The sequence below is a fragment of the Crotalus tigris genome, unplaced genomic scaffold, assembly GCF_016545835.1.
Source record: "Crotalus tigris isolate CLP2741 ecotype Arizona unplaced genomic scaffold, ASM1654583v1 scf7180000017611.44802233496:7321179, whole genome shotgun sequence".
NCBI lineage: Eukaryota > Metazoa > Chordata > Lepidosauria > Squamata > Viperidae > Crotalus > Crotalus tigris.
In genome coordinates, this window is record NW_024096511.1 from 7,056,279 (window position 1) to 7,321,364 (window position 265,086).

Sequence of the window (265,086 nt, forward strand, 5' to 3'; positions counted from 1 at the left end):
TTCCCTTTCCTTCCCTTCCCTTTGAGTACAAATATACCTGGTTTAAACCCTCCCCCCATGCTCTCAAACATCTACCTGATGTTCAATACTTCTTAAAGGTGAGTATGAATGTACACCAAGTGAGCTGGAATTAAGTATGAGATTACTTGTCTTTGCTAGGTTTTACATGTATCAATCACAGTAAAAGAGCTTGGTGAATTTAATATTTGGACTAATGGCTATGTGGGTGGGAAAACAATGTTGCCCTTTACTTCAAGTAAATAAGTTGTATTATTGCATTAATTCTGAAATGAAATAAGCTGTGCCTGCTGCATTTAGGGCCTTTCCTGAGTAATACCATCAATCCCTATCCCAAAGTCCTGTTTTGAGGGCATGACAGATCTTTCCCATATGTCCTCATTTAAAACATCTCTCTCTCTCTCTCTCTCTCTCTCTCTCTCTCTCTCTCTCTCTCTCTCTCTCTCTCTCTCTCTCTCTCTCTCTCTCTCTCTCTCTCTCTCTAATGGAATGATGCACGTCTGAACAATTTTAACCTACCAGCTCTCCCACTGATACCTTTAAACAGAGTTTTACTGACTCGAAGTTCATTTTATAGCTCAATCCATAGAAGAGGAATAGGCGAATTGATGTTTTCCAGATTAGCAAAGCCTCACAAGGAACTGTGAGAATTCAAGAACACATCTGGAAAGGACTGGATGCAGCCCCTGCTACAAAGAGATAGGCTAGAGATACTCCCGCGTAAAATGGGCTCCTACTGATACATTTCAACTGAGTCACAATTTTATTGGTTGCTCATTAGCAGTACCATAAAATTGTCACAAAATGTTGGAGAGCCAACAGACCTTGCTTATGTATGAATCATTAAAAAAAAAACATCAGTTTTAGAGAATTTTAGTAAATTACCCTCATTTTCTTAGTGGGAGTAACATTACATTTAGACATACCTCAGAGGAAACTCTTCAAAGTCTATTGATATTTTTAAATAATTTCTGTTACGTACTTGTTCTTTCCACCTTTTTGTCTACACAGCCTTACATCTAACTTTTATATGTTCTGCCTTCTGGGATCTACTTTTTCTATCTTCAGAAAGAGAAAAATGGTGCTAGATAACTGAGTTTAGAAAACTTGAACCCCAGTGTTATGTTTTAAGACAATCATTTTTGACATTCTCCTTATCCATAACTCTCCAGCTGCTTGCAGCATGGCAACATCTGGTAGCGATGACACACACATATATACAAGCAACATTATTTTCTCACTATTTAGGTTGTAAAAATACTACATTAACTTGGGGAAAAAATAAAATATTGCTTTTATGTTACAATATTTCAGAGTGGAACATAATTCTAAATTTTATAATAAAGATTTATTAATGATACACTCTCCAAAAATTCTTGCCATTTGTAATTTATTCAAAGGGGTATTTGGCTCCTGCACATATGTTTTTTCAGAATTGCACAAGTTTATGTTCGTCTTCATCAACAGACTTAAAATGGGTTTTCTTTAATAGAAGTGCAGATGGAGGATCTAGCAATGTTTCTCAAATTGAATTCCCATTGCTATCATGTCACATTTTTCAGTGATACCACCCACTGTTTTCTAAAAGTACATTGTCAACAACAATCTGCCTGAATTATAGTTTGAGACAATTTCTTCATTAACCTCTCTCCATTTTTATTTCTAGCAATTGCCTTGGTGTTTCTAATTGCATTTCTTTTGCTTCTTTTCTTCACAGTGCCTGTAAAGTGAAATGCCAATTTTGTAATTACTGATATGCTGAAGTACTTATTTCTATCCCTCCTTATTCTTGTACTGCTTCCAAATCCTTAAGTGTCCACTTCCTAAACTCTTGAGGATTCATAAATAACTGCATAATTTTAATTATTTAACCAGAGTTCACAGGAAGCATACACATCATAACCATTAGCACCGAAAGGAGACACTTGAGTGCTCAGTTACTCATAGTTAAATTATTGTTAATAAATTTTGAGCACTTCTCAGAGAATGAACGAAGTGTGGCTTTCCACACAATATGCACTTCATTTATACCCACAAAAAAACAATGAGACTGTACTGAGATACACTGGAAGGAAAAGATAAATTGAGAAAAAATTACCTTACACATAGTGATTTAGTTTTATAGATAAAAAAAAAAAACCCATCAGGTATCTTTTGCATTCTTTCTACTATGCCCTTAAGTCCTAGTAGATGTTTTCTCCCCTAGTGACTTGTAGAATCTTACAATATCAGATATGAAGAAATGGAAATTTGGCCTTGGTAAATATTACTCTGTCATGAGAAAGAGGAAAGTATGACAAAAATTTGTAATAAAGCCTGCTTTCATTTTGTTTTGCTGAAGATGAGGCTGGACTTTCATTTTTGAAACCCACCTGGGCCTGTTTTTTTTTTTTTAACTTGTCTACTTTGAAGGGTTAATACCATCCACATCATTATTGTGCTGATATAACAATAGCAAGGTTTATATATTCTGGGCTGTGGTTGGATGATTCTACAAAATATTCTAAATCATTAATGAAGCATTGTAGGAAGGGAGCTGTATGACTCTAGAGTGACAATATATCAAAAGGAATCTAATAGCACTTTTTCTGACTAACACTTTCTTAAAAGCTATACATTTTTGAGAGATGGAACTCACTTCATCAGGTGCCCACTAAGACTTAATATAGGATTTAAGTGACTTGATGTAGGACTTAAATTAGGATGAGATGGGGCTAATCTAATTAACAATTGTCATATGTCAAAAACCCATTGTGTTATAATTGTCTGAGATTGCTTGAAACCATTTGAAGTATGGCAATGGTGTGCTGCTAAATGTTTAAGAACTAGCTCTGCTGTGCCACACCTTTATCCAAGCTTGAGAAAGTGAAGTATTGTTGTCCAGGATGGGCTAGTAAGTTATTAAAAGTGTGTTTGAGTGGTTTGAGCTATGATTTGTGGATGAGAACCAATGATAGATTCTCTCTCAGGATTGATGTGGCTCTGTTGATTTGTCTGATGCTCTCACCACATGGATAATTCAGACTCCTGAATGCCTAGTTTAATTCCTGGTTTAGCTTACTAGTGAGAAAACGGTCTTAGCCAGTGGTGGGATTCAAATATGTGAACAACTAGTTCTCTGTGTGGATGCCACTTCTGGAAGTCCATTCTGGGCCTGGACAACAAAAAATTAGCTACCAGTTCTGCCGAAGTGGTGCGAACCGGCTGAATCTCACCACTGACAGAGTCTCATTGTATTCTAGAACTAATGTTTTTGGTTTATCTTAAAAATTGCTCCTCACAGGCTGTTGGCAGTGCCTAAACCAAAAGTAAATATTTTTTCCACGGACAAATGTCATGAGCAAGTTTTACAAAGATAAAAGTAGGAGTATTAAGATGAATTCCAACAAGTGAATTATTTCCCCTTTAGAATAAAAATATATGTCTATAAATTAGGACAGGAACTTTATGTCTTTTCTCATAGTCTTTCACTATAACAAGGAGGAGGCTCAAATTTGAACAGTGGAGTTGGGTGTTATTCTCCAGGATGGGTTAGACCAGGGCTTTTCAACCAGTGGTATGGGTACCACCTGTGGTACATTGGCACCTGGCAGGTGGTATGCGACCATCCTAGAAAAGAAGGGAATGAGCTGAACCGGTGGCAGCACTGCACAAGCCTGAGTAAGAGATGGCTGGAGCTGCAGGCTCCAGCTGGAGCTCGGTGCTGATCTTGGCGCTTCTGCTGAGCCCAGAAGAAGCACCGTTCATGTTACAGCATCTCCAGGGTCTTGTGATTTACATTCAGATGCATGGCAACTGATTCATATTTATGATGGTCATAGTGTCCCAGGGTCATGTGAAGTGACCAAAATCTGCTGCAATCATCCAATAGACAGGGGAATAAAAACCAAACACCCCCCCCCCTGCCCCACCTCTGCTGCCAATCCTCACCAGAAATGCTCACAACAATGGAAACCTCGGACAGGAAAAAGAGCGCGGCCAGGTGGGCAGGCAGGTGTCTTGCTCAGCTGTGGCTTGGGCACTTTTTTCAGTGCCATTGTAACTTCAAACAGTCACTAAGCGAACTGTTGTAAGTCGAGGACTACCTGTACTTTATCACTTTTTTCCTTTTTTTTGTCATCAAGTTTTTGACATCTTGCTAGGTGACTGGTGGTACTCGGATATTGCCATATCCTAAAAGTGGTACAATGGGTGAAAAGGTTGAAAAGCCCTGGGTTAGACAACAAACGCTTGAATCTTTATTAGTCTACAAATGAACCAGCCCTACTCCTTTACCATGCATGTTTTAAAAGTAAGTTTTATATGTTTCTCAAAACTGTTGCAGCTTTGTCACTTGAGGAAGGTTTTTTTTTTAGGTTTAAGACATACAAATTATTGATAAGCTCCTGTCCTCTTTATATGCTTTTCATTGACAAACAAAGGACAAAATGATATAATGATATTTGTGTGTCCTTCCGTCTCTGTACATAAAGAAGACATAGATAACTGCTGTTATTTGTAAGAACAAAGTTTCATTTTTTTAAAAAAAAAAATTCCAGTCTGTTTGTCCATCAAACCTAGAAGAAAAATGTCTGGTTTCAGTTGTTTGATTCAATCTGAGAATTCTCTGAATTAAAATATAGATCTGATTCCAATATTTCTTAGCTTCCTTACATTATGATGCTAAGGTATCTTCAGTTTGCTTGCATGTCCAACATACTTTTGACACACCCTTATAGATCTTTGACAATTTATCACATGTTTAAATATTAATGATACATCATCTTAAAAAGGTTTTCTTTCAAATTATAATTCAATGTAAATTCAGCCCTTTATTCCTCATATTTTCCCATTGATGAAGCATTATGTTGTATCTATTTTTTGCCCATTTAATCATACAATCTCTGACATATTCATCTTCCATATTCAATTTCAATAGTAATTTATACATCTTAGCAATAACATGCTTGCTACTACTAGATAAATCCAATTCAAAGTCAGTTTTCTCATTCATAAAAACAGAATTCATCTTGTCAAGTTTAAATCTTCCTGTCAACTGAGGATAGGTAAACCATTGATAAATATAACTATCACTTTCCAGTTCTTCTCTATTTTTAATTTAGGCTCTCCTTCAGAGAAAATAAATCAACGTAGGTCAGCCAAGCTAGTGTAGCTATCATTTCTCTTCTAAAAAAGGCTTCTTGGGGTGATAACATTAAAGGAATTTTAGGACTCAAACTTACTTTATACCTCTTACAAATCCTCATTATGGCACATTCCAGAAATGATTTAAAAAATCTAAATCAACCTTCGCTATGTCATATCATGCCATACCGTAGCCATGCCACCCAAACCTAAAACCATGCCCTTCCATCTCCTACAAAACTATGCTTACAGATAGCATGGCTCAAGTAATTATGGGCAATACGTAGATGTTTTACTATATGTCTGATTAAGGAAGGAGATATGAAGTCTTAGACTTAAACTTTCTAACCAATACCCCTACAAATAAAAATCCTCATTTTATGAATACACAGAACAGGATGACCATTAGATTTACATTTGTACAAACCATGCCAGCTCCTGAGCTTTTTAAAGACAAGTATTTTACTGTCAACTGTCAATTCACATAAGTGTTAAGAATGCTATCAGGAACTTCCAACCTGTCGTAGATCTTCTGTTTTTAGACGAATTCCAATTACAATTTAATGGGTTAAAATGAAATTTTCAGTGTAAATAATATAATTTAACTCTTCTTATCCCTGTTGCAAATCAATTTATACAAAAGCTAATGGAAAAGGGCAAGCAGATGGAAGTAATTGCAAGTTCTCTTTTCCTGAATCTTAGCTTAACTTTTTCTTGGATTACAAACACATTTCTGTATTTTGGGACTCGGATTGAATTCAGAATAAACTTCAAGCGATTGCATGCTCTGTGTAGATAACATACAGCTGCCAAGCTTGTTAAGCAAATTCTTCATATCTAGAACAGCCACTAAAGAAATAGCTGATGAATATTACTCATGTTTCCATAAAGATTATGTACACTATTTCTCAGTAGAGTTTGTGTTATTTTGACTCTTCAATTTATCTATGTTAATATGATGAATTTTGTGGTTGCTAAAAAGAAATTGATTCATAAACCAGAATTTCCTGGAATCTGATGTAAGACACATTTTGCAGAAATTCACTTTTAAATCCAGTTTTCAATGCTACATTTCACTTTAGGACATGCAACCCAGAAAGATGATGCCCAAGAGAATTATTTTTCATTAGCAAGAGTTAACAATACTCTAAACAACAAGGCCTCTTTTTCAGAAACTTAATCCACATTTTTATATACTAAGCAATGTGAAAGCATTATAAAATTCCATAATCAAGTAGATGCAATATTATCTTTAGATTTATTGAATGTAAACCAGCATTCAGAAAAGTGTTCTCTGATTTGGGACTAAAATATTGGAGCAGGTAGCTTTGCACAGGGGAAATAATGTTTATAGGATGAAGTTGTAAGAATAATGTTTGTAAAAACAATTGTGGAGGCTGGTTATTATTTGAAAGAAAATAGAAAAATAATCTTCATTCTTGAAGTAAAATGATGATAAAAAAGCTAAGTTATATCAGTCTGTGCATCCTCCAAATTGGATGTATATATAAAGAAAGCCCATACTACTGAAGAACTGGGAGAAATAAAAATGTGGAGTGTTTCTGTTCATCGGTTTTGTAGAAAGCCAATGCACACAATGCTAAATCTTCCAACAGAAAGAAAAGTCATATAATGTGCTGCTAAATATTGACTATTCTAAACTCAACATGTCTAAGTGACATTAAGATAGGAAAAATCCATAGGATCATTTCTGTTTTGTTCTAATTTTCTAGATATGTACCAAAAGTAAGAGAACCTCCTACTGGCAAACAAAAAAAGAAAAGTGATTGCAAAAAACCTGAATATTTCAAGATTGCAAGGTGGGTTTGAAATTCATCCCTCAAAATGGATTATGTAAACTTGATTTTTAAAACGTATCACTGATAAATTCATTATATTCGAAATTGAACACTCAGAAAACAGCTGAACTCCAAACGCTGAAATGTGCAAGATTCTTCTTGTCACTTAAGACAGATGGGATTTTTAAGGGCACAGGCATGCTGTGAATCATCACAGTGGCCATAAGGGTCAAAACTATCAGCAGAAAAACCCTCAGCTCTTCCTTGAAGCAAAATAGAAAGGGAATTTTATATCATGCCAGGCTGTCTGTCATTTTGGCCTCCTGGCATTTCATGTACATGAGATCAAGCTGCTGTTCTTTACACTGAGCGCAATTGATTTTGAGTGCAGAAGTGGGCCTGAAAGCATACACAAATAGCTGTTAAGCCTTATGTTTCTCAGCTGGAATCCAGTGTTACTTTCAAGAGTAAAGTGTTTCCCAGAGAGAACAGGGGATGCTTGGCTCAGTATTATCCAAAAGTGGATGGTGCTAATTTCTGCCTCTTTTGAGCAAAAATATCTGAGCCTTGATCTCAACAGACTACCTTGTCACTGCAGACTACCTTGAACTTACGTTTCCATATTGCCTTTGCTGAGGCCTGGCTGATAAAATGGTCCAAATCTCAGAAAATGCAGAATAAAAAACTGCACTTCTGGCCAAGAGTAACTAAGCACAAACATATCAGGCAGAGAGGGCTGAATTGTGGGCTTTCCCTGTTTGCAGTCTTACTTCCTCAAAAATCTAAATAACATATTTTGTTCAAATAATACACTTCTGTTTGAAGGTTACAAAGCAAGTCAATAATGGCAGAGGAATGAGGTGCACTATTGTTGGAGCGATGCAATTGTGTCTCACAGTTTTGTTTGATGAAGCTTTGCTGTCTAGAAATAACTAATAATGTATCGAAAATCCAAATGCCAATATTGGGAAATGGGAAGTGTTGACCCCATCATATGAAGTTTTATTTATTTATTTATTTGCATGGTTATTTTTGCAAAAGCTAAAAATGTCTTTACATTCCTAATTTTACCTAATGTGTACGTTTTTTTCAAATAACATTGCCTGTTATATGAATTTTGTTTCTCAGTTTTGGCTGAAACGTGCACTACCTAATTTAGAGATGTGCACAACCTGAAGGATAATTATATTTTGTTCTTTATAAGAGTTTGGAAATGCAGATGAGATCAGGTTGATTAAGCACGTAGCTCCAACCAAATTCTCCAGCATTTCTAACTTCCTTTTCCCTTTCCTCATTATGATATAAATCACTAGAGCACAGAATTTGGAAAAGGAAGGTATCAAAAGCTGCTAAATGTCTAAGACCGCAACCAGTCTTAGTAATCCAGGAAATGACATTTTCTCAATAATTTATCTACTGCTCCTGAACTGTCTATACCCAACTATGATTCCTATTATTTATAGACTCACCTGTACCACGTGACACATCAACTCCAAATATCAATCTTATTTTAAATTAGCAGACTGTGTGCCAGGCTTCGTCATGTACATGGAGCTTCTGAATTTGAGTTGCAAAAATGTGAACAATCACTAGATCACAATATTGAATTCAGTAGTTTAAATATGGTACCTCTAATGTTGTAGCTTTTGATTTTACTTCTATTCAGCCACTCAGAATAATACAAATTTAAAGAAAATAGCTTTGTGCGCTGTGTGAAAACAACCTTAACTGTTAACTATACTTTTTATTTATTATTTTATCAGCATCTCATTAATACAGTCTCTGAAATAACCCATTTTCTGAGTTTCCTCAATAAATAAGCCATGATCCAGTTAGCTAACTCTCTTTCTCTTTATCTATCTATATAGAATTTATATAACAGCCTATCTGACACAGTGATCCTAGATAGCTCCTAACCACTAATAAAAACAAAATTATAAAAACAGGTCACACCCTTCCCACCAGGTACCAGATCACTCATAATGTGGACTCCTTGACTCAGCCCCATCCTAGCCCAATGCTTTGGAAAGAAAGCCAGATCTTTACAGCCTTCTGGAAGACTAAAAGGTTAGGGCAGGGATCTTCAAACTTGGCCCTTTTATGACTTGTGGACTTCAACTCCCAGAATTCCTCAGCCAGACACACTGGCTGAGGAATTCTGGGAGTTGAAATCCACAAGTCATAAAAAGGCCAAGTTTGAAGACCCCTGGGTTAGGGGGTCCCTGAATCTTAATGTTGGTAGCTATTGCAAAATGACAGAGTGGCCATACAGAAGACAATACTCCAAAGTCCAATAAGTGACAATGTTTAAAGGAAGAAATCTGGAACATGCTCATCCTATCTAGCCTAGATACCTTTGAGGAGAGGTGATACTATATGTAACTTGGCCTTATGCCATGTAGAGATTTAAAGGTGATAAGCAGCACATTGAATTGTATCTGGAAAGCAATTTAATGAGTGTGGTAGGTAAATTCAACACACTAAGCCACAACTCCCTGCCTCACAAAAGCAAAAAGTCATGAACTTAGTATATTATCCAAATACGTTTGCTAGGTCATTATTTAATCTGTTTTTTAAGCACATTATTGAACATAGCCAGTATGTGAATAAGCATGTACATCTTCTTTTAACTCTTCAAACTCACAAGACAAACATACGTAAATGTCTCAAAGTCATTAAGCAGTGAATACTGGCATAATGCCAATTAGCATTTTAAGAAAATATATAAAATAGCTATAGCAACCAGATCTGAGTTGCAAAAATCTGGATGACCAGTAGGTGAGAGCAGATACTGAAAACTGATACTATCTTGTTTTGACTTTCTCAAAATGAAAAGAAACATGAGAATCAGAGTGGAATTCCATCTGCATGGAATGTGAAAGGATTATATTTCTAAATTTGAAATAGCAAGCGGTAGAAATCAACCAGGCCCAATCTGCAATTCACTGCAAGGTAGGATGTTGCCAAATATATATTTTGTGAATGTTTTTTCCCCTTCCCCCAAAACACCTTTTTCAGGGATAGATGCATCTACCCTAAAATTAGTGAAAGCAGCTTATCCTAGGCAGCTGTTCCTTGATTGCTCTCTGCTTAGATGTTCTGTTGCATTGCTCTCAGTGCCAAACCTCACATAAGGAGCTTCTCGGTCTTCCTGGATTACTGCCACACCCTGCAGGGCGGCGGCTATTAAGTGTTGAACAGCCTGCCTCCTAGAGTCTGAGATGCTCCATCACTGTCTTAAGGTATGACTTGGCTTGTTATTTTGCTTAATTTCAAGGTTCTTGTGAATGACCTCTTAATTTGTTTGGGGGACTATTTTAACACAAGTACTCCTCAATTTAAAATAATTCATTTAACAACCATTTGAAGTTATGACTGCACTGAAAAAAGTGACTTACAACCAGTCCTCCCACTTAAAGATACTGTGGAATCCTTGATGTTTTCTGATCTTAGTTGTTCGCTTGCAAACATTTCATTGCCCAATTAGATAACATTATCAGTGCTAATGTGTGTGGGGTTGGCTCACTGTTTATGTACAGTAGCTTGCCTTGCCAATGATGGTGAGGTGTAGTTTTTTCCCATGGTAATTCTTTGATTAGCAATAGCAGTAGTACTTACTTTTATATATCAACTCAGAGTGCTTTACTGGACTCTCTGGGTCAGTGATGGCAAACCTTTTAGAGACCGAGTGCCCAAACTGCAACCCAAAACCCACTTATGCATCATTGGGTGCTGGGTGGGTGTGGCCATTAGGTGGGTGTGGCCTATTGGCTGGGTGTCCAATTGGATGGATGTGGCCCATTGGGTGGGCGTGGCTGTGGTGATAACAGCAGACTGGGTGGGACTAAAAAGTTCAATCAATTCCAACTTTGCAAAATCTTTTTTTTCCCCCACAAGAAGTTGAAATTGACTGATTGATTGAACCTTTTTTTTTTTTTTTGCACATAGTGGCGGAGGCCTAAAGCAAAAAGGTTTTATAAAACCCAGCTGAAGGCCTAGGACTGGGGCGACGGCGCGCGTGCCCACAGAGAGGGCTCTGAGTGCCAACCGTGCCATAGGTTCGCCACCATTGGTCTGGGTAGTTTACAGCATCAGCATATTTCCTCTAACAGTCTGGGTCTTCATTTTACTGATCTCAGAAGGCTGAGTTAACCTTGAGTTCATCAGGATTGAACTTCAGACTGTGGGCAAAGTTAGCCTTCAATACTGCATTCTAACCACTGAGCCACCAGGCTCCTTGCTATGATTAGGATATTGTTTTCAGTTTGATTGTTTGCCTATTAATAGTTTCTTAATCAGGGTATTGTTTTCTGATTGATTGATTGATTGATTAATTGATTTAATTAATCCTGCCTGATGAACAGGATGTATTCTGGTCTTTTTGTTTTCTTCTTAATTTTTTATTGTCTTTTTTGAATAATGTAAATGTTTTTTATCTCTATGTGTCTTTTGATGGCTAAAGTATCTGAGTGCCAAGCTTCCAGGAAGCCCCTACTGGTTTTGGATTTAGCTTTGTCTAGGATGCTCACAGTTTCCCAGGGAAAGTATGGTTTAGTCTGTCCATGTGTTGTGAGAAGAAAGAGCTTTTTTTTGTATCTTCTGACTGCTAATTGGTATTAATGGATGAGATCTGCTAGTCTGCTAGTCTTCAGCCTGACGGTCATATATGGTGGTTATTACAGTCCTTATACTGTATGTTGTAGATGACTCCAGTTTTTTCTTCTTGGGCTCCAAGGGCTTTTGGTTTACTTAAGATATTTTGGAAGGCTTTAGTTGGTTGATGCTATAGTGATGCCAGGTGGTTGTAATATTTGCTGGTTATTTCTAAGATATTCCTGTAATTTTCCTTTTCATAGGTTGGGTTAGTTATGCTGTAATGGGTTGAGTGGTCAGGCACTTTAGATAAAGTTGCATCAGTATCTGTTTTGTTGAATGATATTATATAGGCAGTCTGTTTCTTTTTATGGTGTTCTGGATCGTTGCACTGTGTTTGTATTCATCTGAATAATGTTCTTACATAGCTCCTCCGGTGAGAGGTTGAGCTATTACTTTGGCAATAGAGCATTTGGTTAGTGTGTCATAGTGGTCTTAGGTAGGTCACTAAAAACTCTGGCTCTGTCAGATTCAAATTCCTTCCATTCCCTGAGAAAAACTGAAAAAAAAAAATGGTTTTAGCTCTGAAGCTGATGTACTTATTTTCTCCCCATGATGCTCAAGAAGTTGGAGTTTCTGTGCCATTGAATCTCGCTGCTATCAGAATATTTTTATTACTTGCTTACAATATTTTTAATACCAAAATGCAACATGCGGGTTTATACACAGGACATCAAAAGAATTAATGGAATTTAGAGTTTTCCACATGAAACTGTTTCGGCTTTAAAGGCAAGATCTAAATATGAGATGAGGAATCCTAGTGGTACAAGATATAATTAAATATTACAGAAACCAATTTCCTCTTTATCTTCAGCCCTCTAGATAAGGCAAACAGCTCAGAAGGAAGCCTGTAGTTCTCAAAGTAAAATCACAGTTCGGAACCCAATCAAATGAAAAGGGTTGTCAGAAATGTCCACAAGGACGGTATAATGTAGAAAAAAAATCCTGTCTTCATCATCTAAAGTGAAGAAATATATGTCCTGGCATCACCCATATGGTTTATGTCATCACAAGCACCGTTTCTGTGTGTCAGTGGTGATTCTGTTCCAATAATACAGTTAGTCCTCAACCTACAACAGTTCATTTAGGGACCCTTCAAAGTTACAACAGCACTGAAAAATGTGACGTATGACCGTTTTTCACAGTGACAACCTTTCCAGCATCCCCAAGATCATGTAATCAAAATTCAGATGCTTGGCAACTGGTTCATACTTATCATCATTGCCGTGTCCCAAGGTCATGTGATCATCTTTTGTGACCTTCTGACAAGCAAAGTCAACGAGGAAGCCAGATTCACTTAACTATCGAATTACTAACTTATCAACTATAGTGATTCATTTAACAACTGTGGCAAGAAAGGTCGTAAAATGGGGCAAAATTCACTTAATATGTTTTCACTTAACAACTGAAATTTTGGGCTTAATTGTGGTCGTAAGCCGACTACCGGTGTATGCCAGATATTTTCAAGGATATGGCTACGTGGATATAGATGGGTGATTTGCAATTATTTTCACAGGGGAAACAATGTTTTGTTTTTGAAGATATAATCCCACAATTAGTTTTTTTTATTGGGGGGGGGGGCAGATGCTACCTTCAGATCATTGTTGATTCTTGTCAACTGTCTGGATTGCCTACTGTTTTCTTAGCAATTATTTTCACAATGGTTTGCTCTTGCCTGCTTCCTAGAGCTGAGAGAGAAAGAGCCTGGGCAATTAAGGTAAATATACATGTCCCAGGACAATGTTGCAGGTTCCAATCTGAGATGGCCATCAGGACCAAAAGTTTATTATTCCAAGCTTTTGGGCTCCTGCCGGAGCTCATCCTTAGGGAATTTCTCTCTCTTCATAATATGAGCGCGGAGCTAGTCTATGCATTGTGTTTATATGGTTCCTGGTGGTGGGTAGCTTTTAGCTTTTAACTAGGGTGTTGATGGCTGGCTGTTAAGTTGTTAATTGTTGTTTCCAGAGAGAGATTGGCCGGAGGTCACCAAGCTGGGTTTGTACTTAAGGCAGGGCTAGGACTCACAGTTTCCTGGTTTCTAGCCTAATTCCTTAAGCACTACATTAAACTGGCAGCACAACCTTGAGGAACATATATTGGTGCAATGTAGCAAATCCATTTATTTTGATTACTAAAGCTCTCCATATGTGCTATTTTAGCAACATATTTACAGAACTATTTTTGTCAAACCCCCCATCTCACATCTGGGGCTAAATAATTTGCAATGGGTTATATTTCACAATGAGAAGGAACAGGTGGCTCTGAATTCATTTCCTTCTTATTCCAGACCTCCAGAAACATTCTTTGGGGTTTGGGGTAATGATACCACAGCGGTAGGTGGGAAAACCACCATCTGTAGGAACAGTGGGTTAAGATGTTGCCAAGTACAGATGGCCGCTAGATGAAAACAAAGAGATAACATAAACCCTTGCTCTTTGCTGCCATTTAGTGGTTTCTCATATTTCTACAGTCCAGATCTAATATTTCTATTTAAGTTGTTACAGAAAACTAAAAAATTGATGCAATGATGGTCCTAATATAGTAAAGCAACCCTTAGGTTTATTTGCTTTATGATATGCCTCTGCTTCATGGTGGCTACTGGTTACCTAACAATCTTTTTCAAACTATAATTAGGTAATTAAATAACCTCTTTGAATTTATGGGAAATATTTATTGCACAGGAAAAGTCATGTACTCTTCCTGCCTGTACCACTTGCAATCAGCTCCTCTTCATTCAGGAATGAGTAACAATATCCTTATGAACTGGGGGTGTGGAAAATATTTTAAAGTCAAATTATTTCAAATTCCATGCTTGAGCATGAAACTACACAGTTATTGTGAGTCTGAACACCCCATCTGTCTCAAAGAACTTATCTATTTCAAATTGGCATGGATAGCAAAGTTCTTGAAAATATCACATTCTGTTTTGGAAAAAAGTAGATAGGAATAGCACACACACATAAATATATAGACACAGATTTTATGGGGAATATAGTATGCAAAGGCCTTTTTTACATTTCATAAACTTTGGCAGTTTCTCCCTTAAATGATTTATGAATTGAATGCCATGTTGTTGAAAAACAAGGACAGTCATTATGTTTTGTCATATTAGATAATAGGAGAATTGACTTCCTTTTTCCAAATCTGGCTCTAGATTTGGGTACTGAGTTGAATCAAACTATTCTGGAGTTTTCCAATAAAACCATTTGGGGGGCTATAAATTGATGCCAAAATTAGATAATGTGATCTCTGTTCACCCCTTCTACCAATGTTTAGCTTTGTTGTTTGGAAATGTTTAAGAAATGTGATTCTTGCTTATAGCTCTATGAAAAAACAAATCCACACCACTCAGACTAATCTAATTGAACATAATGTAGTTTTACATCAGATTTCACACCTTTCTGAAACCATCTTTTCGTATGTCAAAACTTTCCCCATTAAAATCTACATGGTAATGAAAGCTCATTTGAGCAGCTTTTTATCTTATCTATTGATAGAGTGGCATGAGCAAAGTTATGAATGCAATTAGCACACTTTAATTACTGGCTTGGTAGGTAATGCATTGATAACTGTCCTGCTTGCTGTTTTATGGAAGATCTGCCTCGTTGTTCATTTGTTTATAATTATTATGCTTCAGCAAAGAAGAATGAATGTCCCCCTTGAAAATAACTTTTTATTCGATTCTAGGTAGCAAAATATAGGGGGGCTTCCAATCCTGTCAGTACACCAGGTATGATCAATAGGCCACTTTATTGGGAAGCTTTTTGCTAAAGGGTTACTTTCAAAAAGAAATAGCTCAATTTTCCTATGTATTTGATTTTTATATTGTGTTGTTTTGACAATATTTCATTATTCATTAAATACAGCAATTAGAAACCTCCTTTCCAATATTTAACATATCCATATCTTTCTGATTACTTCTGTGTTTCTGTTTAAAACCAGCTGGATTAAACGTTCAAATAAAATAGCTAGTGAATGAATATGAAATTAGAATGTTCAAACAATCACGGAGTGCCTTGATTCCAGTAAATAGAGGAGAGCTCAAATATAAATACTTAGGGAAGCAAGAGACTGATACTCTGATAAGAATGGGGGAAGAAATGAGGGGGTGCGCGTGAGTGCAGGAGAGGCATTATGAAGCTCCAGGAGGTTGAGTAAGAGGTGCAGCGTGTGGCAGATGTGTAAGGGTGCATTGCAGGTGGTGTATGCTTGCAAAGGAGCAGTATGGGACAGGGAGGGTGCATGAGGATATGCAAATGGCTGGCATGATGCGAGTGCAGACAGGCTGGCGAAGGATGCAATGGTGGGGGAGACTTACCTCAGTGACTTGTGACCTTTCCTGACGGTTTCTCCATTAACTTTCTGGGAAAGACAGCAGGTGATCATGTGTGATTGCAGGGCACTGCAACCGATTGTGTGAATCAATTGCCAAGCACCAGATTGTGATCACATGACCATGTGGGTTCCAGGAGAGCTGCAATTCCAAGGACCACTTGTAAACACCATTTGTTCAGCACTGTGATAATTTTGAACAGTTGCTGAACAAATGGTGATAGGTTGAAGACTATCTGTATAGGCAACAGAATATCAGAACAGCTTTGTATGAATTTATTTGTGTATTGCTCATATGTCACAGTCTGCTCATGACAGAGTTTGCAAGTAAAGGGGACAACCAAATTCAGTTTATTAGCAATCAAGGAGAGGGAAATTTGTATCTATCAGAAGATTTAGATTATATTTTGCATATACCTTTTTCATTGACAAACTTGCTAGAGATGATGAAAACTAAAGTTCAAAACTTCTAAAGCAGAGGTCCGCAACCTTTTGGGTATTAGGGACCAGTTCCATGGAGAGAGTTTTTTCCACAGACTGGAGGGGGCGTGGTTTTGTGTGCTGCCTGCATCCTGAGGATGGAGCTTTGCTTGTTTGTGCGGACCAGTTGCTGGCATGCCATGGCCCGCTACTGGTCCACGGACTGGGGGGTGAGGACCCCTGCTCTAAAAGACAACAGGTTTTTGTAATTTGGTAGTACTGATAGTAGACATTGTAGCTGTTCTCATCCCTCCATTAAATTCAGCAGGCATTAGACGAAACATAGCCATGACATCCAATAGATCTAAAGGTGTTTTTTTTTGGAAGAAAAATGTTCTTATATCTTCTTGAAATCTAGAGTATATATTTTGCCATTAAACTGGATTACAGTAAAATTCAGTTGTACAAATAGATTAAAAGAGTTTATGAAAACATACATTAAAATATTACAAGAGGATGTAAAAAAGAATAAGCTATCACATAAACAAAACAATAACAAAATAAAAGCAAGGAAAACGTTTTAAATATCACAGCCTCATCATTAAAATGCCTAGGAAAATACGAATGTCTTTGTCTCGTGCCAAAAAGATAAAGAAATGGTACCACAGAACATAGTATGATAGAGTTGGAAAGGATCTCAGAGGTCTTCTAGTCCAACCCCCTGCACAAGCAGGAGACCCTACACTATTCCAGACAAATGGCTGTCCAGTCTCTTCTTGAAAGCCTCCAGTGATGGAGTACCCACAACTTCTGAAGGCAAGTTATTCATTGGTTAATTTCTCTCACCATTAGGAAATTTCTCCTTAGTTCTAGGTTGCTTTTCTGCTTAGTTAGTTTCCAACCATTGTTTCTTGTCTTCCTTGTTCATGCTTTGGAAAATAGTTTGAACCCCTCATCTTTGTAGGAACCCCTCAAATATTATTACAGTGCTATCATGTCACCCTTAGTCCTTCCTTTCATTAGATTAGACATACCCAATTCCTGTAACCTTTCTTCATATGTTTTAGGCCTCAGCCTGCTAATCATTTTTGTTACCATGGGGGAGGCAATTCAATTCGGGGGCTACAACGGAAAAAGCTTTCTCCCAAATAGTGAGGAAAATGTGAGAAATAGAGTAATACTATCTTAATCACTCTTGATATAAGCTGATTTGGAGAATAGCTTTGGATGGCTTTCAAGATTCTGTTACCTTAGCATTATTCATTGATTTCAGAAGTCAAAGTGATTTTAAGTCCTAAGTTTGCCAGTCTTAAAGGGTTTGACAACATGGAAAGAGTCATTACTTCAAAACTGTGGTCCCATGCTATGAAGGGGTTAAGTTTTAAATGGAAAGGAATTGGGACTATTGATGATTCAAAGAAGTTGGTTATGTTTAGGTCACTCAGTTCTAGTCAGGATTCTTACTGCAATGTTTTAATTGGTGTTTTGAATCATACTCAGGGTCAAAAAATATATTGCAGCAATCTAAAAATTAGAGAGATTATTTCTGTTTAAGTATGGCTGCAGCTGGCATACTAGACTAACTGATGAAAGCTGCTTCTTGTTACTGATGCAGTGCATGCAGTAATTTCAGAAATGGATCCAGAAGCACATCTACATTACAGACTTAATCCTTTAGAATATATCTTGTCTACACTGAGCTAGTCTTCACAACCAGGCACTGATTTAGTAATTATGCTTCCTCATCTTCTTACCAAATGATATAGCCCATGGGGGCCAAGGGTGAACAAGCATGTGGTAAATCAACCAAACATAATCAGGTTTTGACATTGAAATTCATTTAAAGAAGCAATTAGACAGTCTTGGACACTTCTACTGCTGGAACTGTAGAATAAAACTATAGATAAGTTTGATCAACTTTCCCTCAAAGTGTCTAGCCATGAAATGATGCAACAATCTACTGGAGGTCCTAAGTGACTTCTAGCTGGGTCAGATCCAAAAAAAGAACCAAGCCATTTTGAGAAGCTTGACTAAAGCTACTGAGAGGCTTGCTTTTTCAACTCCTCATGACCATAAACTAGTGATAATGGGTTTCTACTAGTGATATTATTTGAGATGAGGTTATCCTCCTGCTGTCAATGATCCTACCATACTCCTGGTAAGAAGGACGCTGAGGCAAACAAACTCAGAAAGCAGCAGCTTTACTTTGCATTCTAATAATCATCTATCTTTCTTCATTGTCTTCTTCAGGCAAGAGGCTCTGCCATGGGAGAAGGAATTCAGGAATTATTGCATCAACCAACCTGGTCACCTCTGTATTCCACATGCAGCTAAGTCTTTAACAGGAGGGCAAAATCCCCCAGGATCTTCTAGAATCCATTGGAATCATTCAGCCTCTGGAAGCAGGTCATTCTAGTAGATCCCTTTTCCTAATTATTTCTACAGACAGTAATAATTGCTGGAAAACTAAATCTCAGCAGGACATGGTTTGATTGTAACAAGGGAAGAAATATCAAATCTCTCTCTCTCCCTGCCTATTCTCTCCCTGCCTAATATAGGAAAACTAAATCACAGTGGGACCTGCCACACTGAAAAATTCTTATCTTGCATTCCCACTCTATAATGTTCTGTCCTCCCTATCACTTCACAAAAACAGAGTGAGCATATATAAATACAGGGCTTTGAGAATACATGGATTTTTCAGTCTATCTAGGCTGTGCTCAAATTGCTGTTTCAAACAGATCTCACAATACTGTTTCAAACATATCCTATTGTGAACACTAGAGAATTCACAGACGGATCTAGACATTATAAAGCATCATGTAATTTTTTGAAGATTCCCAAACTTCCCTTAGTTTTCTAAGCTTTAACACTGCAGGCATTTTTTAATAAATTAAAAACAAAACAGGCACAAAGTAAACAAATTATCTTTTCATCAAGAGTTAAACTGGTACTGGTGCACCTTGGGACTCTGCATTAACCAGTAACCCTAGATATTAATATCTGCATACAGAGATTTGAAAGTGCATTAGAAGAGATTCATTCTTGGTATGATCCAGCAGATTTCTTCTTAGAAACTGATGGGCAAGAACTAAAAAAAGAAGCAGTGGGTGAGGTGGAGTATTTCAGTGATTTTAAATGTCAGCAGGGGAATTCAACAGGGGGAAATTTACCTAAGTTAATTTTCTTCTTCAGTCACTGTGGCTGATTTCACGGTGTCCTTCCCAACCCAAATAAGGCCCGGAAAGAATGTGCTAAGAGTATGCTAAGAATACATTTCAGCTTGGTTGGATAAGATTACCGTCAAGTCTGTATTTCATGTTTTCTGCCATAGACCTCAAAGAACTGTAATCATATTAAAAGAAGTGGCTAGGGCTTTGACAGCTCCTTCCAGTTCCTTTGTGCTGCCTTTGCTTTTACCCGCTTGGCTTTCTAGTCTGGAGCTGGGTGCTTAAAACTGAATAAAATAGATCAAGTCCCGGAGTGGTGCCTAGGATGCCAAATAAGCTGAGCTACAGATCTGCTGAGTGCCATGGCTATTTTTATTAGAAGCTGATACTTTAGTGTAGCTGTGAATACTGCCTTGGGAGAGGGTTAGTTTCTAGCGAAGGTGGGAAAGGCAAAGCAGGGCTTTGTAGAGAAAGTAGCTCAAAAGAAGAACCCAAAGAAAGTTAGAACTGCAGAGGACGTCCCACCTTTTAATACACCATCTCCTACGAGAGTCAACATTGGCCCTGTCAGATCCTCTGAGCTGCTAATGCAACTTGACCTTTTCTCACAGTGCATTTCTTACCATCAGCATTATGACTGAGATTACAGCAGAAGGTACTGTAACCATCTTGATGTTCTAATTGTCTGAAAAAGATTTCTACTCCGTGTTTTTAATAGATTCAGCCACTCGGGCATGTTCTATACATTTTTGGGGAAATCGTGGCTTTGCTGAAGGGCATGCTTGAAGGAAAAAAGCTGCTCCTCTTTAACAGCTGGAATTTGTACCAGCTAATAAAACCTGATCATCAGTCACCTCTAAAAATAGCCTTGGTCATATAGAGTTGGGAAGGCAGGCTTAGACAGAGAGGCTGCAGAAATAAAAAGCACAAAAAAATAATAATAAAGCTGGGATGGTAGATTTAAACGCTCATCCTAGTCACTATATTGTTCCTTGGCATTTTTGCACTTTTCCCCTTTTTGAATCCATCTTAACATTTGCTTTCAAGTCTTTCAGGCTTTTTTTTTTTTAGATGTTTTATCCTGCTTTTATTATTTTTTTAAATAACTCAAGGCAACCTAATACTACTTGTTCTTCCTGTTGTTTCCACAACAACAACCCTTGAAGTGAGCTAAGGGCTAAGGGAGAGTGACTGGCCCAAAGTCATCTGGGCAGTATTCATGCCTAAGGCAGAGTAATTCATGCTTAATTTTATTTATTTTTTATTTATTTTTTATGTATCAAATTTAGAAAATGGTCATTTCCCTCACAGAGGGACTCTGGGCTGAGTACAAGTAAACTATTAAAACATAAAAACTGCATATATCATTTAGATAAAAAACAAAGATAGGTAAAATTCAGAATTAAAAGGTGGGGGAGAAGGTCTTTAGGCACTAAGCAGCCCCACAATTGCGTGCTTCTCTGTGACCCCCAAGCAAGATGCAGAGATATTTCCAAAAGGCCAGAAAAGTGCCCCTCCCCCTTTCCTCTGGGGGAAGAATGTTCCAAAAAATGGAGGTAATGGCAGAGAAGGCTATCTTCCTGAGTACCACCAGTTGGAATTTTTTTAACTGACAGGGTCTGAAACATATCATCCCTGCCTGACTGGGTGGGACAAGCTGACGTAATGGGGTGAAGATGTTTCTGTAGGTAACCTGGTCCCATGCCATGTTTCATGCATTTTAGTTCTGCTGATTTTTGCAGTATTCTACTTCACAAATTATATGAGCTCAAAACTGGCATTCCACCAAAGGTATGCCCAAAACAGGAATCCTGGTAGAAATAATGCAATTTCAAATGCTGTTTGCCATGGTGTCACTTTATATTTTAGGTTGATGTATACCTATATTTAAAAACACTATATATATTAAATGTGAGCTGCCCTTTACTAAACAAATATTGATATAGTGCGTTTGTTTTCAAATCGCGCCTTGAAAATGTGCAAATATTTCTCTTCCCAAAAAGAAGTCCAGATTCCAATCTCCCCCACTGTGTTTAATTAGGGAAGTGCAGCATGGGTTATTACAGAGGGAGTAAAATGCAGGATTTGAACCCTGAGAAGCAAATCACTTTTGTACATGATGCAAATGTAAAGGCTACACAGTGTGCTTTATATCAAATTAAATCTTTGAAATACATTCAGTGCTTTATAAGACTACATGTTATTAATCCTGAAAGTCTTCAGTAATTATATAGTTTTGGAAGTTGTATATGAGGGTTGCTTGAATGAAGGCTAGAGAGAATGAGATCTGAACCTATAAATAAAGAAATGGTTATCTGGAAAATATCAATACTTCATGAATAATTTTAATATGTTCAGACTATTAATATATACAAACATTTTATTCAGTACAATGATGAAGGTTTTTTTTTTAAATGCAGGCTTTTAAATATATTGTTAAATTTTACACTGGAATTGCATAGCAATTTTTTTCCATTGTGGATCTTTGCATTCTACTTTCCCAAGCTTATAACCATCTTTTTTATAACAAAAGCTCTTAGATCTATTCTTTACCCCTTTTATTCAACAGACCAAGACTGTGTCCCAAATCACTGCAGTTGTTAATGAAATATGAAAGCAAAATAAGTTTGATATAATAGAATTTGCATTGAGTATTATTGGAGACCAAATCTGTTGCTTTCTATTTCTGGGATGCTTAATATTCATGTTCAGTGGTATGTTTGTGAAGAGCAGGCATAAAGCCAGTATAGCTGTCTACTTTGATCAGAGTTTGGGTAGATGTAATGAAGTGTTTGAGGAAGAACATGCTAAAGCTGGGCAAGACCAGGTTCATACAAAGGACCAAACCTCTTTAAAAGGTAATGATCTACTTGCTGGTTCATAAGGTTGAATCCAGTGACCAACACAAAACAAAACATGAACAGGTTAAAAGATGTAATATTAAATGGATGCCAAATTTTGGGCCAATATTGGCATTGGAAAAAAATGTGGACTATAATATTTCATTTACTCTGCTCAACAATTTAAGAGAATATATTTATAAAAGTATATATTGATGTTATTTGACACCTATAAAACAAAAAAAATGTATAAAAATGTTTCAGGTAAAATTTGGCAATATGAAAAAGAGGATGGAACCTATTATCATATGAAATGGACTTTTGAAGTGGCCAAAAAGTTTGGTTGGTGATTCACAGGACATTGGTGAAAATAATGGGAATACCTTTTCAACTTAAACCAGACCTTTACTTATTAGGGTCAAAGGAAGAAGAACTGAGTAAAAAACATGGTGTCTCATTGTTTTACATTGTTACAGCAGCAATATTATTATATGCGTAGAAATAGAAAATTAAAGAAACTTCAAATAATGAAGGGTATTCAGTATTTAAATAGTGAAGACTATTTAAAGTTACAGACTTCTCAGAGATGGGCAAAACTGACTTGTCTAATGAGAGAGAAATCTACAGAGTTTTATTAAAAATAGGGGTTACATTATAAAAGTAGGGAAAAATAGTTTGATGATAAAGGGTTTTATAGGTTAAACAAGGGGAGATAATGGGAAATGTAAATAGTGATTACAGCAGTATAAGAAATGGTTAATGAATGCCTGAGGAAAGTGAAGAATAAAAGTAGACTGGATTTTTTTTTTTACTTAAGTTAGATTTGTGTTTGTATAAGTTTGTATGTTTTTCTATATGTTCATGTATTGTGTTTTTATGTCCAGAATTTTAATAAAGTTTATGTAGAAAATACTTGAGATTTAAGAATAACTGATTAGCTGAGGTAACTAAAAAATCTTTTTCCTGAGAAGAGTTATGGTGAGCTTTTCTACTACATAATATATCTGATGTAAGAATATGCATTATTATTGTGCAGATGCTTACATCTTGAGTCTTGCAATTATTAAATGTAAAGTTCAGTTGGAATGTTCTAGTAGAGGGGTAAAATATAAAGGATAGGAAATTAAGAAAAGTTTTCTTTTGTACCAAGCTCTTCTTAGTTGCTAAAACTTGTGGATTTTAGCATCCCAGAAGATCATGGTAGCTTATGGATGGCAAAAAAATAACTTTCAAAGGAAAGAGAGATCTTTGATAGATAGTTGGAGTAGTTGTACAGTGATCCTTTTTTATATTTTGTATAATATTTGTATAATTTGTAGTTTGATTTTATATGTGTGTGTGTGTGTGTGTGTGTGTGCGTGTGTTTAAAAATGATTAAAAATGAAAAAGAAATCAAAGCAAAAGCTATACAAGAAAGAAAAACAAAAATAGAAAAGAAAGAACAAAGATATAAAAAAGAGATTTCCAATCTTCTTTACAGCAGTTATAACCACAATTATCCAATCCAATAAAACAGTGTGTGTGTGTGTATAGATATAGATGACGTAGATGAGATAGATCAGTGGTTCTCAACCTGTGGGTCGGGACCCCATTTGGGGTCGAACAACCATTTCACGGGGGTCGCCAAACAACGCAGTCCGCCATTTCCCCCCCTTTTCCTTAGCTGTGCTACTCCCTTTTATTCTATTGGCTTTTGAAAGCCAATAGAATATACTCTCTTGAATAGAGTCTAATTCTATTGACTTTCAAAAGCCAATAGGAATTGTCCAGGCTGTCTCTGCCCTGCTGAGCCTGCCAAAAGTCCCATTCTGCAAACTGTGCTACACCAGTTGAGTAGTCCTCGACTTACGACCAGTTGGGGGTCACGGCATTAAAAAGGTTGAGAACCACTGAGATAGATAGATAGGTAGGTAGGTAGGTAGGTAGATCAATCATTACCTAAAACCATTGCATAATAATTGTTTAAAAAGCATTAAAAACTAAAAAAGTAAACTAATAAAACAGTAAAAGAAAATAACAGATGTAGGGATGTTAATAATAGTGGGGCCACCTCATGAGTTCACACATCACTTGAGGTTGGGTAAAAAAAAATCACTTATCATGCTTTAAACCAAGATCAATTTTTCTTAAATACTAGCATTAATTTATCAGTAATTGATGCTAGTATTTGGTAATAATTTCCTTTTTTTGTAAATAGCAATAAACAAATGAAGGCAAATATACTGTCCCAGGATAATGTTGCATGATCCAATCTAAACTGGAAACAGAGGTTTAGTCCTCTGAGCTTTGGGACTCATGTTGAAACCCATCCACATACTGGTGAGAATTGGAAGTGTCTTGGCAACGTTTCGACGAAGTCTCATTCGTCATCTTCAGGCTGGTGTTTTCAGCTTCGTGCTTCTAGGAGCAATGTGTGATCATAGCTGTTTCTTCCTTTTAACTGCCAGTGGGGGTGTGAACTGATTGGATGAGAGCTTGGCTGTGTTCTGATTGGATGGAGGTGTGTTCTGATTGGTTAGGAGCTTGCCTGTGCTCTGATTGGATGGGGGTTGGCTGTGCTCTGATTGGTTGGGGGAGTGTTCTGTTTGGGTGGGGGCTTTGTTGTGCTCAGGTTAATCTGAGTTGCATGGGGATGTGAGATGGTGAGCATTGCTATTGTTTGTCTTCGAGTTCGTGGTCGTGCCTCATCTTCATGGTGGGTGTCAGTTTGATTCATGTATGGATTGGAGAGGTTTAAAGTGGCTAATGATGCAGCTGTGGTCTGGCTTCTGGTTTGTGGTCGTGCCTCATCATCAGTGTGGGTTTGGGTTTGCTTTTTGCGTGGACGTGTGGTGGTGACATCCTGTGTGACTTTCGTGAGTGTGGGTCTGGTGTCATTCTTTGTGTTAGGGACTCATTTGTCAATAAGGGCGGGTTTCCAAATGGCTGGTAGGTGGGAGGTATCATCTCGTTTGTTCATGCTGTGTGGGCGTTTTTCTATCTCGATGGCTTCTCTGATTATTCTGTTATTAAAGTGTTCAGTTATGGCGATAGTTCTGGTCTTTTTAAAGTCAATTTCATGTCCTGTGATTTTAAGGTGGTGGACCAGGGAAGAAGTTGGTTCCTCTTTTTTGACTGAGTTCTTATGTTCTTGACTGAGTTTATTTTATTTATTTATTTATTTATGAGACTTATATACCGCTTTAAGTGCAAGCACTCTCTAAGCGGTGTACACCAGTAAGCAATGTGTATATATATATATATATATATATATATATATATATATATATATATATATTTACATTGCCCCCAACAATCTGGGCCCTCATTTTACCTACCTCGGAAGGATGGAAGGCTGAGTCAACCTTGAGCCGGTGAGATTTGAACCGCTGATATGCTGAACACAGTCAGCTAAAGTGGCCTGCAGTACTGCACTCTAACTGCTGCGCCACCTTGGCTCCTTATGTTCTTCAACGCATCTCACATCCCCCTGCAACTCAGATTAACCTGAGCACAACAACCCCCCCACCCAAACAGAACACTCCCAAAACCAATCAGAGCACAGCCAACCCCCCATCCAATCAGAGCACAGCCAAGCTCCATCCAATCAGAACACAGCCAAGCTCTCATCCAATCAGTTCACACCCCTACTGGCAGTTAAAAGGAAGAAACAGCTACGATCACACATTGCTCCTAGAAGCACGAAGCCGAAAACACCAGCCTGAAGATGACAAATGAGACTTTGTCGAAACGTCGCCAAGACATTTCCAATTTGATGCGGGAGAAAACCTGAATAACCAAACACCTACATACAAACACCCGCGAAAACCTCAGAAAACACACACACACACACACACACATATAATGAAATTATTTTGTCTACTTTTTCTTATGCTGAAAACAGCCTTAAGTGAAAATAACTAAATAAACATTGAAGATTTTTTTACCAGAGTTTAAAAATTACATTTAATTAGCATACATTTATTTAGGATAACTTCTGTAATTATTCACAGCAGTGATTCTATGAGGTTGCTTTCTATATAAAATCTTATTAAGAATATGTTCCTCTTCAAATTATATTTGGCATATTTGTATTTGTCAGTTTGTGGGTGCTTAGTATATTCTCACAGAGAAAGGTGATGAAGTCTTTCATATATATAATCATAAACAAATGGAGTGATGGAGAGATTTCTATTTCTGTTCTTAACTATTTAGTTAAAGGGAGCTTTTCCAGCATCCATTTGAATATGAGCAGAACATTCCAAATGCTCAAGAGATTTTGCTTTATTGATATCATTGCTTCTATGGAGATTCTGTCCAAAGTAACCTTCTGTGCCTTATTTTTCTGCTCAATGTGGGAGCCATGGTGTTAGCATTTGCAGGATCAGTTATCAGGAGAGGCAAAGCTGTAGGGATGCTTTAAGAGCCAATACAATGCAATATTATGGTAAGGCATGGAAAAGTTAAGAAAGTTAAACAAAGGGTATTAAAAAGTAAAGCTGTATCTTTAAATATGTTTCAAAACAATCAAGGCCTTTCGGATATCTCCCATGGTAGATTAATAAGACAAGAAACATTACATTTAAAGTGAAATAAGAGCTGTGGTGGTGTAATGATTAGAATGCAGTATTGCAGGCTAATTCTGCCGACTGCCAGCAGTTTGATCCATACCTGCTTAAGGTTGACTCAGCCTTCCATCCTTCTAAGGTCAGTAAAATGAGGATTGAGATGGGGGCATTATGCTAACACTGTAAACCACTTAGAGAGGGCTGTAAAGCACTATGCAGCAGTATATAAATCGAAGTGCTGTTGCTAAATTGGTAATGATTTTCTCCAACATCTTTAACCCTAGCTTTTTCCAGGTAAGTTTGCAACCCCCTTAAAATTTGTTATCAGAAGACTGAATAAATAATAAAATGTTCATTATTATTTTTATCTACTATTTATAATTTTTTTCTTTTCTTTTATTACATTATTGAGTCAAAGTATCCTATATTTTAAAAAGAAGCCTAAAGAATAGCCCATGAAATCCTAATTGTCTTTATGGACTCCTTCATATTTTTCTGGATTTTTTTTTTTTTTAAAATGCATGTATGGTTTCAGTGAATACATTTTGGTTAGGCGGATTGAAGTTAACAAAGTGTGGTACAAAAGAATAATATCCTGTTTTTTAATATATATAATTATCTATGTCAAATACTTAATTTTAACTGATACCTTATGGGGTAAATCTGTGTATTTTATTCTATTTTGTTAGTTTGACCTTTTCTTCAGAGGTAATTGGTTGGCTTTTATAAGAAACAAAATGTTGAAATATAACAGGACATGACTTGATCCAGAAGAGTTATTCTTATAATCTTGTGAATATCCTAAGCAAATTTGTCTGGACAATAACCACATTACCTTTTGGCTTGCTGGGAGACCAAAGTTGTTTTTGTTTATTCTAGAATGTTTTGGGTTCTATCCAGTGGTGGGATTCTGGTTCCGGTTCTCTGTGTGGATGCCGCTTCCGGAAGTCCATTCTGGGCCTGGGCAACAAAAAATTAGCTACCAGTTCTGCTGAAGTGGTGCGAACTGGCTGAATCCCACCACTGGTTCTATCCCCCTCCAAAATCTACAATGATTACACTCAAGCTAATGAGATGCAGGTTTCCCTATTACCAAGTATTACAATAAAATGTGACTTCTAAAATATTCTTGTAGATTGAAAATGTAAAAATTCATTATGTTGGGACCCATTCTTTGCTCCATTAAACCTATTCAATAGTTAGCCTACAGAAACAATATCAAAAATAATAGTTAGGTCAGTTATTGTTCATCCTTCTGGGTTTTGCCATCTCTGCAAAAATGACTTTGTGAAACTGCAGGTGACACAGTATACCCAATGAGAAAAAAAAAAAACAACAGTCAAGAACTCTTTTGTTCTTCCAAGTTACTGTAATCTGAACTTTTGCACTTTTATCTCTTTGCATTAATTTAAAATAGAAATGTTTGTGTGGGACTACATAATGCATTCACAATATGCAAAAGAATTTTGACAGGATCAACAATGCTGTCTTATTTTTTTTAAAATCTAACCCCTTTTAGTATTTGAATAATGCTGAAATGCATAAAAGCAATTTTAAAAAAAACCCCACCAACAATAGAAATAAAGAAGGGGGGAAATCATATGGTATATAGGAATTATACTCTTTGTCATATACATTCACAGTAAACTCAGGATGCTTTTCAAAATTCTAATCTAAAAGTACCATGAAATTATTTCTAAATTTTAAAGAAAAAAATATACTTCACTATTGCCTTATTTTTCTATCTTGAAAAAGTTTACAATTATTTGTATGTCTGGTCTGAATAGATATGTTACTTTGAACTTGAGAGGCTTCCATTTTATCTCATAGTACTCTCAAGGTACTCTTGTGAGTATTTTCTGGAAATATTATTTTAGTCTTTTTTATATTATATATTACATTCTATATACTGGAGGGACCATCTTATCCCACTGGGATTGTCCCATCCCACCCATGCTGGCAAGGGAGGCATGTCCCATCAGCCTGATTATTCTGGCAAGTGAGGTCCAGGACCAGGGCCTTCTCTGCTATGGAAACCTGCCCTTTGGAACATCTTGGCCAATCTAGTCCAACTTTCTGGCTACCTCTACTACACAATGGATGAGAAATGCTAGAAAAAATAACAGTAGTTTTATGACTAATTTTAATTATCAATTTCCATAGTCTAACTAATGAATGTCAAACATCTATGTAAGGAGAAAAAAATATATCATACTTACCACTATCTTCTCCTTATGAAATATATTTGGATTTAATTCTTTTTTTCTTTTTTTAAAAATCAAATTTTCCAGATGCTTTATGCTTAGTTAAAAGCAATAATAACCTTCACAATAGATTGATGTGGAAATTATTGCATCACAGAGGCAGGTTCCAACCCCGATAGATGTAAGCAGCAGGAGGGGAAGAACTCTGTAGGAAGAGACACTTTATTTCCATATTAATTCATTTTCAAAATATAAAAGGCAGAAGCAATAACAATCACATACAGTTTTAAGGAGTATTTTCTGTATCTTTCCCTTAGAAGCAGTCCTGAAATGGAGATTTTTCTCATGCAAAACTCTGCTACACATTTTCATATAGAAAATGGGTGTGTATGTAATTTTGCTTGGTATGTATATATTTAATCCAATTTTTATAGAATAATGTTCTAGAAGAGATGAAATATGTATTGTACCATACTTGAATATGGAGCCATCTAGAAAAGTCAAATCAGCTATCTAGAAAAAGACATTTCAGTTTTTAACTGCAAATCTTGCCCAGTGCAGGAGGTCAAAGAATACTATCCAGAATACACTTGGCAAAGAGGTAATCAATTGCATTCTGAGACTACTATTCCAGTGTCAGACGAGGATGTTTTTTCTTGACTAGAATATTTCTTTCTGTATCTTAAAATAATTATTCTGGGTCTCTCATACTGAGGGAACAAAAAGTGGATTTTGAGTTGTGTGTGTACTTGTATTGCTTCAGGTATTTGAAGACCACTATACTGTAATATTCACATAGAGCTAGATTGGTGGGTGGTTAAACCATCAGACTAGAAACTGGGGAGACTGTGAATTCTAGTATTTCTCTAGGCATGAAGCCAGCTGACGATTTGGGGCCATTTACTCTTTCTCAGCCCTAAGAAGGCGGCAACGGCATACGACTTTTGAAAAAAAGTGTTCTAAGACAAAAAAACTAACAAAATATCTCTATTCTTTCTTTTCTTCTGAAAACTAACAACCTCAGGATCTAAGACAATTGTTGAAGGCCTTTTTTAAAAAAACTTAATCACCTTCATTGCTCTTCTCCATAACTGTTCTGATTTTTTTCCTTTAAAAGTGATATCCAGGTTGCAGCCTGGATACTGAATAGACTGGCCCAATGTTATCTGCTCTGCTGCTTCTTCCCTTTTGTCATCTCTAAATCTTTCAACTGTGATGTATCTGAACTTTCCATAATCAGGAGATGCAGTCTGTTTAGTACAGTGGTTCTCAACCTTTTTAATGCCGCGACCCCCAACCGGTCATAAATCGAGGACTACTCAACCAGTCATAAGTCGAGGACTGCTCAACTGGTGCAGCACCGTTTGCAGAATAGGACTTTTGGTGGGCTCAGCAGGGCAGAGACAGCCTGGACAATTCCTATTGGCCTCTGAAAGCCAATAGAATTAGACTCTATTCAAGAGAGTCTATTCTATTGGCTTTCAAAAGCCAATAGAATAAAAGGGAGTAGCACAGCTAAGGAAAAGGGGAAAAAAATGGCGGACTGCATTGTTTGGCAACCCCCATGAAATGGTCGTTCGACCCCAAATGGGGTCCCGACCCACAGGTTGAGAACCACTGGTTTAGTAAAAAACAGAAGCATTGTTTTTTTTTTTTTCATGTAGGGTGCTCAATGGATATGGAGTGAGACTAGCTCAGTACTAGTCATGGTTACATTAGAGATCAGTTGTGTCCTTGGTCCCAAGTAATAGAGATGGGATATAAATCTTACCTAAATACATCATCCATTTCAGTCATAATTTGGCCATGGTTTACATTCACAAACAAATGACCAAAGGCTTCACAAGAAATGCAGGGTTCAGATATATTTTTGAGCACTGAGTAATATTCCATCTTCAGTATTTAGCAGCAGAATTCTTTGGAGAACTTAGAAATACATTATTTTACATGCACTATTTTTCTTCAGAATATTTCTAATGCAAGTCATCACATTTTTTTGAACTAAAATCATGTCAGAGAACTACAAAATTGGATAAATAGATATATCTCAATCTGCATATTAATCCAGGTGTTGCATAGCAGGTGAGCTTGAATTAGAATTTGCAAAAGCATTCTTTAATAGTTCATCCTTATGCAAAGATTTATCAAACCCTCCAAAATAGGGCAGAGGAATTTGAATCAGGAGGATTTCAGAAATGTTTGTTTTCCCTTTGATTTTCCAATATGTAAATCAGGTGATGCTCATAACGATTTTGAGATCTCTGACCAGGATGTCCTTTAGTTCTTTTTTAGTATAGCTGTTATTTCTTTTAACTATTATATAATAATAGTCATCATGATAGAAGCAGCTGAAATAGAATGCGTTTAAGCAGCATCACCTGTTGCAACCACACAACTGTTCCACTTTTGATGGAATACATAATGGAAATTGGCATTTTATAGTAGAGCTTTATAACTGGTACTCAGAGAACTTTGTCTCCTGGAGAAATTGGATGGAACAAAAATTATGCCTTGGAAAATGGAAAAAGTGATGTCTTTTAACATGTAAAAATATTTTTAAAAGCAGACAGATTGCATCTATGTATATGAATGCACTAAGCTGAATACATCATTCATCAATAACACCCATTTCATGTAGGAGGCAAAAGCTATGCCAATTTTGTTCAGCTTACGTGACATTTCAAGGTAGAAATCCTAAGTTTCAAACAAATCACTTGATCAGCAGAAGAATGTTTGAAAAGAATGCAAACGAAAAGAGGACAAAGAACAAGGGAAATTGTGTACAATGCAAAATGGGTTAAATTGTCCTGCTGACAAGGAAGCCAATTAGAATTATGTCTGTTGGCTTTGAAAACCATTAGAATCTTCTCTAGCAAAGCTGGGAGATTGTGTTATCATCGTGAATGATTGTAAGGACACATCTGAACAACTCTAATTCTGACAATTGGTGGAACTGTTTCAAAATTTCAGTCACCGCATTTAAATCTGCAAAGATCTCTCTCTCTCTCTCTCTCTCTCTCTCTGCCTAAATCTGCAGCAAAATAACTTAAACAGGTATTGATTGTCATATTGATAGGGAAAGTTATTGCACTCATTTGGGAATCGTGGCAGAAATAGACTTTTCTTTTCTTAGATATTGTTCATTACTTCTGATTATATGTCATTATGTAAACCCAGAATAATGTATAGTTAGGTTTTTTTATGCGTCAAATTATAATCTAATTTTACCACATTGGGGACATTGAAATGATAAACTAACGTTACACTGTACAGAAAATCAACTTATTTCCATTATGATTTAATAGAGTTGTTTAGTCATGGACATATTATCTGATGTAAAAATAAACATTAGAAATAAGGTACAAATTTATGTTGAGAACAAATAATTTGTATAGAAACTCTTAATGAAGTTACCTGTGAGACATCATATACAGTTTATTCCTGTTCTCATATGGCAAGTTTACTTTATATATGTTGCCCAAATAAAGCTCGGCTCATTGAGGCAAGACATTCAAAATGAGGGCAATGCCAATTTGCCAGTTTTGGAATCATTGCCTTCAGTTATAGAAGCTCATAGAAAAAACTGATTGTCTGAATGATTGGATCATCTCAAGTTGTTTAATTGCCATCCTGAGGTTCCTCACTGGGGTGTTGTTGTTATTTATAGGAACATATTCCTATAAATCACCAAGAATCCAACTTGACTCAAAGATGACTTTTGACTATAAATATTGTCCATACTTTAAAAAAATCTGTTGTATAATCTTTGACTATAAGAATAGAAGCCTGCTAACTAGTCTTGTATTTAGGATATAACTTTCATTTAATCAGGAGACAAATAACAATAACAAATTAATTTTATCTTAACACTTAACAATTTTTGGAATATGACTTTGCTTATTTATATGGACATCCAACTTGCCATTGAAATTCTGGCTAACTAAAATAGGGTTAAACAGAAAGCAACAAACAAATGACAAGAGTAATGAAATGACAAGGTACAATTGAATGCAAATTGCAATCACATTTATAATCCCAAACCACAGGAAAAATGGAAATTATGGTTTGGTAGTACTGGGAAATAGTAACAACATCAGGTATAAAGCATTTATTGCGTATACAGTATTGTTTCTTAAAGGAAGCTCCCGGATTCTTCATTTTTAAAACCTCTTACAATGGAACTAAGTGTTCACTATAAATAAATAAAAAATCTAATGTAACTTTGAATAAAAACCATTATACATTTGCCTTTATTAAAATATGAATATAAAGAACAGCAAGAAGCTAAACCATTTAAGGTTCATTTTACTGTAGAGTATACTTATAATGAAAGAGAAAAATTGGGGCCCATTCTACAGGCACCCCTGTGTGTCTTTCAAAAGCTGGCTGTTTCCCTTGGCCCTGTGGATGTCATCTTTGACTTTTTAATTCTGTGCTTTTCCTTTACTTCTTTTTATATTCTCTTCTCCTTTCCCATCCTTTTCTCCTAAGAATGATAGTTGGCTGCCAACTGTTTTAGGAATTCCTTTCCTTTTGGCTACTTCCCACCTCAGTCTTTGCTGCATTAAATACTTTGCTTCCTGTATTCTCTTCTCTTTTTCTTCTTTTTGTCTTGTCTCGCCTTTAGTAGAATAGAATAGAGCTGGAAGGAACCTTGGAGGTCTTCTAGTCCAGCCTCCTGCTCGAGCAGGAGAACCTATACCATTTCAGACAAGTGACTGTCTAGTCTCTTCTTTAAAATCTCCAGTGATGGAGCGCCCACGATTTCTGAAGGCAATCTGTTCCACTGGTTAATTGTCCTCACTGTTAGGAAGTTTCTCCTTAATTATAGGTTGCTTCTCTGTGTGGTCAGTTTCCAACCATCTTGCTCTCTGGTGCTTTGGAGAATATTTTGACCCCCTCTTCTTTGTGGCAGCCACTCAAATACTGGAATACTGCTATTGTGTCACCCCTGTTTCTTCTTTTCTTTAGACCAGCCAAAGCCAAGCTGTTCTTCATATGTTTTAGTCTCCAGGCCTTTGATCATCTTAGTTGCTCTTCTCTGAATTTTTTCTAAACTCTCAACATCTTTTTTATGATATGATGACCAAAATTGGCTGCAGTATTCCAGGTGTGATCTTGCTAGGGTTTAATAAATGGTACTAATATTTTGCATGATCTTGATTCTATGCCTCTGTTTATACAACCCAGGATTGTACTAGCTTTTTTGGCTGCTGCTGCAGACTGCTGGCTCATAGTCACGTGATCTTCCACTAGGACTCCAAGGTCCCTCTCATAGTTGCTGTTTTTGAGCCAGGTCTATGCCCAATCTGTACTTAAACTTTTGGTTTTTCCTGCCTAAATGTAAGACTTTGCTTTTTTCCACATTTTATTGGATAGTAGTGGAAATGCAGTGTCAAGATACTGTGCACTGATTTAATTTCTTTTACTTGTTGTTAGGACCTGTGTCCACAACGACCGTCATAGACAACAAGAATGGATCAGTTCCTGTGCCGCATATGAAAATGTCCAAAAGATCGGTATCAGAAGATTTTGCAACAACCTTCAGTTCACCTGCAGCATGGCTCCTTGTTGTTGCTCTTATCGTTACCTGGTCAGCAGTGGCTATTGTCATGTTTGACTTAGTGGATTACAAAACCCTGGCAGGTAATGGTGATATATGCCGTAAAATGTAAGGTATTCATGCATGCAGCAGAGCCTGGTGAGAAGTATCATCTGGGAACTCACCAAATCATTGTTCTCCACAAATTAACAGAGTTATGTACCAAACGTGAGCTGTTAACACTGATATCTGTTTTTAAATATCTGGGATATCTAGTTACTCTATAACACCTTATTTCTTTTTATTTAATTATTTATCAACTTTGTATGTTATTGTTCACACTAGATTGTTCAAGATTTTGTTTACAATCTTTAGCTGAATAGATTTCTATCCTCCTTTCAGAAATTCTTACTTCAGAAATACAATAAAATGTGGAGGCTGAACGTGGATCTGTTAACCTCAAGATGCCCGTTTTTTTGTGAAGATCTGAAAGATCTTCAAACTTGTTTAACATTTTCATTTAGTTTTTAGAAGCTCGTATAACAAACAGCACAATGGAAAAATTCTCTAGAATGTTTTCATTTGCTTGACTTGGGCTACAAAATAAATCAAGCTTTTTAAAGCTAAAAGAAAAAAATACTAGGTTAAGGAACAAGGAAGAAAATTCCATTTGTTTGAATTCGGTATAAATGTAATTTACATTTAATTCAACTAATATTTTTTTTTCTTTGTGTATGACCATTTTCTCTCCCGGGAAATTAAAAATTACAGTTTGACATGAGCTTTTAGGAGGATTCTGGGGTGTAGTAGGCTGTAATCTTTTAGTGTGGATGATGATTTCTACATTACAGAACCAGCAATGGGCAATGGTATAATATCATTATAGCATTGCCCATTGCTAGTTCTGTAGAAATAATAAGCTATTATCTAAGTCATGTCTTAGATCCAATCCATGGGTTCTTCCTGCCAAAACATGACATGAATGTCCTTCTCCTTCTGTCCCTGTCATGTTATCTAAGTTTCATCACAATCTGTGCCTGAGATAACTTAAGGGTGTCCTTAGCTTCTTTGTATGTCTGTCTTCTACTGACAATTTTCCCATGGTTAAAATATAGTAAAGTCATTGACAAATTGGCTGCTGACATGATCAGACCTTAGAATCTGCCCAGTCCTTCCAGGATTGCTTTCAGTTCCTGAACTTATTATACCAAGAAATCTGGGTGCTATTCCCTTATGTGATAGAGGATGGGTTTTTTTTGCTGAATTTGCAGATTTCCAAACAATCCTGAAATCAGCTGAGCCCTGATTATCATTCTTTTATATTAAGTGACTCACAGATTTGTCTGGGCAAATTATTTCATGTAGCTTTCCAATCTTAATGAGACCATTGAGAATTAAACTTTGGTCTCCGATTCATTTCTGTGCTTGCTAAATAATTACGAATCATATTTTAATAGTTTGAATAGACTACAAAGATTTGTTTAGTATTTTTTTCCAATAACACGTGAATGGGGCAATATATTTAACGCAATAAAATAAGTGCAAATGAGAGTAATTTATGCAGGCAAGATAGATGTCTTCTTTGGTAATAATGGCAAACTGTTACTGTAATGTGTAAATTCTCTTAAATTATTATTTAGATATTGAAGATAGGAAACACTTTCATTAAATCAAATTTAGCATCGGGAAGCTGCAGCTGGTGCAAAATACAGCAGCTCATGCATGTACTTCAGCCCATGCATGTTGCACATTAGCTAAATGAGCTTTATTGGTTGATGCCTCTGAGCAATGGAAGACCATTTCCCCCTGAGCTTCAACTGGCCTCAATTTTACTGACCCTTCTAAAGGCCTTTAAGACTGATCATGTTCCAGGCATTTTAGTAACAATCTGTGACATGCTACGTTGTTTAGATTGGTTTAGTCTCATGACTGTTTTGGGTGTAGCTGCGTTTTACAGTATGTTTTACTGATGTAAGCTGCCCATAGCTGCTATGTGAGATGGGCAGTCAAATAATTAAGGAATGATAAGACAGAGAGTGATATCATTGCACACTGCTGTATTTGTATACTTGCATCTCATGTACTCCCCTGACACTCTATTTTCATTCTTTCTGACCCCTCCTTTTTTTCTTTGAACTGCTATTTACTGATTCCCACTCCTTTTTCTCTTTACTTTTCTGCCTGGATAGAAGAAGAAGCTCAGTCCTTCCAAAGATCTAATTTTTTTTGCTTGCATAAGTTTTTATTTAAATTAGGTTAAGAATTGCATTACATTAGACAGAAGTTCAAAAGAAGCTGTAAAGCTTCAAGTAACCTTCCCCTGCTTTTAAAAAAGTGCATACACCCTCCATTTGACTTATGTGCATGTGGGTGACTTTGCTCTAGATCAGGGGTGTCAAACTGCCGGCCCACGGGCTGGATGCGTCACACGGAAGCCGCGCCCACCCTATTGATGGCAATAGCAAAACAGTCCTGATACGTCACATGACGTCATGTGATGTCGCGAGTTTGACATGTCTACTCTAGATTGTTACTACAAGCACATTACTGGTCTAATAGGGTTGGGGAACTTCTCAGAGCTATATCTATAATTCAAGTGTAGCCTGCTACTTTGATTCCTCCAACAAAATGAGTCAATGAGGGGCTTTTGTCTTTTAGATGAAAGATAGAGAAATTATGAAAGAGCACTCAGAGGTATATTTAAAAAGGGGAGAGCCTCTGATAATTATGAAACAGCATAGATTGTTCCCCCTGCTCTTATAAATAATAATAAAATATAGAGTGCAATAAAAGTAGTGTGCTTCATCTTCTAACAATCATCATACAATTTAACAGCTTATTTAAATCTAGTTTTAAAGTCATCACATTGATTCAGTAAGCCCCATTAGTTGTCATAAAGCCTTGAAGTTGCTTGAAGTTTAGTGTGTATAGTATTACCTAGAAGCTCATAATTTCTTCTCATTATCTGTAGGTAAGGGTTTTTATTTTCTTTAAAATGAATTCTTTAAATTTGAAAAGTAGAATTAGATACACAACCATTTTGAAGTATGCAATAGTGACGAATATCTGCAGCTCAGGTGTAGGATGAGGGTGAAGGTTCATTCTTTGAGCTTGTGGGTTGGTTTCTAAATGTTTTGTTACCAGGCTAGGTAACATCTTCAGCAGCGTTTAGGGGACATCTCTGTCAGTGTTCTACTATTTATCAGTTTTCTACATCATATGTATAGGTGTCCATTTCTAACCACAGCGGTGGCAAAATGGCAATATATGTATTAGCATGTTATGATGCAAGCTGCACCCTTTCATATTTGCATCATGAGGTTGATGTTGCACAAATACATAAGAGGCAAAGTTTGTACTGACATGTCATAAGAAACATTTTATCACTTAACTCCTACTCATTCTCACCAGCACCTATAATCACACAGTGACTTGCCTGCCTAGTGCAAAATTGGCAGATTTGACACATTGTTTAAATAAACAGACGGACAGTGCAAGGGATAAGGCAATGATCCTGGTCTCCTTTGATACTAGTGACACTGGAAAATATAGTTAGCCTGGGCTGAAAATCACATTTAGGCTGCAAGATAACAAATTGAAGCCTAGGAATTAGAAAGGTCATTACATTCTCAGAATGCTACCTGTTCTACTCATAGGAACAACTAGACAGCCAGAGTTCAAGGATATCAATGTGTTGATGTAATGTAGTACCCAGTGGAAAGATTCACATTTGACAAGCCTTGGGGAACATTTCTGGACAAACAAAATTGGAGAGATAGACTTCCCTTGAACTGAAGTGGAATCAAACTGCTGACCTTTAACATCAATGCACTGCCAAAGAAGCTTTGAAGTAATCCCCTGGGGGAAAGTTAACAGGGGCTAAGCAGCATCAAGTTTGGAAGGGTGAGAAAATAATATAAGGCAATATATTGTTGGTACATGTCACTAGAAAACTGTGTAGAGTGAATAAAGTTTCTTCAAACTTATGTTGGAAATGTAATCAACACAAAGGGACATTTTATCATTCTTGGGGAACATGTAAAAAAGCTAGAAAATTTTAGACTCAATCATATATAACGACAACAACAACAGCAACAACAACAACAATAATAATAATTTTAAAGATTAATACACAACTGAAACCAAAGACTTTTCTTTTGGGACTGATGGATAAGTAGATGGGGGGAAAAGCATAGAACTTTGTTTTTATATATGACAAATGCATATATTATATGCAGAAAGGTAGAAAAATTCTGCTATATCTCACTGGAGGAATAGATGGTGAAGATGATGGAACTTGCTGAGATGGACAAGTTGATGGCTTTAATTAGAGGCAAAACATTGTCTAAGTTCAATGTTGATTAGAAACCATTTATTGACTTTTTGCATGAAATTGAAAAAAGATGAAATCATGATACATGATACATACATGATAATTAGAAAGTTTATAGAAAAATCTAAATAATGTAACTATTGAGTAAGAGATCAATTTACATTTACACTTCACTGCTGTAAAAGAACATTGGAAGTTATTTCTTTATATTTCTTTTCTTTTTTCAGCACCTTTGTTTCTGTTCTCTATTTTCTTCCCTTCTCTTCCTGTTTTATTGTAAATATTGGTTCTTGTTAGTTTTTATCTTTCATCTTAAGATTTTAATGAAGTTATAAAAATGAAAGAAAATAAAACATACAACAATTTGGAACTGGATTAATGGATAGATGTGAGAGTTTGGAAAAAAAGCCATGAATATCTCATACTCATATTTTAATAATAATAATAGCAATATTAAAAGATTTTAATATTTTAAAATTTCTGTTTCAATGATAGAGGTCTTCAAGCTAAAATGGGGATATTAGAGAACTTACTAGTGAATGAGGCCATAGATACAATAGTTATTGGAAACCTTGGGGAACAGTGAGAATCAGTGGGATACAATCATTTCTGTAAACAAATTTCATAGAAGAACAGGAAAGGACATACGGGTGGACATGTTATTTTTTTTATCTGAGTAAAGTTATAAAAGCTAGTCTATTATGAAGATTGTTCCTCTCATAAGATTCCTTTACAAGATCTCTATCCAGAAATATAAACTAGATCTAGAGATACGTTATCCACCACTAAATCAAAATGGTCAGGGCATGCAAGAACCTGAGTATAAACATGTTCACGACCTGATTAAAAAAACAAATTTCTTGATACCCTAAAATGATTAAGCTTTAGAATACTATAAAAGGAAAATGCCCCAAAATGAGGAGATGATGAAAAAGAAACTGAAAAGAAGTAAATACAACCAGTTCTTTGAGGTTATTTAAAACCAGAGTAATGAGACTCAGAAAAATATCACATTATAAGAAAGGATCAGCAAAATCCAAGAAGATAGCATGGATTGATTGTAGAGTCGAGGAAGCTCTAAAAAGTAGAAAGACTTCCTTCAGGAAATAAAAAAGTTGTTATTTATATATATCATAATTAAAAGTGCAAACAGTCAGAAAAAGAATACTGTAAATAATAATTATTAAAAAATCCACTGTGGGAAATGTTATGGACTTCTTTCAATGTATTTGAAATAGACAACTAGCTAGGAAACAAAGAGAGATTCAGGAAATTTTAGGCTTGGCAATTTAATGTTTTTTCTGAGTGAAATGGTAATTGTACAAAAAAATAATAATCAAGTGTATAGAAGGATAGGTCTTGCTAAAGAAAAATCAGTATGGATTTTTCAAAAATAAATCCTGCTTCACCCCCCCCCAACCTTCTAGAGCTGTTGGAGAAAATCAACAGGCTCATGGATGAAGGTAAAACTCAGAAGTGATTGTGAAGAGTTCAAAAAGTATTTCTTTAAATTGAGTGAATGGTGACCCAAAAGATCCACCAAGGCTACTCTAATGCTGCAGTTTTATTATAAGTTATATAAAAAGTAACTTCTTAGAAGATGGATTCTGATGGTTATAAATCAATCAACCCATTCTTCATTTCTTCCTTCTCTATCTTTCTATTTTGCATTTAGGGCAGTCTATAAACAAGCTCACCACTGATCCATTCAGAATCATGCATGGTGCTGTGGAAGAGAGCACCAATTCCATTTATGGCTTTCTTTCTTTACTGTCAGACCTCATATTTGAAGATGAAGATGAGAATGGAAAAGGTAGGTTTAAGTTAGGCTGTTGATTTGATTTATCTTGCTATAGCAATTTTTTTTAAAAAAGCAGAAATGAATATGAAATGTCACTCGTGAAGCACTAAAGTTTACAAAATGGCCAATATAATTCCTTTTTTTTTTTTTTTGTAAAATAGGTTTTCATATTGTATTTCATGAGCTATTAGGGGAAAAATGCCAGAACTAAAATGTTAGCATTGTGTTCAGCCTTGCTCTAAAATATACAAAAATGGTAGAACTACAGGAGAAACATGCTGCCAAGGAATTAGCTTCAGTTGTACTATTCATAAGTCTTTCATTTTAATTTCAAGTGAGAGAGGAATATTTGAGCAACAGCCATTCTAAATGGACATTGGATGCTTTCAAATCTAAAGGTGTTCCCTTGGCCCACCTTACATTTTGCATTAATCAGTAGGTGTCAGAGCTGCTGGCATAAACAATAACATTTCAGTCCAGCTGAAAGAAAATCTGAATGTTAATGTACTACCTGTGGTCTTGTCAACATATACATTGGCAGTAATTTGGGGAAACTGCATAGCTAAGTCCAACAGCTCAAAGAGGCTTTTGATTGTTTTGACTAAACAAGAGCCTGTGTTATGGCTTGGGGAGCTGGGGAGTTCTGGGGCCTTTCCCCCCTTTTAAAGTAATTTAAAAATTGGTTATGTGCCAGTCCTTGGGAACTTCTAATGAAACTCACAAATAAACAGCTTAACAGCCCAGAATTAGCTTCTTTTTAACTCAATTCACCATACCAGAATTTTTTTCTATGGTATAGATAATATGAATTATTGTTTAGACATAATAATAAAACAGTACGTATTTGAGGCTCATGTTTATGTAGTTTCAAATTTCTAGGCAAAATACATCACTTGATAATTAGCTATCACAGTGTAGTGGGTAGCTTCTTGAGTGACAATGGAAAGTATATGCGTATATGTAGGGATATACATGTATATATATATATGTGTGTGTGTGTGTGTGTGTGTGTGTGTGTGTATGTTGCTTATCTGCTACTTGGGATAAAGTACAGCAGGGGGTACCCAACCCCTGGGCTGTGGACCAACACCGGTCTGCAGCATACCAGAATCCAGGCTGCACAAACAACCCCATCCAGTCCTTGGTGGCTAAAAGATAGTCCTGAAGCACAGGTAGTCCTTGACATACCACCATAATTGAGTCCAGAATTTATGTTGCTAAGTGAGTAATTTGTTGAGTGAATCATTGCAGTTGTTAACTTAGTAACACGGCTGTTAAGTGAATCTGGCTTCCCCATTGACTTTGCTTGTCAGAAGGTCACAAAAGGTGACCACATAACCCCGGGGCACTGCAACCGTCATAAATATGAATCAGTTATCAAGCATCCAAATGTAAATCACGTGATCAAGGGGATGGTTGCAATGGTCATAAGTCACAAGTCACTTTTTTTAGTGCCGTTCTAACTTTCAATAGTCACTGAACAAATTGTTGTACGTCAAGGACTACTTGTAAGCAATGATTTCATGACTGAGATGTTCCTTTATAGCCCCAAATCACATGCCTTTTAAACTAATATACTTAAAACTCAGCTGGAACAAAAACACTACTCCTGGCAAGGACATTTGACAATTTGAAGTAGCACCTAATTTCAACCACTGTGGGGATCTTCGATTAGTACCGCCTGCAAATACTAACCATTATGTTGTTATACCACTGGGTCCCATTTCTGGTTAGAGTATCGGATCATTTACCCATGTTATTAAACCAGAAATGCACTTCTCTAGTCCTTTCTAAACAAGAATTGTCACGTAAGGTTTTTCAATTGTGACAATAAAAGTGTAAAACTGTAATCATAAAAGATACTTACTAAGATAATTTCAGTTTCAAATTATATCCTATATTTTATTTGAAAAAGAATTGAATGAATGATATTCTTTCTCAAAAAGCCTTTATTAAATATAATCCAGCAATACTTTCAAAAGTACATAATTTCTAATTAAAAATTTGTACATTATAGTAGTAATGTTCATAAGAACTCAAAACTAAGGCAGATTAGAATTCTAACATTTGAAGATTCTTTTATGTTTTTGGAAAACGTGTATTGCATATACCAATTAAAAACTCCAATAAGAGAAGATACTAGAAGTCTTCCTATTTTTAAGGCTTGATTGAAAGATATTTTTCTTTTAAACTAAAAGAACTGTCATGGTCATTATTAGGAACAGACAATAGTTTGCATTCCAAAACACGAGGGAATACAGACATAGCACCTCTCTGATATTCTTTAATGCTGCTTCATCTTTTTCCAGGATCCTATGATAATTTCAGAGGACAGTTACATAATCCCAGAAAATGTATTTATTCATTTAATCAATATATATAGCTGCCCACTGCTCCCTTATATAATACTTTCTGGATACATTAGAAATCCTTGGTAAAGGAGGCAGATTTTATTTCATGATCTAACATGTTCTGTTGAGCTAGATATTAGCTGTGAGTAGGAAGTTAGTCCCATTGCTAACCTTGAGACAGAAAATTTGCCTGTTTGCAGGGCTATCTCTGTCATAATGAATAGTACATACATGGGAGGGGGAAATCCACAAGGTGCTTTTTCTCTACACAGTTTTGATTAACTTATGAAATGTGAGAAAAGGGAGAGAAAGGGAGAGAAGGATGACATTCTCTGAATGCCTTCTTTTTTAAGGCAACTTTCTCTTTGTATGCAGCTTGGAGCTGTAAACCTTATCACAAAACAATGCTTTTTTTCATCATTAATTAAACTCCAGTAATTGTAAATAATAGAGCAAAAAACAAACAGGAATATCAACAATACATGTCAACAGTTAGTACACCATATAGCTTAATTTCATAGCATACCTTATTAATTTATATAACAATTTCTAAACACAATGCAAGACATTACAGTAAGATAAAATGCGTTGGGATGGTTTAACAAGCTGTTTTGAAAACCAACACGGATATTGACAAAAAAGCACGTTCTCTGTAGTCTACTGCTGGTCAACTATAGATTTATCCTTCTAATCTATATTTGCTTAAAAATATTGACCAGGTGAAATTGTGTCCTCTTCTTTCACTAAGGATACAGTTTATTTAGGAGAATATGGAACAATGAGAGGCCTATTTTTATTCCTTCAGAATAAAAGGGAAGTCCAAATATGAAAATCCCTGGGCCCCTAACTCTCTTTGGCACTCAAAGAAAGATGAGGAAAAGCAAACATAGTACTACTTACTTTACTTGAGGGTCTACATTAGAGACAAAATGAATGAATATGTTTATTTTGCCTATGTTTTTGATAAGTCTTTTTTATCCTGACAGGGCAGCTATCTGTTATTTTTTTTTCCTAAAAAAGGCAAGAATATTTTGAAGTACCGTTTAGGAATTACATCTGAAGTAGCCCTGCTAATAATAGCAACCTTTAACATACACTCCAATTATATTATGTTATAATTCATAGACATCTGGGAATTATGAAAAATATAATTCAGCTTATCTGAAAGGTCCCAGACTGAAAGTGGTTAACCTCAATGATCATTTGTTCAAATGACTTATAGGCAGGTAATGATACATGTCAAAATCTCAAAGTTAAGGGATTTTTGGAGGCACTTTATTTAATTAGACTGCCTAAAGTTAACAATTGTAGGACATATATAGGCAACCCAGGCCTCGGGTCAAGGAAGAAGGTCCAACCTTCCCAAATAATAAAAAAGAACTCCTTTGCCACCATATCATCTGAGACTATCAGGACAAATAAAAAGGATGATAGAGGTGAGCATGTATCACTGGGTTTAGGGAATGAAACCAGATTTGGCATAACAGATGCTATTAGAATGGAAAATACTGAAATTGCAGTGAAAAAAAAATCTATTTGGTACTTGGGCCACTTGAATTCAATGTACAAACTTATATTTGTCCATTCCTATCTCAGATCACAATCATTTCCATAAATCCTGATATGCTCATAAAAATAGCAAAACAAAAAGCTTAAAATAGAGCTTCTTTTCTTTTTTCTTGTTCTTTTACCACTCATAATGCTTGACTGCATTTAAATATGAAAATAATCTAGCATGGAATAAGAATGCAAATAGATTATTATTCTGCTATTCATTTGATTATTATTTTCTATCTTGACTTAGGTGAAGGAGAGCCATCCCTGAAAGTAAAAGGTTTGCTGATTTCTATAAAGAATCACATGCTTTGTGCGATTAAGTGGGTATTAGGGGAGAAAAAATGCAGCTTTATCCTGGCAGTGCTATGCTAATTACGCACCTTTCTGCTAATTGCACGTTCCTTTTCTGGATAAATATCATTTGAAAGCCATACTCCTGTCCTAGATAACAAGTTGCATGCCTGAATTATTCTGACATGTAATAGACTTCGAAAGAATAACTAAAGGTATTCTCCACTAAACTTAAAAGCCTGAGTAAATTGCTACTGCCCTAGATGGCTTATTTTATTTTTTCGTAAAATCCTTGTGTTTTTAATAGCTGTGTGATATTTAAATATTCAACAGTTGGATTTTTTTGTGGGGGAGGGTGACATTTTCCAAACACTACTTTTTATATTTAGAAAAATTGAATATGAGTTCTTTAAGAACAAAGGAGAGTGGCTGATTGCCCCATTTAAATAATATCATATCAGAAAATCATTGATCTAGGACAGTGGTGTCAAACTTGCAATGTCACGTAACGTGTCGCAACATATCGTGACTTTTTCTCCATTGCCGGCAATGGGGAGGGCGTGGGCTGGCAGTTTACACCCCGATCTAGGATAACTGAATTCTTAAAGATTCTCTGTATGGAAATCTAGTCGATCAAGTTGACTTTCCCCAAATGAGGAAGCCTTTCTCATCATATTTTGTCCTAACTCCTATAAGTACCCTACAAAGAACTGCATACAGACTGAAATGGCATGGTGCTTAGCACATTTATCTACATTGTGTTGCCTTTGCAAATAAGGCCTCTTAAGCTCATGCAGTTCCATAAAAACTAATGCAGAAAATGGAAAAGAATCAAATAAGGCTGCTCATTCAATGGAGGCAATGGCTTTGTCTGAATGTAATGCTTCCATTTTAAACTCTATAGGCCATCTTGGGGACTTTTTCTTTTTTTACTGAAAAACACTATAGAAATTAATGGCATTATATTTTGTATAAGAGGTGCAGCTTCTGTTAGAATAGTAATGATGGACAAGAAAATATTCTTCTTTATTAACTCTGAAAAAACAACCGATATTTGCCCCCCTACTTGGGAACAAATTGTGAATGAAGTTCTTGGCCCTGATGGAGTCAGTTCTTTCTGAAAGAGAAACTCGGCAGCTTTCAATCCACGTCCTCCAAAATGGAGGAAAGTGCTCTGGGATCCAGTTCTTCCCATATCTAATGAAATAGCTTTTGTCCCAACTATATGAACAAGGAGGAAAGAGAATGTTTAAATGAAATTGGTCAGGTTTAGCTATAAAGTGGGGATCAGTGAAATTCTTCAAACTCATCAACTGATGAAGATAGTGAATCAGTAGAACCTGTATATGCCATTGTCACTAAAATTATAGTGCTTCATCACTGGGGGGGGGGTCTTAAGAAGAGACTGGACAGCCACTTGTCTGATTTCCAGAATGGTGTCCTATTGAATCAGCAGTCAGTATTAAAGAAGCAGGTTTAGTCTAGTCGTTAAGGCATCAGGCCAGAAACTGGGAGACTGTGAATTCTAGTCACTTCTTAGCCATGACAGCCATCTAGATGACTTCAGACCAATCCTTCTCCTTCTCAGCCCAACCTATCTCACAGGGTTGTGTTGTGGGGAAAAGAGGAGGGAGGGAGAAGTATTAGATATGATCATTGCTTTGAGTTATTTATAAAAACAATAAAGTCAGAGTTAAAAAAAAAACCAAATAGAATCAGTTACTTCCAAGCTCATCCTATTCAGACGGAAATTAGCCTCTTCCTTAATTTCAGCAGAATTGCCCTTTTTTTACATTGTTCAAGACCACAGAAGAATGCCTTTTAAATTCACTAATAACTTCTTTGTTTTTCTTTTCTCCCATGCAGAAGAAATCCAACCACCAGTCAAAAAGAAAGGTGAGCAAATTTAAGAACCAATTAGATTTCATCTTTTATCTTAACACTGGATGGGAGCTTTCTGATCATTTACTTTACTAGCATGGGTCGCAAAACAATGGAAGAATAGAGAAAATGATGAAAAGGGGTTGAGTTGGGTGGGTGGGATAAAAGAAATAACTACTTTGAAGAGTAGAAGAGCTTTTGAAAGAAAAGGGTTTTCAGAATTCCCTGCCTGGCTAATCCCTTACCTTGAGAATAGAAAATTAGAAGATTATGTAGGTTATGTAGAAAGTAAACACAGGGTCAGTCATAAAGGACTCAAGTGTATATACACCAGTGTACAGAGCATGAGCAACAAACGGTGAATTAGAAATGAGGGCAGACATGATATTGTTGCCATTATGGAAACTTGATGGGATGAAACCCACAAATGGAACACACAACTAGAGGGATTTAAATTATTTAAAAGAAACAGACCAAATAAAAGAGGAGGAGGAGTTGCTCTCTATATAAGAAATAACCACATTTCTACGGAAACAGAGCACAACAACGATGAAAACTGTCTTGAATGCATTTGGGTCAATATAAAAGGGTGGGGGAAATGACATTGCTATAGGTATATACTATAGGCCACCTAATCAAACAGAGGTAATAGATGAACTTTTTGCTAGACAGTTAACTAAGGTGTGCAGGAAGCACATCACAATAGCATGGGAACTTTAATTACCCTGACATCAAGTGGGAGACAAACTCTGCACCAAGTGGAAGATCAAACAGATTCCTGACAAACCTAGCAGACAACTTTCTCTCCCAAAAAGTAGAGAAGGGAACTAGGGAATCAGCCATATTGGACTTAATTTTCACTAACAGAGATGAAATGATAAAAGATGTTGAAATCACAGGAACCTTGGGGGGGAGTGATCATGCAATACTGGAATTCAACATTATGCAAGCACAAGCAATAGAACACAGTCAAACTAGAGTCTTGGACTTTAAGACAGCTAATTTCAACAAACTTAGAGAGAACTTGGGAAGGATTCCATGGATGACAATCCTCAAGGGGAAAACAACTCAAGCAGCTTTGGAAATTTTGAAAAGTGAGATTATAAAAGCCCAATAAAGAAGAAAAATAACAGCTCTCAAAAGAAACCAGCATGGCTGCATAAAGAACTCTCTGATAAATTGAAAGGCAAAAAGGACAAGTATAAAAAGTGGAAAGAGGGGCACATAACTAAGGCAGAATATCAGCAAATAGCCTGAGCCTGCAAAGATGAAGTGAGGAAAGCTAAGGCTCAAAATGAACTAAGGTGTGCAACAAAAGTCAAAAATAACAAAAAAAAAAAGCTTCCTTCAACATGTAAAAAACAAGAAAAAAGTTAAGGAAATGATTGGTCCATTAGTGGGAGAAAGTGGCAAGAAGGTGACAAGCAACAGGGAGGAAGCAGAACTACTCAACTCTTTTTTTGTATCTGTATTTACACAAAGGGAAAAAACAGCCCAACCTATCAAAAACAGTACCATAAAAAACAGTGGAACAACCGTCCTCCAGAAGCTCTGAATGCTCCAACACTGGAAGTTTTTAAGAAGAGACTGGACAGCCATTTGTCTGAAATGATATAGGATTTCCTGCCTGAGCAGGGAGTTGGACTAGATGACCTCCAAGGTCCCTTCCAACTTTATTCTTATTCTTATTATTATTATTATGAACTTCCTTGTAGATAATGTATTAATGGCAATTCTGATAAGAACACAGATAAGGGCTCAGCTATATTAGGGCAAACTTGTTCACAGCTTCCTAAAGACACACATATTTTAGCTTATAGAGGACAGAGAAAATGGGGCTTACCTGTCCATTCATATCCTGACTCTTTCTGATTCATTTCCATTGGCAAGCATCTGAACACTGTGTTGGTTTTCCTTCTGTAGTATTTTCAGCAATTGCTAAAATTGCCTGTCCTACAAATTTCACAACTACAGTAATTTCTTTTCGGCTTGTCAGGAACTCAAAAAAAAAAAAAAAAAAAAAAGCTCAGGACATCTGCCAAAGAGAAGGAGGGAGAGGGACGCTACAGGATGTAGAAGATTAGACAAGGGAAGCAAGACAAAAAGAACTTTGATGGAAATCACTGAGCTATGTCCTAGATTTTATTATACATATGAGACATATAGTGCCTGGAAAGCCATTATAAAAAGGTGTGGACCAATAGAAGTGAAGTTGGGGAAAGGCAAGCCTCTGAAATGTTATACTAATATCTGAAAAGACGGGCAGAGAGAACAAGCGAAACAAGGGAATATTTTTTTGAAAAAGAAGAGGGGGTTGCTATGTAGGCCACTTGGAGCACCTGAGGAGTGGTGAAATATAAATCTAAAAGTGAATTTCTGTCATTGTTAATCATGATTTCCTCTTAAAATTTAAATATTACTTAAAACTTGTGACAAAATATTACAATGGAAAGCTTTTCGTGCCACCTAATTAAGTTTAGTCTTAAATTAAGGCACATGTCTCAGTCAGATTAAAAATAATTCATAGGTCTGTGCTGTAAATAAGGAATCTTTTTTTCATTGTTCAGTATGAGGGTATAAACTAAGGAACTTTAAAATATAAATATAAATAATAAAATATAAAAGTTGCATATACTGGACAACCACCAGAGCCCTGATATCAGAGCTGGGCAGAAAAAAAATGCTTCGGTCCAATGAACTTTGCTAAGAGACCAAAATATAATGGCAGCCATGGTGAGGTGAATAAGAAGAGAAAACTAAGAAGAAAAAAGTGAAGGAAAAGGACACAGAATATAGAAAGATTGTGCAAAACGAATCAAAGGCAAACAATTGGGATGGTGGCAATGATACTGAGAGCTGGTGAAGAAGTAGGAGCATAAGACTGAACAGTGTTGAGGAGGTTTGGACACAGAGTGGGAAGAAGTAGGAAAAAAAAAAAAGAGAGTTGAAGGCTGAGATGTACGGGGAAGAGGTGCAATGACAACTAGCCAGTAACACTCTAACTGGGAGTCGCAAAATAACCCCAAATATCCACAAGTGGCTTCAAATCAAAGGAGATCATGGGAAGGTATAATACGTCCTTTTAAGGCAACCAAAAATGGGAGACTATTGACAGAACAATGAAGGAGTGCATGGAGCTGGTGGCACTGGAGACAGAATTACAAGACTATAATTGATAGGGTGGCGGTAGGGGCTCAAGTGGATCACACCACCTGAAATGCAGAAAAATTTTGCACTGATGAGCCACCACTGGCAGGAAGAACATTAGGCGCACTGGAATTGATTTCTTGAGGATAATAGGAATAGTATAGATGGATCCTAGTGGATCCTCCTGGTGACAGGCAGGTAATATTGGTCAATGGGCATGTCTACAGCAAGAGAAAAAGACATTATTTCTCATCTGGGAAGCCTGAGGAGTGAGCCTAAAAAGGGAGTAATAAAGAAAAAGGGGAGGGGAAAAGAATAGTAAATGAATGGATGATTATGTATTTTGACACAAGGATCAAGAAAGGTTTGTTAGAGGCTGGTCAAAGTGGTATTGGCAGATACTAGCTTTCCATGTAGGAGGATATGGTTTGTTCAAATTTTTTTTAAGGCCTCCTAAATTAAAAATTAAGCAACACTAATGTTTTAAGTTAGCTGACAAGCACATATGGTAACAGGTGGAAGAAAATTTCTTTTATTTTAGGAAGCCCTACAAAAATCTGAATAATTCCTATTCTCCTACAGTTGGTTTGCATTTTAATAAAAATTAATCCGATTTACACTTCCTGAATCTATATGCAAATGGGAATTCATTATTTTTGGATACTTCTAAATGATGTAACTTATAATTAAAGATTTGTGGGATATTGTCATTGGCATGCCCTTCAGACCTCTTCTATTTTGCTACCAAGATTGCTGATAGCAAAATAGAAAAGCATACCTCAAAACAGAATAGAATAGAATAGAGCTAGAAGGGACCTTGGAGGTCTTCTAGTCCAGCCCCCTGCTCAAGCAGGAGGACCTATACCATCTCAGACAGTCTCTTTTTAAAAACTTCCAGTGATGGAGCATCCATGATTTCTGGGGGTAAGCTGTTCCAATGGTTGATTGTCCTCACTGTTAGGAACTTTTTCCTTAATTCCAGGTTGCTTCTCTCTTTGATCAGTTTCCAACCATTGTTTCTCATCCTTGACTCTGGTGCTCTGGTGAACAACTTGGCCCCCTTTTCTTTGTGGCAGCTCCTCAGATACTGGAATACTGCTATCATGTCTCCCCTATTTCTTCTTTGTGGTAGAGGCCTAGTACAGCTAAGTAAAACTGGCAATATACACTATTCTGTTCTCCATTAGAAAGAAATGTCTGAGAAGCTCTGAGAAATCAAATGAGGGGCAGGGGAAGATCTCCAAATCTGCTGCCTTTAAAGTGGTTGACTTAGTCTGATCAATGATATAGCCAAACTTGGTTTTTGACAAAATAGCTAATCGCTTGAGAAATTATATTGGCTTCAGATGTTCTATGCTATTTCACTTCTATCAGAATGTAAACACCTACATCAGTGACAATGGGCCAAAGATAGATATATTGTGAATATATGTGTTTGTACAAAATAGACAGTATTTGAAGAAAATTGTCATCTCATTAAGTTGATACTATAAAAAAAACTAACAACGCATAGTCTTGTCCAGCACATCTCCCGAAACTTTTCTCATGCCTATAAAGATCAAGATAACCTGTTGTGAGGACTGAGTCATTACGGTTGAAACATCATAGTTTATGACTTCATGTTATACCCAGCCACCCAAGTGTAGTTTATTTACAAACAATGACTTAGTATGCTATGTGTAACCCTAAATTGTCATGTTTTCCCCCTTCCTTTTAACCATAGTGATTTTAAACAATATTGAGATTTCCACTTTTTATGACATGGTTAAATCAAGCAATGAAAATAGAAAGCAAGAAATGTTTTAAACTGCAGAACAGTTTAAAATATAAGCCATAGATTCTCTCCTGAAAACCTGTGGACTTGATAGAGTTTGCCAGTATGGCAGATATTGGCACCAGTTGGGTAATTAGTTATTCTATTCACTCCTCTCTAAAGAATATCTCTATTTGCATATTTAGTGCTTTCAGAGTTTAACTGATTTTCTCTTTATATCTCCATATGGCAATGAGTTTTTTTTTTTTAATTTGAATTGCTTTTGCCATGGTTTGGAATGGGGCTTGCTGTCTCTTAACTGTTTCCCACTGACTGGTGTTTTCAGAATCTTTGTTCATAGTTTTTTCTGTTGAAAAATGCAGTTTTATTTTCAAAGGTTCCTGAATTACATAAATATTCTCTTGATGTGCTTGCAAAGCTTGTTTTAAATATTGTCTTTCTTTGTTCTTAATGACTTGCATCTCCCATGATTAATGCAGGGTTTGGATCAGAACTACCCATTTAGTGACCACAGTATTAAAAAGAGTAAGTGGCAGCTACTGGCATTATAGAAAGCATATGTCAGAGCATTTGTAAGAACCATTGACTGACTGACTGACTGATTGATTGATTATATGCCACCACATTGTTATCACCTCTTAGAAACCACATAAATTTTCTCTGTCATGATTTATCCCTAATCTGGTCATTCAGCTCTTCCAATAGTGCACTCATTGCCATTTATCCAAGTCCATCTTCCTTGCTGCTTTTTTCTTCCACCATCTCCAGCATTAGAGCTTGTTCCAGAGAACCGTGTCATCCCATAATGTGTCCAAAGTAGGTTAATTTTAGCCTGGTCACTTCTGCCTTGAGTGAGAAATCTAGGTTGATTTGTTTGATTGTCTATTAATTGGTTTTCTTGACTGTCTACGGTGTTCTCAGGAGATTTGATCAACAAGAATTTTAGAAGCATCAATACGCTTCCAGTTGTGCATATCTGACAGCCCAGTAGTCTATTCTATTTCAGATGGATGACCCTTTTCTAAAATTAAGAAATGAGAATGTTTTTTTTTTTCACAAAACAAAGCCACCACCATGTAAACTTGTTCTTTTATTTAATTTGATGCATTCTTTACCATGCTTATCCTACTTTAATTAATAATAAAACTTTGGACCAAAGAAGAGGGACATATATCCATCTTACACCACTGATCTCAATTTTTTCCCATTAACTGATCCTAGCAAATGGTTCTTGAATATGATGTATGTATCTATGTATCTATCTACTGTATGTATGTATCTGCTGCTTAGTGCCTATTCTTGTGCTACAATGATCAATGCCTGAATGCTGTTTTTCTAATCAGTCCTTTCCAACCACTGGTAGGATTTCCCAATGTCTGCTACTATAGCTAACTGCCAAAGGTACATCCCATGCAGGGTCTTCTCTTGCCACAGCACTTTCTCTGCTTTCATGTCTTTTACTATGTCTGTTAGCATAGTTTTACTGCACTCATATCTCATTATCAGAGATTCTGCAGCACAAAATCATGCTAACTAAATTCAAAGTCACTTTTTTGGGAACACAGAGATTCTCACTTAGTTTTACTATGCCTGGTGTCAGATGAAGCTTAGCATGATGTCAATACAAGCAAAGCTTTGTGGTATCACTAGTTCCTTCCCCTTTGATCAGGCAGGAGAAGAATGGGTGGAGTCAGAGGAAATATTACTACACTATATTAAACATAACTCTCCTTCAGAGAGAATATAGAGGTTCTCCTAAATCAGACCAAAGTTCAATTTGGTCTTGGATCTGATGTCTTATAGTAGCCAGTCAGCTTTCAAAAGCTCACAAGTGAAAGTAAAAAGGCAGTTGAGTTTAGCTCATTTCCCAATTACTAAATGATTACCTCTATGCAATTTGGCAGTGAAGTGGAAATGCTTTGCCATTATTTATTACCAGGGTATTTTTTTCTAGCTTTGCAATCTAACAACAGATCTGAAATTCCTTGAGGATTTCCCATCTAGAGCTTAACTTCCAAGATCAGATGTCATTCAAACAGCCACAATGTGATTAGCATGCCTTTTGAATTGAGATTGACTCCTGAAGATTAAGATGGACATATCTATATAACTTTCAGCAATTATAGTAATTTGTCATTGTTGTCTTCTCTAGCTAACTCAGCTAAAGCTGGCCTCCATCCAGGTACTAGTAGATTTAACCCTGTTTAGCTTTTTAGATCAGCCAAGGTTGGCTACATGATGTCACCTATTTAGATAGCTCATAAATAGGCCTACTGAACTAGAGATTTTTTATTGTTGTTTAGAATGTAAGTCAATCACAATGTGAAAAGGATAGTTACAAAATGATTAGGGTTTCTATCTAAATGCATTGTAAGGAACTGTTATGTATAGCATTTACCAAATGGGTAGAATGTGATTTTAAAAGTGCTTTCATGCATTGCTTTTTTTAGACATATTGCCAATAAAAAATAATCAAAAATAATACCTTCAAATCAAAGTATTTGCCGCTGTGGGAAATATAATGTGTTTGACTTGCCTGCAGTAATATTTTCATCACTGAATACTTCTGTGGAACTATGCATAGTGAGAAAAATGCTTAAAATTCTCAGCAATAAATACCTAATCCATGTTAAGTCTGTATTGTTTGTTTCCTCTAACAAAACAGCGTTAATATTTGGATGCATCATAAAATCATCACAAATCAAGTATCTTCTTGGTAAACAACGAACTACTGATTTTAAGATCTACAATTGTTTGCTTCTCAGTGATTCAACTATGTTATTCTAGAATGGTTAAATACATAAAAGAAGTCTACTTTGGATTTATTTTTCAGTAAAATGGAGCAATCCAACACTATAAGTTCCATCATAGCTCAACCCATTTCAGATGCTTGTAACAAAGAGATGTATTATCCATAGATTTTGGTTGAAAAAAATCATCATAAGCAATATATGTCTGAAGAATCTAAGTGCAAAAAAAGTATACTTTGGAATGTTGTGTAGAAAAGAAGCAAGTTACTAAGAACTGTTTATAAAAATGAATATTAAAATCAAGTCTCATTTGAGTGAAGCTTGAGTCCTGGTGACTTCTTGGACATGGTTGGGTAGTTATTTTGGAAATAGTATAGAAGTTATTTGCCATTGCTTGCTAAGATGTTTTTTAACATCTTAGTCTTGGTTACTGATATGATATTGCAGGACTGCTTTTCTCTAGTTATTTTTAGGTTGGAATATTTTGCTGATGGGTTGATGTATCTTTTTATGGGATCCAGGAAGTGTATCTTCTCTGCAGCTATGCTTACTCTGACCATATAGATCTTTAGAAAGGCACTTAAACCTGGCTCTTCCCAGGGACCTTGGGTTAGCGATGATGTGCAAACCCACTAATTGTGATGTAGGTTGCTTCTTCTTCCCACTATAATTGCGTTTTCATTATTTGTTTAACTTGTTCTTATTTCTGTAAGTTGCCTAGTGTTAGTGGTGAGTGGGTAGCCTTAGAATCTGACTAAGAAAAGAACAGAAAAGAAAAAGCAGATTTTCTTGTGATTTTTTTTTTAAAAAAACCTAACGGTAATTAAAGAAAAATAAGAGATTCTGGCACAGACCATATTTAGACTGATCTAAATATTTACACATTTCTGGTGGTAGTGATTCCAATTATTTTTCTACAGTTAAGATTTTTACCATAGATTTCTTATTTAGTTTGGCACACAAATTATTTAAAATTAGCACCACGACATACCTCCCAACAGAATGGCAGAGTGTAAATTCTATCTGTCATTTACACTGAGCAAGTATTGAAGACTTTGAATTGTTGCAGGTCAGGATACCTTTACTTGCCTCGTACAGGTTTTCTCCCCCCCCCCCCTCCTTGCAAATGTGTTTGACTTGCTGTATTCACACTGTATTCAGGGTTCCTTTTAGATGATTATGTTTTTAGATAGCATTCTTGTAATATCTTACACAAGAAACTATGTAAATGGGAACATGAGTTAAAAGTTGTAACAATTATAAATTCTTCAGGTTGACTGGAGTGTATGGCCATGTATTAAGCCAAGTGGAAAAATACCTTCTGTGGAAGGAAACTGTGCCAAGCCTCTAAAACAGGGGTCCCCAATCTTGGCAACTTTAAGATTTGTGGACTTCAACTCCCAGAATTCTCCAGCCAGCTATACTGGCTGGGGAATTCTGGGAGTTAAAGTCCATAGGACTTAAAGTTGCCAGGGTTGGAGACCCTTGCTCTAAGAGACTAAAGTGCCTTAATGATCTGAGAAACAGGATCTTTCAAACAGTGTTCTCGTTTCTAATGAGAAAGAGATGGAATAGGTAGCTGATAGTGATTCCCATCACTCTCTGATGAGGCGATCCTTTTATATAAATGTCACTCGCGTTATACCTCCCTTCTCAACTGTTTTATTCTTGGAAAATATCAAGACCCTGTCATTAATTTCTTTTACAACTTTAACATTTTTCAGCTTTAACATAACAAGGGTTTTTTTTACAGCTTTAAATATTTGCTTTGATATTATCAAAGACATTAGTAAGTGTGAGATATATCTGGTCACTTCACATCAATCTGCTTTTGTTGAAACAAAGTTTGTGCTTTTCAGTTCCATATACTTTAACAGATTATATGTTTGTATTGCATTACATTGATTATATTTGGGTGACCTTGAGCCAATCAATGTCTTTGAGCCCAGTTCACCTCACAAGGTTGTTGTTGTTGTTGTGGAGAAAATAGGAGGAGGAAGGTATGTTGGATATGTTCATTGCCTTGAATTATTTGTAAAAATAATAAAGATGGGATATAAACAAACAAATTAAAAATATTACCATGTGAACACATTAAGTGTAGCCATTTGCAGAGAACAAAACTATAATTGCTGAAGGAGTTGTAGCAGTGCTGTAAAATCAGTTGATCAAAGACTTTGTGTGATATATTTCATTAGGAAGCTTTGCTGTGCATTCATTTCTAGCACACTAGAATTTTATTTATTTATTTGCATTTTAAACCTGGAAAATATTTTTCTGAGCTGTCTGTGGACATAATTTGTCACTTCTGCGCTTTCCACATCTGGCATTACATGGGCTATATATATCAGCCGAAAGTATTGAGAATCATATCTTGCCAAAAGGAATGTTAACCAGCTGTTAGTTTACAGGATATAAAACAATTACTTAACTGCAGCATAAGTGCTTTGTACCCTCGTGTCATCAGTGAGGAAACATCTATAAAATTGGCAATTTAAGAAGCTATGGATTTTTTCCCCGTTTTTGCTCTATTTCCTTGTAGCTAATGAAAAAGGAGCAATGGAATACGTTTTAAATACATACTCTCACACAATAATTTAATAAACTGTGGTGCCATCTCATGAAAAATCGGGGTGGTTGCCTTGGTGACAGAGATTATCCTTGCTACTGCAGGATTCTGGCAGTTTTCTAAAAATGAATTCATAATATTTTGGATTTATTAAAAATATGCTTTTCTGATGGAGATAAATTGCATCCTTTCAGCTGGCCATGTAATGCTTCTATAAAAATACAACTGCTTTAGCAACTCAGCAAAAAGATATTATATGATTAGTTGGAAATTAAAGTGCATGCTATTTTAAAAAGTGAAAGGAAGCTTCAGAGAGTGTGATTCATTCCGCATTAAATTTTTAGCATTCCTTTAGGTTGCAGACGGCCCACACTAACTTCCAAATAATTTCTGTAGGATCCAGTCTCCTTGTCAGCAGTGCTATATTTTGACAGCTTTGCAGTTTGGAGAAAGAAATCCACAGGAAAAAAATGGCATTTTAAACTTAAAATAAATTGAAGGGTTTTTTTTAAACAACACAAAACTCTAGCCAGAAAGTGGATGCAATTCAACTCACTCTATATCAGTTATCCACTTGCTGCTTCTGAATACTAAATGTTGCAATCATATTGGCCATAGGTGACTATGGGTGACTATAAAAACCATTGCCTTTTTATAAATCTGTACCAGCAAGACTAGAAATGGACCATCATAGATTGACAGTCAAACAAAAGATGACAAGACTGAACATCGACATCTTAGGAATCAGCGAACTAAAATGGACAGGAATGGGTGAATTTAACTCAGATGACCATCAGGTATACTACTGCGGGCAATAATCCCTCAGAAGAAATGGAGTAGCCTTCATAGTCAATAAAAGAATAGGAAAAGCATTACTGGGATACAATCCCCAAAATGACAGAATGATCTCAGTTCGAATCCAAGGCAAACCATTCAATATCACAGTAGTCCAAATCTATGCCCCAACCACTGATGCTGAAGAGGATGAAATTGACCGGTTCTATGAAGCCCTACAGCACCTTATAGAATTAACACCAAAAAATGATGTCCTTATCATCATAGGGGATTGGAATGCTAAAGTATTCCGGAATAACAGGCAAGTTTGGCCTTGGAGTACAAAATGAAGCAGGGCACAGGCTGATAGAATTTTGTCAAGAGAATACGATGGTCATAACAAACACTTTTTTCCAACAACCCAAGAGACGGCTCTACACATGGACATCACCAGATGGTCAACACAGAAATCCGATTGACTATGTGCTCTGCAGTCAAAGATGGAGAAGCTCTCTACAGTCAGTAAAAACAAGACCAGGAGCTGACTATGGCTCAGATCATGAGCTTCTCATTGCAAAATTTAGGCTTAAATTGAAGAAAGTAGGGAAAAGCACTAGGCCACTCAGGTATGAACTAAATCATATTCCTGATGAATATACAGTAAAGGTGACAAATAGATTTAAGGAATTAGATCTGATAGACAGAGTGCCTGAAGAACTATGGACAGAAGTTCGCAACACTGTACAAGAGGTAGCAACTAAAACCATCCCAAAGAAAAAGAAATGCAAGAAAGCAAAATGGCTGTCTGAGGAAGCTTTGCAAATAGCTGAAGAAAGAAGGAAAGCAAAAGGCAAAGGAGAAAGAGAAAGATACACCCAATTAAATGCAGAATTCCAGAAAATAGCTAGAAGAGATAAGAATACCTTCTTAAATGAACAGTGCAAAGAAACAGAAGAAAACAACAGAATAGGGAGGACCAGAGATCTCTTCAAGAAAATTGGAGATATGAAGGGAATATTTCATGCAAAGATGGGCATGATAAAGGACCATAATGGCAGGGACCTAACAGAGGCAGAAGAGATTAACAAGAGGTGGGAAAACTACACAGAAGAACTATACAAGAATGAGCTTAACGTCCCAGATAACCATGATGGGGTGGTCACTGACCTTGAGCCAGACATCCTACAATGTGAAGTGAAATGGGCCTTAGGAAATCTGAGCAACAACAAAGCTAGTGGAGGTAACAGTATTCCAGCTGAGCTATTCAATATCTTAAAAAACGATGCAGTAAAAGTGCTACACTCAATTTGCCAGCAAATTTGGAAAACTCAACAGTGGCCACAGGATTGGAAAGGGTCAGTTTACATTCCGATTCCAAAGAAAGGCAATGCCAAAGAATGTTCAAACTATCGCACCATTGCACTCATTTCACATGCTAGTAAAGTTATGATTAAAATCCTACAAGCTAGACTCCGGCAGTATGTGGATAGAGAACTATCAGAAGTACAGGCAGGATTTCGAAGAGGCAGAGGAACTAGAGATCAAATTGCCAACATACGCTGGATCATGGAGAAAGCTAGGGAGTTCCAGAAAAACATCTACTTCTGCTTCATTGACTATGCTAAAGCCTTTGATTGTGTGGATCACAACAAATTGTGGCAAGTTCTTAAAGAGATGGGAGTACCAGACCATCATATTTGTTTCTTGAGAAACCTATATGCAGGTCAAGAAGCAACAGTGAGAACTGGACATGGAACCACCGATTGGTTCAAAATTGGGAAAGGAGTCTGGCAAGGCTGTATTCTGTCGCCCTGACTATTTAACTTATATGCAGAAAGAGAAAGGCAGGGCTACATGAATCAAAAGTTGGAATTAAGATTGCTGGGAGAAATATCAACAACCTAAGATATGCAGATGATACCACTCTAACGGCAGAAAGTGAAGATGAACTAAAGAGCCTCTTGATGCAGGTGAAGAAGGAGAGTGCAAAAGTTGACTTGAAAATCAACATTAAGAAAACCAAAATCATGGCATCTGGCCCTCTCAATTCCTGGCAAATAGATGGGGAAGAAATGGAGGTAGTGACAAATTTTATTTTCCTGGGCTCCAAGATCACCTCAGATGGGGACTGCAGCCAAGAAATTAAAAGACGCTTGCTCCTGGGGAGGAAAGCTATGGCAAATCTAGACGCATACCAAGAAGCAGAGATATCACCTTGCCAACAAAAGTGCGTATAGTCAAGGCCATGGTTTTCCCAGTTGCAATGTATGGATGTGAAAATTGGACCATAAGAAAGGCTGAGCGACAAAGAATTGGGGCCTTTGAACTACGGTGCTGGAGAAGACTCCTGCAAGTCCCTTGGACTGCAAGGCGTTCAAACTGGTCAGTCCTAGAAAAGATCAACTCTGACTGCACTTTAGAAGGCCAGATCCTGAAGTTGAAACTCAAATACTTTGGCCACCTAATGAGAAGGAAGGACTCACTGGAGAAGGGCCTAATGCTGGGAAAGATTGAGGGCAATAGAAGAAGGGGACGATAGAGAATGAGGTGGCTGGATGGAGTCACTGAAGCAGCAGGCGTGAACTTAAATGGACTCCAGAAGATGGTAGAGGACAGGAAGACCTGGAGGAACATTGTCCATGTGGTCGCGATGGGTTGGACACGACTTCGCAATTAACAACAACAAGAAGAAGATTGATTAGATTAAATGGCCTAGATTTCAGACCTCCTCCTCCCCCATTCACCTGTTCAGTGACCCTTTAGCTACTTCAGTTTCTCAGATTTCAAATTTTAAAAAGAGCAAATTTCACACATAGAATCCAGAAAAATGAGCAGATTGTTCCCTTCGTCTTCACTTTCGAAGAAACTGGTTCCTTTTTTCATGGTAATTAACCAATCATTGGTTTCTGACTGAAAGCCCAATACATAGCACTAATTTTGAGCAGTGCTTTTTTTCAAAGGCTAAATTTATTTATTTATTTAATTCCCACTTTTATTATTTTTATAAATAACTCAAGGCGGTGAGCATACATAATATGTATTTAGTGGGAATAGTTAGCCAAGTTCCTCTGAAATCTTAATATCCTGTTGGTATTCATAGAGGCAAACCATTACAGAGGCAACCATTACCAATTCTTAAGATGGAAGAAAATTCAATTGGCTTACTTTTTAAAGCAAACTTGCTCATTTCATACTTTCTGAATCACTGCAGAAAGAACAATCTTATTGTATTTACGATTTTCCAAATTTTGTGATTTTTTTTCTGACCAACAATCTGTAGGGAAAAGTATAAGTAAGATAATGTATTGTGGAAATCTAATATCTGTTATTAGAATTATACATGAAAATCTCTATATGTGCCAGTTTCTCCCATCAAGAGTTATCACAAAGAACACACCCAAAACCAAACTTGGAATCTGATTGAACTGGAATGGTAAAATCCATTCTGTTGCAATCTGATTAGATGCAGACCTACTTGAGCACCTTACGCAAGGACATTTTTCTTCACATCTTGGGTATATTTTCAGGTAAAGTCACTGAGAGAAACAGCAAAATGTATCACTATCACTAGAAAAAATGGCTCAGAGCAGTTTCATTACATTTCTCTGAAAGCCAATTCTGAACTGAATGTTGAGGTTTTTACCTTAAGTGATTTTTTTTGATGGAATACATTTTGAAAGCTGAAATCCTACCAAGAGCAAAGTATAAGGAGTATCTGTATACTTCAAGCATAATATTCTAGTCATTAAGCTTCTGTAATGTTTTCTCTGTTCCAGAAATCCAGATAGACAAGGCTGAAAAAATAGAGAAAGTAGAAAAAAAGCCATCCCCAAAAGGTAATATTATATCTATTTGAGTATGTATATTTTGTATGTTGGCAGATCTGGTTTAGCAATCTACTGTACAAACACACGCAAGGGGTTATAGTCAATGCCCTTGAGTCCATTGTTGATGTCAGCAAGCTTAAAAAGTAAGCCTTGAAACCAATTCCACCAGAACATGCATTTTTTTGTTGCCTGAGTTATCAAGCAGAATCAAATACCTTTTCAACATGGTTTCCTCTCATTTTTATTGGAAAGTAATCCACAACAGCATGTAGAAGAAAACCTATTCATCTTACCCCACCCCACCCCACCCCAAATTGTGGTTAGTTAAAATAGGACATATTAAGAATGATGTCTTATCCGTGGTGAGTATATTATTGATCCGAACTTCCTATACTTCAATTGTGCATTTGTCAACTTTGATGTATTTGTACTGGACTTTCTTCACAATGTTCAAAACACAACAGTTTATTTTCGTCTAATTATCTGGTATTCTTCTTTGCTCATAGAAATTCAGAGAGACAAAACTGAAAGGGAAGAGAAAATAGAAAAGAAACTACCGCTCAAAGGTAATTAGTTTCATTTATTTTATCGTACAAATGTTTTATGTAGAAGAAGAACATACAAAACTGCCCCAAACCTTAGGAAACACACACACTTACTTGAAGGATAAAGTTATATAAAGATAAAATTGTATAAAACAAACTTTTTGCACAATAGATTTTCCCATGATTATATCACACTTCACAGATCTGCTCTGGAAGAGTGTTTGGTGGTTGTTTCATCAGCTAATAAACACCTCTGGATATAACCAGTTATTAAAATAGAATAAAATAGAGCTGGAAATAATATTCAGACAAATAAGCTTTAGGGATACCTTGAAGGAAATGCCTATATTTTCTCACAGACATGGTGAAGAAACATATAACAAGAAGATCAATCTAAAACATATGAAGAACGGTTGCAGGATTTGGATATGTCTAGTTTAATGAAGAGAAGGACAAGGGGGGACATGATAGCAGTATTCCAATATCTTAGGGGCTGCCACAAAGAAGAGGGAGTCATGCTATTTTCCAAGGCGCCTGAAGGCAGGACAAGAAGCAACAGGTGGAAACTAATCAAGGAGGGAAGCAACCTAGAACTAAGGAGAAACTTCCTGACAGTTAGAACAATTAATCAATGGAATGACTTCCATCCAGAAGTTGTGGGTACTCCAACACTGGAGTTTTTAAAGAAGAGATTGAACAACAATTTGTCTGAAGTGGTTAGGGTTTCCTTCCTGAGCAGAGGGGTTGGACTAGAAGACCTACAAGGTCCTTTCCAATTCTGTTATTCTGTTACTCTTATAGTTTAGTGATTTCTTCCCGTAGGGGTTAATCAAACAGTATTAATTATTGCAAAATATTGAAGAATTAAAGAATAAAAAATCTCATTGATTGAAAAAATAATATCTTGGCTAAGTCTTTATGAACACTTCAAATGAAGATTCCTTTGTCAACATTAGCCTGGATTTTTTAGCTACATTAATAAAATATTCTGAATATATTACCTTTGTCTACACAAAAAAAACCCCTTTTAGAATAGGCCTATTTAATGAGTGTTTAAAATCTTTATAAGATTTGTTCACTCTTTATATGTTTCATTTTCTTTTTCTTCCTTTTCTTACTATTCTTATCATATTACACTCTGAACATTGGAACTATTGCATTGATCAGAAATGGCACTAAACCATAGTACGACCTTCTGAACACTGGTTTAATAGCACAAAGAAAAATGGAAGAAATGAAAGCTGGCAGTATCATTTGAGTCTGCAAATGCTGAATTTTTTAGTCTTTTCACCTGGATTGCCATCGGCTGACCCATTTCTGATAGGGCCACCTGCTGCTGTCTGCCATTTGCTAAACTGAGCCCAGATTAACTTTTGACATTTGATTGCAGCTGCTCCCAAGGCTGCAGTGGCTGTACTTAAGAGCTTCAAGATTCTATTTAATGTGTAGTGGGCAGCAGTGGGCAACATGCAAATAATTTCTTGTGTGTCAAATTCATTCCAAGCTTGCAGGAAGACAGCAAATTGGTTGCCACAGGCTCAAACTATGCAAATTAGTGCTTAATTATGGCTATTAACAATATGGTCCTTCTTGAATTATCTCAGTCTTGAACAGAATAGCGTGGAGTAAACCAAATTAGGAAAAAAGAAATATATTTTAATTTATGCCAAGGTGTTAATTATTAATATGAATGTGTACACCCGCACACAGAGAGAGTTAATTGAAAACATATTGCATTACAAACATGCCAGTTTAAGATGGCAGACGTTCTATTTTTTTAAAAAATAAAACCTACATCACCTTGAATGACTGATAAACATAAGAAAAGAAAGAACAAGAAAACACAAAACTTTATAAGTACGATTTTAAAAACCCAAATAGATCTACCTCAAAATGCCTGTCTTATAATAGCAATAGAAGGTAATATATGAGGAATACTTTGCTAATGTAACTAAAAATAGAGAGCAAATATCAGCAAAACAATCTTAAACTGAGGTGTTTTAAGCCTCAATATATATATATATATATATATATATATATATATATATATATATATATATATATATATATATATGCATAAATGCTGGATTAGTAAAGCAGTGTTACTGCTTCTGCAGAGAGAACCAAATTACCTTGTGCCCTTTCCTTATTTATAGTTTGCTATTGTTTTTTATAGATTTCTCTATATTCTTGCTAATGTCCCCAAACTAATACTGAAGAAGTATGTACAAGGCCATGCTTTATCTTTGCTCCACAACTTTCCTTTATAAAGTTGCAAGTGTGATATAATTTACCTCACTGAGCTGAGGAGGCCATGCAACCATAGACAAGGCACTTTATCTTCTTCTATAATCTCATCTAGTAGATAAGTTCTCAAAGCAACGCTCTTTACTTCAGGGAACTTACCATGCCAAGATGTTTCAAAGAGACACTCCACACAGAAGCAATGCATTTTTTTTTTGAGCTTTGCACAACACTGTCCTTTAATCAGGGGCTGGCTGAGAAATTCTGGGAGTTGAAGTCCACAAGTCTTAAAGTTGCCAAGGTTGAGGACCCCTGCTTTAAGAAGTCAACCCATTTTCAGCAGACACTCTTCTATTTAAATATGCATTGGCAGCAAGGCAAATGCAGAAGAATTTGGGGGAAGGGAAATAGTGTGTGAGTCTAGATGTTTACTAAACTAAAGTAATAATGGCAAAATGATATTTCAATATATTTTTCTTAAATCCCCCGTATAGAATTTTCATGGAGATCATAGTGCGACTGGTCTTGGGCTAATAAATATAGGCCTGTGAAATATGGTATATTTAGCTGACCTTTTTTTTTTTAGTTTGATCTGTTTTCATTAAACTAGAGATGATTATCTCTCCCAGAAGAAGGAGAAAGTGATTACTCACTTGCATAATTCTAATGTATACAAATGATTTTAATTTAAAACTGCTTGTATAAATTAGAATGCCATAAAACAAAGCCAAGCAATATAGGTATTCCTAGAATATTGTATGCAGCCTCAGGCCCATGGCAGCTGCATTTAGAGGCAGTTAAAGGCTGAGCAGGAAATAAATGGATTAATAACATTTTGGTATATGTCTAGGGGAGGGCATGCAAGGGGGCTCCTGCTCTCAATTTAATGCTTCTACCCAAAATATTGAATAGGTTCCAGGCTTCAGTAGCATTCAGAATTCTTTTCTGAGATTAATTCTCAGAATGCCTGAAGATATACTTGCTTGTTTCCTAAAAATGAAAACCAGGAGCTATTTATGGTTCTAGGACCTTTTCCAACTCATCTTTAATTATTGGCTAAGACTTAAAGAGGTGCCAAATTGCCCGCCTAAGATATGCTTACAGGAGCAACTAAGCTTCTGTAAAGGTGACACCTGGCATTAGCACAGGATGCTGTTGATACTGAAAATTGGGTTCTCTAACATTTATTTTGTACATCAGCATAGGGCAGATGAAGTCCTACCGTGAAATGAAGACTTGGATCCAGGATATTTTTATACAAAATTATGTTGCCCAGCTTAGGATAACACAGCGGCACTGTCACTTAATAGTTCTCAATAGAATTTTGATGCTTTTGTCACAGTCTTACCACATTTGTCCATGAATGGATTATGGCACAGTTACAGAAGGGTAAAACTTATATTATGACAATATGGTATTGTTTTCGTCATTCTGCCCCCACCCCATCTCCTTGTCCTTCTCTGTATACATTATTGCCAAGGTTAAAATGCCTCACGTTCAGAGCTGGACTGGTTCTGAGGGAAGTTGGTAATCTGAGGATTGATGCTGGCAAGGTTGAATATTTGTGGTGCTAAAGAAAATTTTAGAAGAGAAATTGGCAGGGGTTCATGTGAGTTTGGTTTCTGGTCTTGAGGATCAGGCAACATAGAAGATCTCTCTCACTTTACAGCCCCTTCCTTCAAGATATCAGGAACAATTAAGCTGCAGATTTCATCAGTTATAAGCAGGCCTGCAAAAGGTCAATGCTTTTATGCTTTTTAATACAGATGCCAGAAAAGGATCCACATTCTACTTATAGCAGAAAAGGATTGTTAATATTGGTACACCTTATATAGTGAAAATAAAATGAAACAGCTTACAGTTGAAACACAAAATAGAGCAGTGATGGCGAACCTTTTAGAGACCGAGTGCCCAAACTGCAACCCAAAACCCACTTATGTATCATCGGGGACTGGCGTGGCCCATTGGGTGGGCGTGGCCCATTGGGTGGGCGTGGCTGAGGTGGTAACGGCAGACTGGGTGGGACTAAAAAGTTCAATCAATCAATTCCAACTTTGCGAGATCTTTTTTTTTCCCGTGAGAAGTTGAAATTGATTGATTGAACCTTTTTTTTTTGCACACAGAGGCAGAGCCCTAAAGCAAAAAGGTTTTATAAAACCCAATTGAAGGCCTAGGACTGGGTGGACGGTGCGCGTGTTCAAAGAGAGGCTCTGCGTGCCACCTGTGGCACGTATGCCATAGGTTCGCCACCACGGAAATAGAGATTCAGCCCACATTTTACGGTCTTGTATCTAAGTAAACCATTGGGTATAGATTTTATGGTAGCCTAGATAAATGTTATGCACACTTTTGTTTAACCTTTTATATAAATAGTTTTGCACACTCCATATTTGAACAATCTTGGAAAGGCTTACACTGGAACATCCATGGTCAGTGTGAATGGTGTCTTAGAGTTTTAACAGAATTTTGAACATGTGATAATCTTTGATTCTTTATTATTTTATTTTGATTGGTATGGCTTATGTTCAGATAAGTAAAACTAGACTTGGGCTTTAAAACTGCACATCAAGGTTGATGTCAAAAGATGAAAGTGAGTGTGAAAATGGAAATGTTAAGATTGGTCTAGTTTAAACTAATCTCACAATGCTAGAATTTCTAAACTAGAATTCTAGTTTGAATTAGTATTAGTTTAAACATGACCAGTGAAAGCTTTCATTTCATGTATATACTTTTCAGAACCATTTACACACACACTCTCTCTCTCTACACAAACACACACGCACACAAACTAAACACCCACAGACACATGCACAACACAAACATACCAATATCAATGTTATAGGTTGTATGTGCTCATATTGGCTAGAGGGTAGAAAGTGCTGCCTTGTTGTCTCTATGTAGCAGTAAGTTAACTTATTCAGTAAAATGGAATGTAGATTATTTTATGTAATGAATAAATATATTTTTCTACCACTCGGCATTGGATGGCAATGTGGAAATTAGTTTGAAAGCCCTGCCCTTTGGATCTTGGCATCCTGGTCATTGCACAGTATGCAAAGATTAGCAGTATGCTAATCTCAATCTGTAGAACAGTGACCTTAGTTCCTCATAAGGACAAGGAAAGAGACATAACTTCAGGCTATGTACTTATCTATCACAGCAGGTGTTGCCAAAATAAGAAACCTCAAGTTCCAGTAATGATTACACATTTTGACATCTCTTCCTTGGTGACACTGAATATTCACAGGCCATGAGAATATCAAGGTTTTAGATAAGCATTTATTTATTTAGAATGTGTCTGTATGTGTGTCCCTTTGTGTATGCGCTAACACATGCATTTATACTACTATGTTATTAGATGACTGTTGTAGATTTCGATATGATTTAACTTTAACATTTTATATTAGTGGAGAAATTGTAAATATCTGTTGTACATAGAAATTGTACTGAGCTCAGTATATTTTATTTCAGGGAATAAGATTATAGCAAGAGCCACCTGGAGTCTTATAAATAATAGATTAAACAAATTGTGAATGGGTTATTCATCAGATATTTATTTTTATTTATTATAAAATGTACATCATATCCTTCAAGTGCTTAAAAACCACCTACAGCAGCTAAGTGAATTTGGTCCAATTGTTAAAACACCAGACTAGAAAGCGGGAAACTGTGAGTTTGAATCCTGCCTTAGCCATGGAAGCCAGCTGGGTGAGTTTGGACCAATTATACTCTCTCAGTTCAATTCACTTTGCAGAGTTGCTGTTGTGGGGAGAATAGGGGGAAGAAACTCTGTTTGATATGTTTACTACCTTGAATTATTCATAAAAATAATAAAGTTGGGATAAAAATAAATAAAATAATACAAAAAAATAAATAAATAACAGATAGCTTTGCATATTTCCTAGGCTACCAGATATCAGGTGTAGAAAGTGGGGTGATCATTAGATTTTTAAAAACTCTCTTTGCTGTTATCTAGCTGTCATTCATATTTTAGCAATCAAGATATGCAAGTTGTTAATTTTTGTTAAAGGTGTGGGCCAAGGAGTGGGCAACAGAGAGTGCCCAGTGGGGCTTTAAGACTGCAGGGACTAAGGTGACTACCTACTCATTCTTTTCTATACCAGACAAGCTGCTGGAGGAACTGTTGGATTGAGATATGGTTACTAATGTTTTGCTGCCATCAATGAGTCATCCAGAGTTGTATAGTTCTGATATGATCCAATTCCAACAAATTACAAATTGTTGAATTACAATCTTGCTGTCTACATCTGGTATCCATAGCCTAGCTTAAAATTACAAATGGCTGTGCCACTGATATTTTGGCATTTATTGGAGGGGACCTTGGTACTGTAGGTGGCCTCAGGTCTGTTGTGTTGCTGATTTGAAATAGAACAGTTCCAAAGAAAAAAGAACAATAGTTATCATCATCAAGTCAAACTACAGAGGTATGACATCTCACAGGTTAATTCACTAGTAATGTATCATATACTGTACAGAATCTTTGTGATCATAACAGTGCATGGAATCATCTCCTTTGTACTGTACATGGATATAAAATTAAACTAATTTCTACTAAAAAAAACTCCATCAACCCATTTCCCCAATGTTGTAGCCACCAGATGAACTGGAATTCAAATTGTCAACATTTCCAGTCAGCATTGGAATTTTAGTAAAAAGGCAAGGAATAGTGTGTAGTGAATGCACTGTTTCTATTTGTATTTGCTTCATCAAATAAATTTAGCTTCGTGTAATAAGGAATATTGCTGTACTCTGAGGACAGAAAAGCGTTTTTTCTTTGTCAAGCTAGAAACCATTTCCTTAATGAGCTGAATAATTTTCTCACTAGTTTCAGAACAAACTTAAGAATTTTAAGCACACAAACAGGAATGACACTGTGGGTGAGCGAGCAGCTGTTTGTGGGTGTTGATTCTATAAGTCCACAGAAAATAGTCCCCTAGATAGCTGGATTTAAAAATGCAATCCATCCTGAAGATGTGTGCTTGTGTAAAAAACACCCCATTGTTAACTCATGCCCTTGCAGCTGGACTAATTTCCAAAAATAAAAACCTTACTTGGCAGGAAATGTATTTTTTGTTAATAATAGAAAGTTGCATTGATAAATAGTGGTGGGATGCAACCAGTTTGTATCAATTTAGCAGAACCAGTAGCTAATTTTTTGTTGTCCAGGCCCAGAATTGACTTCCGGAAGTGGCATCCACACAGAGAACCACACAGAGAACCCTATTTGAATCCCATCACTGTTTATAGTGCTTTCTGAGAGATTTACAATGTCAGCACATTGCCCCCAATAATCTGGGCCCTCATTTTACAGACCTCAGAAGGATGGAAGGCTGAGTCAACCTTGAGCTGGTCAGGATAGAATTCCTATCTGTGGGCAGAGTTAGCTTGCAATACTGCATTCTAACCACTGCACCACTATACCTCCACCAAGGTATGGAGAACAAACAACAGCAATGTAGAAATATCAATTTTATCACACCTACAGTAAGCACATGGAGGGAGGGAGGACAGATCCCACAATGGGGTCTCTATTCTCTATGTATCTATACTATATGCTGATCGGATCCAGTAAAATTCTTCATGGGTAACGCCTACAAGCAGAGAAATGAAAGCATGGAACTATGGTTGACTTACATGTGATGTGATATAACCACTTTTACTCTGATGTAATGAAATTTTCCAGATTGGTATAGTACAGTGGGTAGAATATAGTGTAATATTTGTGTTGAATCTCATTGGTTAACTCAACTTTGTCATGCATGACTATTATACTTCAAAAGGCCAGTTTTACATCTGTATTTGATAACATTATTTCATGTTACTCTTCTAAACTGCAGATTACTTAGAAATGTAAATGTATTGATATTGTTATTTATAGAAATTCACAAAGAGAAACCTGAGAAATATGAGAAGCCTAAAAAAATAGAGAAGACCAAAAAGCTTGAAAAAGTAGAAAAACCTCAAAAAAGGGAACTTACTAAAGGTGAGAAATAACCACTGGAAACAAACAAACAAAGAAAGAAACAAATAAATAACCTTGGTAATCAGTTTAACCCCATGATTGCTTTTTGGCAATTACTGCTGAAGTTTCATGGACCTAACAGTGCTAGAACAGTTTCTGCTCTTTTCAGAAATGTGAATTGTCAGTTTTTCCAACAGATGCTCAAATAAGGAGATCTAACAGGATTTGGCAGCTCTTTGCTTCCTAACAAAATGGAAAAACCATTTCACCATTGTAAGAGGAAAAAATAAACTCCCTCTTTCTAATCTACAGTATGATGAAGATCATAGAGAGTTTGAATCAACAGCAAAGGAACAATACCTGGTTTTAATTTCTAATCAAGTGAAGAACTGAATGAGGAAATGCAAAAATAATAACTAGACTAGATTTAGAGGAAAGATTATTAGCTTTCTGATGAATGTCTATCACTGAACAATTAGAATACATTTAGTTGATTTATTTGGAAATATATTGATCATAGTGCCACCTTTTTGTACTGATTTATATTGTGACAGTATTGAGGTACATTTTATGGATGAGCAATAAGGAGTGACTTCTGTGAATAGGGTTTCCATAGAAATCCTGCACATGCCATACTGCATGATCATGAACAGAAGGGAAAGTATAGCAGAGTAATGTAGCAAAATAAGACCAATGTCAATAGTATTTCAGAAAATGTAATTGCATTATTTTGGTAAGAAGATATTTTAATTGTATATCTAAATATATATTGATTTGCTTATAGTGATACATAAAGAAAAACCTGAAGAACATGAAAAAGTTGAAAAAAGAGAAAAACCTGAAAAGAAAAGCAAATATGAGCAACCTGGAAAGATGGAAAAGAAAGAAAAAGCTATAGGTAATTATAATTTTCATAAATTCTGAAGAAGAACAATTTAAATTTTAATATGAAACACCCATAGGAAATAGGGAGAAAATATTTCATTCCCCAAATCAGTTTTTGCTGAGAGATGGAATATGAAGCTGAATTTAACTTTTTCATTTTTATTTCATTGTGTTTCTCCGAAATCAGTTAAAATCCACTACTTAAAAAAGGACCAATCCCTTTTCCTAGATCAGGTTTCTTGACAAGATATATTCACTCAAGATGGATTCTCTCATTCTTCTGTTATTCTGCTTTATGTAGGAAATCACTGCTTTCATTTGCGGGAAAATAGTGGGTTATTTACACACTTTCAGTTTTTAAAATTTTATCTGATTAGTTGCAACCTATTGAAATTTGAGGAAGAGCAATGAGTGACAGAAGAACATTCGTTTTAATTAAAGAAAATAACCGTTGTGTTGCAGCACACTAAGTAAACCTACAAAAGAGTAATTCATTTGGCAGTTGCCAAATTGTTTATAGACATTATCATGCTTGATGTTAATTCCTTTATTCTTTAGGGACTTGGATCACCAAATTTCAGCCTATTGACTGGACATTTTTGGGCACCTCACTGGCCACGCACTACAAAAATATGATTTCCTGTTCCATAATAGTAATATTATTCCCATGATTTTTGCAAAGATTGTTAGGGGAAAATGTTACCACTGTATATAAAAAATATGCAATAATATATTTACATTTTTACTGAGATCTTAAATAAAAGTTATGGTGACCCATGAATATCTAGTTCATGAGAAATCAAAATCAGTATATTACATCTGTTGTGACTGTATTTAATGAGTAGTTCTCCATGTATACCGCATTTTTCCATTTTCTCCTTTCCCTCTCCCCTACATAACCCTGAAAAATCTGTTCCAGAGGATCCCAAGTCCCCAAAGCAGAATTAGGGGTGCTAAAGCCTGTAAGGAAAGACTAAATCCATTCCACTGGCAGATGTCTTTTCTTCAGTAGATAAGCACAAATTGTTTCCACCCATTATGATTATCCCATGAAATTGTCATGAAAATTATGGTGCTCTCCCAGGCAAAAAACCCACTTGTGTACTACTTTGAAAGTTGATGGATGATAATAAAAAGCTAATTGTATTATACTTGCCTGCAAAGAGAATGACTTGCTTAAGGCAAGAGGACATATGGTATTTGTAGGAGCACTTACGGTCATTTTTCACTATAGTGTATTGAATTTAACATTTCCTTATGGCACAATCATGGCCAATTGGGGCTAAGGGTCATATGTGGTAGGAAATTGAACTATTGACTGACATAGCTATTATTTGTGTGCATCATTTCAGTTGACAAACCAAGTTTTAAGAGGATTTTCAATGGAATTAGCACTGCAGGAAGGGGTTTTATGTATATGCCCCTGCATATTTATAACAGCTCCACAATCATATACATTTCTCTTGTGGTTATCTCTTAAAATATAAAGGTCTTTATTTAAAAACTGGCCATTTTGAAACCTTACAAGTGCATTAAAATATTAAAAAGTTGCTTCTAATGGCAATTAAAAAACACAAAGGATCTGAACAACCCTATACCATTTTGGATAGCCATTTGTCTGAAATGGTGTAGGGTTTCCTGCTTAGCAGGCGGTTGGACTAGAACAGTGGTGGCGAACCTATGGCACATGTGCCAGAGGCAGCACTCAGAGCCCTCTCTGTGGGCACACATGCTGCCGCTGCCAGAAGCTTGCGCAGGTCCATTAGGCCGCCGTCACCCGGAGCAGCAACCCCACCCAGCACAAAGGAGGCAAAGTGGCCAGCTAGCAAGCTTGAGTAGAGGTGGTAGAGCATGCCCACACCCAGCAAGCCAAAGGCCATCCTGAGCAGGGAAAGCTGGATCTTCATCGGTGCCATGGCCCCCCAGTCCCAGCAAGAATTGCGTACCTCCCCCATCTATGCTGGGCCTCCTGCCCACCGCCCCACCCACCAGAGATTCCCTGGATCTCCCCCAACCCTGCCCGGCCCCCACAGGTGTCCCCCCCATGAGCAACATCGAGGTGGCCATATCCACCCCAGCCACGCCCACCCAGTCTGCTGTGACAACCACAGCCATGCCCACCTACTGGACCACGCCCACCCAGTGGGCCATGCCCCCATACCCCCCTGAGGGTACCACAATGCTGATGCAGCCCTGGCACTTTGTGATAAATGTGGGGTTTGGGTTGTGGTTTGGGCACTCGGTTTCTAAAAGGTTTGCCATCACTGGACTAGAAGGTCTCCAGGTCCATTCCAATTCTGTAATTCTGTTAAATCTCACACTTTAGTAAGCTGCCAGTGAAGGTGAAACAGTTAGTAGGTGAACACTTTCAGTCATTAATTCCTAGTGCTTCAAGAAACAAACTGAACAATCAAAATTTGAGGCTGCTTGATTAGGATATTTAATGGTGTACTTCAAATACCTCCTCCTAAATACAAACCAAGTGTTTATTTTGAGGAAAAGAAGAGTGAAAGAGAGAAAAAATAATTTCCTAGGTACGCCAGAAGAGAAGTAATACTAGTGATGTGTTGGGCTTTGTAGAAACGAAGTTCAAACATTTCCCTTTGAGGAGGCCATTTGTATGGTACTTGCTTTTTCGTGCCAAAAGGAAAAATAAGAACTTCTATACTTCACTGACATAATCTTTGATTTTGTTTCATTACTATTTTTCAAGATCTGTTACTGAAATGTAATAATTTTCTCTTATTGTTGATTTTTCTATATTCTTTTCTATAAATAGAACAGAACAGAACAGAACAGAATAGAATTCTTTATTGGCCAAATGCAGTTGGACACACAAGGAATTTGTTTCCAGTGCATAAGCTCTCAATGTACATATAAGTAATAGTGATAATCATGATCATATACATGAAAATATATTTATACTATATATTTTTTTAAAAAATGTTTCAGTTTCTTCCAAGGAGAAGACTGCAAAACAAGAGAAAAAGAAAGCAGTTTCTTCCCCAAAAGGTAATTTTGCTAATTTTACTTTACTGAGGAATAATTCAACAAGCAGCACATTTTTGATGGGAGGGGGCAGAACTGAATGCAGAATGCTCCCGTGTAACTCTGTTGACAAGGGAGTTTCTCCATATAACTGCTATTGAAATGGCACAAGAATGAGTGAGTTCAGCTATCTTCTGTATGATGTCTGTCAAGGTATATATCCTCTCTTGGATTTTCTTCTCCAAGCACTTGGATTTATTTTGGATTTTCTTCTCCAAGCACTTCAGTGGATGAACTCTGATGAAATACTGTAGGAATGGTTTAACATAGGTTGCTTTTTTCAAAGGACTGTTATTCTTTCATTACCCATATTTGTTTTTTTTATCATCAGATTGCCTGTGCATGTAACAAAACTACTGTGCACAAATTTTCCTAGGCAGGTGCCTCTTTGCAGTCAGAGGCAAGACATTTGTCTATTTGTATCCCACCTTTATTATTTTTATAAATAACTTATGGTGATGGATGTATCCAACACACTTTCCTATTGTTCCCACAATAACAACTCTGTGAGATGAGTTGGGATGAGAGAGAGTGACTGGCCCAAGGTCACCCAGCTGACTTTCAGAGCTAAGGCGGGAATAGAACTCACAGTCACCCCTTTCTAGCGTGGTGTCTTAACATTCCTCAGCATGCCTGGCTGAGGAGTTGAAGTCCACAAGTCATAAAAGGACCAAGTTTGAAGACCCCTGCACTAGATCAACCGATTGGTATTTTAAGGTAATGGTGGTGATTGTTTTCTCCCAAATTAGTGGCAGAGAAAACTTTGTAACAAGCCTTTTACCTTCATATCACTTTTTCATTAAGTGAGACTCAGGCTATTTCTGAGGTTGTTTGTATTGCATTATATATGACTTTCGTCACATCTAAAAATAGAGGTTCACTTTGTGCTCTATTATTTACCACATCAACTTTTTTATTCCTCTATTACTAAATTCTCTCACTGACAGTTTCACGTTTATTCTACAGCCAGAGAGGGGGGAAAAAGATGCTGGGATAAGCTGTTCATTAAATTGCCACAAATCTTGTAGGGTAGAAGTTCTGAGAGAGGAAGTTTGCAATTCCTTTTATTGGCATTGTATTTTAAAATAAGCTTTGGGAGAAAGTACAGAGGAATCTATATGTTTTGCATTGATTTCATTTTCTTCACTCTTCATATGTGTGTATTTGTGTGGAAGGGTAGGATAAAAACTACCTTTAAGTTTTTATATTTAGGTGCTTACTATAAAAGTGTCAACTCTACCTCATATTCCAATTAAACTGGATATCTATCACATGTCTACTCAAAAGTAATCCTCACAAAATTCAATAGGGTTTATTCCAAAAAAAAGTGGATGCAAAATGGCAGTAATCCTATGGAATTTAATGGGAATTGTTTCTAAGTAGATAACATAAAGTGGCACTTTATGGTATATTTATGATCTTTTCCCTGATTTTTGTGATTCACAGAGTGCCACTTATATTAAAACAGAATAAAATTCTAACTTAAATATTAACAGCAATCACTATTTGACTGAATCCTCATTTTAACAGATTAAATGTGAGGAAGGATATTCAGGAATGCCACCTGCCCAGCCAGTAAGGCATTGTGGGGTTTTACATCTTTTATAAATAATGATTTGCACAGAAATGATGCAAATGGCAGAAATTCTGTCATTTGTACAATGGTGACATAATGCAGATTATATAAATCAGAATAATTTTTGCAGCTTGCAAAGCATCTTGCATCGTCTGGTAAAATTAGGTTTGTTATAGTAGGAACTAGAGCCTCAGGCTCCACCAGTAAATAAACCAATAGGGGTCTAACTTTCCCAGTATAAGCAGAATAATTCCTAAGGCCTTACTGAGGAGGAAAAATAAATGTCTCTGATTTCATCCGGTCACATCCTAATGGAAACTGCATTAATAACATTGGTCTTGAAATCTTATATCTATTCTGTCACAAAGAACACTTGTGAAGCTGTTCAGAGTTGGAGCTGTTCTGGTTAACACAGATGATAATGGAACTATTATTAAGAGAGATGGTTTTGGTGTTGCTTGTATATTGGAGAGTGCTTGAAAAATAAGTTCCAACATTTTGAACAACTCAGAAGCCATAAACAGTTTTTTCTGAGCTTGCCATTGATACACTGTGGATGAATAGGTTTGTTTTTCTTAGCGATTCATTGGAAAATTGGCATAGAAGCCATGGTGGCATAGTAGTTAAAATGCACTATTGCAGGCTAATTCTGCTCACTGCCAGCAGTTCGATTCCCACCGGCTCAAGGTGACTCAGCCTTCTATCTGGTCTGAGGTCGGTAAAATGAGGATCCAGATTGTTGGGGCAATATGTTGCCTCTGTAAACTGCTTAGAGAGTATATAAGTCTAAGTGCTGTTGCTATTGTGGCACTAATTTTATTTGTAAGCCTCCCAGAATGGCTTTGCAGAGTGATATGGGTGGCATATAAATTTAATACATAAATAAATTGTGTGCAAGTTGTGATCTCCAAATTGTCTTCAAAGACAGCTCAAGGTAAATGGTGTTAAAAAATAGGCTCTGTAAGAGTTCTCTGACAAAGGTTAGAACTTGAAAGTTACTCTACTCCTTATTGAGATCTGCTTCTCCATATTCAGGTAACAAATTTCTCATCTTCACTACTACAATTCTCCAAAGGGCCAAGAATTACTTTATTAACCCTACCTCTACATTCTGTCGATACCTGCATGTTTAATTAATGATGCAAACTCTTTTAAAATGTTTTCTTCCCCCACCAAATATGAAAGTGTAGTAAGCAAGGACTTTATAATAAAAGTAGTATGGAGAATGCCCTGAAAAATCCAGATTCTCAGGTGATGTGGGAAGTCCCATTTAGTTCCTGAGAGGGAGAAAATAGTCTTGAGACTCATCTATTCTCTCTCATTTAAAACAATCTGTTGCTTTTCCACAGCTGGAATAACAGTTCCTGCAATTTATGCTCCCTTGTTCTTTTCTGCTTCAGTATAAAATATAATGCAAAATACAGTATACATTTATTTTGCAAATATGTGTTCTTAAGTCAACTAAGGAAAAAATGAGGTGATGTAGATGACCTCAGTTCTTCTCTTCTTTGTCTCTCTGTATTGATGGGAATAGTCTGCAGGAGAACTGTACCTTTATGTTTGTTTTGCCTAGTTACATCATTCTACAGCTCTGAGAACTCAGATCATTCTTATAGATATGTTTTGTTTTAAAAATAGAGCACTTGAAAATGATTGTATATACGAAGATTGAGATTATGTAAATAGCGTGATTATCTGTTGTATCAAAGTACTATATTACTCCACAGTTTGTAATTTGCACCAAACATACCGGGAAAATGGATCTGATGTATCTTGAGCGATCCACATTGTTTGGTGGCAGATGATAGGTATGATTATCTAAGTGTTTTGCATCACATTCTGCATTTTAAAGGATAATGGAATTAAACAACAAAATTACCTGAAAACATCCCTTTTCAAAGGAATTAAAGATCATGTATCTTAGTGTAGTTCTGTTTATTATATAAAGTGCTGGTAAAGTAATGTTAACATCTTTAGTGAGGATTACATAACATTTTGCTATTTAACTCTTCGAATTAAATCCACAGTAACATTCCATAGATATGGGATTCCCAGTCCACATCAATTGCTTTTACTTAAATGAACAAATTCATATTTGTGTTTTATAGATTGATTGGTAAAATCAGCTCATTTTCTCATTTTAGTAACAGAAAAAATGAAAACTGAACAGCAAGAAAGGATGGGAAAAAAAGTTGTCACAAAAGGTATTTCTTTAGTCCTTAATAATATTCAGGAGTGAACTTCTTAAACTTCTTTAATCATATAGCAGGAACAGGAATGCAGAGGCCAAATCACCTCAGGAGGCTATTAATAAACTAATGATAAAGCCAATAAGATTTCAACATTAATATGAATCACATCAGATGTGGAATTCAGCTCTCCAAATTCTCAGCAGTAATTGGAAAATTCTGTGAGTTGAAGTTTACATATCTGGATATGGCCAAGTTGTAAAATCCTTGTCTAAACCTTACTTTATTCTTCTATTGTGCAGAATTTAAATCTTAAGATTAAGTGTTGTTAAATGTTGAGACATCTGAGAATTATTTTGCTATTGTCACGCTATTGTTTTACTCAGAAAACTAGAGAAACAATAATTTCATTAAATACAAGTGTGTCCAAATGCAAGTAAAAATTGAAATTGAAATTACTTTTAAAAAATCTGTAGGTATTTGAACAGATTTAGGTCTTGTTTAAACAGTGTGCTTAAAACAGTTGTTCTGCAGTTTATGTTTTTCACTAATAGTTAATAACGACACTGTGGTCTTTTAAAACTTCATAAGTAGTACTGAAGATATTTTTAATGCCATATAGCAGGGATTTGTGAACCTAAAACATTTATGTTGCATGCAGATAAAAAGAGCATCCAAGTTGAAGAAAAGTTAAAAAAAGACGTGAAAGAAAAAAAACCCGAGGCCAAGGCACCTGAAAGACTAAAGACCAAGGAAATCAAAGCAGCGGAAGTGACATCACCAAAAGCCAAAGAAAAAAAGGAGACTGCCCTGGCAGTCAAAGAAAAAATCGATCATAAAGGTAAAAAATATCAGGAGGAGGTCAGCAAGGAATGCTGAAGTTCAGGAAGGAATTCAGATTCCCCTTTTTAAAAAGAATTCATAATTATGAGGGGGGCATGCAGGTTTTTCCTCTTGAATCTTCTTTTAACTAATAATTCTTTTAGGAACAAATTTCACTACAAAAGCATTTCCAGCATAGGAACAAAGATGTGAAACCTCTTGACTATTAGCCTCCATCTAGAGAATGCTTTACATTCTTAAATCTAAGAAGAGAATTTGTCAGGAATTGGAATGAGAAAGGGACAGAGGTAGGCAGAATTTGGAGAACATGGATTTGGAGATCTATGCAGTTTATATCTCTTTCTAAAATACCTGCATTGAATGAGAAAAAAAATGGAGGCATGGGGAGGATTGACCTCTCTGAACGCTTTTGACAACATCAGCCAGCCAGCCATTTTGCTGGCTCTTCTGCGAGATGTACCTTTCTGGAATGTATATTTCTTTTTTCTAGTCCATCCATCTATCCCTTATGTACCATTCTCAGATGGGTTAAAACAGGGATCCTCAACTGTCAGGCCACGGACTACTACCAGGCCTTGAGCCAATCGGAACCGGGCTGCGGAAGTTGTGGGCAAGTGTTTGTGCACACATTCCCTCTTGCGTGAGCAGTGGGTGAGCGTGTATGCTCCATTTATGCTGCTCATGGAGAACTACCCAACTACCCCTGGTCTGCAAAAGTGCAAAGGTTCGGGAAATCTGGGTAAAAAGAATCATATATTACAAGGGGATAAAATCTGAAATCTAACAACAAAGACTTATGTAACTTTGTTTCACTCTGGTGCCAATCTCCAGGAGGAATCTCAGAGGGGAAGAATTCTTATGGATTCTAAAAATCTATCTAGCTCATTCAAAAAAAACACCACAGTAGCCAGTTGAATGCTAGGTAGGATACAACTCTTAGTTACCAGCTGTGGACTCAACCTGGACTTCTTACCTTCTCTCTTAGATGAATAGCCTTACTTGTCCACTTCCACCCAGCACATTCCATTATTTTTCTCATTGCTTTCTTTTCCAAGCGATTTAGCTCTTGCTTGTGATTCCAGCCAACCACTCTCTTTTAAAAAATATTCCAGTTCACAGGCTTTAATGTTCATTTCCTCATCTTTGTAATCAGCCAACCAGCTTTTGGTGAACAACATGGAGAGTCAGTCCTAAATGAGCTGTTTTCAGCTTCACTTGAATTCACTTTGGAATTCCATTCTGCATTGTGTTTTTTTCTTTGGAATTCCATTCTGCATTGTGTTTTTTTCCTTCTCCTTCTTCAAATGGGGTACCTCTCCCAAGTCTGCTGATGCTTTTCTTTTAAGCACAGATGGTGGCATTTTGGAAACATCTTCTCATGGGGAGATGGTAGACAATACAGATATTATTAGCATTTTGGATATATCTTTTTAATGACTTACAGAATTTTGAAAATTTCATACAAATCTTCCATTTGAGCTGCTTAAGATTTTTGTAGGCTTCCCCCTCCTTTTATTTTTCTTTTTAGAGAGAGAGGGAAATGAAAATCTTCCTGTTCATCTCCATGCTGTGCAAAAATACTATATTTTTAAATCTATTTATGGTTAGGTCCCATAATATGAGTTATTTCTTAGAAATTATTAGGATTATCTCTTGAGTACAAAGGTATGCATGTAACTAAAATGACAGCATACTTCAACTCTTTAAACTCTTCCTATTCATTTGAAAGACAGTACAACATTTAAACATATCTAGGTTAGGAATGTTTGTGCATCATCTTTAATCTTGAAGCCCTCTTATGTAAATACTTTTTTGGGGAGACGACTAAACTTGTCAAGAATGGGTTTCTCAATTTTTTTAAAGTTTTGTCAGGCATGAACAACCAGACCCACATGTGCAGAGCTTGAGCTAACTACTTTATTATATTCTGCCTAAAATACAGGAATCTCCCCAGTCTGGTAGTTCTTTCTTGGGAATAATTAGATAAGACTCCAAGGAATCCAGGGAGGGATGGTTCTGCCCTTTTAATGTTTGCATAGTGACTCTAGCCCCATGCTTCAGCCCTCTTCCCTGCCAGACTGGATACTCCTCCAAAAGTTCAAATAATTTGTCCCTAATTTTGTATTAAAATGCTTGGGCTTTTTGTTTGGGTTTCTATTATTGCATGCATGTTTCTGCACACCTTTCCTGATATTTGTATTTCTTCAACCAAGCTCTCATAATATTATGTGTTTATATGCATATTTATTCCAATAAACTTGTTTTTGTGCCTATTATAACCTAATATATGCATTTTATGTCTTTTTATTTCCTTGCGAATTGCGCTGCCAAACTCAGAAAAAGCGTTAGTTATTTCCAGCAAGCTTGAAGGGCATGAATATTGTAAATCTGTATAAAAATTAGATTGAAAAAAAATATATGTCCCAATTACTTGCATTATGAATGTGGACATTATTCTTTAGCCACAGCGTATTAGGAAACAAAATCAAAATTTAGATTTTTTTTAAAATAAAACCTTGAACCTTAGCATTACTATTCCTTCATACTCGTTTTTCTGACCTGTTCAATCATTTCTGTCTTTTTGACAGATGTGCTATATAGAAATTGGGAGCACTGGTGTTGAGCTCATTTCTAAAGAGATTGCTCTCATTACTCTCTGAATGAGCTTTCAGTATGAGTAACATGTACTGATCTGACAAAGGGCTGATAGGGTTATGGAAGGAAGATTGTATGAACTTAATATTTCTTCCTTTGGCAGACCAATCCTGAGTGCAGGATTGCCCTACAAGCTGCAACCCATCAGAACAAAAATGGAAATTGGGAGATTTTTGCATTTCTCTGCTATGTCACTTCTGCATAATAACAAGGAGATTTCCCTGCTCTAGATGTAAAGAAAAAGAGGAACATTTGGCTCCTGAACCCTTTCCCAGACATTTTTCATTCCATTGCTTCTGATTTTGTGTTTCTCTGAATTTTGTTTTTAAAAAAATCTATTAATCTTCTTTAAAATCTGCACTTTGTGATAAAATATGGTTAGAAATGTGTGTTTATCAGATAACGCAGCTATAAATATTTTATGAGGAAAGTATAACTACATATATTTAAATATGTGTTAATGTATGCATTTTGGTGGCAGGCTTTAAAAATATGTTTGGCAGAATGGATACATGAAAGTTTATACATGAAATAGTGATGAAATATACTGTATTGATTTTTTTTCTCCCTAGTGGTAATCCATCAGATCAATGTCTGATGTAAACTACAGTGCAGGTACTATAGTTTTACAGGTATAACCAAAGATCCTGGGTCTGATCTTATCCAGTTTGTGTTGGAAGAAAATATTTTATTGATAGCTAGAGTGAGGCTGTAAAACTGGTAGTCTTCTCCATCAGTGCTTTACAGCACCAAGTCTTTTGCCAATTCCAGTATTCCAGTGAAAAACACATCCTAAAGGTGAACAAAAATTGGTTGGTTTCACTGCTATCCCTTCATCCCCCCCGCCCGAAAAAAAGAAATAGCTCTGAAAATGTAACTCATGGTGTGACAGATTGAAAGATAATACCATTGAAATATACCATGTAAAGTTTTTAAATTGATAACTGACACATGTGTCATAAGCATAAACCAACCCTTTATCGCAATGCACATGAACTTTTCTGACTGGATGTAAAAAAAAAAAAAAAAAAAAAAGCCAGGAAGCAATGTGAATTTTTCAAAGATATCCAGAAAGAGTGGATGGAAACTGCAATGCAAAACTAGGTGACATGCAAATTATATAATTGTTGCAATTAGTGATTAAAAAAATAATAATTTTAAGCCATCAGGATAATGTTTGTGATGTGAGAAAGCTGATGTTTTCCCCAAATTCCTTTTTTTTTAAAAAAAAAATCATTCATCCTGGGCCATGGTTCAGTACTGACCTCCATATCCAAACACTGCCTGCCAAGGAGTATGACCTTTCAACCACAGAAATGCTGGGGGGAAAGGATTACACATTCCCTTCCATACCAGTTGATCATAATGCACAATTGCCCTTTGTATGCTTCCAGGGACGCCAGGAAAATCACAGATTGGAGCAGGGCAACATAACTTGTGCACTATCTAATTTAGACTTCAGTGGAACCACAGCTGATGTTTTTGTGCATTCGTCTTCCAGATGAATATCAGAGGTGGCAATTCATAAAGCTGAAAATCCAGTTCTTTCCAGTGGAATTAGTAGAAAAGCATTGCTAATGGAAATGGTCTGTGGAAGAGCCCAGGAAGGCAAACTTGACCTAAATTTTTCAGCAAGAGCCCAACATTTTCCATCTGTTGAATGTAGTAGCCTTTATTTTGTAGCAGCTGCAGATAAATTAAGAATAAACATAATATATTTTATTTAATTAAATAAGAAAATAAATTAGAATCAATAAATCATTTTCTGCGGCACAGATTTATCATGCAGTTAATTTTGTTCTGCCTCAGAATGTTTTAATTTTAAATGGTCTTCAGAACTCTTTTTATAATTGGATCACAAATGCTGCCCAAAGGAAAGGGAAGATGTTTATTTTTGTGGAGCACAAAACAAAAAATATGCTGAAATGACCACTACAAGTTCTGCTGACCGTCCAATGGCCATTGCTATTTTCCAAATTGTGACATAGCCCTACTCATGACTAGAGACAAGAACTTAGAACTGGGGCCAGGAACGTGGCCCCAGTGAAAACAAAAACAAATTATATCTGAAATCTGAGGGTAGTAAATAGAGAAGTTGTCTTTCTGTACAAATACTCTGTACCAAATGCAAATTTATCTTCTGAATGCAAATTCTTTATAGGACTCTTATAACCATAGGAGTGAATTATTTTGGATTCTATGGACTTATGCATGTATGATTATGTTGCATCAATTTGTTTGTGGATGTCCATTTTGTACATGCCAATTTATCTTGTTGTTTTTTTTTTTTTTTGGTTAAATGTGCTTTCTAAAATAAAGATGAGAACTAGTTTGGTGTAGTGGGTAAGGCACCAGGCTAGAAACTGGGAGACTCTGAGTTCTAGATGCCTTAGATGTGAAGCCAGCTGGATAACTTTGGGCTAGTCTTTCTCAGCCCTAGGAAGACAGCAAAAGCAAGCCACTTCTGAAACCTTGCCAAGAAAACTACAGGGAAATATTCAGGTGATTGTGGAAAGTCAGCAAAGGAGGAGGAGGGAGAAGAGGAAGAGCAGAAGCAAGAGGAGCAGGAAGAGCAAAAATAGGAGAAACAGAAGTAGTAGTAGTAGTAGTAGTAGTAGTAGTAGTAGTAGTAGTAGTAGTAGAAGAAGAAGAAGAGGAGGAGGAGGAGGAGGAGGAGGAGGAGGAGGAGGAGCTTAACATGATGCTTGATGCACTGGCTTTCAAATGTATATGCTATTTTTTATTAAAATGATTGCATGTAAAGCACCCTCTGAAGTGCAATTAAGACAATTGTTACATAGAATCATAAGCTATATTTAACACTTCTTTTTACACTTTAGCCTTTATATAACTTTCTCACTGATTAATTGATAAATTGCATAAATTTGCTCAAGGTCTAATTGATTATTTATATTCACTTGTCCATGTAGATTTTAAAAAAAATATTTATTATTTTAATGGGAATTATAGTACTATAACAGAAAATGCCTATAGCATTAAAGTAGGCATTTGTTTTTATCTATTTTCAAAGACAAATATTGAACAGAAAATATTTGATTTTCAATTAAACTATCCATAATTATTTAAAGTAGCTTGAATCAGTCTTAAAATGAAAGTGATGATTACCAAGTAGATGCAATTGTCCTATAAATAAATGCCAGAAACATTTGGACTAAATTGCCTTGTTCAGGAATGGCCCATTTTATGTTGCTGGACTCAGACGCTCAGCTTTTATCCCCATTGGTCATGACAGGGCTATTGGGATTAATGGTTCAGTCATCTCTTAAAGGCCTCACATTGTTCATCCCTTAGTTAGCTTAACTGTCCATATGGGAAGCATCTAGATTACTCACGTTCAATTCCCTTGGTTAGAAAAAAGAATGAGTTTCACCATTTTTCAAACTGGCATTCTGTACATGATCTGGGATTGCAAATCCCAGCTATTATGGCCTTTTGTCCTAGGAATTTCAGTCCTAGCCCTTGTAGAGGGAGACTAATTTGGGAAGGTGGAGGTAGGGAAAAGAATTGGTGATTTGGTCCTCAAAACTTACACATGATTTAAAATTGTCAAGGTTGAGAAACACTGATTTAGAGAGTACCGGCCATTGGAAACACCATCTTTGTGCAGAAAGCCTGAAGGAATTTTCTATTGAAGACTCTTTAAAAAGATACAGAAACACCAATGCTATCATTTGTTTCATGATTGGTTACTTTAAGCAAGAAATAAAAAAGCCATTAAGAGTTTCAGTGCAGTACTGAACTCTTTTTTAAAATTTTCATTAAAAAACAATCTAATTATGTCTTATTGCTTTTTCCCCCCTTCTATTCTGCCAGATCAATTTGCATTCTGTCGCTATATGATTGACATGTTTGCACACGGGAATTTGTACACAGGTACTTGCAATGAATGTTGTCAATGAAATGTTTGGTTTTTCTCAGAGCTTCTACTATTTTGTGCTCTTAAAATATCTCTCTGTGTGTTTGTGTTTATGTGTTGTTAAATATGGAAAAGAGTGCACAGGTTAAATAAAGCATATTAACGAATGGCTTGACCCATTAAAGCTTCTAATTTTTTTTTTTGCAGTTGCATGCATTTAAATTAATGGCAATATAAAAAGATGAAATCAGTGGAGATTTAATAAAGAATGAAGATGCTTTCTTTAGCAGATGGCGTACTGATTGTTTGCATGATGCATTTATGCCAGATAAAAGATAAAATATTTACTTGAAGTGTTTTGTTTGTATTTTCTTAAGATAGTAGAAAACATCAAAAGACTGACCAAAAAAAAATCAAAAGCAGGGTCATATCTTATGAAAATATTTTGAGCCAATTGGGGGTTTTAGGATAGAAAAAAGTGATTACTATATGGGGAGGTAGGGGAATTATACTGGTATATAACAAAAAAAAAAGGACCATAGATAAAATCTCCTTTCTGTAAAGTTTGCTAAAGCTTTCTGATCATAACTGATGATAATTAACAGCATTATGTCATCAATTTTGAGATGGATAACAGGTGAAAAACTGTATTCAAAGTCAAAAAGTACGAATATAACATTTTTTTAAAATGCAAAACAAACATCCAAATATTTTCCCCCAAACCCAGTTCCTCCCATCTACTTTGCAGCTCTGAAGTTTGTGGCATGTGATAATAAGGATATGATTGTTTCTGGGGAAAAAAAGTCTGATGACTTGCTAAAATATTTTAGGAAACTAATATAGTCAAGAAAAAAATATGAATTAATTTAAAGAGTGTGAAACTTAAAAAAGACATTCAAATCCTTCATGTAATAAATGTAATGACTAAATAAGCTGCCTTTGGATCATGAATAACAGTTCATTTTTTTCCACTGATCTTGATGAGATTCAGGGTTCTTCAGCTTTTAGAGAAAGGGATATAATTATCAATGCCACTTGTCTTATGTTTGTTGACAAAAATAAAATATATTGTTTTGCTCATGTAGGATGTACATCCACTTCCTCTTTTGATATGGCATCTTCTTCCATATCTTTCCTAGCATGTCATTTTCAAATCAAGCAGAAATGAATGTTTTGCAAAGATGCAAAGAAAAACATTCCTAAAAAGGTAGTTCTTATCCCAACTAAGATAAAGTAAAAGGACTTAAGCAAACTCCAATCCACTTTTGAGATAGTTCAACAGTTCCCACAATCATTAGCCAAATTAGGTAGGGCTAATAAGGGTTGAAGAATGCTAGAGGGTACCAGTTTATTTAACTCCACTATAAATAAAGGGCCTATTGACATAACCATTTACATGATTCAGGTAGGAGGGATATGCATGCTTTATAAAGACAAAAATTGAGAAAATTGACCAAGCAATTAATCATGAGGTGATTACAGTTACCTAATTTCCACAGTCAACTAACTCTATGGATCTGAGGGTTAATTGTCCCTTCTGACTTCTGTTATTGAGGCAAAGGCCTAAAAATGAAAATGTAACCTTATAGAATCATAAAGTTGGAAGGACTGCAGTGGTCATATGGTTCAATCTCTTGCCTTTCTATATCCTTTGTGGCCATTTTGGTCTTTATCTTACCTCACTTCTAATGGGTTTGAAAAAAGGGACAGAAATGAAAAGGAATGGTTCCTTTTAACTTTGTCAGTAGCACTATCACCATCAATCATTGTGCCACCACAACTGAAGAATGGGAAAAAAACCAGGAAGTGGGCAGTTAGGAAATACCCTCCTGGCCTTTTTGCAGTAGCTGTATCCTACTGCATAGTAATCCTGAATAGTGTGCTGTGTGTTGCTGCTGCACAAAGTTGAGGTAATTGGCTCAGTATTGCTTACATTTCAAAAGCAAGTGAATGTGCTTTGGTAGAGTTCATTCACTACATTCCAAAAGGTAAATGATAACAATAGATCATAGTGAATGAAAATGTTTTTCATGGCTTTTATAGAATCTTACATGCTGCTATGTACACATTTTAGGTTATTCCTTAGAATTCTTGTGAGCTCTAACTGCAGAATATATATTTCTGTTTTTGCATTCAGCAAATATAATTTCACTTTATGATGGCCAGTTATGTGTGGAAAATTCTTTCCTCTGTACTTCTATATGCAAGGGATTTTGTAATATGCATAATACTGTGCAGAACTGAAGAAAAAGGATACATATATTTTACAGTGATACTTCAACTTCTAGAGATAAATCTGGGGAATCTGTAAACTTGAAGATGTTCTTAAACAATAACTTCACTAATTCTTGACCATCGCTTGAGGCTTCATTTCATCTTCAAGATATTTATGTTTATTTTAGGTGGAGGAAAATTTTTAATTTCCCAGTGATAGAAAATTCATTTTAACTTGTCTGTTGATCTTCTGATCAGTAAGATCAAGTCTCCATCTTGTTGCCAATGGGTCAGGGCTCCTGTTGAACTTGCAGAAAAATAACCAGAGGCTGTTTTGTCCAAAATGGAAAAAAAAACATGGATATCATGTTTCTCATTCAAGGAGCCACTTGGTTCCTCATGTTCATCATATGCCCTTGACTCTTAATTGAATCAGTCAATGTTTAGCAAGCATAAAATGAAAACTGGACACTACCACTGCTTTTTTTTCTGAATAACAATAATAATATTTTCCATACAAAGTGTTATTCCATACATATACCCAATCAAGAACTAATTTGAAATGCAAAGATCCACAAACAGGTTTCTCAATGCAAGACAATTCTATCCAAAAACACTGAACTGAATCAGATGTTCATTCTGTAGCCCTCATTAGCTTGGATGAGGTGTAAGCCCAGGAAAATTTCCACCCATTAAGTTACTTCAAATGTTTCCATATTTAGCCCATTCTCCTGTAATCTATATAAAGTTTAATATACAAAAAAAAAAAAAAAAGGCTAGAGAGAAGTTCCCTGAAGATGGGCTCCAGCACAAGTCCAAAAGCTTGGAAGATAAAGCCTCTGGTCCTGGTGACTGACTCAGATTGGATTCTGCAACATTATCCTGGGACACATATATTTGCCTTCATTTGCAAAAAATGAATATTTATCTTCCGGGATTGCAACTTTTGAACTTTCCTAAACATAGATCTTTTCTGACACATTGATCTAGACTAGACTGCAATCCTATTTATTCCCACTGAAGAGTAAGTTTCACTGAGTTTAATAGAGCTTATTCCAAGGTAAATTAATCTAATATTTCAGCCATTATTGATTTAGTTAAAACAAGTATGTTCTGAGTTTCTTGTAAAAAGCTCAAGTAGACTATTGGCTTTTGAAATATATAGGAAAGGAAGTGTCATAGATCAGAGTTCCCCAACCCTTCTGGCTTTGTGGACCCATGGGGATGGGTGGGAGAGGAGATGGTTCTGCATGAGCAGTGGGCAAGCATGTATGAGCTTCATTTGTGTGAGCGGCAGGCATGCATGTCCACCGCTCACACAAATGGAGGATGAATGCATGTGCATCTCCGCTGCTCATGCAAGTGAGAATGCACATGTATGTATGTGATTGCCCACTATTTCCATGGCATGGTTCTGAATGGCTCAAGGCCCGGTAATGGGGCATGGTCCCATGACTGGGGACCTTGTCACAGATGACATATTAGATGCCATTCAGTAATGAAATTAGCAGGTAACTTTGGACTATTTACATCAGGGGTGTCAAACTGGCGGATGTGTCAAGCACAGGACACACCCACCCCGGCTTCGCAAAGGCAAAAAACATCGGGATACATCAGGATACATCACGTGACACGATTGAGTTTGACACCTGTGATTTACACTTTCACAGCTTAACATAGCTTACACAGTTGTTGTGAAGAAAAGATAAAGGGGGACTCTACCTTGAGTTCCCAGACCAAAAACATATACCAATGAAATACCCTTTGGCTACAGTCTGCACAGCATGTGGCTTACAGCCAAAAATTATGCTTTATACTGTCCAAGAAAAACCTAAACTATCTAATCAGAATCCTTTACAATGAAAAACATTAAAAACAGTAAATCGTGTTCAATAGGTGCACAACTTCTGTCAGATCAAGATTCTCACCCCTAAAGTCAATGTGGCCAAAGTCTGGAGACAGGGTTTCAGGAGTTTCAATGGATAAAAGAAATTCCTTCTTTAAAAAATGATCTTTTTTTAAAAAAAAAAAAAAGAGTGAGAGAGAGACCCCATCCAATACATGGAGCCTGTGGTCGATGGCTGGTTGCTCCCAGGATGCTGTTTTAATACCCGTGATATATATATATATATATATATATATATATATATATATATATATATATATATATATAAATATATTTAATTATCAAATTTGTAATTTTTTTATTTGTGGCATAAAATAACCAACAAATAAATATTATACAACAGCCAATTAAAATTATTAAACATAAATTAAAACAAGGTGACAAAAGGGATTACGGGGTCGTAAAAAAAGGAGTTAGGGTTTTTAGAAAAGGTAACACATCAAAATAGTCCACATGATGCAGCAGTTGGGGGATGCAGTTCCAAAAATAATTTCCTAGGTCCCACCAGAACTTCTTAGCAGAACTGCACGATGCCTCTCCTGGCAGATCAGATGGAACAGGTAGCTGTAATCAGAGAGAGGTGATTCTCGGATAACCTGGCTCCATGCCATGTAGAACTTTAAAGGATAAAACCAGCACCTTAAATGGTTATCTGGAAACAAACTGTTAACCAGTGCAGCTCACGAGCAGAGCTATAATGTGTGTCCTTTCAGGGACACATATCACCGCCCATGTTACTGCATTTTGCACCAGGGCAGCCACATGTAGAATGCATTACAGGAATCCCTTTGGGAGGTGACCACGCTATGGATGATTGTGAGTAAAGCCCCACAATCCAAGATCAGGTACAACTAGTATATAATACAAAGTTACACAAAGGGAGGACAAATTCAAAACGAATGAAGAAATTATGAGAATACACTTAAATGTCTCTGATTTGGCAGCCTTATGTAGAAAAGAGCTGAAATGCATTTACGGATAGGAACAAATGAGACTAAGCATAACTAAAATGGAAACACTCTCTTTCTGCTACTTAACTATACGCCTTTAATTATGCACCATGCTTTAATTATGTTTCTGTGGGGAATTTTAAAAAAATTCTAAGTATGGAGGGAGCAATATTCATTAAGACCACAGTACATGGGGAGGGGGAAGTTTAATTCTAACAAAATTGCCCTCATGCTGTAATTAGCAATAGGGAAACAAGTTCTCACTAGTGTCACTGAGAGCCTTTTCTAGTTTTAATTTTTGTGCTTGGAGTAGTTTTTATCAGGATAATGACAGCAGAAGAAGGATTACATTTCTCCTCCCCTTATCCAGATTTTTTTTTTTTTTAATTTCCTGAATGGCTTGAAAGACACTGAATTAACTCAATCACTGTTGCTCAGCCTATTCTACCTAGGATATTGCTGTGAAGATAAAATATAGCTGATATTATCCATGGAGGAAAGATAGGATATGTATTGCTAATTGCACATCAATAAAGAGGGATAACAAGGAAATGATTTGCTTTGCAATTTAATGCGTGGTTATTGAATTCTGCCCCTTTGAACCATTATGTGAAATGTGTTCATATTTTGGTATTCACTTTCCTGAATTGTGTTATTTTCCCCCCAAAAAAAGTTATGTACAAGAATATTCATGCATCTGCTATGGCAGGCAACCCATCCTTAATAATCAAATGTCATTCATGATTGATGGCAAAAATTATCTTTATTAGATATCATAGTTTGCTTTATGAACGATTGTGCCTAAAACTGCATACGGGACAATGAATCCAATGAAAATGCACACAAATCTTCAGAGTATTTTTTAAAGTTCCAAACTGAAGTCTAGCTAGCTTTAAGAATGGGGAAAGGAGGGCAATAGAAGAAGGGGAGACAGAGAGTGAGGTGGCTGGATGGAGTCACTGAAGCAGTAGAAGATGGTAGAGGACAGGAAGGCCTGGAGGAACGTTGTCCATGGGGTCGCGATGAGTCGGACACGACTTTGCAACTAACAACAACAAAAATATTAATATAATCCTTTGAATATAAAGGTATAATCCTACTTCAGTTAGACACAACAGTTAATATCCATTTAAACACATTGACATAGATAGTTTGGCCTGAATGCAGTATGTATCTGCTAAGCCTATATTTTGCATGCTAAAAAAAAAAAAAAAACAGCATGGCCACTACATTGTAAAGAATTATAGAAACCAAGATTATAAAAAGCCTAGCCTGAGAACTTGAAGAGTTATAGCCACTTAAAATACTAAGTAGGTATGCTGTTTTTAAAAGGTAACATCCCCTTCAAATCAAGCTCCTTTTCATAGACATGTTCATATACCTTGTGCTGGATGGATTTTTAGCTTCTAAGCTCCAGGAATTCCTGGGATTTAAGTCCAACCTGCTTATATTCTGAACCAGAAAAACCAGATCAGCAAGGTGCCTAGCCTAACACAATAGTATAAAGTCCTTCTATGCACTATGATCTTGAGCTTTATGATCTCAAGAATCCTTACTCTTCTAAATCAAGTCATTTTGGAATTACAGAAAACACCATTAACAACCATAGAATTTGCCTCAAAGAGGTTTCTTGGGAGAGCATGCTTTTCTTTTTTAAAAGTAAGTTAGGTAGCATATACTAAATACTTTGATGATAACATTTTAATCACATGAGTGACAGATTTTTAAATTATGATCATTCATCTTGTATATATTTGTTTATATATGTACAAGTTTATGCAAGCTTCTATTAACATTAACCCTCTGTCAAAAAATACCTATACTATACTGATAGTAAGAGTGGGAGAACGTCCAATTATCTTTCTCTGGTCAATAGCTAATCTATTAGATTCTAAAAGCATGCAAATGATTAATTGCACTGGTGCTTATTATTGGTCACTAGACATATTATAGTCTCCCCACAGGACAAACTGACCTCATGGTATCCTATAGTGTGAAAGATATCAGCCAGAATATTTTCATTAAGCATTTAGATTGCAAACTGTGTGTAGTACTCTGTTGCAATTGGAATTGTATCGAATCCCCTGCTTCCAAAGATAGCTATAATAACGGGATCTCATTATTTATGAGAAATCTACTTTTAAGCCAGCAGTGTTCACAGCAAACCAAGATGATGCCAAAATGATGCCAGTGATTTTATTACACAAAGTCTTCCACTGTATCCTGATAGCTGATACAAATATGCAATTCACAGCGTTTATGTGATGATCTCCCTATGCATATATTGTCATTTGTTACCCCTATTCCTCAAGGTTCCCTACAAACTAATAAGAAAGATAGTTGAGTAAAAAGCTGGACTTAGACATTTTGGCAGACATTTTGGCAGACAGCTGGATCATTATTTGAATTTACACAACTCTTGAGGTTGTTAGCCTTTTTCATTTTACAATGCATGTTCTTCACAGAGAGAATTAATTAATATGTTCAGGACATTTTTTTTACAGTGAGATAGTTATTTCCAATGACACTGAGAATGCCCAATTTCCTAATAAAACAGACCAATTAATAAACAGTTGCTGCTCTTTTCTTTTTCCTGCTGTTTTTCATGGTAGCAAAAGCTGCCTTATTTCTGCAATGTTATGTGTATTTATTGTACACACTCATTCTCAAATCACTCTGGGAAAAATATCTGCAAACGTGAATTAGTCCTATTGGGATTGGGCGGCATATAAATAAAATAAAATAAAATAAATAAATTATGTTATAATTGCAAATAGTGGTAACCAGGTCTTTTATTTGACTTCCACAAGGCCTCAACTTTCTGTATCTTTACTCTGATTTTCTTCTTAACTCACTTTTCCTGCCATTGGAAGATTGGTTTAGGTTAACCATGGGAATGTTCTTTGCCTTCTTGTCTTTATTGGTTTTCTTGTAGTCATGGTTTGCCAACTTATACATTTTTACACCTAGCTATTCTTCTATCCTGATTATGTTATGGCTCCTTGAGATTTCCATCACTTTCTTAAACTGTTTGTTCAAGACTAAATTTCCCTTCGTTCCTTCAAAAGTTTTATTCTCATTAAGTTCTGTATCCAATCTCCACCTATCTATCAGGTGTGAAGTAATGTTGTTTATAATCCCCTTTCTCCCAAACCTAGTTACGGTAACACATTTAAATATCTCTGATCTTGTGGGTTCTGACTAAGGCTTCCTGTAGGATATTTGAGAGAGAACTGCTTAGACCCTAAATTCTTATTTGTCCCCAAAGGGAAAAAAATAGTGGAGAGATTACTAAAGAAGTTGTACTTGGGATGCTAATTTGGCTTTTCAAATATAATTGTGTTTAAATGGAAAGTTATTGTGTTGTGTTGTACCAAAATAGTACAAATGGTACAAAATGATCCTTTGGGCTGGGATCTCCCATGTGAGTTGTGAGATTCCTTGCAGTCTAGAGCTTTCAATCAAAAATGACATGGTCACATAAAAGGAAGAATAACATGTATTTTTAAATTTGTCCTGTGGTTTGTTAAGCAAGCTCTGGAGACTATAGAATGATAATGCTGAAAATAAAAATATCAACAAAAAGATTACTATTATTGGCCAGATCGGTGACTCTCTTCACAGAAAATGCTCTCATTTGCTATTGACTAATATGGTGTAATTTACAAAGTTAGAAAACGTTTAAGAGACAGGAGAAGAATGTTATTTAAAATTATGTAGTGATCAGGTGGTAGAAAATATGAGTTATAAAAAGAAATGAATGTTAAATTGCTTCCTAGGAAAATGTGCTGATTCCTGAAAAATGATTCAGCCTGTTTTTACAAAAATGTCTGGACCACTTTTGAATTTTTGGGGTGCATTATGCTTTTTCAATATGTAATGTATAAATGAATCACATTATTTTTTCTGATAAAACTTTGCAAACATACAACAGGTAAAACATCTGCAGACATAAACACAAGATGCAAATACACATGCATGCCCGGCTCCTGTCTTTGTTTCCTTTTTGGAGACAGGAAGAGCATGCTGAAATCCACCTGCAATTTCTTACCCAATTCTCACAATTCTTTAGTCACTTGTTTCTACCCAGACCTGTTCCAGACATTTGGGTAGCATTTCCAGAGCAGAGCTGAATGGATTCAACTTGCTGCAAGTGGGAGCCAAGAGAGGCAAAGTTACCCATTATAATGTAACATCTGAAATCTGAACTATCATAATAGAGTTGGATAGATACTGATACTCAAGATTTTAATTTCAGACTAAACCCAATCCTCTCCTAGTTATAAGGGACACGGGGAGAAAAAAGTATGAAGTTTACTGAGCTGCAATGTTTGAAATGTACAGTTCTTACATTTTGATATGCTGTAGTACTCTTATACAGGCCTTTCTGGGGAAATGGGCTTATACCTAACCTATCTGCCCTTTCTCCATATTTCTGTTGGTCAAAAGGTTTGGCCATCAAATACTGGAGGGAGAGAAAAAGTAGGCAAGACAGATATCAGGCTGTGGGTTGTCTGTGGCATCATTGCTTAAGTCCAATAGAAGTTGGATACCTTGTGCAAATACTCAAAACTGCCCATGTTACCATTGCTCAATTCTGTGGAACAGATTGGTTGACCAGAACCTCTGAACCTCTGAAATCCATTTCATGCTGGAAGAAGAGAGTTTGGTGCTGGCTATCTACAGATGGGCTTCAGGGTTTTTTACAATCTATAACTATCATTCAGTTTGGGAATCTTTTTGTGTTGCCCTTCTGAACTGAAACTGGAAAGCTTTGAAGTCCTTGCATATCGAAGAGGAGACTTCAAACTAGCTGTGGGTTGAGTCTCCCCCCCCCCATGGTTATGGACTCTTTGATTTAGTCATCCTTCCATGGATTCTGGGATTCTGCACAGCCCATGCTGGTGGTGCCCAGGCTGTGAATCCTCTTAGATAAAATATGAAGAATATACAGCTCAGCCTTCTCCCACAGTGCTCACAGAAGAAGTTCCTGTCAGCCTTCTTTTATACTACAGGCTCTGTGAGAGAAAAGCAAGGGAGTCACTGAAGCAAAGCCACATAGTCACATCATTTAGCTTTTGAAAGGGACCAGACCAGGCAAGCTTCACTAAACAACTTCAAGAGACTGCTTGGTTCAAAGCCTTGTCAAACTGAAGCACGTTGAAATTCCTTTCAGGATGAAAATGTACCAGAATGACCTCATCCATGTTCAGCCAGAAATTGCATCATATATTTCATAACTTATATCTCCCTTAAAAACTGGGATTTTAAATTCCCACTTGAGAGTGAGCATGTGGCCTGAGCAGGTGTTCAAAGTTGAAATGTAGAAGATGAAAACTGTATTGCTGTTTGTTTGTCAGTGTAAATATATTGCAAATTTGTCAAGGTAAAGGTTTCTCAAAAGTGTGTAATAAAGTGGCTTAATATGACAGGCACACATTTTTATGAATGCATTTTGACTGTAGTATCTCAAAACTTCAAAGCTTTGGCTGTCATAATCCTGATTTATATTACTGATCATTTTTGTGCATTCACACGTGCTTTCTAGATGTACAGAAATTAGTAGAAGAAATAAGTTATACCAAAGTATTTTATTATATATATATTATTAGAGTGAAAGAGGAAAACATAGGGTTCATGTTCAAAAAATAAATTAGCAGGTGCAGAGGACATTTATTGCTAAGCTGATTGCTAATCCTGTCCCATATGTAATGGAGAGGAAAAACATTTTAGTCTGAGTTACTCTACTAGAGTAAATGAAGGTTTTTCTAACCAAATTAAACCTGATTTTGCCTTGATCCTGGAGAAACAATTCCCTTTAGCTTTGGTTATGAGTCCAGTGAAATTGCCTATGCTATCCACCTTCTAGAATGGTTCACCTGGGGCTATGGTCACTTGTAGAAAATGCAGAGGTTTTTTTTTGCCTGTGGACAAGACCCAAAATGTGAACAGTAGCAATTCTACCTTTTCCCTTTCTTCCTAAAATGACGATCTCTTTCACTCAAAAGTACGTCATCTGCTCATGTTGCTTTGCAATTGCTTTCAAGCTGACATTTCTACAAACGCTTGGTAATGTCACACAACGTAAAGCAGCTATTAAAGAGTTTACCTCTCCACAACCCAGTAGATGTTCATGAATTAGAAAAGCCCTTTCTGTTACAAGCAGAAGGAAAAGGGCTTTCAGGCCCTCTTCCTCCAACAATCAAGAACTATAAATGTATGATGATTATACTGATTGATGTTTTTTTAACCCTGAATACAAAGTGATCAGCAAATAATTCAGCATTTTTAACTCCTATGATTTCATGCTCACTAATCTAAAACTTCAGATCAAACTGTTTCATTTGTTTTGCCCTCTTTTATTTCTAGGAAGTGCTTAATAATATAGACAAGCAATTCAGAAGAAACTCCAATCTCCTGAGGGACTGTTTGTTTTTGTTTTTTAAAAAAGTGGTCTCCAAATATACTTCATTATATATTATGTATTATTTGCATATTATTATAATTAATATCTTTCATGTCTCTCTTGTGTTCAGGATCGTATCCCCCCCTATTTTTGGAGCAGATCCCAGCAATCACAGCTGTTCTTCCAGCTGCTGAAGGTAAGTTCAGTTAATTTCTATAAAGAAACGTTCAGAGATTTTTTACAGAGTATCTTGACCAAAATAGATACTATTATTCAAACTGATGTTAGTATCGAATCCTGGGTCAGGGCTGGGGATGGAGATAAAGGAAAGCTTAACTATATCATCTGGAGTCTAAATCAAAAACATTGCTCAGGATCAAAACAATACACAATAAGTTGCTAAACCGGTCCAAAAACCAAAGCCAGACTATTCCAGATCCATGCTGAGATTCCAGAAAACAAAGACAAGAGAGAATGAAAATTAGCCACAAAGCTGCAGAAATGTAGATATCAGGGAGGTTAAACAGGGTTCAAGATTCCAAGGGAAACCACTCACTGGATGAGATGCCGCTTCTGGAAGTCCGTTCTGGGCCTGGGCCAGAACTCAACAAAAAATTAGCTACAGGTTCTGCCGAACTGGTGTGAACCAGCTGAATCCCACCACTGAGTCTAGCTCATCTAATCCAGAGAGTTTAGTGAGGTCACCTGACACATCTTCCTTATCTAAGAAGTCTTTCACAGATGAAGTCATAGCAACCAGGTTTAAGTTACAAAACTAAAATTGAATCAATTTTACTCACTGGAATCCAGGATTACTCGTAAATTTGACAAAATGTAAGGATTCAGGTTTTTAGTCAACTAATATAATTTAAAGGACCTCCCACTTTTAGAATGGACTAAATATATGACCAATGTCTCCATTTTGTTTTGTAATAAATAAATAATTAATTAAAAATGAGAAATATGCTCCCAGAAAAACGTATTATAATTCTAGCAGGTGTAGAAAGTGGTGGTGGTGGTAGTACAATTGTTTAATTCTTGCTCTAAATATATTTCCATTCTAGATTATTTTTTCTGTAAACATACCTTCTCTTAGATAAAGGCCAGAATGTCTCATTCTTTCAGGAATATTTAGAAACAGGGTGCTAGATTAATTAGTTTCCTTGAAAAATTTCCAAGCAAAACTTTGCTTGGTCACCCAAGAAGCCATAAGTGTGAGGTATTTAGAGATCTAGCATGGTATGATTGAATAAGGCCGTGGTGACGAACCTATGGCACGTGTGCCACAGGTGGCACACAAAGCCCTCTCTATGGGCATGCGTGCCATCACCCCAGTCCTAGGCATTCAGTTGGGTTTTATAAAACCTTTTCACTTTAGGCCCCTGCCACCATGTGCAAAAAAAAAAAAAAAAAGGTTCAATCAATCAATTTCAATTTCTTGTGGAAAAAAAAAAGATCTCGCAAAGTTGGAATTGATTGATTGAACTTTTTAGTCCCACCCAGTCTGCTGTTACCACTGTAGCCATGCCCACCCAATGGGCCACGCCCACCTGACACCTGAGGTTACATAAGAGGGTTTTTGGTTGCATTCGGTCTCTATAAGGTTTGCCATCACTGGAATAAGGTAAGAGTAGAACTACCATGTAGGAAGCAGTATGAGAAGGTAATAAGAAGCAGATCAGTGCTTACGTTAATGAGACTGTAGCACCTGAAGATGATAGTTTTGTCCCAAAGTGAGATGATAGTTTGATTTCCATTTCTTGTAAAATATAAATATAGAAGGTAGAGCTGAATTCACAATTAGTCCCCAAATGCTTGGTGTTAGGCAAGATATATTATGTCTGCCTTTGATGGATGCATCTCTTTAGCTTATCCCAAAAAAACAATTTAAGAACTAAATGCTGTTGTGCCATCCTATTTGTCATAATGGTAAATATTCATTGTGTTAAGTTGCAATTAGTGTTTTAAGCTTTAAATACTCTGATTTAGTTTCTAATTTTCAGAATTACGAGTTACATATTGCTTCTGCTGATCCTCAAGGAATTTTAACCATTATGGAATTGGCTGTGTATATGTTTCGTTCCAGTGGTGCTATATGTAATTATGTTCATAAATTGATGCATGCAGCTGCAGAAATTGAGAAGGCGATATAGCCCCCCCCCCACAGCTGAACTCATAGAAAAGTCTATGGACCCCATTTTTCTTTAATAATTGCAGTATCAGGAGTTAATGAATTCATTCAAGGAAAGAAGGAAAGGGGGAAAAAAACAAAAGGCATGCTGTGTAAAGTCTCTGGCATGGTGGTCAGGAAGTGATCTAAATTTCAGAAAGATACAGGGGAAATCTGAATAGGTTTCTGGACATTATTTCTAAGTATAAAACCTAAATTGTTTCCACCTCTCCTGTCTGATCTGGCAAGAAGGGCATGCTCTGGATACTATCGACTAGGGCAGGGGTAGGCAACCTTGGCTCTTTTATGACTTGCGGACTTCAATTCTCAGAACTCCTGAGCCATCCATGGGAGTTGAACTCTACGATTCATACAGAGCCAAGGTTGCCTACCCCTGGACTAGGAAATGTTGGTTAGCTAGATCCAGAAGGTATGGGTTAGAGCCCATTTCTTGGTTATGTGAACTATTATGTTAGATTATGCCTGGCTGCTATGTGATTTTTTTAATGTTTGTTTCTTATATTGTGTGTTTTATATATTTACTGTAAGCATATAAAAGTAAGATAGGAGACTATAGAAAGCAAACAAATAAATAACATTAATTTGGCAAACTGAAGGTAAATTTAGTGCTATATGTAATCGATGCAACACTTTGCACAGGAAAAGCCCTGTGCAAAGATTTACTAAATAATGATTAAAAGGAAGGATAATTGTTTTTCCGCTGTGATAGTAATAAAACAGTTTGCTGAAGTGACATATAAAATTATAGATTAGGTCTAGTCTACCACATCCACATTAGAATCTAGATATAGAACTACTGTATATCTCTGATGTTGGGCTCTTACTCCTAATGCTATCACAGTGCTATGTTTTCTCCTTATACTCCTTATACTAGAGATTTACACGACTCATTTCTGTGACGCTATTAGAAGTGGCCTGCAGGCAGCTGACAATTTAGAACAGGGATCCATGTGTCAGTGTCATTTCTAATACAGAGAGAAACAAACAAAAATCAATACAAAGCTTTCAGATTTTGAAGCATTTCTATACCAAGCATGAATCCAGAACAGGGAAATAAATATCTTACCCTATTTGATGTCTGATACTGACAATGATATCAATAAAACCGAGTACAGTACAGACATTCCAAGAAGACTGCTCAGTATGACACAGTATTGAAACCAACATAGTTAATGTAAACAGCAAAAGCAAACAAATACCATAGTGCCATAAAACTAATTTCAGAGTTCTGTAATTTAGGACAGAGGTCCCAACCTTTCGGGTGCCAGGGACCAGTTACGTGGAGAGAGGTTTTTCCGTGGACCAGAGGGAGCATGGTTTTGTGTGCTGCCTGCATCCCCTGGATGGGGCTTTGCTTGTTTGTGTGGACTGGTCCACAGACCAGGGGTTGGGGACTCATGATTTAGAATATATATTATCAGGAAAAAAATAATTCATTAAGAAAATATCTTCCCCAAACTAAGTACTGATTAATCTTTTGCACGATTATCTGTGCATTTCTAGTGCCTACCAAACTAATCATGTCCATTAGATGAGAAACACCACTCTTGGTTCCATTTCTCTGAAATTGCTATTTTTTATTTCTTTTTTCATACTGAATTTCCATATGATTCTTCTTCTTCTTGTGCCACATCCGTTATCGGATGTTGGCAATCATGTTGGCAATCTTGTTTTTATCAGCAGCCGCACAAAAAAGTGCTGCTGAGTTTTGTCCAAATCAGTCCATTCCAGTATTTTCTTTGCTGCTTCCATGTTTTTTTCTCCAGCTTGTGGCAATTTTCTTCCAATCTTTCATAAAATATGATGGCATGTCTGTTATGGCTTATAAGAATGATTCTTGTTGTTGTTAGTTACAAAGTCGTGTCTGACCCATCGTGATCCCATAGACAATGTTCCTCCAGACCTTCCTATCCTCTACCATCTTCTGGAGTCCATTTAAGCTTATGCCTACTGCTTCAGTGACTGCATCCAGCCACCTCATTCTTTGTCGACCCTTTCTTCTATTGCTCTCAATTTTTCCCAGCATTAGGCTTTTCTCCAGTGAGTCCTTCCTTCTCCTTAGGTGGCCAAAGTACTTGAGTTTCAGCTTCAGGATCTGGCCTTCTAAAGAGCAGTCAGGATTGATCTCCTCTAGGACTGACCGGTTTGATCGCCTTGCAGTCCAGGGGACTCGCAGGAGTCTTTTCCAGCACCATAGTTCAAAGGCCTCAATTCTTTTGCACTCAGCCTTTCTTATGGTCCAACTTTCACAGCCATAAGAATGATTCTACCTTTAATTAATTTAGGCTGTCTCTGATTTCTTTTCAGAGTAGCTTGGGGAGAACTGATGAGTAAATTGTCCATTTACTGTCCATTTCTATTTCTCTCAAGGAGCATTTTATTTATAGTTTTTCTTCCTATTATAATGCTATTTTATTATTAAAAATATGGAAAATAAATGAAAATCTAGATGCTTAGCCATTTAGGATGGATGGAATACTTAGGGTGGAATACTTAGCCACTTAGGATGGAATACAGAAGCATGCTAATGCTATAATCATTATAGTATGACTTGGACCCAGAGATAGGTATTTATTTACACTTTTTAGTATAGTATACCTTCATTACTCAGAAAACCTGGACTGGAAACTTTATCAAGGTGAAAATGAATCAGATTTCAGTTCAGTTGTGGGAGTATGGTAGATGACATGTAGAAGTCTCTGGAATTTACTGTTGAAATCTGTAGGACAATATCCATAAGTATAAAAAGAAAAGACATATAAAACAAATCTCCCTTGAGGGACATGGGTAGTAGAGACATAAAATATAAATCTTTTGGGAACTTTTTTGCATGATTTCATTTGATCCAATGAAGCTTACCCATAAACCATGTTGCTGATTTGTTCACCAATAGGTTCACAATTAAAATAAAATGCCTGTTATACAAATAAAAGCATAGGCAGTGGGACTGTATCTGCTGTTAAGCATTTCCACTGCATCCTTGGCATTTTTATTTCATTTTGCATTTGGAATTCACTGTCAATTAACTTTGGAGGACCAAACTCCCATATTATACTTTTAAATCTGAAGGCAGTCTGTTTCTACTTCCTACTACCTTCCTTAAATGTGTTACCATATTTTAAATGACTTTAATTATTCTGACCTGTGAAAGATTTTAAGCTCCTCTTTTAGAGAGCAAAGTTCAATGCTCACAGAAGATCCACAATTTATTTACATTATTTGAGTGCAAGAATATTAAATGTGCCTTAGCTATCTATTATTCCATCCCAACAGCAAATAAATTATAGTCTGGAAAGGCAATAAACAGCAGAGCAGAAGATTTCAGATACTTAATGAAGCTATGCTGTCTCCCAGGATGACCTGCCTGCATCATTATTCCTTAGCTTTTTTAGTCCCAAAGGGTTTGGCTATATCTGATCCAAATAACAGACAAGGTGTTTAAAAACATTAGATTAATTTATACTGTAGTGATTACAGTACCTGTTTTTGGCTTAGCATTCTTCAGACAAGCCAAACAGATGGGTTCCAGAGTAATAATAAAAAAAAACAGCTACTCTCAAAATCTCAGATTGATTTTATTTACATTTCCTTGACCTTTGTAAATTGCCTGATTACATCAGGATGGTACAGCTATGCAGTGCTGAAGAGAAGAATAGAACCTAAACAAAACACTCATTAAAAAAAGAGTGTTTGAAGAGACCTTGTCAGATGAGATGAGCTCAGAGGCACAGCAGGCTTTAGAGAAGTTCTAATATACCAGGAATATTATTTCTATTCTCAGCTGTTTTCAATGAATATTAATACTTTGAATACTTGGAAACTGAGAATAGCTAATATATTAACTGTTTCGTAAAATGAAATGAAATAAAATAGCCATGCTGCTTAGGAATTCTGGAAGCATCAGTTGCAATATTCTTAGACACCACAAGGTGAGGAAGGCTGAAAAAAGAATATACCCTTAAATAGTATAAATAGAATTGATCTAGCCAAAATGGAATCTAGTATTAATTTGAAAATTATTTCATGCTGAACTATATCTCAGTAATGCAGTATTAGGGACTGGTATGGATATGAAATAAAGATCTAACTCAAGCTTAATCTGTTTTATATTGCCAATTAACTTTGGAAGGGCAAACTTCCATATATTATTATACTTTTAAATCTGAAGGCAATATTTTAGGGAAAATCAAGCTATTGTCACATGTCTTTTCACAAAACTGTGTTTCCATAACCATTCTTAAAATTTTGATCAGAAGCATCAAATGTACCTAGGCTTCAGTTGAAGGAAGCCTCATGCTTTTTGTTTCTATATGCTTTTCTTTACCACCAGTCTTTTGATCCCCTTTTCTTCCCTCCCCCTTTTGCTGATGATGGATGGGCAGCAAGCTGTTCCTGAATCAGCACTCATGTCACTTACTTACTCCCTGTATCATCTCGGAATTTAAGGTGTGAAAATACAGAGCTTGGTAATGTGTATCTTCAGAGAGTCTCAGTTGTACAGCACTATGCCATCTAACTCAAGTGCTTTGCTATATTTAGAGCTTCTCATCACAGGCAGATCAACAGGCAGTTGCTGCACTCTAATCTACTTTGAAGAACACTTGGCATAAATCCAGTGCTGCTACTCCTTGCCTTCTTCCATCTCTTAAAAACACTTGACATCACAGGTGGAAGACATAAGATGTTGTAGGTCATTGAAGACCATTTTAGAGCAATGTGCCTGACCTTTTAAGGCTTGCATTAAACCCTTCTTATTTTTCTCATCACACCTTCCAATCTTTCTCTCCTTCAGAAATAAACCTCACTGACTTTCCAAAGTTATTTTTTTTTTTTTTACTTTAGAAAGAGATCTTTTTGATTTAGGGATTTTCTAGGACCTTGTTCCATTAATATGGGGTTATGGAAAGTAAAACATATTTTGAAGAAAGTAATATTCAAGGAAAATCTTGGAAATAGTTCTTCATTTCAGATAAGATTGTGTCTTCTGAACTGGAAACAGCAACTCTTGTTAAAGTCTGGATGAGGTCATAGTCATGGCAATGTGAATGTGCAGGCTCAGTTTATTCATTTCTATTGTGAAATATTGAATATATTTTGCATTTATCAGGGTATGGATAGGAAAGCTTTTTGTTGGGCAGATCTACGTATTTGGGATTGACAATTTGGGATCACAGGCAAAGTTGGCTTTTGCATATTTAGAATTACGAAATCTTAATGGGGAAATCTCTGACCCCCCATGTTCAGCTCCAGAATGACCTTTTAAGAAGCATAATTACTTAATTTATTTAAAGTATAAATCCATTCCTGGCTACTTGCAAGCTACCTTTCCTTTTCAGCCTAATTTGCAACTTTGTTGTAACTTGTGAAATGCAAACTCAAAGCTAATAATACATATTAGAACCGAGTGAGTAGAATGACATACAAATTATTGTCCAAATCAATTTATTTACTTTTGAAAGAGCATGCACTAATAGCACCACATATTTTCTATTCCATGTTCCCATTGAATAGTGTATATCCTTCTCCCTTAGTGCCATAATTTATGTTTGCCAGTTGCTTTTCAACTTTCATTATTCGGGTCCTTTCATATAATTTCTCAATTTGCTCATATGGGACTTAAAATGAATTTGTAGAATGAATTTAGGACCAGAATGATGCTAATAGGAATATTTACCTGATAATCAAAAAGGATTCTTACCTGTTTAGTTTAGTTTAGTTTAGGAAGAAACAAGTGCCTCCCATTAAACATCAAAGATTTTTTTTAACTATGCATAAACATTGTCACATTTTTTTTCTGTGATCATTTTTTCTTCTGACAGATGTCCTGGTTTCCAGATATATATGTGTATGTTGCATGAACTTAGTGCACATACTTGCACCTTGGGGTCTTTTAGCATGCATCCCGAAAGAAGAGTACACTTTTGGCTCACCTTTGCTCAGGAAATTCAGGGAGTTGAATTCCAAGGGGGCCTATAGAGCATGGAAGAAGGAAGGCTGCTAGTGTCTAATAATATTGCACACCTGTCAGAGATTAAAGTAAAGACCTAATTCTGTTTTTCTGGCATTTTCAGATTAGGTATTACTATCTAGACCTTTCTAGTAAATGTGTGTGAAACCAAATGCAACATCATTTCTGCTTCTTGGAAATTTTTACACTTGGGTAGACCCTTTGTGTACTAAGAATGTATCTGACCTATTGATATATTTGTGCTGGATTGAAATGATAAATCTGAGTTCCTTCATGGATGTGAAGTGTAAAGAAAAATGGTATAATATTTTTAATACAAAAGAAACTCATGGCTGAACAATTTAACAGATATTTCATTGCACTGTGGATATCACAATATTGGCATACAGGCAGAATCAATTTGTTTTCATACTTCTTTGTAAATATCTTCTCTCCCATAGCCTATGGATGGTCCTTATATTTATGAAACCAATATGCAGAAAGACTATAGGTTTATAGCCTTTAAGAAAATATCTGCTTTGTAACACTCTTAATCTCATTTTTGTTGGAGCTTTTGCAAACTTGCTGTCCTTTCTCATCTCTGGTAATTTATTATTTGCATTCCTTGGTTTAACTTTTTAAAAAATATTCTTTTGCTCATACAGTGGGAAAGCTTAACGTGACTGCTACAAAAAGTAAGTAGTGTATATTGCATTCTCTTGTTTGCTTTGGATAGATAACCATACTTATCCATCTGAAATGGTCATGTGTTCTTCTAATATCCAGAAGAACATCTTGTGTATTTAAATCAGCATGTGTGGGAAGAGTTAGGATGTGCCAAAAAACCATGATTAAGCTAACTTAATCCTATGTCCTTTAGAGGAAATGGACAGGATTCCAGATCACAAGGAGATTTCAAATGTTGGTTTCAAAGGTCCTTCTCTGAAGATAATCAGGCTGTATGAATGGATGCAAGGGGCAGGACAGAAGCTAGTTAGTGCTACTCTCTTCTGCTCTTCTAAGTTGATAAAATGTGTGAGGCATTTCTCTGTATATTGGCAATAAATAAAATATATTAATATTAGTGATACTGAAATTGAGTGCAGAGTTAAGGTAAAACTACATGTTTAAATATTTCTGGATTATTTTTATTTTCTTTCTTTCATGCCTTATGTTTCTTAGTCATATGTGGGAGAAGCTGCTCCTGATCATGCATGATCTTAAGTCCATAAGATATATTTTAGCGAATTAACTGAATATGGGTACATTAGCAAAACAGCTTCCTCTCTTACATCTTTCTCTTCCTTCCAGACACTTGGTATAACCCCATGTTGTGTTAACTGCCAACTGTAGCATTTCAGTTTGCAAATGGGAGCACACATGATTGAACACTCTTTTGTTTTTAAAATAAATCCTCTAAAGACAATTCATTTGAATGATTTGGGGCTAATCTATCCCCAATACATTTTGAAATTATTTCAACCTCTGTTTCTGTGTCTACTTACTTTTGCCTCCATCTGCATAACTCTGTCTCAGTTTACTGTCTCTGGGCTTTATCCATCTCTTTCTACATCTCTATTATCTCCATCTCCTTCACTATCTCTATAATTAGCCATCTCCGTCTCCACCTCTGCCTCATTTATATCATCAATATCTAGATCTATTATCCAATCTGTGTCTGCAGCCTGAAGGAATGCATCTGAGACACAAACTGATGAAACTGAAGTAAGGCTAATGGTCTGCTCTTTCAGGGGTTTAAACAGAGCTCCTTTGGACCTGAGGGAGGCCTTTCAGATGGAGCTCCTCAATGAAGAAGGCCTTAGTGGCAGCAGACCTAAGCTGAATGATCGTTGCATCATATCAAAGTATTCTCACTCCTAGATCCAGAAAAGATCTGTCTCCCTCCTCTTCAGAATACAGTCATGCATATACAAGACCCTTCCCTCAGAAGCCCCCCTGCATCACCCTTAGATCTATTTAACTAGGGTAGAAAGCTTTGGATGAACACCAAAGGGCAGCAAAGAGTTTTCAGTCTCTTTCAGCTGCCACCACTCCCCTTTCCCTTTTTTCCTTCAGGAACACAAGAAAAGGAAGAGGGCATCCAGGAGCAATCAACATGGAAGCTTCCAGAGACTCCAATGGCTCTGTTTTTTGTACCTTCTGCAGCAGCCACAGCAGTGTTAGTGCCTCTTCCGTCACTCACTCTGCCTTCCTTTAGGGCTATCAAGCAGCTGTTCGGTTGACAACTGGGTGTGGCAGCAAAGAATCAGAAAAAAGCTGACTGGGCTCCCATCTAATTACTGTCGAATATAGCAATCCAGATAGGATAGCCTTAATCACCTTGTCTGGTCTATTGAAGGTGTGGGCTAAAGCAACAACTGGAAACCTGATGGACTCCCCTTTGTTAAATGTATAGCATTACTCTTCATCTAATGATCTATTTTAAAATTTCATGGGCTGCTATTATATGGAGGAATGCATCCCAATCTGAGGCTGGACAAATGCATCAAATATATGTACATATGTCAAGGTTCCTCTGTCCGATCATATCTGACTCTAGGGTGTGGTCCTCATCTCCATTTCTTGTCCGAGGGAGCCAGCGTTGTCTGAACACATTTTCTTTCTTTTTTTTCTTTCTTTTTTATAATATATTTTATTAATTTTTCAACATGGTCACCTTAATATTTGGTAAACAGTGTGTTGTCCAGGTTTATATTTAAAAAACATTCACTAACAATTGGTTTTTATGATCTATAATCCACATAATAGCTTTACTTGATTTCCTCTTCTTCCCATAGTGTTCTCTTTTACCAACCTTAAGTTAACACAATTCTTATTGTTTTGGCAGATAACAATTGAATATAATTTTTTTCTAATATTTCCACAAATAATAATCACATCAATATAATATTTCTTTTCTATCTAGTCATTCTTGTTGCCTCATCATAGATTCCGTTTACGGTTCTTGTTTACATTTGTTTTTCCCACAATATTCAAGACATTCTTACTGGTTAAGATTTTCTCAAAGTTAATTACATTTAGATATTTGATTCTATTTTTTCTCATGTAAACCATCCCATAAATTTTATCTTAATTAAGGAATAAATAAGACTAAAAAAAGAGGAAAAAAGAACAAGAGTAAAGAGGGATATTATACTACTGAAAGTCCATGTTTTCCCTAAGCTAATACATATTTATTTCCAAAGATTTTCTATTCTTTTTTACCATAATTAAGAATATATTTAATATTTAAACATTCCATTTAATAATCTAGACATCTGGTCTTTTAACTCTTATTCAAAACATTTTTAATCATTGTAATTTTCTTAAAATCAATCACATTTAAATATCTAAAATATGTCCTTATATATAAGCCATTCTAACTCTTTTATATTACTCATATCAAGAAATAAGATAAGAAAAGAGAAGAAAGAGAGAGTACTATGTTATTTGAGGGACTCCTCTCTCTTAAAGTAAAATTCATATCCAAAATCTTTCTATTACTTTAACCATATTCAAACAGGTGTTTCTTTTTTAAATATTATTTCTGATAAGTCCCATCATCTATTTTCTTAATTTTCACTTTGGCCACCTTCTTTTGTTCAATATCTTTAATCAATATATTCTGCTGAATCAAAGAGTCTTTCCATATTCTTGTAGGTGTCACTGTAGATATAAAAAAATAAGTCAAGTACAATATCTTTGTAAGAGGTATTTGCTCTTTCATGTTTGTTGAAAATCTTTTTCTTTCTTTTTCTCTCTGTATCACTTATCATTTTTTGTCTTTCCATTTCTAGTGGTGTTCCCGACATCTCCGCAATCCATTTTGACCACTCTTTTTTCTTAACCTCAAATTTGTCTTGTGGTCTTAAAGTATGAGTTGCCTTTTCCAAAACCAATATTTCTTGTAATTTTTTTCCACTTGGGTTAAATCATACTTCTTTGTTGTGTTAAGTTCCATCTTTGAGTCTCTATCTTCGAATTTGTGTTCAGTTATCTGTTTTATCTGCTCCTTCTCTGTTGTTATTTCCTGGGATTTTTTTGTTGTAAAGTTAAATTGGAGATGAATTGGTTTATGTTTTCAAAGTTATTTTGGATTTCTTTGTGGTTTGAAGTCATTGTTGTTTGAATTAGTTGCAGCATCTCATATGTCTCCTCTTGAAAGGTATTTATTTTTTCTTGATAAGTTCTTTCTGCAATTTTTTTATTTTCCATAATGGTCAAGAATCGAGGTTTTCTTTTCTCTGCAAATAGCTTTAGAGTCACAGTTTAGTAGATATTTATAATCCCAAAAGGTTCAAAAAGGTTTCCTGAAGTTTATAATCCTCTTTGTCTGCAACCCAAATTGTTTTCTTTTTTTTGTCACTGCTGTGACAAAAACAGATTAGTTTTTTCCAGATTTTGCCAAGTCCTGTATAAAAGCCATAGCTCTCATAGTCTTTATCCCCCACTAGATGTCAGCACCAGTTTATTTTTCAAATGATCAAAATAGAAAATTGCCTTTAAAATGAGAATCTTAACCATTCAACAATTCTAAACTTATCCAAATTTAGGTTTTATATCCATTTCATTTCATTTCTGTATGTTTTGGTCCTCCATAAAAGGTTTAATTTGCCACTTCCATTAGTAAAAGGGTGGGGCAAAACTCCCCCTCCTTCACGTTTGGAGGTTTTTTGCTTCTTGGAAAAAAATTTTTCCAGGAAAGTTAATAAATAGGGTAGAGAAAATTGATGATCTTACCCCGATTCAAACATGCTGTTTACAATCAGCTTAAAATAGTGCTTTTTGACTTTGGTTGCTTGTAGCTTGGGCTAGACTCTGAAGTTAGGCTAGCCTTTCTCCTGTTGGTTTCTGGAAGGCTTCTCCTGGACTGATTGGGATGATCGCCATCTCTCTGTGGTCCACGGGACTTCCTTCCTTCTTTGCCACCTCTTCAGGGTGGTTTCTGGCCCATTCAGGGTCCCCTAACAGGAAAAATTTCAGCCAAAGGGCACGGAGCCCCGAAATCCCTTGGCTGTTGTGCTAGTGCACAAGACTGGAAGTCCATCTGAAGACATTTTCTATGGCATGTGGCCAGCATGGCATGTGGCCAGCATAATGTTGCTACCTTCCTACAAAAGTGGTACCTATTAATATACTCACATTGGATGTTTTCAAACTACTAGGTGGGCAGGAGCTGAGGCAAGAACAGAAGCTCACCCAATTGCGCGGTGCTCAGTTCACAAACCTGGGCTGTCAGCTTTCTAGCTGACAAGCTCAGCATCTTTAACCACATTTACTTTCAGAAAAGAATCAAAGACCACATCTAAAATTTGAATCTGAGGTTTTGAGAGGTTGCATCCCTATCCAGCATAGAACTGTAGATTGCCAGGATCATCTATTCCTTACGTGGATGAAGTTTAAAGGCATTTGCCCTCACCAACTTCATTATAATATCAGATATCTATATCAGAAGGTTGGATCTATTTGGATGAAAAAGAGAGACATAGACAGGATTATCACCAAAATGTAGAAGTATCAAAGCTTTAAAACCTAGATAGTTTCCTAGTGTAGTTGATTATAGACATTAAATAGAGTGAGCACTAGAGAGATTGAGGGATCACCTTCCGAGACCACTTTTCCAACATCAAGACTGACCATTAAAAAAATGCATCTAAATTCTATCCAGCCAATGCTCTCTGATCATCATATATAATGGCTGATCACAATGAAATCCAAGGGTGCTGAAATTTTGCTTTCAACCTTAAAGAACAAAATAAACATAGTATTTGTGCCCAATTATGATCACAGATGATCAAAGTTTTCTGTCCCTAATAAGGTAAACACTAAGCCCAAGTGTATCAAAATTATCCTGGGACATCCAGAAATTCAATTATCCCTCCATTCAAATACCTATCAACTGCATTGCATAGTATGGCATTAGTCTACTTAAAAAAAAATACCCTTCTGAAGTTGTTTTTCCTAGCATTCCCCACTTCTGTATGAAATCCTTTTCCTCCATTAAAATGAATAAGCTGTTGGCTAGGCAACATTTTGTGCTGTTTATTTTATTTTTAGATTCAGAGGTATTTTATTTCTCCAAGTGCAGAAGTAGAAAGGGTTCTGTCATTTTGACTACTAATTCTTGAATAAAAATGCACTCTGAAATAATTTCCTTTTAAATTTATTCTGTAGAAGTGGAAAAAGGAAAAAAGGTGGTTCGAGAAAAGAAAGCTACTCCACAAGTTATAAGAAAAGGTAGGGTATTTATTATTTTAAAATAAAGCCATTAATTTGCTTCATCTTTAAAGGGCTCTGCTCTGCCTATTGTATTTAAACAAAATGAAACCAATTAATTACCTTTTGATTTATATCTTAGAAGAAGAGAGGAAAAAAGTAACTGCTGAGAAGAAAGGTATTCCTGAAATTAAAAAAAAAGGTAAGTTATTTGCATAACTATTGCATTACTAGATTGCTGCTGAATTAAATATATTATATAGGTAGAGGTTATTTCTGGAGTATCACAAATTTGAATCAAATAATCAAGTAGTCATAGAATCATCACTTTAATCAGATGGAGATTAGAATGTATGTGGATATATGTGATGCTCGTAAAAGGAAGAGTGAAGCTTCAATTGCACAATTAGAACTGCCATTTTGACCTTTTTTGACCGAATTCTATGGACATCTCTATATCATATGGAAGGAGAGGATCAAGCTGAGCCCGAGGGTGGGATCAAACGCACCATCACTCTGTGATCCTATGCCCCTGAAAGACCTAAGTCCAGCCCTCCCCTGAAGTCTATTAACTTTTCACTGGTGTGAATTTACCTTGACCATGAGTTGATAGTTCAGTCCTAGGCAGCAGCAGATATTTGTCTCTTAGGGTGCAAACAAAAAATATCTGCTGTGAACTCCATGTAGGTATCAGGAAGAGCATCTGGCCAGTAAACACTCAGTTCTATCCAGTCGCTCCAACTTTACCCTGAATTAAGGGATATGGGGTCATAAAAAGGGAGTTTTTATATACATAGGGAAATACAAGTGCATTTGAATCTTAATTATTTTGCTTTATATTTTGTGGAACATTTCCTAAACTATTCTGTAGGGGGTAACAATTTAAATGAAAGAATACATGCATTCTTCATGAAGTGTAAACTAAATGCCTGCTGAGACAGAACTCTAAATTAGGACTGTTTTTTGTTGAATGAACAGAATGAGTTGAGCCTCTTTTTCAGTTTATTCAGTGGTATTCAGCTACTTCTGTCCGTATGATCCAAAGCCATGTTTTTCATATTTTAGAAGTGGGAGAAGAAAAAAAGAGAATTCATGAGAAGAAAGATGTTTCTGATACTCAGGCAAAAGGTATGCTTTTGGAAGGTGATTTTTTTTAATCATTTATCATTTTTTATCATGATAGTTTAAATATAAGGGATTCTTGTATGCATGGATATCTCATTACACATTGCATTCCCCATTAGAAGTGCTATAATCTGTACAGATTACTGAATCTCACTGACATCAGTGAGCATCTCCCAGGTACATAACATTTTTTACTTTTGTCATTGACCAACAAAATTTACTATCAAAATTAGAATTAAAGCCATCTCACTGTCCTAATATAAGAATAAATAAAATATAAGGAAATAGCACAGATATAAATTTATCCTTGGTACATGATATTGATGCCATTAAGATAATAAATGCATAACCTATGAATGCAGTGCTGCATAAATCTATGTATTTGGTATACTATTACACATACAGAGAGACCAAAGTAAATAATAATAATATAGACGTAGAAAGATATATGGAATAGTGGCAAATATCGATAGCTCAGGTGTAGTATGGGGGTGAAGTTTCGTTCTCTGGCTTGTGGGTTGGTTTCCGAACATTTTGTTACCAGGCCAGGCTACCATCTTCAACTCCAAATATGTTCAAGTTTGTACTGAATTCAATATTCAATCATTTAAAATAAGAACATATAATTTTCACATGCTTGGCTGAAGTACATGATTTACTTTTCCAGCATAAGAAACATCTTTTTTCAAAATTAATTTTTAGGGAAAAAAGAAGAAAAAAGGAAAAGTCCTGAGAGGACAGTACTCTCTGTAGTTAAAAAAGCAGGTAAGAAATATATTCTGTTACTCCCTTCAGTGATTATTATCTGAGTATATTTTTCAGATTTTTAAGTTTACTGGGCAACTATGCAAATGCTGATTTTTAAAAATGTTCTGAATTTGGTGGATTTTTTATATATATAAAAAATGATTTTCACTCCAGAGTTACATTGTCCCTAAAGTTGAACTTTTAGCTTTGTACTTATTTGTTTTTATAGCATTCACTATTATAAAATGATTACATCCTTATATCTCTGGCATACAATTATTTCAATATTTTCTTATTACAATATAATAAGGCATTTTGCTGGCAAATTTTCATAGTAAAAACTAATGAGAATTAGTCAGGGCTCTTACATGCATGAACCGTTCTTCAAAGAAATTAATATTTGTAAAATATAAGTATTTATAAACAATTGTGGCCATAATAATAAAATATGTTGTTATTCCTTGGCAGCACAAGGAAACAACAGCCAACAACTTAATAGCCAGCCATCAACACCCCAATCAACAAATAAAAAGCCACACAAAACCAGGCACCACATAAATACCACACATAGAAGAGCCCAAAGCACACATTCTGGTAGAGAGAAGTTCCTTAGGGATGGGCTCCCCCATGAATCTGAAAGCTCAGAAGATTAAACCTCTGCTCTTGGTGACCAACCCAGATTGGATCTTGCAAGGTCCAATTATTCTGGGATGTACAGGCCTAATTATTGGTTGATGTTAATTGCCACAAGAATATTTCACCTGTATTGTAGGCCCTGCCCTGGCTTCCTGTTAGTTTCTGGATACAATTCAAAATGCTGTCCATACCTAAAAAGTCCTATGTATATGGCTTGGGACCAAGGTACTTGCAGAATTGCTTTTCTCAACCAGAATCCATCAGATACTCTTGAACAAACTGGTGATGACCCTCCATTTCTGGGAAACTTGTGGAGCAAAGAATTGTAGGTGATGATTTTAATGGCAGCTCTACACTATGGAACAATCTTCCATTATAGTTTTAATTAGCATAAAGTTTTTGAAACTGAGTTATCCTGAAGGACCTATGGATAATAATAGGATGCTGAAAGTGGTTTGACTTTATAATTCTATGGTTTTATTTATTCAGGTTTAGTTTCACCATGGCATTTTAAGCTTGATGGTGGTCTGGTTTGTGTTGCTTTTAACCTCTGTAAATCACTGAGGGCCTGTGTGATTGTGGCAACAATAAAATGTGATAAAGAAACTTATAAATATTTAATACACCTGTGTAGTCCCACATCTCCAGAGGTTTTTCCAGTCAATGTAAGTTGAGGAGACAAATTGTTATGCATCCCTCTGTAAAGAATTGGTCAGTTTATATGAAATTATTCAGACTGCATTTGGCATTTTTGTCTATCTATCACGTACTTCCCAAGGACTGAGATGATGATGATATTATTATTATTATTATTATTATTATTACTATTATTATTACTATTATTATTATACATACAATAATGTGAAATCATAGCTGCCAGTTCTTTAATTGTTGTTAGCCTTCATACTTATCTTTCCACGATTGTTAGTTTAGATCACTCTGAAAATACAGAACTTTAATTATGATAAAATAGTTCAGCTATTTTTTTGCTGCTGAGTTTATGGGTGTAATTTATAAACAAATAAGCTAGCATATTAATATGTAAGCAATAATGATGCATAGCTTTAGATATGCATATCTGGATTTAATTTTCATTATGGAAAAAGGGAAACTGTCAAGGTAATATTTAACAGCTAACCAGCTTATGTAATGTAAGATGTAATGATGGCAATGATTCAGCAAGGTCTGCTGAAGCCTTTTGTTCCCATCCAGGCCCCCAGGGTCTCCAGGCCCCCCAAAGGAACATCAACACCATCATTTAGCTTAAAAGGGACAAAGGTATATAGCTGGATATTTTCAGCATATTGATGATGCCTTACCCCATGATGATGAATAATCTCACCCTGTGGGTTCATGTAGATGTTAAACAGAAATGGGGAGAGCACTATGTAGCAGGTGGGCTGGTACAGTAGCAACAGCCCCAACTGATCCTTAGAGCCCAAATTAATGATCAGGGTCTCACAACTTAATGAACAAAGTCTTAATGCTGCCATCCACATATAAGCCCGTGGACAAAAGAATGAACCAGATTGAAGTTTCTCACAAGGATGGAATTTGCTCTGTATTTATTAAAATTATGCTAATAATTCTAAATTTGTATCTATACATCATAGCTTGCTACATGCAGTGCTGCAATTCTATTGTTCTCATTTTGCACATCTGTTTTCTTTTTTCCAGTAAGAATAATTGGTTATGCCAAGTAGCAGTAGATTCTGACTTTCAGAATTCTTGTGGGAGAATGAGTTAGTTCAATGTATTTCACAGTAAAATGCAAAAGGGGGGGAGGGGGTTGTTAGATTTTTTTTTCCCCGTTTCTCTACTCTTGTCTTTACATGTGTATTATTGTTGCATCTTTCAAGATTTAAAGGGATGGGTTTTGTATATGTCTGGCTACATCAAACATCTAAACAATATATTTTATATTCCTTATGGGTAAAAACAGGTGGGTTGTAAGATAGAAAATATTTGATGTTTGTTTACTTGTTCAGTACAGCATTTACCACTTTTTCTCCAGAAATCAAAGTGCCACACAGCAAGGTTTCAATTCCATTCTGATTTTGATGGGAGCAAAGGTAAAATGAATAGAGCCCCCTCCCAATAAAAACACTCCCAAACTAAGGATATTAATTGCATACATCTTTTCACTACACACCTAAGTGTATTGCACCTAGGTGTGCAGTACATACCTGTACATAACTCCCAGATGCATAGTAACAGATGACTTGAACATTCCTTCCTTCTCTTTTGTGTTATGTGGAAATCATGAGACTTTTGTTGCTGCAGGAAATAAATCAACTTCAGGTAGGACAGGGCAAAAATTGCCCAATTAAGCACTGAAATTGTAGAGGACAGCAAAAGTTATATAAGCAATGCAATGAAACTAAGGATTACAACTACATCAGAAGAAAAAAGAAAAAATTGAAAAGTAAGGAAATTCCAGGAATAATGGAAAATATTATGCAAAGATGGGCATAATAAAAGGCAAAAAAGTAAAGGTCTACTGGAGAACCCAATATATGGAAAATAGGGCATGAATAGACCTGAGAACTGTACAGAAATGATCCCATTCCAGAATTAATGATATGCATGAAGTTTTGATCACTGGACTACAGCCAAAGAGACTGGGAAGTGAGGTTAATGGGCCCTGGAAAACATTGCTTCATCAAAGCTGCAGGAATTGATGAAATACCAGCAGAACTATTTAAAATCTTAGATGATGATGATGCCATTAAAGTGCTTCATGTGGTTTGGAAGTAGCTGCTGAAAACATAGCAGTGGCCTAAAAGAAAAGATCAATACCCAAAAGGGCAGCACTAAGAAATGTTCAGACTAGTGAGTAGTTGTGTTTAATTCACATGCCAGTAAGATAATCCTCAAGATGCTGCAAACCAGAATTCAACAGTGCATGGAATAAAAACTGGCAGAAGTACAAGCCGCATTCAGAAGAGCCAGGGTCACCCAAGATGACATTGGTAATTTCTGATGGATAATGGAAGAGGGAGAGGAATTCTAAACAGGCATACTATGCTAGCATTGCTAATTATTCAAAGGCTTTTGTGACTGTGTAGCTCTCTCACACACCAATTATGGACAACCCTTAAAAACATGGATATAAACTACTTCATCTGCCTCTTGAATAATTTATATGATCACCAGAAAGCAACATTTATAATGGAGGACATAAATAGATCAGAATCAAGAAAGAAACATACCAAAACTATACACCATCTCTTTATTATATCCAGAATTTATCACAAGAAATACTGTCCTAAAAGAAGCAGAAATTGGAATCATATTTGCTGGAAGGGTCATCAGAAAGTTCAGATATGCTAATGATACCACTTTAATTCCTGGAAACAAAGGGAGATAAGTAAGGAGGAGATAGGGAATATCTTGTTCAAAGATACTGCACAACCTGGCTTGCCATTCACGAAGTAAAAAAGAACAAACCAAGATTATGTCAATAAGAAAAGCCAGTCAAATGTAAAGTAAATGGAGATGAAACTGAAGTGGTAACTTATTTTCAGAAAGTCATGGGAATGATCATCATAGCTATGAATGAAAAGAAATTCCAGTAAAAAGACTATGATAAATCTAGACAAAATATTAAAGTAAAGAGAAATCACACTTATAACAAATATACTGATTGCCAAGGTCATTGTTCTTCCAGTTGAAACATATGGTTGTAAAAGCTGAACCATCAGAAAAACCTGAATGAAGTAAAATGACGCTTTTGAGTTGTGGTGCTGGAGAACATAGTTGAGAATATCTTGGACCATAAGAAGAACAAATAATTTGGTAGCAAGATATAATAAAAATGGGTAGCAAGATATAGAAAATCAAACTGTACCTTAGAATACTAAGCTGTGGCTGGTCGTGGCCTCCCAGGTGCATTGGGTTGTCAAGGAAACCAAAAGCTTCCAAGTCTGTGACAACTTTGTATGCACTGCTGGGCCCTGTCAAGACTTCCCGGGTGCATTGGGATAGAGAACAAACTGAAAGTCTCTAGGGTGGTAGCAGCTCAGGCTTGTAGTCATCTTTGGCCTCCTTGGTGAGGGGGGAACGAACAGGCCTGAGCCTACTGGGTCTGGTGGTTTCTGCATCATGAAGACATAAGCTCCATTTTTGCACCCCCATACAAGGGTATCATCTCCCGTCCATCCTGTTTAACCAATTATCAGAGTTATCAGAGTCCTGATCAACACCACCCTGTATAGTCAGCAACAAGTAGCACAGTAAAATCCACGGGGACACCTTTATCTTTTTTTTAACTTTTTTTTATTAAGTTAGGGCAACTATATCCAGGCATCAAGAATCTTGGATGAACGCTAGAAATCTCTTAACTTTTGGATGCCACCTATTGGTTGATTAGAATTTTGCATTCTAGTTATGATAGCCTACCATAAATGTTGCATTATCCCTAAGAAGTACTATATACTAAGACAATGGTGGTGAACCTATGGCATGCATGCCAGAGGCGGCACTCAGAGCCCTCCCTGTGGGCACGTGTGCCATTGCCCCAGCCCCACCTCCTGCTGCGGCCCCCTCCTCACCAGCAGCCCCCCTAGAGGAGAGTCACCCCTGGGCGCGGCCAGCGAGGAGTAGCACAGCCAAGGACATGGCAGCCAGGCATCAGGGACAAGAATCCACCCTCGTGACCCATCACATGCAGATGATGCTACGGGGCGTGGGTGGAGGGCATGGCCGCCATGGTGCTGCAGGGCTGCCTGGGCAATCTGCTACAGCAGATCTTGGAGGCAGTGGATGGCTCTGCAGGGGGGTGGGGTGGGGCGGAAAAGGGGGTGGGGTTGTTTTGGGGCCCTCGGTCCCTAAAAGGTTCGCCATCACTGTACTAAGACATGACAAACTGATACAGTGATTGGCTTGGGAGTTTTTCAATTCTACTCTCTCAATAAAGAAAAAAAATCAACCAATCATCTATTTTCTACAATAATGTCTCAGTCAGAGAAAATAAGGCATTCAGAGAGAGCAGTTTGTACACTCACCTGTGTACAAACTGAAAGAAAAAATTAATATGTCTAAATCTCTTCCCCCTCCCTATCCTTTGATTCATCCCAGAACAATTCCAGTTGACTAAAAAAGTTTCCCTACAATGTTTTTTTAGGAAAATACTTGGTAGAGGGAATTTCTCTCCCAGTAATTGAAACACCACCTATGGAAAAGTATGTTGGGGAGTTATAAAATTGACATTCAAACCTGCATTCATCAAACTGCTTACTTCATAATGGCTTCTCAGAATGGGATTACAGCATTAGGGAGTAATTCAAAAGTCACTTATCAGTCTCTTGATTCCAGCAGGAGTACATACATATGTATGAGCAGTGAATCATCCCCTCAGGTTGCCTTTCTAAATGCACATTTGCAGAAATAAATAGTAATGCCAATGTTTTCCTTGGAACTTGATATCACCAGTATGCTGGGAATAATAAAAGTGTGCCATACCAAGAAAATGCAAAGCCCAATAAATAATAAGGGTTTTTAACAAAAGTGAGACAGATAATGCATATTGTTGAAACTGGTATCAATAACTATCATAGTATCTAATGTGGAAAGCAGCTGTGTTAAATTCAAGTTAACATCCATTTAACTGTTTTGGTGGAAGGAATTAACTCATGGCTTTTCTCGGTACTTAAAAAAAGCCCAAGTCTTAAATGAGGATATTAGCTCCAGCAAAACAAACATTTAACTTGATAGCATGGGTTTGCCAAACTAAAACCTGACGGGACTGTGTGAATGGGGATGGGGATTTCAGATCAGTCACCGTACAGTTGCTTAATATTCAAAAGGTTTATTTTTTTACATTTGATGTGAAAAATCTTATTTGCTTATAATAACATGAACTTATACTTCTTGTTAATGTAGTTAATTAAATGCAGGAGTGAAGCATTAGTTTATGATTGATATGCATTTTGCTTCATATAGAAACTTGGAAAATGTACTTTTCCAAATCTGAAAAGCATTTTAGAAATTGAACACTACAATCGACATTCTGCTATTTATTTCATCATTTTCATTATTCATTATACAAGGCTGAGGAAAAGCAAATGTAATGTCTTCCTCTTTTTGTGGTGTTTCTCCATAAGCATGCGAACCGCAAAGATGGCAGTAGTAGTAGTACTAGCACCTATGACAAAGTTGCATTGATTGGTATTGATTTTTACAATGTCACATCGGATGCTGCGTTTGATTGCGCGAGATGGCCTTTGTTGATCCAAAAAATAGACCCTACACCAGCAAGAAAAACACTAGGATGCTGATATGACGATGATGGTTTTCATTACTCATTGTAAATGTTACAACCTGTGTTTCAGCTCTAACAAAATGCCAGACTGATTTAATAAAAAAGAAAAGGATTTCTCCCTCCAAGACTGGAAATGGGAATTTTCCTTTGGAGAAGAAATCCAACATTAGACCTTTTGTTTAACCTCTGTGCTATGCTTCTTCAGTTGGATCAGTGCAAGGTTAGGAAACTCAACACCGGAATGTTCAAAACGAGTAGAGAGATTTGGTAGATTGAAAACTCTCACAACATATCACTATGACTGAAAACACCATTGGACAATTTTAAATAAAATGCCTCCTACCTCTGAGAAGATGTTCAAAAGTGTGTGTGGGGGGGGGGGGGCGATAAAGAGAGCAGGATAAAGCTAGAAGGCCACCAGTGTGACTCTGTTGATGCTCTGTCCCTGGCAGGACCTTGGAAATGTTTGAGCATTCTGAGATCAGATGCCTCTGCTAAACTTTATATTCTGTCCTACAGATTACACCTCACTATAAAAGGATACAGAAGCTCTATTTAGGCGACATCCTCAGGCAATTGCAATCACATGAGGGCATGAACAAGACTGTGGCTGGCTCCACTTCCTCTGTTGCAGAGAAAAGGTCTAAGCAGGGAGACTAGTCTATACATGGAGGCTTTCAGCATACTTTAGAAACATAATTGCTTGGGATTCTTACTCAGATGGGGGAAAAAAGTGGTTCATATTTTCCCCCTCCACATATGAAAAGCAATGGGATCAGGTGGCAGGGATATCATTGTATATGTAAGAAAATGTATGAATCTAATTAGAAGGTTTGGAATAATCTAGTAGTTGAAGACTATTATATGAATCAGAGTAAAATAATATATGTTTTTTTTTGTTTTTGCAAGTCGTTATGAATCATTCTTCAGATGGATCTGTCCAAACAGAGAATTCAAATCAACCCTGCAGATGCAGTTTTTAAAAATGTAGCATTAAAAGTGATAGCTACCCATGCTGTGAATATTTGCCATTTCATATATACGTTGAACAGGTTTTCTCTTTTGAAATGCTGACTTGATAGCATTTTTAAGCTGAGTATAATTGCCATGTTTGCTCATCAGATTAGTGTGGTATATACTGAAATTTCCAATTAATGTGTGTTCATAGTAACAAGGTATGGTGGGCTAGGTTTTCATTTTCCTGAAAAACATGTGGCTGCTGCTGGATATATTATTAGCTTTTCTTTGCAGCATTTTGGCTGCAAAAAAGAAATCAATGAACACAAAAGTACAAACACTGTTTCTGACAGTATTAGAAATCTTAGAAATTAATTAAAACTCCTTCAGTTTTTTTCCTCATTTTTATGCCTGTCACTTATGAGTGCAACATTGCTAAATTATTATTTAACTACAGCCATATGTTTCTTTCCTCTTTGTACACTATCTTGAAATTAGAAGGGTTTTTTTCTCTGTGTGTGTATGTGTGTGTGTGTGTGTGTGTGTGTGTATGCAGTAAGACTATAAGGACTTTAACTATCACATGCATGACCAAGAAATAGAAACTAAGAGGCAATTAGACACATAGGAAATTTGTTATTTCCTGTTTGAAGTCACTCATAGGAGAAAACTACTTTATCCTTTGCCCCAGAGGTATTTTCCCATATTTCTGTTGGTTTCATATACATTTCTATGGGGAAGAATGAAGTGATATTGCATTTATAATAATATAAATAGTAATAGTAATATCTTGCCATCAGCGAAGTATGAGTAGTGACACTTGGCAGCCAGTAAACACTTATCTTAGAATAATATAAGGCACATGGCAGACTTCCTGCTCCTGAGAAGTTTGTAATTGAAAATACTAAATGGAAAACCTATAGAGAGAGATAAAGACAGGTTATAAAGGAAAGGATGTGAGCAAATGCTATTTCTATTTCAAATAGAACATTTCAGTTACAATTGGGAATGGCAATAAACAGATTTTTCTGCCAAAATTCGACAGAGCATGTTAGGGTTTGCCAGAGGCTTAAGTAGGATGCTAATGAGTTTGGTTTTGCTTACCTCTGCTTTGTATATTAAGGGGGAGATGCTTAGGGAAACTTCAGTGATAAAAGTCCGTGCCATGATATATTCTTTATTTTGATAGGCTCTTATACATTTATGATCTTTGGTATTTCCGTTTCATATATGCTGGAATTATTTTTAAAATGCTTCTTTTTAATGCTAAATGTATGCTATTTATGAATAAATTGTTTAAAAGATTTTAATTATTGAGGGATATTCAAAACTTGCTACCAAGTCCGTCTAGACATTTCTTTTTATTTACTATCCATGGACATACCTATAATCTAGGAATAATCAACAGGACATATACATCAAAGGCTTTATGAAAAAGAGCAAACCAGAGCATGAAGTTTGGAGATGAGCCATGGGCGAGGTACCCCTCCCCACGTAACACAGATCCTTTGACACTGTGTGCTAATTGAGTTACCTCCACAGAGTTTAAAGAGAGAAGAATTAATTGCAAAGATGATTAGCTAACTGAGGGTGTTCAGTCAGATGTGCACAGCTCTAAGCACACCTTTTTTGCAGTTTATGATTAAAAATGAGTCAAGGAGCTCATTCTCCATTATGGAAAGTTTAGTTAAGCTATGTTTCCCATAGTCAGGATGGAATAGTTCTCAGAACGTGACTTCACCCCAGAATACCCTCCAGACATATGTCATAGTTCTTGTAGTCGCGCCTTCATCCAGAAACCAGTCTCAGGAAACTTCAAATAGACTGTAGGAGAGAAAACCGCAACTGCTATTTCTTTTATTTATCACAGCACAGACAGAATTCAGAGGAGGTAAAACAGATCATTGAAATGAGAATGCCTCCTTCAAATGGCTCCAAAGGAAAACAAAAACAAGAAAAGAATTGCTGGGTCTCTTTGTGAACTTTCTTTACTTGAATCTTTCCCTTGCCAGAATCTCTCTTTGATGTCTCTTACAGGATGTCACCAAGCAAAAGAAATTAATTTCAAAAGAAGAAAGAATCAAGCAAAACCGTAGTTAAGATTTAGTCCTATACACACACACACACACACACACACACACACACACACACATACATACATATACACATACACACATAGGAGTGCATTGAGTCTTGAAAACTAAAACTGGATAGTTAAAAAGCAAGATAACTCTAGTCAGTCGGACAGGGCACTAAAAAAAAAAAGACAAATAAAGGGCAAGAAATAGATGCACTGACATGTAAATGGCAGGAAGGGGAAGATCAGGGCAGAGCACATGCTGGCTTTGAATGGAAGGCAGAAAGCATGGACCAAAAATGTATGAAGCAAAAGATACAAGTACAGATACACATCCACTTATTTCCAAGACAAATGATAGTAGAATGGAAGAATCTGTACTGTAGATAATAATCAATAAACTGGGGATAAGAAAACTCAATAATGCAAAATAGCCAATGTGTACACAGATATTAAGTGCAGATCATAATGCTAACTGAACATATCAATTAGTCAATGTAGCTACACTAAAAGTACAGATCTAAGTGTAAGATCTGCACTTGTTTGAAAGTAAATTGAACTATCTGGAATGGCTGGGGAATTTATATAGGCACATGGCTATCAATTATGACTGGACAGCATATAATATAAATGAGCAATATATTAAAACAAGTTTACAGCTTTATTTGTCCTTTTGCTACATGGGCAAAAACTTAGCACAAATGAAATACCCTTTCTACAACAGCTGTAAGAAGGACATTGAATCAAGCCAGGGAGAATGCTCCCCCCCCCCACATGTAGGGATTGTGATTTGCCTTTGATATCTGGCCAGACTGGTCAACCGTATTGGAGGGCAAGGAAATATAGTTAGAAATAAATCCTTGGGAAGAAATGCCAGGTCGAATTAATACTCTTAATTAGAAGCTAGCGTTGCTTTCATTGCTCTCCCAAATTCCACATGTTGCTTTGTCACTTGTATGAATTCTTAAAGCCCCTATAAATGCTCTGGAAAATTAAGATTGCCCATCATCTAAAATATAAATGAGTGGGATGCAAATGTACTTCCACAGCCTCTCCACTTTAGTTTGTATTCAGCTAAAGGCCATTGTTTTGCAGTATGATTAAAAGGCTTTTCTAATTGTCGAATAATTAGAATGGTTGAATTTTAGAATCCCGCCAAATCATAAGTAGTTCTCTTTCATCCATGGTGTATCTCTGAACCAAATCTAGGTAGATGAGATGTATTTCTATTTAGTTTTCCTTTGTTTTCCTCTATTGTCTCTTATTTATTGTAGCATAAGCTAATGTTGAATATTTCACTCTTCAACACAAAATAAATTCAAGGATTGCTAATCGGCTTCTTTTTAAAAAATATTCATGTAGATAAAACACATTAATTCCCTGACCTGCAATAATGCAAAACATACAGTGGTGGGATTCAACCAGTTGGCACCAGTTTGGCAGAACCGGTAGCTAATTTTTTGTTGCCCAGGTCCAGAATGGACTTTCAGAAGCAGCATCCACACAGAGAACCAGTTGCTCACCTATTTGAATCCCACCACTGAAAACACAGTAGTAATTAGTTTAGAGGAAATAACAACAGACAATTCTGTTGTCAAGTTTGCTAAAATGAGCACAATTGGCAAAACAGGTATCTGAAAACTGACACTATTCAAAAGCAAGCACTATCTTGCTCTGGACATGGTATCGCAGATGCACAAACCTGCTCTAATGGACAAAACAGAAATAAGGGCCCAGGAAGGAATCTGATTACTACTCAAGATATATGTATTTTTTTTTATCGTAGACAGTGTTTTTTTAGACAGAATCAATCAATTCAATAAATCTATGGCTGCTCCAGTCCCATCCTCATTTCTTAAAAAAATCCCCATGAGTATAGTTACTAATCTTGAAAGGGGCCACTCTTGAAAGGTTGTGAGGTTAGTTAAGACCACCAGCTTACTCTGTGAGGGAAAATTCACCATTTCCTTTTGCTCCTGCAGTGTTCCAAGGATTATTGGGCTGTATTAGAGCTAGAGTTGAAAAAATAAAAATCTATCCTTTGAATTAAATTATATCTTCTGGCTTTGGCAAGGGAATTGTGCTCACTTGAGAGGCATTTTATATGTGACAGCATCAGGCTAGAGAACTTCTTCCCCTGGGAAATACATCAGTATCTTACTTTTCCTATAATAGGTGCCAGTGAAAAATAATATTGGTGTGAGATTACATTCGGCAAATCATTTATGAACTTTTACTCTGTCTTTGATTAATTATTGTCCTGCTAGCTATTTTGTTTCATGACTTTTTAGCTATGTTGAGAGTTTTTGGAAATAGAACTGAAGATTATAAATATTTTAATAAACACATGTAAAGAAATTCATCTCAGAAGTGGAGATTATCTGAAGAAAAAGATTTCAAGTAGTCAGGGTTTTTTTGTGTGTGTGTGAATCTAGTGGAACTGTGGTTCTTTCTTGCACTTTGTTGTTTTTCATCCAGACTGGACTTGCCATAGTTACTTAGTGGTATCAGTTTCTCAAAATCAGTACATCTCAAATTGGAAAACTGAAGTTCAAGCATTAATCTGGTACAGTAACATAGCACATGATGGATCTTGAGCTAAGATTTAAAATGTTTACTTAAATCTTCCTAGTATTTCTTCTTATTTTCTGTAGAGGAGACATGCAGTAGTAGTGCCCAGTATAATGATGTCTTTGTTATAAAATCAATACCCTTGAGAGCATTTTAAGACAGCATGTGACTAGTAGTCCTGTACGAAGTAACACAATTTGCTTCAGCAAAACGTTGCAAGTGGTGGAAGTGATCTGGTTTGCTTTACTGAGGTGCTGAAGCTTGATATTTTTAGCTTCCCTTCTCAGTATGTAATGGAGAGAAAGAATAATCTTGAGGACCACATCAAGACAAGAATAATATAAAAGAAGTCTGAGTCTGGAGCAGAAACGTAATTGGAGAAAGCATGTCTGACTTGATAGTCCCTAGATTTCATGAAGATAAAGGGAGGGATAGAGAGAGGGAGAAGCAAATTCAGGCATGCAGAATTCTGTTGCAGTAGCCTTATGACAGGGATGTCAAACTCAATTTCACTGAGGGCCGCATCAGCATTGCGGTTGCCCTGGGGGGACAGGTGGGTGTGGCCAGAGTGGGTGCAGCCTACTGGGTGGGTGTGGATGGAGTGGGTGTGGCCTACTGGGTAGGTGTGGCCAGTTCTACATCATTCACATCAAGGGTGCCTATGGGGGCCTGGGCAGGAGTGGGACAGATCTGACGGTCTCTGGTAGAAGGGGGTGGGACTGGGGCAAGTGCCAAGGCATGGTCCACCAGGGCAAGTGCCAAGATGGCCACCACAAAATTGTACATTGGCTCCCAGCTGGCCTGGGCCAGGGCCAAGGCAGTGGGGGCCCTTCCCTCATGTTTCCAGGATGGCTTCGCGAGCTACATGAAACCACTTCGCGGGCTGCATTTGGCCCCCGGGCCTTGTGTTTGACATGTCTGCCTTATGATATAAGTAGTATTCATAACTTTGGTTTCGTAATCTGGTCTACCTTGAGACTGCAATGCTTCCAGGCTGAGTTGCTTCAGGATTGCCCACAGTTTGTAATAAAGTGACTGAGAATGGAAGACCTTCAATGTGTGTTGAGGAAAGCCCACCAAAGCACTTTGGCTAGCAGTATAGGAGAAGGCTTCTTAAAGAAACTTGTTAGGTCTTTTCCATTGTGTCTCCTCTTGATGGGAGAAGTTCTTTTCTCTCTCCAGGCCTATCTCAACAGCTGGTCAGCTAGGGAATAGCCCAACAGTGTGAAAGGAGCTTTTCAGCACAGCTGGCATTTCTCATAGTGCAAACTACATAAAAAACATAAAAGAATGCATCCTTTCCTGCTATTTGCTTCCCTCAGTTGTTGATCCTCTGAGAAATGGTTCAGAAAGTCCAACCTAGGAGTTTTTAAAAACATGAGCCTACACACAAAATGCATTAAAATATAAAATCCTTTGCAGAAAATGTATGTGTTAGGAAAGTTCATGTGGAAATGCCCCTGCTGGGAGAAATGCAAGACTTTAAAGGAGCCTTATGCTGCCAGTGCTTGCTGTATAGTTGTGAAAGTTTAAGTGCCCCCTTTTTGCAAAAATAATTTTAATGAGGCTCCCTGTGAAACATTTTTCAGTACTTAGGTGCCATTGAAAGAACTTGGATAAATTACCCAAAAACAACTAAACAATAGTTCTACAGCAATATTTCAGACAAGTAATTGTGGAAATACATGATTAGACCTCTCATCACTAACGCTACTTCAAATTTTTATTCATAGAAATCCTTTCTACTCCAATGAGTACTCAAGGAATATGTAAATGCAATAGCTTCACAATCATGAATCATCCAATCCATCCATTACATTAGATGTAAATGTCAGGTGTACACACATGCGCATACAGGCCTGCTTATTTATTTTATTTTTGTCTATTTAATTTCTATTCCACCTCCTCTTATTTTCTATCACTGCATATATCTGAGAGGCAGGGGTCCAGGAGAAGAGCCTTCTCTGCTGTGGCTCCCGCCATATGGAACATCTTTCCCCCTGAGGTGAGATTGGGTCCTACCCTTCTGTCCTACTGCAGGAGCTGAAGACCTGCCTCTGCCAGTTGGTTTGGGGCCCTGACAGAGGAGCATCACATTGGAGGTGGTTATTGAATTAAGAGGTCATCCCGCCCCCCACCCCCTGGGCATCCTATTCACTCCCTCCCCATCTTTTAACTATATCTTGATTGGGATTTATATTTTTATTCTTTTAAAGATATTTATTTGTCAGGTTTTAAATATTTTAATGCTGGAAGCCTCCCAGAGTCATTTGCTATGAAATGGTTGGCAAATAAATTCATTCATTCATTCAATCAATCAAATAAACAATTTTTCTATTATATCAGATTATCTTCTTAGGAACCTCCTATGTGTCATTTCCAGAATATGGCAATGTGCTTTTGCATTTCCAGAAGCCATTCTCATCATAGTTTATAACTTTTACTTGTACATATCCTCTATGACTGGATTGATCCTTCACATGGAGTATAATGTGGTTATGTGGGTTTGTGCGGTATAGCGCGGTGTGCTTGTAATCCTTGGGTAAGCCTTAATGTTAGGTGTGAAGTAGGCTTCTATAACTGATTTTAAAAAAAAAATGTGATTAAAACAAATTGTGCTTTAGCATAATATGTGATCCCCAGATGTATGTGGCAATACTGTTCAATCTAAGATTACTAAGCTTTGCTCAATTTCTGATCTCTCTCTCTCTCTCTCTCTTTTCCCCATAACAACAGCCCTGTGAGGTGGGCTGGGCTGAGAGAAACTGACTCTCCCGATGATGATGATGATGATGATGATAATAATAATAATAATAATAATAATAATAATAATAATAATAAAGTTGGAAGGAACCTTGGAGGTCATCTAGTCCAACCCCCTGCTCAGGCAGGAAACCCTATACCATTTTGGACAAATGGCTGTCCAGTCTTTTCTTAAAAACTTCCAGTGTTGGAGTATTCACCGCTTCTGGAGGACGTTATTCCACTGGTTAATTGTTCTAACTGTCAGGAAATTTCTCCTTAGTTCTAGGTTGCTTCTCTCCTTGATTAGTTTCCATCCGGTGCTTCTTGTCCTGCCTTCAGGCGCTTTGGAGAATAGCTTGACTCCCTCTTCTTTGTGGCAGCCCCTGAGATATTGGAACACTGCTATCATATCCCCCCTCGTCCTTCTCTTCATTAAATTAGATATACCCAATTCCAGCAACCGTTCCTTATATGTTTTAGCCTCCACTCCCCTAATCATCTTTGTTGCTCTTCTCTGTACTCTTTCTAGAGTCTCAACATCTTTTTTACATCGTGATGACCAAAACTGGATGCCAAGTGTGGCCTTACCAAGGCATTGTAAAGTGGTATTAACACTTCACATTATCTTGATTCTATCCCTCTGTTAATGCAGCCTAGCACTGGGTTGGCTTTTTTGGCAGCTGCAGCATATTGTCAGCTGCACTCATATTTAAGTGATTGTCCACGAGGACTCAGAGATCCCTCTCACAGTTACTACTGTTGAGCAAGGTAGCCCCTATACTATACCTGTACATTTGGTTTTTCTTGCCTAAATGTAGAACCTTTCTTTTTTCACCATTGAATTTCATTTTGTTAGATAGCGCTCAGTGTTCAAGTCTGTCCAAATCCTCCTGTATCTTAAGCCTATCTTCTGGAGTGTTGGCTATTCCTGCCAGCTTGATGTCATCTGCAAATTTGATGAATTCCCCATCTATCCCCTCGTCCAAATCGTTGATGAAGATGTCGAAGAGCACTGGGCCCAGAACAGAGCCCTGGGGCACCCCACTACACACTTCCCTCCATGTAGATGCATTTGTACCTTAGGCAGGACCAGAACTCAGAGTCTTCTGGCTTCTAGCCTAGTGCCTTAGTCAAAAGACCAAACGGATTTACTCAAATTCTACTCAAATTTAATCAATTTCTGCTCAAGAAAATACATGCATTTTGTCACAATAAATACATTTCCTCCCATTTTTCCAACATCTGCATTTTGGCAGAATTTTTTCTCCAACATATTGTTTTTCAATAACAAAAACGCTTGCGACAATGGATTTGGGTCATGCTTTAGGCTAGGGAACCTAAATCAGCTGACTTTAAAGTCTGCATCGGGGTCAAGTGTTTTGCTTGGTCTTGTGGGATTTGGTGACCAAGTTATATTTGCGTTGGCTGCTGCCTTTTTGCCTGAGTGTGACAATGGACATACTGTCACCAGGGCTCTGGCTCTGATATTTAAATGGTAGCCTCTGCAGCTTTCCAAAGGCCATCGATACATGAGGAGAAAAGGCAAAACTGATATCTCACACATTCACATTCACCTTTGCTAGTGTGTGCGTGTGTGTGTGTGTGTGTGTGTGTGTGTGCGTGCAGTGGTAGGATTCAAATATGTGAACAACCAGTTCTCTGTGTGGATTGCTGCTTCTGGAAATTCCATTCTGGGCCTGGGCAACAAAAAATTAGCTACCCGTTCTGCCGAAATGGTGTGAATTGGCTGAATCCCACCAGTATGTGTGTGTGTGTGTGTGTGTGTGTGTGAGAGAGAGAGAGAGAGAGAGAGAGAGAGAGAGAGAGAGAGAGAGAGACAGAGACAGAGAGAGAGAGAGAGAGTGCCTGTGACCATTTTACTTGTATTGTTTGTATGTTGGGAGGGAAGGAAACAAAAAGAAACTAACTGTTGCCCGTATTTCATTATTAATAGCTTGGAGTGCTGCTTATACAAAAAAAGAAGCACTGGCGACCCCTTGTGGCTGCAGCCATGATTTGCTTTGGGCTTCAGTGTTTTCCAGGATGGTACTGTTTTTTAGCTCCAGTTAAGTGTCTTGGCATTCCAAGCAGAGAGGATCACAGTATAATGTTACAGTCATGAATACCCTCGCAGTGGTTGGAATTAAAAGGAGGTCAGGTCAAAGGCTTTGTGGTAATTAGAGTTTCCAAATGACAAAGGCAGGGAAGAGCATAATCTTTATTTTGACAATCTGGAGCCCCTGGTGTACAAAACGTCTGAGTTTCGGCTCATGCCGCGCAGACGGATTCATCTCTGCGTCGTCAAGAGTCCCCATCGCTATTAGCATCAATATTTCCTCCCACCTTCTACCCACCAAGCTTGCTGCATGACTCATGTGTTGTTCCCTGGCATTTTCCAGGAGCTGCTTTTTTCCTCCTTCAGAGATGAGCAATCACAGCAATCAGCCTCCAGGAAGAGGAAACGAGTCCCCTAAAAGCACCCATCTGAAATCGCTGAAAAATCTGCTGCAGCATTTGGTGCAGCTTCTGGTGATAACACTCTTGATGCAAATCACTGCTTGGTGGCAAAGATTTCTTTCAAAGCTCAAGCGTATAATATATTATAAAACTATAATTTTCCGTAAGGGTTCTAAAGGCATAAAGATTTCTTTTTCAGATGCCAGGCAAGGCTCACGGGATTGTTCTCCAGGTATTTGATTGCACCCACACTTGAGATCACAAGTAGATTAGTCCTGCAAGAGCTGTTTGTTCCACTACAAGTAGTGGCACAACTGAGCCCAAAATTTCTGTTGCTAAGTGAGACATTTGTTAAATGAGTTTTGCCTCTTTTTACGACCTTTCTTAATAATAATAATAATAATAATAATAAAGTTGGAAGGGACCTTGGAGGTCATCAAGTCCAACCCTCTGCTCAGGCAGGAAACCCTATACAATTTCGGACAAATGGCTGTCCAGTCTTTTCTTAAAAACTTCCAGTGTTGGAGCATTCACTGCTTCTGGAGGCAGGTTGTTCCACTGGTTAATTGTTCTAATCAGCTGTTCTTGCCAGCTGTTAATTAATGCAGCTGCAATCATCATAAATATGAGTTAGTTGCAAGTGTCTGAATTTTGATGATGTGATTGTGGGGATGCTTCCATGGTTGTGAGTGAAAAACGGCCACAAGTCACTTTTTCCAGTGCTGTTGTAACTTCAAATGGTCACTAATTGATCTATTATAAGTTGAGGGCTATCTGCATTTTGCACTTGCTGCTGTGTCACATGATTTTACTGATGCACGGCTCAGCTATTTATTTCTCCACATCAAACTTCGTTAGGAGTCCAAGAGTCTACTGCAGTAAATTTTTGGTTTAATGGATCCTTAGTGGTCTTTGGATGCAACAGAGAAAATGTGTCTATATTGTGTGTGGCATCTGCCTCTGTATGTGAGAAATCCCCTTTGCCATTTTATGCAACATAAAAGCCCATGCTCATTTCACTCTTGTGTAAAAAGAAAAAAATATGCATATCCACAATTACATCTCCTAAATATAAAATATCCCTGGGTGAAATTGCATTTGGATTTACTAAACATTCTATTTTACTGGACATCCCCTATTAGACTATTATTATATACCTTCCTGTACACCCCTCATTAATCTATTAAAACAAGCATTGACTGTAAACATGAATTTTAAGATATAGGGATCACCTGCTGTACTGTGGGTAGTTCTTGCCTTATGACCAGTCGTTTAGCAACATTTTAAAGATACAACAGACCATCCCAAAAGGTACTTAAACCCAGTTTCGAAGTTATGAAGACAACACACCCCTACATCACGTGATCACATCATATCATCACAGCTTGGCAACTGGTTCATCTTATAACCATTTGCAGGGTCCTGCAGTCATGTGACTGTGGTTTTCTATAATTTTTTGCCAGTTTCCAAGGATTACTTCCAGTTTCTGGCAGAACAAATGCCCATTGGGTCTAATGGATTTGCTTAACTATCACCTCCTTCACTTAATGAATGCTGCAAAAGATGTTGTAAAGTTGGGTCTGGTCCTATGGTGACTACTTAATGACCACAGTTGACTTAAGACTATAATTCTGGGCTCAGTTACTGTCGTAGGTTGAGGATTATTTTTATTTCAAATTTGAGTATAAGGATTAGGCATGCACAGGAGGGGAGGTGTGTTTGTAAGAATTCATACAATGGTTCCCTTTCATCCTCCACCAACTAATTTGGGCTTTTATCACATGATGTTGGAATGTAGTATAGGAAACATCCAGTCAGGTAGCATTACTTCTCCAACAGAATTTCCCCAATTTCTGTAGATCCATCCCCACTACTTTATCCCCCTCTCCAAACCTGCTTTAATGTGGTCAACCATGGCAGCTTTAAGATCTGTGGACCAACTCCCAAAATTCCCCAGCCAGCCATGCTTTAAGGCAGGGGTAGTCAACCTTGGCTCTTTTATGACTCGTGGACTTCAACTCCCAGAATTCCTGAGCCAGCTAAGCTGGCTCAGGAATTCTGGGAATTGAAGTCCACGAGTCATAAAAGAGCCAAGGTTGACTACCCCTGCTTTAAGGTGTGTGGAATTGAAATCCTTAAAAGTTGTCAAGGTTGAGAAACATTAGTCCAAACACATTCAGAAGACACAGAAAGAAGGAGATGCTTCTGTTTATTCACAGTTAGAAATTGCATCTGCTTACAAAAGTCGAAAATTAGATTTTGATTCTGATTCTCTTATAATAGCTACTGTTTATTTTATACAAATGAACGAGAATGAAAAAAACAAGTGTTTTTATTTTTTTTTTAAAAAAAAATCTCACTCTAATTTATAACAGAATGACCACCGGTAAAAGAAGCGTATCTTCAAAAGTTAGGGCAAAATGCCTTGTTTCTGATTTTTCTCTCTTTTGTCTTTGGTGGCTAGGCTGGTCTTTTAATTATATGACATGATATGTAGACATATAACATTGAATAATAAATTCAGCATCCAGTGTAAAGATATGGGACGTTTCTCCGAAGGTGCATTTATTACTCACTCAACCCTGCAAAATGGCAAATGCTGAAATGTAGACTGATCTTCATGTGAAATTGTGCATGAAGGCAATGGGCAGGTTTAAGAGACCCAGGGAAGCAACAAACACTATAAGAAATAAGTGGAAGATATTCTATGCTATTCCAAATTATATTACTATTTAAATATATGACCAGGTTTAACCAATAGATTTTTCAATAGTTTTCATTTTCTAAAAGTGTCACCTTACATCTTTTTAATGTGAAAATTTAATGGCTCCATTTTAAGGAGTGTTATAAAATAATTGGCAGATGATCAGTGGACAGAAATTTGCCGTAGACCCCAGTAATATGCAAAATGTAAACAGACAACTTAGCAGATATAAACATATATAAAAGACTTGTAGCCTTAGTTGAAATGTATTTCAATAGTAACTGCAATTTTTACTGTATGGAGATAATCTGTGAGAAAAACCACTTGAAAATCAAATAATTTAAAAAAATAAGGAACACTGCAAAGAAGTGACCCTACCTCCCCTAAAAAAAAGGTACAAAGAAAAAAAATCAGACACCTACAATTATTATATAGAACCCAGCTCCCCTTTCTTGTCAACTAGGGTTGCCAAATCCCATTGAAAGCAAGCACTGAGTATATATGCATTTATTCCATACTCCAAAAAAGGACAAAACAAGAACAAAAATTTAAATATTATTTGAATTAATAGTTATTGATCAAAGTTGTATGGAAAATAAGATATCTTATATATAAAATTTATTGAACTGCATTTGCACATATGCTCACCAACCATTCTCTCTCACCCAAGCCTCTCTCTCCCACCCATCACAGATACATATAAACTCTTACAATGATAGACTGCAAATATCTGGGATCAGTAAGTATCAAGCTGGACAAGCTTCTTCCCACTGAGTTTGTTGTGGATTCCTCTCATTTTTTGCAGGCTGATAGGAATGACTTTGTTTAACTCTGCTTATTTTTGCATAATGGAATAAATACTTGGGAAGAGAGTCTAGAAGTATTGAGCTAGGAAGGGAATTAATAAGAGCCTTTATACTGGGCTACAGGTATTAATAAAGCACTAATAAATCCCTTTGACTTCGTAGTTCTTAAGTGCATGGTACTTTCAATGCTGGTCAGCAGGACTTTCCTCTCATAGTTTTCCATATATAGGAAGTAAGCTTCTGTTTATGGAGCCCCTTTCTTCCATGGAGACATTTCATTGATGAAAGATATTGACTTTACTGAGACCTTATTTGCATAGAGGAGGGTTATAACCCACCTTATTAGAGAAGGGTTTCCACTTCAGACACTCATTCTCTGCACCACAAGGTTGATAGGAAGGAGAACAGCTAGTTCCCCCAAATCCCAAAGCTTCTTAATGAGTTAAAAATTATGGGCATGGCCCTAAATATTCCATGAGACAAGATGACAAGGCTGAAATACTTGCTGTGTTTCTCTCTGAAAAAGCCATTTTAAATTTGTTTTTAAAAAAGGCAGCTGGATTGTCTTTGTTTTGCTTGAAGATGTTTCGCTTCTCATCCAAGAATCTTTTTCAGTAGTCAATACTGAAGCTTCTTGGATGAAAAGAGAAATGTCTTCAAGCAAGGCAAAGAAAGTCCAACTGCCTTTTGAAAAAGCACCTTTGGGACAACCATGACCTTGGATGACTGAGAATCTCCATAGAAACTCTGAAAAGGCAGTACAATAGCTACTCCTTGTCTCCCCACCCCCATCCCTTGCCTCCATTTTAGTCACTTGCTGAATATTTAGGCTTTGATCTTTCAACTGAATCTTTCTTTGTTTCCATATTCTCAGTAATTCCAAATCAGTAATTCCAAGTATTCGAAGAAAAAAAAAATCTTGTGTTCCTTCTAGGAACGCTTTCAACACATCTGTGTAAAAAGAACAAACAAAATGTGGGAGCTGATAATTTTGCTCTGCTGTACCCTCATGCAAAAATATAATGGCATTCTTATGAAGCATCTCTTGAGTAAGGTGGAATATTCAGTACCACTCTAGAGAGAGTTCTTCTATATTTTAGGAGAGTTGGGGCTTGCAAATATGATCTGGATATGTCAAAAAGCCATTTCCTTAATAGATTGCTTAACTTTTAATAGCCACTGTGGTAAAGGGCCAACAAGATAGAACCTTGACATAATGACTTTCATCAAGCTGCTTTCATGTCAATAATTAAATATCCTAAGCCAAATTTGTGTCTAAATGGAAGGAAGAGCAATTGATTTCAATGTTGAGAACTCGGCCAAGACGTTGGCAAAAAAAAAAAAAACCCTATAAAATAACTGAACTATGGATTTAAATCATGAGAATGTCAAGGCTGAAAGTTAAAATCATGACTTTTTGTAAGCAGAATGTATTAAAAATGTAATGTTCTGCAAAATTGTAACCTGGCACATATTACTGTTGGACTGTCTGTGCTTCTGATTACTGAAGACCCATGACCAAACGTTTGAAAAAATCTAACTTGTCCATTGAGCTGATTATTCAAATACCATATATGACGCACATGCTACGTACTGCTCTATTACTACAATTTACTACTGTTTGCTTTTTAAAAAAATACAATTTGGAAAATGTCCTCATTTGTCTTCTTGCACTTATTTTTGTCTGGGATAGAACTGCTGCATCTCTTTTGTACAACGGAAATAATTTTTTGTAGCCATTCTGGGTACATGATAGACTGAAGGTGTTAAGAATTCAGCAATGCCATTAACATATAAATGAAAGTGAAATGAAGCTAGGATATTCCTTGCTTAGCTTCGTTCCAAAGGTACAGAATCTGAAAGAACTCAAACCTATCAAAAAATTATCTGTTGTGCAGGAGGCTAGTATTTCACGGGGAAAATAAAGTTGTTTGTCTGTTTGCATAATAATTTGCTACTTAGTATAATTTTTATAGCACTTCTTTTAGAGTAATAATCCTCTCAGGGAATCTTTAAAGGAATTAAAGAATTGCAAATAAAAATACAATCACTATTACTGAAAACAAACAAAAGAGATCCTTTCCCATAAGGCAGGGGTGTCAAACTCACTGTGTCACGTGATATGTCGTGACGTATTGCAACTTTTTTCCCCTTGCCAGAGCTGGGATGGGCACGGCTTCCACGTGACGCGTCCAACCTGTGGGCCGGCCGTTTGACACCCCTGTCATAAGGCATTTGATGACAATGTCCTCTCTGCTCAAGCAGAGCAGGTTTGGGTAATAAAGTGGACCCAACTTCCTTCTCTTTTTAGAGATCCTTTCCACAGGGAAAATGGTGGCAACAGTTTGGGAGGGCATATGTTGGGGAGAAGAATCCAACTGAGAAAACTTTTGTGATGCTTATTGCTCATCTTCATTCCTGAGTTGATGGCAACTGAGCAGCTTTTGGGAATGCTTGATACTTGAAGTTGAAGTGTTATCATTCAAATTATTGTGATTCCCCCCCTCTTCTAGGCTAACTGATAAATCACTAACTTCTGCAATTGAAAGCAATTAGTTTTCTTCCCACTGTTACCCTTAGAACATTAGCATATTCTAATTCAATAGTTTAGATCAAAGGAATTATCTATAGTGACCCTACCTATCTGAAACCTTACTTGCTCATAAGCTCATAACTCTTTTCTGTTAACACTGTTAATTAACTCACTTAAGTCCATCAGCTAATATAAAGGTTAAAAAGTTCTGGAGAATTTTAGCACGCTAGAAACATTCAAGTATGTTAGCTAAAATATCTGCTGTTTGCTTGACCTTAGCACCAGAGTCAAATAATAACGATGGAGTATTGTATAAATTAATCAAAGGCAATAATGCACTTCAGAATCATGCATATATTCCTCAATAAGTCTGTTAATTATACAAAAAGGCATAATTAATAAACAAATTCACTACTCTAGGAAAAAGTTATTAATGTTTACCAGCTTGCTATTCTCCCATCAATGAAAATTTCATTAATTAAAATGTTGAGCACTGTATTCATTTAGCAAAAAGTCTGAATTAATACTACTATGTACTAAATTATTCTCAATTGATGTATAGTTGTTGATATTTCAAATTGCCCACCCCTTCATGGTCTTCTGTTTTAAAATAATTGCATTACCTATGAGTCAAAATCTAGGATGTTCATCTTTTGCAGCTAATTTTGCTGTATGTGTTGGGATATGGACCATTGCAAAGACTCTTCTTCTTCTAAAGATAAGTCCATTCTAAAGTAGTTGCTGCTGATCGTTTAATTTTCATGATGACAGTCACATAAAAAGGAGATGTCACTGTATACCACACAAGCAAATAGGCCTGTCTCAGTTTTAGGTGCTGATATCCTGGGAAAGTGAAAGGTACTCTAACTTCCTCAATTAAAGTGGGTTGTATCACTTGATGGAAATGTCTTCTGCACCTGTTTCTGCATGTAAACAATGCCATCACCACCTCAACATTGGCACCTAGGAAGTGAAATGTTATTTCACTCTGCAGAACTGCACCAAATGGCCTTTTGACCAAAAGCTCAACTGCTTCCTAAGCAACCTGGCTGCATTTAACAACTTTGAAAGAGTATAAACTGGTCTAATCAGCATATATATCTGATATCAACACTCACTGATAATGTTTAGATAAACTTAGATCAATTCACCTGCCTCCATTTGGGCACAATCAGAATAGATGTGACAGGCAGGATGTGAAGAGCTAAACTTCTGGCACAGAATGAACATCTTTCATTATGCTTTTTTCATGATGAATATAATACATGAAACCAATAATTATTGCATATTCTTTTTCCGGTGGTTAATAAGTATAGTAAAAACTGCAATGCATTTTAGCATAATCTTTAATGAGTCCTGCAAAATCCTGACATAAAGAAATCTAGTCAATTGCAAATGAAAAAAGAAGACAAAATACCATATTCAGATAGTATTTGTTCTCTGCCTGATCAATAGCAGAGTAGAAGGATATGCCTTTGCTACTGCAAACTGAAACCTTCACTAAGGAAGGCCAGAGCTGTCCAGATTTCTTTGGATAACAAGATGAGTGGCACATAAATGTAATAAATAAAAAATAAACAAATATTTTATAAATGTAACTTGGAGTAAGGCTATCAAAAATCCATGGAGATTACTTCTATGTAGCCCCATAGAGAGTTGGCCAAATTGGGGATTTTGTAGTTGAAAGAGAAGAATCTAATGTGATGCATTGACGTTGACTTCAGTCAGCCATCTCTTGAAGATAAGCCCTATGCTGACATTACTTAGGACAAATATAACTCGCATGCTAAGAATAGCACAACCTCCCAGTTACTTTTTAACAATTAAATCAACTTGGATTTCATCAGCTGTCTTTACTTGCTAATCAGCTATACTTTCTTTGAACTCCTGGCCTAAAGAATGTGACATTATCACTATGCACACCCTCCAGTTAGGAAAAAGATGCAAGTGTTTGTGACCAAGAACATTTTCCATGCGAAGGAAATTTAGTGAGCCATAGTTCTTGATAATGACATCAAGATAATTGTCCTTACTGCCTAGTGTCCTCAATGTTTTGCAGCTGTTGGCATTTTATAATATAGAAAACAAAGGGACAAGATTAACATCATAGCTTAAGACTGAGATATGGTCAATGTCCAGGATAGGGGAAGGTCTCAATATTTTGAATATATTCAAATAAAAGTCTGTGTCATTTGGATAAAAATGAGGTTTGCTAGTACCCACAGTAGAAGATACACAAGTTGTAATTCAAGTTGTAAGTTACTGCTGTATTGTAAAATTAATATTATTCAATGGATATGTGAGAGGAGCAAAGACAAAAACTTGTCACTTCTAAAACTTCAGCCCTCACACGGAAGAGAACCACATGTATGGGGGATGAAGAACAGGTTTTTCCAAGCTTGTGTGCTACTTCTTATGCAAGGGAAAAATGAAGCAAAATGACTGTTAATGCACACATGTACTGAGTCATCCAAGAATAAATTATGAAGCCGGAAAACAGATGCTGGTGTTTAATGATACAAAGAAAGATGCTTTGTATACATCATTGAATATTAGAAAGCATCACTTTTGAAGATTTTGCAGAGCCTTATTAATATACCCAGAAGTAATGGGAATCTCCCTCTTGGTGTGTGTGCAATACTCAGAAGTAATGGGAATCTCCCTCTTAGTGTGTGTGCACGGGTATGTGTGACCAACTAAGTGAAAGTATAAGTGCAAGAGTTAAATAAACTATGTTTTTAAAAGAAATTGATGTAAGGGGTAAATTTTTTAAGAGATGCTAGCACCAATATTACAAATTCTCTAACAGATGTGTCTCAGAATGAGACAGATACAGTAAGTGTAGCCTTACAGCAGGATCCAAATTGAGTCAGTCAACAGAACCAGAGGTTTGTTCTTCCAAGCTTTCAAACTCATGGGCAGTCCACCCTGAGGCAACTTCTCAATCTCCAGGATGTGTACACTGGGCTGTTCTAGTATGTGGTGTCTGTTTGTGTGTGGCTTGTGAATTGTACATTGGGATGTTGATGGCCGACTAGTAAGACATTGATTGTTGATTCCTTGTGCTGCCATACCCTTGGCTCCTAAGTACCTGGTAAGCTGTTGACTGACGAGGGTACAGTTTCCTAGGCTTCAATCGTTTCTCTGGCTGTTTTTGTCTCTGCTCAGCCAACAATCTTAGTAGCTGAAAAATTGAATGCATGTCCTTGTTTATTGCAGTGCAAGGCTACCAATGAGTTCTGGTTTCCTATTCTAACCATTTGCTGGTGTTCAAGTAATGTGGTGGTTAGCTTCCTCCCTATCTGTTTTACATAGTGACAAGGGTAATCCATGCAGGGAATCTGGTAAATCACATTAGAAATTTCTCCCACTTCCAACCGATCTTTCTACTGCATGATTTGTCCTTGTACCTTCTTTCTTCCTTTCTTCCATACTTTTTTCCTTACTTACTTTTTCAAGGACTTGCAATAAGCTCTATTTTACATTCTGATGCTATAGTAGTGAGCAAGGAAAGCTAATATTGTAAACTGTTTCTCTGTAGCTGGTGTAGCACATTTTGACTACCATTTCCATCATACCTGGAGAGTATGGGTTGATGTGCTTGGTTGGGGAACTATAGAGCCTTTCATTTTAGAAGCCTTTAATAAACAATGACTGATTGAATGTCACTTCAAATGTCTAGTTTTAATTGTTAATATCTATCTAAACAGATACACATTCAAAATCCTATTGTATCTTAGTTTTCCTTTGATTCCTGTATCTACTAATAAAAATTGTCCTAATAATCATTATAATTCAACACATCTGGTTGGTTCCATTTGGAAATGGCTGTTTCACAGGAGCCCAAAGACTCTTGGTGTGTGAATTTTGATTTGTGGCAATCAGAGGTGCTTTGAAAATATGATAGAATGGATTTAATTTTAATTCATTCCTGGCTTTGGTTAGATAATTACCAGGTTATTAATTCGTTGAGTAGGAGTAACGCAGTTACCTAGTACTTGACATCTGATGCCCATACTTTCTGACACCAGGATGTGTTAAGAATCGTCTTTCATTGCTCAAAATACTCCAGTGAAAAGCTGTTTTTTAGAGAGCTTATGCCACCTGCTGCAGCTTTTATTTTAACACATTGGAACATTTTGCTAGGGGCAGCAAATGGAACATTAAGTATCATCCATGCATGATGTATTGGTTTAAAAGCCCCCATTAATGTATCAATGATTTCACACATAAGGCTAACGTACTGTATCTAGAAACCTTCTGCTTATTTAGTTTCTTGGAAGCCCCAAAGTCTATGTGCTTATGTTAGTTTTCTACATCTATGTAACTGGAAACCTTGGTCTTTAGATGTTGAATAGAGAACTGGAAATATCATGGTTAGCTTATATTTATCAAGTGAGTTGTCAACTAAAATAAATCAAATTGCTCATATGTCCTCTGAATGCGGTGAGACTCTTTTTATGAGCAAACATTGTTTTGAGCAAACTATCCTTCCATGAAATCAATCTTAAATTAAGTAAACTTATATAGATTGTATGATGTGTCTCAAGTACAGATTCATATATGGGTAAACTATTTTGAATTCTTTCCCTTCTGCCCATCCATTGAAAAATATTGTGTAATAATTTTTGAATTCTAGCACGCCTGGTTATCTAAATCAGTGGCGCCCAAGTCTTTGGGCACCAGAGACTGATTCCATGTAGAGACGTTTTTGCGGGGGCGGAGGGGGCGTGGTTTCATGTGCTGTCTGCATCCCATGGATGGGGCTTTGCTTGTTTGCACCTGGCATGCCAGAGACCAATGCCAGTCTACAAACTGGAGGTTGGAGACTTCTGGCCTAGATGACCAGACACTCCAGCCCAGATGTGTTGAGACTACAGGTTTCCAAATTCCTAGTTATGGAAGTTCGGGAAGATTGCCCTATAATATAAACAGCTGGTCATCAAAATTATATCTATCATTGATGATGGGGTCCCTTATATAGGTATGGAGAAAACTATTTGTTCAGCTGCAGTCATCATTTTTTCTCAGGATTTTCACATTCTATCAACACTGACTCCATATTTAAGACTCCTAAGACATATTTACCTTATTTTGTGGGGAAAAAAGCCGATTGTCCTTACTTTTTGCTGATAGCTACCTTTTGTTTATTACCAAAAATGTTCCATTTGGTGGATTTATAAAAATGACCTTGTTTTTCCCTTAATGACCATCTGTAGTCCAGAAAAGCATAGCCTTCCTTTTTGAAAACATATGCCTTGCATATTTAAAAAATCATTTCTGCAATTATTCACAAACCCAGCACACAGTCCTCTGAATCCCACCGAGGTTTGCAAAACTGGTTCAGTATTGTTTGTGCTGTGTCTATGTATTATGTTAATCAGTGACGTTCAATATAGGGAATAATACTTTATCATTATCCATAATAGAGAAGATTGCTTGATTTCATAAGCAAACTGAGGATAATCTGAAAACTTGCTCTGGACCCCTATTTTCCCTGGGCAAAGTCACTGTGGTTTGATAATGCTCCAGTTTTATGATTGTGAAGATTGTTCATGCATAGTGGAAGCAGCATCAGAATCACTCCACATTTGCCTGAAGTATATTAATGGAGTCATGACCCACATTTTGAGGTTCCCAAGTGTCTTTCATTATGGGCCTTAGCAGAAAACTGGTGGAAGAATTGCTGTGCATTTTGAATAAGGAACTAATCACATAGTGAAACAAATATCAAGGCGTAACTATGAATGAATAGTAAAAGGGAATAGGAGAAAAACAGCGTGATTCTTCCTAATTCTTCACTGGAGTTTTGTTTCTTGTTTTAAACTTTTTTATATATTGCTAGGTGAAAATAAATACACACAAATCAGTTTCTCATATGATAATCCTTAAACATCAGAATGTTTGAAAAACAAGCTACCCTTGAAACAGAATTGGATGAATCTTCTCTCTGAGAAAGCTATTTGAGTAAAAAAAAACATTCTTATCTAAAACATAAAGAAATATCCCAATGTATCAGAACTTTTGTAATTGAGAATGTTGTAGATCACATCTTCTGTTGAACATAATGTTGCCAATGAGTTTGGGTTTTATAGCTTCTAGTAATAGCAGATAATTGTGATAAATGATTCATATCAACTAAAAAGGACATTTTTAAAATTTCCATACCTGGCAACCATAAAGCATTTATGAATGCTTCAATAGACCTCCATGACCGAAAAGAGCTTTCTGATTAATTTCATCTTAGTGGTAATTAGCTGGATTTGAAGTGATTTCTGGAAAACAGGTGGATAGAGGCAGAAGATTAATCCACAAACTTTTTTTTTTTAGAGCAGAGGGCCCCAACCTTTTGAACACTAGGTTCCGTGGAGAGAGGTTTTTCTGCGGATCGGAAGTGGCGTGGTTTTGTGTACTGCCTGCATCCTGAGGATGGGGCCTTGTTTGTTTGTGCAGACTAGTTTCTGGCATGCTGTGACCCGGTGCTGGTCCATGGACCGGGGATTGGGGATCCCTGTTTTAGAGCAAAAGACAATATACATATACCTAATAATGCATGAGTTTCTTCTGGAAACTGCTAGGTTTCTATTACCTCAGACAAAAGAAAGGGGTCTTACAAAAATAGCACAAGAGTCCTAAAGAGCAGAAATCAGAGTGAGGGATCCCAAAGAGATAAGCTTCATTCAAGTAAAAGAAAACAGTTTCGTGGGAAAATGCATATCTAAATGGAAGCTGGCTTTGAAAACTGCTGGAAGGTGTGTTGTCTGAAAGAGCTGTCATTGGCTTTTATTACCCCGGTAGGGAAAAATTGCAAATACTTCAAAGTAAAGTTTTTATCGAGAGTCAGGTTGGTTAACTCACCAGGATAGAAACCAGGAGACTGTGAGTTCTAGGCATGAAACCTGACTAGGTGACCTCAGGCCAGCCCCTCTCAACGCAACCCACCTTGCAGGATTGTTATTGTGAGGACAATAGGAAGAAGAAGGAATATTAGGTATATTCGTTGCCTTGAGTTATTTATAAAATAATAAAGGCAGGATCAATAAATGAATAAATTATTTCACATCCCAGGATTGCATTCTGGCATTCCAATTAGATTCCAACATTGGAACACCCATCGTTTAGAAAGCTTGATGTCATGTGTCTGATTAATGAAACACTTCAAAGAACTTTCAGACATTTTTTTAACCTCAAAAGCCTTTATTAGTATTACAAAGATGTCAGCACGGCATGGTGGAAATGCTAAGATCTGAATTTCCCTTCCTTTGCACATAACATTCCAGGCATTTCCCCTCCCCTATTTTGGGGTCATGATTCACATCTTCTAATTAACTTGGAGGGCAAAGATTCACTTCCGTTTCTTTTTCCCGGGCTTTCCTTATATTCTCCTCCCCTTTCCCTGTCACCTGATTTAACTCTAAAAAATACCAGACAGTTCTGCATATATTGTCAAAGCAAGAATATTCAATATTGACACTTAGGGTGCATCTCCCTGGAGAAATATATTTTTATTTTCTGTGATGATGAAATAAATGGATGGCTTGTGGTGTATTTGTGAGAGCATTTAGCAGAGCTAACTGCTAATAAGTAACAGTGCACTTATTGCCTTTTATAATATATTCTTACAGACACAAAGGAAGCCATTTCCATCAAAGACCTAAAAAGTGAGTCTTATTTTTCTAATTAAGTTCTTACCCTTATTTCTTTTTTTTTACTGTTATTAGTGTTTGCTTTGATATATTGAATTATACATATTGAACTATATCATTTTATACATTCTTCTTTGGGTAAAAGGGATTTACTCAACGGGATTTACTTCTGGGTAGATCTGCAGAGAATTGTGCTGTGAAATTGTAAGAAAATGCAAATATGGAAAGAGTGACACCATTTATAATTTTAAAGTGACATGTTTAGACTTAGCAGTTTCTTCTGTTCTGAATCAATTCACACTGCATTTTCAGTTCCCTGTTCCCATTTGTGATAGACAGTTATTTCTTCCCTTCCCCATTTTTTTAAAAAAATTACATCTTGAAAAAGCAGATAGGGATTGAAATGTCAACTGGGATGTCACCTGAGTATTTCTTAGTGGCCATGAGCTGGATAGAGGACTTCATGTATCTAGTTCCTATAAAATAAGGTCTGAAGACTTTTAGTCCTTGAATAATGTCCCTGGCATGAAAAATGCAAATCATCAAGCCTGGCAGCATTTGCCATTTCTGTTTCTCAGAAAGTGATGCAGGAAACAAGTGGCTAATCTATAAAGATATTCCAGAATCCTGCATTATTTAACCAGGTAAAATATGATCCTAAAATTGCCCCATGCCATCTTGTAAAATGAAAGCTGAAGAGCTTTCAGCTATATGTAGGAAGTCCTTAGAGTAGACCTACTGGACATAATTTCCATTGTTAAGCAAGACAGTTGTTAAGGGAGTTGCACCCTTTTGATCACCTTTTTTGCCATGGTTGTTAAGTGGATCACAGTCATTAAGCAAATCCGGCTTTGGCCATGGATTTTGCTTGTTGGAAGCCAGCTGGGAAGGTCACATGCTGCAACAGCCAGAATTGCCAGCTCTCCAAATTATGATCATATGGCTGTAGGGACGATGAAACAAAAAAGTGGTAAGACTGGTCATAAGTAATATTTTTGACTGCCACTGTAACTTTGAACAGTCCATAAACAAATGGTTGTAAATCGAGAACTACTTATATTCTTCCGCTGAATTGCGGAAGACATCTGGCTACATACAGAAGAAAGAAAGAAAAAGACAAATGGCTACAGTTATTTCAGATCTTTTGCAGCATGTTGCAGCCATGTTATTCTCATTGTGCTTCTATAGCACCATTAAAATCTGCATACAACTCTGTATCACAACAATTCTCCTCTGATCAGGAGGAATCATATGTCTTCCACAGCTATAAGTATTCCAATTGCAGTATTAAGATCCTGGGAAGTAGATGCATAAATAAAGGGAACACTCTGGATAATCAGAAGTGAAAAATACGAACACTTGAGGACACACACACCCCACCTCAGAGCAAAAGGTCAACACAGAAAAGATAAAATACAAATTTGATTGTGTGTTTTTTGCTGCTGATTTCAATTGGGTAGCAGGTGCTTTGATGGACAATTCTGATCCTTTAGCATGGCATCTTCCATCCTAGGAAGATGGATGCTGCAGCCATCATGTCCCTGACATAAATGATCATGGTTCAGTATTGCCAGTATTGTTAAGTAGCACTTAACTTCTGCATTACAGTCTGATTATTTTCTTGTCAAACAGGCATGTTTTGCACAGAGACAGGCTGTGAACTGACTCCAATGACACGTAGCCCTGTTGACCTGAAGTGGGGATGGGTATTCTCATTTATCATAAAAGATGGACCAAGCAGAAGCCAGATTGTTCATTGTTGCATATGTACATGTACATATCAAAGCTGAGCTGATGATCTATGCTACAGTTTGAAAATAATCTATTTTGTTTTATTCTGGAGGAAGAGGGCACAAATGTAGAGAGACTTTAGTTTCCTTCAGGGAGAATGTTATTCCAGCTATGCCTTTTTATGCAAATGATGTGTGGTTTGTGAACTATTGACCGTTGACTATTAAACTGTGATGCTGAGTAGTATAATACAAAAATCTACATTTGTTAATGTCATTAATTATCACTTGATTTCAAATCAGTTTCTCCCCCTGTTTTTGACTTACAGTAATAGAATTCCAAGAAACAACTTCTTTTAATTATGTTCTAATTAATACTAAGGGCAATATTTTTCCTATTTTGTTTCCCCATTTGTTTTATTTATTTAATTTATTTATCTTTGTTATGGCATGCCTTATTACGAATGCTTTAATTTGTTTTCATTTCAAGAGCCAGCAAAAACTCCGGCATCCCCCCGGCCAGTTGCTGTAAAAGTGGCAACACCAGGTAAATAATTCAATCATTTTCTTTTGCTTTGTTTTCAGGATTATTTAATCACCCTTTTGAGCAGCGTGCATTTTTTTTGTTATTATTTCATTGCACCAGAGCGCCATCTGTTGGTTCAGATGTGTATGGACCCCTTTTGTTCTCTGAAAATAAAAATAATACTGTGTAGAGGGTTCTGTCCTGCCAACTGACAAAACCATACATAATCGTTTACAAGCCACAATAATTGGATTCACTCATTGTGTTAAATCAAAACTAAGCACACCACACCACACTGTGTAAACCTTGCAAATCTCTGAAGGAAAGCTTTTCCTAACAGAACATGATCAGCATCCAATTGCTGAGTGTGGAATTTCTTGAAACAAGGGCCATGCACAAGTAAGGCTGCTTTCGGAAGGCAAGCTCAGCGGATATTCACTGCATTTCTTTAAAATACTTGGCTCCATTTGCAAATATCGACCCAGATGAAAGCCTTACTGCAAAGGGCCAAGGTAGCTACATTATTTTTGAAAAAAAGCAGGTTTGTTCCATTTTACAGAAGATCACCCCATATTTAATGCATTGTTATATGGCCATCCTTTACCTGTTTTTGTGGAAAAACCAATAACATGAGTTATCTGGTTACAGATTTCCCATTATAGTTAAGACATTTCTACTCTGAATACTTAATAATAATAATAGTAGTAGTAGTAGTAGTAAAGTTGGAAGGGACCTTGGAGGTTATCTAGTCCAACCCCCTGCTCAGGCAGGAAACCCTACACCATTTTGGACAAATGGCTGTCCAGTTTCTTCTTAAAAACTTCCAGTGTTGGAGCATTTACTGCTTCTGGAGGCAGGCTGTTCCATTGATTAATTGTTCTAACTGTCAGGAAGTTTCTCCTTAGTTCTAGGTTGCTTCTCTCCTTCATTAGTTTCCACCTGTTGCTTCTTGTCCTGCCTTCAGGTGCTTTGGAAAATAGCTCGATTCCCTCTTCTTTATGGCAGCCCCTGAGATATTGGAATACTGCTATCATGTCCCCCCTTGTCCTTCTCTTCGTTAAACTAGACATACCCAATTCTAGCAACCGTTCCTTATATGTTTTAGCCTCCAGTCCCCTAATCATCTTTGTTGCTCTTCTCTGTACTCTTTCTAGAGTCTCAACATCTTTTTTACATCGTGGTGACCAAAACTGGATGCAGTATTCCAAGTGTGGCCTTACCAAGGCATTGAAGAGTGGTATTAATACTTCACGTGATCTTGATTCTATCCCTCTGTTAATGCAGCCTAGCACTGTGTTGGCCTTTTGGCAGCTGCAGCACACTGGTGGCTCATATTTAGGTGATTGTCTACTAGTACTCCGAGGTCCCTCTCACAGTTACTACTATTGAGCATGGTGCCACCTATGCTGTACTTGTGCATTTGTTTTTTCTTGCCTAAATGTAGAACCTTGCTTTTTTCACCATTGAATTTCATTTTGTTAGTTAGTGCCCAGTGTTCAAGTCTGTCCAGATCCTTCTGTATCTTAAGCCTGTCTTCTGGAGTGTTGGCTATTCCTGCCAGTTTGGTGTCGTCTGCAAATTTGATGAGTTCCCCATCTAACCCTTCGTCCAAATAATTATGATAACATTATTTCTAAAGTTGAATCTATAGGTATGAATTAACTTCTACAAATCAGCGTCCTCCTTTAGCCATTTTTTTTTAAAGAGGAGGGAAGTGACGGAAGGTAAAAAGAAAAGAATATTTTTCTGCAATAGTTTTTGGTTTTGATTCTGTATCCCACACCTATAGATGACTCCAATTAAATGGAATATCTTATCCTTTTTTTATCTGTATCGAGTAAGTGGAAGGAGGAAACAGATGCTGAAGGTATAATATAATTACCATATCCTAAGGCAACAGATTATTTCAAATTAATAATTTTGCAAATTGTTCCTCTGATAACAGTGAATCAGATCATTGCAGATGACTTCAAATATAGTCTTCACAATCTATAAATCCTTATTTATCATTTTGATAAAGAATATCAACATGAAATGCATTCACGGGAGGACATTCGTCGTTCTGCAGAATGATGACACCCATTAACAAAAATGGCATTATAAAGTAATTATTAGTTCTTAAAAATCTACTTTTTTTAGATTTTTTTAAACATTCCCAGTCCCCCACCTCCCTGAAATGTTTAATATTTAATAACCAGGCCCAATTTTGCTTGTTTCCCTGAAAAATAAGTTACATGCCGCCATCTGCTGAAACAAACTTGCAGTATTCATCAGAATAATATTTTGATTGTTTTTTCCACAAATTGTTGATATCAACATTACAACAATCCCTGAAAATTCTATGAGGCTGAATTACTCTAGAAATAATTTATGGCTTGAAAAAATATTGTAATAAAATGCAGAGCTTTTTGCTGAAACTATGTAGTAATATATGTGAATGACTAAACAGTTTAAAACATGAAAGGAGTAAATGTTTAGGTGAATTCCAGCGTGAATTCAAAAGTCAGAGAGACCGTAAAAAATCGGGCAATAGGAGGAATTCCTGAAATTCATAGGAAAATAAAAACTCTGCACAATAAAATGTTTGCAGTTCAATTGCAGAAATGTTTATTCAGAAGCAATTCCTACAGTGTTAATGAGGCTGACTTTCACATGTTTGTATATTTTGTCTTTCATGTATTTTTTTTCTTTGAAATTCGATAAACATACCCCTTTCAACATTGAGTCTCTCAGGATGACTTTCAAAATATTAAAATCATAATATATTTTATAAACCAAAATAATTAAAATGCACCATATAAACAATAAAAGCCTAGCTGCACGCTGATTAAAATGCTTCTGTGTAGTGTATGCACATCTATATTTGCTGTATTAACAGGGTAAAAGTTATGGAGAAAATACATGTAGTATACTGTATACACTTTAATTTTTATTGAATAAATTCTTAACAAAGCTAAAACCACAAAATAAAATAATCAATAAAAATAGTAAATAGTGAAAAAAAGAAAAGAGAATAGAAAAGAAGAAAAGGAAAATAAGGATTATAAAGAATCATCTTGACAATAGTTATAAATAGATTTTAATTCTTTCCAATCTCTGGATGATACATACATGTATCAATAGCAATTTTCCGAATATCTTTTTTTTTTATTAAAAGTTTTATAAGTTTTACAAAAAAAAGGGAAAAAAACAAAACAATACAAAGACAAAAAACATATACAAAGAAAAAACTAAACATTACACAACAAACCCTCCCTTCCCCAACCTCCCCCAAACACCCCCCCTTCTCCCCCCCGAGCTTCCCAGAGCAGAATATAGGCTTAATTAAAAAACAATCAGAAAAATTATATTTTAAAATATATATGTATATATATAAAAATAAAAATTAAGAAAAAGCTATATAATATTTTTAATATCCATTTTAAACTGTATAAATTTTATCCATTTATCCCAAACAGCAAGAAATTTCTCTTGCGTTTGTTGCTTTAAGAAAGCCGAAATCTTTGCCATTTCCGCCAAATGAGACACTTTAAGAAACCATTCCTGCAATGTAGGCAAAGATTCCTTCTTCCAATATTGTCCAACTAACAGCCTCGCGGCTGTAATCAAATTTAACATCAATATAACCTCCTTTGTATCACAATCAATAACTATACCCAACAAAAATAATTGCGGAGTAAATTTTACCCTCCTTTTAAAAATTCTCTGGATATTCCACCATATCTTAATCCAAAATGCTTTTATCTCTCTACACGACCACCAAATATGATAATAAGTAGCATCCATACACCCACATCTCCAACATTTGGGTTGTAAGTCAGGGTACATAAAAGACATTTTTTGTGGATCAAGGTGCCATTTTATAGAAATTCTCCCTTAAATTCTGTGCTTGTGTAAATTTGACATTTCTCACCCAAATAGTTCCCAGGTGTCCAATGGAACTGGCTCACCAAAATTCTGCGCCCATCTAATCATACAATCTTTAATTAGTTCCGTTTCTGAGTCCAATTCAACTAGAACCCCATAAATTCTCTTAATGTGGGCTTGTCTTTGATCCTTCACTTGCTTAATAAAATTTTCATCTTCTCTAAGAAGGCCCACCTTGCAATCCACCTTCCATCTATCTGCTAATTGCCTATATTGGAACCAAGAGTAAATAATATTTTCTTGTGCTAACTCTTCCCGTGATTTTAACTGCCAGTTTTGTCCATCCCACCTAAGTAAATGTCTATAAGACACCATGTCCATTTTAGCACCTCTTTTTATTCCTTCTATCGCATGCCAAGGTATAGCCCATAATGGTACTTTAAAATCACTTTTATAATATTTTCTCCAAGTCCTAAGTAAAGAAATTCTTAAAATATGAGATTTAAAAACCCAATCCATCTTTTTGTTAAATATTAAATAGGCATGCCACCCAAAAAGTAAATCCCATCCCTCAAGATAAAGTATCTCAGGATTTGTCAAATTTACCCAATCACTAATTAGTGTTAAAACCACCGCATCATAATATAGTTTCGGTACCTTGAGCCCACCCCTCTCACGGAAGTCTTACATAATTTTAAACTTAACCCTTGGCTTTTTCCCTGCCCAAATAAATTTATTAAGGCCTTTCTGCCATTCACTTAAATTAATCTCATTCTTCAAAATCGGTAACATTTGAAACAAAAAGAGAAACTTGGGTAGAATATTCATTTTTATCACTGCAATTCTTCCCATGAGGGATAATTGCAACTTCTCCCAATTCTTCAAGTCATTCTGTACCCTAGCCCACAACCTTTCATAATTATTTTAAAATAATTTTGCATTAGAAACAGATAACATCACCCCCAAATATTTTACCTTATTAACAATTTCAAAACCCGTCAAGTTAGCCAAAGTCTGCTTCTCCTGACTAGTCATATTTTTAGGTAGAATTTTAGTCTTATTAACATTAATCTTAAAACCCGAGACCAAACCATAATAATGAATCAACTGTAATAACTTTACTGCAGAATGAACAGGTTGCGACAAAGTAACAACCAAGTCATCCGCAAAGGCTCTTAACTTATATTCTTTTTTCCTTTCCACATCTTGGATTTTATCATCAAAAGAATCAACTTTATCTTCGACTTCCTCCAATCTTGCATCCAGCTTCACCACCACCGTAGCCAGGCCTGAGACTGCTGCAAGTATATCTTGTCGCAAAATGTTGTTATTATCTTCCATTGATCCTTTATCCCACTTATCTCTTCTTTAAAGTCAGATTTAATGTCTGATTTAATCTGTATAGCAAATTGCTTCATTTCCTCTCTCAATTGAGCTACAGCATCTCCCATTATGCCTCTAGCCTCTTGTGCTGAAAATCCTGGCAAAGGAGGGGAGGGTGGTGGCTGAGCCGGTGGTGCATGTTTAGATTGTTGTTGTGGTTGTGCAGTAGAGGTTATAGGAGAAGAAACCACCTTGGATGTTGTAGAAGGTGGCTGTCTCTTTGAAGCCATTTTAAATAACCCAGTTCTCACTTCCCTTTCCCCCCAAAAAAAGAAAGGAGGGGGAGAGAGAAAAAAAAGTTTTTTTCTTCTTTTAAAAGAGACAGCAAAAGCACTATAATCCTTAGAAATCCAGAGAGAAAAAACCAAAAAAGAAATCAAGAAAAGGAATTCAATACCAAAAGCAAAAGCAAAATCCAGTCCTTAAAGAAAGAAAAAGAAAAAAAAAATAGAACAAAAGGCAAGGAAAAAAAAACTCCGACACTTTCAAAGCGCCATCTTAATTCCTTTGTCCAAACTAATAAAAAGAACAAAGGAGAAATAATCAAAACTAAATAAAAAGAAATTAAAAACCTAAACTATATAAAAAAATCCTTTAAACCACTCTGTCCGTTATAGTAAAAAAACTACTCACCAATACACTATAGGCACGGAGATAGAAGCGGCGGTTTCTTTTGCTTCCTAGGAAGCAAAAACAGCTGGGAGGCGGAGATCAGCAGGAGCTCCAAGGGAACACTCCATTCACCCCCTCTAGGAAAAAATCCAGAGGGAGTACAGGGGTTCTACCTCTACTCCTGCGTTCTCTGTCCCTTCCCTTTGCCTGGGAAGGGAATTCCGAGCCGCGGGCCAGCTGATACATGCTGCGCTCCGCGGTTCTGACACCTTCCCAGCTGGACGGCTACAAAGTAGCCGCCATCGCCGTCGCCTCGTACCGGAAGCTCCCAATTTTCCGAATATCTTGACAAACTATAAACTGTCTCGATGATCTTGGAGCCCTTGGACATTACTATTTATATGACAATAATTAAAGTCCATTAAATGTCTTTTTATGGTACTTCTAATATAGTTGTTTCTAAAAAAGCAAAAGGCAACGGGAAAGGATTGTGCTGGTGCACCAATTCATGTTTGGATCACTAACATTCTTGAAAAGTTGGGCATAACTGCTCAGTTCTTACCTCAACGTACTCTCCTTCTACTATAGTTCTACTTATTAGAAGTACCCATTTGCATAATCAAATCAATTGAAACAATAGAATACAATAGAATATCTTTATTGTCATTGTGTATCTCACAATGAAATTAAGTGCTATCCATAGTGCACACTACACACAAGTTAAAAAGCACAAGTTAAAAAAAAACATACATTATATACACACATCCTTCACATTCTATTCACCATTGCGCTGCCCCTAATATTGTACTTCAATGTTGTATTATACAGTAGTATTTAATATGGTTACAGGTCTGGGATAAAAACTATTTTTCAGCCTATTTTTCTTTGTTTTTATTATCCTGTACCGTCTGCCAGATGGCAATAGTTCAAAAAAAGAATGATGCGTCTTTAAGAATGTTTTGAGCTTTCCTAAGACAGTGGGAATAGTACAATTTGTCTGGAATGGGGGGGGAGGCAAGGGCAGCCAATAATCCTCTGGGTGATGGTAATGACCCTCTGGAGTGCTTTCCTATTGTTTTTTTTTTCATCAACATATGTTAATTTTTCCAATCAACAAGTTGTCTGGAGTTTGCTACGCTAATACATGTTCAAGTCCTAATCCTTCATTCTTTCCTCTAGCCAAGAATAAAATAGGTCCCAAATTTGATAGTAGTCTGTATCTTCTTTATCTTTCAACCTCATAGTTAATCTGCCCATCTCTGCACATTCCAATATTTTCCTGATTATTTCTTCCTCTGATGGCAGTCCTTCATTCTTCCAGTATTGTGCAAAAATTATTCTCGCTGCTGTAGTTATGTGTAAGATTAAATATAATTTCTGCTTACTAGTCTTTTCATGCATAATACCTAGTAAAAAAAGTTCAGGTTTAAAATCCACTTGTTCACCCAATATTTTTTCTAACCACATATGTATCTTTCCTGGAGTGCTTTCCTATCTGCTACTGTGCAGTTGGCAAACCAAACACAAATGCAATAGGTGAGAATGCTCTCTTGAAGCAATGATAGAAGGTCACCAGCAGTTTTTCATAATCTCTGCTGCACCTTCTTAACCAATGCTATAACGTGAGCATTCCAGGCCAGGTCTTTCTTTTTGGTAACACCCAGAATCCTAAAGCTGACCACAGGCTCCACACGGTCTCCGCTGATAATCAGGGGCTGAATATCTGATCTATTCCTCCTATGATCTACTATAAGCTCCTTGTAACCATCTATTGCGATCACAAGTTTCAAACTTTACAACTGCAATACCGAGTATAGTAAAATTGATTCTTCTGCATGAATCAGGCAGGGGGAGCAAGCTAGCTACAAGAAGCAATCTGCAGGCTGATGAGAAAACGTCTTAATGTAGAAGTAACACTGATGAGATTTTAACTTTAAACTATGTGGGATTTCATAGTCTTGACAATGAACTCTTCCTTTAAAGGAAACATAAAATATGTTTATTCTGTCATTTTCTAGTCAAGCTACTCAGAGACAATGCTGTGCTTTAGAAAATCTTTTCACTTCTTGTCTTGCTGTTAATTGATAGCAAGCCTAGGTCTTTCACAAGAAAGCTTGATACCTTCCTGATTGTCTCACCACCTAAAATTGACATTTGGGGAGTTGATCTTCTAAATATTCCCCAAACAGCAGATGGGCTTGTCCCCATCCTCTTCTGCCAGCTTCCCTTTCCTTCCTGAGCCATCACCCGTATGAGTCATCTTTGTTATTACATACCACCACTGCCTTTTCAAGTAGCTTCAGCGAGTGTTGGATATTCTGTGCAATTTGTGATTTGGAAATTATATAGATTCTGTGGCCCATGCTTCTGTGTCAGGAAACGAGGAAGAACATATCCTATTTAGTTATAAGAAGTTTGTTAAAGGAGAGATGTTTGTTGTTGTTAATTGCAAAGTTGTGTCCGACCCATTGCGACCCCATGGACAACGCTCCTTCCTGTCCTCTACCATCTTCTGAAGTCCATTTAAGTTCACATCTACTGCTTCAGTGACTCCATCCAGCCATCTCATTCTCTGTCGTTCCCTTCTACTATTGCCCTCAATCTTTCCCAGCATTAGGCCCTTCTCCAGTGAGTCCTTCTTTCTCATTAGGTGGCCAAAGTATTTGAGTTTCAACTTCAGGATCTGGCCTTCTAAAGAGCAGTCGGGGTTGATCTCTTCTAGGACTGACCGGTTTGAATGCTTGCAGTCCAAGGGACTCGCAGGAGTCTTCTCCAGCACCATAGTTCAAAGGCCTCAATTCTTTGGCGCTCAGCCTTTCTTATGGTCCAACTTTCACAGCCATACATTGCAAATGGGAAAACTATGGCCTGGACTATACGCACTTTTGTTGGCAGGGTGATGTCTCTGCTTTTTAGTATGCTGTCTAAAGGAGAGATATATGGTTGTTCAAAACCACTTGCCTCATTCCCCTTAGTTCTACTGGAAAAGAGAGGGGCTCATTCTCCCCCATGAATAATGGAGTGAAGAGAACGTAGTAGAAGTCAGGAAGTAATGTTAGATAACCTCCATTATATCCAGTTATGTTTAGGTAGTCACGGCTGAGTAAATCATGGAGACAATGTTAATTAATACAGCAACAACTAAAGATAATAAAATGCTTAGTGCATTCTACCACATGCAGTCACATAATATTATTAATATATTATTTATAATGTTAATCCAAACACTTAATCATATGATTACTAATGTAACATTGAACTGTGTGGCAATAGTAGCAAGGCCTCTGTGTACATTAAGATATCATTCATATGGGCAAATATTATTTTTCTGTCTATAGACAATAGAATAAAATTAAGAATTTCATAGCCTAAGGCCGTTTCTTGACAGGGCAGATGCAATGCAAAATTGGATTGAGCAATCCACTGATGCCATTTTTAGGGGCTTCATGCCAGGATGCCAGATCCTGTTTCCCCAACTACTTACCAATCACTGTTTCTGATCCAATTTCTAACACCAAATTGTTATGAAATAATAATTCTGTGTCTAATGAATAAAAGAAACCAACAAGTAAATAGAAAAGTTTATCTCAGATATCAATATTGGGGTAATTACAGTACTTATAAATATACATAGCTCCATATGTCCATTTCTCATTGATTCAATGCATGATTTTGCCATATATCAGTGGTGGCGAACCTATAGCATGTTGCCCCAGTCCTGGGCCTTCAGCTGGGTTTTATAAAACCTTTTCGCTTTAGGCCTCTGCCGCCGTGTGCAAAAAAAAAAAAAAGGTTCAATTAATCAGTCAATTTCAACTTCTTGCGGGAAAAAAAAAGATCTTGCAAAGTTGGAATTGATTGATTGAACTTTTTAGTCCAACCCAGTCTGCCGTTACCACCACAGCCACACCCACCCAATGGGCCACACCCACCCAATGGGCCACACCCACCGGGCACCCGACGATGCATAAGTGGGTTTGGGCACTCGGTCTCTAAAAGGTTCGGCATCACTGCCATATATGGTTAAACTGTAGAAGGTTTGCGTATATAATGGTACTTTGTTCCCTATGTGGTCTTTTGAAATGCCGATGAGTCATTTCTCCCTTTTTAGGATATTCTCACATGCATATTAATTTAATATTAATTGGCTGTTGTAAACTCTCCAGAGTTGCTTAAATGGGTGACAATATACATCTTTTAAATAAATACTAATTTATTAGCTTGGTTTCCTTGCACCATGACTTGTCTGTTTACATCCAAAGGAGAAGGGCCTTTATATCTCTCTATAGATGATTTGCTTTTATGACAATAGGTTTTTGGTTTATTTTTCTTTTATTTATTTTTTGCTGGGAGAAGGGGAAGAGGTTCTTGAAAGTGAGTGGGTAGGACAAGACATTCATTTCTTGTTTGCTGGCAGACAAACAATAGTTAGCTGTCATTTCTTCAAAGATTCATCCTTGGCTCTCTATGAGCACTGCACATTTACAAAAAAGTAAAATGTGTCCTTTCTACTTCTCTCTTGTAATAAAACAGACTAACTGCCCTTTCAAAGTCTTAATTGGGGAATGAGTAAGCTCACCATCTGTAAGTGACCCCAGTCTATAATTTTATTTTCTGGTCAGTGTAGAAGTGCTACTCTGCTTACTAAGAACTTTCAAGGGCAGGAACGATGCCCTTGTTTTCCTCTTACCTTCCAGAACCATACAAGAAAGAAAAGCTGATAGAAATAGGAAACCACATCCCATTTTCTCACCACTGCTTCCCAGAAACATATTCATATAGTATGCTATTGAAAAATTATCATAATCCTTTTACTCTTTTATTTTTGCAGACTGGTCAAAGAAGGGTGCACATGTGAAAGAATCTGGTAAGACCTGGGTTTTTTTTTTCTCCTCCAAATTACACTTTCTGTTTTGAATACTTCGTATTAATTCATACAAGATTGTTGATGTGAGCATGCCATAGAAGAAGACATTGAGTAATGAAATAAAATGACATGAAAAATAGACTACATCTTGTTCCTGTGAGTTACTTAGGACTAATCCCTACAGCCCCCTATCCTCTGCCTCAAAATCATCCATATTCTGGTCTTCACTGAATAATTCTTGCTATCTCTTCAATCCATTCACTGAGTCTGGATGGACCATGTCTGCATTTTTCTTACTGTAATTATCTCCAGTATGAAAGACATTTAAAGGACACACTAACAAGTCTATCTAACGGGCTTATTATTTTCCTTATAGAATTCCATGCTTCTATTAAACTTCATTGATAATATGTCCATTTAAATGTTCAACCTCCTTTGTGTCTCATAAATATCCATTGTACTATGTATATCTTTCCAGTCCATTAGTAGTATTAACATTCTATTAATCAAGAATTTTATTCACCCTGTTACCCATGACAAGCAGCTTGCTTTCTGCTTTAATATAAATTTTGAAGAACAAAACTACCTCTTTTGAATATTGAACATTTTTAATTTAACTACGGGACTTTTCCCACTTCATATAAATTTGCTGACTATTTCTTGCTATTTTTGTAAGGTTCTCCCTGAGATTTACAACTCTCTGATGCCATTTGGAATAAATAATTAGTCTTGGGTAATAATTTCATGTTAACAATTACAATTGATCCTGATCACAGTGGCCTTACGTTCTTCCATCTTCTGAGATCTCTTTTGAACTCTTGCCATAATTTAACATAGAACATTCTGATTTTAAGTGAAGTGCCAATTCAAAACAAATACCATTTGTTAGGAGCACATATATAAGCTCCTACTTAGATATGACATGGAGACAAGAAAAATAAAATAAAACCTTATGATAAAATGGGTGCAAAGAAACAATCACTACACAACAATGAGAAGAATTATGGATTAAATCCATAAAATCTACTTCAAGTCACAGCCTAAAAGAAAACTGGTATAAAATGTTTTACATATGGTACACAACTCCATCGATTTATCTCCAATATAGCTCAATTATATATCATATAGTAATAAATGTTGTAAATGCCATGAAACAGAAATTTTATATTTGATGAATATGTAAAAAAAACCCCACAAAAGTACTGGGAAGATATACATAGTACAATGCAGAAAAGTTCAGAAATTAAATTTGAAATGAAATTGCACCTTTTTTATGAGATATAATCCCAGTGTGTGTGTGTGTGTGTGTGTGTGTGTGTATTCTCATGGCAATGACAATAAATTTTGCACAGAATTGGAAGAAAGAAACAATTCTGATGATATCTGATTGGCTACTTAAATTTGGAGAATATTCAGCAATAACAAAAATAAACAGCGTATGTGCAACAGGAAGAAAATAAGAGCCACTTAATCCCTACTTTGTTTTAATTATGAAATCACAAGACTAATTAACTGTGATCTTGGTTTATCATTTCAATAATGATATGGAATATATGGAATAAGCACACCCTTATAGACTCTGATGGAGAAATCATTTTCTGTTCTTCTTCTTACATCCTAGAAACACATAAAAAAGAAAAGCCAATAGAAATAGGTCAGTATGCTAGTGTTTTCTTTCTTTTACAACTGCAGAACATGATATTGAACATGGATATGGATTATACATGTTCAAATTGTAGAATAACTGAAATCCTTATATCTTCCTCTTTTAGCCAAAGTGCCAAAGAAACATGTGCATGTAAAGAAATCTGGTAAGAATGGGGTAAAAACATATCTCAGAAATGGCACTGTTCCTTTTAAACACTTAGTATAAATTAACAGAAGACTCTGGAAATGGCTGTTACACATCCTAAGTGACTACCTAGTGAAATAAAGCCAAAAATTTGTATAATAAATTTCCTATGGATGGGTTACCTAAGCCTCATCCACACAGTCCTGTTGCTTTGGTTCCAACATAGTCTGCTTGGCTTTTGTTGAGGAGATGTCCTCATATTTGAACTTGGTACTGGAGCCAGATTACTGGAAGAGCTCAGTCTTATTTTCAGCTCAGAAGACATATAAGCCTTAAGAAGAAAAACACAGAAACAAAAAAGAATAGATAATAAAATATATTCTTCCAACTGAATTCAGAATATATTCAATCCCAGATTAGTTTTGTTTGTGGAATTAAAGTCCCCTCAGTCTGTCATTTCCTTCTTTGTTAAGTATTAAATTATATACTGTTTATTTGGAATATTTAAATGCAAAAATCATTTTCTGGTCATATAAACCTTAAGTTCTTTTTTTTAAAAAAGAAACCAACAAAAATGAATAGATCATAAATTGCATTCTGCCAATCTTCAGAGGAATCTTCTCAATTCTACCTTAATTTTAATTGAGGAATTAAAACATTCTGTCTCTAATTGCCTCCAATGTATTGCTTCCTTCTTTGTTAAATATGGAATTATTCACTGTTTATTTTGAATGCTCGAATGCAGAAATCAAGTTCAAACCTTTTTCTTATTTTCTAGAAACAGACAAGAAAGAAAAGTCAATAGAAATAGGTAAGCATGCTCTTATTTTCCTACATTTACCTAAAAGTTGTGTTATGCATAAGTATTCAATATGTGTGATAATCAATATATTTAAATCTTTTCATTTTAGCCAAGCTGCCAAAGAAGGCTGTGTATGCAAACAAAACTGGTAAGACCTAAGGAAAAAAAATCTGGGACAGTCAACTTTCTACCTTGAAAAGTAATCAAAGACTACAGAAATGAGTGTTCCTTAAGAGAAGCAGCTAACTATTGAAATAAAACACCAACTTTTGATAGGAGATGATTCAATCCTTTTTCCCATGCTAAACTGACTTTATGGGGAAATTCAATGTTAAAAATTAGGGGGGAAATGTTGATATGGAAAAATTAGATGAATGTGGGAATATTGATTTTGGATCAATTGATAGATGATGGGGACAAATTTTTAACCTATGATATGCTAAGAGACAAATATTTATCAGATGTAACTCAGTAGCAATATTTACAGCTACAATCATTGTTAACAGCATTGTTTGAACCAGCAGCATTTTCAACTTCTGAGACACCTGAGATACGAGAACCATTGGTTAAATCTTTTAAACTGAAGAAACCAACTATTCATTTCAATAGATGTTATCAATAAATCAATTTGATATGCAAATGGTAAAAAAAATAGTGAAATAAAGAATTAGAGGTTCCTATATTGCTTAGACAATAAGACTGTGTCTTAACATCTATACCTAGGATATCAATAGATTGCAGCTTATGATTTATAAAACCAAAAATAATATTTAGAATTTATTGGACTCCATTATGTTTGTATAGAAAAGGATTGTGTAGGACAGCATTTTGTTGGTATGCAGTATGGCAATGCTTCTTTAAAAGCATTAAATTTGGGGACAAAATAAAGGACTACATAAATGTTGACTGTGCAAACAAAAGCTAAGATTTTCCGATAATATTATCTTAAATTACATACCTAGCTCAAGGAATTTAACAACTGAACAACATAAATGGATTCTCCATGCCCTTATTGTAGCTAAAAGACTGATAATGCAACATTGGAAAGATAAATGTGTGGCTTTGCTGAATTGAAGACTGGATTATAGTTGCTACCTATGAGTGGATTGCCTGTAGATTGTACACTTTGTGTGGATAAATATAAGGAAATATGAGACTCGTTTATACAAAGTTAAAAAAAGAATGAAAGTAGGTTAAAAAAAGAATGAAAGTCATATAAATGTATTAGAAATATATATATATATATACACACACACATAATAATGTTTGTATTAGATCATATATAGAACTGTATCTGTTTATTGTTCTAACAATATATCATACTCTGTATCTTATTTTTTCTGTTGTATTTTTTCACTTATTTTTAAGCACTTCTTATGCATTGTTTTGATAATGTATGTATTCTGAGTTTTGTTCCTTTTGCTTTTTGCTGTTATCATTTTAAAAGCAATAAAAATTATTTTAAAAATGTAGATAGGAGACTACATTCTGTCCAATGTGATTAATTGGGGAATTAAAACATTCTATATTTAAGTGCCTTTGGTCTATCACTTCTTTTTCTGTTAAGCATGGAATCATCCACTGTTTATTTTGAGCACCCAAATACAGAAATCATGTTCAAATCTTCCTCTTACTTTCTAGAAGCAGATAAAAAAGAAAAGCTAATAGAAATAGGTAGGTATGCTCTAATTTCCCTACCTTTGCTATCTGAAAGATGTGATAGGCATATTGATATCCATACTGATATTATAAATAGGCATATTTATAATAATCAATATTCTTAAATCTTTTTCTTTTCCTTATAGCCAAGCTGCTAAAGAAGGCTGTGCATGCAATCAAAACTGGTAAGACCTGAGTAAAAGTAAAATTCCATTTTCCATTGTGAAAATTAATAAAAGGCTACAGAAATGAGAATTCCAAGAGAATGACTAATTGCTAAAAAATAGAACACCAAATGTGGCTTACTCTTTGATTCCCTTCATTGCCCTCCCCCATGGGAAGAGATGGCGTATTCTATTGGTCCTCCCCAGGTGACTAATGGACTGTATGGGGGAGCTTATGGTTTACTCTGTAGATCTGGTGGTTGGTTTAGGTGAGGTCTCAGTTGTTGCCAGGCATGGGTTTTTGACAGGAGCCTTGAACCACAACACCCCTAGGTGACCTGTCTCTGTGCATCAATATCAGGCACACTTTAGATTATTGAGAAACCCCAGGACAGGTTGCACTCCCTGCAAAAAAAAAAAAAAAAAATGTCTGGAGTGATATTGGAAAGAGATTTAAGAAAGCCTGCTTGAATATGGGCAATTGCCTATATTACCTTGTAATTATAAGGACAACAAAATGTAAGTATTGTGATTGTTGATAGCTATCCAACAGCCCTACTCAGGGTGACAGATAACACTGCTCAGATTGACATTGATTTGTATGCTGACTGGGTGAGTTTGGTCTGGGTACCTAGAATTGTGGTATGATCTAGGTGAGTCCTGAGGAAATAGATGGGGTTCTCTGTGCTCTTGCACAGAGTTGCACTTGTTTGTTGGACCCAGTTCCCCCCTGAAGTAGGTCTTTGTCAATGTACTGAACTCTCTGAAGGAGGAGTAGTCCCTAGAGCCAGAAGGAAGTGGTGGTATTCCCACTCTTCAAGACCCAACAATTTTATGTAACTACTGACCTGTCTCTAATCTTCCCTTTTCAGGGAAGGTAATTGAGAAAGTGATCAGACAGCAACTGCTGTGAATCCTCTAGGAACTGGATTATCTAGACCTATTTATGCCAGGACTCAATACAGAGACAGTCTCAGTAATTTGACTTTTGTAGGTGACACAAAACTGCCAAGAAAAAAAAACTATGAATAAATCATAAAGCATATTCTACCAACTATGAGTTATCTAGAAAGAACAGTCCATTCAATCCCAATTTAGTTTTAACAGTCAGATTAAAAGAGTGACTTAAAAATGTCTTCAATCTATCATTTAATTCTGTAGGAGAAGACCAGACTGAGCATGAGGGGTGGGTGGGTGTCAACACATCATCAGTCTCAAGTCCCTTCATGTCCATAAGCCCACTTTGAATTCCGTTGACTCTTATCTACTACCAATTTGCTTTGACCATTAGCAGCCACATTTGCACAGAGTGTAAGCATGCAATAAATCTGTCATCCTTTGAACCATCTTGCTTCCTGATTTCTTGTGCCTGACAATTCTGTGTAATATAGGGAATCATCCGCTGTTTTTAGGAACAACCAAATACAGAAATAACATTTTGGTCTTTCTCTTATTGTCTAGAACCCCACAAGAAAGAAAAGCCATTAGAAACCGGTAAGCATGAATTACTGCCCCATCTTTGTTTATGCGAAACCTATTAATATAGTACAACTGTGCAACATTTATTAAAACTTAGTACTTTTAATTTTCATTTTAGCCAAGCTGCCAACAAAGGATAGCCATGTAAAAGAATCTAATAAGATTTGGATCAAAACAAATTAGCAATTTACACTTCCCATCAGTTAACATAAAACTATTATAATTATGATTGCCATGAAAAAGAGACCAACCAAAAAATCAAATAATGATGAATAATAGAGTGCCTTTTGCCCACTCGTGGTTTCCTAGGGCTCATCTCTTGCCCTGCCTCCTAGATCATTTGCTTATCCCTTGTTGAAGATATATCCTTGTATGAGATCCTCTTTCTCAGGGTTGGCTTGCTGAAAAGGCTGGCTGAAGCTTATCCAACTAGAAAATGGTATTTTCTATGAGAGAACAGAGTCAGATCTTCTTCCTGTCTATTCTGTGTTGCCCGGAGAATGAATCTTTAGTATTGCCAGCATTCTGGGCTCTAAACCTATAAAAGGACCATCTCAATTGGTTATAAATGCTCCCCATAGTTAATTTAATTTTGACAATCAGAGATATTAGAACTTTCACACTTAAAGTTTATCCTTTATTTTTAGGAAAAGTTGGTCTACCCAAAACCAAAACCCAAAACTGAGTGTTAAAATAAAAGAATAAAATGGAGCTTGAAGGGACCTTGGAGGTCTACTAGTCCAGCCACCTGGTCAGACAAGAGACCCTATACCATTCCCCCATCAGTAATCATTAGCCCTTAAATAGAATCTTGTTAGACTGAAAGTATTTCTCCCCTCCTCTCTTTAGTTCTTTCAAGGGACGATTCCTTCTGAAATGTTTCCCAGGCTTTCCTCCCATGGGCAGAATAAGCTGCCTTTTATCAGACCACTGATTAGGTTTAGGTCTTTCTCTTGTCTCCCAATATCATCACAGTAATCTCCTCATAGCTTTAGCAGACATTACTTATTCCAGGACCACCTCTTCATTGTCAATGAAGTAGTCCTCCTCTGCCTGCTGGATTCTGTTCCCCATTAGAAGCCCCCAACCAAGGGTGACTCCTTTCCCCCATCCTGTTCCTCTTCCCTCTGCTGCCACTTCCTGTAACTTTGAACTTGGCATAGAACATTGCTATGACCCCTGACCACAGCAGAAGGAGAAGGAACAAACCACTGCCTTTGTGTCAGGGGAAGAACTTCTCCCTTTAATATGAACACCCAGATATTGACATCATGTTCTGGTTTTCCTCTTACTTTCTAGAACGACACAAGAAAGAAAAAACAAGAGAAATGGGTAAGCAAACTCTTATTTTGTCTTCTGCACTACTCTGGAACATATGGGCATTAAAGAGATATTGACCACTTGTTTTCAATCTATGTCATAATCAAAATGTTGGAATCTTTTTCTTTTAGCCAAGGTGTCAAAGAAAGTTGTGCATGGAAGCAAAATTGGTAAGTCGCATGTAAAATATATATCTAGAAAATTGCACCTTTCCATCTGAAGAATTATTAATACATTAACATAACTTTATGAAGATGAGAGAAATAATGTTTTGCTCTTTCTCTGATTGTCTAGAACTGCACAAGAAAGAAAAACCATTAGAAAGAGGTAAACATGAATTACTGCCTCTCCTCTCATAATTTTTGCTTATGTGAAAGATAATGTGTTACAACTGGACAACATTTATTAAAACTCAGTGCTTTTAACTTTTCCTTTTAGCCAGGTTACCGACGAAGGATATCCATGCAAAAGAATCTGGTAAGATCTGGATCAAAACAAATTTAGCAATTTATACTTCCCATCAGTTAACACAAACCTATTATGACGAGTTGCCTTGGAAAAAAGCGACTGACCAATAAATAAATAAATAAATAAAAGTAAAATAATGATGCCCACTCGTGGTTTAGAATAGAAGAATAGAATAGAGCTTGAAAGAAACTTGGATGTCTTCCAGTCCAGCCCCCTGATCAAACAGAAGACCTATTCCATTCTCTAAGTACAGTGCTCCCATCAGTAATCACTAGCCATTAAATTGAATCTTGTAAGACTGAAAGTATTTCTCACTTCCTTTTCCTAGCCTTTAGAGGGAGGGTCCCTTCTGAAATGCTTCCCAGGGTTTTCCCCCACCTAGAAAAAATGGCCTCTTTTTGTTTGAAGAATTATTATAATAGCAATAGCATTCAAACTTATATACTGCTTCATAGTGCTTTACAGCCCTTTCTAAGTGGTTTACAGAGTCAGGATATTGCCCCCAACAATTTGGGTCCTGATTTTATTGACCTTGTAAGGATGGAAGTCTGAGTCAATCTTGAGCCAGTGAGAATCAAACTGCTGAAGTGCTGGCAGCAGGCAGTCCACAGTTGGCAGAATTAGCTTGCAGTACTGCATCCTAACCACTGCACAAACCAAGGCTACAATATAATAAATTAGCATATCCATGTAAAAGAATCTGGTAAGATCTGAATCAAAACAAATCTAGTAATTTACGATTCCCATCAGTTAACACAAAGTTATTATTATTATTTGCTTACTGCTTGTCTTTGTGCCAGGGGAAGAATTTTTCCCTTTAATAGGAATACTCAGATGTTGACATCATTTTCTGGTTTTCCTTTTACTTTCTAGAACAACACAAGAAAGAAAAGCCAAGAGAAATTGGTAAGCACACTTTTATTCTGCCTTCTGCACTATTCTGGAACATATGGGCATTAAAGATATATTGACCATTTGTTTTCAATCTGTGTCATAATCAAAATGTTTGAATCTTTTTCTCTTTAGCCAAAGTGCCCAAAAAAGTTGTGCATGTAAACAAAACTGGTAAGTCGCATGTAAAATACATATCTAGAAAATTGCACCTTTCAATTTTGACGAATTGTTATACATTAACACAACATTATGAAGATGAGAGAAATAATGTTCTGGTCTTTCTCTTATTGTCTAGAACCCCACAAGAAAGAAAAACCATTACAAACAGGTAACCATGAATTACAGCCATACTTTTGCTTATGTGAAACATAATATATTACAGCTGGGCAACCTTTATTAAAACTCAGTACTTATAACTTTTCATTTTAGCCAAGCTACCGATGAAGGAGATCCATGCAAAAGAATCTGGTAAGATCTGGATCAAAATAAATCTAGCAATTCACACTTCCCATCAGTTAACACAAACCTATTATGACGAGTTGCCTTGAAATAAGAGACTGATCCCCCAAAAATCAAATAATGATGAATAATAGAGTGCTTTCTGCCCATTCATCTCTTGCCCTGCCTCCTAGATCATTTACTTATCACTTGTTGAAGATATATCCTCACGTGAGTTCCTCTTTCTCAGGGCTGGCTTGCTGGAGAGGCCGGTTGAAGCAACTCCAGCTTTCCAACAAAAAAATGCTATTTTCTATGAGAAAACAGAGACAGATCTTCTCCATGTGTGTTCTGTATTGCCCAAAGAAGGAATCTTTAGTGTTACCAGCATTTTGGGCTCTAAGCCTATAGAAGGACCATGTTAATTTGTTATAAATGTCCTCCATGGTTAATTTAATTTTGACAATCAGAGATATTAACGTTCACGTTTAAGGTTTATCCTTTCTTTTTAGGGAGAATTGGTCTATTTAATACTGAAAACCAAAACTGAATATTCTCTAAGTACAATACTCCCATGAGCAATCCCTAGATATTAAATAGAATCTTGTGAGACTGAAAGTATTTCTCAATTCTTTTTCCTCGTGTTTTAGAGGGATGGCTCCTTCTGAAATTTTTCCCAGGCCTTCTCCACATGGGCACAAGTAATCCCCTCACAGCTTTAGCAGACATTGTTTATTCCAGGACCACCTCTTACTATAGCTGTCACTACCCACTGTGCTTGTTCATGAAATAGTCCTCACCTGCCTGCCTGATTCGGTTCCCCATTAGAAGTTCCCAACCAAGGGTGACTCCTTTTCTCCATCCTGTTCCTCTGCTTCCACTTCCTTTAACTTTGAACTTGGCATGGAACACTGCAGCAACCCCTGACCTCAGAAGAAGGAAAAAGAACAAACCACTTTTCCCTTAATTTTTAGAACGACACAAGAAAGAAAAGCCAAGAGAAATCAGTAAGCACGTTCTTATTTTGTCTTCTTCACTACTCTAAACATATGGGCATTAAAGAGATATTAACCATTTGTTTTCAATCCATGTCATAATCAAAATGTTTGAATATTTTTCTTTTAGCCAAAGTGCCAAAGAAAGTTATACATGTGAACAAAACTGGTAAGTGCCATGAAAAAATAAATCTAGAAAATTGCACCTTTCGATTTTGACGAATTGTTATACATTAACACAGCTCTATGAAGATGAGAGAAATAATGTTCTGGTCTTTCTCTGATTGTCTAGAACCCTACAAGAAAGAAAAACCATTAGAAACAGGTAAACATGAATTACAGCCATACTTTTGCTTACGTGAAACATAATATATTACAGCTGGGCAATATTTATTAAAACTCAGTACTTATAACTTTTCATTTTAGCCAAGTTACCGATGAAGGATATCCATGTAAAAGTATCTGGTAAGATCTGGATCAAAACAAATCTAGCAATTTACACTTTCCATCAGTTAACACAAACTTATTATGATGAGTTGCCTTGAAATAAGAGATTGACCAAAACAAAACAAAAAAATGTATCCCTAGATATTAAATAGAATCTCGTGAGACTGAAAGTATTTCTCAATTCTTTTTTATGTGTTTTAGAGGGAGGGTCCCTTCTGAAATGCTTCCCAGGCCTTCCCCACATGGGCAGACTAGGTTGCCTTTTATCAGACCACTGACTAGGTTTCACTGTCCTTGCCATTGAAGTAGTCCTCCCTGCCTGCCTGATTCTGTTCCCATTAGTAGCCCCCAACCAAGGGGCTTTCCTTTCCCCCATCCTCTTCCTCTCCCCTCTGCTGCCACTTCCTTTAACTTTGAACTTGGCATAGAACATTGCTGCAACCACTGACCATAGCATGAGGAAAAGGAACAAACTACTTTTCCCTTTAGTATGAACACCCAAATGTTGACATCATGTTCTGGTTTTCCTCTTACTTTCTAGAACGACACAAGAAAGAAAAGCCAAGAGAAATGGGTAAGCATGCTCTTATTTTGTCTTCTGCACTACTCTGGAACATATGGGCATTAAAGGAATATTGATAATTTGTTTTCAAACTATGTCATAATCAAAATGTTTGAATCTTTTTCTTTTAGCCAAAGTGCCGAAGAAAGATATGCATGTAAACAAAACTGGTAAGTGGCATGTAAAATATATATCTAGAAAATTGCACCTTTCCATTTGAAGAATTGTTAATACATTAACATAACTTAATGAAGATGAGAGAAATAATCTTTTGCTCTTTCTCTGATTGTCTAGAACCACACAAGAAAGAAAAGCCATTAGAAACAGGTAAATTTGAATTACTGCCTCTGCTCTCATAACCTTTGCTTATGTGAAAGATAATATATTAATAATATATTACAGCTGGGCAACATTTATTAAAACCCAGTGCTTTTAACTTTTCATTTTAGCCAAATTACCGATGAAGGATATCCATGTAAAAGAATCTGGTAAGATCAAAAGAAATCTAGCAATTTACACTTCCCATCAGTTAACACAAACCTATTATGACGAGTTGCCTTTGAAAAAAGAGACTGACCAATAAATAAATAAAAATAAAATAATGATGCCCACTCATTGTTTAGAATAGACGAATACAATAGAGCTTGAAAGAAACTTGAATGTCTTCTAGTCCAGTCCCCTGATCAAACAGAAGACCTATTCCATTCTCTAAGTACAGTGCTCCCATCAGTAATCACTAGCCATTAAATTGAATCTTGTTAGACTGAAAGTATTTCTCACTTCCTTTTCCTAGCCTTTTAGAGGGAGGGTCCCTTCAGAAATGCTTCCCAGGTTTGTCCCCCACCTAAAAAAATTGCATCTTTTTGTTTGAAGATTTGTTACAATAGCAATAGCATTCAAACTTATATACTGCTTCATAGTACTTTACAGCCCTTTCTAAGTGGTTTACAGAGTCAAGATATTGCCCCCAACAATTTGGGTCCTGATTTTATTGACTTTGTAAGGATGGAAGTCTGAGTCTCTGTGCCAGAGGAAAAACTTTTCCCTTTAGTTGACATCATGTTCTGGTTTTTCTCTTACTTTCTAGAACGACACAAGAAAGAAAAGCCAAAAGAAATGGGTAAGCGAACTCTTATTTTGTCTTCTGCACTACTCTGGAACATATGGGCATTAAAGGGATATTGACCATTTGTGTTCAACCTATTTCATAATCAAAGTGTTTGAATCTTTTTCTTTTAGCCAAAGTGCCAAAGAAAGATATGCATGTAAACAAAACTGGTAAGTGCCATGTAAAAAAAATTTGAAAATTGCATCTTTCCATTTGAAGAATTGTTATAATAGCAATAGCAATAGCAATAGCACGTAGACTTATATACCACTTCACAGTGCTTTACAGCCCTCTCTAAGCAGTTTACAGAGTCAGCATATTGCCCCCAACAATCTGGGTTCTCTTTTTACTGACCTTGAAAGAATGGAAGTCTGAGTCAACTTTGAGCCAGTGAGAATCAAACTGCCAAAGTGCTGGCAGCCAGCAGACTGCAGTAAACAGAATTAGCCTGCAGTACTATATCCTACCCACTGCACCACCAAGGCTACAATATAATAAATTATCACAACTCTGTGAAGATGAGAGAAATAATATTCTGGTCTTTCTCTTATTGTCTAGAATCCTACAAGAAAGAAAAGCCAGTAGAAACAGGTAAACATGAATTATTGCCACACCTTTGCTTATGTGAAATATATTAATATATTACACCTGGGCAACATTTATTAAAACTGAGTACTATTAACTTTTCTTTTTAGCCAGGCTACCGATGAAGGATATTCATGTAAAAGAATCTGGTAAGATGTGGATCAAAACAAATCCAGCAATTTACACTTCCCATTAGTTAGCACAAACTTATTATGATGAGTTACCTTGAAAAAGAGACTGATCAAAAAAATAAAAATAATAATAATAATAAATAATATAGTGCCTTCTGCCTATTCTTGGTTTCCTAGGGCTCATCTTTGCCCTGGCTCCTATATCATTTGCTTACTGCTTGTTGAAGATCTATCCTCTTAGGAGATGCTCTTTCTCAAGATTGGCTTGCTGCAGAGACCAGTTAAAGCTACTCCAGCTTATCCTACTATAAAATGTATTTTCTATGACGGAGCAGAGAAATTCCTCCTCCATGTCTATTTTGTGTTGCCTAGAGAAGAAATCTTTAGGGTTGCTAGCATTCTGAGCTCTAGACCTATAGAAGGACCATCTCAACCAGTTATGAATGCCCTCCCTAGGGACAATCAGAGATATGGGAACTTTCACACTAAAAGTTATCCTTTCTTTTTAGGGAGAGTTGGTCTACCAAAACCAATACTGAGTGCTCTCTAAGTACACTACTCCCATTAGTAATCATTAGCCTTTAAACAGAATCTTGCAAGACTGAAAGTGTTTCTCACTTCCTCTTCCTAGTCTTTTAGAGGGAGGATAACTTCTGAAATACTTCCCAGGCTTTCCCTTATGGGCAGACTAGGTTGCCTTTTATCAGACCACTGACCAGATGGCAGGTCTTGCTCCTGTCTCCCAAGGTCTTTCCATAATATCATCAGAGTAATTTCCTCAGAGCTTTAGCTGACATTGCTTATTCCAGGACCATTTCTTATATAGCTGTCGCTACCTATTGTCCTTGTCCATGAAGTAGTCCTTCCCTGCCTGCCTGATTCTGTTCCCATTAGAACAGTGTTTCTCAACCTTGACAATTTTAAGGCATGTGGACTTCAACTCCCAGAATTCCACAGCCAGCATGGCTGGCTGTGGAATTCTGGGAGTTGAAGTCCACATGCCTTAAAATTGTCAAGGTTGAGAAACACTGCATTAGAAGCTCCCAACCAAGGGCTTTCCTTTCCCCCATCCTCTTCCTCTCCCCTCTGCTGCCACTTCCTTTAACTTTGAACTTGGCATAGAACATTGCTGCGACCCCTGACCACAGCAGAAGGAGAAGGAACAAACAAACCACTTTCCCCTTTAATATGAACACCCAAATGTTGACATTATGTTCTGACTTTCCTCTTACTTTCTAGAACGACACAAGAAAGAAAAGCCAAGAGAAATGGGTAAGCATGCTCTTATTTTGTCTTCTGCACTACTCTGGACCATATGGGCATTAAAGGAATATTGATAATTTGTTTTCAAATGTCATAATCAAAATGTTTGAATCTTTTTCTTTTAGCCAAAGTGCCAAAGAAAGATATGCATGTAAACAAAACTGGTAAGTGGCATGTAAAATATATATCTAGAAAATTGCACCTTTCCATTTGAAGAATTGTTAATATATTAACATAACTTAATGAAGATGAGAGAAATAATCTTTTGCTCTTTCTCTGATTGTCTAGAACCACACAAGAAAGAAAAGCCATTAGAAACAGGTAAATTTGAATTACTGCCTCTGCTCTCATAACCTTTGCTAATGTGAAAGATAATATATTACAGCTGGGCAACATTTATTAAAACCCAGTGCTTTTAACTTTTCATTTTAGCCAAATTACCGATGAAGGATATCCATGTAAAAGAATCTGGTAAGATCAAAACAAATCTAGCAATTTACACTTCCCATCAGTTAACACAAACCTATTATGACGAGTTGCCTTTGAAAAAAGAGACTGACCAATAAATAAATAAAAATAAAATAATGATGCCCACTCATTGTTTAGAATAGACGAATACAATAGAGCTTGAAAGAAACTTGAATGTCTTCTAGTCCAGTCCCCTGATCAAACAGAAGACCTATTCCATTCTCTAAGTACAGTGCTCCCGTCAGTAATCACTAGCCATTAAATAGAATCTTGTTAGACTGAAAGTATTTCTCACTTCCTTTTCCTAGCCTTTTAGAGGGAGGGTCCCTTCAGAAATGCTTCCCAGGTTTGTCCCCCACCTAGAAAAATTGCATCTTTTTGTTTGAAGATTTGTTACATTAGCAATAGCATTCAAACTTATATACTGCTTCATAGTACTTTACAGTCCTTTCTAAGTGGTTTACAGAGTCAAGATATTGCCCCCAACAATTTGGGTCCTGATTTTATTGACCTTGTAAGGATGGAAGTCTGAGTCTCTGTGCCAGAGGAAAAACTTTTCCCTTTAGTATGAACACCCAAATGTTGACATCGTGTTCTGGTTTTTCTCTTACTTTCTAGAACGACACAAGAAAGAAAAGCCAAGAGAAATGGGTAAGCGAACTCTTATTTTGTCTTCTGCACTACTCTGGAACATATGGGCATTAAAGGGATATTGACCATTTGTGTTCAATCTATGTCATAATGAAAATGTTTGCATATTTTTCTTTTAGCCAAGGTGCCAAAGAAAGTTGTGCATGTAAACAAAACTGGTAAGTGCCAGGAAAAAATATATCTAGAAATTTGCACCTTTCCATTTTGATGAATTGTTATACATTAACACAACTTTATGAAGATGAGAAAAATAATGTTCTTCTCTTTCTCTTATTGTCTAGAACCCCACAAGAAAGAAAAACCATTAGAAAGAGGTAAACATGAATTACTGCCTCTCCTCTCATAATTTTTGCTTATGTGAAAGATAATGTGTTACAACTGGACAACATTTATTAAAACTCAGTGCTTTTAACTTTTCCTTTTAGCCAGGTTACCGACGAAGGATATCCTTGCAAAAGAATCTGGTAAGATCTGGATCAAAACAAATCTAGCAATTTATAGTTCCCATCAGTTAACACAAACCTATTATGACGAGTTGCCTTGGAAAAAAGCGACTGACCAATAAATAAATAAATAAATAAAAGTAAAATAATGATGCCCACTCGTGGTTTAGAATACAAGAATAGAATAGAGCTTGAAAGAAACTTGGATGTCTTCCAGTCCAGCCCCCTGATCAAACAGAAGACCTACACCATTCTCTAAGTACAGTGCTCCCATCAGTAATCACTAGCCATTAAATTGAATCTTGTAAGACTGAAAGTATTTCTCACTTCCTTTTCCTAGCCTTTAGAGGGAGGGTCCCTTCTGAAATGCTTCCCAGGGTTTTCCCCCACCTAGAAAAAATGGCCTCTTTTTGTTTGAAGAATTATTATAATAGCAATAGCATTCAAACTTATATACTGCTTCATAGTGCTTTACAGCCCTTTCTAAGTGGTTTACAGAGTCAGGATATTGCCCCCAACAATTTGGGTCCTGATTTTATTGACCTTGTAAGGATGGAAGTCTGAGTCAATCTTGAGCCAGTGAGAATCAAACTGCTGAAGTGCTGGCAGCAGGCAGTCCACAGTCGGCAGAATTAGCTTGCAGTACTGCATCCTAACCACTGCACAAACCAAGGCTACAATATAATAAATTAGCACAACTCTATGAAGATGAGAGAAATAATATTCTGGTCTTTCTCTTATTGCCTAGAATCTCATAAGAAAGAAAAGCCATTTGAAACAGGTAAACATGAATTATTGCCCCCCCCCCCTTTGCTTATGTGAAATATATTAATATATTACAGCTGTGCCCTTTTTATTAAAACTCACTACTTTTAATTTTTCATTTTAGCCAAGCTACTGATGAAGGATATCCATGTAAAAGAATCTGGTAAGATCTGAATCAAAACAGATCTAGTAATTTACAATTCCCATCAATTAACACAAAGTTGTTGTTGTTGTTCTTCTTCTTCTTCTTTTTTTGGTTGTTGTTGTTGTTATTATTATTATTATTTGCTTAATGCTTGTCTTTGTGCCAGGGGAAGAATTTTTCCTTTTAATAGGAACACTCAAATTTTGACATCATGTTCTGGTTTTCCTCTTACTTTCTAGAACGACACAAGAAAGAAAAGCGTAAGCAAACTCTTATTTTGTCTTCTCCACTACTCTGGAACACATGGGCATTATACGGATATTGACCATTTGTGTTCAATCTATGCCTTAATCAAAATGTTTGAATCTTTTTCTTTCAGCCAAAGTATCAGAGAAAGCTGTGCATGTAAACAAAACTAGTAAGTGCCACATAAAAATAAATCTAGAAAATTGCACCTTTCTCTTTGAAGAATTGCTATAAATTAGCATAACTCTATGAAGATGAGAGAAATAATATTCTGATCTTTCTCTTATTGCCCAGAATCTCACAAGAAAGAAAAGCCATTAGAAACAGGTAAACCTTTGCTTATGTGAAATATATTAATATATTATAGCTGTGCCACATTTATTAAAACTCAGTACTTTTAATTTTTCATTTTAGCCAAGCTACTGATGAAGGATATCCATGTAAAAGAATTTGGTAAGATCTGAATCAAAACAGATCTAGTAATTTACAATTCCTATTAGTTAACACAAAGTTATTATTATTATTTGCTTACTGCTTGTCTTTGTGCCAGGGGAAAATTTTTTCCCTTTAATAGGAACACTCATATGTTGACATCATGTTCTGGTTTTCCTCTTACTTTCTAGAACGACACAAGAAAGAAAAGCCAAGAGAAATGCGTAAGCAAACTCTTATTTTGTCTTCCGCACCACTCTGGAACATAGGGGCATTTATAGGGATATTGACAATTTGTGTTCAATCTATGCCTTAATCAAAATGTTTGAATCTTTTTCTTTCAGCCAAAGTATCAGAGAAAGCTGTGCATGCAAACAAAACTAGCATAAAAATAAATCTAGAAAATTGCACCTTTCTGTTTGAAGAATTGCTATAAATTAACATAACTCTATAAAGATGAGTGTTCTCTGAAACCAATGAATTAAAATGACTAACCTGGATAAAAGACTACATTGTGACCACTTCTGAGTATTGTGTTCAGAAGAACCTGCTGAATTAGGCTTCATTTTGAATATCAAATTAAAAGTTTCAGTGACATCATTGGACATTCCAATACCGAATTATTTTTGTCTTTCTCTTACTTCTAGAGCCACATAAGAAAGAAAAACCAGTAGAAATAGGTAAATATTCTCATTTTTTTCAATTTTCCCTCCCTGTAGTACTGACATGGTGTACTGTTCAAAATTTATAATAACCTAAAACAATAATTTTAGCCAAGCTTTCAGAAAAAGATAAGTTTATCAAAGAATCTGTTAAAATCTGGATAAAAATAAATCTAGCAAAGTACACTTTCTGTAAGAGTGGAACATTTGTGTGAGCTGGAACTTGACTTGAGTTACTACTAAGGTGACCAACTTTTTTTACAATGAAAAGGAGGACACAAATAAATTGAAGAAAAAAATATCGTAAATAAAAGAAACATTTTATTCATTGCAACAATAATACAGAATACACTATAATATGATAAATGCATAATAAAAACATTTGTAACAATAACATTTTATATTGTAATTATGCTTACATGCCTTTTGTCTAAACTTAAATTTGTCTAAACTTAAAAAATATGAACGGAGAGGTTGAAATAATTGTAGAGCCATCTAACTTTCGAATAACCTAAAAGTTTTTTGTATTGAACATTCGCTTCTTCACAAAATTGTTTTAAAATAGCCACACGAACGGTAAAATGACTAAAATACAAATAAATTGTAATTATTATTACTTCTACATCAATTGGCATGGCACATGATGCCATGTTGATCGCATTTGACAAAATATGCGCATTACAACCTATTCCTGGTATTTTCTTTTGGAGTAAATCTTGTAATTTTACATACACATTATTCACCCCTTTGCGTCTTCGCCCACCAAAATTTTTGTTTGTATTATCAGCTGTTAGTGCAACAACTTTGGATTTCAAATTGTTTTCATTTATTACTCTGTATAGATGGTTTGACAAAATTTCAGCAGTTTCGACCTCAATGGATTCTAAATTTAAAATTTTTATTTGAATGCCCTTGGTAACATTAAAATATCTTACTAGTATTGGATACAATTTAGTTTCATTATGATTGGATGCATCAGATAAAACCGTTACAAATGCTGCAGTTTCCAAGTCTTCTGTAAGTATTTTGTCACAGTAATTTTTAAATACTGATTTAATAATAGCTTCGCATTTTGTCCTGACGCATGAAAATTTAGCATCATGAAACTTTTTCAATAATTTAGTTGTACAATCCATACTACGAAAACTTTGATTGTGAATTATGGTATGGTATGGAATGCAAATGTTCCCTCCATTGCAGCTAACTGTTTTTCATCTTCAGAATACTTTGAAGTTTTAAAAAGACTTGTTACTTTACAACTGGAAGCAGATGCATCTGAAGATTGCTTATGTTTCTTGGTGGTCAAGTGTTTTGTAAGAGCTGCTCTGCCCCCAACTCCAATACAAAATTCTCCGCTGCAAATATTGCAAAAAACAATGTTATTCTTCTTTGATGTGACGAATGGAAATTCCTTATTCAATTTATCGTTGAAATGGCATTTCCTCTTTTTTTATTTTTCCATCCCTAAATGGAAGTTAGTCTCCTCCAGGTATCTTAAGGACTAACTAGGAGATGGTGTAGTTGGGTAGCAGGGAGGGGTGCAAAGTTCCTGCCAATTCAGCTTTGTGGAAGACAAAGGACATGTAGGAGGACACTTTTCGAGGGAGGACAGAACTTACAAAAGGAGGACTGTTCTCTCTAAAGGAGGACGGTTGGTCACCTTATTACTACTAGTTGTGCAGGTTTAGTATCTAGAAAAGAAAAAAGAGTTGCTCATAAACATTACATTATAGGAATAGGCAGAGCTAGCTACATCCTACCAGGGGAAAAGTAAAAAAAAAAATACATTCCCTGATGATATTTCTGGAGCAAATGCAGAAGGAAGTAAACTCAGATTAGCAAGACTATAAAACAAACATCAGGCAGAATGAGATAGATAAAAGGGGGAGGCAAAACAAATCCTGAGTTATCTATGTGTATCCAGCTGCCCCCTCTTGGTCAGTAAGTGAAGATAAGCTGAAGAATCATTGTCATTGATTCATATCTCCTGTTCCACTAAGCACTTTCTACTTTTAGCATTTAATATAAGTTAACATAAGAGAATGGAAATAGATGTGCTATATAGCTATAGGAAACATATAGAGAGTAAGAGAAATGACCTTTCTCCATTGACAAGGTGACAAGGGATGAAACATTTTTTTAGGTCCAGAATATCTAGATAATATTTGGAAATGGCTCAGGCAGATGCGTCCCTAATTCACAGAGGAGGAGGAGGAGGAGGAGGAGGAGGAGGAGGAGGAGGAGGAGGAGGAGGAGGAGGAGGAGGAGAAGGAGGAGGAGGAGGACAATCAGATTTGCAAGATTCTGGTATTACAGTATAACCAATCTCAATCAAAGTAGTTTTAGCCTCTGTGTGGAATTGATTTCCTTGTTGGGCCTACCTGGAAGGGATGAGAAACAGTACTTTAAGTTCCAAAGTAAAATGGTTAATGAGAATCAAGTTGATGTAGTGCTTAAGAGGTTGAACTGGCAACTGGGAGACCTAGGTTCAAGTCTATATTCAGCCATGGAGCCTGAGTGAATGACTTTGGGCCAATCTATCTGTCTCAGCCCAACTAACCTCACAAGGTTGTTGTTGTGGGGAGAAATGGGAAGAAAGAATACTATTTATTACAATTACTCTAATGCTGAAATCATGTTCTAGTCTTCTTAATTTCTAGAAACACATATGAAAGAAAAGTCAATAGACATAAATAAGGATGTTCATGCTATCTAACCTTGCCCTCAGTGAAGCATATTGAAATACTATAATGTTTAAAGTTATAATATTCCAATATTTACACTTTTTTATTTCAGCAAAGCTATCAAAGAAGGATGTGCTTGTGAAAGAAACTGGTAAGCACAAGGGGAAAAAAATCAATCTAGAAAATTAGAGGGGAGGAAGGGAGGGGAGGAAGAAGGAAGGAAGGAAGGAAGGAAGGAAGGAAGGAAGGAAGGAAGGAAGGAAGGAAGGAAGGAAGGAAGGAAGGAATTTTTAACACTTAGTATAATTAGTAAACCTGAGCTTGTTCTCTTGTCTTGGCTTCCCTGAAATATATTGATAGAACTGCCCAGAATACATGCAAACCCAATATCTTTGTTTTTCAGCACCCCAGCCCAAAAAGGATATCCTTATTCGGGAATCTGGTAAGATCTGATTAAAAAAAAAAAAAAAAGTTTAAACACTGTATAAATCAACAGAAGACTATGGACATGTGTAAGATGTGACAAGTGAATAACCAGTGAAATAAAATGGCAGAAGGAAAGAATATAATGGTTATGGTATAATTGGGCTGGCATCGGAGAGATGCACATTTAGCTATAAAAACCATGGGGGAGTTTCAGTCAATTTCTTTCAATCCAGTCAAGGGAATAGGGCTGTCGCTATGGCAGAAATGGGAGGAATGGACACTATGCATTCCATAGGAAGAAAATGTGAAATATAAATCTAAGAAATAAAATAAATCCATGCATCTGTAAGATAGCCTTCACCAGTTGGAATCTGCCCATTCTTCAACCCATGGAGAAAATTGCTTTCAAAGCACCTTGTTGCTCTCTCTCCTTTAAGCAGAGGCGCCAGAGATGAAATTGGCCTCCACCTTGCTGCAATTCTGGAAAGTTGTTAAAAAGTGGCTCTTCTGGACAGACTTTGGGGGTGGATGAGTAGTTTGTGGTTGGCCAAAAGAAAGGTTGGCAATTTTGGATTATTTCTGGTTCTTTTGTGTCTTATATATGAAGAATGTACTGCATTTCATTCCTATGGAAAGAGGTAGCTTAGTCACTGTAAATTGGAGATGGAACGAGGGAGGGTGTTTCAATCCCAGTTTTATTTTAATTGATGAATTGTGGAATTGTTGTATGTCTGTGATCTTGGTCTTTCATTTCATTCTTTGTAATATATGGAATAAACATACTCTTTGCTGTAAAGAATCTGATGGAGAATCATGTTTTGTTCTTCCTACTTCTTAGAATCACACAAAAAAGAAAAGCAAATAGAAATAGGTCAGTATGTTAATATTTTCTTTCTTTTACAACCGCAAAACATGATGTTGGACATGGATATGAATTATATATGTTCAAAACATAGAATAACTGAAATCTTTATATCTTCTTCTTTTAGCCAAAGTGCCAAAGAAACATGTGCATGTAAAGAAATCTGGTAAGACTTGGTAAAAAAGTATCTCAGAAATGGCACTGTTCCCTTTGAACGCTTAGTATAAATTAACAGAAGACTCTGGAATGGAAGTTACACATTCTAAGTGACTACCTAGTAAAATAAAGCACAAAATACGAATAAAATGCTATATTCTTCAAATTGTGGGTTACCTAGGCCTCATCCACACACAGTCCTGTTTCTTTGACTTTAAAACAGTCTGCTTATCCCTTTTTTTAAAAAACAACTTTTATTGATTTTTTATTTTTACAACAAGGTGCTTGAGAAACAACGTGGTGACAGGGTAATCAATTATCCAAAAACAAAATCATACATATATAACTCAGATCAAATCATTAAAAACTCCCTCTCTATTTCCCTCAAATAATATAATATATTCAAATTAATATATTTTTTCAATAAAAATTCAATCAATCAGAACAGTCATCAATAACATTTCATCTATATAAATCCAAATCCTGTTTTAACCTTTACTATTTACAATTACCATATTCCAATTTGGTGTCCCTCCTTTCCCTTTTTCCTTAACATAATCCTTATCTCTAAAATACACATATTATTTCAACCATAACATTCTTGTATTTTCTACAAGTATTCTATTTTTTAATCTAGTAACTCATTTATTAATATCATTTCTTCTTTTATCAAAAATCCCTCTTATTCTCCTTCCATTACAAAATAGCTATCCTTCCTAAAACAAGAATATTACTCCAAAAAATATATTTCTAATCTATTTTAAATCTATAATCTATCTATCTATCAATATCTATGTAAAACTCTTTTAACTCACTCAGTAAAATTTAAATCCAATCCAAATAATTGTTATATCCAAAAAACATATTAATACAGAAAAGACATCTTCTTACTAAGTTCACATATTTAATTAATCTTTATTCAATCAAGATCTCGAATGCCTTATTTATCAATCTTGAACCTTAAGTCAATCTGTGTCTAAAAAGCCTTTTTAACACATTGCATACAATTTTAGGTCACACTCTTAAGTCTTATTCTAGCTTTCTATTTGTGCCAAGCAGGTTTCCATAACAGAGCCTTTATATCAACAAATAAATCTCTCTTTATTCCCCGTGATAGTCCTGTTATCTTTTAGTGGAGGCTATGTTTAATAACATTCAGCCATTGTCCACCTCCATGGATTTAACAACTGTTGAATTTCTTTGTCTTTTTCCTTTTAAGATGATCTGAAGGTCAAAACCAACCTCAGTATCAAACAAAAAAAAAAAGGTTGCAATTTTAAATTTCTCCACAGGGTGTCCTCAGTATACTATAAAATCTCTTCCCAGACACCAAAAATGATGTTGACAAAATCAGGAAAAAATAATATTCTTCACATATAAACTAAATCCAGTAATAAAATTCAATAATAAGAATTTTTCAAGACCCCAAACTAAATAGAAATAAAAAATAGTCAATTAAAATTAATGTTCATTCCGTTTTCTAAGCTTCTCTTCCCACACAGACAGATGCTGCTCTCTCAAAGAAGGGAAATAATTCCATGCTTTTTACAGGAAACAAAAAAGAGAAAAGGGCTAAGAGAGGGGGAAAAAAGTCTCACCCAGATCAACCACAGTGGTTCTTTATGCTTAGATGTTCTTCTGACTTTTGGTTACTGCAGCAAAGTGATCGGCCATTTTACTGGCCGATCTTTTCTCTGTCGGCCCTAAGGAGCAATCTCGGACCGCAGAAGGAGCTGCCACCCTTCCACAGTCGATGAGGGCCTCCTCAACGGTAGTCGCCTTTCCAGGGTGACCTTTCGACCCGATTAAGGGTCTACTGGCAGAGGGAAAGCAGCCGGCAAAGAGAGGAGTCTCTTCGCACAGCTGCATATGCCGCGAACCGTAACTGGAAGTGCTTGTCCCTTCTTAAGGAGATATCCTCACAATGAACCTTGGTATTGGAGCCAGATTGTGGGGGATCTAGAAAAAATATTTCCTTGATTGCTGGCAGAGAAGCACTATCATGAAAACATGAAGGCACAGTATTTTAGTCCTATTACTGGAAGAAGAGATGGAAACTGTTCAGTCATATTCTCGATTTAGAACAGGGCTCTGTAAAGGCAAAAAAAAGTCATGATAAGTCACAATACGTCATGCGATGCATATTGACACCCATGATTTAGAAGATATATAAACCTTAAGAAGAAAAACACACAAACAAATAAGCAAACATAATAAAGTGCATTCTGCCAACTGAATCCAGAATCTATTCAATCCCAGATTAGTTTTGTTTGTGGAATTAAAGTGCTCTCAGTCTATAACTTGATTCTTTATTAAGTATTAAATTATAAACTGTTTATTTTGAAAATTTGAATGCCAAAATCATGGTTTCTCTCTTACTTTCTAGAAGTAGACAAGAAAGAAAAACCAATAGAAACAGGTAAGCATAGTCTTATTTTCCCACCTATGCTTACCTAAAAGATGTGTTAAAGGTACTGATTATCCAGTTTCAACATTTATAATCATCTTTTCATTTTAGCCAAGCTGCCAAAGAAGGCTGTGTATGCAAACAAAACTGGTAAGATCTGTGAAAAAAATAAATATGGAGTATTCCATTTTATACCCTCAAAAATTAATTAAAACTACAGAAATTAGTGTTCCATAAGTAAAGTGAAATAAAACATCAAACATAGATAGGAGACTATGTTCTGTCCAATGAGATTATCTGGCCAGAAGTTCATTTTCTACCTGTTGTTTTAAATATGGATTAAAAAGATTTGCTGACTTAAAATAATCTCTATGATTTTAATCTATTTAATGTATGGAATTATACGCACACCCCCTACTTTTATTTTGTACCCGGAAATACAGAAATCATAGTATGATCGTCCACTTATTTTCTAGAAACACATAAGAAAGAAAAGCCAATAGAAACTGGTAAGTATGTTGTCATTGTACCTCCTTTACTTCCCTGAAGCAAACGATATGAGTTATCCAACATTTATAATAACTCAGTACGTATATACTTTTATTTTAGCCATACTGCTAAAGAAGAATATCCATGTAAAATGTAGTCTATTCATGTAGTATAAACAAGTTGTTAATGTTTATAATAACTTAGTATTTATATCCCTTTATTATATCCAAGCTGCTAAAGAGTGATGTGCACTTAAAAGAAACTGGTAAGGGCTGAGTAAAACCATTCTAGCACATACTTATAACCTTCAATTCCTTGTATAAATTAACCCAAGATTATCAACAGGAGTTTGCCTTGAAAATGTGCCTGACTGAAGAAATCAAATGATGAGGATGGATAATAGCAATAGCAATAGACTTAGATTTATATACCATTTCACAACCCTCTCTAAGTGGTTTATAGAGTCAGCACATTGCCCCCCAACAATCTGGGTCCTCATTTTACTGGCCTGGGAAGGATGGAAGGCTGAGTCAACCTTGAGCCTGTGAGACTCGAACTGCCAAACTGCAGCCGGAGTCAGCAGAAGTAGCCTGCAGTACTGCCTCTAACCACTGCACCATCACAGCTCAAAGAGGGATAATAGAGTGCCTTCTGCCCATTCTTGGCTTCCTAGCATTCATCCCTTACCCTGCTTCAAGATCATTTGCTTACCATTGCTTGAAGATATGTCCTCACATGAGATGCTTCAGCTTAGGGTTTGTTTGCTGCTGGAATTTTTCCAGGAGATCCACCCATAATGTGATATTTTTCATCAGAAAACAAAAGCAGACCTCCTATATGACTGAGTTGCCCAAAGCAGTCTCTAGAGTTGATGAAGTGCTATATTCCAGTTATCTCTCAAGAAGATCAAACCATCCCATTTGGCCATGAATTCTTGTGAATCCAATGTCATTTTAACTGTGGCTGCTAGAAAACTGGTATCTCCTGTTTGGAGGTTGGCCTTGCTTCTGTATGGCTGGTAGGCCTTATTTGAAATATTGAACTCATTAATAATCAATAATTGGGTTTTCCCTAAGTTTATTATTCCTATCTATAACCTCCATGGCAGCTTTAGCAAGACATTGCATGACCTCCCCCTCCTGTTGATCTGAGCCTTTCTTCCTTTTTTACCTTTTCCTTCCTCTTTGCCTGTATCCTTCTCACAACTAAGCCAAGTATGGACCCTTCTTTATACTTAGTCCTCTTCCCTTAAAGCCAATTCTCTTAAATCTCTGCTCATGGGAGAACTGTACTATCATATCTGAGAGCAGCAGAACAGGAAGAGGAGGTAACTACTGTATTTATGCAAAATAAGTAACCTCTTTTTTTACATCAGTGCCCCAAATGTTTGTAATATATTGAATAATCCCACACTATGCAATGAACACTAAAATACAGAAATTATGTTCTTGTCTTCCTCTTCCTTTTTAGAATCACACAAGAAAGGAAAGTTGGCAGGAACGGGTAAGTGTGCATCTGTGTTTAATCTTTGCTTCCCAGAAACACATGGATATGGGTAACCTAGGTTCCAAATTTTATCATAATTAAAATGCTTAATCTTTTTATTTTAGCCAAGCTGCCAAAGAAGGATATTCATGTAAAAGAATCTGGTAAGACCTGGGTAAAAACATATGCATGAAATTACATGTTTCACTTTGAACATTTATTGTAACTGTCTTATTTAACTATAAAACACTCCATAATGTTCTGGTCTCTGATTTTCTAGAAACAGTTAACTGTTCTTATTCTTTCCCCTCTGCTTCTCTGAAACATATTGATGTAATATGCTCTTCAAACTTTATAATATACCAATATTTAAAAGCATTTATTTTAACCAAGCTGCCAAAGAAGGGTATGCATGTTAAAGGATCCAGTAAGACATGAGTAAGTAGAAATTACTTTGAACATTTAGTATATAGCATAACACAAGGTTATGGGAATGAATGTGCAATTAAAAAAAAATAACTAAGAAGGTAAATAAAATAGCTCCTTTCCATCCTTCTGTTCCTCTTCCCTCTGCTGCCATTTCCTTTAATTGGCAGCATAGAAGGAACAAACAATTGTCTTTGTGCCAGGGGCAGAAACTTTCCCTCCCAACTCCCAAATGTTGACATCATTGACTGGTTTTCCTCTTACTTTCTAGAACTCCACAAGAAAGAGAAGCCAAGAGAAATGGGTAAGCTTTCCTTTATTGTGTCACCTCTGAAACACATCAGCATTAAATGGATATTGATTATCTGTGTTCAATCTATGTTATAGTCAAAATGTTTGATTTTTTTTTAGCCAAAGTGTCAAAGAAAGATGTGCATGTAAATAAAACTGGTAAATGCTATGTAAAATTATGTCTAGAAAATCCCATTTTCCATTCTGGACAATTACTGTGTAAACACATGCTGTGGAAATGAATGTGCTATAAAACTAGTGAATTATACTGAATTAAAATTGGAAATTGGATAATAAATCTCATTCTGCCCGCCTTGGGTTTTCTAGTCAAAAGATTCCACTCAGTCTATGCTTCATTTTAACAGTCAAAATAAAAGACTCTCTTAACTTGAAGGGATTTTAGTCTATGATATAATTCTGTGTAGAATGTCACCTACTGCTTGCTATAAACAACCAAATGTAGAAGTAATTTTCTGGCCCTCTTCTTACTTTCTAGAGGCAAAAAAGAAAGAAAAACCAATAGAAACAGGTAAGCATGCTCCTATTTTCCCACCTATGCTTTCCTGAAAGATTTGTTTCAAAAACTCATTACCAAATTCAACATTTATAATAATCAATATATTTATCCCTTTTCATTTTAGCCAAGCTGCAAAAGAAAGCTGTGTATGCAAACCAAACGGGTAAGGCCTCAGGGGGGAAAACCTGAGAAATTCAACTTCCCATTTTGAAAATTAACAAAAAACCTATCTAACCAGAAGGGTCTTCTCAACTCTGCTTTCTTTTAATTATGGAATTAAGTCAGATCACTAAAGTGATCTCACTCTATGATTTTAACATGTTTAATGTATGGGATTATATCTATTTTGTACTCTGAAATGCAGAAATCATATTCTGATTTTCTTCTTATTTTCTAGTAACACATAAGAAAGAAAAGCCAATAGAAATAGGTAAGTATGTTGTCTTGTACCTTCTTTATTTTCCTGAAGCAAATGATATGGTAGAGTTGTCCAACATTTACAATAACTCAGTATGTATGTACTTTTATTTTAGCCAAACTGCTAAAGAAGAATATCCATGGAAAAGAATCTGGTAAGTTTTGGATAAAAACAAATCTACCAATTTGCATTTCCCATCAGTTAACACAATATTATTGAGATGTTTTTGCTTTGAAGAAATCAAATGATGAGGATGGATAATTGAGTGCTTTCTGTCCACTCTTGGTCTCTTAACACTCATTCCTTGCTCTGCTCCAACATAATTTGCTTGCTGTTGCTTGAAGATATGTGTTCACATGAGGTGCTTCATGTTTGCTTGCTGCTGAGGCAGGCTGGAATTCTTACAAGTGATCTCAGGAGGCAAACAGTTGGATTTCAGTTATCCCACAACAGGACCAAATCATTGGACCATGAGTTTTTGTGAATCTAATGTCATTGTAACTGTGGCTACTAGAAAACTAGATCTCTCCTATTTGGAGATTGTCCTTGCTTCTGTCTAGCTGGTAGGCTTTGTTTGGAATATTGAACTCATAAATCACCAACACTAGTGAATAATCCCTACATTCATTATTTCTGTCTATTACCTCCATGGCAGTCTTGATTAGACACTGCACGACCTCTCCTGAACCTCTTTTCCATGACCCACCTTTTATTTCTTCTTTGCCTGTTTCCTTCCCACATCCTAGCCAAGTGTGGACCCTTCCTTATACTTATTCTTCTTCCCCCAAAACTCATTTCTCTTAAATCTCTCATTATGGGAAAGCTTTACTGTCATATTTGACAGTAGCAAAAGTAGGAGCAGAGGCAACCACTGTTTTTGCACCAGTGGGAAAATCTTTGAATGAATAGATAATAAAGTACTTGAGTTATCTAGTCAGAGCAGTCCCTTCAATCCCAATTTAGTTTCAATTGGGGAATTAAATTTCTTTGTCTCTAAGTACCCTCAGTCCATCATTTGCTTCTCTGTTATGTATTAAATTATACACTATTTATTTTGAATACCCAAATACGGAATTCATATTTTTGGCCTTCCTCTTACTTTTTAGAGGCAGACAAGAAAGAAAAGCCAATTGAAATAGGTAAGCATGCTCTTATTTTCCTGAAATAACCTTACCTGAAAGACGTGTTATGCATATTTAGAATCCATATTTAGCATTTACAATAATTAATCTATTTAAATCTTTTTATTTTAGCCAAGCTATCCAAGAAGGCTGTGCAAGCAAGCAAACCTGGTAAGACTTCAGAAAGAATAAATTTGGGAAATTGCACTTTTCATCTTGAAAATTAGGAAAAGATTACAGAAATGAGTGTTTCATAAGAGTAGTTAATTGCTGAAAATAAACCATCACATGTAGAAAGAATCATTCAATGAAAAATCATTTTGTTGTCTCTTGTTTTCTAGAAACACACAAGAAGGAAAGGCCAATAGAAATAGGTAAGTATGCTATCCATGTCCTATTTTTAGTTCCCTGTTTAAAGTTTATAATAACCCCAAATTTGTATTATTTAATTTTAGCCAAGCTGCCAAAGAAGGATATTTGTGTAAAAGAATCTGGTAAGATCTTAGCAAAATAAAAAAGTAAAAATGCCCACAATGAGTTATCTAGAATCATCATCTTCAGGTCTTTCTCTCACTTTATAGAACCAGATAAGAAAGAAAAATCAATACAAATAGGTAAGCACTCTTTTATTTTATAAATTTTGCTTCCTGAAACAAATATTTATGATAAGAATATTATCTCTGTATAAAATGTATTATAACCAAAATACTTAATTATTTTTTTAGCCAAGACGCCTAAGAAGGATGAGCATATAAAGGAATCTGGTAGGATCTGGGCAAAAACACATATATATGAATTTGCATTTTCCACTTTTGAGCACTTACTTTTAAGTGAAATAAAATTAAGGGCATGTAACGTAGTATACATTTTGAACACGGTGGCCTCATCCATACAGCCCCATTGCTATGGATTCAAGATAGTATATTTACTGTTTGTAGAGGATATATTTTCACTTAAGGGTCCTCTCAGAGTGAGCTTGCAAATGAGAAATGGTGAACTTGCTCCAGGCAATCTAGCCCTGTGGTGGTGAACCTATGGTACGCGTACCACAGGTGGCACGCAGAGCCCTCTCTGTGGGCACATGCACCATCGCCCCAGTCCTAGGCCTTCAGCTGGGTTTTATAAAATCTTTTCGCTTTAGGCCTCCGCCACCATGTACAAAAAAAAAAAGGTTCAATCAATCAATCAATTTCAACTTCTCCCAAAGTTGGATTTGATTGATTGAACTTTTTAGTCCCACCCAGTCTGCCATTACCACTGAAGCCATGCCCACCCAATGGGCCACGCCCATCCAGCACCCGACGATACATAAGTGGGTTTTGGGTTGAGTTTGGGCACTCGGCCTCTAAAAGGTTTGCCATCACTGATCTAGCCAGACCCTAACCTTTTCCATCAGAAAACAGAAATAGACCTCTTCCATTATCATTCTGCATTACCTAGAGATAGATTGTCTAATTATGGCAAGCCACTGGGTTTCATTATTCCACAAATGGACCGAACCATCCACTCCCATCCATCATGAATTGTGACTATCAAGGAGATGAAATCCTTCCGTTTGCACCTTGTGTTTCCTTTGGTGGGGGGAGAGTAGGGTCAGTTTAAGAGGATCTGGAATTTGTGAAAGACCACAACTGGTCCTTCCCAAGGTTGCTGTTCCCACCAATAAGCCCTGCAAAACCTAATAGACACTGCACAGCTGATGGCACCGCTCATCATGCCACCTTAACTTCTCTTTCCTCATCCACTTCATAATTCTCCTCCTCTGCCAGCCTGGCCCTCTGAGTCACATGAAGCCTTCCAGCCAAGTCCAGATCCTTTCCCTGCCTGGTTATCTTTCTTCCATGGCCATTTCTGTTACCCTGCCTTTGCTACTACATCTGATAGCAGCAGCAGGTAACCCCAAGGGACCGAGAGGGAACTATGGGCATTCAAATAGAGAAATAATGCTCTGGTTTTCCTCTTCCAGAATTGCTTAAGAAAGGAAAGCCAGTGGAAACAGGTGAAAATGTTTTTATTTTCTTATCCTTCCCTGAAACATATGGTTTTTGATAAAGATATTGATTATCCAGGTTCAACATTTACAATAACAAAAATGTTTCGCTGTTTTTATTTTAGCCAAAGGAGGATGTGCATGTAAATAAAGCTGGCAAGTCCTTTGTAAAAATAAACTCAGGAAATGGCACTTTTTTACTTTTAACACCCAGTATACATTAAGGCAAGCCTGTGGAAATCAGCATGTCATTTAACAGATGAGTGAAAAGTTAAATTTTTAAAAGGTGACTTGGATAACAGATTATATTCTGCTCCCTGCAGGATATCTCTGAAATTACATTGTATATCCATGTAAAAAAATTCACTAGTTTTTTTATGTGTGTCTGGCAATCTAGTATTCTTCAGCCAGAGTAGTTCTAGCAAATTAACTTTTATAAAACTTATTATTTTTCAGGCAAACTATGCAAATGCAAATATGATATTTGATGTACTGAGTATCTTAACTCTCTCCAATTTTAATGAGCCATTTTGAAATGAAACATTTACCTTTTGTTCAATTTGTGTGTGTGTGTGTGTGTGTGTGTGAGACACACCCTTGACAGAAGGAGAACTTTTTTTTTTGATGCTGCAAGATATGATTGTATCTCAGTAGGTTGGAGGGAGGAAGAACTTTGCTCATGAATACTACTATAGACATGATAACATCATCAATTCCAGAAGCATAACTGTTATTGCATTGTCCTGCTGAGGCAAACATTTCTCAATTTCATATAAGTGGATGGAAATGCATAACACAACATACTATTTTATTAGTAATTCTGTTCCCATATATGGAATGTGTAAACTGCTCTGGGGATGCAATTCCTTTATCATTAAAATAAATATCAGGGTGTTTTCCAAATACTTTTTTCAAAGTGTTGCTATATTTTATAGTAGTGCTTTATTGTCGTGCATCAAAAATATGTGGATGATCTGTATACTAAGCAAAGACTAAGTATTTATTTATTTATTTATGAGACTTATATACCGCTTTAAGAGCAAGCACTCTCTAAGCGGTGTACACCAGTAAGCAATGTATATATATTTACATTGCCCCCAACAATCTGGGTCCTCATTTTATCTACCCCGGAAGGATGGAAGGCTGAGTCAACCTTGAGCCGGTGAGATTTGAACCGCTGACCTGCTGAACACAGTCAGCTGAAGTGGCCTGCAGTACTGCACTCTAACTGCTGTGCCACCTCGGCTCCTATTTGAATACTTTATCACATATTGGATCTTGGAGATCACCTTTGGGAAAAAGAACTGGCCGATCTGCCTCATGGCCTTCCTATACAGAGACGGTGTGGTGCCGCCCCACAAGTGGGCACCTTTTTGAGAGTGGCAGAGGCTCATTTTGTGCCATTCTGGAGTGACCCAAATTGTGACCACTCCCAAAATGCTTCCCACTCTCAGGACAGCAACATATGGCCTCTGTATAGGAAAGCCACATGGCAGATTGACTGGTTCTTCTTCCCAAAGGTGATCTTCAGAAAAAGTAAGTAAAGTGAGGCATGACGGTAGAGTGGAGGAGGCCCAAGGCCTGTGAAGACCCAGCCATTTGGGAGGTAAGCCCAAAGGACCCAGCAGGGCAGGATTGGGGGAAAATAGACAAGTGAGGGTCTCTCTAGCATTCCTACAGTTGATTGTAAGGGCAGGCAGATTGCCAAGTGCCAGAATTTTGTTCACAGGACCACAGGGACCTACAGCAGCTGTAAATTCAGATACAGGTTATAATCTCTTTGTTCAGTGCTATCATAATTTCAGATGGTCTCTGAACAAACATTCATAAATCAAGGACTACTTGTAACCCCCCCCCCCTTGGGAATGAATGGTGCTTTTGTTTTTGGCATATTCATCATTGGGGAAGAAGTCATTTTTAATCAAGATGACAGAAAAGCCTCTGCATTTTTGAAGCACTGAATCTACTATTCAATCCTAATCCAACAAAAAAGTTTTAGCATGTAAGAAAAGTTTATGCTGCCACTTAACTTCTCTAGGCAAGAAGAAGGCAATGCATGCATTTGATCACCGGCCAAATGCTGAAAAATATAAAGACGGATGCCAGGTCTAATTCTGGAAGACTTCCATTTCTGCCCACTTTAACCATTCATTGGTACTGCCGCTGGGAGCTGTAAACACTTTTCAGGCATGGCAGAAGCTGTGAGAATACCATGTAACAACAACGTTTCCATAAATACTATTTTTATGTCTTGTAGTTATCAATAAACTCAAATATCCATGTATATTTCAAAACTGTGCCATCTTAAACCATCTCATGATGATGGATGCAGCTACCCCATGTGGAGCCAGGCAATTGTTCTGTCTACAGTAATAGTGCTGCTCTGGGGTTTCAGGAAAACATGTTATCAGTTCTTCTTTTTAGAATGCTCATTATGTATTTCCTTGTGCTCCAACATTCTTCAAGTAATTAGATCAAGTTCTGTTGGGAGAATCCACTTTTGTTAGGGTCTTTCTGGAAAATCTTAAAAACATTTTTCAATCTTCTTCGGGAAAGAAAAGAATACTATGAAATAACCGAAATGTGTTTGTTTTTGTTTTACACCAAGGGGATCACTGATTCAAAAACATCTTTCTCCTCTCCTACCAGATTCATCCTTAGTTGCTTTTTCAAAATAATTGAAAATATTGCTTCTTTCTACATGGCTACATATTGGATTTCTCATGAGGATTTTGTTATTTCTTAGGCTTTTAAAGCTTTTGTGCTGTTTTTAGATTGGGCAGCTACCACTTGGGATATCTGTGGTAATATATAGAAATAAATGTTTGTTGTAAGAATTTTGAGGTTCTGTATAGTGTTCAGAATATTTTCTTACTTTATTTGCAGCTGCTGGAGGAACTCATAAGCCAAAAGGTCAGGAATATTATTTCCTTTTTTAAAATTTATGTACTTATATAGAGAATGCTTTGCAGCCTGATCCCTAGCTAGTTTTCAGAGATGAGTTGTAAAGGCCTTCATTCAGTTCAATAATTCTGAGAGCTGGGTTTGTAATGTCTCAGGAGATCGTACACTTCTCTTTCACACAGTAACAGTTAGTCGTTACCACTTTTTTATTAAAAGTGTTTTAATCACTTGAATTAAAACTAACAAAATGTTAGTTTTATTTTATTTATTTATTATAAATTTGTATAGGTCCCTAACTCACACACAGGTGACTCCTTTTTTAAAAGAGCTTTTCTTTTTTATATAAATGATAAATTAACATAATTTGTGGTTCCTTTTTTGAAAAAAGACTATGGCTTAGACCTATTATGACCTTGGAATTCAAAACATACTTAATTATTTATCTATACCCTGCCTTTATTATTTTTATAAATATATCAAGGCAGAGAACATATATAATACTCCTTCCTCCTCTTATTTTCCCCTCAAAAACATCCCTGTGAGGGTGGGGGGTGAAGCTGAGAGAGAGTGACTGGTCACCCAGCTGGCTTTCATGATTAAGGTGGGACTAGAAGTCACAGTCTCCTAATTTCTAGCCTGGTGCCTTAAGCAACATGATTTGTCTTCTATTCAATCTGTGCTTCAATTAGCTTATACAGTGGTACCTTTGTATCAGTTAGTGGTATCTTGGTATCTGTTCCAGAAGACATGACAAATATTAAAACTGACAAGTATCGGAAAACCATGTGACTTACCACGTGACCCACTATTTTGGCCAGAGGAAATAGCAAGTCACAAGGCAGCTGACCTTGCATGTCAAATACTGGGAGGAAGACGAGTGCTGGGACAAGATTCCTGCTTCAAAATGAGTTGAATATTGAATTTGATGACTTTGAAGTAGTCGAGTGCCTGTATCCTAAATCTGCAGAAGCTTTCTTCAGGAGCTGCACATTCTTCTCCTTTACAGGGGAATTTAAAAAATTATTTGTTTATATATAAGATGAAACTTCACCTTACAATATCATTAAATCAGACATGCCATGGTTAACAATCGATAGGTAAAACTGTGGGTAGTTTAGGATTTGGGTAGCAAGCCAAATACAATTAAGAATAGCAATAGATGCTTCTAGTTTATTTCTCACAGCCATTTCAAGGAAGATAACTTCTCAATCTAGGTACCTTTCATCTTTGATACACTATGCCAGTGATGGCGAACCTTTTAGAGACCAAGTGCCCAAAAACTGGCTCCACCCAGCTCCACCCCCTCCCCTCCCCTGCCCCGCCCCCACCCCATCTTCCCGCAGGGCCACTCACCATCTCCAGGGCCCACCACAGATTGCCCAGGCAGCCCAGCAGCGCCATGGTGGCCACGCCCTCTGCCCACGCCCCACAGCATTAACTGTGCGGAATGGACATGAGGGCAAAATCTTGTCTATGCAGCCTGGCTGCCATGTCTTTGGCTGCACTGGTCCGTGTGGGCCACACTCAGGGTGACTCTCTTCCAGAGGGGCTGCTGGTGAGGAGGGGTCATGGGGGAAGGTGAGGCTGGGACAACGGCATGTGTGCCCACAGAGAGGGCTCCGAGTGCCACCTCTGGCATGCGTGCCATAGGTTCGCCACCACTGCACTATGCTTTTTCCCACTAACTAACTAGGATAGACATCCAGATAAATGTATTCCAGTTGATCAACTTACTATAGGATTTTATATTATTTTAATGGTAGGACTACTTACAACCCAGTTTCTAAGTTCTGGTAGCTGGAGCTCCCACAGTCATGTGACCACATTTTGGGTTCTTTGTAACCAGGCCATATTTATGGCAGTTTGCAGCATCTGGCAGTCATATGGCCATGATTTACAATATTTTTTTTTGCTGGAAAGTGGCATTTATTTCGGGTTTCCAGCAAAAAATTGCAGACAATGGATTTGCTTAAGGACCGCCACAAAAAAAATTGTAAAATTGTTCATGGTCAGGTGATGACCCACTTAACAATCAGCATGATTTATGACTATAATTCTGGGCTCAATTATGGTCAGAAATTGAAGACTACCTGTATCATGTTCTTTTTCGCTTTGTCATTCTACAAGATTATAATTACATGTAGATTGTTTAGGAGACACAAATATAATGTTATTGCATAATTTTAAATTATCTGTTATGATCTAATCAATATGTAAAAATGTCACTTCAAATAAGCAGCAGAGATTTAATGCTTTTTCACAAGGCCTTGTTTGCATAAGCCATTCTCTTTGAGACTAGCTATGTTACATATCCCTTATCTTTGCTTTGCAGCATTACACAAAAAGAAAGAAGAAAGACCTAGCAAGGCAGCAGAACAAGGTAAAAAAAAGAAACTCAGTGAAGCTGATATGTTCTAAAGCAAGTGTCAGAGCTGTTTTAAAATATACACATTTCATATTTCAAGAAATGGACAACCTTGAATTTGTCTCTTTTAACTATCTTGGTGAGTAGTCTTTTCAACCTGTCTGGGAAACATCATTCTGACAGAATTCAGTTTGTATATATCCAAACGCAGAGACAAAATGTAACAATTTATTTAGACATGTCATCTTTTTGGCCTAAATTATTTTAACTGGCTTGATTTGTGGCATAAAGGCTTTAAGTGGAGATGAACATTCTATGGGCTAGGCATTATTCTTTATGTTTTAACAATACCTGACCATTTTTGTGGATCTTTAAAGACATTGCATTGCATAGAGGTAGTTCTTGATTACCAGCCATTTATTTAATGGCCATTTGAAGTAACAATTTTTCCAGATGCCTTCCAACAAGCAAAATCAATGGGGGAAGGTCATAAAATTGGGCCCGACTTACTTAATAATCACTTTGCTTAGCAATGAAAATTCTATTTCCAGTAATAGTCATAAGTCAAGGACTACTGTACTGTGAGGCAAATGTAGGAATAGAACAGGGGTGTCAAACTCAATTTCATTGAGGGCCACATCAGCATTGTGCTTGCCCTCGGGGGGTGGGGTGGGGCCAGGGTGAGTGTGGCCTACTGGGTGGTCATAGGTGGGTGTAGCCAGCTCTACATCATTTGTGTCAAGGGTGCCTGTCGAGGCCTGGGCAGGAGTGGGACAGATCTGAGGGTCTCTGGCAGAAGGGGGTGGGACCAGGGCAAGTGCCAATGCATGGTCCATTGGAGGAGCCTCACTGTTCCTCTCAGGCCATGCAGGGGGGGTTGGATGGTAGTGTGGGCTGCCTGGAGCCCTGGGCAGCAGAGGTCTAATGCCCAGCCTGGCCCTCGAGCACCTGCAGCATCAAGCTGTTTCCAGACAGCCTTGTGGAGCTAAGACTGAATATGTTTCAGCATAGATGGCCACCACAAAACTGTACATTGGCTCCCGGCTGGCCTGGGCCAGAGCCAAGGCAGCAGGGGCTGTTCCCTCACTATTTCCAGGATGGCTTCGTGGGCCACATGAAACCAGCCTTGTGTTTGACATGTCTGGTATAGAATGTGGACTTCAGCATGTTTCCATTTAAATGGCCAGATCAGCATACAAGTTTTAATATAGAAAAAGTTACAGAATTGATATAAAGGAAAACTCTGTATAAAATGAAGATTTATATCAGTGGTTCTCAACCTGTGGGCCGGGACCCCATTTGGGGTCGAACGACCATTTCATGGGGGTCGCCAAACGACGCAGTCCGCCATTTTTTCCCCTTTTCCTTAGCTGTGCTACTCCCTTTTATACTATTGGCTTTTGAAAACCAATAGAATAGACTCTCTTGAATAGAGTCTAATTCTATTGGCTTTCAAAAGCCAATAGGAATTGTCCAGGCTGTCTCTGCCCTGCTGAGCCCGCCAAAAGTCCCATTCTGCAAATGGTGCTGCAAGTTGTCTGCAGTGAAGGCGAGCTGTCTGGAAGTTTCCACCCCTCCCTGCTGAGCAACTACTAAAAATGTAAGTAAAAGAGGGCCAGGGGTGGAAGATGGGAGGCCGGCAGGCACAGGGAGGGTTGCTGGCGTGCATGGGTCCTGGCGGGTGCTTTACCTCCCTTGGGCTGGGCCAGCTGGTGGCCCAGCCGATGGTCAGCCTGCTCCATCTCTGCCGCTTGCCAGCTACGCCTCGGCCGGTGCAGGGGACGGCACCACGCATGCGTGGCGCTCCCGGGCAGGGAAAGTCCTCGACTTACAACTGGTTGGGTAGTCCTCAGCTTACGACTGGTTGGGTAGTCCTTGACTTACAACCGGTTGGGGTCACGGCATTAAAAAGGTTGAGAACCACTGATTTATATAAAGTGAATATATAAATAATTTAAATAAATTTCAACATCAGGCATTGTTTCTTTGAATGCTACAGCACAGTTTCTTCTTTTTCCTTCTGGGTACAGTTAATTTTGCGTCCTATAGTTTTGACCCCATTAGTACTTAGTTACCAGTTAAAATCATGATGCCTTTAAAAAGTCCTAGGTAAAATTCAATTGCTGGGCTTTTCTATGGAAAATCTGTGCTTCTTAGGTTTTGGTAATGCTACAAATGCCCTTAAGCAATGAATATTGTTTGTTTGGAGACATAGATCTCCAAACAAATAGTAAGGTGTCACATCCCAATATTTATCATTTGCTTCCAAAGCATTTGTTCCAGCCTCCTATTTACTGTAATCATCTATTCCAGTTTTGAAATTTCATAAGGGTAGACCTCAGCAGTCCTTTTTGGATGTTTTAAGAGCAGTCCTATGTATCTTCAGTTATGTTCATGTGGAGATGAAGCAATAAAAACTCTAAACCATATGATACTATATTGTTCCCTGTATAAGGACTCTAGCTAGATCCTTATATATCTTATCTTGAAGAAATATTAAGGCATTAAGTATTAAAGTCATGTGATTTCTTTTTAATTTCTTTTGGACAAGGACTAAAAAAAATAGTTCCCAAGTCGCACAATTCTTTTTTTTTTTATTCTACAATACTTATTTTTTCCCATTATACAGTTATGTAGAAAGATATAATGCTCCTATTATGAGATATTTTGTTTGTATCTGCCCTTGGGGCTATAATAAATTTGATTGGATTTGATATAAATATCTAAAGTTAATATTAAAGTTAATATTTATTATATAAAAATATAAAATCAATATAATATAAATATAAAATCAAATAATTCAAACTAAATGACACAGACCTAAACGTATGAGAGAATTAAAAAATAAAGTTTCAACATTTTTGATGTGCTTATTCATGACATGTTTGTAATTTGCACTATTTCTCTTACCTTAAATGTTACTTTAAATATTTCATGGAATGATAATGACAAGCTTAGAGGGGATCAAATCATTAAAGTTCTTTTGCTATCATACAATAAGCTATTAGATTTTAAATATAGAAGAATAATGTAAAATTGTAGTATCTCTTGTGAAAATGGCCTTAGTGATGTGGGCAAACATATCTTTGTCCATGTCCAAAATTAGCTGACTCTTTAGATGTTTAAGCTGAACACTAGAAACACGTAGAAATTATTAATGTTTTCTTTTACTCCTAAGTACTTAAGGCAGTGTTTCTCAACCTTGGCAACTTTCAGATGTGTGGACTTCAATTCCCAGCATGCTGACTGGGGAAATCCACATGTCTCAAAATTGCCAAGGTTGAGAAACACCAATTTAAGGAATACTTGAGTAGTTTCATTCCCATGTTTCTTTTTAACCTTTCTGATTCTGTCCCATGGACATCTGCAGGGACTTCCTGCTTTTATCAAAATGATGAACATCACAGTGTTACGCTGCAATCTCTGCCCTTTTTAAAAAAAATATCATGCATTGTCGCGATGTCCACACAAACCAGGCAGATCTTTGTGTCATGATGCTACAACCCTGCCTTCATCATTCTGCTTTGTCTCCTTTCTGCCTCTCCCTCAATAAAAACAACTGTTTCTCTGGGAAAAGTGAGAAGAGAAATGTAGCCAACTCAGCCCCGTGATCATACCCTTCACATGAAGTCAATGACAGAGTTGAGTTGTCTTCAGTCTTTTCTAGAGCTGCACATTGTGACATTTATATACACACTGTCTCAAATTGTCAGCTGAAAGTGTTTGTGGAAGCAGGATAAATATAAGCAAAGACTCCATTGATTCAGAAGCGATTTCTGGGTCAAGTATATTTGTAGGCAGGAATACTGAATTGGTTTGCCATTGCCCTATTTATGGGGATATTTGTTCAACTTCCAAGTCTGTTTGAGAATTTGAAATTCCTGGTTATCTTCCATGAAAGTATTAATATGGTCCAACAACTACCTACTTTCTTGAGATCACTCTTAGTCAGGGAAATGCTGCCACTTGTTATACAGTAGGTAAAAGATATCAGCTGCAGTATTAACCCCAAAAGGTCCAGAGGTAGCATCTGAAGCCTTGTTCATGCCTTCAAAGAAGAGTAGCCATAAAGTTAAGGTTTCTATTTGCAGCAGGGGATTCTACATTTTTTCATTAGCTTCTCTTTCAGACCTTTCATGCTGGAGGCAATGAGAAGGCATGGACCTGGGCATTGTTTATACATGGATCTCTTCCTCATAGAGACAGAGAAGAAATCCATATGTAAACAGTTATAATTTACACCTTTAGGCCAGTAGATAAACTTAATGCAATGGCCTTTCCTTTCTCCCATTTCTGCAAATTTTATTACCATGAGAAGTCCTTGGTGCTCTCTGAGCTTGGATGTTTTCTTGCAGATGTTTCATTACCCAAACTAGGTTAACGTCATCAGTGTTAATAAGGAATGGGATTTGCTCTCAGTTCATATTCTAGTGGCTATATATACACATAAAAATATTCTTCTTTATTAATTTTGTGATCATTTGCTAATTTAGAATATTTTAAAGAGATGCTGGTCCTTAAGTAAAGTACCTTAAAATGCAAATATTAGAGAAAAATATTTACTAGTATATGTACGTTAGGGGAAAAGCAAAGAATATGCATACAAAAATTCATACTGACCTTTTAAAATGTAAATAGATGGAAAATATATTTAAATTAAGATGGGAAAATGCACATTTTTGACAGTTTCATCTCTCCCTGGTCTTTTTCCCTCCACATTTTCCTCTACAAGCCTTCTTAGGAAACATGAGTAGCATGCTTCAAACACATCTTGTATTTAGGTTATCTAGAATAGAATAGAGCTGGAAGGAACATTGGAGGTCTTCTAGTCCAGCCTCCTGCTCAAGCAGGAGAACCTGTATCATTTCAGACAAGTGACAGTCTAGTCTCTTCTTAAAAATCTCCAGTGATGGAGCGCCCACGATTTCTGGGCGTAAGCTGTTCCACTGGTTAATTGTCCTCACTGTTAGGAAGTTTCTCTTTAATTCCAAGTTGCTTCTCTCTCTGATCAGTTTCCAACCATTGTTTCTTGTCCTGGTCTCTGGTCCTCTGGAGAATATTTTGACCCCCCTCTTCTTTGTGGCAGCCTCTCAAATACTGGAATACTGATATCATGTCACCCCTGTTTCTTCTTTTTTTTAGAAGCCAAACCCAAGTCCTGCAGCCGTTATTCATATGTTTTAGTCTCCAGGCCTCTGATTGTCTTAGTGATTCAAAGTCTCTTTTCATTTTAAAGCTGGTTTTCTGAAGGGAAGCACTAATAACAGAAACAAAATAATAGGAGAACAGAGATTTTGGCCTGCTTTCCATTTCAAGGGATGTGTCCTTGGTTAATGTTAAGAATTGATCAGGCACCTCATTCATCTTTTCAGCTGAATGAAATAAGTCAAAAGTTGTTGTTTTGTTGTGGGTTCCACTGATTCAGAAGCTTTTTCAAAAGTTGGCTAAGAAAGAAATCTTCATCTACTTTTGCTATTTATAAGTGAAATGCCACTCTGAACTCTTTTTTTTTTTTGCACATGCAAATAGACTTTTAATCTGATGAATTTTACCTCTTAATTTCAATAAATGTAATTCTTCATTCTAATCATATAGTGTTAGCTACTGTATGAGGAAATAAGGGATTATTATTTTTTCATTTCTTCTTCTGCAGATAAATCAGACTCCGAAGAATCAAGTAAAGTGTGTCACAGTATGTATGTACTTTGTGGATATGATAAATTATCTGACAGTTTATCCATGAATAATATTTCTCCTTGTTTTCATTATTTTAACGTATTACAAGATCATTTCAAATCTTCATTTAGAATAAAAGTTTTTTTAAAAAAAATAGGCCACTATGCTTTCCAAGTGAACAATTAAAGAAACAAGAAATGATGAATGTGGCACAATTAATCATATATTAGATTGCACAATGTCAATATTATTGAATTTTACTGTTTTATTATTTTGAGCTCAGTTATAATTTTCACAGCATAGCAGTGACTGCACAATTCTTTGTATGACAGAAAATATCAATCCTGGTCACAGTTTTATTAATGTGTCGATTTATTCATTATTTGTAGGTATGTATTTCATATTAGTAGTGGTGGTGTACTTTCAGTTTTCTGGATTAAAAAGTAATGTTTCCATTTTAGTTATAAAAGTACAGTAAAATATTCACTTAAATTTTGGAAATGCATAAATAATACTGCAAAAGACTATTGTTACTTCCAATTGCTCTATAACATTCAACATGTAGTAATGTTAACTATAATACAGGATCACAAAGCAAATATCATATCCAAAACACAGAGTATGTTGGAGCTGTTGGAAAATATTATAAGTTTTCTAAAGGAGTTTTACATGCAGGCATATAAATTCATACATGGATGAGCTGCAAATTATATAGCAATAATTTTCTGCATAGTAAGCACCTAGTGTATTACCCTTCTCCTTTCCGTCCTGCAATATTCATCTCAGGCAATTAACTCTTAGACTATTATTATGTAAAACCAGAATTTAAAATATTTGGATGCTTCTTTTAAGGGATATACCTTCTTAAGATGGTTCCACAACTTAATATAATTGTATATTTGCAAAATAAAACAGCCAGTTTATAACACCATATATGCTTACCCAAATTTTCAAACATCTGTAATTTGTATGTACATGAAAATTAACACAACTCTGGTATGTATTTTGCAGAACACATGAAAGAAAAAGAAACAAATTATGATGTACCTTTAAAAAGTAAAGGCGATAAATAAGCAGCGGAAAGCAAACTTGAAATTAAAATATAAGTATGATAAAAACTGCCATGTTCTTCCTGATTCTGATTACCGTAAATGCCGGCGTATAAGGCGACTTCCGCGAGCGCTGAAATCGGCACCAAAGATGGGGGTCGTCTTATACGCCGGAAATACTGGTAGTTTCCGGCGTATAAGATGACGTTCTAGGAATGCGGCCCGGCTATAAAGACGGGGATCGTCTTATACGCCAAGTCGTCTTATACGCCGGAAATACTGGTAGTTTTTGGCGTATAAGACGACATTCTAGGAATGCGGCCCGGCTATAAAGACGGGGGTCGTCTTATACACCGGGTCGCCTTGTACGCCAGCATTTACGGTATATGCAAACAATTAAACTGGAATAAATATATGCCTGATTTTGAAATACTTCACTGCAAGGCTAATATTGAATATTACATGAATGCAGACAGCATTCAGGAAAAAAAGCATATGTGAAATGAGAACGCCTTCGGGGGTTCATAAAAACAAAGGATAAAATCATTTACACACATCTATTAAATACCCAATCTTCTCCTTTTCTTTCTCATTTAAATATGGAATCCATAGGGAACAATTGTGTGGCATCTGGCTGGGTATTGTCAAAGGCTTTCCTTTGCATTGTGTGTATGCTTGCTTTCCTATGCATTGTAAATATGCAAGATCTATTAAGTATGATAAAGATTACTTGGCAATCAGTATCGTCAGAATTTCAGCCTTAACTGAAAGTCAGCATCTAAGAATGCAGCGAGGCTCCTTATGTGGGTAAATATGAATAGGATTTGGCATAAAAAGGAAACTACAGACATAATGCACTTAATTACATTACAGAATGAGGACGGGTAGTCCTCGACTTACAACAGTTCATTTAGTGACCGTTCAAAGTTGCAACGCACTCAAAAAAGTGACTTATGACCATTTTTCACACTTATGACCATTGCAGCATCCCCATGTTCATGTGATCAAAAGTCAGAGGCTTGACAACTGACTCATACTTATGACAGTTGCAGTGCCTCAGGGAGGGGGTCATCTGATCCCCTTTGGTGACCATCTGACAAGCAAAATCAATGGGGAAGCCAGATTCGCTTAACTATGTTACTAACTTAACAAGTGCAGCAATTCGCTTAACAAATGTGGCAAGAAATAAAATGGGGCAAAACTCACTTAACGAATGTCTTGCTTAGCAGCAGAAATTTCGGGCTCAGTTGTGATCATAAGTCGAGGATTACCTGTAATCTATTGTCTCACTATTGTAAAATGCGGGCAAGAGGTTTTTTTGGATTTGTATGCAGTGTGCACACAAATGAAAGAAAAGCTAAACAGATTCACTGAAGAAAGCAAAGCAAAAGAATAATTTTAACTATGGCATAGACACAACATATTTACAGGTGGAACAATGAAAAAAGATTCTGCAACATTCAATACAGCTGGTTCTCGAATTATAACTGGCTGCTTAATGGCTGTTCAAAGTTATGCCAGACCTCTCCAGAGCTATTTATAACCTGATTTGAAATTATGATGGCTGCTGCACCTACCCCCACCCCCACCCCCATAGTCACATGATTTCATTTTGGACACTTGGCAATCAGCTTACCCCTACAGCCATTTGCAGTGTCCTGTCCTCATCTGACTGTGATTTGGAATGGTTTTTCCGCCCTGGATTCTGGCATTTATTTCCAGTTTCTGGCAAAAAGTGTCCTTTGGGGAAAATGGATTTTCTTAATGACTGTGGTGTTCACTTAATGACAGCTGCAAAAATGTGGTCACGTGATGTCTCAACTTACAGTCTCAGTGACTTACAACCATAATTCTGGGCTCAGTTACAGTCATAAGTCAAAGACTGCCTGTTGAGGAGTGTAAATAGAATTTCACACCCCCATGGCATCTGGGAGCCCCTTATCCTTCACAAAGGTGATCATGATCCCAGCTCGTTATAGCAGCTTTCCTGAACAGGCCTATAGTAAAGCTCCTCTCAAAGTAGCTTATATCTAGCTACCTTATACCTCTTGCAGTTACTCATACTTCTAATAAATTACATTAGCTGTTTATCTTTTCTTGCCGAAAAGTGATCAGAATCTGTATGAGACAGTACCAGCTCACTTATCACATTCTCCCTACTAAAGTGGCTGGCTTTGGCAAAGTAGTTTTGAAATAAAAATTTAGCACTCTTGAGCTTAACTGCCTGAGGATTTATGAGGAGTAAACTGGTGGAGAAGTGAAAGATCCTACTTTGCTCTGCCATGCACAGGAATTACAAAAGAGAAGCTATTTTATCCAAGAAAGAAAAAGAGCACAAATCCTCCTTGGTATTACAATGATTTTCTGAAGCAGCAGTACATCTATATTGTTGTTTTATGGTTTGAGATTGTTTTTTTTTATATTTTAATCTGATTTGTATTTTGCTATTAGCCGTCCAGAATTCATTTAGAGTAGGAGTAGATTATGATTGCTGTTAAATAAATGAAATCTTAAATACAGCAGCTAAAAGTTAGTAAGAAATATGAAGCTGTCTAGTTAAGTAAAATAATTTATGATCTGACAAAGTATAACCAACCTTTTATATTCATATATCTGGACCTTGTCAGGCAAGTAGGAAATTATTTGACTATCTAGTACCCACAGAGACTTGTCTTAGCAAATAGGTGCCACAACTCATTGCTTGGTGTTATACTTTTCCATGGCTTTTAAAAGTTTTGCATTTAAAATGCCACATCGAGTCAGGCAAATTATAGCTGAATGCAATTAGGACTGCTGCAAGCTACAGTCTTCTTTCATTCCAGCTGAGTGAGATACAAGAAGATCTGAAATGTCTGGGGGGCTTTCAAGACATCATTCCTCATTTATTTCTGTCCATCTATTTATATTTCTGCCCCTCTACTTCTGTCAAAGCATTACTAATCCTGAAATCTGAAAGGTCAAAGTGCAACACCATCCATTATTGACATTCAGGGTGATTGGTCACCTGTTGTTTCTATAGTAGCAAAAAGTAGCCATAAGGTTGGGATCCTTCTGATGCTTACACACAAAGGCATCTAATGTTCTCTGTGAACAGAATAAATTTCAGTCAAAGGAAAAGTGCTGTGGTCATGGAAAGAGTCGCATAAGTGCAGTTCTTTTTCTATGAACACAAATTATGTTCAATCCCTGCTTGAAAAAAGTTACATGGTTTTAGCTATTGATACTTACTACTGCTACCATGAAAAGAATTTGCAATATATCCAACTCAAAACTTAGCAGCAAAACTGCATATCGTGTCAACACAGCTTCAGTTTGGGATTATTAATTTGCTAGATATGACTAATGTTTGCTCACTGTACTTTTACACAGAGCCTAAGAAAGAAAAAATAACGAAGACCACAGAAACCCAAAAGAAAAAGGGTAAAGAAATATATTTTTAAAGTTTTAAGACTTTTTCAGTTTACTTTTGGATTGCCAAAGTAGTGAAGAAATTCTTTTCAAGCCCATAGAGTTAACAAAAAGAGTGGAAAAACTTGTGGAAGGAAATAACAATGATTGGTTCTGTTGACTTGATCTAGCTATATATAGTCTTGTTACATTAAATGAAGGTTTAAAAGCACCCAGAAATGTGTGTTTGTGTGTGTGGGGCGGTTTAAAGAAAAAATGCAAAACAAAATGAATGAACGAATGAATGTTTTTATAGATATCTCAAAAGAAAAAGTGAAGCCTCCTATTGCTGTCAAAGGAAAAGGTAAACATCATTTCTAAGATCTTATTCTTTTTTGTAACTAGGACCATTGTAGGATTTCACAAATGTTTTTGTTGTTGCTAAAGTGATTTAAGATAGTTATATGAGGAACATTACATATAATGTTATAGAATGGACTTAGTATTGTCATTAAAGAAAAAAGAGTCCTTAATTTACCATGTCCTCTTTTTTGGTGTTCATTTTCATCTAATGGCTCTTCCACATACTGAGTTTGCAGCACTCCCATTTGGTTCTGAACCCTTCCAGTCCCATCTTCTTATGATTTCTATTGGTAGCTTGGCTGATTTACTTCCAACTCTGCTGCAGTAGTAGTAGGTCTGAAGCGGGTTTTCAGCTGGAAAAATAGGATATTTGTGGTGGGCTTGGAGGGATCTTTTGCATTATTCTCTAATTGCTTTCTGATCAATAGCTACTTAACAAGTCCTATGCAGTAAATGGTATCTTAGCAGTTTCACATTTTAGACGTTTGATAAATTGATTAATCAATTTATATGGCCTCGCAAATTGTGACTCTGCTTGGCTAATTTAGGGTTAAAACAAAAAAACAAAGAAATCAAGCAAAAATAAAAAAGACAATAACATTGAAGTGTATCCAAGCCTAACCACAATCAAAATCCCAATCATTACAAAACAAAACTCTTGTAATATCCTGGCTCAATATCCTGGCTAGGGAAACTGAGCTGAGCTCCCCTCACTTCACTGGCTTAACTGAAGTGAGAGTAGGTGAAATTTCCTTCCTTCCTTCCTTCCTTCCTTCCTTCCTTCCTTCCTTCCTTCCTTCCTTCCTTCCTTCCTTCCTTCCTTCCTTCCTTCCTTCCTTCCTTCCTTCCTTCCTTTTAAATTTTTATGCCTCCCATTCTCCTAGGTCTATCAGGTTCTTCTTCTCCTCCTCCTCCTCTTCAGGAGCTTGATCAGGGCAATGATTTTTTGCTTCTTGTTCTTAGTGTTGTAAGGTCTATAACACTGAAAACAATTGTGGGTTGGTTTCAAATTGTTTTTGAAAAATAGCAAGATAGAAACCTTGATGGAGTAAGTTAGTTTTTACATGAACTGTTGATTTTCAATCCCGGTCACCTACCACATTTATATATATATACTAGACAACCTGTGTCCCAATGGGTCATTGTTTCAGATATTTTTTTTTTTTACTTAAACAGAGGAGCAGAATGACCAAAAAAAAAAAAACAGTGGGAGCAGGAGCAGCTTCACCATTTAATTTCCTTGTGGGAAGCTGACAGAGAGCACTGGAAATCTTTCTTCCTTCCTTTCTCCCTTGAGAAAATGAGGGATTGTAAGTGGAGCACTAGCCTGGCAGCTGAAGCTGTCATAACTTTCCCAAATTTTATTCTTTAGGGAATCATGGGTCCTGGATTTTGGACACATTTTGTATGTTAGCTTCTTTCAGGTACCTTGGTTTAATATCAATAACAATAACATGTTGCCCTAGGCTGCACTGTTTTGCCAGTTAAAGGTTATACAAACAAGAGTTTTAGTAGTATAGAGATACTGGATTTCATTTTCACAGATCAAAAGCATAACAGTAAAATCATAGAATCTTTTTAAATTGGCTAAATTATACCTCTAACCATTGTAATGAACTGTGATTTTATGATAAAAAGACACTTTTTAATGCTAAATGTCTGCAAAGCTATGAACTTTGATAATACCAATCCTCCAGTATGTATATAATGAAAAAGGGATAGACATTCATAATATTATATTGCTTTATTCACCTTAACTGTCTGGCTTGTTTAATTCCTGATTCAGCACACGTGCTAACCCTTGTGTTACTATTGCAAAAATATTATGATTATAGCTTTTAAAATGGGGACTGACACATTTGTACTCAAGGCAAGGAAAGACATGCTTAAATTTGCACTTTGCAAGCTAAGAAAATTGTATTTTTCAGATGCAGCAAAATCAAATGATGCAAAGCTTCCCATTGCCGAGAAAAAGAAAGGTAAGTATATTATTATATTAATCAAATATCAAATTCTTGCATTTGCTTTCCTTCTCTTCAAATTAAAGGAGACTTTCCCCCTCAGAATACATGAATTTTAAATGACTGGTGAAGAAATGCAAACAAGATTTTGTTCACAGTTTATGATTATAAAAACACCTAAATTTACCTGATCCAATCTCAAGAGAGTATGACAGAGGTTGCTAAAGACCATATCAAAGTAAACTCATGTTTTACACTCTTTGAAGCTCTTCTAAAAATTGGATCTGGGGGAAAATGGCTAGCTTCTTCTACGCAGTGTTTGTATAAATTTGGGGTCACCATACCAATGAAAATTCCTCTAGTCAGCTGAGAAAGTGAAGATCTGATGAATGAATGAAATTAACCTGTATTGTATCTGTATACATGGTCCTCTGTATCTATTGTTTCAAATATCAGTGAAGCAAGCTCTCATGCTTATGATTATATGTTCAATTTATGTAGTGTCTGTGATTTGGGGGAAGGGGAGAGATGGTTGAGGCCACAAATGTTGAGCAAATCAGTCATGTAATATGTGTGTAATTTTTTGTTATTGTTTCATGCTGTCCATAAGGTTGGATCAGAGATTCAATGAAGCTGTCTGTTATTTTATGTGGTGCACTTTATATAATACAAATTGATCATTGTTTACAGCAAACATGCCCTTGATTCTTAGTATGCATGTCAGGACATTGATGTTTTGTCAAAAAAAGTATAACTGCTATGTCTAAATCGGTTGCAAGTGTCCCTACAGCTTGAGGCTTTGCTAGTCTTCTCATTCTTTTTTCATAATAGTAAGTGGCATGACACATAGCTCCCATGACACAAGGTTTGAGAAAAGTCACAGCCAAAACCTCCAACAACCTCAGTCTAGTAATTCATATTTTCCATTGATATTTACTCCATTGAACAATAACAAAATTTCATTTTGGCATTCCTGTTGAGAGTTAAGGTTTTTCATGATTTGAGTGGTTTATCTCTCTCTTGCATTCAGGACCATCAATATGCTACGTGGAGCATCACAGTATGCATCCCTTTAATATGTTAAAATTTCTCCACAAGTTGGTCATTTAATTACCCGTGGAGATCACAGAACAAATAAAAAGAAGGGGAAAAAAGCATATATTAGTTTAATAAAAAATATTAACAAGCAAAATCAGTGTGGAAGCCAGCACGAAGTCTGATTTCCACTGCTTTTTTGTCCATCCATGGCAATTCTGTTTGTTGGTTTAGGTAAGGAAATATCTCTGAAATTATGACCCAATGGGTCATGGTTGTCTAGTTCTTGTTTGTAGATAGTACAATATGACAGGAGAATTTGGGTTTTTTTTCTACATCTCTTGCTGGTCCTGCATGTGGAAACTATTTAGGCCAAACACATGGAAGTCTATTGTTGCAGGATGATTAACTAGCAGTGACACTCTCTTGCCGATTCTTGATTTTGCCTGACACCCTACTTCTGCTTTTACCTCCTGCCTCAGAAGATAAGAAAGCCCTCTCTCTATGCTACTTGCCAATCCAGGTTTCATTGCTTTCAGCAAGTAATATTTGTTAGATATTGGGAGAATTCTTTGTCAATCGAAAGAGAGCTAAATATAACATGAATATATTGTGTTATAATAAATAAGTAAATAAGCAAATTAACATTCCTTTCTGTATCTTTTGAAAATATATTGCAAGAGAACTATCTCTAGAAAATTAGCATTAATATTTTGAGGGTCTAAAGTCCAAAATAAGTTATAGTTAATATATAACCAAACTTCCCAAATCCTCCACTCCTAAATCTGAAGATAGGCAAGAAGATAAGATATCCAGGTTTCCTGGGAACACAAGTTCACTCAGATCTGTTCTGATGAATAGGTTTTTCTAGCTATTCAATAGGCCTATGTTTCCTTTACCTTTCTTTTTTTTTTAAAGTGCTCTGAAGGATTGACACACTGTCCAGAAAATCACAGGAGAACATGCTGGGGTTCACAGATGGAACAAGGACTTAGCAAACATTTTCTTCTTTGAGGGGTCCTTGGTGCTCTCTGAGCTTGGTTGAACTCAGAGCCAAGCTCAGAGCTTGAACTGAGTTCAGAGAACACCAAAGACCCCTCATTTCAACTCTGAGCTACAAATATTCTTCTTTGTTTTTTTCTTTCATTGGCTCACCAGGAATATCTATTGCAGGGGTCTTCAAACTTGGCCTCTTTTATGACTGGCTGAGGTCTACAAGTCTACAAGTCATAAAAGGGCCAAGTTTGAAGACCCCTGATCTATTGGGTAGTGTTACTTACTTGAATAGTGTCCACCTGAGCCTGCTATGGATTATTTATTCACTGTCCTTCTCTATCCCTTTCCAGATACTTCTACTACTGAGTATTGGTCCATGATTAGAAATAAGCGGTGCTCTGAAACGTTTCAGTTCACCTATTACCATTTCCCAATAAAGGGCTCAGGAGCATATACTTGAGTGATCTCTCTTCAGAAACCCAATAAGCCATTAGTGGTTGGAGGTGAAAAGGCAGAGATAGTCTACTCAATTGTATGGCAGTATTCCTTTTTGTTTGCTCATTTCCCCCATCTTTTCATAAGAGCTGTGGGCCCAATTTCCTTATGTCTTCTAGCAATCGTTTGTTGGGTTTTTTTTTTATCTCTGTAGTCTGCAAAAAGTGAGGCAAGTGTGCATTTAAAAAAACCATTTTTTTCAATCCAAATTTATCCGTTTTTAATAATGGAAATGTCCATGTGGTCGAGGCTGTTCACAAAATACTGCATTGCTGTTTCAGCATTTCAGATGTCCTTCCTTGCACTACTATGAAGCCTAATGGTATCTTTGCAATTGATAGCCTGGTAGATAAAACATATCATGCTTCCTAAATGAGGATGTTTTAAATAGCACTGTTTGATATTCTCATTCATGCTGACTTGCATGCTGCAGCTGCCAAGCACACCAGGCAACCTTTTCCAATTACGTTTCCTTATTTAAATACCCACTTGACCCGAAGCAAAACAAAATAATAGGACACGAGTTGAAAGAGGCACTGAAATAAGGAGTAAAGATCAAGAGAAGCTGAGATGTCAAACAAAACCCTCACCCAAAGACTGTAGTATTTCTGCAGTTGGGCTGTGAAGCAGGCTGAAAGTGCAATCTTATATGCAGTTGCTCTATGTTATGAGTCTGTGGTCCATGTGATCTGGATCTTTGATGGGGGAGTGTTACAGCTTGGGTAGGAGTGTTCTTAGGTAAAGCCTAGCTGTTGCATGGAGATGGTCTCTTTGCTGTCTTTACTAGGGCAACTAAGGACGAAATTGGTTGTGTGTTGGATTATATATATATGCCTGAATGTCAGCCTGAATATGTAGATCAGACAAGAAATGTGGCCAGATGAGCTAATTCTGATTTGTAAGGCTACATTAACAAATCATGCAAGTCTGAAAGTACAAATCTCTCATGGCCTCCTTTTACAGCCTGATAAGTTGGGGAGAATGCTTTCTGAGTTTATTTCTCTGACCTTTATGCATCTGAGAGCTCTACCAATTCTTATCTACCTAGGCAAACATCTTGTAGCTTCCCCCAAGGTCATTCCCACATACCATTATATCAAGCAAGGCTAGAGAGTCTATATATTATTTACTCTATTGTAACTCAATATGATGTTACCAGATGGTGATGTAAAAAACAACAACAAACTACTGAGGAGCAATGGGGAGGAAATATGGGTATGTGAGTTCATTCTATTTTTTTTCAATGGGTTATTAGCTCAATTTTCAGTCTGATTTATAGCTTTAAATAATCTTGAAACTATTAGAGATAATGTAAAAGTGTTTTTTTCCCCTTAAGACTATTCTACAGTACAGTACAGCAAAGTTAAGAAATACATTCAAAATCAAGATGGGCTGACAATCTTGACTTTAAAAAGAAAGTTATTTTTTTCTTTTTCTTTAGAAATTGACATTAAAAAGGGGGGAAGCCTAGCTAAAACAGATAACTAACTGATTCTAAGTAACTTGGATTAGAAGTGTTTGTTGCAGATGTTCTTAATATTTTGGATACTGCTATCCAATTCTTTGGATAGTACTCAACTTGAGAAACTTAATTTCAGTTGCCAAAGTTGCTAATTTTTAATTATTCTTTCATTTCTATTAATAATGACTATGAGCTATGTTCCCTTAACATTAATAGGACACCTTTAAAATTCTCATTTAATAGTTGACTTAAAGTACAATTATCTAAAATCCCTCTTTAATAATTTTATAATTATCTAAAACTCTGAATTAAATAATGGAGTTTACTATATTCAATCTGTACCATAAAAGTTGTGATATCATAATGTCAAATGAGAAATATTTTGACAAAAATATTGTTTATTTTTTAAAACTTTCCACTACTTGTAACTTGTTTTTAAACCCTGTACAATCAGGCAATGCGGTGCACGAACTGGTCATACAAAAGTTCCCATTTCTTTTATTTTATGAAAGCAGAATTGTTTTATAGCTACAAACTGCTGAAGATAGTAATTGGTAAAGAAATATTTATTGGTTGGCTGTTACATTTAATATGTTATAAAATCCTTCTTTACTATATATACATATTTAATAAATTAATAAATAGTTCTTCCAATCAAATGGCTTTGGGTCAAGGAGAAATTACACTTTTGGAGAGCACATGACCAGAGAAGACTGCTATAATAAATAAACTGAATGATAGGTGGATAGATTTCAAAGAAAGTGATTGTTATTTCTTATATCTGATTTACATTTTTTTTAGCCTCAAGCATGATAAAACAAAGCAAGAATATTTCTCATCCTGCCATTACAGGTATGGTTTTGTAATTTGCTATTTTTCATTTTTAATTCATTATTAGTGACCTAGAGTCGCAGTAGCAAGATATCTAGCCATATGATAGATCATAGATAGATAGACAGACAGACAGATAGATAGACAGAGAGACAGACAGAAATAGCAATAGCACTTAGACTTATATAGCACTTCATAATGTTTTATAGCCCTCTCTAAGCGGTTTACAGAGTCAGCATATTGCCCCCAACACTCTGGGTCCTTATTTTACCAACCTCAGAAGGTTGGAATGCTGAGTCAACCTTGACCTGGTAAGAATTGAATTGTCGAACTGCTGGCAGCCAGCAGTCAACAGAAGTAGCCTGCAGTACTGCATTCTAACCACTGCGCCACAATGGCGCATGGTAGATAGAGATAGATAGATAGACAGACAGATATACTGTAGACCTAATGAGAGAGTACTTTTTCATTTATACATATACATAACAGAATAGATACTGTAAAGCAGGGGTCACCAACCTGTGGTCCATGGCCCACTACCGGGCCATGGGCTATTGGCCACTGGGCCAAATGAGTGGCTGGCCAGTGCGTGTGTGTGCTTGCATCCCTTCACTTGCACTAGCATCACAGCGTCGCGTGGGCACTAGCAATGCCGTGTCAGGTGGGCGCCAGCATCACCACGAGCACACACACCCCACTCGCGCTAGCATTGTGGTGTCATGCCAGCACTATCATCGATGCAAGCACAACATCCCCACTCATGCTAGCATCACATTGCATGGGTGCTAGTGTCACCCGAGCAGTTGCACGGGTGCTCATGGCCCCATTTGGTTGCATGCACAATCACGGCCCCATTCTTGTGCATGTGGCCCCATTTGCATGGCTGTGTGCTTACATGCATAAAGGTGCCTCCACCACCACCCCACCTCAGGCCGCCAACCCAGAAAGGTTGGGGACCCATACTGTAAAAAAAATAAGAATTGTGTACCGCATATGGGAAATCTCCCAGGGCTTTCTAGAACAGTTTGTGTGCAAACTATTTCTCCTATTGAGTACTATACTCAGAGGCATCCATAGAATCCCACACTTTCATCAAAATGACAAAAGGAGGGTTGTACCATGCTCCTTTCATATATGCATGCAATGTCACCACCATAGCATACAAAAGCATAAAACCTGTTGTTATATCAGAATAAAGCTCACATTTCTCACTATATTATGGTGACAGGAATGAAAGGAAGTGTTTATTGGGGGAGGGGGAGACACTCCTAGACTCAAAGACATGAGATTGCTATCATTTAATCACTGTGTGAGGGCTCCACAAATGTAACACATTAAACTGAACGTAGCCCATTGATTGTGTATGCTAGTCCAGTAAAGCCTAAATTAAATTCCATGATATTGCCCTATTCAGGGAGAATGGAGATACCAGGAGCATCCTAACTTGATGTTAGGGATTATATTGTAGAGATCAAAACCAATGGATAACAAAAGAGCCACTGTTTCTCTCAGGTTAGAAAATAAAGTGGATGGAAACCACAGTAACATCTTGAAAATGTTGCACTTTTTTATAATTATGTTTAATGATATATTTAAGATACCTTTCTTTACAGTGTATGCAAATTACTGAACATTGAATGCTAGTTTTGAAATTAACCAATATAGTACAAGATAATTTATTCTCTTGATTTTGCCAATTTCACTTGTAATTTCTAGCTAGGAAATTACTGGAGATGCTTTTGTTAATACATAAATGTTCTTCTGAAAGAAGGTACTATGCCTCATTGTTTAAAGGACATAATTATTAGGCCTCTGCTTAAGGATGCCTTTTTGTCTTCTCCAGAATTTTCATATAGCACATGCATTTAGCATCATACTGACCCTGGGAAAGAATGTATTATGCCTGTGTTAAAAGCATTAAAAGGCTGCCAATTTACTTCTAGTTTTGGTACAAGATGCTAGATATTACCTTTAAAAGCCCACATGGCTTAACAAGCTATTTCATTCATTGAGATGGCCTCATAATGTTTGGAAATCTACAGTTGCTGAAAGCAACTGTAGATTGCTGATCATTATCTGGAAGGTGTTCCCTAATGATCTCTTTGCTTTTTTTTTTAAAGCCCTTTAAAATATGATACTTTTAACAGGCTTTTTGATTATTTAAATTTTGGTTTTCATTTTTAAACTTCGGGTGTTCTTATTGAAGAGCATCAAAAGGCTTCAAGAGCCAACAGTATCAAAGAAAGTAACTAATACATCAAAGAAATAAAACCACAGCCAAGACTTCAGAAAGAATAAAGCTATTAATGGCTCCTAATCATTTGTCTATAGATTATATCCAATATCAGAGGCAGGATGTTTCGGAAAACCCAGGTCCTGGGTAATAAAGCTGGTGAGATGCTGTGGAAACAAAATGCTGAGCTAGATAGCCCTCTTATCTGTTCTGACAACAGAGATTGTTTATGTCCTTTTCTTTGTCATTTTTTTGGACTTTTTGCTCAGCATAATTAATTATTTTAAACTGATTTTTTTCTTCTTGCCACTATATACATATATTACTTCATGATTTTTTTTTCTTTTCCTCTCTTTTGTGCATGTGCATATGAATAGACATACATTCTCTTCATATTCTATTAAATGGCTATTTTTTAGAGTTGGCATGTTCCTGGAAAAATCAGGAAATATTTTCTGGCACTATGGTTCACTTGCTTGAACAATTTTCATTTGGAAACATGTTCTGTGGCCCATTTGCAGACACACACACACACACACACACACACACACACACAAAAGACTATGTAATTAATACCCTCTTGGCATTCTAGAAAGAAGAACCGACTCATTAAAACTATAAAATGGTTATAAAGAACAGTGACAGGTGATACCAAGAGAGGAATCAAAATAAATAGTGTCCAAAATTAATGAGCCCAGAAGAACTGCTTATTTTGAGATAGAAGCATGCTTCTTAAATATATGCCTAGGAATTTTGACTTTTACAAGTCCCTCTGATGTAACCAGAATAAAGACTTACATTGTAGACAACAAAAGTAGGGATTTCCTGAAATAATAATAATAATAATAATAATAATAATAATAATAATAATAATAATAATAATAATAATAATAATAGAATCGCTGCTCAACACTGTCCGTATATATAGCCAAGATATTGTAATGGAGTTTGGCTTGGACAAATGTGCCACACTTACTATCAAACAAGGAAAAATAATGAAAACTGAAGGAATCAAGATGCCCCACGAAAATAACATTAAGAGTCTGGATGAGGAAGAGTACTACAAATACTTGGGTATCCTTCAAGCTGACAACATCAAGCACACTGAAGTCAAGAAAAAGATTAGAGGTGAATACATCAAGAGAGTGAAGAAGATCTTAAAGTCCAAACTCAATGGAGGAAATACCATAAAGGCAATCAACACCTGGGCAATCCCAGTCATTAGGTACACAGCTGGAATAGTGGACTGGACTCAAGCAGAACTAAAAGCAATGGATAGGCAGACCAGAAAAATAATGACAATGAATCATGCCCTTCATCCACGCAGTGACATTGATAGACTTTATCTACCAAGGCAAATAGGTGGGCGTGGAATGCTACAAGTACATCAGATGGTTGAAGAAGAAAAAATGGCTTTGGAAGAATATCTGAAGAACAATGATGAAGATGCACTGAAATTAGTATATCAGGAAGGCTTACTAACTACTGGAGAGACCAAACTGGCCTACAAGAAAGACCAAATGAAGAACAGAATAGAGGCATGGGAAGACAAAGCACTACATGGCCGATACATGAAAAAAATAGCTGGGAAAGCAGATAACAATAAAACCTGGCAATGGCTAAGAGCAGGAAAATTGAAGAAAGAGACCGAGGGACTAATTCTGGCTGCACAAGACCAAGCCTTAAGGACAAATGCATACAAAGTCAAAATTGAGAAGACAGCAACAGACAGTAAGTGCCGCCTATGCAAAGAAGCTGAAGAAACAGTGGACCACTTGGTAAGCTGTTGCAAGAAGATTGCACAAACTGATTACAAGCAGCGGCATGACAAAGTAGCAACAATGTTGCATTGGAAGATCTGCAAAAAATATCATTTGCCTGTAAGCAAAAACTGGTGGGATCATAAAATAGAGAAAGTCATAGAAAATGATAAAATGAAACTGCTCTGGGACTTCAGAATTCAAACAGACAAGCACCTGCAACATAACACCCCAGACTTAACAATTGTCGATAAGAAAGACAAAAAAGTCTGGATAGTGGACGTGGCAGTGCCTGGAGATAGCAGAATAGAAGAGAAAGAACTGGAGAAGATAACAAAATACAAAGACCTACAAATAGAAATAGAAAGACTGTGGCAAAAGCAAGCAAGGGTAGTACCAATAGTCATAGGCTCCTTGGGTGCAATCCCAAAACAACTGGAGCACCACTTGAACACCATTGGCATTGACAAATTCGCTATTAGTCAATTGCAAAAGGCAGCCTTATTAGGAACTGCTTCCATCCTGCGACGATATCTGTAATACCATCAAACATCCACATCTGCCTATCCCAGGTCCTGGGTAAGGACTCGATAGGTAGACAAAATGCCAAATCCAGTCTGAACATCTGGCTGACTGTGCGATGATCGATAATAATAGTAATAGATTGCACAGACTGATTATAAGCAGTGGCATGACAAAGTAGCAACAATGGTGCATTGGAAGATCTGCAAAAAATATCATTTGCCTGTAAGTGAAAACTGGTGGGATCATAAAATAGAGAAAGTCATAGAAAATGATAGAATTAAACTGCTCTGGGACTTCAGAATTCAAACAGACAAGCACCTGCAACATAACACCCCAGACTTAACGATTGTCGATAAGAAAGACAAAAAAGTCTGGATAGTGGACGTGGCAGTGCCTGGAGACATTTAGACAAAATGCCAAATCCAGTCTGAACATCTGGCGACTGTGCGATGATCCATAATAATAATAATAATAAAAAGTTGGAAGGGACCTTGGAGGTCATCTAGTCTAGTCCAACCCCTTGCTCAGGCAGGAGACCCTGTACCAGAGGTAGGCAACCTTGGCTCTTTTATAACACCCCAGACTTAACAATTGTCGATAAGAAAGACAAAAAAGTCTGGATAGTGGACGTGGCAGTGCCTGGAGACAGCAGAATAGGCGAGAAAGAACTGGAGAAGATAACAAAATACAAAGACCTACAAATAGAAATAGAAAGACTGTGGCAAAAGCAAGCAAGGGTAGTACCAATAGTCATAGGCTCCTTGGGTGCAATCCCAAAACAACTGGAGCACCACTTGAACACCATTGCCATCGACAAATTCGCTATTAGTCAATTGCAAAAGGTAGCCTTATTAGGAACTGCTTCCATCCTGCGACGATATCTGTAATACCATCAAACATCCACATCTGCCTATCCCAGGTCCTGGGTAAGGACTCGATAGGTAGACAAAATGCCAAATCCAGTCTGAACATCTGGCTGACTGTGCGATGATCGATAATAATAATAAGTTGGAAGGGACCTTGGAGGTCATCTAGTCTAGTCCAACCCCTTGCTCAGGCAGGAGACCCTATACCAGAGGTAGACAGCCTGGGCTCTTTTATGACTTTTATGAGAATTCTGGCAGTTGGTCCACGAGTCATAAAAGAGCCAAGGTTGCCTACTTCTGCCCTATACCATTTCAGACAAATGGCTGTCCAATCTCTTCTTAAAAACTTCCAGTGTTGGAACATTCACAACTTCTGGAGGCAGATTGTTCCACTGATTCATTGTTCTCACTGTCAGAAAGTTTCTCCTTAGTTCTAGGTTGCTTCTCTCCTTGATTAGTTTCCATCCGTTGCTTGTTGTCCTGCCTTCAGGCACTTTGGAGAATAACTTGACTCCCTCTTCTTTGTGGCATCCCCTGAGATAGTGGAACACCGCTATCATGTCCTCCCTCATCCTTCTCTTCATTAAACTAGAGTCTAGACATACTCAATTCCAGCAACTGTTCTGCCTGTGCTTTCTCAAATGATGGCACTGAACCACTACCATTAATTTGCACTCCATGGAGCACACACACGCACCTTTGTGGCAAATGCCACTAATTAGATCATATATTCATCTCTTCTTTTAGCATTGCAGTAGTACCAGACCACAGCCAAAAAAATTTATTGTTGCGAAAATGAATGCTGTACAGGTAGTCCTTGACTTATGAATGGTCACTTAATGACCGTTTGAAGTTACAGTGGACGTCTCCAGGATTTGAAGCTCTACAACCTGGATTTGAAGCTCTAACCACTACCCTTCCCTGCAGACCCAGGTAATCGCATTTTGGGCACTCAGCAACGTCCTCATTTAAATCAGTTTGTAGTAGCCTTTAGTGGCCTGCCCACAGTTTTTTTTTTTTTTTTGACAGAAACAGGCATTTACTTCCGGTTTCTGGCAAAAAAATGGCCCATTACAGACAAAGGATTCACTTAACAACTGCAGTGGTCGCTTAAACACTACCATGTTTGCTTTAGGACCACTGCATTTATTAACAATCACTACAAGCAAGATTGTAAAATTAGGTGTGGTCACATGTTGACCTGCTTAATGACCAGCATGATTTATGACACTAATTCCAGGCTCAGTTATGGCCATAAATTGAGGACTACCTGTAAATAAAGTATTTTCATGTTTATTCATCTGCTTACCTGGTAGGTAGCAACAAACAAGCAACAGTGCAAAACGGTAGCAGATTCTCCCCTTACCCACTATTGGATGTGTGCTCTAAACATGATTCAATGTAAATATTGATTGGCATATTTTCTCCCTTGTTACACAAGAATATCCCTAAAGGACATGGTGCCTGTGCTCTCATTGTCCTGGTGAATTTCAGAACACACTGTCATGATTTCATAGCAACTATGGGTGTCTATCTTAAACAGCGTCTATCTCAATCCTTCCTCAAGGCATTTGAGATTGCTTTTTCTGTGTCTAATGAGGGGATGATGACCTGAGTATGGAAGAATTTCCTCCAATTCCATTATCTTTAATTAATTTCTAATTTATGTTATTTAGATTGATTGAGTCTAAAGTAGGGGACCATTTCAAGAAAAAATCAAAATGTCTTTCTAGATCCCTTACAATTTTCTTGCTATCATGACAGACAATTGTGTCAATGTCTAGAAGAGTTCCGCAAAAAAAAAAAAAAAAAAAAAAAAAACCAGGGCAGTTGACATGGTTGTTCCTTAATGTCCTCCCCAAACAATAGTGCCACAACAAAAGTTTCCTGCTTTTTTAAGATAATGGCAATGAAACAATTAAGGTGATTAATACATTGATATTAGCATAAAATTTAGAATAAATCCATTGGAGAGATGAGAGCTAACATATGTCTCCTTGATCATCGTGTTATGAAGTCTGTGAAATTGGGGGGAGACTGAATAAGCAAAAGGAGCAACAGCGAATGCTTCTTTGAAACAAAGTGTTAATCTATGCATAGAATCGTAGAGATCAGTAGATCTATTTAATCCAATTCATTTCTTCCTGCAGGATCAAAAATAGAGCATTTCCAATAGATGTCTCCATTTAAACACAACTGGATACTGGATTTCACTATGTACTGTTCTAACATGCTATTAGAATATGTCTTCTTGCAATTTAAATCATATCATCCTATCTTCTGAATCCTGTGATATTGAGTAATTTCTACCAGGGTGGACCCAGCAGGCAAAGCTAGTTCTATCTAGGCAGGCATTATGCATCCCAACAGATTTAGCAGATTGTAATCTGCCAAGTATTATTATATATTTCTTATCAATGTTTACATCTCAACATTATTTTATCTGCATCTTTGTGTAATTTTCAATGGAAAGGTAGAATATAAAAGTTATAAATTAATAGTCTATAATGTTGATAAAAGTTCCATTGACCTTTAACATATAGTATAACACTTGTCCTATGGTGGATGACTTCTGTCAAGATCTGGATATGGGTCATGAATCTCTCCTGATCTTATTTGCTATCTCAGTGATGTTTGATACTATAGACTATGCTCCCCTTTTGGGCCACTTGCAGGGGCTAAGGACAGGAGGCATGGTTTTACAATAGTTTAGCTCCTTCAATGGATCTCCTTCCATTGGTAGAACAGCTTAACTCCTGGAGTTTTGGGTGCTCCATTGCTAAAATCAAACAATCATAGGGCTGAAAGCGATCTTGGAGGTCTTCTAGTCCAACTGCTGAGGAGGTTTTCAAGAAAAGATTGGACAGCCATTTGACCAGGATGGAATAAAGTCTCCTGCCTTGGGCAAGGAGTGAGACTAGAAGATCTTCAAGGTCCCTCCCAGCTCTATGATTTTATGATTCTTTCCTAAGCAGGCAGTAGTGGAAAAGAAAAGACTGATTTTTTGGGTAGTCTCCTGTAAAGTGTCACATAGACTGGTCTTCTTGATTCTGCATTTATATGAGATCATTGAAGAAGATCTTTGGTAGGTTTACAACAAAGTATCTAACAATACATTGCCACCATGGAGGTGATGTAGAAGGCCGCATCCTATAATTGGAAGCTATAAATATCTGGATGGGATGAAAAAACTGAGGTTAAACCCTAACAAGATGTAGGGTTTTTTTATTGTTTTGGATATTGGAGAGATTGCTGACACTGTTATGACTCTGGTGGTGCATAATTTGAGTGACTATTACCATAAATTGACTTTTATTGCCTGGAAAACCATTGCATAGAAAATTACATTATTGTGACTTTCAGCCATAAAAATGTTTCATTTTGCAATCTTTATTTTCTAAAGATTCAAGGGATACAGGACTTAAAATTCATTATTTTTTTTCCACTTTGTTTTCTATTTTTTTAGGCAAGGAGGCACAACATAAACCACCAAGTAAGTTTCTAAACTTTACAGCTATTAAAAAATACAGGAATAGTGATCATGGTTAGAATTTGGTGATATTCCCCAGTTGTGTTTTTACTGACAGTTGCAAACATTTATCCTTTGCCTATCTCCTAAACCATCTGTGGGCTTTGGGAATTCTCCAGAACAGATCTTGAGGTTCCATAAGGAGGAACCACCTTACATTGAGTTCCATTTGCATATAGATGGATGTTGTATTTTGCTCATTAAAATGTGGTTATAATCATACATTTACTCCAGTAATATATGTGACTGTCATATCATTTTCCAGACTGTATAATAATGTCCTATAGTATGTATGATTTTACTGAGCAATAGAGAGAAAGGTTTTGCCCCCAGCATTGTCTATCCTGATGATCTATGAATAAATTACTGTGAAGTACAATATTAATCCTGTTTCAGTGACCTGGCAAATCTAACTTAGAAATGTCATGATATTTCTGAAGAAGCAGCCATGTAGAGAGGGCACTGACCAGGATTCTAATAGAACTAGACTAGCCCAACTGGAAACCCATTTTCTTTCACCTGTTTCATTTCATGGAGCTCTTCAAACTGGAATGGTGCCTAATAGAAGTGCCTTCAGGTCATTGAGAAACCTGCTAGGTCTAACCATCTTAATAGGTTCCTCTATCCTGCAGTGATTGATGGCCCTAGTCACCCTAGGACAGTGTTTCTCAACCTTGACAATTTTAAGGCATGTGGACTTCAACTCCCAGAATTCCACAGCCAGCAATGCTGGCTGTGGAATTCTGGGAGTTGAAGTTCACATGCCTTAAAATTGTCAAGGTTGAGAAACACTGCCCTAGGACCTTATTCCTTTCGTATGAAGGCGATATTATGAAGTTACCAAGAGTAGTGACTTACCATTTGCATGTTCCCAACAGACTGCTAACATACCCATTCCAAAACTGTACTGTGTGTAGGCTTATCTTCTTAGAGAAAGCCTAAGCATGACCACACATGTAGATTCACTATCTACTGCATGCTAGTTTGAGATCATCAGAAGATAGGGCTAACACCGTAGCTCTTCTCTCAGTAATTCTGAAATGACTTGTTTCATATGAAATCCATCTGATAAGAATGTAAAAGTTAAGAACAGAAGCTATTAATACAATACAACAGCAAAACAATGTTGAGTTTATCTTATATTGCTCCCACCTTTTAGAACAAGAGGTTCTTGGGCATGAAAAAGGAGTTCATCCAGCCAAACCAGGTATTTATTCTAATATCCTTACTTCACACAATCACTCGGCAAAGTGGGAAATGGAATTGACAAACTGAGCAGAATAAGGCCTTGAGCATCTGACATTATTGTTATTCTACACATATTGTATGCCCCCAACAAAGAAAAAATCATGCTTACTTATGAATAAGGACAGAATGATGCATTCCTACTATTTAAGCCAAGAACAACCACCCAACATTATCTTTTTCTCCTTTTCTTCCATTGAAGTAAGGTTCTTTAATTTTTCGCCAAGTCCAGAGAAATTACAAGATATGTCATGTTATACTTATACTTGCTGCCCTGCTTTGCATGTGAATGCTTTTTCTAAACTTGCAATTTAAATAGCCTTGTTAACTTGATTGCTAATAATGCCTTTGTTGCTATTCCATCTTTTTCTGAAAAGGTGGTTGTGCACTTTAACATATTGAATTAATAGAATTTCCTAACTATTGTTAGCCGAATAGCTTAAATAATGCATTTGGTGATTAATTGTGATTAATATTTTACTTTCCATTATCTTTTTTTAAAAACACTAAAGAATATAAATAATTTACTGTACATAGTAAAGAGCTAGAACACTGAAATACCAGTGTTTCTTTCAGGGATGGCTGCAAGGAGAAGGTCAAAGTCAAGATTGTGTCTAAATCCATGTGATCAAAGCCTGCCTCTTTTTAACATGCATCATGATGCATGTAAAAAGGGGTGGAGCTTTGATTGCATGTTGGCTTTTTTGATCCCTTTCCCTGCAGACATCCCTGGTTCCATCAACAACTTTCAGGGGTGCCCCATGAATTAGCCCAATGTGAATTCCCTTGGATAAGAAGACTTTAAATGCAATAACTCAACCTGTAGCAGATTGACACATTTGGAACTCTTTCATTCAGGGCCAATAATGAACATCTTTGTACTACATATCATGTTTTATTGCCATAGAGAGCATAATATTAAATAATATAGTAAGAATTACTTATGTTGCAAAGGAAAAGTAATTAAAAGAGGCTTTGCATAGATGATGTCAGAGAATATAAAGTGTAGCTGTTCTCAGGAGGCATCTCTTTTCATGATTTATGGAAACTATCCATGTACAGAGAAGCAGCGTATTCCCTGTAGTGGATTACAGGTTGCAGTTTGCTACAAAACAAATGTTTAAGTATAGAGCATAACTGGTAAAAATGACTGTGACTCTCATACAGTTGCTAGTATTTCTGTGCCATTACCATATAGGTAACCCTCAACTTAACAACTACAAGTGAGCCCAAAATTTATGTTGTTAAGTGAGAAATTTGTTAAGTGAGTTTTGCCCCATTTTACGACCTTTCTTGCCACATTTGTTAAGTGAATTCGCAATTGTTAAGTTAGTAACACAGTTGTTAAATGAATCTTGCTTTCCCATTGACTTTGCTTGTTAGAAGTTTGCAAAAAGGGGATCACAGGGCTCCAGGATACTGCAACCGTTGTAAGTGTGAGTCAATTGCTAAGCAGCCAAATATAAATCACATGACCATGGGGGTGCTACAACAGTTATAAGTGTGAAAAAAGTCACTTTTTAAAGTGCTGTTGTATCTTTGAATGATCACTAAATGAACCTTTGAGGGCTACCTGTATAGCCAACAGAAGACAGCAGACCTCCTGCATATTTTTAGAGTAGGGTTCTCCAGAGTGGTCAACATCAACCCTAAGGGTCAATGGGACTATCCATTATTGTTGTTGTTGTTGTAGTACCACTACATACAATGGTACCACTAATTAAGTTAGTATGTATTAAAATATTTTATATAATAAATGTTTGGGGTTTGATGAACAATCTGAAACTTTATGAAGGGTTAATGAGCTGAAGAGTTTGGGAAGAGGGTGAAAGTTCTCCAAGCTTTGGGCTGGTTTCTGAACATTTCATTACTAAGCTAGGTATCATCTTCAGCAGAGTTTAGGAGATGTCAATGTCAGTTTAGGGGATGTCAGTTCTTCTGTTTATAAGGGCTTCAGGTATGGGTGTGTCAGGTGAGAGTCTTGTGATAGGTCTTTTGATGGGAAGGTTACATCAGGTCAGGGTCATTGGGAGGTGAACTGCTAGGGAGGGGGGCTTGCGGGGGTTGGTTGAGAGTCGGTGCTGTTTCTGGTTGACTGTGCAGTTGATCTGGATTCTGAGGGGTTTGTAGGCTGGTTGTAGGTCAATGTGTCTGTTGATGGAATTGCTTGTGGAGTGCCAGGCTTTGATGAACTCACGAGTGTGGCTGGTGGTAACGTGGCCGGTAATTTTTGTGTTGCTCCAATCTAACTGGTGCTGTTTGGTGCTGGTGTGGGTAGACTTTAAGGATTTGGGATCGCGGCATTTGACTGCCAGCCAGTGTTCGTAGATCCTGTTTTTTAATTGACATGATGTTTGTCCCACATAGAATTGGTTGCTGTTCTACCCATCACCCATCATAGACCCTCACTTGAGACACCCACACCTGAAGCCCTTATAAAGAGAAGAACACTGACACTGACATCCCCTAAATTCTGCAGAAGGTGTTTCCTTCGCTGGTAACCAAATGTTCAGAAACCAACCCACAAGCTCGAACAATGAACCTTCACCCTCATCCTATACCCGAGCTACAGATAGTCAACATTATTGCATTTCGAACAAATGGCTGTCCAGTCTCTTCTTAAAAACTTCCAGTGTTGGAGCATTCACTGCTTCTGGAGGCATGTTGTTCCACTGGTTAATTGTTCTAACTATCAGGAAGTTTCTCCTTAGTTCTAGGTTGCTTCTCTCTTTGGTTAGTTTCCACCCGTTGCTTCTTGTCCTGCCTTCAGGCGCCTTGGAAAATAGCTTGGCTCCCTCTTCTTTGTGGCAGCCCCTGAGATATTGGAATACTGCTATCGTGTCCCCCCTTGTCCTTCTCTTCATTAAACTAGACATACCCAATTCCAGCAACCATTCCTTATATGTTTTAGCTTCCAGTCCCCTAATCATCTTTGTTGTTCTTCTCTGTACTCTTGCTTTATTCTTTAAATCCTATAATCCCTCCATTTCTCTACTGCAGGTCTTCTATGACTACAAAATGAATTCCCTTTGTTCACCTATGATCACATTATCTCTGAATTGAATACAAATTTAGCAACATGTTATGATAACATGGTTTTATTCTAACTATATTTAGTCTTGATGCCAGTTTGCACCAAATTTCATACTTTATTCTTACTCATTTTGTCAAATATTATAAGCTTTTACATTGCTATGATAATCAATATACAGTATAATTAATATAATATGCTGCAAATATCTCTCTTTAAACATTTGTGCCCCTATTTTAAGTATAGATAGAGGACAGCTACACAAGTATATACTGGTAGATTGCTACTCTTGGGATAATGTCTTACTACACTGATTTTTGTGTTGTGTTATCAGTTGTCTCCTATCCGATGGGTAATTGAAGAAGACCTATGAATACCAATGTATTAACTTAGCTGAATTTGAATAATCTTTGCATTATTTTTAAATGAGGAAAGTAAAGATATTAACATGAAGGAAACCCAAAATTATCTATTTCTATATCTATCAGTAATAATAGGAATGAATACAAGTAATTGAAATTATATTTTAAAAGTCATTATCTATTTCTTTCTTTCTACCTATTTTGACAGGCCTCTAATTAATTGCTTGTGGCAGATGTCTAGCATTTTGCAACATCAGGAACTTTATTTGCATTAAAAGGGCTATTGGTGCATGCTATTTTTTAATTATTTAAATCTAAAAAATTCATGTAACATAGCTGCATGAAAAGTCAAGGCTCTGCCTTCTAAATTTATATTTATTTTTTTACTTATGTCTTATCTTTCTATTCAATAGATGTTAAACTGTTTGACATGCCCCTCACTTGCAGCTGTAATCAATATTTCAAATAATTTTAGATGTCTGCCATTTTGCAAGGATATAAAATGGATACTGACTGGAGATTATCTGCAAAACAGACCACATTAGAACAATAATATCAAATCCCAAGGCAAAATCCAATATATTCAGTTTTAGCATTAAAACAGATCAGAGTTTCCTAATGGGCACCCTCCAGCTACCACTTTATCCTGAACCAGTGTCCATTGATCTTCTGGCTGAGGGATTGTCAGAAACATAATCCAACATATCTGAAAGACATTTATCCAGGAAGACTAGTCTATATCTGAAATAATAAGTCTAAACTAGCCCTTTTACCTTACAAGAAAATAAAAATGACAGAAATACAATTCATAATATCTATAATCTGCCAAAAATTCCTGTCAACTTCTTTATATCGTAAAACTTTCCATTTTCACAGCACTTATATTTTCTCAGATACATTGTATGCTAGATTAGGATAATTCAACATGTACAGCTTGATGTCTGTGGAGATTCTCAGTCATCCAGGTCATCGTTGTCCCAGAAGTGCTTTTTCCAAAGACAACTGGACTTTGTTTTTCCTTGAAGACATTTTGCTTCTCATCCAAGAAGTTTCTTTGGTCAGAACTAAAGAAGGTTCTTGGATGAGAAGCGAAACGTCTTCAAGGAAAAACAAAGTCCAGTTGCCTTTGGGAAAAGTACTTCTGGGACAATGTGTACAGCTTGTTTTTACAAGTGAAATATTTCTACATTAACTTAATGAAAGTGCCATTATATGTGCATGTATGCAACATACACTTGACAGGTAGTCTTTGATTTATGACTGGTCAATTAGTGCCCATTCAAAGTTATGACAGACCTACTTTGGGACTATTTATGACCCAGAGACAAAGTTCCAATGGTCAGATCCCTCCAAGGTCACGTGATCGCTCAGCAATAAAGCCACATAGACGGCCATTTGCAGCATCCCGTGATCACATGACTGTGTTTTCACGATCAGTTGGCTGAAAATTGGCACTTATTTCTGGTTTTCCACAAAACCACACCCATAGAGAACCATGGATTTGCTTAATAACCATGGTATTCATTTAATGACTACCACTAAAATGGCCACAAAATCAGATTGATCATGTTTTACAAACTTTACAATGTATAACCGTAATGGGCTGACGCTATTACAGTCATATGTAAATGACTGCCTGTATCGAAAACAGGCCCAAACTCTTAAAGTATGCAGATTTATATAGATGTACTTCTTATTTCTTTTCTTTCTCTTTCTATCCCCATGCCACCCAATAGAAAAAGCAGAAAAAGCAATAGCTGAACTCAAAATGGCAGCTAAACATATAGTATATAAACATAACCTATAGTAAATACACACATAGTATATGTAATAGCAAAAATATTCAGTCACGAGAATCATGTACCTGATGGAGCTTAATGTGCCCAGAACCTCACCTCATATATCTACTGAGCACCATAAAAGCTAATTAAATTTGTCACATTAAAAGATCTGCCTCAAAGTGTCAAATATTCTTTTTTTATCACTCACTTTGTCAAGGTAGCTACAAGCTTTAATCACTTACTTGGAATTATCTGGCTGGCTGTTACTGTCTGGGAGGGTAATGTAGCATGTGGGGAGATTATGCTAGGCTGCTCACAGTTGAGCAGATAGAGACTGAAGTTGCATTAAAGTGAGCTGTATCTTGAGGGGGGGAAGGCAGATAGAATGAATAGCTTTATGGCAAACTGCCAACTACCTGCTGTTGTTCTCAGCAGGAAGTATCAGAGTGGCGGCCTTGCTCCAGCTCTGCACCTTAGTTAATTTCAGTCTGTCTCCTTGTATGAAGTCACAGCTGATTGACTGTATTCAGGGATCCCTGGAAAAAATGGATGCTGAAGAAAGACATCTGTGCATATATCAAATCACTTGAGATATGATTCAATCCAAGTCCACAGAAAAGCATGTAAATATGCAAATATAAGATCTGTTCTGTTTCCAACCACATTTAACTTCCCTGCTGCTGACAGATGGAAATCACAAGCCTGTTTTCTCCAAGGGTTTATGAAACAATATGTAAATATCCAAAACCTCTGAAGTTTAACCCCTATGATTTGGATATCCTTTGCAGATGAGAAAAAAGCAGAAAAATCTTTGAGAGAAAAGAAGGAAAAACACGGTAAGACTGGGGTGGTTTTTTTGGCCTTCTAAAAGATTGGGTGAAAAGTAATTGTTCTCTGAATTTGCTAATATCTTTCCTTCCTTATCTTAATGTTATCAAAGTGGATCGTATGAGTTTCAGTTTAAATATTGTATTTGATTTTTCTCTCTTTTTCTTTTACCTCTTCAGGAAAAACAGTTGAAAAGACAACCTTGAAATTAAAACATGACAAAGGTAGTATGTGTGTATATATGTATGTATGTGTTAGGTTTCTATCCTGCCATTCATTCAAGAGTTCAAGACAATGTACACAAATCTCTTTCTGTGAGGTAGATTGGGGTCCAGAATCACCCAGTGAGCTCCAGTGGCTGAGATAGGTTAGAATCTTTGTCTTCCTCTTCTTATTACAGCAATGCACAATTGTCCTTACAAACCATAAATCTAGAGAGTTATTTTTAAGAGAACAACAAGATTCTAGATTTTTGTTTAAAATTGGACTACTGTGGTTTTTAGCTTTTCTAGAAATCAGTTGGGTCCTCTGTAAATACTGTGTTCTTGGATATGGGGAATGGAATTGGTCCTGAAAAGTCTAGGAGAAAGATGAGGAAAGATAGAAACATGGTCACTCATCCTTCATCATGAATAAGAATCTTTGATCTCATGATTTTGTGACACAAGGAAGTTTTCCTTCTATCCTTGTTAAAGTCTCATGGACTTTGATTAAGGGCTAAATACTGTGAAACATGTAAAGTTCTTTCAAGAGAGTAGCTGTATATAATGTGTGTGTTTGTGTATCTTTATATCTATTTCTATGTCTATATCTGTAACTCTTAAATTTAGAATCCACATTAATTAGATATTTTTGTTCTGTTTAACAGTTTCTTCAGAAAAAGAAGCCAATTTTTATTACAATATGACTAAAGGTAATTGTTCCTCCTCCTCCTCCTCCTCCTCCCCTCCTCTTATTCTTTAAATCCAGTGGCTATTAAGATTTATTATTAATTGTTCACTATTGAAAGCCTTAATGAAATGAAATGAAAAACCACATTTTTACTCGATGATTGATCATATGTGGTTATTTCCCAAGCCATAACTTTCTATTGTTTGATATATTATGGTCAGGGCGGCATTTGCCCAACTTGAGAAAGTGTCCCAGTTGCAGCCCTACCTGGGACCTTATCATCATGACCCAAGCCCTCATTAACACTTGGTTAGATTTTCTGCAGGTATTCTACAAGACCATTCAGAAGTTGTAGGCAGTCCAAAATGTGACTGATGTAGAATCTGGCACTCACACATGAGAGACAGTGCACACTGCACACATTACAATGGGCCCTATGTTGGCTTCCTTAGGTTTTCAGATATAATTTAAAGTTTATAGCTTGGTAGCAAGTTAGTTTCAGGGCTGTTTTTACCCATGAGAATCAGGCTGACCGATTTAGTATTTGCAAGGAAAGCTGATCTTTCCTATACCACTTTCGGATATTATAGGAGGCTAAATCATATTGCATTTCCCTAGCAGCACCAGCTTCTGGAACATAGGCTAGTTCTGAAAACAGATCTCTTCTGGAGGATCTTGGAAGTGGTTTCTGTACGCCTGAAAAAAATATTCAAAAATGGAGAAATAAGGAAGCCTTATGGTATCACCCAGGAGGGATTCTCTACAACTGTGCAAAAAAAAAAAAAAAAAGGCGCTTTCATCCCATTATGAAAAACATTCATAGTCATAGCTGTTTTGAGTTTCAGTATGATGTGACTTCAAAAATGCTGCTGGATTAACTTAATTAAAGAGCAAAGAAAGCAATTGAAAGAAAGCAAATTAGCAAAGAAAGCAAAGAATTAATTGATTAGCAAAGAAAGCAAAGAATTAGCAAAGAAAACTTGCTTTGTAGATTCTCTCTCTCCTTCTTTCTGAAATTTTCTTTCTTTCTTTTCAGAAAAAAATTCAAAAGCTGCAAAACCAGGAAGTAAGTTAAAGGCTTTGCAAACATCTTTGATTTTCAAGGGATTTTAATTCCTTCTCAGGACATGTAACTCAGTATCCACAGTATTCTTTCTCGCCTCATCTTGTCAGATTAAGAAAGAATGAATAATTTGCCTTTGAAAACTAGTTAATGAGAGAAAGCTCATTTTAGATATTTTATAAGATTAAACTAATCTTGAAAGCAGTTACATTATGAAGGAGAAAAGATAAATTGGTGCAAAAAATTTGAACAAGAAAGAGATCCATTTTTATACATTTTGTGTTGCTACCTGCACAAGTACAAGAGGGGATAGTTCCAAAAAATGATTTCCCTATGTCAGTTACCATATATCAGTCTTTTTCCAACAACGGTGTAATTATTAGAATAACATCTTGAATTCTGCAGTTCTGTTTGGTTGTAATAAAAATGTAACTCCACAAAAACACACTTATTCACACCTTCCCCTTCTAGTAATTGTGTCATAGATTATGGCCTTGGCACAAATCTTCACATCTCTACCTCCTACATTTTGTTTTTGAAGTTTAGGATGGGAAAGATTTACATTATTATGGTTGCAATACAATGATTCTTTGATACCAAGAATAAGACTCAAGTCAGTAAAATAGGATGGGAAGGATTTACATTATTATGGTTGCAATACAATGATTCTTTAATACCAAAAATAAGACTCAAGTCAGTAAAATAAATTTGTAATTCAGTAATTCACATTCAGTACAGGTTAGAATTTCAACTTCCACTGATTTTTTGCAAATGAAAATTGTACTCATGAGAGGCCAAAAGCCCACATGAACCTATTTTTAAAATTCTAAACTATAATTCTACTAAATGGAAGACTAAATACTTTACTTGCTTTACATTCTTGTAATAATTATTAGCCTGGACTTTATCATCTTTTTTCAAGAAAGACTGGTTCCTTAGAACTGCATCAGCATCAATAAAACAATGTTTTGCAACTCTTAAAATGGACATACATAAACACAAGAAAAGTTCAGATTAGCTGAACAGAATTTGTCTACTGGTCACGCTAATGACTGTCCATGTTGATGCACTATTTTTGTAGGGTTGAAAACTCTTATTTTTTATCAGTGAATGTGAATCAAATGGCATGTTCCCATCTTAATAGGAAGAGAAAGGTGTGTTGCATATGTTCACTGTCTTGAGTTATTTTTAAAAATAATAAAGACAGGATATTACTTAATTCGGATGGACAAACCACATAAGTAGGTTCAGTGGCTTACAGTAGTTCTTCCCCCTACAAATGTCCCCTGCATGAACAATACTGCTGAGAGGAGGGTTCTTTTGTTGGGTTTTGCTTCTGATGTGAATTATTATCTTGGTCTTGTAAGTTGATTGCACCAGTGAGAGGGAAAAGGTCTTCACTGAGAAAGTTTCTTTTTAGGGAGCATCTGCTATCTGAACCAGAGTATTAATGAGCCATAAAAGAAATAAAAGACAAAGAATTATGTTGCTTCTAAGCCAGGGGTGTCAAACTCGCAATGTCACATGATGTGTCGCAACGTATCGCAACTTTTTTTGCCATTGCCAGCAATGGGGTGGGCGCGGTTTTGCTATGATGCATCCGGCCCGTGGGCCGGCAGCTTGACACCCCTGTTCTAAGCTTTGTTTATAGCCAATTAATGGTTTGGGGGAAGTCCTTTAAGGTCTGATTCACGTATGCAAGCTGCTCTGTTGACCATTTGATGTGATGTGCCACTTGTGTATTCACTGAATATGATGTTCATGTAAATGCATACAATGAAGGACCCTTTCTCTTGCATGAAATACCTCCCATTGTTGTCAGCCTTTCCCTAGCAAGCTCAACTGGATCTAATTAAACAGGCATTGAGAATCCCAGAATTTCTGATAAGGTAGTTTAATTGTGGAAAACTAAGGGGCCATTATGAAACAGTGAGGGCATCTTGCATTTATCAAACGCAAGCTCTGTTTATAAAGTTTAATGTTGACATTTTTTTGCATCTGTTTCTTCCACCTATTCTAAAACCAATTATCTTGGGTGGGAGATACAATTTCCATCTGTTTCATGTTTTGGTAGCCAGATCTGGTATTTGGCTGTGTGAGAACCCTCAGGGTTGTATGCTGTCATCCAGAGAACACAAATGGCTTTCTATAACCACATTCTGATTAACCTCAGAGTGAGAAGGCTGCTCTGTAGCATTAATGTTTCACCCATGAACTAAAGCTAAGCAAAATACCCACCAGCATAATATCCTAGGATGTTTGGGCTTCAGTTACATCCCATTGGTGTCTATTAGAGATGTCTATATAAGAGGATATCTGTGATATATTGTGGACTTTATGTTGCATTGTCTTCTTACAAGTAAGATTACTGGTTATAAACACCTAGAGGGAGGAATTAGCAACTGAACAAAGAAAAACTGGATTTTATCCAATACAGAAATCTAGGGACAAGCATTAATGAACATACTGACAGTGTTAAATCAGATTTAGTTAACGTAGCAAGTGTCGGAGTTGTTCAATTATTTTTAGTAAATGGTCATAATTAATACCCTTTACTCCATTTTGTTATCTATTAATTATAATTTGATTATATTAATTAACACTTATATATTCTAATTAACTTATAGTGGTTAAAAACACCTTGTGCATCCCAGACAAGACTATAAACTATACTGTTGGCTATGTACACCTCTAGTGGGGCCATTTATTGATAGGCAGGTCATAAATGTTGAATTAGATTAAAGACAATCTATTGGAAAAAGAAGTTTGCCAGAAACAAATATTCAATCTTTTGGAAAAAGAAGTTGGCCCAAAAAGATTTATGTCAACATAATATTAGAAGATTTAGGAGCAAGTCACAGAGTATTGGTGGTGATCATGATAAGGCTGGAGTAGAGCTAAAAGTATATTCAGCTGTTATGTCTCCAAAGTCAAAAGGGAAATTTAGTACTGCAAAAATATGTATACTATTTGTACCTGGAATGTGAAAACAAAACATACTTGATGCTGTCAGAATAGAAATGTCAAGAAGCAATTACTGGCAGACAATCCTGGCAAAATGATGTCCATTGGGTCATGAAGAATTGGAAAAGACTTAATGATTGAATAACTGTACTAATCAGCAGCCATGCCCTTTCTCCTATTCCAGTAATTGTCGTAGACCAAAATAATGTGTACAAGGTATGTTTTACTGGTGACATTGATAGCACTGCAAACATTCCTGGAGAAACTCCTGGCAACCAATATAATGCAACAGAAAATGAGTAAGAAGTCTCATTTTTAATTATATGAGATAATAGCATAAATAGTAACTTGGTTAAGACACACATGCAAATTTATACCACTATATCATATGGAGTACTGCTTATGGAGAAATTCATTGCCACAATATTATTTCTTTTAATGACAAATCTATTATGGACATATATTTTTCAAACTTCATGCAAACTTCGGTGGTGGGATTGTAGTGAGTATCTTCTTTTGGGGTTTTTAAGGAAATCCTAGCATGGATTTGAATGGATCAAAGGGATTTGAGCATTATTAGGGCACTAAACATGTAGCATATTTTACTTCTATCTGTTATTTTGGACACTTGTACCCTTGGTCTATCCATCTCAGAACAGGCTTCCTTTTCTCTCTCTGGCTGCCTATGACATTAATGAAGCTCTTCCTCCTTCTCTTCTTCACTGAAGGCTGCCAATCCCTTTAGACTTCATTCTTCGAAAAACCACTTCTTTCTTTTAAGTGATCTCCACCATACTGCAAACCATGTAAAGATTGAAGGAATAAAAAAATGTCATAAAAGAGGTCCCCAACCTTTTGGACCCCAGGGACCGGTTCTGTGGAGAAAGGTTTTTCCGTGGACTGGAAGGGGCATGGTTTCATGTACTGCCGGCATCCCGCAGATGGGGCTTTGCTTGTTTGCGCGGACCATTTTCTGGCATGCTGTGGCCCAATGCCGGTCCACGGACCGGGGGTTGGGGACCCCTGTCATGAAGATAATGTCCCTTTGGCCTAGCTAGATAACTTCATCATAGATTGGACATAGGATGTAAATTGAGGGTGGGGTTCTTTTTCTTTTTTTTTGCTTTCCTTTCCTGTTTTTCTAGAGCAAACACTTTGAGGAAACAATTTAAGAAAAAGTAGTTTCTAGAGGGCTAGCTATTTAGTCTCTTGCAGTCCAAATGAACATTAAGATTGATTTACAAATGACACTATAAGTTGCCAAAGGCTTATAACAAGCACAACATCAGATATTTGTTACTCTTTACAGTGCCACATAGTGCCTGGTTATTTCTGATTTAAAAAAAAAAAACAAAACCCTAAAATGATCCAGTTCTCAGTGGATCATCAAAGTGAACTATGATGTTGTTTTGTGACAAAGTGTGTTAATGAACTCTCCATCTGCTTTGCCTTTGGTGCCAAAATACTTTGCTTTAATGAAAGATGTCTGCTGAGTGACCTGCTCCTGACCCACAAGCATAACTCATTGCATATTTGGCTCAAGATGGAATTGCACCAAGATATCTCTAATTAGCTAAATTTTATATTCAGGTCAAGATTCAGGGCTTTGAATTTAACAGTCTTTCTTAGGCAGCTGCAAGCTATTTGATACATTAAATATGATGAGGAGCATCAAAAATGTGCACCAGGAAAAAAGAGTCCCTTTTAGAGGGAAAGCATTTAATTGCTTTAATAAAGACTCAGAGCTGCATTAATAAGATTTGCATTTGAGCAACTCTTACCACACTCTTTCTGAGTTTCATTTTGTCTTGTATGGAAAACTGAACAAAAATATACCTGCTTATTAATCCCCATAACTGAAGCTCTGTTGTACGGGGTCATCATGTCTGCAGATGTACACAGACATGCACATACATTTGAGTATGTCTCCCCGTGCAAATTATATAAGAAATAATGAAGACCTGGCTTTGCCAGTTGGTCTGAGGACCCAGTGGGGGAGTACCATATTGGAGATGGCTACTGAACTAATTAGTTGACCCCACCTCCCCCCTGTGCTTCCTGCCTCTCCTCCCCCATCTTTTAATTCACGTTGTTGTACTTTCATAATTTATTTTTATTGTTTCGTTGCTTTACTATTATTATGTTTACATTTTTTATCTCCCCCTCCCCCCATTTTTACTATTGTAAGCTGCCCAGAGTAACCCCAGAGCAAGATGGGCAGCAAATAAATTTCAGAAATAAGTAAAATAAATAAACCAGGGAAATCAGGTTAGAGGGAATTTCCATAGAGGCTGACAGGGTGGATCATTGCCACATGCAGAGAAGACATGGAACTAGGCAGCCATCACAGAACATTCTACTTTGTATCATTGCAATTCATACTATATTGAGCAAAGGCTAATAATTTCTCCCAGTCTGACAAAACATTGTTATTGTTATTTGCTGTTGTTGTTTTATGAGGCATGGGCACAGTGATAGCTGGTGACACAACCGCATTAGATGGCTTGACTGAATTTATTTTTTTTCTTTTTTGCCATTCCATATTTGTAAAAGTCAAAATAAAAATCCTCTCTCTCTCTCTCTCTCTCTCTCTCTCTGTGTGTGTGTGTGTGTGTGTATGTGTGCCTCTGTCTCTCTCTATATGTCTCTCTTTGTCTCTCTGTCTCTCTGTTTCTCTCTGTCTCTCTCTCTCTCTCTTTCACTTTTGGTGTTGTGAATCAAAACTAGTATTTCCAATTATGCCATCAAATTTCATTAATGGGATCTTGGAATCCTTTAATTTCTGCAACGTATGCTCAGATTCTTTAGAAGTTGCAACTGGGATATCAGGGTCCACATGGAGCCCAGAGGCCATAGATTGCCCAGCACTGTTTGAGAGAGAAAACACATTTAAAGCTCCAAAGCTCCATCCAATTATTTCAGACAGCTTGTATAGGAAAGTCATATGATAATGAATACAAATGGGCCTAAACTCTACCTTGGGTCCATATATATTGCATTTCCATTGTGTATTTGACTAAAACACTTCTAATTTTCTATTTACTAATATCCGGAAGCCTATTTGTAATTCTTCTCCCCACACAAGGGTATATTCTGAAATAACTGCAATGAAGAAAGAGAAATGTCACTGACATTTCTGCTCACAGTATTTTGTGTCAGCCAATAACATGGGAATAATGTTTGCCATTCAATCATTTGGTTTGAAAGATAAAAAAAAGTCTTTTTCAATTTGTCAAAAAACAAATGTGGGATAAAATATTGCTTGCCATTTATTTAACTATTAAAACTTTTGATGCCAAGCCTAGCCAGGGAAGAAAGTAATTTTGGACAGTGATAAGCTATATCAATCTCTGGATATGTTTGACTTCAATTCCTGGAATTTTTAGTTATCAAGGAGTTGGCTTGATGGCCACATATTTTGACAACAGGCTAGGGAAAGTTGATTTATGCTTTGCTAGATTAGATGTTTCCTTAGTTTAACTTTACAGCTATACTGTACACTCCGATCATTCTTTTTATTTCCCTCTTTTCAGCTGCTGGTCGCTACTATCAATGTGTCTTTGTAAATGGACTTAATGGTGACACACCTCGATATTCTGCAACTCCAGAAAAACCTTCTGATCCCAAATTGAAGGCACGGAAACAATAATATCCAGCAACCTGTGACATTGCAACAGTTTTGCACTTTGCAACCCACTTCAGGGGATCATCTGGAAGTCCACGTGGCACCTGTGACAATGGAAGTATGATCTGACTGATCACAAGCACCTGTAAAAGTTGTTTCTCTGTTGTTAGAGCACCAGAGACAATTTGATGGCATTATGTGATGAAGAGTATCCATACTACTTCCCTGAATGAAAGCATGGTGCTGAAAAAGTACTTGACAGTAAGTTCTGTGTGCAGGTATAGGCATAGGTATATATGTATGTACGCTCACATGTTCTGCCAAGATCTGTTTCTAGTTTCTGTTTTATACCTAGCTAGTATGGAAAACATTTTCCATGGTATCAGTTTTGGAAAATGTTGAAACGGAATTAGTCATTTGCAGTATAGTTTGTGGTCCACAATAGTGCTAAATGAAATCACGAGTCAGTCCATGCTAAACTTTTAAGTAATCAAACTATAATAATTAAACATATGTTCTACCTATGATTTGTTCTTGTAAAAGCAAGCAATAAAATGTTTGCTATTTGTATATTAGAGAGATATTTGAATTGAGAATATCAACTATCAATTTCTCTTTACTTCCTATTTGAAATAATGGGCTGGTATCTCAACATCAAAAGGAAAAATATAATGCTCCCAATGAAAATGTCTAAAGATGTTATTCTTGCTGCCTATTAAAATAGGTTTTGCTTTGTAAATACTACTGTATCTTTGTAAGTAGTTGTTCCTAATTTCTATTAAATGTATTTTGTGTATATAATTTTATATTTGTTTGCAATGTCAAACTGAACAAATTATGTATTGTTTTTACACAAATTTTGTAAAGACAACTCTTTACAGAAAAATTACATCTGAAGTCTTTAACCTGAATCAATTTCATAAGTTTCTAAAGAGAGATTATTGTTGAAATGCTGATATTTATTTTGAAGAGAGGGTACAGGATTTAGGTAACTGTGCCTAAAGAGGTTGAAGCAATTCGTGACAATGTTTGGTTTTCCCTCTCTGTCTTTCTCTTTTCATGTTTTATCTTTTCATATCTTGGTCATATTAAAATAGGACTGGAATTTAATGCCACCTAGACAATTTCCATTACTGTATTTTCAACTGATCTAATATAGTTCTCCCATTGTGAAAGTAATTTATTGGGAGAAAAGCAAATACAGATAAATGGGATACTTGATTACTACCATCTGTGGAAATGGTAAGGTTCATTCTGTATTAGCCTGAAGGCTAAATAACAGACAAGTGATTTAGGATCATTTTGGTTAAAATAAATTTTGGTTAAAGAATGTACTTTGGAAGTACAGGCTTATCCTGCTGCTTCCTCTGATATAACTTGTCAATGGATAAGCAAAATGAAGAGGTGCGTCAACAGAGCAGAGAATTAAAGACTAGTCTATAGTCTTTATGAAATATGTTTTTGATATGTCACAAAGTATATGCACTGATTCAAAGATGATTGACCTTGTTAATATTGCATCATGATTGGTGAAAACACCCAAACTTTTTATAAATGATGATACCTCATAAGTGACATGAAAACATTTAACTGTGCTTGATTGTATGGTAGAGTTGTAGAGTTGGCATAGCATTAATGTCACCAACTCAACCATATCAAGAATTATGATCCACAATGAGTGCAGAAGTGTAGAAGTTTCAGAACGTAACTTTGAGATCTGCCTCTTTTAGATGGTTCATATCTACCTCTGATCTTCCCAAAACAGACACCTTAAGGTTCACTTTTCTTATAATTCATTTATTTTGCTATTTGTAGCGTAGTTTTAGTGGCTTTCCAAAGACCTGCTGATTTAAATAGGTGATTTTAGTCAAATCATGCAAGGTTTCTTTAGAGTTTTATTAAAATATTGCCAATTGTAGGTATTTAGATTATTAAAAGCTGTTTAACTGAGATTTATTGAAGTATATCCCAATTCCCTATAACTGGTTCAAGTGCAACGGCATATTTGAGAAGACATTTCCCTTTGAATATCCAGCTGACTCAAAATAATTCAAAATATAAAATCTCACATAATGGTCAATGATTCCAGAAACATTAATCATTTGTTTAAAACACAAGTTTCTTATTGCATCCATCCATACACCAGATTAATCAAAAAATTCTGCTATTATTTGAATTACATTTTTTTATCCATATTTTAACTGTTGATTGGCAAAACAAAATGACCAAAGGGTAGCATGGTAGGTACAGCTCAGTTTGATTATTTGACAGGGCAATGATTCATGATATTGTTATTTAACTTGGTATTTTAATTAATACCAAGAATCAAGCAGTAATCACTGTGGTCTTTCTATGTGGCCACAAATTCACTTAAAATCCTAAGCTAAAATTCTTTTCATGTTCTAGTCCCTGATAATGAGAAGATTTCTCATGACCGAGAAAGTTTGTTTACTTGGCATCCAAATAAAAGTTTGATGTTAATAGACAAAGTCTTCATCACAAAACCAGAGCCCCCATTGTGCTGTTGTGCATGTATTTCTATCAGCAGATTGGGATGAGAAATACAACATTTCATGATATAGCAGACCAAATAACCCTATAGCAACACAGTATAAAGAATAGATAGTAGAGACACTTCCTATATCTTATTGATAAGGACAATGGAAAAGAGAGAGGGACTTATATTTTTGTCTCTGTTTTTGTTGATTCTGTTTTTCACTCCCTTAATTTATTTGCCTTTTTTATTGGGAATGGAAATTATATCAACTCCTGGACTAGTATATTTCCTTTCCATTTTGTGGATATATTCAGAGAACTGGGAGTTTGAACTGATAGCACTAGATGTGGCCATGACATCTCTTTTTTTTTTTTATCATGCATAGAGTAAAGGGTGAGGGGGGGAAGCACACTGACTAAATGATTCTTGTATTGCTTAGTTCTGACGATAACAAGGACAATATCTCTAAGAGTAGTTTGTCAAAATAATATACCAAGTTATAAACACTGAAAATAAGGCTATCTCAAAGCAAAGAAAGACGTAATGCTTTGTATAAAATTGTTTTTTTAAAAAACATCCAGATAGATCAATGTGTATGCAAAGTCAGTAGAGGTGAATTATGAAAGTAAGATCAAAAAGGCCTGGGAATGATTAGAAATATCACAGGCAGGGTCTTGTTTTAAACAAGAAGGGAATGAAATATTTTAATGGTGCAAAAGGAAAAGGTAAACACAAGAATGGCAAAATAAAGAGATATGCCACCATTGTGAATTAATTAGTAGAAGGAATGCTGAGGAAATTTTTAAAAAGGTGTTTCAGAGCAATGAGTGCAATACAGATGGGAAGAAGAAACATAGTAAACAAAGAAAAATGTTTAACCTTCCATTTTGAGAGGTAAAGCCAAGAAAACAGAGAAGCTAACACAGATTGTTTTCTACAAACTGGAGAAAGTACTTTAGAGACGTCTTAGCTGTAAAATAGTCAGTGGTGTTTTACAATGACCAAAAATAGATTTATATTTAAGAACACAGTGCAGCATTGGTTATATTTAGAGAATAAGGTGATGGGTTTCTTCCAATGAGGAAAAGTTACCTGCATATAAATAGAGCACTGGTCAGACTTAACACTTTCCCCAGTTTTCTTACAATTGTGAGATATATACTGTATTTGGCCAATAAGACTGAGAGACCTGCACATTTTCTACACATTTCTGATCAATGTTCTCCCCTATTCTCAATCCACAGTCATGAGTTCCAAACTCTCATTCCTTAACCACACCAAGGAAGGGTAAGGGTATGACTCAGTTGACCATAGAAGAACCCATCTCTCTCATTCCCTCTAATCTTTGGTATAGTGTCTCGATATAGGCCTATCTATAAACGTCAAGAAAGCAAAGAATAATCTTTGTTATAATCTATAGCAGAGTAAACAATATTTTGCGCATGGACTCTTCCTTTGCACCTTCTCGATTCTAGGCTGCAGATAGCATTTTTTTTAAATAGGACCTTTAATTTAAAAAAGGATAATGAAGAAAATATTGACATGTTACAAGAACCAAGTATCAACATATGGATCCAGTAGATAGTCTTAGAAAATAAAAAATGCTAGGTAGCTTCAGCCTAACACCCTGTTTGGAAATACACTCACCTTTCCAGAAAAAAATAGAGAGAATGAAGGGGGAGGGGAGAGAGAGAGAGAGGGAGGGAGAGGCAAACTAGAGATGATCACAAATAAGATGCATTTTATGACTGGCTGTACTGACTATGACAAGCATTTGTTTAATAGAGAAGTCTGTATAGCAGCCATTTGTAACAATGTTCAGCATGCCAAAATGATAGTCTACTTCTGTGCCACTCCATGAGTGTAGGTAGTTTGGATTTATAGCTTTATACAAAAATATGTATCACACCATACTGACAACTTTATAAAATGAAAAGGAGAAGAGCAAAAAGTTGTATAGACTGTGGATGTCATGATTGGTTGTGAATTTCTCCCAAATTGATAGAGCTGCACAAAAAGGGTTTTATGATTTCCTGTAGGAAAAGCACTGATCTGAAAAATATATTGTTTAGAATGTAATTTAGGCTTCAGTCCTATAGACTTTTAACCTATAGGGTTATTGAAATTAAGAAATAGTTGGAACTTTATCCAGTGATGTCTTGCCCTAACTTATCAGGAAGTGGTTATACAATAGGAAGTTATTTAAATTATCAAGACATATTCTTTTATTTCACAATTATGTTTAATGACTGCTATATGTTAAAATGTTGGCACTTATTAAAGCAACAAAAAAGAATGCCAAGGACAAGAATATTTTAATTTTTTATTTATATCTTTATGTCTTCATTTGCATTTTGACTTTGTACAAACTTTATCAGCACTACAAATGCTTTCCTTTCAAAAATTATTTCATTTTCCATCTCCAAGTGACATCCTATATAGAAAATGTTTGTTATGAAGACACTGCATTGACTACAGATTGTAATTATTTATGTGATACTTCTAAACATGGAAAGAATAATTGTTGAATAGCTGAATTGATATGCAAATTTGAAGCCCTATAGCAAGATATTTCCAAAGAGAATTTGAAAGAAATGTGTTGTTTGTTTTCTGTCAAATTACTTACTGATAGTCTGTAAGTGAGAAAATATCAAGTCTTTTCAATAAAAGGGAAATGTTTTCAACCTCATGTTTCTCAATTTTTAAATTAAATATTATTGCTTCACTGCATTTTTAAATGTTTTTAGTTTCAGAATTTAAATGATTTTTTTATAATCTATTGTTTCAAATTCCTAAATTGAATATTCATAGCTAAAACATTTGGTGTTGCTTTTTTTGCACTATTTTTATATGCACATCTGTGTGAAATCACATCTGCCAGTTCTTTAGCTTGTGTTAGCTTTCATACTCATCAAGTGCTTCCAGTGTGGGATTCAGCCGGTTCGCACCACTTTGGCAGAACTGGTAGCTAATTTTTTGTTGCCCAGGCCCAGAATGGACTTCTGGAAGCGGCATCCACACAGAGAACTGGTTGTTCACATATTTTAATCCCACCACGGTGTGTTTCCCAAGAGCTTAGGATGTCATAATGTATCAATGTAACATATGTGAGGATCCCAGCAATATGACCTTTTGTAATTGATAGATGGAAATTTTTGACAATGCACAGATTTTCTAAGTGCCATCCAAGTGACATCCAGTGAGCGAATAACTATTGGGACCACTACAATTGACTTATGCCATTATCTTTCATCTTTGATTTTCAGATCGTGATATTTTGGGATCTTCTCTGATTCTTTGTCTTCTATTATCCCATGGCATTATCATATCAGTTATCCACACTTTCTTTTCAACCACAATTAAATTTGGTGTGTTATGAACCAAATTCTTATCGTATTTGTCAATGACTGGATTTCAACTTCTGATTTTCCATAAAACTTCAGATCATTTATATAAAGCAATGTGAGAATTTATTAGTATTTATTTTACTATTTAAGAGCCAAGATTTCCTTCAATATTACTGAAAATTGGATCATAACAATGACAAATAATAAGAGTGATAATGAGTCACCCTGGAAGATCCCTCTTCTAATGTTAACAAGCTCATAGTTTTCATTTCCAACCACCAATTCTAGCTTCTTATTTTTTCTATAAACATTCTGATGTTTTTTCTGAGCCCAATTGTTTTCAAATGTTTGATGATCCAATTATATGAAAATGAATCAAACACCTTTTTATAATCAATCCAGACCATATGTAAATCATTTTATTGGTTTTTGTAATCTTCCAATCCTATTTTATCAATCAAAAGTTGTTCTTTTCTACCTCTGCTTTTTCTTTTAATTCCTTTCTATTCTGCTGGAAGACTGTTATTTTCTTCTAAACAATCTTGGATAGTGTCTGCTAAATAATCTTGGATTATTGATTCATTTCCAATAGATATTTTGCCCAAGCTATTTTTTTTCTACTCTACTCGCTATTCCCTCATTATTTTTGGTCCTGTAACAACTAACGCGAAAATTGAGGTTTTATACATGTAAACAGAACTCTCTCCCTTTTACTGCTTACCAATATTGATCTTTTCTCTAGATTATAAGTTAACTTTCCAAGTTTGTTTTGCTCCTTAATAGGCTATTTTGGTGGTTAAAAGTATAATTGATATCAGTGATATTAATTATAAATGGGGCATGGGGAAAAAGAACCCCAGTAATAATTTGAACATAATTTCCTATGTGAACAATGCAGGTTCCTTAAAATTTATTCTTGGGAAAGAAATGTTAATAAGATTTCTTAATGGAAATGAACACATGAACATGCATTAAAAAATAAGATAAGTTAATTTTGTTCCCTAAATAAGATAACCAGCAAAAACATAATTTCCCCCATTGGTGCCTATATGGTTTTAATGAGCTCTATCTCTCAAGTAGCTATTAATGATTTTCTTGTGTTCTCCAAGTAAAGTACACTTTGTTGCAGTCGGGATTAAACCAGATACGCAAAACAATACATGGAACTTCAAGAGAGATTATGGAGCCATCCCATCATGAGCAAGTGAGTGAAATGTGATCTACCACAGGACGAAATATCGACAGAGTCGCAGAGCTAACAAGGAGACTGATCTCTCTTATGCAGATCTTGACCCTTTCTTTAAGGGGAATAAATATATCTTGTATCAGTTTCCTTCTGGGTTTGAATTGTAATGCTACCAGTTTAAAGAATTTGGAAGATAAAGCACACAGCTTGCCATGTCTGCTTTTTGTGATGTTATTCACCTATCAAAGATATTGAGAAGCTAATTCATATAATATATAATTTTCATATAATAATAACAAACCAAACAGAAGAAGAGAAAGAAAGCCAAAGTTAAGAAACATGTAGAAGACTTCTGATCTTCTTTTCAACAGATAATTATGTTGTTACTGTTCCTCTTCCACCTTGAGTATTTTACAAGTCCTTCACTACTGCATTAATCTTCATCTTTCTTAGTCTTCAAATCCATAAATCATCAATTCATTGCTTTCTTTCAGCAAAAAGTCCATATAAAGCAAATGTGTCGAACCTGCTGTCTACAAGCCATATGTAGCCCTGGACAGTTAATAATGTGGCCCCATAAGATTGTAAACTTTTAATATCATTATGTGATTTATATGCATTAACTATATTATATATTTTATATGCAGCCCAAGACAATCTCTCTTCAATCAATGCAGCCTAGACAAGCCAAAATGTTGGCCATCCATGACATAAGGCTTCCAGTCTTTCTAAAAAGTTTTTTGTTATTTGAACAGGTCAGTTTTGCTATTTCTGGAAATTCTGACATTTTCACAATCCATTCCCCCAATGTGAAAATTTCATTCTTCTTCCATCATTGTGCACAGGTATGTGAAAAACCAACGACAAATGATGAAAGTGGTTCATCACAACCACTGCTTAGGGAGATGAACTCCATTAACTCTGGCCCTTATCTCTATCATACCTACCAAATCCAGGAAAAGGAGAGGAAGCTTGGTCTGGGCTATGCTAAAAACCTCACTCTGGGTGGGGAGAATACCTGAAAGGGGATTGGGGCAATTTAAGGGCCAGTGATGACACTCAAATTTTGAAAAAAATTAATAAATATATCATAGACCCTACAATTTACCTAACATGTTTTTTTAAGGTAAGACACCCCCCCCAACACTCTGGAAAAGACAGAAAAATCCTGTCCTCATCTCTGAGTATCCCATTGATTTGTCTATTTTGATCATTTCCTACCCACTGCAACCTATGGCTATCAAAAGGTTTCCTACCTGGTCACAAACCACTTTTCCAAAATCTCAGGATAGATTTCAGTGCTAAGATTCATCATTTATGGATTAAACATCCTATTTTTAGCAATCTGTATATCCCTCTTTTACATCAGGAACTCAAGGAGGCTTACAATATAATTCTTCCATTTTGTTTCCCCTACAACAGGGGTCTTCAAACTTGGCCCTTTTATGACTTGTGGACTTCAACTTCCAGAATTCCTCAGCCAGCATGCCTGGCTGAGGAATTCTGGGATTTGAAGTCCACAAGTCATAAAAGGGCCAAGTTTGAAGACTCCTTCCCTACAACAACAACCCTATGAGGTAGTGTGGGCTGAGCAAGAGTAAGAACCCCAAAGTTGCCAAGTGAGTTTCTGTGGCTGAGAGTACACTGGAAACCTGGGTTGCTCAGTCCAACATTTTAGACATTGTGTGACACTGAGTTACCTCATCATGTAGCCCGTGACATTGAGCTGAGTATATTTTGCACAGGAAATTCAGTACAATCTTCCTTCACTCTGTTAAGTTGCTAGGTAACACGCCTACAGCACTCCAATTAGCTATGCACCCCGCACAACACAAACCTGCTATTGTATCATTTTGTCTTGAACAAGTAATTAACCCAAGGTTTCTCTTTCTTGGTGTCTTCCTTTGCCATCCCTATTCCTACAATGACAGTCCTTTTCTTTTTTTCATCCTTTGAAGTAGCTAGCCTATTTTCTCCATATGTGTACATTTGTTTTGTAATACATTAAGAATGAAAGAGAACGGGGTTCTATTTCATCCCTGTTTCATTTGAAATTGAACATTTTTTATTTGTATAGCATCTGTTTACTCTGTTCAGTGATAAAAGTCATAATTATGTGACGGCAATTCCAAAACTCAACGTAGACCACACAGTACAGTGGGAAATACAGCATTATTGTATCCTAGTGGAACGCTCCAATGACAGATTTCCAAAAGAACCTATCGTATCTGTTCCCTCTGGCATTTGGCCTTCCTTAATTCACTTCTCACTCAAGTCACAATATTTCTAAAACTTCAGCCAGGCATTTCTCTCCTTTGTTCTGTTAACTGTTCCTACTACCATATGTTAAATGACAATGCAAATAAACCATTTTCTTTGTTTATGCTGTAAAATGGTGGATATTGGTAGCTGTACTAATGAGACAAGGTTACTGCTTTAGTGAGATATGCAAAATCATCTATCATAGTTAATAACGGTCTACCACCTTCCTAAAGATAATTTGCTCACCACAACATTTTTCAGCCAGGCAATAGAAGTCATTTTGTTACTCTATAATGAGCAGTATGGGCCATCTTAGAGTGATTGATGAAGGAGACAAAGTCTCACCCCTCTCCTTCTAAAATTTTCTTATGGCCAAACAAACCAATAATGCTGAACTTCTCATAGAGAATAAAGAAAAGGAAAAAAATAGTATAGGATGACGATAAGCTTTCTTGGTAATAATAGAATAATAGAGTTGGAAGGGACCTTGGAGGTCTTCTAGTCCAACCCCCTGCTGAAACAGGAGACCCAACCATATACTATTCCAGATAAATGACTGTCAAAATCCTCCAGTGATGGTGCAGCTACAACTTCTGGAGGCAAACCATTCCATTGAATAATTGTTCTCAATGACAGGTAATTTCTCCTTAATTCTAGGTTAGTTCTCTCTTTGTTAAGCTTCCAGCAGTTACTTCTTGTCTTCCCCTCAGGTAGTTTGGAGAATAGGTTGTCCTCCTCTTCTTTGTGACACCGCTCAAATATTGGAAGATTGTTATCATGTCAACCCTAGTCCTTCTGTTCATTTGGCTAGACATATCCCATCCCTACAATTGTTCATCATATGTTTTAGATTCAGCCCTCTAATCATCTTTGTTGCTCTTCTCTGTGCTTTTTCTAGTATATCAATATTTTTTTATATCGTGGTAACCAAAACTGGATTCAGAATTGGAAAATGATGGCTCACATAGACTCATAGGTGACTGGACATAATTTATTGAAAGACTTGAATAAATAGTTGAGATAAATGAGATAGTTCTGAAAAGAGATGCTTATATTATTTTAATGGTGGTGGGATGCAAGTATTCAGCTTATTAAGCAGCTTAGCTGTCCCACAAAAACTTTCACAATGCAGGCTTGCAGACTTTAAAAAATAATGCAAGAATACCTGAGGCTCAAACCATTAAGGATTTCAGAACATTTCATGGTTTCATGAGTGGAAACAGAAAAATGGACAGCCCTGTATGCACTTAACTTATAAAGCTATCTGAACATTGTACATTTTGTGAAAAGCTAAATAATGCATTGAGAGGCCAGCTAGCTTGTATATTTCTTAAGGAAAGCATTAATAAATCATTCTGAAAAGAGACAAATTTAACAATTGAGAAAATGGCTAAAATGGCTATTTCCATGGAAACTGGGGTTTGACATACTGGTACTATAGGAGTTACAGTTGGGAGTTAAGCAAAAGTAACCAGTCAAAGTGAACTGTACTATTGTTGTGGCAGAGTTTTGTCAAGTCCAAGCCTATTTAGTCTATGAAATACCATCATACTTACAGTATATTTTCAGTCTAAATCCCTTAACAGAATCAGTAACTAAGAATGAAAAATAATTTTGGGGACTTAACAAAATTTTAATTTTGTTGAGGTTCTATCAGAACTGAAATGTACTTTTCTAAGATTCCAAATCACACAATGTTGACTTCATCCTCGCTAAACAGTATTTGCTTTTGATGGAAATTTAATATTTAACTACAGACATTTCAGGTAGAAGTAGAAAAACTCTTGTCTAAAATTATGGAAAGCTCTCAATTATGGGGATCATGACTATCAACTATAATTCTTAGATATATGCGAGGATATCTCTAAAGCCCCAAACTTCAAATGACAAACTTTACTTATATAGTAAGGAATATATTAATAAAGGCAGATAATTTGCTATTTCTTATATTCCATTTTGGGAAACTGGTAGTTTTAAGTGCAATGTCTTTCTTTCAGATAAATATGATAAAATTCATATACCGTATATTCCGACGTATAAGATGACTTTTGAGAGAGTCGAAACAGCCTCCGAACTCGGGGGTCGTCTTATACGCTGAGTTGTCTTATACATTGGAAATAAGGTAGTTTCTGGCATATAAGACGACTTTCTAGGCATGCGACTCGGCGTCGATCATCTTATATGCTGGAAATACCGGTAGTTTCCGGCATATAAGACAACTTTCTAGGCATGCGACTCGGCATCAATTGTCTTGCGACTCAGCGTCGATCGTCTTGCGACCCGGCGTCAAACTAGGGGGTCGTCTTATACACCGGGTCGCCCTATATGCCGGAATATACGGTACTTAAGCCCCTATTCAAATAATTTTGAAACTGAATCAAGGATATCTACAGCACCAATCCTTGGCTTAACAATGGCAGAGATGATGACAGTGCTATCCTTTTTAATATTTGTATTTTTATTGACTTATTTTTATCCTGCTTTTATTAGTTTTATATTGAACTCAAGGTAACTAATACATCTTCCTCCTATTTTTCCCCACAACAACAACCTTGTAAAAGGAGTTTGGCTGGGAGAGAGTGAGTGGCTCAAAGTTACCCAGCCAGCTTTCATGCCTAAAGCGGAACTAGAACTCACAGTCTTCTAGTTTCTATCCTAGTGCCTTAACCCTTAAATCCAAACTGGCTGTTTTGTGTTGCACAAACAATGTGTAACAAACATTGGGTTGCACAAATAATAAGTGCATGCACTGCATGCATGGAGAAAGAGTTGGGTCTTCAATAGTCTGGTCAGTGAAGCTGTCAGAGCGTCCACAGTCTTATTGCACTGAGATAAGGCAGGAGTAAACACAGTATACAGTGGTCTATAGTCAATTATTACCTTGACAGAAGCTAGGAAGCTAGGAAGTGGCTTGGTCATGAACTGAATGATTAAATCATAAAATCTCTAACACCCAGGTGATAAGAGTTTTAGTTCCCCAATATAGCAGTATGGAATGGTTTTGGTGACCATTCCATAAGCTAGACTCAAAACTAAGACAACTTCCTCCTTTGTAGCCAGTGCTGAAAAATACAAATAACCAATAGTTAAGAACCTATGTTTCTGCTATCAGCCATTAGAAGGATTTTTTTGTCTTAATTCCAACAAAAAGTAATATTCCTTTTCAAGTTTTTAGAGTACACTCAGGTCTGGATCTCAGCCTTTGTTAGAGCTATTGAGTGGCTCTCTAAACATTGTGTGCAAACTTGGAAGAAAACAAATCAAAGTAAATTGCAGGCTATCAAAGTAAATTGCACTCAGTTGAAAAGATTGGATAAAGCTTAATTCGATTATATTAGTTCTTCAGCAGCAATATTTTTGCATATCTGCTTTCCATTCTAAGTGTAATTTTAGAGACCTTTTCTCTAGTATCAAGAAAAATTCAGTTTCTGTTTTCTTACATCTTACTGTTTAACATTATGGTTATCTACCCACACAGTTGGATGGTTCAGTTTTCCTGAGCTGATTAGTAATGCAAATGACACACTGCACTCTACAGAAATTCCAAAAATAGATAGGCTTCCTTTTAAAATGTAGGCATAAAGATGATAGCATTCATACAAATGAATAAACCATCTAACAAGAGTAAGTTTATGTCAATTTCAATATTCTCTTAGCCTATGTTATGGTACATCAGCTAAGTGTTGGTTTGTTCTTACCATGGTTTGTTCCATAACTCACAACTGATTAGACTCATGTACATATTAAATTAATGTTGACATGATGTGCAAAGTTTAATTCTTGACATGCAGTTCAGCCTAGTTGTACTTACAGCCACTTTCCTTTTGCTTGCTGTATCTTTCTCCACTATACGAGAGAGTCAAAAATGGGAATATTTAAGCATGCCTTATTGGAGTTACTACAAATGTGAAGAAGGATGCTGGCTGTGGAATTCTGGGAGTTGAAGTCCACATGCCTTAAAATTGTCAAGGTTGAGAAACACTGTCCTAGTGAGAGAAATGTGGTCAATCAGAAAAGATTCCATCACCATGACAGACACTATCTATTCTATGTGTATTGAGTATAGAGTATAGTAGACAACCCATGACCCATTTGGTCATCCTTTCAGAGAAAAGGAATGACTATAGGTGGACCAAAAAGCAGTGAGCAGAAGGGAAACAAAGGGAGTTATGGACCACAAGGAAAACTGCACTCCCATTCTTCATTGGGTCCCCAAGGGATCCTCCATTCAGAGAGGAAGAGAGACAGTTGACACACCCCAGGTAGCCCGACCTCACCAGCAGGCATCTACCATTGCTCCCTTGTCCTTCCTTGGAGTCCTAGTGATTAATCACTTGAATATGAGCCAGCAGTGTGCAGCAGCAGCCAAAAAAGCTAATACAATCCTGGGTTGTATAAACAGAGGCATAGAATCAAGATAATGAGAAGTATTAGTACCGCTTTATAAAAACCTAGTGAGACCACCCGCAACCAATTTTTGTCATCATACTACAAAAAAGATGTTGAGAAGAGCAACTAAAAAAAAGTTCAGAGAAGAGCAACTAAAATGATCAAAGGCCTGGAGACTAAAACATATGAAGAAGGGCTGCAGGAATTGGGTTTGGCTAGTCTAAAGAAAAGAAGAAATAGGGGTGGCAGCATTCCAGTATTTGAGAGGCTGCCACAAAGAAGAGGGGGGTCAAATTATTCTCCAAAGCACCAGAAGGCAGGACAAGAAACAATGGTTGGAAACTGATCAGAAAAAAGCAACCCGGAATTAAGGAGAAACTTTCTAACAGTGAGGACAATTAACCAATGGAACAGCTTGCCTTTAGAAATCGTCGGCATTCCATCACTGGGGATTTTTAAGAAGAGACTAGATAGTTACTTGTATGAAATGATATAGGTTCTCCTGCTTGAGCAGGGGATTGGACTAGACAACCTCCATGATTCTATTCTATTCTATTCTATTCTATTCTATTCTATTCTATTCTATTCTATTCTATTCTATTCCATTCCATTCCATTCCATTCCATTCCATTCCATTCCATTCCATTCCATAGCTAGGTAATATTAGAGTGCAGGCCTTTTTCCTTACCCAGACATTTCACCAGAATATTTAAAGGTCTGTGGAGAAATACATGGAGACCAGTGGTTTTTTTTTTTTTTAACTAAACCTGTTCCTCTTCAAATGGAGCTTTAAAAATTAAGATCTGGGAGTTTCTATTGGCTCCAATGAACATAATTATTTTCCTTAGGACTTACCTGGTTTAAATATGATACAAGTGAGCTGAGCAAGCTACATTTTCAGCTAGCTGAATGTTCTGTACCATCTTCAAAGGTAGCCCCATAAAGTATGCAAACATTGCAGAAGCCTAAACAGGTAATTAGGGTACCTTTTCTGGACTAATGTAAAAATTAGAGCTGCAGCACAAGATTTCATTCCACCTCTTTGCAGAGTTTAAACAACAGTCTGCCAGAAATATTTCTATACCATTTTTCCACTACAAATAAAGGATACAGATTAAAAAAAAATCTTAAAACATGTCAGCTCAGGCTTGTTTGATATAATAAATGATAAGGTATTCTGATGCTGAACAATAATTTTTGGGAAATGATTTAATGTTTTATATACCAAGATAAAACTGAAGCATTAAAAAAATAATCATCTATATCAGTGTTTCTCAACCTTGACAATTTTAAGGCAGTGGACTTCAACTCCCAGAATTCCACAGCCAGCAATGCTGGCTGTGGAATTCTGGGAGTTGAAGTTCACATGCCTTAAAGTTGTCAAGGTTGAGAAACACTGATCTATATAGTTGTGTGCCAATGTCAAAGTGATCTTCAACCTGTTAACATTCAAAAAGGCAGTAAAGTGACATTTAACATTCCTAATCCAAAATGATGCACAATACACCATAACTGCTGTCTCATCATCTTTGCCTCTTAATGAAAGTGAAAATGAAGAGGACAAAACAGAACGTAAACATGTTCATATCTGTAGGCTTCATGTCTTTCAGAATAGTTGGGCTAATTTGCTGTCAAATTAGCTTAACTGGGAATGACCTTGAATTGGCCCTGAGCTTTGACACTTCCATCATTAAATGGTGTTTGCTGGGCATAACTTAACTGAAATGTTACAGCAAATAGATTGACTGGGTTGACTACAAGTTTCAGGAGCTAAGAGCTTCATTTAGCTTTTGTGTGCTATTTCAGGGACCTCATCCAGCAGTATCTCTAACAAGCCCTGATGATATCAAAATGAGATTATGAGCATCATGATGTCATGGTGCAAGGTGATGACCACACAATAGAGGCTTTTGCACATGTGTGAATGTTGCACACATATACAGGTACAATTGTGGCCATCATTCTGACAGTGTAATCCCCCTCACTTTCAGATGCCACTAAATTCATTATGTTGGTTATAATCTTATACCAAGACTAAAATGAAATTTTCAAAAATTGACCTTCAAATAGTTGTCAGTAAAGGTCAGAATGCCTCTTAGGTGGTTAATATTTAGTCAAAACTATGGTCTTCACAGAACAATAATATTTTCCAAAAATATTTTTTTTAACATCCCATCTTCATTATTTTTATAAATGACATGGCAAATACACAAAACTTTCCTTCCTCCTCCTATTTTCCCCACATCAACAATCTTGTGAGGTGAGTTGGGCTTAGAGAGAGTAAGTGGTCCAAAATTACTGGCTTTCATGCCTAAGGCAGGACTAGAACTCACAGTATTCTGGTTTCTAGCCTGGACCCTAGACTAAACAGACTCCAAAACAAAATAAATAAATAAATATTTTTATTTAAAATATTTGTAAATATTTAATATTTTCTATCTAACATAAAATATTTATTTTAGCAAAGGTAATTAGACAAAGAAAATGAAGGTAAATATCATGATGCAATTGGAAGGCTTCGGTCAAGTCAGTGTAACTTCTAGCTTTTAATCTATTATAGTAGTAACTCTATTTCTGGCATTTAGCAGGACAACCTTTTGGCCTTCTGAATGCCACGAAGAGCAGGTTCTTCTCCCAAACATAGATAGGATGAGATTGGAGCTCATTAACTATGTGGGGGACTCTTGGTTTTGGGGTCTCAGGAGGTGTAGTTCATAGTTCTGTTGTTGGCAATATTGTTTATTTTTATGCTTTATTATTATGCTCTGAATCACCCAGAATTATTGTATATAAGATGGGCAGTAGTTCTTTTAAATAAAATAAACCAGGTCATACATTTAGTCTGGCATGGAGAAGCCCATGCTGACTGCAGTTAACGGTAGCATGTCTAAGGATTCACTAGCAAGTTTTTTATTCTTTACTCAAGAATTTTGTCTAGTAGAGATATCAAGCTGACAGATCTGTAGTTTCTCAAATGTACAATTAAAACCACACAAATATTTTGTAATATTTAATACAGTCCCCCGAAATGAGTTATTAAGAACATGTTCTTCTCATGTTCATCTATATCAGTGGTTCTCAACCTTTTTAATGCCGCGACCCCCAACTGGTCGTAGGTCGAGGACTACCTAACTGGTTGTAAGTCGAGGACTACCCAACTGGTCGTAAGTCGAGGACTTTCCCTGCCCGGGAGCACCATGCATGCGTGGTGCCGCCCCCTGTGCCAGCCGAGGCGTAGCTGGCAAGCGGCAGAGACGGCGCAGGCCGACCACCGGCTGGGCCACCAGCTGGCCCAGCCCAAGGGAGGTAAGGCACCCGCCGGGCCCCATGCACGCCAGCAACCCTCCCTGTGCCCGCCGGCCTCCCACCTCCCACCCCTGGCCCTCTTTTACTTACATTTTTAGTAGTTGCTCAGCAGGGAGGGATGGAAACTTTCAGACAGCTCACCTTCGCTGCAGACAACTTGCAGCACCGTTTGCAGAATGGGACTTTTGGCGGGCTCAGCAGGGCAGAGACAGCCTGGACAATTCCTATTGGCTTTTGAAAGCCAATAGAATTAGACTTTATTCAAGAGAGTCTATTCTATTTGCTTTCAAAAGCCAATAGAATAAAAGGGAGTAGCACAGCTAAGGAAAAGGGGGAAAAATGGCGGACTGCGTTGTTTGGCGACCCCCGTGAAATGGTTGTTCGATGCCAAATGGGGTCGCGACCCACAGGTTGAGAACCGCTGATCTATATTCTATCAACACCATTCGGTTTTATTTGCCTGTTTCCTCTTCTCAGTAACCTACGTTTGTTAAACATGCACAGCTGAAGACTGGAATTTCTCAGCAATTCACAGTTGTTTGACCTCATAATAAACCCACATACCTGTAATTCTGTAGTGAATTTTGGTGTTATCTCCAGGATTGGAATACATTCCATGTTTTTCATCCATCAGAAGCTTCTGATGGTGCCACATGGTTTTTCCCCGCTATGAAATTTCATACTCTGAAGTACATGAAGCAGAAATTGGTGAGAGCAAAGGAGGAAGGGGGAAAAAAAACAAATATGAATCTTCTCACTGTACTAAAAGCAAATGCATAGTTCTCTGTTTTTATATTATTCAGAAATAATATATTATGATTCTAATTGAGATTCAGCATGCAAGGAGGAGAGGTGTAGGTTTCTCCTTTACTCCCATCTACCACAAAAACCCAAAGGACCAAGCTGGCAGCCAGACCCAGGAAGCAATGCATCATCTGAAGCAGTAAAAAAAACTGCCACCAAGTGCACAGGAACATGGAATCATGAGATATAACAGTGGGGAGGCACTGATCTGATTGTAGCTGATGACACAGCTTAAGTTCATAAAATATGAAGGATCATAGAAAGTATGCCTGCAACCTAAGAATATGGTTATCTCTGTTGATCAAAAAAACTGAAGGAGCTATAAACAGAAATAAGAAAAGACTTAAAAGTATTGCTGGAAATCAGCCACATTTTCTGCCACAGAGCAATAGAGGTTTTCAAATGCAGACATGAGGAGCAAGTTCCTAATTCCAAAAATAAGTCTAACAATACAAGAGAGGCTACAGAAAGTGCCCATAATGGAGCGTTCCATGTATGTTGCCTCCTTTCAATAACCACATAGCTTTTTAACCTTTTTCCTTAGGGAGATCACTGGAGAAATATTTCCACTGGGATGCTGTTGGTTTTTTTATTTATTTATAGATCTGTGGATCTTGCCATCTTAAAATTCAGTTCTGGGCATCTCACAACAATAGTAGAACCACATTTTTGATACTTGTTAAAAGACCTGATGTATCAGATTGTTAATGTCGGCAGCACCTCATATAGGAAACCATCATGATTGGTTAATTGCCTTAATTCAGGACAGATATCATTTTATGGAAAGGTTGGGATCCTCATTATAATACAATTTAATTAAATAATCCAATTAAAAATAGCATTGTTATCATACTTTTCTGCATGGAAAGTAATGCTTCTGTTGTCAAGATTAGGCATTGGTCTCCATTTTGAAAATCATTTCTTTCTTACTTACATTATTGATTTATTGATATCCCGCCTTTATTATATTACCCAAGGAGGCGAACATATCCAATACACCTTTGTCCTTCTATTTTCCACACAACAATCCTGTGAGGTGAGTTGGGCTGAGAGAGAGTGACCGGCCCAAGTTCACCAAGCTAGCTTTCATGGCTAAGACAGGACTCATGGTCTCTGGCTTTCTAGACTGGTGCCTTAACTCCTGGACTTTGCAGCAATCTAGAAAGCACGGAAAAATAATCTGATACAGCTCAACATAATGTGTGGGCAGGGAGTTCCTTGTAAGTATGGGAATTCTTTGTGTCAGTCACCCACTGTAATGGATACTTTTCCAAACCAACTAAATTTCTGTGGTCTGTTCTAATGTTGGGCACTTTTAAAAGACTAGGATTCTGCAGCTTTCTGTTTTGCCTCTATTTCCTCCTTCTAACACAACGGTTCTCAACCTGTGGGTCGTGACCCTTTTGGGGCTCAAACAATACTTTCACAGGAATCGCCTAAGACCATTGGAAAACACATATTTTCCGAGACACCGCTCCTCTATCCGTCTCGAGGCGAGGGGAGCAGGAGGTGGAGGAAAGCCCGAGCAGGGAAGGATCTGGCCTGGCAAGGGCGGAGCCGCGTTCAGGCGCTGCTTCTGGAGCTCACAGATGCTGGCCCAGCTCTGGTGTGCTTCAGGGTAGAGGTTGTCTGCTGTGTTGCCGCCGGGAGCCTCAGCTGGCTAAAGCGCCTTTCAGAGAAAGAGCCCTGTTTTCACCTGCAGGGTGACCCAGCCAGTCCTACTCTTGTCGTTTCAGAGAGGAGGGAGGGGAAGAAGAAGAAGGCATCTGCCTGGCGGGCTGCTACCCCTGCCTCCTCAGGAGAAGTGCTTTGAGGCAGATGGCAGGTTATAAAACTGATGCTGGGCTCAAAAGGAGGATGGGCGGGCCTATGAGGCCACTGCTCCTCCGTGGGCAGATGGATAGCTGGACAGCTAGGAAAGTTCCCCGACTCTTCTGCTGTGGAGGAAGAAAACCAAGCTTTGAGATCTCACGAGCAGGCGCGCAGACACGACTGAGCTTGCAAGAAGCCCGGCAAGCTTTACGTTGAGGCAGGCAGTTTATAAAAGGAAGGAGCGGTCTCCTCATGCTCCGGAGTGGGGGAGGGATGGTGGTATGTCCGTTCGCTTCCCAGAAAAAGCTGCTCGGGACATCTCCATTGCTAAAAGATAATGTCCTTGCTTTCCTATGATGTCGAAGGTGTCCTACGTTAGGAAAAAATAAAACACAATCCCCATGCAAAAACAGTCCACCCGTGATAATGCAAAACCTAATGAAGAGCGTAGCTGTTTTTATTACTCTTATCACAACTCTGAGAAGTAAGTTGATGGCAGTTGCTGCACAGGAGTTAACTGAGCTCCCAGATAACCCATCCTCACACAATTGGAAGTTTGCATTAAATCCCCTAAATTCCCAGTGATAGATTACACTAATGATAAATGTGGGAGCTTTGTTCCTACTTATGTGGTGGGCATAAAAGTATAGTAGCTTTTTTCTCCCTTCCCATGGCAGCTGATTTCCCCCGCCCCTTGTCCTCTCCTCCTCTGTGATCCCTGCAGCCCTCCTTAAGACAGCATATACTTTTTGATTCCTGCTGCTCGATCCCTCCTCCCCCCCCCCTTATGGCTTCCTACTTGTGGGATGCAGGGGAAGGGAGCGCCATTTCATTACAGGTGGGAGAAGGAAAACTGGTCCAGGCAGTGAAAAAGGAAGAGATCAAAGGGGGGGGAGGGCTTTGGAGATGAAAGCTGCTTTGGGTGGATGTTTTGGTCTGCAGCATGTGTTTCCCTTTCCCCTCCTGCCTGCCTTTTATCTGTTTCCTAGTGTGCCTCTGGAAAGACGGGAGGGGGGGGCAAAATGAATCTGCTCCTAGTGTGGAATCAAGAAGCTCCAAGGGGCCTTTTCTTGTAGTTGCTGCAGTAATGCCCCCATTCTTCCTGCCCTGGCTGCTGCACCAAAAGCAGTTGATTATTGCTCAGTGGAACCAGCAGTGGGGTGGGAGAAAGGAATGGATTTCCCTTCTGCTGCCTCTGCCTCAGTGGACAAGACCTCCTTCCAAAAATCTCTAAGATTCTGGCAGGCATAGCTCCAGAATTGAACTATGCTGGCTCAGGAATTCTGGGAGTTGAAGTCCACGAGTCATAAAAGAGCCAAGGTTTCCCTTCTGCCTTCTTCAGAGAGAGAAGCTCTGAAGGTCATTAGGATCAACTGTCCTGGAAGGACAGGGGTCCTCTTCCACACACTCAGTGAATTTCAGCTGGAGGTAGAAAAATGGGCAGTGGCTCAGGCTGAAGAGGCAAATTGTGTGGGCCACATCACACACATGGACAACAAATGTCTACAAGTATAGCTCCCCTTGAGTATCACCTCAACTAATTCTTATTTTCTCCCACCCCATAAGCACTCCCCCCCCATACAAAATCATATTAATTTTTCACAGGTCATGCTTAACCTAATCAGGCAACTTCAAGGGCTCATTTAAAGAAAAGGTCAGGTTTCCCTTCAGAGCCATAGGTGGAGCACCCATGCTTCAAGACAAAATTTCATTTATTTGTAATTAGAAATAAATATTTCACAATATATAATTACATATTGTTTTTGTGATTAATCACTATGCTTTAATTATGTTCAATTTGTAACAATGAAAATACATCCTGCATATCAGATATTTACATTACGATTCATAACAATAGCAAAATTACAGTTATGAAGTAGCAATGGAAATAATTTTATGGTTGGGGGTCACCACAACATGAGGAACTGTATTAAAGGGTTGCGGCATTAGGAAGGTTGAGAACCACTGTTCTAACATGAGCAGAACAAAACAAAACAAAGCAGAACAGACTGAGCTATTCTGCCTTTAATAGATGGTGGACAGCCTCCTCCTCCCTCTATAAAAAGGGGGGCTACTTGCATTGAATAATTATAAAAAATAAAAAAAATTGCTGAAATCCATTATTCCCTGCAACTAGTACAAATATAGACATTTTGGCTTTTTTTAGATAAGATAACCTTTATTGTCATGTTTCACTGTGGGCATACTGGCACACATTAAAAATGAAATTCTGCTGCCTGCTCTCAAAAATATACACATACATTACATACATAGAAACATGCTATATACAACATATGTATAGACCTACACCCTTGCATATAAATACATATAAATATTAATCACTGCCCATCTTGAATACATAGTGGAAAGAGGAAGCTTGAGAGTTCACAAGGTTAATACTGTATAGAACAAAACTGTGACTGAATCTGGATGTTCTGTTTCAGATACTATGAAGCCTCCACCCAGAAGGTAACAAGGAAAACAGGTTGTGAAGAGGATGTGTAGTGTCCTAGAAAATATATGCTATGTCTTGGATAGAAGGGAGTGAACTTCCAGGCTTGTATTTATGACGGTTGTAGTGCCCTGGGGTCATGTGATCACATTTTGTGATCTTCTGACAAGCAAAGTCAATGGGGGAACCAGTTTCACTTAACAACCATGTTACTAACTTAACTGCAGTGATTCACTTAACAACTGTGGCAAGAAAGGTTATAAAATGGGGCAAAACTCCCTTATCAAATCTTTTGCTTAGCAACATAAATTTTGAGCTCAGTTGTGGTAAGTCAAGGACTACCTATAATTAAAAAGAAAAATATTTGCCCGGATAGTAGGGGTTAAATAATGATCAAGACCACCTTAGATTTAGTCAGGTTTATAGAAATTGAATAGCCAGCACTGACTTCAGTATTTATTCACTTATTTGTGCATTCTTTTATTGTTTTTGCTTTTCATCCAGTTTATTACTTTGCCATTTTTTTCCATGTTAAATTGAGAAATTGAGGAATCAAGGTGAGGAAGTTAACTGATAAACAGATAAAAACTAGTAGGCCCAAAGTTTCCAATATTATCATAAAGATTATATTTAAAAGTCCTTTAAGTGGCATTTGAATGTTATTTTTATTTTTAACATAGAAACAAATTTGAATTCTGATACAGCCTTTCCTGAGTTTCCATTTTCTAGTGTCTTGTTTTGAGGCTTGGTAGTACTTTGAGAAATGTAACACAGAAAGACATTTTGTTTTGCTCATCAGTGCTGAACTATACAAGGACCAAAATAATCTTTTATCATTTTTATTACTCTGGAATGTGTTTTCCCTCAGTGTAATTTAGAGAGTGTAATTTCCTGAGAATCAGCTTCTGACAGCTTTTCTAAAATTTCAACACCTGAGGAGGAAAATTACAAGAAATCTCATAAAAACGTTAGCCTTAGCTGAAATGCAAAAGAATAATGGTATTTAGAGTATGTGATTTAGATGTCTGGATAGATTTGTTGATATATTCTAATTGCCTCACCCAGTTCTGCATGACTCCGCTGCACACTGGGGTGTTTTCTGCATAATACAACAATTTGTTTGGAGCTAGCCTGAAAGTTATTTCTGAACTGCTATTATTAATGAGTTTGGGGAGCTAGCTCTTAAAAATAAACAGTCTTTTAACAACACAGTGTCAGTTTCTAACATCACAACATTTTGCTTATTTTAAAGCATTAATTACAGAAACACACACTGCTTATATGTATGAACAGATATGAAGTCTTTTGCAATAATTTTTAGTGACTAACATTGACTGAGCACAATGGGAGACTCATGCTGGTTTAATCCCAGATTTAGGTTAACACTCCTCCTTGTTGACTTTATGATGTTTTCTTTGAAAAAGTACAGTAGTAAATTTTCGACAATTCTGGTTCCTCTTCACTCTTGAAGAGTCCATATAGTAGTCCTTGACTTACAACCATTTAATAATAATAATAATAATAATAATAATAATAATAATAATAATAATAAACATTAAGAGTCTGGATGAGGAAGAGTACTACAAATACTTGGGTATCCTTCAAGCTGACAACATCAAGCACACTGAAGTCAAGAAAAAGATTAGAGGTGAATACATCAAGAAAGTGAAGAAGATCTTAAAATCCAAACTCAATGGAGGAAATACCATAAAGGCAATCAACACCTGGGCAATCCCAATCATTAGGTACACAGCTGAAATAGTGGACTGGACTCAAGCAGAACTAAAAGCAATGGATAGGCAGACCAGAAAAATAATGACAATGAATCATGCCCTTCATCCACGCAGTGACATTGATAGACTTTATCTACCAAGGACAATAAGTGGGCGTGGAATGCTATAAGTACATCAGATGGTTGAAAAAGAAAAAATGGCTTTGGAAGAATATCTGAAGAACAATGATGAAGATGCACTGAAATTAGTATATCAGGAAGGCTTACTAACTACTGGAGAGACCAAACTGGCCTTCAAGAAAGACCAAATGAAGAACAGAATAGAGGCCTGGGAAGACAAAGCACTACATGGCCAATACATGAAAAAAATAGCTGGGAAAGCAGATAATAATAAAACCTGGCAATGGCTAAGAGCAGGAAAATTGAAGAAGAGACCGAGGGACTAATTCTGGCTGCACAAGACCAAGCTTTAAGGACAAATGCATACAAAGTCAAAATTGAGAAGACAGCAACAGACAGTAAGTGCCGCCTATGCAAAGAAGCTGAAGAAACAGTGGACCACTTGGTAAGCTGTTGCAAGAAGATTGCACAAACTGATTACAAGCAGTGGCATGACAAAGTAGCAACAATGATGCATTGGAAGATCTGCAAAAAATATCATTTGCCTGTAAGCAAAAACTGGTGGGATCATAAAATAGAGAAAGTCATAGAAAATGATAAAATTAAACTGCTCTGGGACTTCAGAATTCAAACAGACAAGCACCTGCAACATAACACCCCAGACTTAAAAATTGTCAATAAGAAAGACAAAAAAGTCTGGATAGTGGACGTGGCAGTGCCTGGAGACAGCAGAATAGACGAGAAAGAACTGGAGAAGATAACAAAATACAAAGACCTACAAATAGAAATAGAAAGACTGTGGCAAAAGCAAGCAAGGGTAGTACCAATAGTAATAGGCTCCTTGGGTGCAATCCCAACACAACTGGAGCACCACTTGAACACCATTGGCATTGACAAATTCACTATTAGTCAATTGCAAAAATAACCAAACACAAACTCCAATTTTTTAAGCATTAGAAAAGCCTGCAGCCTTATTAGGAACTGCTTCCATCCTGCGACGATATCTGTAATACCATCAAACATCCACATCTGTCTATCCCAGGTCCTGGGTAAGGACGCGATAGGTAGACAAAATGGCCAAATTCAGTCTGAACATCTGGCTGACTGTGCGATGATCATAATAATAATAATAATAATAATAATAATAAATAATAATAATAATAATAATAATAATAATAATAGAAAGACTGTGCAACAAGCAAGCAAGGGTAGTACAATAGTCATAGGCTCCTTGGGTGCAATCCCAAAACAGCTGGGGCACCACTTGAACACCATTGGCATTGACAAATTCCCTTTAGTCAATTGCAAAAGGCGGCCTTACTAGGAACTGCTTCCATCCTGCGACGATATCCGTAATACCATCAAACATCCACATCTGCCTATCCCAGGTCCTGGGTAAGACTCGATAGGTAGACAAAATGCCAAATCCAGTCTGAACATCTGGCTGACTGTGCGATGACGATCATAATAAAACGAATGCACCAGTTGATGGAAAACGAATGCACAGCTTTCTGGAAAGGAACAAACATCCAGAAATCAGAAATAACAGAACAGAGACTAGCAGATCAACGCCGATTTATAACACAAAATAAAATATTCACAGAAACAGAATTGGACGAACTGCAAAGGTTTACCCAGGGCAAAGAAATCAAAGCCTTACCAGAAGTAATTCAGAATGTAGAGGCAAACCAGGGGAAGTTGGCAGTGAAGGAATCCAGCAGAGATATACAACTGTTCTCATTTGGAAACCAGGCACCTCTTCCTCAGGAAGAACAAAACCCTCTAACTAAAGAAATAAAGGAATTGAAACAAAGAATAACTGAGCATCTAGAACAGCACAAAACCACAGAAAAGGCACCGCATTGAAGTAGGCTCCTGGGTGGCAATACCAAACCAAAAAACTGGAGGCACCACTTGAACACCATTGGCAGTTGACAAATCGTTATTAGTTCAATTGACAAAAGGCCAGCCTTATTAGGAACTGCTTCCATCCTGCGACGGAAATCTCGTAATACCATCAAACACTCCCCAATCTGCCTATCACCAGGCCTGGGTAAGCGATCGATAGAGGTAGACAAAATGCCACAATCCAGTCTGAACATTTGGCTTACTCGTGCGATGATTGATAATAATACTAATAATGAATAATAATCCCCCGTGAGGCAATACTTGACGTGGTTGTGTGGCTTGTGTACTCTGAGGAAGATGAGAGCTATGCCAGAGGTTCAACCATACTGGACAGGTCTCATCAGAGGAGTTAGACAAAGAGTGTCTCTCCCATAAAAAATATGGTGAGACGTAAATTGCAGAATGCCATACCGGCTCGGATGTCGCCTGGGTTAACAAGGTCCGCGCTAGATATTGGAGTTCCTGGATATCTGGTGAAAAATGGGTTACAGGACTCAGGACTGTTGGCTGAGCAACCAAGGCCAGCAGCTGCAGAACTACTGGAAGAAAAGGTGTTTACCCGTCGCAGATACACAGTGATGGAAAACAAAGAAATAATGATCTGTTACTACAGATCAAGTCCAACAAGACTGAGGATATACTAAAACGAGGATGAAACCAGTTTGGAATAAGAACAACATCCAGAATCAGAAATAACAGAACAGAGACTAGCAGATCAACGCCGATTTATAATACGAAATAAAGTATTTATAGAAACAGAATTGGACGAACTGCAAAGGTTTACCCAGGGCAAAGAAATCAAAGCCTTACCAGAAGTAATTCAGAATATAGAGGCAAACCAGGGGGAGTTGGCAGTGAAAGAATCCAGTAGAGATATACAACTGTTCTCATTTGGAAACCAGGCACCTCTTCCTCAGGAAGAACAAAACCCTCTAACTAAAGAAATAAAAGAATTGAAACAAAGAATAACTGAGCCTCTAGAACAGCACAAAAACAACAGAATAAGGCTACCTGCATTGAAGCTTGTTCCAAAGAAACAGCTAGCACAAGCATTAAAAGATGCAAATATTGCAATATCAAGTATAAGCACCAATTCACTGCAAGAAAAAAACCAACTAATGTACAGCACAGCTGCAGTTATAACAGAATACTTGGGATGCAAAATCAACAAAGAAGAAAAACAAACAGTGCACCAGAAAAATGGAAGGTTAGACTAGAAAATAAGATCAGCAAATTAAGATCACATGCAAGCAAGCTAGAACAGATGAAAGAAAAGAAGCGGAAGAACAAGAAGACCAAAGAATACCTAATCAAGAAATACCACTTAGAAACAAGGAAGATCAAGGAAGCACTGGAAATAATAAAGCAACAAATAACAACTATAGCCAGGAAAATCAGTAGATATGAAGCTCAAATTGCAAACTATAGGCAGAACCTCCAATTTCAATCCAATCAGAAACATTTCTACCAATCCAGCAAGGAGAAAATGAAGGAATCAGTCAGTACATGACTAAGAGAAACAACAGTGCAGTTCTGGAAGCAGATATGGATAACCAAGAAATACAAACAAGGATGGCGGTTGGTTGCAAAAGAGGTGGATGCAAAGAAAACAGAAGTTGAAATGAAAGAACTAGTTAATAACACCAAAATGGTGGAAAAAAGAGCAAGAAAATCAAAAATTGGTCAGCACAGGTGAGAGAACTGCATGGGTTTTGGTGAAACATCTAACATATGATACACCCCCATTGCAAAACAGTTCAAAAAATATACTACAAGGAGGATGTAATTGTAAAAGTGGCTAAACAACTGGGAAAACCTACCTAATAATGAAAAATCCAGCAAAAGGGGCAACACCAGGTAACTACAGGCCAATTACCTGCTTACCAACAACTTTAAAATTACTAACTGGTGTAGTAGCTGATGCAGTGCAACAGCATCTAGTTGAAAACAATCTCTTTACACCTGAGCAGAAAGGAAACCGCCCCAACAGCAGAGGAACAAAAGATCAACTCCTAATAGACAAAATGATCTTGGAAAACTGCAAGAGAAGGAAGACCAATCTGAATGTGGCATGGATTGACTACAAAAAGGCATTTGACTCTCTGCCACATGACTGGATAATCAAGTGCCTAAAAATAACAGGAGTCAGTAGAAACATCAGAAAATTTGTGCAAAGATCAATGGCACAATGGAAGACACAGTTGCAGATCAATGGTGAGAGGCTGGGAGAGGTAAATATCAAGAGAGGAATATCTCAAGGAGATTCATTTTCACCATTACTATTTGTTATTGCACTGTTTCCTCTGTCAACAATACTGAATAAATCAGGACATGGCTATCAAACATCAAAAACATCGGCCAGGACTATCCCACTCCTTTACATGGATGATCTGAAGCTGTATGGAAAAACATCATCTGAAATAGAATCGCTGCTCAACACTGTCCGTATATATAGTCAAGATATTTTAATGGAGTTTGGCTTGGACAAATGTGCCACACTTACTATCAAACAAGGAAAAATAATGAAAACTGAAGGAATCAAGATGCCCCACGAAAATAACATTAAGAGTATGGATGAGGAAGAGTACTACAAATACTTGGGTATCCTTCAAGCTGACAACATCAAGCACACTGAAGTCAAGAAAAAGATTAGAGGTGAATACATCAAGAGAGTGAAGAAGATCTCAAAATCCAAACTCAATGGAGGAAATACCATAAAGGCAATCAACACATGGGCAACCCAGTCATTAGGTACACAGCTGGATTCAGGGCTGGAATCAAGCAGAAAAAAAGCAAGGATAGCGCAGACAGAAACATAATGACAATGAATCATGCCCTTCATCCACGCAGTGACATTGACAGACTTTATCTACCAAGGCAAATAGGTGGGCGTGGAATGCTCTAAGTACATCAGATGGTTGAAGAAGAAAAAATGGCTTTGGAAGAATATCTGAAGAACAATGATGAAGATGCACTGAAATTAGTATATCAGGAATGTTTACTAACTACTGGAGAGACCAAAGTGGCCTACAAGAAAGACCAAATGAAGAACAGAATAGAGGCATGTGAAGACAAAGCACTACATGGCCAATACATGAAAAAAATAGCTGGGAAAGCAGATAATAATAAAACCTGGCAATGGCTAAGAGCAGGAAAACTGAAGAAAGAAACCGAGGGACTAATTCTGGCTGCACAAGACCAAGCCTTAAGGACAAATGCATAC

At 36.7% G+C, this 265,086-nt stretch overlaps 2 protein-coding genes across 51 annotated transcripts; both read left to right on the forward strand.

Annotated features, from left to right (window-relative positions):
• Positions 1 to 22,205: 22,205 nt before the first annotated feature.
• TRDN (triadin) lies at positions 22,206 to 71,346 on the forward strand (the record flags this gene model as incomplete). The annotated part of the gene is made up of 9 exons (XM_039322716.1): positions 22,206 to 22,374; positions 34,547 to 34,753; positions 40,658 to 40,795; positions 44,939 to 44,968; positions 46,849 to 46,878; positions 61,654 to 61,713; positions 62,211 to 62,270; positions 70,393 to 70,497; positions 71,261 to 71,346. Coding segments are annotated over exons 1-9 (870 nt in total), but the record flags the coding sequence as incomplete, so codon positions are not given.
• Positions 71,332 to 241,229, forward strand: LOC120300028 (neurofilament heavy polypeptide-like). 50 transcript variants are annotated; one of them, XM_039325515.1, is made up of 92 exons: positions 71,332 to 71,374; positions 74,314 to 74,373; positions 78,130 to 78,189; positions 78,836 to 79,015; positions 85,507 to 85,566; positions 97,156 to 97,221; positions 105,829 to 105,858; positions 111,338 to 111,400; positions 111,522 to 111,581; positions 112,445 to 112,507; positions 113,207 to 113,269; positions 144,625 to 144,660; positions 146,866 to 146,922; positions 157,595 to 157,630; positions 159,252 to 159,284; positions 159,403 to 159,441; positions 160,168 to 160,233; positions 160,334 to 160,372; positions 161,866 to 161,898; positions 162,030 to 162,068; positions 163,509 to 163,541; positions 164,826 to 164,858; positions 164,978 to 165,016; positions 165,141 to 165,173; positions 165,285 to 165,323; positions 166,188 to 166,220; positions 166,341 to 166,379; positions 166,504 to 166,536; positions 166,638 to 166,676; positions 167,621 to 167,653; positions 167,772 to 167,810; positions 167,934 to 167,966; positions 168,068 to 168,106; positions 168,630 to 168,662; positions 168,782 to 168,820; positions 168,945 to 168,977; positions 169,100 to 169,138; positions 169,738 to 169,770; positions 169,890 to 169,928; positions 170,317 to 170,349; positions 170,454 to 170,492; positions 171,714 to 171,746; positions 171,863 to 171,901; positions 172,026 to 172,058; positions 172,170 to 172,208; positions 172,824 to 172,856; positions 172,976 to 173,014; positions 173,138 to 173,170; positions 173,282 to 173,320; positions 174,048 to 174,080; positions 174,189 to 174,227; positions 174,449 to 174,469; positions 174,589 to 174,627; positions 174,750 to 174,782; positions 174,870 to 174,908; positions 175,079 to 175,111; positions 175,535 to 175,567; positions 178,346 to 178,384; positions 178,637 to 178,675; positions 179,498 to 179,530; positions 179,649 to 179,687; positions 182,064 to 182,096; positions 182,196 to 182,234; positions 182,561 to 182,593; positions 184,044 to 184,076; positions 184,184 to 184,222; positions 184,756 to 184,788; positions 185,272 to 185,304; positions 185,417 to 185,455; positions 185,690 to 185,722; positions 185,826 to 185,864; positions 186,817 to 186,849; positions 186,964 to 187,002; positions 187,173 to 187,205; positions 187,287 to 187,325; positions 187,413 to 187,445; positions 187,557 to 187,595; positions 188,798 to 188,830; positions 191,708 to 191,734; positions 194,058 to 194,105; positions 199,744 to 199,782; positions 204,185 to 204,235; positions 204,519 to 204,566; positions 206,494 to 206,544; positions 211,316 to 211,366; positions 220,196 to 220,222; positions 221,418 to 221,465; positions 227,466 to 227,513; positions 227,685 to 227,729; positions 228,374 to 228,418; positions 229,433 to 229,462; positions 235,957 to 241,229. In XM_039325515.1, the coding sequence occupies exons 1-92, from the start codon at positions 71,350 to 71,352 to the stop codon at positions 236,070 to 236,072; spliced, it is 3,846 nt and encodes a 1,281-aa protein (XP_039181449.1). In that variant the 5' UTR covers positions 71,332 to 71,349; the 3' UTR covers positions 236,073 to 241,229. The 50 variants fall into 50 exon arrangements, with proteins under 50 accessions (XP_039181449.1, XP_039181455.1, XP_039181458.1 ...); XM_039325521.1 differs by having other exon boundaries at positions 161,869 to 161,898; XM_039325524.1 differs by having other exon boundaries at positions 160,201 to 160,233.
• The last annotated feature ends 23,857 nt before the right edge of the window (positions 241,230 to 265,086 follow it).

Bases quoted from the DNA above. Each gene is read 5' to 3' on its own strand.
- LOC120300028 (XM_039325515.1), top strand. From the start codon at position 71,350: ATGGAAAAGAAAGAAAAAGCTATAG. The intron at 162,069-163,508 runs GTAAGACCTGAG...CTTATTGTCTAG, and splicing joins TGTGCATGCAATCAAAACTG to AACCCCACAAGAAAGAAAAG. The intron at 174,783-174,869 runs GTAAACCTTTGC...TTTTCATTTTAG, and splicing joins AGAAAAGCCATTAGAAACAG to CCAAGCTACTGATGAAGGAT.